Source organism: Haliotis rufescens, unplaced genomic scaffold, assembly GCF_023055435.1.
Source record: "Haliotis rufescens isolate VD_foot unplaced genomic scaffold, xgHalRufe1.0.p SCAF_9, whole genome shotgun sequence".
In the NCBI taxonomy this organism is placed as follows: domain Eukaryota; kingdom Metazoa; phylum Mollusca; class Gastropoda; order Lepetellida; family Haliotidae; genus Haliotis; species Haliotis rufescens.
Window position 1 is genome coordinate 36,790,705 of NW_025964383.1, and position 231,006 is coordinate 37,021,710.

At 42.8% G+C, this 231,006-nt stretch overlaps 3 protein-coding genes across 5 annotated transcripts in view; all 3 read left to right on the forward strand.

Moving 5' to 3' along the window:
* The window catches only part of LOC124139529 (patatin-like phospholipase domain-containing protein 4), a 19,543-nt gene extending 4,609 nt beyond the window's left edge, over positions 1 to 14,934 (forward strand). For 2 of the 3 annotated variants that reach the window (XM_046506654.2, XM_048391326.1), the window contains exons 2-5: positions 5,514 to 5,756; positions 9,745 to 9,975; positions 11,747 to 11,812; positions 12,863 to 14,934. In XM_046506654.2, the coding sequence (XP_046362610.2) occupies positions 5,514 to 5,756; positions 9,745 to 9,975; positions 11,747 to 11,812; positions 12,863 to 13,204 (882 nt within the window). In that variant the 3' untranslated portion in view covers positions 13,205 to 14,934. Of the gene's footprint in view, positions 1 to 2,465; positions 2,530 to 5,513; positions 5,757 to 9,744; positions 9,976 to 11,746; positions 11,813 to 12,862 lie in introns of those variants that run through there. The other variant, XM_046506655.2, reaches the window with a different exon arrangement.
* Positions 14,935 to 25,462: 10,528 nt separating this feature from the next.
* On the forward strand, positions 25,463 to 93,296 carry LOC124139580. The gene is made up of 27 exons (XM_048390409.1): positions 25,463 to 25,529; positions 30,977 to 31,621; positions 31,922 to 32,158; positions 52,854 to 52,970; positions 55,290 to 55,459; positions 57,232 to 57,376; positions 60,333 to 60,434; positions 66,143 to 66,556; positions 67,383 to 67,559; positions 68,945 to 69,214; positions 71,561 to 71,668; positions 72,785 to 73,402; positions 74,026 to 74,127; positions 74,965 to 75,606; positions 76,866 to 76,883; positions 77,771 to 77,893; positions 78,871 to 79,569; positions 81,118 to 81,225; positions 81,742 to 82,235; positions 83,383 to 83,539; positions 84,547 to 84,573; positions 85,556 to 85,664; positions 86,889 to 87,049; positions 89,241 to 89,258; positions 89,736 to 89,826; positions 91,081 to 91,302; positions 93,020 to 93,296. Exons 1-27 carry the CDS (start codon positions 25,463 to 25,465, stop codon positions 93,294 to 93,296), a joined length of 6,318 nt encoding a protein of 2,105 aa, XP_048246366.1.
* Positions 93,297 to 95,313: 2,017 nt separating this feature from the next.
* Positions 95,314 to 209,050, forward strand: LOC124139581. Its single transcript, XM_046506757.2, has 67 exons — positions 95,314 to 95,418; positions 97,820 to 97,928; positions 98,892 to 99,098; positions 100,564 to 100,907; positions 103,221 to 103,326; positions 105,194 to 105,427; positions 106,463 to 106,690; positions 107,447 to 107,677; positions 109,905 to 111,040; positions 113,108 to 113,202; positions 114,572 to 114,734; positions 115,775 to 115,856; positions 117,204 to 117,422; positions 118,596 to 118,856; positions 120,011 to 120,262; positions 120,762 to 120,930; positions 122,024 to 122,270; positions 123,950 to 124,064; positions 124,889 to 125,119; positions 126,159 to 126,422; positions 127,689 to 127,943; positions 128,978 to 129,342; positions 130,803 to 130,835; positions 131,163 to 131,265; positions 132,843 to 133,070; positions 133,812 to 133,968; positions 136,387 to 136,502; positions 137,342 to 137,590; positions 138,852 to 139,897; positions 143,044 to 143,129; positions 143,857 to 144,028; positions 145,421 to 145,508; positions 145,932 to 146,153; positions 147,169 to 147,447; positions 150,093 to 150,513; positions 150,829 to 151,024; positions 152,337 to 152,472; positions 153,394 to 153,618; positions 154,736 to 154,984; positions 156,040 to 156,285; positions 156,918 to 157,089; positions 157,461 to 157,641; positions 160,080 to 160,193; positions 163,422 to 163,539; positions 164,841 to 165,074; positions 166,634 to 166,918; positions 167,983 to 168,216; positions 169,267 to 169,628; positions 171,352 to 171,454; positions 186,248 to 186,442; positions 187,439 to 187,574; positions 188,322 to 188,479; positions 189,075 to 189,288; positions 190,324 to 190,403; positions 191,140 to 191,206; positions 193,038 to 193,238; positions 194,930 to 195,029; positions 196,864 to 196,993; positions 198,204 to 198,349; positions 199,521 to 199,639; positions 200,426 to 200,596; positions 201,252 to 201,432; positions 202,775 to 202,974; positions 204,427 to 204,660; positions 206,099 to 206,213; positions 207,513 to 207,654; positions 208,767 to 209,050. Exons 1-67 carry the CDS (start codon positions 95,322 to 95,324, stop codon positions 208,969 to 208,971), a joined length of 14,259 nt encoding a protein of 4,752 aa, XP_046362713.2. The 5' UTR covers positions 95,314 to 95,321; the 3' UTR covers positions 208,972 to 209,050.
* The last annotated feature ends 21,956 nt before the right edge of the window (positions 209,051 to 231,006 follow it).

The window sequence follows — 231,006 nt, forward strand, 5'->3', positions numbered from 1 at the left end:
CAGCTGTATGACGGGAGTTATAGTGAGTGAGTGAGTTTGGTGCCGGTGTGTCGGTGTGTCGGCGTGTTGGTGTGTCGCGTGTCGGTGTGTCGGCGTGTCGGTGTGTCGCGCAAAGTCACCAAAATAGGTCAAAAGCTTCACGGATTTATGCATATGGGTATTATCTGGTATTCGACGCTGTTGAACTTTTAGCGCCCTTGGGGACGCGGGTTAGATTTGAACCTTGACTAAAACAGCCAATCAATGGATCGAGTGGTCATGCGGGCTCGGTGACATGGTTGACTGCGGGTCGTCGTTACCGACGGCGTGGGATGTTGCTCATAATATCAATCAGTGGATTGTCTGGTCCAAACTCGATATTTACAGTCCGTCGTCACACCGCAAGGATACACTCGCCTTTTCACGAACACTTGGTGTCATCACTATCCGACAGTAATTCATAAACACATGCTCATGATACAGGCAGAATCGTACAATGGACTCTGCCATTATAACATACAGTTATTAATGATTATGGAACGGTTTTGTCGTTTTTTAATTATTTTTCATATAAACTAACGGACAAAAGAAACTATACAACCAGTTTTTATGGTGGCTAAAAATGAAACAAACAAGAGATGTAACAAATTCAAATCAAAACTTAAGTTCAAGGTTAATACGTTTGTAGTTTCTACATCAGAATATGTAGCACTCAAACCAATGATAAGCGAACTATTCTGGTCACCTTGACCCTTCTAGCTTCGCTGTCAGATGAAGGAAATTACGATTTGGAAATTAATTAAATGTCAGTTCAAACTGTGCCTTTCATGGAACAACAATGTCAGGAATTTTTATGTTTCGACCATATGTTCATATGAAGCTTATTAATAAGTAACAGCCGTTGGGGCATTATGAATATGGGTCGTGCTGTACAGTACAGCATTGGACAGAGGGGGACGTTTTAAACCAAACCAATAACTAACACTTGTCTCGATTTTTACTAACACAGTTAAAAACAAGGTTTTTTGTTTCATGTTCAACTTCGCACTCAGGAATAATCACTTAATAATCAAGTTTGGACAAGACAATTTTGTAATTACCCTCATGAGCATCGTTCCTAGCAATTGAGATACGATGACATGCATCAACCAAGTCAGCGAGCCTGACCACCCAATTCGGTTAGTCGCACCTAACGACAAGCTTAGTCGCCTCTTACGACAAGCATAGTTGCCTCTTACGACAAGCTTAGTCGCCTCTTACGACAAGCATGGGTTACTGGTGATTAATTCTAACCGGATCTTCACGGGGTATAAAACCCATATACACATGTCTAGTATCGTATCAGTAATAAAACGTAACAACTTGGTCATAGATATCAGATACAACTGTAACACCTGCAAAGTTACAACGAAATGACAGGACCTGTATGTTTATCGCCAGGCAGACGGGGTAATTCAATATTTACAATAATATGAGTTAAAACAATTACGGTTACTCGTGTATATGAAAAAGAAGAAGATATAATTAGGTATGGCTCGTCGTTTTAGAAAGACCATCTGTGGTTAGCATTTGCGTAGTAACTTTACAGACCCGTGAAGATCCGGGGTAGAATAGGTCTTCAGCAACCCATGCTTGCCGTATAAGGCGACTATGCTTGTCGTAAGAGGCGACTAACGGGATCGGGTGGTCAGGCTCGCTGACTGGGTAGAAGCATGTCATTGATCCCAATTGCGTGGATCGATGCTCATAATATCAATCACCGTATTGTCTGGACCAGACACGAAATTTTAGTATTATTTACAGACCGCCGTCATATAGCTGGAATAATGCTGAGCGCGGCGTTAAACAACAAACAAACAAACAAAGGTGACTTTACAATCATAATTATATTGGTATACAAAACAATTTGGTTATCAGTTAGAATAACATTATTGTTCCTAACAGTTTTGAATACCCGTTTTACCAATATCTATTACAATCATGTTTACATTAGAGAACATACAAATACATGTAGCTATGAATTGTTCTCTGTGGTTGTTATAGATCGACAATAATCAAATTACATCTACTTAACCCGAACACGAAATTGGTCAAATTCACCTGATAATACCACTTGATTTAATATTTCTTTGATATCCAAAACGGAGGTATATACATCTCCACTGACGTGTTTCACTTGAACTGAAATATATATCTTATTTCTTGATCTTAGTTCCGATCTCGAGTCATACTTCCTGAGAATGTATCTGATATTGTTTCCTGTTGGCGATCCTTAGATTCCTTAGAAACACTCCGTTTTAAAACATATATCATAGAAACTTTATATTATTCAAATAGATGAAATTTTCTATACGAAAACCCCAAAAGTCTTTGTCGTCGTATGGCTATTATAAAATATAGCCATCACAATGCAGTTTTCATGGGACGTCATATACGCGCTATATCGAGGGGATTGCTGACGTAATAAAGAGAACATAACTCTGTCCGGCTAATCTAAAACATGGCGGACTCTGTGAGCTGACGATAAATGCACAAATCTCGAATTTTAAGGTAAATGATGTGAAATTTATGAAACAACGCTCATTTGACGTATTCTGTGGGTGATCCCAGTGATGTTGTTGTGGTGTTTATTTTTATAGTCTTATCTGTCAATAATGTTGAGTGTTCAAAACGCCTAATCGCCCGGAATGTCACCATGGTCACGGGAGGAGACTCGTCAATATAATACTTTGGTGGCATCGTCAGAATTTATTAGTGAAACGAGTTGATTGGAACTGAATTCTTTTGAAAGCGATCACGGGATTGCTGCTGTGTGGGTTATATTTATATTTGAGAGATACTGTATCATCCATGTAGATCAAAGTTGAAACTGAGCATCTGAGGTGTTGCATTGTGATATGATATCGATTGGCCTAGATTGATTTCGAAATAATGAATTTCACAATGACACTATGGTTTGATCTGAGACTGGTCGTCTCAACACCATCAACATGAATTAACAAGTGAACTTTACCCCATCCCTAATGTTGTTTAACAAAGGGGCCAAGTACTTAGACCGTAAGGACGGAATGTTTGAAAAGTCTAAATAGGTCTAAACCTAAACATTTAAAGGTTAACCAAGAGCTGAAAGTTTGAAAAATTGAGATCAGATAAAGGTGAGTCAATTAGTAGTGTAAGGGTGTCTCCCTGAAGCCTGCCATCTTGCCAAAATATTTATTTCGCAATGAATATGTTTCTTGTTCCATGTGAGCAGTCTGAAATCCGAGTCCAGTCTGTGCCAAAGCTTTGAGGGGTGCAGGCTAAAACCGCACCGATTTCTCTATTTTTGATAACCATAAGAACGATTTATGTAGAAGAAGATATGCTTTATTTACATGCTTTATTATGTTATGTTTTACTATGTATTAGGGATGCAACGATACAGGAATGTCACGATACGATACGCATCTCGACATTCTGGTCACGATACGATACGTATCTCGATGCGCAGTGCGAAAAAAACGAGACTTAAAGCATGTCAAGATTGAACCTTTCATGATTTTGGAACAGTCAAAATTATTTTATAATAACAAGACTACTGAAGTTGTTCAACTTTCCTTCAAAACAATTCAAAGTTCAAACACCAGAAAATAATTAATGTACTCCACCAGTGATACAACTTCAAAGAATTTTGATGCAATGGTTGAAGATATTGTATCTGAAATTATTGTTTTATCAGGAATAATTTATTCCAATATCGTGTTACCTTAGTTGCAGCTTTTACTATATATATATTTATAATTATAAGAACCACAAGTGTAGCATTTTGGTAATGGTTATTGCTGTTGCAGGATATTTTTATGTATGGAACAATTTGACCAGTCACCCTAGGGACTTCCCGTGCTACATGTATTTCGATTGCGGTAACGTTATGTTGACATATATTAGCCAAATTGCTACAAATATGACTTTTAACGAGTCAAAGTATGACATTTTTAATATACCGGTATGTATCCATTTTCTAGCAACTAAAGTTCGTTTCAATGCGTCAAAAGCGGTAATCTGACCGTGGTTGCTGTATCTCTTCACACACGATTTCACATAACTTAATGAAAACAATATTAAATGAAATTTTGAATAAAATTAATAAAATATATTACAAACACAAGTCCAGATATACAATGAACACGTTTTAATAACAAGATAGTATAATAATGGTATTGAATTGCGTACTTCAGTTCGCATTTGCTGACTGGTGTATTTTCGGTGTTATGTGCTTGCAGTGATCAGCTGATAATGTTTTATGAGATGGGGAAAAACATCTGTCGGTGTAAAACCTGAGATTTTTAAAAATGTAAGTATGTTTTTGGGAGCCATGCGTTAGCGCGCGCTATAACCAAGTTAGCGGTTTATTGAAAGGCACAATAGCGAGGAAACGTTGTACTTGAGATTTGCGTTACGTATCGTGGCGTACCGATAAATGGGCCCACGTTTATCGTATATCGTATCGTGGGTCAAGTATCGCGATGCATCGGAATATCAGTGTATCGTTTCACCCTTACTATGTATGTTTTCCGTGGGCAGGGACACGATCTGTTATGGATCCACAGAAACATTCTTGTGGTGTTGGCTGCCAGCAGAAAGGGGAGATATACATGAAATATCTATAAAATTACTATCTATTTCCTACTTACCATGCTCACTGAAATAAATATTAAATATATAGTATGCCTGTAGTCCAATTTCTTGACATTTCCGCCAGATTCAGTTTCAGCTTGACATCAAGTTTGTTTGAGTAGTAGTGATGTTTTCACAATAACTATAGTTGCGCCTCCCAATCAATTGGAACAGAGGCTAATTTGTGATGGAAACTTGTTTCAAGGGGATTAACATTTCACAATTATTTGTGTTTGTAAGTGACCATATGAGTTTAATTTCATTTATTTTACTTGAAAGCATGTAATGTTTTCACAATAAGTTTAGTTGCGCCACCCAATCAGAGTCGGCAAGTAAATTGGAGTAGAGGCTAGTTTCTAATGTAAACTTGTTTTAACATTTCACAATTGTCTGTGTGTGCATGTGACCATGTGAGTTTTATTTCATGTATTTCAGTACCAAGGTAAATAAAATAAGGTGCCATATTCTCATGGCAGTAGTAGCCTTTTTCCCTTTAGGCGAGGTGACTTTTTCGCCAATCAGTACTGTTTTCGGTCGGTGACGTTTTCCTGAGGTGCCATTTCAGTTATAACCCTTTTTGAGTGTACCAGCCTGATCTTGGCTATCAGCATCAATATATATTAATTTTGTTGTTAATATTAGACAAGTAGTATAGTATTACTAGCTGAGCTTTCTGGACCAAAAAGAATTTTTATTGACTCAGGCTTCAGACTAGCAGCTAAAGTCGCAGAACTCTGAGTCTATTCCAAATATGATGACTAAAATATTTTTAAAAAACTGGCAGACATTGATTAAATAACATGAAGAAGCAGACTCCCGATTCCTGCGGTCAGAATTGTCTTAGTGTCCCAGTACACAATGTGTTGTTTTCTCCACAGACACTCCCTCCACACAAGCCATCAGGATCAGCTATGAAGGAATCGCGATCAGATGTTGACGCGGACATGAAGTACAATCTCTCTCTGTGTGGCAGTGGTTTCCTGGGGATATACCACCTGGGCGTGGCCTCATGTTTAGTCAACCATGGGCAGACACTTCTCTCGAAAGTGGACACCATTGCAGGGGCATCAGCAGGGTCACTGACGGCCGCCATTCTGGTTATTGCTCAAGATAAAGTGCCAGTAAGTACCCTCTGTAGATTCTGATTGTACTGGAGTGAGTGAGTATGGTTTTACGCCGCTTTTAGCAATATTCTAGCAATATCACTGCGGGGGGACACCAGAAATGGGCTTCACACATTGTATCCAGTCGGGAATCGAACCCGGGTCTTTTGGCGTGACGAGTGAACGCTATAATCACTCGGCTACCCGACCGCCCGATTGTACTGGAAATCATTGTTGTTATTTTTAATGCTAAGAATGTGATGGCGCATCTGTTTGAGTCCACATCAGTGTTAGAAATTGGCACTAGTCATATAGTCCTTGCCAAACTGGCCAACAGTTAAGGTATCATAAGGACTAGTAGAAATTTGCCCTTTTTAAGGTTTTGCTATATGTTATCATTATAGTTTCTACCGCTGCACATAGGGATATCATGCTGATTTAGCTTACCTTACGTTATCATACTGGCTTCTGATTGGTTAAGATGCCTTTCTCACATCAGAGTTTATCCATATGTATTGGGTAAAGGGAAGTAACTCAGTTCGATTGCGTCATCTGCAACACGTTTTTGCTAACTCAGTGAAACTGCTGTAGTTATATTCCAGACCTGTATGAATGACTTTTGGTAAGAGTGAGTGAGTGAGTGAGTTGGGTTTAACGCCGCTTTTAACAGTATTCCAGTTACATCACGGCGTGTCAGCTTAATGTGGGAGGAAAGCCCGAAGTGATGCAGGTCTCTGACGTTTATCATTTCGGCAAAACCCACGAGCACGGGTATGGTGCTGACAAACCTAGAAAAATAATCGGGGTGAACCGGGATTCGAACCCACAATCATAGGTTTCTGGCGTGCCCAAGGGACGCAACTCTGCACGGCGAATCGCGGCGCCTTAGACGACTGGGCCACCCGTGCCCCCCTTTTGGTAAGAAATATTTGTTGTAAACCGGACCCTTGGGGCATATAGTCAGAGCTCCAGATAACATTTTCAGCAATTGAGTTTTTACTAGAAGGTTTCTATTTTAATTGGGTTATTACATCTTTCATTGGGTAACCAATATTTTTTCACTCACCTGTTCATCACTCTATTGGTTGTTCCCAAAATGAGTTAGCATTTTGAGATTTAAAAAAAAATGAAATAATGTTTTAGGTGTATATAACGGTTCTAAATATAGGCTTGACTCGGAAAGTAAATGAGCTCGTAATTTTGTTTTGGAAATTAGCTCTGTTGTACGCGTGCTGGAAAAGCTTCATTGGGTATTTACACATGCTGTTTTCAAACAATTGAGTTTCATTTAATGTATGTGTTTCTGTACGCAATTTAATTGAAAGTAATTGGGTTTTGAATAGTTTTGGGGGGTATTTTACTCATAAACGTAACTTATCTGTAGCTCTGTTTGAGTATTGAGTTTCATTTAATGTATGCGTTTCTGTACGCGAGTTAATTGAAAGTAATTGGGTTTTGAATAGTTTTGGGGGGTATTTTACGCAAAATCGCAGCTTATCTGTAGCTCTGTATGGTGTGATGTTTCTGTGTGTGAGCCTATGTACCCTAAGCCATCTCTACCGAGGCTCACACATATACGGTTAAAGCGTTTACTCGTCACACCGAAGACCCAGGTTCGATTTCCTGACATGGGTACAATGTGTGGGGCCCATTTCTGGTGTCCCCCGCCGTGATATTGTTGGAATATTGCTAAAAGCAGCATAAAACCACACACACACACACACACACACACACACACACACACACACACACACACACACACACACACACACACACACACACACACACACACTCACTCACTCACTCACTCACTCACTCACTCACTCACTCACTCACTCACTCACTCACTCACTCACTCACTCACTCACTCACTCACTCACTCACTCACTCACTCACTCACTCACTCACTCACTCACTCACTCACTCACTCACTCACTCACTCACTCACTCACTCACTCACTCACTCACTCACTCACTCACTCACTCACTCACTCACTCACTCACTCACTCACTCACTCACTCACTCACTCACTCACTCACTCACTCACTCACTCACTCACTCACTCACTCACTCACTCACTCACTCACTCTGAGTGAGTGAGTAACTCACCCACCCACCCACCCACCCACCCACCCACCCCTAAAGATCAGTTGACAACTTCCAATGTTGGAGCATATACAGGAAAAGTAGCTTGTTTACACCAGTGTTCCAAATTAGGCATGAAATTTCGTGTTTGTGACATAGCCCTAATAATTTAGGTCATATCGTGACGCTTAGATTCAGATTCTATGCAAGATCCCCAGAAACACTCTTAATTCGTAATGTTAAATGTTTTAGTGCCGTGTGATTTACAAGTAAGGTGTCATAATTCTAACAGGGACCAATTCAACTGCTGGCCTGTGGCCAGTTTTACAAAGGGCTTGCTGAAATGTAAAGTAGGTGGCTAGTCCAAATTTCACCCCTTCTCCCTGGATGTTTAATTTTTTTTATCTTGATCATCTTGGTAGAATGACAACTGGCCGCCATTTTGTAATGTTGTGTAGAACAACGTCTTTATTTGCTCATAAATAGCCATGAAATGAGTCAGATGGAAGCCAAAATTTAATCTCAGGGTGCAGGAAAAATGTTTTAGGGGTGAGGAGTTCTAAAATTTCAGAGCCCTGCAAGGTGGCCTCGCGACCTCAGGTTCGGCCACTTCCCAGCCTCCCCTATTTAGTTGTAGACCAGTTTGGAGAAGGCCGGCCAGTAACTTTTAAAAGGAGCAAGCCCTGCTGGCTACATCCAAATTTGTTGTTAAATCTACCCCTTCTAAGATGCCTAATGTAAAAAAATCTAAGATCAGAGAACCTGAGGTAGAACATATAGTGAAATACATTTAGAACAAATCTTTATTTCTGCCACTGTGCATGCTGAATGATAATGGCGGCATATATTCATGATGTGTCAGTTACTGTTCCTTACAGGGATTTTTCTAAGATTAACTCTGTAAAAGGGAATGGAAAAAAATATGTTGTGAAAGAAAGTTCTTATTTTCCTACTTTTAGAGGTATTGTAAAAAAATAAAATTGTTTCATTCAATGCAGTAATGTAAACTAAGCAATAAGCCTCTTCCTCTTTGTTGGTCCAGTTCTCACTCCGTGAAACCCACTGCTACAAGGCTGTAGTGTTAGTTAATAACATGTTAACATGGTTCAATGAAAAAGTTATAACTCAGAGTATCATAGAAATGAGAAAGTTTTACATGTTTAAGTGCAATTTTGGATTATCTACTTACATGTTGATGAGTGATTATTGTTTAAGGCCAATCTTGCAGCTATTCATGGCAATTTCATCCTCCCAAGGCAGGACATTGATTGAGTATAAAAGTCCATTCTCCAACCATGCAGAACCAGGCTGGAATTTCTTGGCTCGATCGTAGCACTAGCAGTGGCTATAATGAGTTATGTCCCTTCGATGCCCCCACTATTGACCAATCAGATACGATCTCGCATATCACATGCATTTACTTCAAACAACATGGCGGCGCCCATTCAAGACGATTCAAGATCTAAATTGTGATAAAACGGGTCTTACTTAGCGCATTGCATCAAATTACGTGAGCACCTTGATTAAAAACATGAAAAGATTCGGAAAATATCTGTTGAAGCCGAGTTTGCAGTACACATGCTTTGCAAATCCTGAAATCAATTGGAATCTGCACGGCAATTTTGTTTCACGATTTTGATTGTACTATGCATAGACTTGATAGTCCAGCCAAAATATCACTCCATAATACCAGTCTAGTTGAGGAAGGATGGGAACTGGACTTTCATAGTCAGCTAACTCCCTTCCCTCGAGAAGATGTGGCGATATATGTCTATGAGCAGGTGATGACAAATCACCAACATATTTGCAGTTTTAATTGTTAACCCTTTTCATTCCGTGATTACCGGCTGCTCATGATGATGTACAGAATATTAAGCTCTTCATGTACATCCTCATCAATATCATCACTTCCTTCTCCAGGAATCTGTGGACTTCACCAAGAACCTTGCGAAGGAGATCCGGTCGAAGCCTCTGGGGGTGATGACGCCGCGCTACAGCCTCCTGAAGACTGTGGAGAAGTTCCTGGAGGGGATGCTGCCTCAGAACGCCCACAAGACGGCATCAGGGAAACTGTTCATCTCACTCACCAACGTGGACACGAAAAAGAACGAGATCATGTCCCAGTTTGACAGCAGAGATGAACTCATCAAGGTATGGGTTTTTGTCTGAGTCAGTTTGGTTCAACGCCATTTTGAACAGTAAAACAGTTATGTTATGAAGGGTCAATGGGGACCCAGGGGTTTAAGCTACAGAGTTGTCCCCCCTTTGCTGTACCAGGGTCTGCTGGTTTTGAGCATAAATCCAGGATTAAGTGGGATTTTTATCCTTGGTCAGTGAGTACCTTGCCCTTGCGAACTGTGAAGATCCGGGTTAGAATTGGTCCTCAGCAACCCATGCTTGTCGAGGAGGCGACTGCCGGGATCGGGTGGTCAGCCTCGCTGACTTGGTTGATGCATGGTATCATATCCCAATTATGTGGATCAATGCTCATGATGTAAATCACTGGATTGTCTGGTCCAGACTCGATTATTTACAGACTACCGTCATATAGCTGGAATATTGCTGAGTGCGGCGCTACACCAAAAACCAACCAACCAATATAATGACATGACATGGCGTCCATAGGGGTCATTGACAGGACAGCATAATAGCAACGTCAAATGTGCTAGTTCTATTATATCCAGATCATATTACCGCCTCGTTGTGGATTCAAGGGCGTGGTGCATAGGAATATTCCTGAGTGCGGCGTAAAACAACAAACAAACAAACAAAACCATTGCCTTTGTTCGTTGAATTCCCTGAAGTGTTAAGCACCTACAACCTCCAACACATTAGGGTTTCTTCCATATTAGTTTTTTTTTTTTTTTTGTTCAAATTGTTGTTTAACGTCACAGTATGCAATATTCCAACTATATGACAGCAGCATGTACATAATCAAGTCTGGGCCACCAAACAATGCAGAGACTAATATTGTGAGCAACGATCCACCTCATCAGGGAATGATGACACACAAAGAACCAAGTCAATGTGTCTGACCAAACGATCCATTAGGTCACCGTTTACGACCTACAAAGGTTGCTGGGGACCTGTTCTAACCCAAAAGCTCCACTGGGTTCGTCCCACAGTTATGTTGATAATGTATACTGAAATATTGTTCATAGTCACTAAGCATTGGTTGAGTCCGGCTAACTGAACAATGCTGAGTTGTGCCCCTTGTTGAGAAAGTTGTTGGTTCACGTTCAGCATCGTGTAAATTACCATGACCCTCTGTGTGTCAGCAGCCAATCCATGCTTAGTCACCAGCATCTTTCCAGGGCAAGAGCGTTAACCGACTGTAAAAATCCAGTTTCCACCCTTGCTGAACTAGGCCGGAATTTCCAGTTGCTATTACGAGTTATGTCCCTTATGTGTCGCTCCTATTGACCAATCAGATTCCACCTTTCATATCACTTGCATTTGCTTCAAACAAAATGGCGGCCCCTAGTCAAGACAATCTGATCAATAATCAAATCTATATTGTGATAAAATGGGTCTTACTTCACGAAGTGCATCAAACCATATAAACATCTTGATTAAAAACATGAACAGATTTGGAATACATCTGTTGACCAAAATCTGCACGGCAGTTTACGGACCAGATGTCGATTTCGGTACATGATTTTGATTGGACTATGCATAGACTCGTTAGTCCAGCCAATATAACTTCATAATTCCAGCCTAGTTCAACTGTAATGTTGTTTCCAAATTTGCATAAACATGATTTAGCCTCCTATCTCTTGCAGCTGAAATATTTTCCAGTTCCTTTCTGTGGGGAATATACTGCTGCTTGTATGTTTAAATTGGAGCTGCATCCACTTTTGATATACATTTGCAAATACAGTAGTTTGTAACCATGGCAACATGTGTGTATTTGTATCTCCAGGCCCTGATTGCCAGTAGCTATATCCCCGGTTATGCAGGACTTAAACCCCCCAAGATCAAGGGACATGTGAGTAGCATCTCCTGTTAAATGTGTATTGTCATGTGTTGAATGTGTAAAATCTTATGTTGAATGTTTGGCATCTCGTGTTGAATGTGTGGCACCTCATGTTGAATGTGTAGCATCTTGTGTTGAATGTGTGGCACCTCATGTTGAATGTGTGGCATCTCATGTTGAATGTATGGCATCTCATGTTGAATGTGTGACATCTCATGTTGAATGTGTGGTATCTTTTGTTGAATGTGTGGTATTTTTTGTTGAATGTGTAGAATCTTATGTTGAATATGTGGCATCTCATGTTGAAGGTGTTGCATCTCATGTTGAATGTGTAGAATCTCATGTTGAATGTGGGGCATCTCATGTTGAATGTGGGGCATCTCATGTTGAATGTAGCTTCTCGTGTTGAATGTGTGGCATCTTGTGTTGAATGTGTGGCATCTCATGTTGAATGTGTTGCATCTCATGTTGAATGTGTGACATCTCATGTTGAATGTGTGGCATCTCGTGTTGAATGTGTAAAAACTTATGTTGAATGTGTGGCATCTCATGTTGAATGTGTGGCATCTAATGTTGAATGTGTAGCATCTCGTGTTGAATGTGTGGCATCTCATGTTGAATGTGTGGCATCTCATGTTGAATGTGTGGCATCTCATGTATATATGTTATCATTATAAGGACTAGTTGTCTAAAACTGTTAGTTTCTAACGCTGAATAAGTGCTGTTCCGGTGGTCTAGTGTTATTTTCGAGACAAACAAAGTAATGTAAATTTGTTTGACTTTTTAAGTCAGCAATAGCTAACTCTAGACTCTAAGCAAAACCAGCAACCTAAACAACCCTACGTAGTACAGTGGTTACCTTCTTGGTTTCTCTTTCTAATCGCACAAAGAAATAATGAACCGTTTTGGGTCAGCACTATTGTGTCTTGTCAAGATCCTACACGACCTGTAGATGCTTCTATATGCTGGTCCTTTGGACCACTGAGATATTTTGGTCAGTGTCAAACACTGATATCCCCATCTGTTACCATGGTAACGCAAGAGCAATGTTCTTCCTTGCAGCGATACATCGATGGTGGTGTCACCAACAACCTCCCATCTCTCCGCGGCACTGGGAGGAACATCACTGTGTCCCCATTTTCTGGTCGCCAAGACATCTGTCCCCGCGACAAGGCAGGGAAGGGAATGTTCTTCCGACACAGTAAACAAGACTTCCAGGTGAACTTCAACAACCTGGTTCGTGTCACACATGCTCTGTTTCCCCCAAAACAGAAGACTCTGGCCCAGTATTTTGAAATGGGAGAGAGAGATGCCAGTCGGTTTCTCAGAAGGGAGGGCTTGTACGACACACCAAAACCTCGACCTGTCTACAAGAAGGTTACCCAGTATGAGTCAACTGTATAACTGCAGAGTTACTTACTCTTCGTATGCCTGGATCTGCTCGTTGTGGGTTCGAATCACAAATTAGCTTCGATTATGATATTAAGATCCTTCCTGTCTTCATCAGACTTATGTATCGCTTTGGGCATTTCTCCCATTTTGAGCTGACAATTACAAACAATTTCACTCAGCATCACTTATTTATTAAGTGCCCATTTTCTGCAGTTACTTATATCCTCAGTGTTCATCTATACAATGTCCAGATAGGCATGGTAAGGATACCTTCCGGCTCTGTTACCATGGTTACACAGATCCTCATTTACTTTCAAATTTGGTCTCGTAGGTATTCATAGTATCTGGATATTGTGGGATATTGTCTTGAGAACAGTCTATTTTGTTTAGGAAGGACAATAGTTATCAAGCAATGTTATGTTTGTGAAACAAGACCCTGGAACCTTCCTCTTCAGCAACCCATGTTTGCCGTAAAAGGCGACTATGCTTGTCATAAGAGGCGACTAATGGGATCAGGTGGTCAGGCTCGCTGACTTGGTTGATGCATGTCATTGCTCCCAATTGCGTGGATCGATGCGCATGATATCAATCACTGGATTGTCTGGTCCAAACTCGATTATTTACAGACCGCCGTCATATAGCTTGAATATTGCTGAGTGCGGCGTTATACAACAAACAAACCAAATCCTCTAAAGCATGAAATCAAACCAGCCATTGTCACGAACAATTTATTCAACAGCTGCTCATCTCATTGCTGTATGTATGAAGGGAGCTAACCTTGTAAATATGTCTTCTCGTCCTTACAGTAGGTGATATGTACTGTGTTTTGTAAATATGTAAATAGGCCATGAATAACAAGTCACAGTGGTGTTTTGTGTTTAATCTGCGTCCAGATGTCTGTTGTCAGTGTGGCTGGAGAGCGAGACCATATAGTGTCTTGTACTAGTTGTAGTCAGTCACCTGGACGTGATATTTATACAATGATCATTCATTGAATCATTCTGTTTTCCTATGGAAACGGTGGACGATGCGGGTAAATGAGCGTGGAACAATGACATCAGAAAGATTTTGAACAATATGAATGTTTAATGTTGAAAGTGATGTTTAGTCAGTTTTGTGGAAATATTTCATGGATGGTATGAACAATCATATGAATAATGTAAAGCATACGGTTGTTCCTTGAATATATACTCACCACCAAATGAAACGCGAACTATAGAAACATATAGAGAAGTATGTTAGTTAAGATTAGATGTTTCCAAAGTGTACCATTTCATGACAAAACTAACAATCAGTTAAGTGTTACCACAGAGTGTCTTTATTCTTATCACAATATGCTGCACATGATTTCAAAACTTTATACGCTAATCTTGCACGAGACAAATGGTGCATCTGGAGTCATGGATCTATGACGTCACATGTGATGCGTTCATGAGCGTTGGTTCACACAAAAATAACACTATGTTCGTTTGTGCATCGGACCAATATAACATCGCTTGACTATAAGTAATGCTTCATGTATTAACTATCATGTATGGTCCTCACGTTTCTTTTGTCGGTGAGTATATTACACAAATGATACAAAGTTTGAAATTTATTTTATTTTGTGACTTTTTATTTAGTTGAGCTTTGTCATGATTGAAATTTGGGACATTTTCCAGGGTACATTGTGTTACAGATATCTAAACATGATCAGTCATTGTTCTGATATTAATCAGTGATTTTTTTCTGTTGTAATTTTTTTTTTTGTGGGGTGGGTGGGGTGGGGGGGTGTGTGGTTGGTAGGGGAGGGTGGTATTTGATTAGAAAATGCAAATCTTAAGCTTCATGGAAAACACCTATTAAGCATGTTAAAAATAGATTATGCTCGTGTGTTTCTCATTGTTGGGGGATGGGCACTGTTCATCTTCTGTAGATTGTGTTCACAGTTGGATACTGGCACTTACAGATGTGTTCATCATTGGAGAACCTGATGTTTGGTATCTGGTATGAAGGGATGTTCATCAGTGCGTTCAGCTTGTTGTAGGAATCATGCTAGTTTATTTCCAGGGTATTATTTTGTAATTGTTCTCCCGGTTTTACATTTTCACATACGGTATTCATGTTTAAGATTTTTGGGGTTTTTTTTATATATATAACAAACAGTTAAAATCTGTATTTTTGTAAAAATGACTGTTTTATATTCTATCAGTAATAATTATTGAACAAACAACTAACATGAATATGGTATTAGTTTACTGTTATACTTGTGGTATTTTAAGCTTCATCGGTTTATGTAGTTTGTTTATCTGTGCATGGGCCAGGTATCCATAAATGCATTGTCAGCAGTTATACCTCAGGGATAGACACAAGAAATTGGTTTTATGTATTCATCTTGGTAACTATGACAACACCAAAGATATTTATTCATCAATAAGGGCTTGACTTTTATAGAAGAATACTATTTTTCAATGATATTTGAATGTATATATTCTTAGGTTACTTTTCAACATGGATTTCTGACATGGCACCTGGCTTTTGTCTTATGGCAATGACAGCTTTGAGAGTAGTCTCCCTTAATGACCTTCATATTGAAGAGCATTTAAAAGGGGAGCTCTTGCTAGTGTGGTTTGATCTTTAGTGCTGGCCAAAGAAGATATTAAAGGAACTTTGAAGATTGTATCAACAATGTTTCTTTTGGCAATAACAGCTATGAGAGAAATCTCTCTTGATGATCTTCATATTGAAGAGCATTTAAGAGGGGAGTTCTTGCTGATCTGGTTTCATCTTCGTTGCTGGGCCAAGGAGGAGATTAAGGGATCTTTTATTAAGATTATTTCAACAATGTTTCGCAACCATTAATAACAAAGTCCCTTGTCTTGAATCATGCAGGAATTCTGTTGCCAGATTGTAGTGACGTCAAAATCAAACTGTTAGTCATATTTGTAGCAGTGTATTGGTTTTAGAGCCGAAGAATATTCAAGTATTGTTACTTCAGATATTTTCGACAATTTTCCTTAGTTTATTTTTCATATGTGTACATTTACTGTGGCTACATCTTTTTGCAAGAATCCAGGGATTTATCAACGATTGTAAACTAAGTGCTTGTGGCAGGATACTTTGGGGTAAGTCTTGTATGTTCTCACATTTAAGTCTGTTTTAAAGTTTAAGTTAAACTGAGTACTTAAATCTCTCATTTTAACATCATGTAAACAGTTAGTTGTATCTGTTCAGTATCTATATCACTCACTGTAGGTAAAGACATTGCCATCTCAGATTAACCATAGTTATATGAAACAATTGAGTGTTCTTTAACTTCTTTTGAGGTATTATGGAATGGCTCCAAATATGCTTTTTTTATTTTGTTCAGATTTGTTTTTCAAGCAAAAAATCAACCTCGTGCTAACTGTGTATTATGAACTCATATCATTTTATATTGTGTGATTGTGTTCACTTGTAGTCTGTACAGAGATGTTATCAATGTTAGATATGTTATTGGGTGCAAGTACCGACATGGCTTTGACAGTCCTCCATTGGACCAAGTCGTAAGATGGGAATGAATGGAAGTTATTGTGGTAGCCCTGTAGGGATTCCGGGTTAGAATAGGCCCATGTGCTTGCACAAGGCCACTTGGTGGAATGTGCTTGTTGTACAAGGCCACTCAATGGAACATGTGCTTGTTGTACCAGGCCACTCAGTGGAACATGTGCTTGTTGTACAAGGCTACTCTGTGGAACATGTGCTTGAACAAGGCCACTCGGTGGAACATGTGCTTGTTGTACAAGGCCACTCGATGGAACATGTGTTTGAACAAGGCCACTGTGTGAAATGTGCTTGTTGTACAAGGCCACTCAATGGAACATGTGCTTGTTGTACAAGGCCACTCAGAGGAACATGTGCTTGAACAGAGCCACCTGGTGGAATGTGCTTTTTGTACAAGGCCCCTTGGTGGAACATGTGCTTGTTGTACAAGGCCACTCAGAGGAACATGTGCTTGAACAGAGCCACCTGGTGGAATGTGCTTTTTGTACAAGGCCACTTGGTGGAACATGTGCTTGTTGTACAAGCCCATTTGATGGAATGTGCTTGTTGTACAAGGCCACCCGGTGGAACATGTGCTTGTTGTACAAGGCCACTCTGTTGAACAAGTGCTTGAACAAGGCCACTGTGTGAAATGTGCTTGTTGTACAAGGCCACTCGATGGAACATGTGCTTGTTGTACAAGGCCATTAGGTAGAACATGTGTTCTGACTTTGTGATTATGTGTCATTTTGCCCAACGTTGTGGGACATTGCTCATAATATCAATCACTGGTTTGTCTGGTTGAATATATAGAGTCCATGGTCATACAGCCAGTGTGGCATTAAGCAACAAACATGCACAGCGCCAAGATCTCTCTTAACCTGTGGTTTTGATTGTATGTTGCACTCAGCAATATTCCAGCTATATGACAGTTGCCTGCACAGAATCAAATTTTCGCCAGACAATCCAGTGATTGAAATCATGCATCAACCAAGTCAGAGAGCCTGACCACCTGAACCCACATCTGGTCACATCTAACAACAAGCACGAGTTGCTGAAGACGAATTCTAACCCGGATCTTCATGGGGGTTAACCTGTGGTACTCAGTGAGGTGGTAGCCTTGAGGTTACAGCATTGTTCCCCTAAACGGTGCCTTTGATTGAAGACTCCATCTAGGAATGGTCTATTAATCCTGGTGTGATATAACTGTAATAAGACTTAATCCCTGTATGTTCACTCCCTCGTGAATATAACATGTGTTCCCTTGTCCAGTATTTACTCCTATGAAGAACACACAGATAGTGCTTGTTTTCTTCACTGTTCTTTGTATGCCTTTGCTCAATCCAATCAGTCTGATCTTCCAGTGTGTTCATCATCTGCCTTAAGGGACCCATCATGTATGGTAACATTCTGTGGGGGTGGGGGGGGGGAGGCGGGGGAGCAGCGATTTTGTTTCCAGACATGACATTTTGGACACCATTTCAAAACATGGAGATTATTCTATTGAAGGAGGGGCCAATTTCTTTTAAATCAAAACATTTTGAAGGGGCATCAGAGAACAATTTTTAACTTTTTATCGAGAAACATTTGGTGATTTGGTGCCTGCTTTTCTGTTATTATCAGGAACAAATTGTCTTTTTCAACCTCTCTCTCCCCCCCCCCCCAGAATGTCAATGTTCGGTCCCTGAAATGTTGTTCTATTTGTGTCCACTTAAAACTGTTACAACCTTAAATCAATGCTCAGAATTTATATAAAATGTTGATTGTTTCAGCCCTTATACAGCCCATGCACTTTGAAAGAACCTTTTCTTATCATGGACCTTATTGTTGATGGATAACTGTCCAAGATGTGTTGCAAGGCTTTATGTGATAGAGGAGAAAGAAATGATTTTTTTGTGTGCTTTTCAATTGCTCATGTACAAGATTCAGTGTATTTTGTGAAGCATTGTGTAGTATTTTATGTGCATGGAAGTAACAATCATCAGTTGAGGTGATATACGAGCTGATTTTACACAGTGACAGCAGGAAAGATTATATATGTAAAAGCAGTTGTTTTCTTCCTGCCAAAAGCTTTTGTACCAAAACTCATAATGTTATAAAGAATAATTTTGCAAGGGAGGGTTGGACTGTTTGTCCTTATCTTTATCCAAGTTATCCTAGATTTCAGTGCCATCCAGTTGGAAACTGGTTTTGGTTTATTTTTTATCCCCTCTGGAGATTCCGGGTTAGAATTGGTCCCAAGCAACCTATGGTGGTTGTAAGAGGTGATTGATCTGGTGGTCCGACTCCGTGACTTCGTTGATGGAGTGTCAGCGCACCCTGTTGGATCGTTGCTCGCAGTGGAAATCACTGGATTGTCTGATTCTGACTCGATTATTTGCAGACAACTGTTACGTAGCTGAAATATTGCTGAGAGCGGTGTTTACAACTCACACACACAAACACACACACACACACACACACATTTATATAACCATTTTTAAGCTTTGTAAAATGTTCCGTCACAAGTTTCACATATCATTTTTATGGAACTGGGGAAGGTCTCACAGATCAGTTTTTGATGAAGTTGTGATATACTTTCTTTATGGACAAAACATCATCAAAATTCATGCATCATGTAAAAAAACACAAACACCACCCCTTATGCTTTTGCAGCTGCTACCATGATGAGTAATGTATTTATATTTTTATGTTCAGTGTAATGGTAGTAAGGATTTGGTTTTTAAGAATGTTGATCAATGTACATATCAGTACCAACTGTACTGTGGGTAATTATATAGTTTTTGACATTTATTCATGTGTTCAAAATAAAAAAAAGGAAATCTTTCAAAATGTATGTTTTTTGTTATCAGTGACTAAGATTACTATCCCAAGGCTTGAATTGACAGCTGCGCTGGTATCTGTGAATGTAAGAGACTTCCCACAGAAGGCCCAAGGCCCACTTGCACAAAGCGATCTTAGAGCCACAACTTTTGTAAGCCTATGTTAAAGTATGTGAGATATGATCATCCTAGCACTAAGATCGATTTGTGCAAGTGGGCACTGGAGTTTTGGGACATGAAAGAAATCTTCTGGACTGACAGTTAGATTGTGTTGGGACATGTTAACAGCAACACACGCATGTTCCACGCTTTCGTAGCTAATCGGATACAAAGGATCAGAGGTCACACTGACAAGTCACAGTGGAGATATGTCAGAACTGAAGAAAATCCTGCGGATGAAAGATCTCGGGGAGGATATCTGTACAAGCATTTGTGGACAAGTCCAATGGGATACCCTGACCGGCCTTCCCTTGGAAAATCAACTAGGGGAAAGACAGTGACATGAAACTATCAGCTGATGATCCGGAACTGAAGTGTTGAGAAGCATCCGGTACATCTACAGTAAACCCCAAAACCTTCAAACTGTCTAATTTGGACCACTTCTCAGATTGGTATAGCATGACGAGAGCCGTGGCAAGTGTTGAAAGCAAATTTTTTATATTCTGTCAGAGCTTCTGAATATTCAGACAAGGCACAAAAACCTCAATGGAGAAATTGAGGTGGTGAAATCAGAATATTAAAATTAACTCAGAGAGGAAAGCAATTTCATTAAAATCAGATCTTAGTTTTTGCTACCGCTAAACATAGATCTGAGGACTTCCCATTAAGAGTTATGTCAGAACGACCTTTCATCAGACCAATCAGAGAATCGCTTACCAGATCATGAAAGTGAAAGTCGGAATGTGATTTCCAATCATGCAACCTTGAAAACTTTAACTTCGCGTTTTCTGAATGATAGTTACAGGCTTAACGACTGAATGAATCCACTCAATCTAGACCATATATTAGCCATTACAGAATGTTCTTTGTTCAGATTTCAAATTTTTCATCGCAAATTTGTCAAAATATGTTTCGAAGCATTGTCACCAATTTGAAATTAGTGCCGTAAAGCACGAGAAAGCTGCCTTCTGATTGGCTACTGTTGACTTCTTGTTAGTTATTCCATTGGTCGGTTTGCACAAGGTCGGTCTGACGTGACTCGTAATGGGGTGTCCTCAGATCTTAGCTTCGAGGTAACGAGAACCAAGATTTGATTTTAACAAGTTTGACAGGACAGTAGCTGCTAACTGCAACAAAACAATGAAGAAGACTAGCTGTCTGTACAAACTGGACTCCTTTCTGAATGGCAAGGGTGTTCTACATGGTGGACGTGGACAACAAGCTGGGTTGTGTGGCATATGGCACCCTGTGAATCTACCAAGGAGTCTTCTTAACACAGAAGTTGTGATTCGACATTTCCATAAGGGAGTACAACACCAGGGTCTTGGTATGACTGGAGCAGAAATTCAAGCCAATGGATTCTGGATAACTGGTGTCCATCTGCTGTGTTTTATCACATTGCTAAAATTAAGAAGCAATATTCATGAGCAGAAAATGGCTGATCTTGCTCAGGGCAAACTTAATCTACTGAGCCAACATTGACACAATATGCAGTGGATTATTTTAGTCACTGCTACGTAAACAGTTAAAACAAAACACAAACAGTTGAATAGACATGATGGTGCGCCATTCACATTAAAGTAGCCAACTGGCTCAGTGCTGAAGAGACCGTGAAGATCGTGGTAGAATAGGTCTTCAGCAACCCATGCTTGTCGTAAAAGGCGACTCTGCATGTCCTAAGAGGCGACTAACGGCATCGGGTGGTCAGGCTCGCTGACTTGGTTGATGCATGTCATCGATCCCAGTTGCGTGGATCGAAGCTCATGATGTCAATCACTTGATTGTCTGGCCCAGACTCGATTATTTACAGACCGTCGTATTACAGCTGGAATATGCAGCGTTAAACAACAAACCAAACCAAACAGTGTACTATAGGCCAGGGACTCGGGTTAGAATAGGTCCGAGGTCCGGGACTGTTGCAAATTTCACTTGTGATGCGTCTGTAAAATATCAAAATATCTTCAGTTTAATTTCAATGTTTGTCTTTGCAATATGATCATTTCAGTTCATTTACGGCTTTAGAGTAAAATGGAACGAATTCATTTGAAAACAATATAATTAATACCACTCAGATTAAAGTTTGGCTGAGTCACATCAGATATGTATTGTATATACACCTGGAAAAAAGCTAAGCACCAGTCCTATACTTGATAGTTTTGTTTGTTTTTTCCTTTAAAGCCGCATATTACAGCTGTGTGACAGCGGTTTTAATAGCCGTGTCTGGACCAGACAATCTAGGGATCTATATAATGAGCTTTACGTAGATGGGGTACGATGTCATGCATCAACCAAGTCGACCGTGAAGATCCGGGTCAGAATTGGTCTTCAACACCCCAGGCTTGTATGAGGCGACTGACGGGATCGGGTGGTCAGACGCGGGGACTTGGTTTGTTTGTTTTCTTTGTTTGTTTGTTGTTTAACGCCGCACTCATCAATATTCCAGCTATATGACGGAGGTCTGTAAATAATCGAGTCTGGACCAGACAATCCAGTCATTGACATCATGAGCATCGATCCACGCAATTGGGATACGATGACATGCATCAGCCAAGTCAGCGAGCCTGACCACCCGATCCCGTTAGTCGCTTCTTACGACAAGTATAGTCGCCTTTTACGGGTGACTTTGTTGATGCATGGCATCGTATCCCAATTGCGCGGATTGTGGATTGTCTGGCCCAGACTTGATTATTTACAGACCGCTGTCATATATCTTGGAATATTGCTGACAACAAACAAACATCAATCAAGTCAGCGAGCCAGACCACTCGATCCCGTTAGTCGCCTCGTGTGACAAGCATTGGTTGCTGAAGACCAATTTTAAGCATACTAACTCGGACCTTGACAGGGTTCGTGCTTTGTACATGTAATTGGCAGTGTATAAGAAATCAGAGCACTTCAACAACGGACAACACTGATCCTTTGAGTGATCGATGGGGATTCAGCGGGACATCATATGGATGAATCTAGAAACACCAAGCATCGATCTTGTTTTGTTTTCATAACTCATATTAAAATGCATAAACTGAAATTGATTACCATTTCTCTGGCTTTGATGTTTTATATTACACCATACGACCGGGTTCGTGTGCCTATCTAGAATGGTATACAGTGTCCCATAACCATAGTTTCATCAGGTGCCGTGATAGCCTAGACATGTATTATACGGAAGCCTACTGGAGTCACTAATGGTAGCATTATTTTTCGTTATTTCAATTATTTTCTCAAAATAACGAGTTCTTTTTCGTTACTTCGAATATTTTTTCCTTTTTTTACAAGTTTATCTCAAAAACTCGGAATTTCGATTATTTTCTCGTTGTTTCGATTTTTTTCTTGTTACTGCGATTATTTTCTCGTAAATTCGATTATTTTCTTTTTATTTCAAGTTTATTAAAAAACTCAAAATTTGGATTATAGTACTCGTTAGTCCAATTATTTTCGAAGTAACGAGAAAAAAAATCGAAATTTCGAGTTTTCGTAATCAACTTGATACAGCGAGAAAATCGAAATGTACGAGAAAATAATCCCGTAAAGAGAAAATAACTCGAAGCAACGTGAAACTAATTGAAATAACGAGTAAATAATTAAAGTAACGAGAGAAAAAATCGAAGTAACGAGAAAATAGTTTTGAAATAACGAGAAAATAATCGAATTTACGAGAGAAAACTCGAAGTAACGAGAACATAATTGAAATTACGTAAATATAATCGAAATGACGAGAAAAAACTCGAAATTTCGAAAAAATAATGAAAATAACGAGAAATTTCGATCTGAAAATAAATATCTATGCTTCCAAAGTGGCACCATTAAGCTTTTGTAGAATTAATAGGACTTCGATGTCGTATGAAAATGTCTCCTTAGTTCCATGATAGTTCGAGATATCTTAAAACAGCGTAAAATTATTCCCTATGAACGGTGTTGTCAAGTTAATGCAACCTTGACTAAATATTATTCTATGGACAAGCAGTGTGCTTGACAAAAACGATCACTTTGACCCACAGAGAAACGCATGCTTTCCCTAAAAGGAATTCAGTATTTGAAGGCAACGCAAGCATTACTTATAATTAGAGTCACAGCGGCCTTGGCCCTCTTATTCGTTAAAGACAGAATGCAGTGTGTATTGTGTACGTCACGTTCCATTAGTCCCAAAGCCATGGCCAGATATAAGAGGGCAAGGCTCATCAACATCGTATAGAAATGGGCGCGACACACAAATACTGCTATAGGTATATGTCAACCCACGCGCCGGAGTTGTACAAACAAATTTATGAATTGTAAGGTTAACGGGTTGTGTGTACTCTTTATGCCAAGACATGGTAGCTGTGTACGGTCACGGTACTGAATACCTTTAAGGGTTACTAGAGCCTAGAGACCTACATGTGTATTAGGAAAACACTACTGAACGGGACAAAGCTCTGTGTAGCAAACCACAAAAGTAATTTGTTTAGGAGCAGCGCGGAGAGGCGGTTACCGCAGATAATTTAACCCAGTAAGTGTTACGGAGGTCATTAAAACAACACTTTTTCTGTCTGCTTTCTTAAATCTTATAATACAGATCAATCTAACAGTTAAAGGTTGCCCAAATACGCCAAAAATGTCTCAATGTCCCAAGCTGAACGACTTAAGCTGTGTTCACACTATGGCCGTTAATTCCGATGCGTAAGTAACGGCGATTTCTAAATAAAAGCGACAAAATCCTTTCCATATTCATAAGAAATATCTGCCTAAAACAGAGCCGATTATATCGAGAGCATGTGTTTACGAATCACTATCAAAAAGGGGGCGGTCGGGTAGCCTAGCGGTTAAAGCGTTCGCTCGTCACGCCGAAGACCCGGGTTCGATTCCCGACATGGGTACAATGTGTGACGCCCATTTCTGGTATCCCCCGCCGTGATGTTGCTGGAATATTGCTAAAAGCGGCGTAAAACCATACTCACTCACTCACTCACTATCAAAAAGTGATAATATCAGGTGTTGTAAAGGGGACTAACTGGATCGGGTGGTCAGGTTCGCTGACTTGGTTGATCCATGCCATCGTATCCCTATTGCGTGGATCGATGCTCATGATGTCAATCACTGGATTGTCTGGTCCAGACTCGACTATTTGCATAGAGCCCTGTCAACTAGCTGAAAAAATGCTGAGTGTGGCGTTAAACAACAAACATGCATGCGTTCTGATATCTATACTCAGTCTGACGCTGTGGCCATGTCTGTTGTTATTGTTCTCCCTATTTTGACTTGTGTTTTTATATTTGAACAATTGACTTCCCTTTGCATGTGTTTGTGACGGGTGCCGACAGGATACGCTGACCTTTTCGCGAACTCCTGGTATCCGAACAATGACAGGAAGGCGAATTTCAACATCAACCGTTAAAACCGGCTCCATGCAGCCCGCGTGAAAACCAGGCGTCCTGTGAAGGACGTGACCCTAACAGCTCACCATAGAAACAAGACTGGGGGGCTTGGCAACACAAGGGACGGGTTGTGCGACAACTGCGTTGCACCGTGGCTACAGACGAATCAAAGTTTTGCGTCCGATTCACAGATGGCAGAAAACTTTGTTGGCGACGTAGCGGCGAGCAGTATGCAAGGGCAGCAATTCTTGACCATGATCGGTATGGGGGCGGTGGTGTCACGGTGTAGGGAGGTATCAAACATGACAGGCGAATTGATCTGGTTATTGTGAGTGGACAGTTCACTGGCCAGCGATGTCGACGTAATTTTGCTCCCTGTTGTTTCATTCTTCAAAATTATCGGCAGAAAGTTTGAACTGCAAAATGACAATATCGCAATGCTGTCTACAACAGCCATCACAGCCCAGCTTGAGGTAGCTCGGGCTATCGGGCAAAGGGGCAAATGTAATAGGACAAGGACTGTAACATAATTCATTAATGTATTTGGAAACACAGCTCCTAGTCTACACATAATGCGGTGACAAACACGTTTCAAAAGGAACCTCCATGTGGTTGGCTGACTATTCATCCCATTTAGCATGGCGGACCCCGCACGGTTAAATACACCACAGTGAAGTAAATTCTAATCCACATTCAGTTACAGGAGGGAATTCAGATATATAATATTCTAAAGGTTTTTGAATTGGATTGACTGCATGAAATTCTAACGACATTTTAAACACCCGCCACAGTGTGATTTGCAATACTGCTAACCCACAAGATAGGAATTATTGCACTTTAAAGACGCATAACTGATGGTGGGGCTACGCGTATGTTATGCGTGTGCTTCACTTAATCCTCTGGCTAAATAAACATGTTTGAAGTTAATGTGTATCATAAATGATCTACCGTCCGATACAGTAGGGTTATATATTTTTTTATTTTCTATCCATATAGATTTAACTAATGAACCATTTGATCAAGAAAACAACTTAAATTTGCGAATTCTACCTCAACGTCTCACGAGATTATTCAGCTTTCTCAATGTACATGTTTTTACTTACTTGTGCATATATTGTCAGAGATATCTGAATTTGTCACAGACTTGGCAGATTTCCAGAAAGTCGGCTTTGTTACATCGCAGAGCAGTACGTTCCAGCTACACTTTTCACATCACCTCTACATTAAGAGTGAGTGAGTATGGTTTTACGCCGCTTTTATCAATATTCCAGCAATATCACGGCGGGGGACACCAGGAATGGGCTTCACACATTGTACCCATGTCGGGAATCGAACCCGGGTCTTCGGCGTGACGAGCCACTACGCAACCCGACCACCCCTCACAGTAAGAACAAGATTGGGTGATTCTACCAAAAGTTTTAATATTAACACGTGCCTCCATCACAAATCGAGTTAATACATCAATCACCTCTCATTAGACCAAGGGCACGGGTGGCGCAGTGGTTTAAGGCATTGCAGAATTACGCCCCTTATCTGTGTCATGACCCGCTAGTCATTGGTTCAGTTCCCATACAGTCTGATCATTGGCCTGCCAGCTTCACTACCTAACCGTGATTGTCAGTTTTCCAAAATGATAAACGTCTTCGACCTGTTCCACTGTGGCTGACATACCATGGCATAACTGAGATATTGTTAAACGGGTGTTTAACACAACTCACTCACTCATTCTTCTAAGCTGTGCACCCCCACTGTTTCTGCCTCGGGCAATCATCTCAGGAGACCTGGTCAGTGTAACCACTTATACATTGCGTTGTTTCGTACGCTGGTTAGGCAAGTATGTGTTACCTACATATTGTTTTACCTCAGAGAAATATGCAATCGTCGAGTCCGTTCTTTTTATCTTTTAACAGGCATCCCAAACCATTTGTTGATATCCTGGTTTGGCAACACATTATTATCTATGTTATGTAGAACACTTATTAGAACAAGAAATACAAAATTTGTCATGTTCTCATCAGGCATCAAGCATTGCAAAGTGGATCCGTGAAGATGCTCATGATGTCAATCACTGGATTGTCTGGTCCAGACTCGATTATTTACAGACCGCCGTCATATAGCGGGAATATTGCTGAGTGCGGCGTTAACCAACAAATAAACCAAACCAAACCGTGAAGATCCGAGGTAGAATAGCCTTCAACAACACATGCTTGCTGCAAAAGGCGAATATGATTGTCGTAAAAGGCGACTAACGGGATCGGGTGGTCAGGCTTGCTGACTTGGTTGATGCTTGTCATCCTGCCCCAATTGCGTGTGTCGATGCTCACGATGTCAATCACTGGATTTTTTTGTCAAGACTCGATTATTTACAGAGCGCCGTCATATAGTTGTAATATTGCTGAGTACGGTGTTAAACAACAAACATTGCACAGTGGGCCAAACTATCCGTTAAATAAGGCCTCGGTGAGTACATTCAAGACCCAAGTGAGTACATTCAAGGCCTCGGTGAGTACATTCAAGGCCTCGGTGAGTACATCCAAAGTCTCGGTGAGTACATTCAAGGCCCCAGTGAGTACATTCAAGACCTTGGTGAGTACATTCAAGGCCTCGGTGAGTACATTCAAGGCCTCGGTGAGTACATTCAAGACCTCGGTGAGTACATTCAAGGCCTCAGTGAGTACATTCAAGGCCTCGGTGAGTACATTTAAGACCTCGGTGAGTACATTTATAGCCTCAGTGAGTACATTCAAGGCCTCGGTGAGTACATCCAAGGCCTCAGTGAGTACATTCAAGGTCTCGGTGAGTACATCCAAGGCCTCAGTGAGTACATTCAAGGCCCAAGTGAGTACATTCAAGGCCTCGGTGAGTACATTCAAGGCCTCGGTGAGTACATTCAAGACCTCGGTGAGTACATTCAAGACCTCGGTGAGTACATTCAAGGCCTCGGTGAGTACATTCAAGGCCTCGGTGAGTACATTCAAGGCCTCGGTGAGTACATTCAAGACCTCGGTGAGTACATTCAAGACCTCGGTGAGTACATTCAAGGCCTCGGTGAGTACTTATAAGACCTCGGTGAGTACATTCAAGGCCTCAGTGAGTACATTCAAGGCCTCAGTGAGTACATTCAAGACCTCGGTGAGTACATTCAAGGCCTCAGTGAGTACATTCATAGCCTCAGTGAGTACATTCAAGGCCTCGGTGAGTACATTCAAGACCCCGGTGAGTACATTCAAGGCCTCGGTGAGTACATTCAAGACCTCGGTGAGTACATTCAAGGCCTCGGTGAGTACATTCAAGGCCTCGGTGAGTACATTCAAGACCTCAGTGAGTACATTCAAGGCCTCGGGGAATACATTCAAGGCCTCGGTGAGTACATTCAAGGCCTCGGTGAGTACATTCAAGACCTCAATGAGTACATTCAAGGCCTCAGTGAGTACATTCAAGGCCTCAGTAAAGCTTTCAAAACGTTTTACGATAGACAGGTGGAGGGCAATTATAAATTTGACGCATGAGTACTGTCCGATGCAATTTCTTATTTTGACATGGACCACGTGTTCCCGTGGGCTTTTTTATCACTTGAACAACTGAGTTGCCTTTGCATGTGTTTGTCACTATTTGATAGTGATTTATAAACACATGCTCATGACAAAGTCGGAATCGTTCAGTGGCCTCTGCTTTAAGAAGAGATTTCGTATGATTGTGAAAAGGGTTTGTTTCTTTTATTCCCATCAAAGCTCGGCCCATATTATGATGAACATCTCGAACAGCGATTGAAAATGAGCAAATATTAAAGAAGAACACACATACAAAATAAAGTAAGCTTAAGTCAATATAGACAGAGCGTCAAGGGAGAGAACCGAGGTAATGGCTCTCACAGATGTCAATCTAACACAATACAAGTGTAAAAGTCTTCAGTAATAACGCATACTAGTGCTACGACGTAATGTCAATATATAGAGGAAGGGAGTCGTATGTTAAACCAGTCTTTTTATATTATTATTTGTGTTAGGGTAGGGTAAATATGTATCTAATACTCAATTGTTGACGCGCGATGACAAGTACCATCAACTGTGTGTAGGGGGAACCCCGGCATTTATCAGTCATTGAGGAACATAATGTTTGATAAACACACACCATTCATTTATTTTTTTGTAAATCGGGGACAATCAAAAAGATTTTTATCATTTTTTATGAATGACCCGGTTTTAGTAAGTGGATATGTGAAAGTAGGCGTGTTTTAACCCAACCCAACCCAAGAACATGAATAGATCATTATATTGGTCTATACTGTATTAAGAGGGAGGATCTGCAAATAAACTCGGTGTTCGAAGGTTATCTAATGCGGATATGTCGACTTCCGAGCAACAGGTTGGTTGGTTTGTTTGTTGTTTAACGCCGCACTCAGCAATATTCCAGCGGTCTGTAAATAATCGAGTCTGGACCAGACAATCCAGTGATTAATATCATGAGCATCGATCCACGCAATTGGGATCGATGATATGCATCAACCAAGTCAGCGAGCCTGACCACCCGATCCCGTTAGTCTCCTTTTACGACAAGCATGGGTTGCTGAAGACCTATTCTACACCGGAATCTTCACGGGTCCCGAGCAACAGAGCCATCGTCGCTGCCCAAAGTGTATGACGTGATTTATTATGAAATTTTGCTTTATTAAAACAAAATGTTAATGTAAAGCTTTAGGTGTGTCAACACAACAATATCACTTAAATAAATTGGTTCTGACACGACCATAAATGAACACTTCTTCGCGAGTGAGTAGATATGAATTTTACGCCGCTTTTAGCAATATTCCACCACTATCACAGCGGGGAACACCGGGAAATAGGTTTCACACATTGTACCCATGTGGGGAATCGAACCCGGGTCTACGGCGTGACGAGCCAACGCTTTAACCACAGGGCTACCTCACTTCCCGAACACTTCTTAGTGTTGCAGTACTTCCTGTGAACCGCCATTTCATGGAGTGAGTGAGTGGGGTTTAACGCCGCTTTTAACAGTATTCCAGTTATATCACGACGTGTCAGCTTAATGTGGGAGGAAAGCCCGAAGTGATGCAGGCATCAGACGTTTACCACTTCGTTGAAACCCACGAGCACGGGTATGGTGCTGACAAACCTAGAAACATAATCGGGGCGAACAGGGATTCGAACCCACAATCATAGGTTTCTGGCGTGCCTAAGGGACGCAACTCTGCACAGCGAATAACGCCTTAGACGACTTGGACACCCGTGCCCCCTCATTTCATGGAAGTAATAGCCACTGACTGATACTGATAATGATACTTGCAATGTCATTTAATCTCATATAACTTTTATATTGGACAGAAATACCCACCCCTTTATTGAACGCAACGAAGTACAGGTAGCACCACGATGACTCACAGTTGTATAGACTGAGATATGTATGTACTACTCCAGTATTCCAATATAATGAAACCTGTGAAGATCCCGGGTAGAATAGGTCTTCAGCAACCCATGCTTGCCGTAAAAGGCGACTATGCTTGTCGTAAGAGGCGACCAACGGGATCGGGTGGTCAGGCTCGCTGACTTGGTTCATGCATGTCATCGATCCCAATTGCGTTGATCGATGCTCATGTTGTCAGTCACTGAATTGTCTGGTCCAGACTCGATTATTTACTGACCGCCGTCATACAGCTGGAATATTGCTGAGTACGGCGTTAAACAACAAACCAACCAACCAATCTTATCCTGCTGTTTATCCTGCTGTTATCCCCCGTTTATAACCCTTGGTGTGCTAGCGCTCGTATGTTTCACTAAAGTCACGTCTAGCATCAACATCTGCCCCAATGGACGTGGCACGCCGCGATGTCACTGAAATACTGTTCAACCTCTTTAACCTATAGTCCCAGGGATCGTCGAATACCTGTCTGTAGTCAACACGGAGTGCCGATACACATGTCGACCTATCTGCAGTTCGAGAGAAGCAGAGTGCCGATGCATCTGTCGAGTTATCTGTTGTTCCAGACAAGCAGAAAGCCGATGCACATACCGAGTTATCTGAGGTTCCAGACAAGCAGAGGGCCGATATACCTTTCGACCTATCTTCAGTTCGAGGGAAGCAGAGTGCTGATACATCTGTCGACCTATCTTCAGTTCGAGGGAAGCAGAGTGCTGATACATCTGTCGTCCTATCTTCAGTTCGAGGGAAGCAGAGTGCTGATACTTCTGTCGACATATCTTCAGTTCGAGGGAAGCAGAGTGCTGATACATCTGTCGACCTATCTTCAGTTCGAGGGAAGCAGAGTGCTGATACATCTGTCGTCCTATCTTCAGTTCGAGGGAAGCAGAGTCCTGATACTTCTGTCGACATATCTTCAGTTCGAGGGAAGCAGAGTGCTGATACATCTGTCGACCTATCTTCAGTTCGAGGGAAGCAGAGTGCTGATACTTCTGTCGACCTATCTTCAGTTCGAGGGAAGCAGAGTGCTGATACATCTGTCGACCTATCTTCAGTTCGAGGGAAGCAGAGTGCTGATACATCTATCGACCTATCTTCAGTTCGAGGGAAGCAGAGTGCTGATACATCTGTCGACCTATCTTCAGTTCGAGGGAAGCAGAGTGCTGCTACATCTATCGACCCATCTTCAGTTCGAGGGAAGCAGACTGCTGATACATCTGTCGACCTATCTTCAGTTCGAGGGAAGTAGAGTGCTGATACATCTGTCGACCTATCTTCAGTTCGAGGGAAGCAGAGTGCTGATACATCTGTCGACCTATCTTCAGTTCGAGGGAAGCAGAGTGCTGCTACATCTGTCGACCTATCTTCAGTTCGAGGGAAGCAGAGTGCTGATACATCTGTCGACCTATCTTCAGTTCGAGGGAAGTAGAGTGCTGATACATCTGTCGATCTATCTTCAGTTCGAGGGAAGCAGAGTGCTAATACATCTGTCGACCTATCTTCAGTTCGAGGGAAGCAGAGTGCTGATACATCTGTCGACCTATCTTCAGTTCGAGGGAAGCAGAGTGCTGATATATCTGTCGACCTATCTTTTGTTCCAGGGAAGCAGAGTGCTGATACATCTGTCGACCTATTTGCAGTTCGAGGAAAGCAGAGTGCTGATACACCTGTCGACCTGTCTGCAGTTCGAGGGAAGCGTGGGTGCCGATACACCTATCGAGTTATCTCTAGTTACCGACGTGCGGAGTGTCGATACACCTATCGAGCTATCTCTAGTTCGAGACGTGCGGTGTGCCGATGCACCTAACGGTGTTATCTCAAGTTCGAGTTATCTGTAGTTACAGACAAACGGAGTGTCGATACACATGTCGAGTTATCTGTAGTTACAGACAAACGGAGTGTCGATACACATGTCGAGTTATCTGTAGTTACAGACAAACGGAGTGTCGATACACATGTCGAGTTATCTGTAGTTACAGACAAACGGAGTGTCGATACACATGTCGAGTTATCTGTAGTTACAGACAAACGGAGTGTCGATACACATGTCGAGTTATCTGTAGTTACAGACAAGCGGGGGTGCCGATACACCTATCGAGTTATCTGTAGTTACAGACAAGTTACTGGTATTAATACAACTTGTATTTCAAGTTCAAATTCCGAGGCAGTCATCCTCAAATAGCCAGTGAATCTAAAAGTGCACTTTTACGACTGATAATCGAGGTTGAGCCAAGGTATGCCCTCTGCTTACAGTGTGTATATTCAAAATGCATTTGTTCATTAAACACACAGATGCAATTTGGAAAAGAATTTTCATCACCAACTTTTCAAACGAAAACGGTTTCGAAATTCTATTCTTCTTTATGTATGCAAAACCATGCTGAATTAGTGAGCGGATATGATTTTACGCCGCTTTTAATAATGTAACGGCAGGAGATAATAGTCTCCATACATTGTACCCATGACGAAACGAACCAGGACATTCGGCCTGATGAGCGAACACTTACACCACTAGGCTACCCAACCGCCCCTTATGGTTTATTTGACCAAATGTGTCTAATGTATTGATGTTGAGAAATAAATGTTTTCATTAATATCAGCTTGTGTTTCAGCTGGAGGATCCAGGAAACTATTAGCGTAAGAGCCACTACCAAGATCGGATGGTCAGGTTCGCTGACTTGGTTGATGCATGTTATCGTATCCATATTGCGTGGATCGATGCTCATGATGTCAACCACTGGATTGTCTGCTCCAGATTCGATTACGTACAGGCCGTCGTCATATAGCTGTAATATTGCTGAGTGCGGCGCTAAACAACAAACAAACAAACAAACAAAAACCCGACACCAGCAGAAACGAGCCAAACATGTCATTCACATTTATCATGCCCTGCAGTGGTGAGTGAAAAGTAACCAGGTGCGAGGACATGACTTTCAAATATCAATTCATAAACACCCCGCCCTAGTGTACCCTAGACTATCACAACAACACACGGTTGCGAAATATCTCTAACCCTGTATTCTCAAATGTATTATTTGCGAAAGCGTAGAAGGACCACGGTTTTTGTCTTATTATCTCCTACGTAGGACTAAGTATCTCCTACGTAGGACTTTGTATCTCCTACGTAGGACTTAGTATCTCCTGCGTAGGACTTACTATCTTCTACGTAGGACTTAGTATCTCCTACGTAGGAATTAGTATCTCCTGCGTAGGACTTACTATCTTCTACGGAGGACTTAGTATCTCCTAATAAGGAATTAGTATCTCCTACGTAGGACTTAGTATCTCCTACGTAGGACATAGTATCTCTTACGTAGGACTTAGTATCTCCTAGGTAGGAGATACTAAGTCCTACGTAGGAGATAGTGATTCTAGGCCATACTAAGGAGATAGTAAGTCCTACGTAGGATATAGTTATTCTAGTCCATACTAAGACCTACGTAGGAGATAAGTCCTACGTATAAGATACTTAGACAAATATAATTTTCACCGTGGCCGTACTACGTTCCCTTAATTATCGGACAGAAGACATTATAGCAATATCTCTAATAATGTGCGGTCGGGGGTACGTTTTATGTAAAAATACTTGTAATGCGACTGTGCGGTCCGGTCCACAGACCCGCACGCAGCAATACACATCTCCGGGCAAAAGAGAGTATACAATCATGGTTGATGATGACTACAGATGAAACAAACAAGGCCTGGTTATTCAGTGGCCATGTATATGATACGGGTATCATAACTGTTGTGTGTAGGACCTTCAGTTTGCAGTGTTTCGGCGACTGTTTTCAGTCTTGTAACGTTTTGATAACGCTTGTATCTGTTTGGTCAAATCCAATTTTCAAGTATACTTACTTAGCCTGGCAGTCCAGTTGCACAACTCGTTCACGGTGGCTGACAGTAAATAGTAACTAGGAAATTAATGTTAATGCAAATAAACGTTGACATGAATTAGCCGCTATGTCAGCTGAGTTGCCCGGATGACAGGAAGGGTGCACAGCAATCTCCTCGTACCCCAAGTAGCTTCTACCTGACCGAAACAAATCAACTAAATATACACATAAAACCATATTTTTACTGAAACGCATATTCTATGGTGGCCGAGAGGGAACATTGCTTTCTCGCTTATATTTACCACCACGAGAAAGCGATAAAGTGATAACACGAGATGGGAAAGCATAGCACGAGACAGTGTCGGCACGAGACGATGGCAATAAAGCGAGAAAGCGATAGAACGAGGGGACACACGGAGAAAGCGATAGAACGAGGTGATACATGGAGAAAGAGATAGAACGAGGTGATACATGGAGAAAGAGATAGAACGACATGATACATGGAGAAAGAATTAGAACGAGGTGATACATGGAGAAAGAGGTGATACATGGAGAAAGAGATAGAACGAGGTGATACATGGAGAAAGAGATAGAACGAGGTGATACATGGAGAAAGAGATAGAACGAGGTGATACATGGAGAAAGAGATAGAACGAGGTGATACATGGAGAAAGAGATAGAACGAGGTGATACATGGAGAAAGTGATAGAACGAGGTGATACATGGAGAAAGTGATAGAACGAGGTGATACATGGAGAAAGAGATAGAACGAGGTGATACATGGAGAAAGAGATAGAACGATGTGATACATGGAGAAAGACATAGAACCATACGAGAAACCCCTGAAGCGAGAAAGCGATAGAACCATACGAGAAAGGGAGAAAGCGATATTTCCCATAATGCCGTATATTGAAAATGTTCTTGCTGATATTCAGTGATCCATTCCTATAATTTTCATCGCTATTTTGCCTTTTATACCTCTAATCTTTCACCATTACCTGCAGAAAGCGATATCCCCTCTCGGCCACCATAATATTCAACATTATTTAAATTTGGCAAAATGGGCACAAAAATCAAATTAAGTTGTTCTGGTTATTTAGGCGTGAGATAATCAAACACAACAATGTCTTCGAGCCAATTTGATGAGTTTGGAGATGGACTTGAGCACAATAACATCTTTCCTGATCTCCAAATTAAAGATGATTATGTGTTTTCATTGAGTCAGTATACATGTCTGACGTGGATTGCGATAGCGCACGTACGCCATTTTATTTTACATTTTACCTTCTCAAACGAGTTCAAATAAAAGTCAGTTTGAAAAGACATAAATTTAACTAGCGACATGCAGCTAAGAAGCATTATAAGTTATTGGTCGGACCTGTTATGAGAGTTTAGGCGTGTGAGAGTCACTGCTTTTGTGGCCAGCTGAATGGGTTGTTGAAAGGATCTCTGTTGGGCAGATCCTACTTACAACATGTATTATCCGCGCCGGGCGTGTCTGTTTATCCTTGTCATTTGAACCTTTCAGGATATTTATTTTCTATGAAATGACGAATATATTTACTGTCTAAAGATATTCTCCGACTGCCTGTGGAGAAAAGTGTCTTTGTGCCATTAACTTACACATATACCTTTCAATTTTACCCTTTTAAAGAAACACATTCGGTGGACGTGAAACTAGCGTCCTTTGAATCTTAACAAGCTGTCTAACACTGCCTGCTTTCTATAACCTATAGTCCGGGGAATGCGCAACCTTGAGATATACATCTTGTTATTAATCATATATATCTGAGCAGCTTCATGAGTGAGTGAGTTAATATTTAACGTCACACCGGCAGTATTTCAGCCATATCGTGACGAGAAGTAATACATTAATAATACATATGTTTTGACTGAATAAAAAGCTGTCAACGATGGACAGAGCAATAACTCGAACATCACAGATTCGATTTAAAACTAGTTGAGAATATTTAAAAGCAGAATGTATGAGTTTACAACACAATATAAAAATGGGCTGGAGATCGTCAGTAACTAAAGGGATGAACAGCTTCATGAATCTGCCGTATGGTTTATGGTTTAAACATATTTTTATTCATTGAAATGAGTTGGGATTGGTGAACAAGCTTTACAGCTTATGTTAACACCGCTCACATACAACATATATTACATGTTGAAATGAAGGATGTGACGTCATCGATATAGACATTATTTAAATAATATGTTTGTACACATTACATCAAATACAAATACAAAGTGAACATAAATAGAAAGTTACAGCTTGTGTGTGTCTAACAAGTCGTTTGTAACAAAAGTAATAGTCAATCATGAGGTTATTGTACTGACAGAAAGCCGTATGGTACTGACAGAAATCTCATTCGCACCATTGACCATTATATACACCTTAAAATAAGTTAAGCATCGTCTCTTCGATCTTCTTTGGATAGATCTACAGACGACACTGATTCATATGGAATATAAAGGGACATTCTTTCCTCGTTATCGAGATAACTCAAACTTTGGCAACAAGTAAAACATCCAAAAATGTGTGAACATTTACCCTTCTGATGATCACGCATTATCGCACTTTTCTATACTGTCCCTTTCTATATTCCATGGATCCATATATATGTCTGCGCCTGTGTGCGTGTGTGACATTGCTCGTGAGTCGGGTTGGGAACCAAGACAAGGATGGTTCAGCTTGAACAGCCGTTGTTCGTGAGTTCAAACAAAGATGGTTCAGCTTGAACAGCCGTTGTTCCTGAATCCACACAAAGATGGTTCAGCTTGAACAGCCGTTGTTCGTGAGTCCACACAAAGATGGTTCAGCTTGATCAGTCGTTGTTCCTGAGACCACACAAAGATGGTTCAGCTTGATCAGCCGTTGTTCGTGAGTCCACACAAAGATGGTTCAGCTTGAACAGCCGTTGTTCCTGAATCCACACAAAGATGGTTCAGCTTGAACAGCCGTTGTTCGTGAGTCCACACAAAGATGGTTCAGCTTGAACAGCCGTTGTTCGTGAGTCCACACAAAGATGGTTCAGCTTGAACAGCCGTTGTTCGTGAGCCCACACAAAGATGGTTCAGCTTGATCAGTCGTTGTTCCTGAGACCACACAAAGATGGTTCAGCTTGATCAGCCGTTGTTCGTGAGTCCACACAAAGATGGTTCAGCTTGAACAGCCGTTGTTCGTGAGTCCACACAAAGATGGTTCAGCTTGAACAGCCGTTGTTCGTGAGCCCACACAAAGATGGTTCAGCTTGATCAGTCGTTGTTCCTGAGACCACACAAAGATGGTTCAGCTTGATCAGCCGTTGTTCGTGAGTCCACACAAAGATGGTTCAGCTTGAACAGCCGTTGTTCGTGAGTCCACACAAAGATGGTTCAGCTTGAAGAGCCGTTTTTCGTGAGTCCACGCAAAGATGGTTCAGCTTGAACAGCCGTTGTTCGTGAGTCCACACAAAGATGGTTCAGCTTGAACAGCCGTTGTTCGTGAGTCCACGCAAGAGATGGTTCAGCTTGAACAGCCGTTGTTCCTGAATCCACACAAAGATGGTTCAGCTTGAACAGCCGTTGTTTGTGAGCCCACACAAAGATGGTTCAGCTTGATCAGTCGTTGTTCCTGAGCCCACACAAAGATGGTTCAGCTTGATCAGCCGTTGTTCCTGAGCCCACATAAAGATTGTTCAGCTTGCTCAGCCGTTGCTCGTGAACTCACACAAAGATGGTTCAGCTTGCTCAGCCGTTGTTCCTGAGCCAACACAAAGATGGTTCAGCTTGAACAGCTGTTGTTCCTGGGCCCACACAAAGATGGTTCAACTTGCTCAGCCGTTGTTCCTGAACCAACACAAAGATGGTTCAGCTTGAACAGACGTTGTTCCTGAGTCCACACAAAGATGGTTCAGCTTGAACAGCCGTTGTTCCTGAGTCCACACAAAGATGGTTCAGCTTGAACAGCTGTTGTTCCTGAGCCCACACAAAGATGGTTCAGCTTGAACAGCCGTTGTTCCTGAGCCCACACAAAGATGGTTCAGCTTGAACAGCTGTTGTTCCTGAGCCAACACAAAGATGGTTCAGCTTGAACAGCTGTTGTTCCTGGGCCCACACAAAGATGGTTCAACTTGCTCAGTCGTTGTTCCTGAGCCAACACAAAGATGGTTCAGCTTGAACAGCTGTTGTTCGTGAGCCCACACAAAGATGGTTCAGCTTGAACAGCCGTTGTTCCTGAGCCCACACAAAGATGGTTCAGCTTGAACAGCTGTTGTTCCTGAGCCCACACAAAGATGGTTCAGCTTGAACAGCCGTTGTTCCTGGGCCCACACAAAGATGGTTCAACTTGCTCAGTCGTTGTTCCTGAGCCCACACAAAGATGGTTCAGCTTGAACAGCCGTTGTTCCTGAGTCCACACAAAGATGGTTCAGCTTGAACAGCTGTTGTTCCTGAATCCGCACAAAGATGGTTCAGCTTGAACAGCTGTTGTTCCTGAGCCCACACAAAGATGGTTCAGCTTGAACAGCCGTTGTTCCTGAGTCCACACAAAGATGGTTCAGCTTGAACAGTCGTTGTTCCTGAGTCCACACAAAGATGGTTCAGCTTGATCAGCCGTTGTTCCTGAGCCCACTCAAAGATGGCTCAGCTTGAACAGACGTTGTTAACAACCAACAAAAGATGGTTTGGTTTGATCAGCCGTTGTTCGTGAACCAACACAGTCACTTTAAATAATTGTGTTCAAAATGTAAAGCATAAAAGACTAGTATAGGAATATGTTTTAACCCAAAACGGAATACACATTTGATATGTTCTATCAAGGGTCAAAACACATGAAATTAGCTATAGCCTAAACATCACCTAAACACGGCATCTCTACAATCTAAACATGCTAAGACTTGAAACAAGTAGCCTAACAAAATACAAGGACTTACAAGAAACTTGGTACAATATTAACGTAAAGATGCTCAAATAAACCAAGCTAGAAGGACTAAATGTCAAGAGGTTACAGGTTGGTATCCCCCGTGGTTTAAAAAATGTTCATAAATTCGTTATTGCTGTTTGTTTGTTTGTTTGTTTATTGTTTAAAGCCGCACTTAGCAATATTCCAGCTATATGACGGCGGTCTGTAAATAATCGAGACTGGACCAGACAAAACAGTGATTGATATCATGAGCATCAATTCACATAATAGGATAACAATTATGGGACAAGGAACGTGTTCAGGTTTGTGCAAGATCTAAACACATTTTCCAGTGTTGTTCTTGAGTGACGGGTTGGGTACCCGCACAAAAGTAGTTCAGTCTGAACAAACATTGTTCGTGAGTCGGGTGGGATACCCGCAAAATGAAAGTTTAAGTTTGAGCAGACATTGCAAGGGGGTGACGTGAGAGGCACCCACACAAAAATGCAGCATGTTGATTAGACGTGTGTTTACTCTACCAACCGAACCTTAAACCGTCTGCACCCGGTACAAGACCAGCGTCATGCGTAGACGGCACTACATCGACGGGGAGGCATGTGCAGCACAATGGAGGATCGCGTCCACGTCATTATCATATGCTGTGATATAGTTAAAAGCAACATAAGACTCGTGACGATCCCGGTTTAGAATTGGTCTTCCGCAACCCATGCTTGTCGTAAGAGGCGACTAACGGGATCGGGTTGTCAGGTGTAGAATAGGTCTTCAGCAACCCATGCTTGCCGTAAAAGGTAACCATGCTTGTCGTAAAAGGAGACTAACGGGATCGGGTGGTCAGGCTCGCTGACTTGGTAGATGCATGTCATCGTATCCCAATTGGGTGGATCGATGCTCATGATGTCAATCACTGGATTGTCATGTCCAGACTCGATTATTTACAGACCGCCGTCATATAGCTGGAATATTGCTGAGTGCGGCGTTAAGCAACAGATAAACAAATGCAACATAATAAAAACTGTCTCATAGTATTTATTCAAATCACTGTCACAGGCTAGGAAATGTCCCTACGTCAAACGGGTGGATATGTCTTTACGCATGCTACAAAAACGGGTGGATATTTCTATGTTCGTGTAATATAAACGGGTGGTGCATGTATTGACGGCAGCGGACACAATACATATAACCCATGCCCTTTTTTAAATTCCTAGAAATGGGTAGGTGTGTTAGCAATAACATTTACACTGAATAGAGTCATGCATAGCTAACGTTTTCACCTGCGCTCTTCGTTGCGAACGGAGCTTGAAGTACAATCTGGGTTTGCTCATGCTCTGGACTGTACTATTAGCTTTCCAGTTTATGTGAGGTCAGGTGACACTGGGTTTAACGTCGCGTCCAAGATTATTGTACTTATATGACGACGTGCTTGCATGTGCGTACTAGTGCTTGTACTAGTTTGGACTGATGCCGAGTTATAGTGCTAGCTCACTGAGATACCATGCCGCAGTTTAACATGAATACCCCACTCAGACACAGTATACTGACTCCGAGCCGACCAGTCCTTGCTTTAGCCCCTTTATTCCGAGCGCCAGACAGGGTAACAACAAGTACCATCTTTTAACGTCTTTGGTATGACGCGGCAGGGGATCGAGCCCCGGGCCTCCCACTAGACCACGGAGGCGGTCTTCCAGTTTATATAATACTAAGCCAGGACAGTTGTTTCACTGAACTGGTATTCACAATAAGTGTACATATTTGAAAAAGAAAACTTTAGCTATGGATTATGTTGGACGCCTGGGACACTTGAGGAAGGGTGGGATTGAAACTTTTAGCGCCTGGTTGGCAGCTATGGTTGTATACTTCCCAGGGAGTTGAGAATGGAAACTGAATGCACACTGATCCGTTCACCGGGAAAATGATATTAATATCATCATCGTTGGTGTTATTAGATTTATCACACTTCAAGCGCCTAATACGCAGTTTTAATTATATACTCCCCATGGAGTTGAGAATGCAACTTGACTGCACGGTCTGGTGTGTGTTGCCATCGTATTTGTTTCAGTTCGCGTTTTGGTCCACCACAGTGAATGAACATGTCTTTCTAACCAGTGTATGCTTGTACATTGTGACAATGTGTTATATTTATTGCACATATTTTAACATAAGAATTTGAAATATTGAATGAATAATGATTAATAGAACATTATATCCATACCTATGTGCATAGTTTCTTGCACGTGTATTGTTCTGAGGATCACGTGTAGCTGTTAAACTCCAGTTAGTCATTCCTCATTACTGGAAAAAACAAAAACACCTTTTTCTTTTCTAATGTGACGTGTCGATTCCCAAATTGAAACAATATGTTGACCCGGAATTCTGTACGAAAAGAACAAAGTGTGAAACCAACAAACAAACAACAAATGGTACACAATCATCAAATGTATTACCAACTTTCACTAGGTTTACAAATCAATGCAAATTACTGCACATCAATTACAATGGCAGTACACAAACCCAAATACAATGCAATGAGCTTCTACGGAATCTTAACAGAAACAATGCACTAAAGTTACAATCATTGTTCAACAATAAAATACACTGCCATATAGCACTGAGCAGCGGTGGCACCGATGGCCAAGTGGTTAGGTGCCGCACGTTGCTATATAGTAGCGTCCCTTATGTGTGCGAGCAACTTGGGCTCGAACCCGGAATTCCCCCGATTAGGTTTTGTACCCAGACAAAAGTGGTAAACGTCTAAGACCTGGGCTTGCCTCACACATGCTGGCACTCCATGACACAACTGAACACTGTTCAAATCGGCGACAACACTCACCACTCCACTCTTACCTGGGCTTGCCTCGCACAAGCTGGAACTCCATGACATAACTGAACACTGTTCAAATCGGCGACAACACTCTCCACTCGTATGCTCACATTCGCTCTCTCTAACCTACAATGTATACAAATACTGATTTCACTGCTTTCAGTCAATAACTAATATGAGGTTCCTTTGATAAATATATCTATAGACCGAATTTAATGTGAATTCAATTAATTAAGAATTAACTTCAAACTTAAGTAAAACTTAAAGATGACTTGAAGGAATCGCTCCAGGAAAGGTCAAAGATGTGCATCTTGTTGAACACTGTTGAACACTCATTTGGCACATGTGGTATGGTCAGGTTGATGTGAAGTGTGGGACGTTGTGAATCTGTTAATGTGTAAAGGTGTTCTTGTTGTGGTGGGGGCGGTCGGGTAGCCTAGTAGTTAAAGCGTTAGCTCGTCACGCCGAAGACCCGGGTTCGATTCCCGACATGGGTACAGTGTGTGAAGCCCATTTCTGGTGTCCCCCGCGTGATATAGCTGGAATATTGCTAAAAGCGGCGTAAAACCATACTCACTCACTCACTCTTGTTGTGGTGGACGTGAAAAAAGGGAATGACAAATAGCGGGGATGGTTTCAGATCCTGATCAAGAATAAGTGATTAAGTTATCGCCCAGTGATTGACATCATGATGACTGCAAATAAAAAAAATTGGAAATGGAGTGGGAACGGCGTGTTTAGCGTCTGATAGTGGCATCGTTTGCGCCATACTGGTACAATGATGAATCGTTTTCTCGTTTTTACGGAAGACTGTCGTGTTTGGTGACAATTATGCCCTACAGCTGTATGATAGGCCTCATCCGTGTTGATGGTCGACTCACAATACTTTATGAGGTTTTGAGGCCAATCGTGGTACCCTTTCCGCGTACGATTGGTCCAACAGGATAACGCCCGCCCAAACAGCTCATGTGTCTAGGGCTTGACTGTAAGAATGGAAACAGCCGAGTACTTCCTTTGGGAGCTGGAAGTCCTCATCTCACATCCAAAGACATCTGTGGAATGAGCTTGTATGTCGTGTGCGCAAGCGCTCTGATTCGTGTCACTATCTGGACCAACTCTTTGCACCTTTACAGCTCCACAAAAGGAGTGGGGGCGGTCGGGTAGCCTAGTGGTTAAAGCGTTCGCTCGTCACGTTGAAGACCCGGGTTCGATTCCCCACATGGGTACAATGTGTGAAGCCCATTTCTGGTGTCCCCCGCCGTGATATTGTTGGAATATTGCTAAAAGCGGCGTAAAACCATACTCACTCACTCACAAAAGGAGTCATTCCGGATCCAAGAACTAGCACCAATGTCGTCATTTAGAGCATGCGCAGACGATGGTCATTCAGCACACGCGTACCCGATATTTCTTCTATAAGTATGTCTATGCAGAATATGTTAATTATAACAACCTATGTCGCTATATGGCTGAAATAATGCCGATGCGACGCTACGTTGTAACTCACTCACCCTTAACAACCTACACCCACACAACACTCCAACACTACACACACCACGCCCTTCACAAACATCCAGCAGCCACCCAAAATCGTCACGCCCAACCATAGTAGCTGCACTTGATAACTCTCAACTTTCCTACCCAAATAAACCTCCATACTTGTGGTTAACCTCATTATGTTTTGTGTCATGCTGCTTTCTTGCATGGCAACCAGTCAGGTGACGATGCTGCACGTTTCTCTATCATGTGATTTGCAATCGTTATTTGTGTGTCAGCACATTCTATTATAGTTCAATGGCAACAAGAAGAACCGCTATTGAAACAACCTAGTCTGTGCCAACAGTACACAAACAAATCCAACGTCATGACATTTCGGAGAACTGTTTACGTCAATACAGTCAAAGTAAAATTGAAAGCAGTCATGAAGATGCTACGTCATTGATCAAAGCGTTGTGTTAACGTGCATGTGTACCCCCCCCCCCCCCCCCCCCCAATGTTTTTTCAACGGCTGTAAGGTGGGTCAAAATCTCCCCTCAACCATACACTCGTACCCACCATGAGGACAAAGATGGTTAAGTATTCTATTTGAACACGGGGCATGATAAGACGTGACAGGTGAATACCTATAAGAAGAACCTATGGTTAAGGATGGTGTATAGTCAAGTGTGTTTGATTTAATATGATTTGGAGAGGTTCTCGTTTGGGACCTTGTGGGTTGGTTGAGCTGTAGACTCTATCAAAGGAGTTCTTTCTTGTTTAGACAGTGTTTGGTTGATGCGGTGTCCCCCAAAGACATATTCTTCATACTGTTTGGGGTCGTGAGTAAAGTTGTGTCTGGCCTGGTATAGTCGCTGTTAGACAGCTGGAGTCTTCAGTTGAGGGTGGACGTCTGACCATGCCTCACGCTCGATCAATGCTTGGGTCTGTGTACCTGACGGCATTACTTCTGGTGTGTTTTCTACATGGAGATGCGGCGCAGGGTAAATAGTATTTTATATATTTGAACATTTTCGTATTTGTTAGTAATATCAATTTAATTTTTCATTTTAATTATATTTAATTTAATGATATGAACATTTGTATATGGCAGACATCTTTAATAAAGTAATAACAATTTACGGGATTTTTAGAGATTCAGGTTTCATATTTAAATTGTCTGAAAAATTTAAATGAAGTTTTAATTAATTACGTCAAAAAGAACTCATTGCAATAACATAGTATAGATGGGTATGTCTGTTTCATCAAAGGGGCGGTCGGGTAGCCTAGTTGTTAAAGCGTTCGCTCATCACGCCGAAGACCCGAGTTCGATTCCCGACATGGGTACAATGTGTGAAGCCAATTTCTGGTGTCCCCCGCCGTGATATTGCTGAAATATTGTTAAAAGCGGCGTAAAATCAAACTCACTCACTCACTCACTGTTTCATCAAAGCTGCAACGTGTTCAAGACAGATGTCTTTTCTTTCTTACTATATTTCTAACTCTTTCTGTTTGTGGTACAACTTGTTTATTCATTCACTGCATTGTTAGATATGCCATGTCGTCATAAATGTGTTTCATGACTAGCTGGTAAATAGGCTCGTGCAAACATGTTCTTTGCCAGTGCGAACAAGCCTACACCTTTCATGTTTTAATCGCGTTCCCATTTCCACAATCGTTTGACCCTACCCTCTTCTCTTGTTTGTAGTCCTGCACTGTATAAATATCTGAATGTTTCCATTTCAAATAGGTCCTTGTTGTATTTTATGCACTGGGTGCGTTACAGCCTAGTGTTTAAACAGATGGTTACTTTAGGATCGCAAGGAAAGTAGATTATTTTCAGACCGCAGTCATAAAGCTGGAATAATACTGAGTGCGGCGTAAAACAACAAACAATAATACATCTCTTTTCATGAGTTGGTTTACAGATTATTTTCTTAAAATCTTTGTTGGGTGGTCAAAAATAATAAAATAAGATAAAATAATACGAAAATATGGTCCATGTATTAGGCGAAATAAAAGTTAAAAATCTCTTTTCTCCATTTAGCGTTTTTAGCTAAATGTGACAGAAATATGAACATATTTGGAGCGTCCACACAGTTAGAAGCCACACACAATATATAGTGTCGGGGAGGGATGTACATGTATACTATTTTAGCAATCGAATGCGGGTCATTGACCAAGTACCACTGATCTCAGGCAAGGAAACAGTTTGTGATGTTTAATATTCACAAGTGTAATCTGAATAGACGTTTATAAAACTGTGCTGAAAACTGGATATTTCTTCCACATTCTTGATTTATTTTGGAATATGATTTTCGGCGTGATGGTTGATCGTTAACCACCATGTTATAGGCCATCCGCATTACAATTGGTACATATGCACTATAGCGATCTTAGAGAGCTCGGTATTAAACAAACACCCCACCCCACATGCCATTTTGACCTACTTTAGGACATCTTGCCTTATTAAGAAATAACGCAGAATTGAAATTGAACTAAACTGGACTGAACTGAATTGAAATCCGGGCTGACCATGAAAGCATACACTGCACAAAAAACACTACGTATGATTTAACCTCGCGTTTACAATTCTTTGTACAACAATCTCGTTTTTGTCTAACACATCTAAAACGCCTAACCAGTCCTCGTTTTATTCCCTTAATGCCGAGCGACAGACAGGGTAACAAGTAGTATTATATTTTAACGTCGTTTGACGAAATTTCAGCCGACTTCGGCAAGGGTGGAAACTGGGCTTTAATAGTCAGTTAACACCCTTGCCTCGGGAAGATACATTTGTCAGACAGGTCAACAAGGAAGGGCTTAGTGATAGTGCGGTCTGCCTATTGTTAATGAATCAGACCAATTGTGTTTATTATCTAAAGATGAGCACGTTTGTCAAATATTTTAAACAAATTACACCATGATCAGCATGAAATTAGACTCATTAAAATTAACTATTGCGCGCAACGCATCCTCAACCTGCAACTTATCCCCGCATGGCTTCTATTTGTACCCAGCATAATGCATCCTGGGTGCTTCTTCCACTTTACGCAGTCTTTTCGACGGAAATCGCAAATACTTAGGCTTGTTGCGGCCTTCAACAGTCGTCTTAATGTTTCACTTTCCCATCGCCATCCGAATGGCTTCAGATTCGTTGAGGGGCGGTCGGGTAGCCTAGTGGTTAAAGCGTTCGCTCATCACGCCGAAGACCCGGGTTCGATTCCCGACATGGGTACAATTTGTGAAGCCCATTTCTGGTGTCCCCCGTCGTGATATTGCTGGAATATTGTTAAAAGCGGCGTAAAACCGTACTCACTCACTCACTCACTCAGATTCGTTGAAATCGTAAAGACGATTCAGAAGGCGGAGAATACCATGATCTCCCCCATCAACTTGCGCTTCCTCCTCCGTATACAGAACATCTTCCCGAGGCAAGGGCGTTAACTGATTATAAAAGTCCAGTTTCAACCCTTGCCGAACTAGGCTGGAATGCCAGAGTTACAGTCCAATCTAAATCGCCTGAAGAATTAGACATCTGGTTCGTAAACAACATGGATTTCAACGTGCAGATTTCGGTCGACTGCAGGATTTGGAAAGCATGTGTACTGCCAACTGGACGTCGCCATATATCGCCATATATCTTGCAAATCTTTTCATGCTAATCTAATCAAGGTGCTCAAGTGATCTGATGAACTGAGCGAGAAAATACCCGTTTTATTACAATATACATCTTGATTATCGATCAGATCGTTTTGACTGGGCGCCGCCATTTTGTTTGAAGCAAATGCAAGTGATATGAGAGATGGAATCTGATTGGTCAATAGGAGGGACATCGAAGGGACATAACTCGTAATAACAACTGCTGGCGCTACGATCGAGCCTAGTTCGGCAAGAGTGGAAACTGGACTTTTATAGTCAGTTACAGTCTTGCCCCGGGAAGATTATCTAGAAATGAACAATCATCTGGGTAGACTGAAGGATCAGCTCGCCAGACCCCTTTACTCAATTCGGGTACTGTTGGAAAACTGGTTTAAAATGGTCAGATAAATGGAAAACTATAAACGTGCCATGTGCAGTAACCTTTTAAACGTTATTAGACTCGTTATTAAACGATTCTTCCTGAAGTGTTCTATTGTACGATAAACAACGACCACGAGTCTCTTTAAGGAGAATCATAAAGTGTACACTTGAAGAATATTAACCCCTATTTAAATAATGACTCCCTCAATACAATACGACGTCGGGAACGTCAGACAATTCCATTTTATGCACAGGTGGTTATTTGCCACATATTTACACAATCCTCACGTCGATTACCCGGACCTTTTCTCCCAATAGCGATTGACATACCCCTCCCGGTTTGGGATGCGATCGTTCGGCCATCGCGTTTATCTGCGTCCCCCTGCTACATCTATGGGTAACAACTCACTAGACACTCCCCTCTCAAAGAAAACGTCGTCAAACAAACCACGTCATCAAGTTGCGAGCGCATGTTCGAATCTCTTGAAAGGACGTCTTGATAAAACAATGCTTTATAGCGAAATAAACCATACCTCGTTCTACGAATATGCAATCCATTTTGAAAGCGTATACTTTCTTTTGCCAGACAGTTCATAAAACACTTCTCGATACAATATCTGACTAAGTTGTTTTAGCAAATATTAAACATCTGACATTATTACTATTGTTTTTTATTGTTTTATAATCATCATGATTGTTATTATTATTGATGCTATAATCGTTAACTCACATTTTAACATAATCAGCCTTCAGTGTACCCTTTAATCTGTAATTCATTCCTATTGCTACATAAACATTATCTAAAATGCGATGTGGTTTGAACGTAACAAAAATCTTGCCTAAGATACATTTAAATCAACTTTGCATCCATAGAACGCTTGTATATATGATCATTCAAACAGGGTAAGAATACAAACAATACATTATACCGCTTTGTCGTTTATATATAATCCCTGTTTTCTCCGTGCTATGCACGTATATCCCGTTCTGGTTTGGTTTTGTGTTGTGACGAGAAAAGAGGGCGTCGGCTCGCCTTCGTGATGTGACATGTTTTGAAAAGAGACCCCAATCTAGAATATTCCCATTGAATGCCTTGGAGTCTTTGTGTTAGGAGCACCACGTAACCCAGATAGAACGTATATACAGTTATATATCTAAAGGAACATGATCGCGAACTTCTGACCGTTGGATTGCAATGGCGTGACTTTGTCATTGTGGTTAGCGATCCATACAGTGAAAGAACGTTTCAATTATTAACTGTATAACCTGTCACTGAGGCCTTGGCCCATTTCATCGTGTTCCATCTATGAGTATCATTTATTGCTGTATAGTGTAAATAGACGTGTAACTGCCAATAAATATTGAGTATTCAGTAACGTTGTTTGTTGTTTAACGCCTAACTCGTGGCCTCAATCATGGCAATCAAGCGGGCTTCATTAAGAGCATGCAACAATTTCAGCAGAAAAGAAAGACACATTTTATGTAGGATGTCTCTAATAAATACACCGTTTTGATTTTATGTAACAAATGTTATATTTGGGATAACACTTTCTAATCGTCATCACATAAAGTCAGCGATCTAACCCACTCAGCCACCAAGGCTTCCACAAAAATGAAAGTCCGACAACTGGTAGTCTAGATCACGTACTTTGTGTACCCCTCTGACGAGTGTAAATTGGCACTGCTCTCATGACTGTATTCATAACGTTTTGTTTTGTTTGTTGTCTAATCCCACACTCAGCAGTAGTCCAGCTTTATGACGGAGCTCTGTAAATAATCGAGATTGGGCCACACAATCCAGTGGTTGACATAATGAACATCGATCCTCGCCATTGGGATACGATGACATGCATCAACCAAGCCAGCGAGTCTGACAATCCGATCCCGTTAGTCGCCTCTTACGACGAGCATAGTCGCCTTTTAAGATAAGCATGGGTTGCTGAAGACCTAATTCTAACCCGGATCTTCACGTTGTTTCATTACAGGAAGTCATGCTTAGCCACAACTTACTATCCACGACTGTCTAGGCCACCTGTCAGCTCCATACTTAAGCCACATACCAGTGTGACCAATGATTCACTCAATGAAATGTCCATCAATATTATAAACACCACTTTGTAAATGCTATGATTGTTGTCCTTATTTATCGAAATTGTTTGATCAATGTTACAACCATCTTCCCGTTGCAAGAGAGTTAACTGACTATAAAAGTCCAGTTTCCACCCTTGCCGAACTAGGCTGGAATTTTCCTAGCTATCAGTTAACTCCTTTACCTCGGGAAGATGACTCTCCTCTGAATCAAAACCATCTTCCCGAGGCAAGGGAGTTAACTGACTTTTAAAGTCTAGTTTCCACCGTTGCCGAACTAGGCTGGTATATGGAGTTACATTTTGGCTGGACCAACGAGTCTATGCATAGTTCAAACAAAATCGCGTAATGAAATCGAAACCCGTTTCGTAAAACTGTCATGCAGATTTCGGTCGGTTGCAGGATTTGCAAAGCATGTGCACCGCCAACTCGTTGTCAGCAGATATTTTCCAAATCTTTTCATGTCTTTTATCAAGGTGCTCGCGTGATTTCATGCACTTCGCGATGTATCACCGCCATTTTGTTTAAATCAAGTGCAAGTGATACGAGAGGTGGAACCTGATTGGTCTATAGGAGAGGCATAGAAGGGACATAACTCGTAATAGTCACTAGAGGCGCTACGATAGAGCCCAGGAATTTGGCAAGGGTCGAAACTGGACTTCTAAAGTCAGTTAACTCTTTTGCCTCGGGAAGATGGGTTACAACATTCAAGGCCTCAGTAAAGCTGGGTAGACATGTGGAAAACATTTCCAAATTTGGCGCATCAGTGACAAAAATGATGTCCGATGCAATTCCCTATATTGATTTGTACCATATGTTCCCGTGTTTTTTCAGGTGAAAAATTCACTTGCCTTTGCGTGTGTTTGTGATGTGTGCCACCAGTGGGACAGAATACGCTCACCTTTTCGCAAACACCTGGTATCATCACTATTTGGTAGTGATTTATAAACACGTGCTCATGATATAGTCGGAATCGTACAGTCGACTCTGCTTTATGCAGAGATTTCTATTGGATATGGAAAGGCGTGTCATTTATGAAGGATTAAATATATTTCTCCATTCAAATGAACATTTATATATATTCATCAATATACCGCGACCCCAGTCATAATATTTAATAAATGGTTCCCGTACACAATTCCAGATCTATGGGCCTGGGACACGTCATGCCCCACCGAGCTTGACCTTTCCAGACATACACCGTGTGACCGTGTGGTGCATTCTTAGAACTTGCCAAATGAAATTGAATCATCAAATACTGCCTTCCTTAGTTAACGAAGATAGCTGAATATATTCTAATATTTATAACGTGAAAACAAGGCATTCCGACGATAAGGAATATAACTTAAAGTAATGACAAAAATGTAAAGTGTGCTTTTCAACAACTATCCATTTTGCTAGCGATATTGTCATTCAGTTCTATCACGTGGTTGAGGACGTGAGGACCGGCAGTCAGGTGACTGTGAGAGGTTATTGACAGCAGTGGGTGCTTCTCGAACTAAAGTAGGTCAATAAAGACTTGCTGGATACGAACCTGCAACCTCTTGATTTGTAGTACTTCATACTAAAACCTGCGCTGCGAAAATTGTTGACGTCACAATATTGTATGTCAATTTGTGTAGTCACCATTATCTGAGCTTGAGTTTGTTTGTATAATTAATGTTAATATTGCATCCACTTTGTCGCACGTCCTGTGGTAACGCAAGTTCCTGTGAATCTGATTGCACATCTAATTTCAATATTTATGGTGAGGTGAGGTGAAATTGGGTTTAACGTCGCGTCCAAGATTATTGCACTTATATAGCGACGTGCATGTACGTGTGTGTGTTTGTGTTGGTGCTTGTACTAGTCCGGACTGATGCCGAGTTATAGTGCTTGCTCACTGAGATACCATGCCGCAGTTTAACATGAATACCCCACTCAGACAGAGTATACTGACTCCGAGCCGACCAGTCCTTGTTTTAGCCCCTTAATGCCGAGCGACAGACAGGGTAACAACAAGTACCATCTTTTAACGTCTTTTGGTATGACGCGGCCGGGGATCGAACCCCGGACCTTCCGCTCTCCGGGCGGACGCTCTACCACTAGACCGCGGAGGCGGTCTTTAATATTTATAATACATCTTAATTTATATTTGACTTATGCCCAATGATATGCATTTTTATTTAAACTGCATGCACACGATTTCTAATCGCCTTGTCAGTAACTTGAGCAAGTGATCAGCGATTTGATTGGCTTTTTGGGCTTGATTTCGTAAAGCCTTGTTTCTGATTAATCGATCCTTGACTTTTGTTGCTGACCCTGTGTGTACTGTGCGGGGCCAATCATTTAACATTTTGTCTGCAGAAACCGGTTCGAAAGTCTGCAAGTCACAGACTCAGGCACATTTAACATTTTGTCTGCAGAAACCGGTTCTGAAAGTCTGCAAGTCACAGACTCAGGCACATTGAACATTGTGGCCAACTCTCGCGGAGTTCTACCGGTATGCAGCTTGTCGTGAGCCTCAGACGTTCATCACATTGGACACAACGCTTTTCTATCTGATCACAAATACTGTATTAAAGCAAGTGTAAAGAGCTAACGAGTTACTGTAGATAATGGAATCAACAATACTAATAGCTCAGAGCGATTTGACGACATTTCACTGATGTGTCAAAATCAAGAATGGCCTGTGCACGGAGGGATTGCATTATACGAGTATTGGGGCGTTAGGTTTTGGTCCGAAACCGTCAGATCATTGTTTTCATTTTTGAAAGGTGAGATATCTTCTGATGACCGTTCATAAGATTTAGATTTTCCTGATCCTTTTCTTTTCTTTGAGAGAATATTTAGTCTCACCTGACAGCCAGCATGGGTGGTTGGAGACCAGTTCTAACCCGGAATCTCAAGTTATGACACAACGCTTCACTGTCAATGATACAATTGTATAATTGAATGATTATGCATGAGGCTTCCATAAAATAATCTAAAAAGAATCACGTTTTCTTCACCCAAATATGTACATTATTCGTGAAAGTAGATTAAAAGATTAAACACACAAACCACGGTGCTGCTAGACAAAGGTACACAAGTGGGAAGAACCCAGGATCAGCGGGTCCTTGCACGGCAAAGGCACGCAACTCAACTTGTGTCCATCCCTCAATCAGTTTTTGTTCATTTTGTAACTCAGGTTGTGTTCGTCCCATTTTGTTTTTAAATATCCTGAATTTTAAATAATATTTCATGTAATTATACTTATTCCGCAGATATAGTATGTGACACGGAACTGGGTATCGCCACTGGGAGCCTACCAGACGCCAACATCAACGCCACGTCATCAGCACCAGGAACCACTCCCTCTGATGTCAGATATGGATCGACTGGTGAGTAAAGTGATATAGAGCTACCGTTCTAAATGGTCTCTTGAAAGGTTTGTGTGTCTCTCTTCGAACGGGCTATCGCCGTCATTGTTTACATGGGTATAGAGCACACACACACACACACACACACTAACACACACACACACACACACACAAATCCACACACACAAACATTCACCCTCTCACACACTCTCACACACACAAACATTCACTCACACATTCACACACACTCTCTCTCTCTCTCTCTCACACACACACACACACACACACACACTCACAAACACACACACACATTCACACACACACACACACACACACACACACACACAAATTCATATTAACACAATTATATATATTTCGTCAGATGCAGACGGCATTTGGTTTTTTTAATCGTTTTTACACATCAACAAAGTGCACGCATAGTTAACCAGCTTTGGAACCAACACAGTTGAGGGACAGCGTGTTGAAATAGGACAACAGTTGACATGAGGACATAACAAGGAAACGGTCAAGGTTATAAAAATATCGTGTGCCCAGCATAAGCGCAGCATGAACCAGGACGAAATGAGAGCACGAATCACAAATTCGGAATGTCAGTCCAAAGGCATGAAGTCCATGGCCAAGCTGTTGCAGTGGCTGAGGTTCGTGATGACTCTACCGTACGCGGCAATCACACTCGTTCGAAAGTTGGTGTATTGGGTTCAAACCTGGTGATTTAGAGGGATGACCTGTCATGGTTCCATTGCCAACACCTCCTGTGTGATGACGGTACACCCTGGTTCTCCCTGCAGCTCGATGTAGCGTAAATGTTGACTCAGCGCTTTGTGTGACTGGCATCAGTGAAGCCGCAGTAGACGATGTTGTAACAGGCCGCCCGGCGCGGAGACCTTCTTCACCCATCTTCCCGAGGCAAGAGAGTTAACTGACTATAAAAGTCCAGTTTCAACCCTTGCCGAACTATGCTGGTATTGTGGAGTTAATTTTGGCTTGACTAACGAGTCTATGCATAGTCCAATCAAAATCGCGCACCAAAATTGAAATCCGGTTCATAAACTGTCGTGCAGATTTCGGTCGATTGCAGGATTTGCAAAGCATGTGCACCATCAACTCGTTGTCAGCAGATATTTTCTTCTCATGTTTTTAATCAAGGTGCTCACGTGATTTGATGGATTTCGCGATGTAAGACCCGTTTTATCACAATTTTGATATTGATTATCGATCAGATCGTCCCGACCGGGCGCAACCATTTTGTGTGAAGCAAACGCAAGTGATACGAGAGGTGGAATCTGATTGGTCCTTAGGAGAGGCTTAGAAGGGACATAACTGGTCATAGCCACTGGTGACGCTACGATCGAGCCCAGAAATTCCAGCCTAGTTCGGCAAGGGTGGAAAATGGACTTTTAAAGTCAGTTAACGCTCTTGCCTCGGGAAGATGGGTAGTTATGCACGTGTGGACAGGTATCCTTTGCAATCGTTGAATTGCTGCTGTTGTTGTTGTTTGTTTCTTTGTTGTTTAACGCCAAATTCAGCAATATTCCAGCTATATGACGGCGGTTGAATTGCTGCTGTAGTAGACGAGGTAATTGTACACCTTTACCGCGAATGACGTAGCCGTATTTTAAGCGGTTCTGGGCAGCCGTTGTTACATGCGGTCGGTCACGTGACGTACCATGCTGTTGGTACCGATACCAAAGTCTAGAGATTTTGCTCTGGGGCACTCTGGCAGTAGCCGGTTCCCTCCGATTCTCCTGCTTCCAATTATCTGACGACGTTGTTTCGGTGTGCTTCAGGAGACATGCATGACGACACAGTTTTAACAGACAACCGAGAAGCATGTGCATTGATGCTGTGGTTTTACGGTGGTGTTACCGACCCGTAAATACCAGGGTTAGAATAGGTCTTCAGTAACCCATGCTTCTCGTAAAAGGCGACTATACTTGTCGTAAGAGGCGACCAACAGGATCGGGTGGTCAGGCTCGCTGACTTGGTTGATGCATGTCATCGATCCCAATTGCGTGCACGTGGACCGATGATTATATCAATCGCTGGCTTGTCTGGTCCAGACTCTATTGTTTCCACATCTGGACTGTCGCCTTAGAGCTGGAATATTGCTGAGTGCGGCTTTAAATAACAAACAAAAGGTTGCGGTTCTTTTCTGAAGTGTTACGTAAGTGTTATCGTTAATGTCTTAATGTCTGTCATGTATGCGTATCCTTTTTTGAGGAGTTCATCTGAACTTAATGGTCTGGTACATATCTGTCTTAAGTCTGATTATGAACTGTTCAACTGAACTGTTCAATATCGTGCATGTCTGTTACCCAGGTTGGTGCCCGGATGCCGCTGACAGTGACCCGTGCATCGAGTTTCGGTTCGACAGCCTCAAGGCCCTGAAGACCTTCACATTCGGCCGTAAAGATGGCGGAGAGTACATGAAGACCTGGGACCTCCAGACACGCGGCCCGGGAGAAGAAGAATTCGAGACCAGATTCACCGTGAGACAACCCCATCAATCTCTCTTTCCATCAGAACTGCTCTCTCTCTTCATCAGAACTGCTCTCTCTCTTCATCAGAAGTACTCTCTCTCTCTCCACCAGAACTGCTCTCTCTCTTCATCAGAAGTACTCCCTCTCTCTCTCCACCAGAACTGCTCTCTCTCTTCATCAGAAGTACTCTCTCTCTCTCCACCAGAACTGCTCTCTCTCTTCATCAGAAGTACTCTCTCTCTCTCCACCAGAACTGCTCTCTCTCTTCATCAGAAGTACTCTCTCTCTCTCCACCAGAACTGCTCTCTTTCTCTTCATCAGAAGTACTCTCTCTCTCTCCACCAGAACTGCTCTCTCTCTTCATCAGAAGTACTCTCTCTCTCTCCACCAGAACTGCTCTCTCTCTTCATCAGAAGTACTCTCTCTCTCTCCACCAGAACTGCTCTCTCTCCATCAGAAGTACTCTCTCTCCACCAGAACTGCTCTCTTTCCATCAGAAGTACTCTCTCTCTCCACCAGAACTGCTCTCTTTCCATCAGAAGTACTCTCTCTCTCCACCAGAACTGCTCTCTCTCTCTCTCTCCATCAGAAGTACTCTCTCTCCACCAGAACTGCTCTCTCTCTCCATCAGACGTACTCTCTCTCCACCAGAACTGCTCTCTCTCTCCATCAGAAGTACTCTCTCTCCACCAGAACTGCTCTCTCTCTCCATCAGTACTCTCTCTCTCTCCACCAGAACTGCTCTCTCTCTCCATCAGAAGTACTCTCTCTCTCCACCAGAACTGCTCTTTCTCCACCAGAACTGCTCTCTCTCTCCATCAGAAGTACTCTCTCTCTCCACCAGAACTGTTCTCGCTCTCTCCACCAGAACTGCTCTCTCTCTCCACCAGAACTGCTCTCTCTCCATCAGAAGTACTCTCTCTCCACCAGAACTGCTCTCTCTCCATCAGAAGTACTCTCTCTCTCCACCAGAACTGCTCTCTCTCTCTCTCCATCAGAAGTACTCTCTCTCTCCACCAGAACTGCTCACTTTCTCTCTCCACCAGAACTGTTCTCGCTCTCTCCACCAGAACTGCTCTCTCTCTCTCTCTCCACCAGAACTGCTCTCTCTCCATCATAAGTACTCTCTCTCCACCAGAACTGCTCTCTATCCATCAGAAGTACTCTCTCTCCACCAGAACTGTTCTCTCTCTCCATCAGAAGTACTCTCTCTCTCCACCAGAACTGCTCTCTCTCCACCAGAACTGCTCTATCTCTCTCTCTCTCCATCAGGAGTACTCTCTCTCCACCAGAACTGCTCTCTCTCTCCATCAGAAGTACTCTCTCTCCACCAGAACTGCTCTCGCTCTACCAGAACCCCTCTCTCTCTCTCCACCAGAACTGCTCTCTCTCTCCATCAGAAGTACTCTCTCTCCACCAGAACTGCTCTCTCTCTCTCCATCAGAAGTAATCTCTCTCTCCACCAGAACAGCTCTCTCTCTCCGTCAAAACTGTCATATCTCCATCAGAACTCCTCTCTCTCTCCCCCCCCCCCCCCCCCCCCCCCCCATCAGAACTGCCGGACCTATCACTGTCCATTTTCACAATGTAAAGCTCCCTTATATCAAATATTCGCATCTACATCCGTCGCAGTATACGAATGGCAGTTGTCCCTCCAAGTCCAAATACTGAGTCGCCATGATAACTAAACAAAGGATAATATATATATTATTGTATTGAAATATGCCAAACGCTTACCGGGAATCTTAAATCAACAGCAATAATATTTTTATTTTTTTAAGAACATCAAATCTCTGACAGACACAGCATTCTACAATGTGATCATCAAACCACCGATAGTAGTACAGGCGTTCAGGATCTGCCCCAATCAGGTGGTCGGAAACGCCTGCTTCCGGTTCAACTTGAGAGGATGCGCGGACAACAATGGTGAGATTATCTCCCCTTACGATTTCAAGATATTCGTCCCAAAATGGAGACAATGGATATATAGACTTTCATATCGGAGTGTTTTTCGCATTGTCATATAAAGACAATGTTGAAATATTCCCCAGACAATATTGCAGAACCAAATTTGTTAGTAAGAATCTTGACAGAATCTGTGAACACATAATATCAATTAATTTCACAAATCTATATATGTCTAATTATTATGTCTCTGGAGGTCGCTTTGAAGATCGAATATGTTTTGTACATGTGTACAAATTACACTTGTCGTTGTAGATAAATGTTTAAATGATTAAGATGGAAGTATGAAGTTAATTTACCATTACATGCAATTATGTTTACAGCTGATGGTATTGTCATTTTGGCAGAATGACAAACCTACCATATTTATTATCTCACAGTAATACACATTTCGCCGCGAATAGCTGCAAGACTGCTAACAATCACTCACAATCCAAAACACTTTCATGGTGCAGAAAAGGCATTCGTGACCAACTCGTGTTTTTCCGGACAAGCCGAATAGCGACTCGTGCCCATCTCATGGCCATTTTTGCGACCGGAAAGGGTCGAGTGGTGACGAATGGCAGAAATAGCCATTTTTAAAGAATGATTTCTACAGGGGAACTAACTCTAATCGATGCTATACCAAAGTTGCTGCTTGGAATATGGGATAAATGTCTTTCCAAATTTCGACAGCTAGGTTCCTGGCTGTAGGTGTAAGGTACTTTTCTCTTTTCCATTCTTCCTATACTATGAGATATGTCCCGTGAGATGCCTTGTTTTGCGCAGTAGAGCGAAACTTTGCGCTGTACAGGTGTACAGACGGCGTTTCGTACGACCCGAGCCGTGAGACAGTACGAGTAGGTCGCTGAAGGTTTTAAGTTATCTCCCTTTGTATTGTACGCTGGTCCGGAATCCGAATTGTGTGTGAGTGAGTTGGGTTTAACGCCGCTTTTAACAGTATTCCAGTTATATCGCGCGCGGCGTGTCAGCTTAATGTGGGAGGAAAGCCCGAAGTGATGCAGGTCGCAGACGTTTACCACTTCGGTGAAACCCACGAGCACGGGTATGGTGCTGACAAACCTAGAAACATAATTGGGGCGAACCGGGATTTGAACCCACAATCATAGGTTTCTGGCGTGCCCAAGGGAGGCAACTCTGCACAGCGATCCGCGGCGCCTTAGACGACTGGGCCACCCGTGCCCCCTCCGAATTGTGACATAAGCGTGAGAGAATATATTACATTAGACGCACCAGGGGCGCATTGCAAGCCCCGAATCACTCAGAGTAAGCAAATTTATCCCTCACCCCGGGCCTGGGTATGATGGTGTGTTAGCTACCTTTGCTCATGTCCCAGTTGATCCAGTCAAGAATTTCTTGTTCCGCTGTTCAACTCAGCCGCAATAATTTGTTTTGAGAACGAAGCGACTGGTCTGATTGCAAGCGGCTGAATCGCAGTACATCGTTTGCAAGGGATTGGCGCTTTGCAATTCACCCCAGGTTTTTGTAGATTCTTCAGTAAAAAAGACTGTCACCGTTGACGAGCCAACATTATCAAGTGGACGATGTTAATACGTTTAGACATCCAATCTCATTCAAATCAGATCTAAGTTCTCGCCGCTGCTGAACAAAGGTCTGAGGACATCCCATTACGGGTCACGTCAGAACGACCTTTCGCCAACTTTGACCGACCACTAATGACTAACAAGAAGTCGACAGCCAATTAGAAAGACGCTTTCTCGAGCTTTACGGCACTCGTTTCAACCTGGGGATTTCCATTTCAGACATCGCTTGTAAAATATGTTGACACAGTTTGCGATCAAAATTTTGAAAACTGAACAAACGAACATTCCGGAATGACTAATATATGGTTGAGTTTGTATAGCAGTGCTTCCCACATACTGTGCAGCGCCTCCACCGTTCAAATGTTTATCCCACGGAAGCAAGAGACAGACGATCATTTTGACGGAATCAGTCGTACGGGTCGTAACTGTCGTTCGGAATACCCCGTGTCAACGTTTTCGAGGTATCATGATTAGAAAACACATTCCGGCTGTCACTTTCATTATCTGGTAAGCGACGCTTTGATGAAAGGTCGTTCTAACGTGACCAGTAATGAGATGTCATCAGATCATTGTTTATCTATAGCGAGAACTAAGATCTGATTTTAATTAGATTGTTTAGACATTTTAATTTAATTTTGACTTTGACTCAACCGACTTCACGCTCGAGTTCGAATCACTGAGATTTTATGGTCGCTTCTTTTGAAGAACAAGCGCGTCGAAGCAGCTGCATGTAGACTACTTTGATTAAAAAATTCCAACATTATACCAAAAATAATAATAAATGTAATTGTCTTAGCATTTCAATGATTAACGTTAAGTTGTGCTTTAATTTCACTGATTAACTTTGACATGTTTTAATTTTTTTAAGTATCATATTTTTAGTTTTACTTATAACATTTGCCTTTCTCCAATATTCACATGTAGACCAATGCTCTTTATATCAATCACTGGATTGTCTGGTCCATATTATTTACAGGCTGCCATCATATAGCTTGAATATTGCTGAGTGCAGTGTTAAACAACAAACAAAACAACAACAAAAACATATGCCTCATATATAATAAAGTATATATATATCCCAGAATTGTCATTGATCATGCTGGTGAAGGTAGTTGACATGCAGACATAAGAAAATAACGTAACTCTAAAAGAGATTGTAGGTTTAGTGGTATCACTAGTGGTATTTTTATGGGCCTACTTTCTGTATTGAATATTACAAAGCTCTTTCTGAAAAGTATCAACAATATTTATTTATTTTCATACATCTTTTTCTTGAAATCAATTTTGAAAACAAGATATATTGAACTTAAGTTAACAGCATTGTAGCAGAGGACTGACTGTAGGCATATGTAATGTCCTGTTGTGTGTTTCAGAGCTGTGCCCCAATGTCACGTGCCCAACAGGAGGCAATTGTATGGGCCCCAACTACTGCACGTGCCCTGATGCACAGTATGGGTCAGACTGCAGTTATGATGGTAAGTACAGGGGTTCTTTGTGAAGTTTTCACCTGAGGAATGAACAGATCCCCAGTGGCGCTTGCAGCCTTACCATGAGGACCCCGGGATCAGAACTGATCTAAATACCACCTGCTTGTTCTCCCATAGGTATTCCTAAACAGACTAGACCCAAAGTACCCAATGCTTGTTTCCCTGTGAGGATATCAGAACAGAATACAGATCCCATTTACCCCTTTTGCTTGTTTCCCTGTGGCCATTCCATAACAGAATGCATCCCAAGTAGCCCATGCTTGTTTCCCTGTGGGGATTCCGTAACAGAATGCATCCCAAGTAGCCCATGCTTGTTTCCCTATGGCCATTCCGTAACAGAATGCATCCCAAGTAGCCCATGCTTGTTTCCATATGGCCATTCCGTAACAGAATGCATCCCAAGTAGCCCGTGCTTGTTTCCCTATGGCCATTCCGTAACAGAATGCATCCCAAGTAGCCCATGCTTGTTTCCCTGTGGGGATTCCGTAACAGAATGCATCCCAAGTAGCCCATGCTTGTTTCCCTATGGCCATTCCGTAACAGAATGCATCCCAAGTAGCCCATGCTTGTTTCCATATGGCCATTCCGTAACAGAATGCATCCCAAGTAGCCCGTGCTTGTTTCCCTATGGCCATTCCGTAACAGAATGCATCCCAAGTAGCCCATGCTTGTTTCCATATGGCCATTCCGTAACAGAATGCATCCCAAGTAGCCCGTGCTTGTTTCCATATGGCCATTCCGTAACAGAATGCATCCCAAGTAGCCCATGCTTGTTTCCCTATGGCCATTCCGTAACAGAATGCATCCCAAGTAGCCCTTGCTTGTTTCCCTGTGGGGATTCCGTAACAGAATGCATCCCAAGTACCCCATGCTTGTTTCACTGTGGGGATTCCATAACAGAATGCATCCCAAGTAGCCCATGCTTTTTTCCCTATGGCCATTCAGTAACAGAATGCATCCCAAGTAGCCCGTGCTTGTTTCCCTATGGCCATTCCGTAACAGAATGCATCCCAAGTAGCCCATGCTTGTTTCCCTGTGGGGATTCCGTAACAGAATGCATCCCAAGTAGCCCATGCTTGTTTCCCTATGGCCATTCCATAACAGAATGCATCCCAAGTAGCCCATGCTTGTTTCCCTATGGCCATTCCGTAACAGAATGCATCCCAAGTAGCCCATGCTTGTTTCCCTGTGGCCATTCCGTAACAGAATGCATCCCAAGTAGCCCATGCTTGTTTCCCTATGGCCATTCCATAACAGAATGCATCCCAAGTAGCCCATGCTTGTTTCACAATGGGGATTCCGTAACAGAATGCATCCCAAGTAGCCCATGCTTGTTTCCCTGTGGGGATTCCGTAACAGAATGCATCCCAAGTAGCCCATGCTTGTTTCCCTATGGCCATTCCGTAACAGAATGCATCCCAAGTAGCCCGTGCTTGTTTCCCTGTGGCCATTCCATAACAGAATGCATCCCAAGTAGCCCATGCTTGTTTCCCTATGGCCATTCCGTAACAGAATGCATCCCAAGTAGCCCATGCTTGTTTCCCTATGGCCATTCCGTAACAGAATGCATCCCAAGTAGCCCATGCTTTTTTGCACTGTGGGGATTCTGTAACAGAATGCATCCCAAGTAGCCCATGCTTGTTTCCCTATGACCATTCCGTAACAGAATGCATCCCAAGTAGCCCATGCTTGTTTCCCTATGGCCATTCGGTAACAGAATGCATCCCAAGTAGCCCATGCTTGTTTCACAATGGGGATTCCGTAACAGAATGCATCCCAAGTAGCCCATGCTTGTTTCACTGTGGGGATTCCGTAACAGAATGCATCCCAAGTAGCCCATGCTTGTTTCCCTATGGCCATTCCGTAACAGAATGCATCCCAAGTAGCCCGTGCTTGTTTCCCTGTGGCCATTCCGTAACAGAATGCATCCCAAATAGCCCATGCTTGTTTCCCTATGGCCATTCCGTAACAGAATGCATCCCAAGTAACCCATTCTTGTTTCACTGTGGGGATTCCGTAACAGAATGCATCCCAAGTAGCCCATGCTTGTTTCCCTATGGCCATTCAGTAACAGAATGCATCCCAAGTAACCCATTCTTGTTTCCCTGTGGGGATTCCGTAACAGAATGCATCCCAAGTAGCCCATGCTTGTTTCCCTATGGCCATTCCATAACAGAATGCATCCCAAGTAGCCCATGCTTGTTTCCCTGTGGGGATTCCATAACAGAATGCATCCCAAGTAGCCCATGCTTGTTTCCCTATGGCCATTCAGTAACAGAATGCATCCCAAGTAGCCCATGCTTGTTTCCCTATGGCCATTCCGTAACAGAATGCATCCCAAGTAACCCATTCTTGTTTCACTGTGGGGATTCCGTAACAAAATGCATCCCAAGTAGCCCATGCTTGTTTCCCTATGGCCATTCCGTAACAGAATGCACCCCAAGTAGCCCATGCTTGTTTCCCTATGGCCATTCCGTAACAGAATGCATCCCAAGTAGCCCATGCTTGTTTCCCTAAGGCCATTCCGTAACAGAATGCACCCAAGTAGCCCATGCTTGTTTCCCTAAGGCCATTCAGTAACAGAATGCATCCCAAGTAGCCCATGCTTGTTTCCCTATGGCCATTCGGTAACAGAATGCATCCCAAGTAGCCCATGCTTGTTTCCCTGTGGGGATTCCGTAACAGAATGCATCCCAAGTAGCCCATGCTTGTTTCCCTGTGGCCATTCAGTAACAGAATGCATCCCAAGTAGCCCATGCTTGTTTCACTGTTGGGATTCCGTAACAGAATGCATCCCAAGTAGCCCATGCTTGTTTCCCTGTGGAGATTCCGTAACAGAATGCATCCCAAGTAGCCCATGCTTGTTTCCCTGTGGGGATTCCGTAAAAGAATGCATCCCAAGTAGCCCATGCTTGTTTCCCTGTGGGGATTCCGTAACAGAATGCATCCCAAGTAGCCCATGCCTGTTTCACTGTGGCCATTCCGTAACAGAATGCATCCTAAGTAGCCCATGCTTGTTTCCCTGTGGGGATTCCGTAACAGAATGCATCCCAAGTAGCCCATGCTTGTTTCCCTGTGGGGATTCCGTAACAGAATGCATCCCAAGTAGCCCATGCTTGTTTCACTGTGGCCATTCCGTAACAGAATGCATCCCAAGTAGCCCATGCTTGTTTCCCTATGGCCATTCCATAACAGAATGCATCCCAAGTAGCCCATGCTTGTTTCCCTGTGGAGATTCCGTAACAGAATGCATCCCAAGTAGCCCATGCTTGTTTCCCTGTGGGGATTCCGTAACAGAATGCATCCCAAGTAGCCCATGCTTGTTTCCCTGTGGGGATTCCGTAACAGAATGCATCCCAAGTAGCCCATGCTTGTTTCCCTGTGGGGATTCCGTAACAGAATGCATCCCAAGTAGCCCATGCTTGTTTCCCTGTGGAGATTCCGTAACAGAATGCATCCCAAGTAGCCCATGCTTGTTTCCCTGTGGGGATTCCGTAACAGAATGCATCCCAAGTAGCCCATGCTTGTTTCCCTGTGGGGATTCCGTAACAGAATGCATCCCAAGTAGCCCATGCTTGTTTCCCTGTGGGGATTCCGTAACAGAATGCATCCCAAGTAGCCCATGCTTGTTTCACTGTTGGGATTCCGTAACAGAATGCATCCCAAGTAGCCCATGCTTGTTTCCCTATGGCCATTCCGTAACAGAATGCATGCCAAGTAGCCCATGCTTGTTTCCCTATGGCCATTCAGTAACAGAATGCATCCCAAGTAGCCCATGCTTGTTTCACTGTGGCCATTCCGTAACAGAATGCATCCCAAGTAGCCCATGCTTGTTTCCCTATGGCCATTCCATAACAGAATGCATCCCAAGTAGCCCATGCTTGTTTCCCTGTGGAGATTCCGTAACAGAATGCATCCCAAGTAGCCCATGCTTGTTTCCCTGTGGGGATTCCGTAAAAGAATGCATCCCAAGTAGCCCATGCTTGTTTCCCTGTGGGGATTCCGTAACAGAATGCATCCCAAGTAGCCCATGCCTGTTTCACTGTGGCCATTCCGTAACAGAATGCATCCTAAGTAGCCCATGCTTGTTTCCCTGTGGGGATTCCGTAACAGAATGCATCCCAAGTAGCCCATGCTTGTTTCCCTGTGGGGATTCCGTAACAGAATGCATCCCAAGTAGCCCATGCTTGTTTCACTGTGGCCATTCCGTAACAGAATGCATCCCAAGTAGCCCATGCTTGTTTCCCTATGGCCATTCCATAACAGAATGCATCCCAAGTAGCCCATGCTTGTTTCCCTGTGGAGATTCCGTAACAGAATGCATCCCAAGTAGCCCATGCTTGTTTCCCTGTGGGGATTCCGTAACAGAATGCATCCCAAGTAGCCCATGCTTGTTTCCCTGTGGGGATTCCGTAACAGAATGCATCCCAAGTAGCCCATGCTTGTTTCCCTGTGGGGATTCCGTAACAGAATGCATCCCAAGTAGCCCATGCTTGTTTCCCTGTGGAGATTCCGTAACAGAATGCATCCCAAGTAGCCCATGCTTGTTTCCCTGTGGGGATTCCGTAACAGAATGCATCCCAAGTAGCCCATGCTTGTTTCCCTGTGGGGATTCCGTAACAGAATGCATCCCAAGTAGCCCATGCTTGTTTCCCTGTGGGGATTCCGTAACAGAATGCATCCCAAGTAGCCCATGCTTGTTTCACTGTTGGGATTCCGTAACAGAATGCATCCCAAGTAGCCCATGCTTGTTTCCCTATGGCCATTCCGTAACAGAATGCATGCCAAGTAGCCCATGCTTGTTTCCCTATGGCCATTCAGTAACAGAATGCATCCCAAGTAGCCCATGCTTGTTTCACTGTGGCCATTCCGTAACAGAATGCATCCCAAGTAGCCCATGCTTGTTTCCCTATGGCCATTCCATAACAGAATGCATCCCAAGTAGCCCATGCTTGTTTCCCTGTGGAGATTCCGTAACAGAATGCATCCCAAGTAGCCCATGCTTGTTTCCCTGTGGGGATTCCGTAACAGAATGCATCCCAAGTAGCCCATGCTTGTTTCCCTGTGGGGATTCCGTAACAGAATGCATCCCAAGTAGCCCATGCTTGTTTCCCTGTGGGGATTCCGTAACAGAATGCATCCCAAGTAGCCCATGCTTGTTTCCCTGTGGAGATTCCGTAACAGAATGCATCCCAAGTAGCCCATGCTTGTTTCCCTGTGGGGATTCCGTAACAGAATGCATCCCAAGTAGCCCATGCTTGTTTCCCTGTGGGGATTCCATAACAGAATGCATCCCAAGTAGCCCATGCTTGTTTCCCTGTGGGGATTCCGTAACAGAATGCATCCAAAGTAGCCCATGCTTGTTTCACTGTTGGGATTCCGTAACAGAATGCATCCCAAGTAGCCCATGCTTGTTTCCCTGTGGAGATTCCATAACAGAATGTATCCCAAATAGCCCATGCTTGTTACCCTGTGGGGATTCCGTAACAGAATGCATCCCAAGTAGCCCATGCTTGTTTCCCTGTTGGGATATCCGAGCAGAATATCGACCTCAAGTACCCCATTCTTGATAGTCACCTGCCTTATACAATACAATATCACGATACAACAATCAAATGTAGCAGAAACTATTCTAATTAACAGAAACAAAGAATTGTTAAAGCCCCACTGACATGGACACTGTTTATTTTTTCCAGGAACCAGTGACGTTCGAACCTATGTGAGCTTTGCTTCTTCGGAAATTCTTGCCAACAATACCGTGATCTCTGCCCGTCTGCCCACACTTACCCTGTCCGGTGTAGATGGCGTTAACGCTTCTGCGTCTATTATGGAGGGCTACCGTGCTATGGCTGTCTACTTGAAAGGGGAAAATGTCTCTGCCAGTCTTCCTGACCTATCCTGTTTCGATGATCTGCAAGTGTGCACGTCCTTCACCTTGGCGATGGTAGCAGCTGTACAGTTCGAGGAATCCAGCTCCACGTTTTCCCTCCTGTCATCGATCAACCTGGCCAGACAACAGGGTGTTGCTGTGTCCGTGCGCGAAGGACATCTGAACGCTCTCGTCCTCGCTGGGCAATACATGTGGAATCTCACTATAGAGAATGTGCTGGGTAAGTCAGCAATAAAGTCTACCTTATGTCCTTGAATGTACCTAGGCATAATGAACAGCATCTTCCCTAGGCAAGGGAGTTAACTGACTATAAAAGTAGAGTTTCCTCCCTTTCTGAACAAGGCTGGAATTTTGTGAATTATAGCGCCACCAGTGGGTATTACGAGTTATGGACCCCGCTATTTTGTGTGAAGCAAACGTAAGTGATATGAGAGGTGGAATCTGATTGGTCAATAGGATGAATATACCGTGAAGGGAAGTGTGTGTGTGTGTGTGTGTGTGTGTGTGTGTGTGTGTGTGTGTGTGTGTGTGTGTGTGTGTGTGTGTCTATGTCAGTGTCTGTCTCTGTTTTTGTCTCCGTGTGTGTCTGTCTGTCAGTGTGTGTGTCTATGTCAGTGCGTGTGCATGTGTCTCTGACAGTGTGTGTGTCTGTCAGTGTGTGTGTGTGTGTGTGTGTGTGTGTGTGTGTGTGTGTGTGTGTGTGTGTGTGTGTGTGTGTGTGTGTGTGTGTGTGTGTGTGTCTATGTCAGTGTCTGTCTGTGTTTATGTCTCCGTGTGTGTCTGTCTGTCAGTGTGTGTGTCTATGTCAGTGCGTGTGCATGTGTCTCTGACAGTGTGTGTGTCTGTCAGTGTGTGTGTTGTTATGTGTTTGTATGTCTGTCAGTGTCAGTGTGTGTTCGCACTTCATGAAAACAGGTCATGGCTTGAAATCCTATTGCAGTGAATGATGTAATTATTTGTGAAATTATTTACTTGTTTCTTCTGACTGAAAAAAATGTTTTCAAGTTAAAGGAAATAGTGGTGTTATCTCTGTGAGTCTTCTGCAGGGGATGTCTGCGTGATGGAGAGGGATCCCGGTCTGTGCAAGGCGCTGAAGCCCCGCTGGTACTACTCCCCTCGGTCACGGCAGTGTCTGCAGTTCAACTACGGGGGATGTGGGGGAAACGGAAACAGGTTCGCCACTGAAGCTGAATGCGAACAAGCCTGCAAGGAGACTAAAAAATGTGAGCATTTGACTAAAAATAAGTAATTCCTTTGGTTCAATTCATGTCACTGTGTGTTCTGTGGTTTTACTTCCCCATAGTGCTGAGATGACCGTCACTCTGATATTCAGCTCCAAGTCTACATCAGATGTCATTAAAAATTACCAAAATGGAATTAATACTTTCTCAATTTATGATAATATATGTAAAATATAGCTAATTTTATGGCTTTGTAGAAATACCCTGTATTACAATGATAACAGGATGAATAAATAGGAACAGGTTGTAATTCTCAGTTACTAGTAAAAAGAGAAAATATTTATGGATGTCAGCTTCTTTATTATGAGGAAAAACGGCAGTCGGGTAGCCTTGTGGTTAAAGCGTTCGCCTGTCATGCCGAAGACCTGGGTTCGATTCCTGACATGGGTACAATGTGTGAAGCCCATTTCTGGTGTCCCCCGCCGTGATATTGCTGGAATATTGCTAAAAGCGGCATAAAACCACACTCACTTACACACTATTATGAGGAACACAACTATTCGGAATCCTGGATAAATCCCTGGGTAGTTGTAGCACTCAGATTGCTTTGGGGACTATCCCTGGGGCAGAACGTCCGACATATGTTTGTATCTATACGGGAACCCTGAGTTTTTGATCTGCCAATTTCAACATAGGTTGTCGATTTATTCTTTTTTTTAATTTCAACTACGAGATTGGTACTGCTGCTAATGTAATTACATTAAAACAAGTTTTCATTTGGCAAGATACCAAAGGGTAATTGATTAGTTTTTTTGTTAGAAAAAAGTTTTATACATATTACTGGTATTCTTACGGGACAGTGGTGATAAAATATATGCGGGTTTTTTTTTATTTCACCTGATTGTAAAATATTTTTCTCAATGGTTGTTTCTTATTTCAGGTTTTTTTGGAAAGTAGGTCTTGTAAGCCAACGGAAAAATATAAAGCCTAATTAGTGTTGTTGATGACTTTCTGTTGACAATCGATTTAATTTGAAACTGTCGTTCTGACTTGCCTTAATTTGGTTTAGGAAAACTGATTCACTTATGAGTGAATGAGTGAGTGAGTGAGTTGGGTTTAACGCCACTTTTAACAGTATTCCAGTTATATCGTGGCGTGTCAGCTTAATGTGGGAGGAGAGCTCGAAGTAATGCAGGTCTCAGACGTTTACCACTTCGGTGAAACCCACGAGCATGGGTATGGTGCTGACAAACCTAGAAACATAATCAGGGCGAACCAGGATTCGCTACCACAATCATAGGTTTCTGGCATGCCCAAGGGACGCAACTCTGCACAGCGAATCGCGGCACCTTAGACGACTGGGCCACCCGGGCCCCGATTCACTTATGAGACACAAAGTAACCATCAATGACCTGGTTGTGTTTCAGTCACTCTCATCAGCGGACTGTGGTATCGCTTTGTTCTGTCCTGGAACTCAAGAGGAGGTCTGGAGCTGTACGCCAATGGTCGACGCATTGGAAGAGTACCCAGTGCAGACGTCATTGGCAACGTTGGCTCTGATGTAGCAGCAGCTGCAACGTCTGAGTTGTATATTGGCTACACCATCAGGGATACTGTCTCCACGGATCTCAAGTTTGAGAGTATTGAGTTCTGGCCTCTGGCATACAGTGAAGTTCTTGTTATTGGAAATTTCAACGGTGAGTGGACATTGTTTGTTTCTTATTGATTAATGCACGTTTTGTATACTTATTATATTCATCATATAAATTTTTGTGTTTTCCATGCAGTAAACTAGGTGTAATGATCGAACATGATATGCAAATGAGGTCATCCAACAGGAACTACTTTTAGTAAGCTCTATGAATAGATTTGGGCTTTACAGAACGTTCCCTAAATGACCAGATAGTAACTTCCCGATGTGTAAGTGCTGATGTAAACAGCCATGGCTGCAAGTCATTTAGCACTGTATCATAATGGGGCAGTTTACTCAGACTTTATATTCCTGCGCTGGTCTCAGACTTTATATTCCTACGCTGTTCTCAGACTTTATATTCCTGCGCTGTTCTCCGACTTTATATTCCTGTGCTGTTCTCAGACTTTATATTCCTACGCTGGTCTCAGACTTTATATTCCTACGCTGTCCTCAGACTTTATATTCCTACGCTGTCCTCAGACTTTATATTCCTACGCTGTCCTCAGACTTTATATTCCTATGCTGTTCTCAGACTTTATATTCCTACGCTGTCCTCAGACTTTATATTCCTACGCTGTTCTCACACTTTATATTCCTGCAATGTTCTCACGCTTTATATTCCTACGCTGTTCTCAGACTTTATATTCCTGCACTGGTCTCAGACTTTATATTCCTGCGCTGTTCTCAGACTTTATATTCCTGCGCTGTTCTCAGACTTTATATTCCTGCGCTGTTCTCCGACTTTATATTCCTGTGCTGTTCTCACACTTTATATTCCTGCGCTGTTCTCAGACTTTATATTCCTACGCTGTTCTCACACTTTATATTCCTACGCTGTTCTCAGACTTTATATTCCTGCGCTGTTCTCACACTTTATATTCCTGCGCTGTTCTCAGACTTTATATTCCTGCGCTGTTCTCACACTTTATATTCCTGGGCTGGTCTCAGACTTTATATTCCTGTGCTGTTCTCAGACTTTATATTCCTGCGCTGTTCTCAGACTTTATATTCCTGCGCTGTTCTCACACTTTATATTCCTGCGCTGTTCTCAGACTTTATATTCCTGCGCTGTTCTCCGACTTTATATTCCTGTGCTGTTCTTAGACTTTATATTCCTACGCTGTTCTCACACTTTATATTCCTGTGCTGTTTCTAATGTTACTCAAGTGAATAGCAATATGTCATAAACTTTAATTGTTTTAATAATGACATTATGTGATAAAGAGATTCTTTCCCTTGTGTGCTGTTTGATTGGCATTCTAGACATTGGTGAGTGAATTAGAAAACATACAACTTTATGGATAACATCTTCTGGTGTATTAATTGCATATAGCAGGGCAAGGCTTGGATAATGCAATTTATTTCCTAGTATTTGATATGAAAACACAAAGCTAAGAATCTCTGTGTCTTCAATGGGGTAATAACTGATAGCTACATGTCTGCAATCGTAGTTTGTTTTTTTGTTGAATATTGCACTGTATGTATACTCGATTAATGTCTTCAATTAGATAAGAGACCTGTGCAGATCCGGGGTAGAATAGGTCTTTGGCAACCCATGCTTGCCGTAAGAGGCGACTATGCTTGTTGTAAGAGGCTACTAACGAGATCGGGTGGTCAAGCTCGCTGTCTTGGTTGATGCATGTCATCGAATCCAAGTTGTGTTGATCGATTCTCCAAAGGATTGTCTGGTCCAGACTCAAGTATTTACAGACCACCGTCATAAAGCTGGAATATTGTTGAGTGCAGCGTTAAACAACAAACAAACAAACAAATTAGATAAGAGGAGTTGAAAGAAAGCTCTCTGGCCATGTGGCAGAAAACATGAGGAGAGTTACTTCCCTTAGTTTGTTTGTTGTTTAACGCGCCACTCACCAATATTCCTGCTAAATGGCGATAGCCGAACCTGGACCAGACAATCAAGTTATTGACATCACAAGCATTGATCTACGCAATTGGAATACGACATGCATCATCCAAATCAGCAAGCCAATCTTGTTTGTCGCCTCTTACAACAAGCATGGGTTGCTGAAGACCAAATCTAGCCCGGTTCTTCACAGGGCACTTCCCTTATTGAAACTAAACAAATGGAAGAGTAAAGCTATCCTTTTTGGTCATTGTGGAGTGTATATTTTTAGTATTCCCAATTTCCCACAAACAAGTCTGTTATTTAGTAATATTTACACTGATCCATAATTCCCACTGACCACCTCTTAGCAGAGTTGAGAGTTATCTCCCTTAATGCATCCTACCAGTAGAGGTCAGTGCAAGAGGAGTTACCTCCCCTTTCTGCTTGACACTGATAAGTATTTTCCCATAATTCACCTGTGGAACTGTTATATTCTTGTTTCAGGGAAGTGCGATGTATCTGACTGTGATGGTATGGGCAGCATTGGTTGCTATGACAACACCACATGCAGTTGTCGTAAAGGTTTCCTTGGAAGACGTTGTGATCAGACAGGTATGAGGCGTCTCCCTGGTTTTTAATCAATACCACATATGTTGTCTAGTCAAGAATACTGCAGGCATTTGCAACCTGCACAGCAACGTGTTAATTTTTTCTAGCCTGCTATAAACATGATATTATGTTAACTGATAAATAGGAATATAAAAATAAATAAATATAATTATCTCACCTCCATGAGATGTTGAGATCTGATTGGTTCACGTGATCTTGATAAAATACTATGTATCTGACCTGGCAGGGAAATAAATTTCTGAGCAGGGGAATAAATCCCTTATACCTCGTCACAAACAGGCTGCACATTGATTTCTGAGCTTGAGAATAAATCTCTTGCACCCATCTATGAAGCAAAATGTTGCACTTTTTTTATGAATCAATGAAAGTCAAGTGACAGAACACAGTTTAACCTCAGCTGAATCGAACAGCTGTTTTTTTGTCAATTTTTAATTGTTATAATTCTTTTACAATGACAGATTGAAACATGTCAGCAAGATGAATTCATTGTAGCACTATCATTAGGGGTATCAAACCTAACAGGACACATAAAACCACGTATACCCCTTGTGATACTGCAACAACGAATTCATCTTGCCGACATGTTTCAATCTGTCATTGTAAAAGAATTACCGTATTTGACGTAATAAGCGCCCACGGCGATATTTGCTAATATATTGGCTAGTGAACAATCCCAATAAGCACCCCCTTCCGATTGATCAATGTACACAAGACTTATTTATTTGCGTATAATACGCACTAGTGTCTTATATGCATTCTTAATTATGGGCAATTAAATTCTGGAAAAATATATTTGTCGCATATAAACATTTCAGTCTGTCACCACAACAGCAAAATTTATCTCTCAACTCTGTTTTTTCCACCAAAATAATGTTCTGATAAGAGCCCCCTATTTCTTATTTTGAGAGCGCCCTGGGCACTTATTACGTCGAATATGGTAAATCGAACTTATAATGTACCAACTATTTTGAGATACAGGAATTTGGATGTCATGAAAATCAATCAATTCCCAACCACTCTGACATGCCATGGTGTAACTGAAATTCTATTCAAAACTTGAATGTCTTTTACTAATCTTTTATTTTATTCCCCTTGCAGTGGACAGTGCTAACATCAACATCTTCACCTTCGACAGAATCGAGTCCAGCACTCTGTACTCCTCACTCAGCGAGCTCTCTGTGTCGGGTACTGTCTCCGTCACCACTCAGAACATGAGTCTGTCCATTCTGGAACTGGCAGCTGGCGTATCCTATGTGACCTTGACCTCTGACACAGCCTGCCTTGGTGACCTTAGCTGTGATGATGGCTACACCTTCAGCGTTCAGGCGCAGCTGATGTCTGGATCCGCAACACTCTTCTCAGTATCGTCAGCTGTAACTAATTCCAGTTGTTCCCTCGCCTACGACGGCACGTCTCTGGTCGCCGTCACAGTCATCGGCAACAATGAGTACAGCTTGTCGTATCCCTACACAGTCGTCAGTGACAGCTGGGTTAGCCTTGAAGTCAGCTTCTCAAAGGAGTTCGGCTTCAGTCTTGCCATCGATGAAGTCGTCATGGCATCTACCACCATGTTCGTCGAGGTTTCCCAAACATTTGAAACATACAATTTGACAGTGGGATCTCGGACTGGATCCTCGGTCCTTCTTCAAGTGACAAGTTTCAGCTATGCAGCCTACTATCGCTCACAGCTCCAGTTCTCTGGCATCAGCATTGCAAGTAAGTCAGCTAATATATAACGTATCTGACGTAATAAGCGCCAAGGCGCTGTCAAAATTAGAAATAGGGGGCTCTTATTAGAATATAATTTTGGTGAAAAAAAAACAGAGTTGAAAGATCGTAAATTTTGTGGTAAATGCTGACAGCCTAAAATGATACAAAGAAAACTCTGTGCATATTATACACGACAGATATATTTTTCCAAAATTTAATTGCCCATAATTAAGGGTGCATATAACACACGAGTGCATATTATACATGAATAAATAAGTCTTGTGTACATTTATTGATCGGAAGGGGTGCTAATTGGGATTGTTCACCAGCCGATATATATTAGCAAATATCGCAGTGGGCACTTATTAGAGCGGGGCGCTTATTACATCAAATACGGTAAGTTGATATTTCCAGTATTCTGCTCAACCTTTAATAGGAATATTCTTCTTGTCCTTGAGTTCGAACCCACAATCATAGGTTTCTGGCGTGCCCAAGGGACACATCTCTGCATAGCAAATCCTGGCGCCTAAGATGACTTGGCCACCCGTGCCCCCCTCAAACTAGTGAATGATCCTTGTAAGTTGAGTGATGTTTGTTGGCCACGTGACATGACTGACATCTCCTTGCAGATCCCTGTCCACCCAACTACTGCAGGAACGGCGGGGTCTGCACCGACGTGGCTATGTGCGCTTGCACCGATGGGTTTTTCGGAGCAGCTTGTGACCTTGAAAGTGAGTTGTCTATCACAGCAGAAGTCTGATATTAATTTTTGAAAGCATGGAGTCGAATGTTTCTCCTTTTTGTGGCGATCTGTAGGATGGGTAATATCTTAAACCATAGATGGAGATGTTGTTCAGGAGAACTAGTGATGTACAAGTTCATTTCAACACTTTTTTATTTTATTATAATTTTATTCTCAATATCATTCTGCAAACCTGTTTTCCATTGCTACAATGTGAGTACAATTGAGTGGCCATATTGAGACAATGGGTATTTGAACAGATACTGTTTGTCCGGCATACGTAGCGTTTCATTGTGATTGGCCACAGAACTGGACATTCACAGAGATTCGGTAATAAATATATTGTATTGACTTCACTGTCTTCACCTGTGTTGCAATGTTGGCACAGATTTATCTGCAATATCAAACTAAGTGCTCCTGGCAAGCAAATTGAGAAAAAAATGTGATATTGTTTAAAAATTAGATTTTTTAATTGGAATTTTTTTACTGTTATTTACTGCAGATATGAAGCCAAATTTCAGCCTCTGAGCAGATAACTCCCTGTTTGGGCATACACAAGTTACATTTTATCCACAGATCTTGATATCTTAGTTTAGAATATATCTGAAGTCAATAACAAACAAATCTATAGCTGTTTGACTGGGGCATTTTACTGATTAATGTACCGTGAAGATCTGGGTTAAAATTTATCTTCAGCATCCCATGCTTGTCATAAGAAGCGAGTAAGGGGATCAGAAAAGTCACGATATGACTGATATAAGTTGTTAATCTTTGTTGTTGCTACTTAAATAAGACCATATTCATGATCAGTGAACATGTTTTACAGAGAAGGATGACGTCATTGTCCGAGACATTACAGTAGCAACAATAATGAAATCTGGACTATCGGCGACGATTGAAGGAAAGTATATCATACAAAACGGCAATGCCCTTGAACTTGACTCGACCTCTGAGAGGTCATACGTTGAAGTGGACTTTCCCAGCAGCGCTTCCTGTCTGACGCGGCCCCAGCACTGCAGGAACGGCTACACCATGTCCGTCAGCTTCTCCATCACCAAGATGTCGGCCAACAGCATCGTTGTCCTCCTCTCCACCGGCGGCGATGGTGGCGCCAGTGGCTTCTACCTTGCATATAACCTTCTCCTTAAACGATACGAAATCGTCATGCAGACATTCCGTCAGCGTTGGACTCTGAAGGTTCCCTATGAGCTGTCGACTAATAAGGAGTACAACATCGGGTTCTCGTGGAGTTTCCAGGAACTTTCTCTGTTTGTGGATGACGTCGTCATCGGTAGTACCACAACGTTTGAAAAGTTGGACAGGGGGGTTGTTACCATGGGTGCCGGCAACCTGCGAATGGGGTCATGCTACAGCGGTATTGCGACGACGACGTACGTTCTGCGACTGTTCTCGTACAAGTCCTACTCAGTTTCCAGGAGCCTTCTTTCAACATTCAAAATTATCACAAGTAAGTAGCTGAGCTGGAAACCTGTGTTATGTTGCCAACTTGATTGATATATATATGGACAGCCATTCGGTCATAAAATACTAAGTTGAAATAAAGGCCTAGGACAAAAGTACGCAATAATAGTCAAATGTTACTATTAAAGAATTAAATATTAATAATACAGGTCAAAATACGCCGGTTTAAAGGCACAAAGTTGAAATAAAGGTCAAAATTATGCAATATGATAGTCAAAAGTTACGAAAAGACGTCATATGAAAAGAAAAAACAATGTGTATTGAAGTTCGTCACACTGCCAAAAGATGTTGACAATAAAGAACGCCAGATGGCTGCAATTTGTAAAACATTCCCAGTTTAATCGGCTTGTTCCTCTGTGTTTATGATAACTGCATGCCGAGGTGCACAATGTTTTATGTCATTTTCATTACATCTGAAAAGTGAATGCTGTGCGAGAATTGCGCTCTCGCGGCACTGTGTCAACTTCAGACTATAAAATTACGCAGAGATGTAAAATGTTCACCTTCCTGTCTGGTTGTGTGGTGTAAATGTAACTGCAAATTTTTAACTGATTTAAAAAAGAGACACTGCTAAGTGTTATTTGAGATTTTATTATGCGTAAAAAAAACAGCAAATGGCGCCACTTATTATCATACACTGATAAAAGTACTGTGCGACAATTTGTTTTATTTAACAGCTTGACGAAAATTGAGCGAACAAAATGCTGCCTTAAATCTGAACGACAAAAATATATATCAAATTACCTTAGCCAGTAACACCCTCTACCAACATCACGACTAATGCACTGCCGTGTGAGAGATGTTTACTGCATGTATTCGAAAAAAACAATTGTTGTTATAAACTTGAAAAGAATCTCTTGGAGTACCTCATTTGCAGTATAGATAATTGTAAATCAATATTTGTCATATGGTGTTATTTTGTAAATGAGCACATTGCAAAAATATAATTTTACCCAATAGCTAGGTGTATTGGAATAGTCATCATTTAATTATAACATGTCAATAATGTCAAATAACATCAAAAGGTGGTCAAATTTCAAAATGTTTCCAGAGTAAATGAAAAAAGTGTTGCTCAAAATTGTTGTAACATTTTTCAAAATTCATATTGAAATGTACTGTTTTAGGTCTGAGTAAACAGTTGACAATATTTAATTTTTTATTCTATCTGAATGTTTCTTGTATTAGTGGGCAATGACTATTTATGTACTTGGTTTTGTGACCATTGTTTTGTTTCCTTTATTTCAGTTTTAGGAGCAGCTGAAGGTATGGTTATTAATACACATCACTCACTTGTAGATGTACATGCTTGGTCTTCTCCACCATCAGACCCTGTAGCAATCAAAATATGTACCGTATTTGACGTAATAAGCGCCCCGCTCTAATAAGCGCCCACTGCGATATTTGCTAATATATTGGCTAGTGAACAATCCCAATTAGCACCCTTCGTGTGTTATATGCACCTTAATTTCGGGAAATTAATTCCGGAAAAATATATCTGGCATGTCTAATACGCACAGACTTTTCTTTTGTATCATTTCAGGCTGTCATCCTAAACCACAAATTTACGATCTTTCAACTCTTTCACCAAAATTATATTCTGATAAGAGCCCCCTCTTTCTAATTTTGAGAGCGCCCTGGGCGCTTATTACGTCGAATACGGTAAATAGTATTCAGGGCTTTACCTGGCTTATGTTTAAGGGTCCTTGCAGGCAATATGAGGGTCGTGTAAAGTAATGAAATGGTGCAGTGTACTGTCTGTTTAGATAATTACTTTAGAGCCTGGAATGAATCATGTGGACAGTGGTCATGATTGATGGAGGAAATAACAGACACCATAAATGCTATTAATGCGGTGTAGGTACAATGTATATTATTGTGCATCCCTTGAGACGCAGCATTTTGTTTTTCTGCATCCATTCTCTACATTTGTGCATCGCGTAAAACCCTGGTATTTAAGTGATGATGATGATGATGATGATGATGATAACAATAATGATTAAAAATGTTTTGATGGTAGTGATAAAAATTATGTTTAAGAAATGAAGAAACATTAATATGTAATAGAAATGAAATTGGTGACAAAAAATTGTTTAAAGCAATAGAGAAATATTTACATGGATAAGATGATGGTGTGTTTCTCTCCGTGACAGATGAAACCAAGCCATGTGACAGCGACCCATGTGAGAATGGCCAGTGTGAAAACAAGCCAGGAGACGCATTTGAGTGCAAATGTTACTATGGTTACAGTGGTGACAAATGCCAGACCAAGATGGGTAAACAAAGTTTTACTTAATCATTTACAGTATGACAAATCCTAATAAACTAGAATAATACTTATTCCATGGAGTGAGTGAGTGAGTTTGATTTTAAGCCGCTTTTAGCAATATTTCAGCAATATCACGGCAGGGTACACCAGAAATGGGCTTTACGCATTGTACCCATGTCCTTGGCGTGACGAGCGAACACTTTAACCACTGGGCTACCTGACCGCCCCCTTATTTCATGGAAAGGGTTCGCAAGGCATTCACTGAGCAGAGTCGTGTCCCTTACCCGCACAATGATCTGCTTCACATGGGTTTAGAATCTTCCTGATTATGATCCTTGAGCTGTCTGGTCCGGACTCAATCAAGTATTTACAGACCGCCTTCATACAGCTGGAATATTGACATGAAAAGAAACAAAAAACATTTCAGCTGTACATTATGCTGCTGTTACATTGTTTCTTGGGACTTCTGCACCTTAACTGAGGTCACAGGTTGGGGTTTACTGTGTCAGTGTGATTATGTTTGTTTGTTTGTTTGTTTGTTTGTTTGTGGTTTAATGCTTCACTCAGCATTATTCCAGCTACGTGATGGCGGTCTGTAGATAACAGAGTCCTCGACAGAATGATTGACATCACAAGCATCGATCCATGCGATTAGGACACGATGACTTGCCGATTCCATTAATTACCTTTTATAACAAGCATAATCGCCTCAGACCCAGGATGGACATTTTAATATTATTTAGTTTATCGATTTAGTTAAAGATTTGTCAGTCAGAGGTTTCAAATAACAATAACATGTCTAACACAAGACCCAGGTTGCAAATTTTAATATTATTTTATGTCAATTCCAGGCACGCTGATAAATCGATTTAGTTAAAAGTTAGAACTGATTCCGATTTGTCAGTCAGAGGTTTCAAATGACAATAGCATGTCTAACACAAGACCCAGGTTGCAAATTTTAATATTACTTTATGTCAATTCCAGGCACGCTGATCAGCCGCTTTACCTTTACATCGCTGAAACGTATCAAGGACTACTACTCAATCCTGACCTCCGCCTTCCCGTTGATTGGTCATGGAAACATCGAACTCGTCAAGGAGGGCAACAGAAAGTTTGTTAAGATTGGGGGAAGTAGAAGCAGACTTGAGATCACCTTCAGCCGATATCGAAGCATCAAGTCGATATTTACATCAGAAACTGTGTCCGCCTCATCAGCATTCTCTTTCAGCTTTGAGACGAAGCTTACAACAACCAGAGTTACCACGGCAACCCGAATCATCTTGTTTTCTGTTGGTTCGGTCACCAATGGCGACCTGACCTCTCCCGGGATGCTGGTGTATTATGAGAATGGGATGATGACGTGTTACCTGAGTCTGAGACAGAAGAAATATAAGGTTCAGTTTGCAATTACTTTGCAAGACCTTGCCATACTGAGGACAGTCGACTTCTCATTCAGTCTTGCCACAGGATTTGTCATCCGAACCAAAGAGGCAACAGCATTAAATTACACAGTTCTTGGCACGGCGACCACTTCATCCATCCAATCACTCGAGGCGGTAGAGATTGAGGAGGCCGTGATTGGTTCCCGTGGCGACGTGGATGCTGAGTATGACCTATACGTTGGCACCTGCAGTATTGCCGATGCCACCCCAAGCCAGATTGACACTGAAGGCCTCACCCAGGGTGAGTTGGGTTTCTTTGACTATGTTTAACCCACTTCATTGTTGCAATCTGTCTTATAAACCTACTGCCACTTTTGCCTGTTGTACCTGTCTCATAATTACCTCTTGGGAGGTTTTACTTTATCCTAGGAAAACCTCATCCCTGCTGTGAGGTTTTACTTTTTCATAGTAAGACCTTGTATGAGGTTTTACTTTTGCCTTCTAAGACCTGGTATGAGTTTTACTTTTGCCTAGTAAGACCTATTATGGGGTTTTACTATTGCTTAGTAAGACCTGGTATGCAGTTTTACTTTTGCCTTGTAAGACCTGGTATGAGGTTTTACTTTTGCCTTCTAAGACCTGGTATGAGTTTTACTTTTGCCTAATAAGACCTGGTATGAGGTTTTATTTTTGCCTAGTAAGACCTGGTATGAAGTTTTACTTTTGCCTAGTAAGACCTGGTATGAGGTTTTACTTTTTCCTTGTAAGACCTGATGAGCCAAGGAGTCGATGAAGTTTGTACTTGGTGTTTCAAATGTCCAATGTTCTAAAATCGGGTTTTCAGTATGGATGACGTGCATTGAACCTGCTTTATCATGTTCATTTTTGTAACACACTGTTTTCCCACTGAGCCACTGGGGCAGGTGATGAAAAGTTGTTCAATTTTATATTTCATGAATCCAGTTGGTCCATGCTGCATGCAGTTCTTTTCTCCCACGCTTTGATCACTGTTTCACGATAAGGCATCTCGATGTTTTCTTATTTTGGGGGGGTATTTCATGCATTTAGACAGTTCCTAAGTTGGATAAAACATGACTCCGAGGTTTTAGTTGAAAATTAAAATCTTGAGCTCGCGAAAAGCCCTCTCGGAGTCATGTTTTATCCTATACATCAAAGTGCAAGTGTGTATTAAAATGAAAAACCCTGTTTGTACCCAGTATGTGAGCATGAGATCGGCCAGGCTTCTTGTAATCTTAAAACATTAACTTGGTCAGTGTTAAACAATACATGGAGTCCTTGGATCATCGAGGCTTACTTATATAGTACTTGACAATAGGGACCCCTGATTCTTAAACATTCAACATTAGTTGACTTTAGATGCATAATTTCGAACATTGAGAAGAGTAATCTTTGTGTATTTAATTTTAGTGTTACAAAAGTAGAGCCATGACAATATTTGTTCATGAGACATTATATGTATAATGGTTTTTACATAATATGTCATAAATATCATCATCAAAAGGAATGATAAACAATGAAATCGAAACATATTTTGTCAATTTTAAAAAAATTACAAATTTTGAAAACTCTTTTCCATACAGTCAGAATAAAATAACATTTTATAATTTGTTTCATCCCGTCCTAAGTCACATTATGACACAAAGTATAAGCAGGAACTCTGTAGAGAATCTACAACCCCCTTAAATAAGGAAGAGAACTTTTGCTGTGATACAAGACAACAAGATTGAATCTGATGGCTTGAATTTCCTGTACAGCCAAGCAAATTGTAGAATGGTTGGATGAGCATATATGTTGCCTGTCATCTCTAATGTGATGCTTGTCTTGACAGAGCTGTGTTCCGATGGATTCTGCAAGAACGATGGTGTCTGTGACGGCGTGGACCACTGCATGTGTGACCCAACAAAGGACTTCACAGGACCAGACTGTTCTGTAGCAGGTACACTATGTCCTTGACCTTATCAGTACAACATGTCCTTGAACTTTTGGGTACATGTCCTTGAACTTTTGGGTACAACATGTCCTTGAACTTTTGGGTACATGTCCTTGAACGTTTGGGTACAACATGTCCTTGAACTTTTGGGTACATGTCCTTGAACTTTTGGGTACAACATGTCCTTGACCTTGTGGCATGTGCATGGTGAAAGTCAGTGAAGCTGAGGTTCGTCAGTTTAACCTGGTCTAGACTCAAGTCCTCCAACAATGACTGATAAAAAATTTGAAAGATTTTTTGTTTACTCTAAAACAGGAATTTTAACTTTTTAATTTTTTGACGTGTACACCATATTTGTTGTGGGACAAATACTTAGCATTAATCTGCATGTTCTATGTGATAAATAGATTTATGTGTTATTAATCATGGGGCGAGGGGCTAATGTGGTTGAAAAAGGTGATCAGATCACAGTCATATTGCTCCAAAGATCTGTGTTCAATTGTTTTCTATGTCAACTTTTAGGGAGCAGCCTCGTCCCCGAGACAAACACATTCACCAAAAACAGCGATGGCACTTTCTCCACCTCCAGTGGCAACAACTGCACCATCCGCGGCAGTGTCAGCGTCACAACCACAAGCACCACCATCACCGCCTCCAGTCAGGGCAGCTACATCGAGGTGGACTCTAGCGCCAACACCTGCCTCAACAACCTCGCTTCTTGCACCGCCGGCCTCACCTACTGCATCCAAATGACCTTCACCTCCCTGGTGGAGGACTCCCACATCTGTCTCATGTCAACCGGAGGTGAAGCCATGTATGGCCTGTCCTTGACCTATGACAATCATGACAAGCAGTTCAGCGCCAGCGTCCGTGTGCCTTTCAAGACCTGGGAGCTGGAGGCCGACTTTAAGGCGAAGCTGAATGTTGAATACAATGTCTGTTTATCCTGGAGTATGTTCAGTGGAGTTTCTATCGTTGTCAATGACAACAAAGTCGGTGCCAGTAATGTCTTTGAGGTAAGTGTTTTATAGTCAAAGGATTTCAAGGTAACATGGTGATAAGATTGAAGAAGAGTTGTTAAACTATCAGGGAGAGTTTTTTAATATGTGGCCAGACAAAAAAATATAAATATGGATTTTCTGATCAATATTACAAGAGGGAGGAGGTAACAAAATTGAAAAATGTAGGGTTGATTCCGGCCCTCATGTTTACCTTAAACGTACTTCCACATACCTTACATGTTAGAATAAGGATGTGATAGTGATAGGTGATTCTTCTTTGTGAAGCAAGGGAGTTATCTGACTTAAGAAGTCCAGTTTCCACCCTTGCCAAACTAGGCTGGAATTTCTGGGCTCGGTCGTTGCTAGTTTTGTCCCTTCAAACAGACACACACAGACACTGACACTGACACAGACACAGACACAGACACACAAACACACACAGACACACACACTCACACCTACAAAGACACACACACGAACACACACACAGACACACTGACACAGACACACACTGACACAGACACACAAACACACAGTGACACAAACACACATACACGAACACACACACACACACACACACACACACACACACACACACACACACACACACACACACACACACACATCCCTTTGCTCATATTACTTGCATTTGCTGCTAAGGCACACCCAGTCAAGGCGATCATCGATAATCAAGATGTTTATTGAAATGAAACGGGCTTTACCTCGCAAAGTGCATCAAATCACTTGAGCACCTTGATTAAAAACATGTGGAAACTATGTGTCGGCGCCCAGTTGACGGTACACATGCTCTGCAAGCCCTGCAATGGAACGAACTCGGCAAGGCAGTTACCATGTTGTTTATGAACCAGATGTCGATATCATTGCGAGATTTTGATTGGACTATGTATAGACTCGTTAGTCCAGCCAAAAAATAACTCCATTATTCCAGCCTAGTTCGGCAAGGGTGGAAACTGAACTTTTAAAGTTAGTTAATTCCCTTGTCTCAGGAAGATGAGGTTAAGCAGGACTAGTGAGAAGGGTTCTCAAGGAGTCTTAAATCTAGTCCATTACATATCAATATTATTGATAATATATTGAAAATATTACCCTAAAATACAAAACCAACCCCTTGTTTCACAATGGTGATGCCTACGTGTTGTAGACCTCCTTGACCGTTCTGCCAGGAGCGCTCAGTCAGAAATTGAGATTCGGCAGCTGCTACAGCGTGGTCCACACTGAAGAGTGGAGCTACTCCATCACCAGCTACAACTACTACGCTGCCAGCATACAGGCCCTTGCTGCTGTCAACATCACTCAAGGTGAGTTGGTCGGATCCCCTGGCCAAAAGTACATTGGTCTTACGTTAAGGTTTATCAAATGACCTTGAAAGAAGTAAGGTCTGCCCTTCAGTGTTACCAGTTTGTTACCAGTAAAATTGGACCAGTAATTCATGAGACTGTCAGTCCCTGTGCACCGGTAAATCAAGTACCATTTTAATCTTTGTTGTTGAACAAACGATTGTGAATAGTCAGCTCGTCTGTTACCATCATTGTGTCCTGTTGTCTATTTTTAGTGCAAGGAAATAAGATTTTGCTTTGCTTTGAGGTTAAATATCTATTTTTAAACACTTAGTCTCGAGCCTAAGTGAAATGATGTTGAAAGAAGTAAAACCACGTAATTTTCATACATTTTATTGTTTGTTGAAAGAGAAATTTGGAAAGAACTGATAATTTTTTTAGTTGCCAGCAGTTTCAAACGTCAGCGGGAACCCAGTCACTGTTGTAGCATTCATTCACTCAGTTATTTGTTGATCCTTTCTCATTGTACAGACCCGTGAAGATCCGAGGTAGAATAAATTTTCAGCAACCCATGCTTGCCGTAATGGCAACTATGCTTGTCGTAAGAGGCGACTAATGGGATCGTTGGTCAGGCTCGCTCACTTGGTTGATGCATGTCATCGATCCCAATTGTATGGATTGATGCTCGTGTTGTCAGTCACTGAATTGTTGTGTCCAGACTCGATTATTTACAGACCACCATGATATAGCTGGAATATTGCTGAGTGTGGCGGTAAAAACAAACAAACAAACTCATCAAACATTCAGTTCTGTTTCTTCTGCAATAAAGAGAAGGCAATATTGCTGTTTCATAATTTGTATGTTTTATTTAACAATAACATGTCAATAGGTTGAAGTTGTCCCAAACATTTGTGAAACATAGCTCCAAAAGAATATTTCGATAGATCTGTACACCTTGGTGATGAGGTGATACACTGTGTTGACAATGAAGTAGCTGTTGTGTAATATTATCTCTACAACTGTTTCAGTTATCAACAAAGAGCCAGAACCTGTGGGTGAGTTTTATTTATTCACAATTTGGGTGTGATGATCTACAGATCCCCAGGGTCTTCATCTAGTCCTACTTTTTGCTATAACTGACTTCAAAACAGCCAGTAACTGACTTCGTCATAGCTGATAGGGCTGGGACGAGTCCAAATTTACTACCCGGGTACCCACCCCCCTATTACCTGACCCTACCCGGGTACCCACTGTAGGTCTCAAGAGATAGGTAAAACATGATTGGGAATAGTTTGACCGTACTCCTGTGAAAATAAATTTAGATACACGTATAATCCGATCTGGTCATGCATACACTAACGTTGACTGATGTTTTTTCATTATGCAAACATATAAAGTCAGAAGGAATGTGTGCGAAGTCAGAAGGAAATGAGAACATTTTTCTCTTATAATGTGACCATAGAGTTCTAGATATTTTTTGCCATTAAACAATATAATCACGTGACTAACCACGGGTCCGGGTAGTCCTGTGGGTATACAGGTCCTGCTCAGTACCCACCCGACCCGGGTACCCGAGTTACCCGTCCCAGCCCAAGTAGCTGACTGTTTGTTTTAATCGACTGTTCATTATCATCAACTTTGTTTTAGCTGAGGGTTCATATTAATCAACTTTGTAGAAACTGACTGTTCGTCATAATTGACTTTGTTACAACCCACTTCATTATTATTGACTTTGTTATACTTGACTGGTTGTTATAATTCATCACGTTATAATCAACTGTTCATTATATAATCAACTTTGTCGCAACAAACTGTTCATTGTAAACAACTTGGTTATCACCGACAGTTCATTATGGCCCACTTCATAATAGCCAACATCGATCAGTAATGTCCGACTTTGTGGGCAATTGCTATAGCTGTTCATAGTGGGCAGCTAACTGTATAGCCAAAAGGTTATGCTGACTTTATTACAGCCGACTTCATGATAGCCAAACTTGTGACTTCTTTGTAACATTGTTGTTGATGTCTGTGCTGCAGTGGAGGAAGTCTGTGATGTTGCTGTCTTCAGGACAAGCATGACCTCCATCGTCAAGGTCGGTGTCAGCCTCTTCAGCGTCGCAGCCAACGCAAGAACTACAGCGTGCATGTATGTATACTTACATTGGTATTGGTGCTGCCACTGTTATCTGTGTGTTATTATTGTTACCGACTGACTGGTGGTCTAGTGTATAGTGCCCGGAGAGCTGAGGGTCGGTGGTTCGATCCTTGGTCTCGCTATACCAAGAGATGTTGAAAGGTGGTACTTGTTGTTACCCTGCCTTGCTCTCAGCATAAAGAAATAAAACAAGTACTGGTCGGCTCAGAGTCAGTATACTGTGTCTGAGTTGGGTATCCATGTTAAACTGCGGCATAGTGGCTCACAGTGGGTGAGGTGAGATGAAATGGGGTTTAACCTCGCGTCCAAGATTATTGCACTTACATAGTGACGTGCTTCTACGTGTGTGTGTGTGTGTGTGTGTGGCTGCTTGTTCTAGTCCGGACTGATGTCAATTTATAGTGCTAGCTCACTGAGATACCATGCCACAGTTTAACATGAATACCCCACTCAGACACAGTATACTGACTCTGAGCTGACCGGTCCTTGTTTTAGCCCCTTAATTTCGAACTAGACAGGGTAACAACGAGTCCCATCTTTTAACGTCTTTTGGTATGATGCGGCTGGGGATCGAACCCCGGACCTTCCGCTCTCCGGGGGGACGCTCTACCACTAGACCACAGAAGCGGTCGCTCACAGTGGGCTCGTACTATCAAATCAGCATATGTCCAGTGCAGCCCAAGCACATGCAGGTGCTCTCTCACACACACACACACACACACACACACACACACACACACACACACACACACACACACACACACACACACACACACACACACACACACACACACACACAGTCACACAGTCACATAGGAGCCCTGTGATGGGATTTACTCCACAGACCATCTCATCCAAGGTCAGGTGCCTTGTACACAAGACCAAGTCGTAAGAGGCGACTGATGGAATTGTGTGGTCAGGCTTGCTGACTTGGTTGATGCATGTCATTGTATCCGAAACACGTGGATCAATGCTCACGATATCAATCACTATATTGCTGGTCCAGAATTGATTATTTACAGACCACTATCGTATAGCTGGAATATTGCTGAGTGCAGGGTTAAACAACAAACAAACAAACATGCCCAAAGAGAGCCCCCTTCAGCAAGCTTACAGAGTGAGGATGTCTTCTGTAGCCCGACTCCTGCCCTGCTGCAACAGGCATGGTCATATTCTGCACCACACAGCTCACACTGTCTCATGTATACACCCCAGGGAGTTCACCACGGCCATCGCTACAGCGGAGAGCTCCATCGCTGGATGCTGGAACGAGAAGGATGAGTCTGTGTCGTCCTCATCCCTCCTCTCCTTCGTGAGGTACTCGCTGCGGCCCAATATCCTGGCCTTCAAATCTCTGAAGACCCTCATGTGCGATGGTAAGTACATAAGCCAGCTCTGTGTACTATTTGAATAGGGGTGGTGGGGTAGCCTAGTGGTAAATGTGTTTGCTCATCATGTTGAAAGAGTTTGATTCCCCGCATTGGTAGAATGTGTGAAGCTGATTTCTGGTGTCGTCCACTGTGATATTGCTGAAAAAAATGGCGTTAAGCCCAACTCACTCACTCACTCTATTTGGATATGTAACATTCACATTTGGGACAGTAACCATGGTAACATGCAGGACAAGACAGGATATTAGGGTTTTTTTACTTAGTTTAGGGATCCACCATTTATGTTTCCCCAAATATGCAACAAAATACAATTTTGAAGAACTTTTGAATATTGTATCAAATTTCAGCACAACTAAGCTGGCTGATATTGGAAGGGAAGTAACTCTTTGACTTGTAATTCATATCTTTTTTTCTTTTAAACCATTCTCACCAAAAATTCAGAATTATTTTTAAACCAATTTTAACTTAAAACATCATTTTATTTTGCACAGTGACAGTGGTTTTGAAAATGTACCTATAAACTAATAAGAGACAAAATACCAAAAAGCCCTATTTGGTTAAGAATTGACCTCAATATTTATTTGTGTTTAGAGAAGTTTAAACGTGCAGAACTGTGTGCTGACTGGAAATCAGTGTAGCGTAGTGGATTTACATAGGAGTGGGAACTCTGGCTTCTGTGTTCCTAAACATATTAAAGTCAATCCTTATACATAAATAAGTCAACAATAATAACTTCACAAACTGCTTATTTAATCATTACTACACACAGAAAATGTTTACAACTACCGTATTCACCACAATAAACGCCCAGGGCGCTCTCAAAATTAAAAATTAGGGGCTCTTATTAGAATATTATTTGGGTGAAAAATTAGTTCAAAGATCGTAAATTTCATGATTTATGCTGACAGACTGAAATGTTTATATATGACAGATATATTTTTCCGGAATTTAATTGCCCATGATTAAGGGTGCATATTACACACAAGTGCGTATTATACACGAATAAGTAAGTCATGTGTACATTGATCAATCGGAAGGGGTGCTAATTGGGATTGTTCACTAGCCAATATATTAGCAAATATCGCCGTGGGCACTTATTAGAGCAGGGCGCTTATTACGTGGAATACGGTATATGCAATCAGCGAAATCGTTTAAGCGACATACACCCCCCATTCTGTTGGTGGGCATGACATAATCTTATTTAGGTTTATGTAAATTTTTATGTAATTCCCCTATCAATACCATGTTTGATTTTATTTTTTTGAAAATGTTACTAAACCGAGGAGCAAAAGAAACTATACCTCTCAGTTGGTTTTATATGTTTGATTTTCAATTGAAAATAAGTTAGCGATAGTGTTTCAAAAAAATGAACAGTACTGCGGTTTTGTTAGCACTCAAAGAACACTTCTACATGGTTTTATTTTTTAAAATATAATTTGATTTAAAACTTTTAAAAATTAAAATAAAAAACACATAATGCACAAATGTTAATGGGTATCTTGTACATTTTTTTTTTAAATCAATAAATTTACAACATTTTGAACATGGAATGAGTTCGGTTTTAAGCCGCTTTAAGCAATGTTCCAGCAATATCACGGCGGGGGACACCAGAAATGGGCTTCAAACATTGTACCCATGTCGGGAATCGAACCCGGGTCTTCGGCATGACGAGCGAACGCTTTAACCACTAGGCTACCCGGCCACCCCTCAAACATGGAAGGGGTCATGTGGCTGCAAATTCTCTCCTTACCCTTGTTTTCATTTGAACCAAATTATTGTGACACAAAATTACCCAGCCACAAATTACTTTTTACAAGCTGTTGCAGGAATGAAGGATGGTTAAATAGACAAAATCAAATTTAACAACAGCTCTGTCAATTTTCAATTACATTAAAAACGTAAATGGTTTGGTTTCATCTGCCCCTTGGTTTATGCTACAAAATATTTCTAGGCAACTAACGGGATCAGGTGGTCAGCCTCGCTGACTTGGTCGATGCATGTCATCGATTCCAATTGCGTGGATCGATGTTCATGATATTAATCACTGGATTGTCTGGTCCAGACTTGATTATTTACAGACCGCCGTCATATAGTTGGAATATTGCTGAGTGTGGCGTTAATCAACAAACCAACCAACCAATCTATGTAACTTGAATATTTCTATTCTCTATTTCAGATCTGACCGTTACCACGGGTAAGATTACCGTATGTCATAATGCCAGCCTTCAGGGCAGGACGGAATGTTACAAACCAGGTCAAATACAACACATGTTAATACACAAAAATAATTGCTTCTTGTCAGTTACAGAAACCAAAGAAGTATGTTGCATACTTGAACGTGTTTAAGAAGAAAGACATTGTCAGGATTAATGTTTGGCTAAAGGGACCAGTAATTTTTTAAGAGTCCGATTGGCCGTAGTGGATAATAAAAGATAATGAAAAGACCTGGCGAGGATTGTGTCAAACTGTATATGCAGTTTGTCTTTGATAGAAATGGACGTTTGTTTCCGTAAAATATGACATGTGATTTTCATTATAACAGTACTGATGGAATCAGTTGCAGAAATATATTTGTAGTTTGAGATGATCATCAGATATTGGAGTTGTAGGTGCCACGCACATGAACAGTAATCAGCATCCTTGCTCAGTCCATGTGTCCTTGGTGCTGCAGATGCTACTTGTGACTTCGCCACCATCAGCACGGAGATACAGGCGCTCTTCACCTCGACCTCCAGCAGCCAACTCACCACCATGTCCTGCAGGTAGGTGTCTGTACCATGTCTGTACCATGTCTGTATCTCTGTACCATGTCTGTATATCTCTATCATGTCTGTATCTCTGTACCATGTCCTGCAGTTAGGTGTCTGTACCATGTCTGTATCTCTCTGTACCATGTCTGTATCTCTCTGTACCAGTAGGTATCTGTACCATAGCCTGCTTGTATCCCTTAAAGCCAGATCTTTTATTCTCATACGATACCGTCAGGTCTACTTTCAAATCAGCTAATCATGACAAGGCTTTTAAAATCTGTATGTCAAAATGAATTTATTGGAGAGTTCCTAATGCAAACAAAAATAACTGTACTCACATATTGATGTGGATATTTTATACACATCCTTCCTTTTCTGAGCATATGGGTGTACGTTTGAGGGCATATTTGTGTTGTTTGGGGTCTCTTTTGCTATAAAGATGTCCAAAGGGTTACAGATATGAAGCCAAATCATTTTAGAAAGCTGACATCTGATTGGCTCAAGAACCCATGCATCCTTGCATCCTTCATTCAGCTGTCAAAGTGGTCAAAGTCTGCACAGTGTCATCTTCCCGAGGCAAGCGTGTCCACTAGCCTCTATCAAAGCCTAGTTTATACACTTGCCACTCTAAGGCATCTTCCCGAGGCAAGCGTGTCCACTAGCCTCTATCAAAGCCTAGTTTATACACTTGCAACATCAAAGCCACTTTTCTTGGCTCGACCCTGGCACCTACTCATGTAGATCACGAATTGTGCCCCTTGTAATGAAAACGTGATATCCAATCAGATTGCTGTTCTTATGTAATATAGCTTCACAAAGATGGCGACTATCATAGGCGACAAACAAGTCGATCAGATAACAAAAATATTTGCGATTTCATCCCTGAAACCAAAACATAGGCACCGTTGGGGGGTTCAAAAGATGAAAAGACAAATTTGTATCAACACAGACAGGCAGCAGCAAATCACTTTCATACGAAGATGAACCAGTCGTGTATGTTGATTTTGTGAAACGTTCTCTGATTAGACCATCGATATAGTCCAATCATATTTAGCACAGGAAAGTAGGCTTGATTTTGCAAGACTTTGATAAAAAGCCTAGTGGATGCTCTTCCCTCAGGAAGATGTCACAGTGTTCACCCGAAGCAGCCTCAAGCAGAACCACTGCATCAGAGTAAACCATCAGATTGTAATGAGATTGTATTTGTATCTCTGTGTACCAGGCCCTGTCCACCTCTGTACCATCCGTTTACATTGTCTATTTCAGGTCTGTTACAAACACTTTCATCCACATCAAAGAGAAGCTGCAGACGTGTTCCACTGGAACGAGGGAGTTGATGACATCCCTGATGCTGCAGATGGGGGTGACAGTGAGCTCCGTCTGTGCAAAGGCAACATGCAACATTGAATACTCCAGATCGTGTGTCAGTGACGCCTCCGCAGTCATCACCAACGTTGCAGCGGAGGGATACACCCAAGCTGTCTGCAAGTATGTTCCTGTACAGTTAGACCTTGTCAATCCCGACACCTCTAAACAGTATGCTCCCGAGAAAACATAGAACTTTGTGGATAACAACTTCTGGCTTGTTGCATTTAGCAATGTTTCGATGTAGATTCTTATGCCATTATCAAGGTGTAAGAATCTAATTCGAAATATCACTATATGAAATAAATCAGATGTTATCCATAAAGTTGTACATTTTCTTATTTAGGCACCAACCTCAAGAATGCAGATTAAACAGTTAGCATGTTCCTGTTCTATACAGTTGAACCTTGTCAATCAGAACCCTGACAAAACAGTATGTTCCTGTTCTACAAAGTTAAACCTTGTCAATCAGAACCCAGAAGACAGAAGCGTCTGTCCAAAGTCTGACAATCCTGTCCACAGCCAAACCCAAATTATACATATTAATCCATTGAAACCCTGGCATGAGAACAGCATCAGTGCAGGGTGATATGTATTATAGTTGGAGTGTTGTGAACTGCAACCATGTTTTGCTCTTGAGTGCTGTGGACCCGTGAAGATCCGGGGTAGAATAGGTCTTCAGCAACCCATGCTTGCCGTAAAAAGGCGACTATGCTTGTCGTAAGAGGCGACCAACGGGATCGGTTGATAGGGCTCGCTGACTTGGTTGATGCATGTCATCGTATCCCAATTGCGTGGATCGATACTCATGATGTTAATCACTGGATTGTCTGGTCCAGACCTGATTATTTACGGACCAAACATCGTCATATAGCTGGAATATTGCTGAGTGGGGCGTAGAAATAACAAACAAACAAAACAAACAAATCTTGAGTGCTGTACTTCGTTTGTGAGCAAATGATAGAACATGAAGCTATATCTTGCTTATCCAGGTTATTAAAACAGATGTAAGATTAACCTTCTTAGTGAACAGTCTCAAGAGGACAGCATGGAAGACAGTAGGTTAAATACACTCTGATGAAGGAGTTGATGCAAATTAGGTGCCAGGTTTTTCTATTTAGAGACATTCAACACATTGTTCTAACCTGTGAAGATCCTGGTTAGAATAGGTCTTCAGCAATCCATGCTTGTCATAAAAGGCGACTAACGGGATCGGGTGGTCAGGCTTGCTGACTTGGTTGATGCATGTCATCGTATCCCAATTGCATGGCTGGATGCTCATGACATCAATCACTGGATTGTCTGGTCCAGACTCGATTATTTACAGACAGACATCATATCGCTGGAATATTGCTGAGTGTGGGATCAGACAACAAAGAAACAAAACAAAACGTTATTCCATTTAGAGACATTCTACATGAAAATTGTCTTCCTTTTCTGCTGAAATGGTTGCATGGTCTTGATGAAGCCCACTTGCTTGCCATGAGTGTTGCTCACATGAGTAACCAACTGTTTTCCTTCATTCCCTGTCCACTTGCATACAGCGATCTTAGCGCTACAATTATGGTAAGTCTATGTTAAAGTATGGGAGTTGCGATCATCTTAGCGCTACAATTATGGTAGTCTATGTTAAAGTATGGGAGTTACGATCATCTTAGCGCTACAATTATGGTAAGTCTATGTTAAAGTATGGGAGTTACGATCGTCATAGTGCTAAGGTCGCTGTGTGCAAGTGGACCCTTGTTTCAATAATGAAACAGATTGCAGCCCTTGGATTGACTTCAGGTGTGAAATCTGTCTCGTCTGGAAGCACTCATAAATTCCCCTGATACGTTTGCAGGAAGCTGAAGCAGTCCCTGTCCTGCGTTACCAACCACACCATCGACTGCAGAGGAGACACCTACGGCAAAATCTCCTCCAGTGTGGAGGAAGTGCGTAAGGTTTACTACGAGAAGTGCTTTGGCAAGTCCCCCAAACCATCTGCCCCTGAAGACTGTGAGAGCCTGGCGATGGACGAGGTGGACACCCTGGTCAGCCTCCAGGCCTTCATCGGCAGCAAGCTCCTCACACAGGAGGCACTCTGCAGGCAGGTCTTTCCCTTCATGTTGATTCTGTGATGATCCAGTGTGTATCATGCCAGTCTCTGTCTCAGTGTGTATCATGCCTGTCTCTGTCTCAGTGTGTATCATGCCAGTCTCTGTGATGATCCAGTGTGTATCATCCCTGTCTCTGTCTCAGTGTGTATCATGCCAGTCTCTGTGATGATTCAGTGTGTATCATGCCTGTCTCTGTGATGATTCAGTGTGTATCATGCCAGTCTCTGTCTCAGTGTGTATCATGCCAGTCTCTGTCTCAGTGTGTATCATGTCAGTCTCTGTGATGATTCAGTGTGTATCATGCCAGTCTCTGTGATGATTCAGTGTGTATCATGCCAGTCTCTGTCTCAGTGTGTATCATGCCAGTCTCTGTGATGATTCAGTGTGTATCATGCCAGTCTCTGTCCCAGTGTGTATCATGCCAGTCTCTGTGATGATTCAGTGTGTATCATGCCTGTCTCTGTGATGATTCAGTGTGTATCATGCCAGTCTCTGTCTCAGTGTGTATCATGCCAGTCTCTGTCTCAGTGTGTATCATGCCAGTCTCTGTGATGATTCAGTGTGTATCATGCCTGTCTCTGTGATGATTCAGTGTGTATCATGCCTGTCTCTGTCTCAGTGTGTATCATGCCAGTCTCTGTGATGATTCATTGTGCATCATGCCTGTCTCTGTCTCAGTGTGTATCATGCCAGTCTCTGTGATGATTCAGTGTGTATCATGCCAGTCTCTGTCTCAGTGTGTATCATGCCAGTCTCTGTGATGATTCAGTGTGTATCATGCCAGTCTCTGTCTCAGTGTGTATCATGCCAGTCTCTGTGATGATTCAGTGTGTATCATGCCTGTCTCTGTGATGATTCAGTGTGTATCATGCCAGTCTCTGTCTCAGTGTGTATCATGCCAGTCTCTGTGATGATTCAGTGTGTATCATGCCTGTCTCTGTGATGATTCAGTTTGTATCATGCCAGTCTCTGTGATGATTCAGTGTGTATCATGCCTGTCTCTGTGATGATTCAGTGTGTATCATGCCTGTCTCCGTCTCAGTGTGTATCATGCCAGTCTCTGTAATGATTCAGTGTGTATCATGCCAGTCTCTGTGATGATTCAGTGAGTATCATGCCAGTCTCTGTCTCAGTGTGTATCATGTCAGTCTCTGTAATGATTCAGTGTGTATCATGCCTGTCTCTGTGATGATTCAGTGTGTATCATGCCAGTCTCTGTCTCAGTGTGTATCATGCCAGTCTCTGTGATGATTCAGTGTGTATCATGCCTGTCTCTGTCTCAGTGTGTATCATGCCAGTCTCTGTGATGATTCAGTGTGTATCATGCCAGTCTCTGTCTCAGTGTGTATCATGCCAGTCTCTGTGATGATTCAGTGTGTATCATGCCAGTCTCTGTCTCAGTGTGTATCATGCCAGTCTCTGTGATGATTCAGTGTGTATCATGCCTGTCTCTGTGATGATTCAGTGTGTATCATGCCAGTCTCTGTCTCAGTGTGTATCATGCCAGTCTCTGTCTCAGTGTGTATCATGCCAGTCTCTGTCTCAGTGTGTATCATGCCAGTCTCTGTCTCAGTGTGTGTCATGCCAGTCTCTGTCTCAGTGTGTGTCATGCCAGTCTCTGTCTCAGTGTGTATCATGCCAGTCTCTGTCTCAGTGTGTATCATGCCAGTCTCTGTCTCAGTGTGTATCATGCCAGTCTCTGTGATGATTCAGTGTGTATCATGCCAGTCTCTGTGATCAGTCAGTGTGTATCATGCCAGTCTCTGTCTCAGTGTGTATCATGCCAGTCTCTGTCTCAGTGTGTATCATGCCAGTCTCTGTGATGATTCAGTGTGTATCATGCCAGTCTCTGTGATCATTCAGTGTGTATCATGCCAGTCTCTGTCTCAGTGTGTATCATGCCTGTCTCTGTCTCAGTGTGTATCATGCCAGTCTCAGTCTCAGCATGTATCATGCCAGTCTCTGCCTCAGTGTGTATCATGCCAGTCTCTGTCTCAGTGTGTATCATGCCTGTCTGTTTGATGATTCAGCCTGGTGACAGCCAACATGAAGTTGTTCACAGCCCTACCCACCAGCCTGACTGGGGACAGACTGGAGAAGTTCATCAACGCTCGCGACTTTCTGGCAGCAGTTGCTGCACCATGTACGTAAATCTCAATCAAAACAGCACCACTTACATCAGGTTTTACAGGACTAACACTCCGTCGTCTACCCATTCAAATTATGAATAGACACACGTTATTTTCATTGTGAGTCCTGGGAATACAAAAAAGTATTCTTTCCTGGCAAGAAATACCGCCAAAGTTCACAGTGTCAATGGCTGGTGAGCATTAAACGGTGAACTCACCATCTACACAACTCAACAATTTGTAGGGGTCCAGGAATTATTTATCCTGTTACAAAACAAGTGGACAAAATATTCATGAATCGTTTACAATGAAGTCAGACATGATTCAGTGCCCCTGCAATATGACATACTATTTGTATGATAACACTTCCAAACAATTAGTCTTGTTCAGTCCCAAACAGGGCACTCAGAATATCCTTATAAAAAATTTAGTGGTATATTATAGATTAAAGCCTTTTGAGCATGTGCAGTGATATGACAACAGCAATATCGAGGAAAGTGTGCCTCTTGTCACCAACCTGGGACTTCATGCCTTGATTCTCCTATAACAATAACTGAAGTCTCATAGACTCAACAACAGATAGATCCAGGTACATACATCACTGGGTAGGTCATAGAGGCCATACCATAGGGGAGATAGATCCAGGTATATACATCACTGGGTAGGTCATACAGGCCATACCATAGGGGAGATAGATCCAGGTACATACATCACTGGGTAGGTCATACAGGCCATACCATAGGGGAGATAGATCCAGGTACATACATCACTGGGTAGGTCATACAGGCCATACCATAGGGGAGATAGATCCAGGTACATACATCACTGGGTAGGTCATACAGGCCATACCATAGGGGAGATAGATCCAGGTACATACATCACTGGGTAGGTCATACAGGCCATACCATAGGGGAGATAGATCCAGGTACATACATCACTGGGTAGGTCATACAGGCCATACCATGGGGGAGATAGATCCAGGTACATACATCACTGGGTAGGTCATACAGGCCATACCATAGGGGAGATAGATCCAGGTACATACATCACTGGGTAGGTCATAGATGCCATACCATAGGGGAGATAGATCCAGGTACATACATCACTGTGTAGGTCATAGAGGCCATACCATTGGGGAGATAGATCCAGGTACATACATCACTGGGTAAGTCATACAGGCCATACCATAGGGGAGATAGATCCAGGTACATACATCACTGGGTAGGTCATACAGGCCATACCATAGGGGAGATAGATCCAGGTACATCCATCACTGGGTAGGTCATACAGGCCATACCATAGGGGAGATAGATCCAGGTACATACATCACTGGGTAGGTCATACAGGCCATACCATAGGGGAGATAGATCCAGGTACATACATCACTGGGTAGGTCATACAGGCCATACCATAGGGGAGATAGATCCAGGTACATACATCACTGGGTAGGTCATACAGGCCATACCATTGGGGAGATAGATCCAGGGACATACATCACTGGGTAGGTCATACAGGCCATACCACTGGGGAGATAGATCCAGGTACATACATCACTGGGTAGGTCATAGAGGCCATACCATTGGGGAGGAGTTTATGAGGAATACTCCCAGGAAAGCCTTGAGTTCCTTCTTTGGGTCAAAAGTTGATGTTGTGTGGAGTGTTTAATAATAATTTGTCTAGTGTAAACATGATGAACTTCGATGAATTTAAAAATGATTTTCAATGTGATCAGTTTATGATCATTATTTAATATGCATTAATATTATATTTATTTCTAATACGGGTATATGATATTTGTGATATTTGGTAAACACATAGCTAACCAAGGGTGTATTGAGACCTGCTAAGAGTCCGATATTTGGCACCAAGTCTGCAGCAAGTGACGGTAAATATTCCAGACTTTTCCCAAGTAATGCTGTTATAGTTATAACTAATGGCATGTCTTTGTAGAGGTGACTGCCTCCGTGGTCTAGTGGTAGAGCATCCGTTCAATTTCCGGTAGTGTCATACCAAAAGACGTTAAAAGATGGTACTTGTTGTTTCCCTGTCTAGCCCTGGTCATTAAGGGACGAAGACAAAACCGGTAGGCTTGGAGTCAGTACAGTGTCTGTATGGGGTGTTAATGATGCACTATAGCACTATAAAGTTACCATTAATCCAGAATAGTACAAGCACACACGAAAATATGAACTTTTAAAAAAATCCTAATTTTGAACAAATGAATGATTTTACACAATTGCCCTACAAAGGGTAGTTAGGAATCCTATATACATCCCTGCTAATAACCTCTATTGTTTAGCAACTTGAAACTTATCATGTGTGACAGGCATTTCAAAACCCCAAGTATCACGGCCAAAGTAATTTAGTTGGAGGTACGGTTATTGTGTATGTCGATGCTTTACTTTAATTTTCCAGGTTTGTCAGCTGCAGCAGCAACAACTACATGCACCTGCAACTTCACAATTGCACAGGCATGTGCAGAGGATGCACTGCAGCTCCTGGATAACAGCACGTCACCATGCAGGTTTGTCATCCCCTCCGTACACAGGTGCTCCTAACCCATAGACAGTCCAGGGTGTCACCCCCTACACCTCCGTACACAGGTGCTCCTAACCCATAGACAGTCCAGGGTGTCACCCCCTTACACCTCCGTACACAGGTGCTCCTAACCCATAGACAGTCCAGGGTGTCACCCCTTACACCTCTGTACACAGGTGCTCCTAACCCATAGACAGTCCAGGGTGTCACCCCCTTACACCTCCGTACACAGGTGCTCCTAACCCATAGACAGTCCAGGGTGTCAACCCTTACACCTCCGTACACAGGTGCTCCTAACCCATAGACAGTCCAGGGTGTCACCCCCTACACCTCTGTACACAGGTGCTCCTAACCCATAGACAGTCCAGGGTAAACACAGATTCTCATCCTTGTGTTTTTATTTCAATACTTCGGTACAATGTGTGAAGCCCATTTATGGTGTCCCCCGTTGGATATTGATGGAATATTGCTAAAAGTGGCGTAAAACAATACTCACTCACTTAATCATGTATTGCTGACTTGTGTTGATGAGTGTTGATATATTTCGTACATGACATGAGATGAGATTCTATATGTCATCCAAAATAATTCTTCCAACTTTCTCAGTTCATAAACGGTAATAAATAGTGTCTCGAGTGTAAAAAGCACAGCCAACCTTTAGTCTTTAGTGGCTGAGTACTTTCAACAGTATTCCTGTGATATCACGGCGTGTCAGCTTGACGTGGGAGGAAAGGCTGAAGTGATGCAGGTCTTAGACATTTACCACAATCACAGGTTTCTGGTGTGCCCAAGGGATGCCACTCTGCACAGCGATTGCGTCACCTTAGATGACTGGGCCACCCGTGCTTCCCCCCCCCACCATGTGATATAAAATTTACGGACTATTGGATCAGATTTAAAGAATAAGATGGATAATTAAGGAGATGTATTTGGCTGGTATATGTTTCAGTGAAATTCAAGCCGCTGTTACCTGTCTGCGCACAAACTCAAACTGTACTGGAACCGAACAAGTTTTTGTTGACGCAGCACTCACAAAAGTGACAGACAAGTTGAACATCAGCAGATGCTACAACCTGGACCCTGGCAGTGACATCTGCCTGGGTTCTGCATCGTGTGCTACCGACATCAGAGACGTGTGCACAGATCCAATTTGCTCGTAAGTCATTGTTTAATACAAACACAGAGTGATTTCTTATCCCCCTATGATAGTCTCAATTTGTAGTCCAAGATCAGAATAGACCCCAATACACCTTGTCTCCCGGGATGTTTGGTCAGAATAGACCCCAATAGACCTTGTCTCCCAGGGATGTTTGGTCAGAATAGACCCCAATAGACCTTGTCTCCCAGGGATGTTTGGTCAGAATAGACCCCAATAGACCTTGTCTCCCAGGGATGTTTGGTCAGAATAGACCCCAATACACCTTGTCTCCCAGGGATGTTTGGTCAGAATAGACCCCAATACACCATGTTTCCCAGGATGTTTGGTCAGAATAGACCCCAACACACCTTGTCTCCCGGGATGTTTGGTCAGAATAGACCCCAATACACCATGTTTCCCGGGATGTTTGGTCAGAATAGACCCCAATACACCTTGTCTCCCGGGATGTTTGGTCAGAATAGACCCCAATACACCATGTTTCCCCAGGGTTGTTTGGTCAGAATAGACCCCAATACACCTTGTCTCCCGGGATGTTTGGTCAGAATAGACCCCAATACACCTTGTTTCCCCAGGGTTGTTTGGTCAGAATAGACCCCAATACACCTTGTCTCCCGGGATGTTTGGTCAGAATAGACCCCAATACACCTTGTCTCCCGGGATGTTTGGTCAGAATAGACCCCAATACACCTTGTCTCCCGGGATGTTTGGTCAGAATAGACCATATAGCTGGAATATTGCTGAGTGCGGCGTTAAACAACAAACAAGCAAGCACTTCTAAATGCCATTCAAAGACTCTATATTCATGATGCTGCATGATGAGAATGCTTGGGTAAGAAAGATGCCATGATGAGAATGCTTGGAGTAAGAAGGATGCCATGATGAGAATGCATGGGGTAAGAAGGATGCCATGATGAGAATGCTTGGGGTAAGAAGGATGCCATGATAAGAATGCTTGTAGTAAGAAGGATGCCATGATGAGAATGCTTGTAGTAAGAAGGATGCCATGATGAGAATGCTTGGGGTAAGAAGGATGCCATGATGAGAATGCCTGTAGTAAGAAGGATGCCATGATGAGAATGCTTGTAGTAAGAAGGATGCCATGATGAGAATGCTTGGGGTAAGAAGGATGCCATGATAAGAATGCTTGTAGTAAGAAGGATGCCATGATGAGAATGCTTGGGGTAAGAAGGATGCCATGATGAGAATGCCTGTAGTAAGAAGGATGCCTTGATAAGAATTGTTGGGGTAAGAAGGATGCCATGATGAGAATTGTTGGAGTAAGAAGGATGCCATGATGAGAATGCTTGGGGTAAGAAGGATGCCATGATGAGAATGCATGGGGTAAGAAGGATGCCATGATGAGAATGCTTGGGGTGAGAAGGATGCCATGATGAGAATGCTTGGAGTAAAAAGGATGCCATGATGACATTTATCGCCTGGTGAATTTGGTTTGTCATTTCAGGGATTCTTTCTTGAGATGTGTGGAATCTCAAACTGGTTGTGGATCGTACCAAAGGCTGTTCAACGCCTTACAGCTCCGGTCCCTGAGGTGTTCCACTAACCTGACCGACACTCTAGCCATCTACAGAGGAAGCAGCTACCAACACACTGACCTCGAGACTTGTCTCTCCGCCGTCGAAAAGTCAAGGAGAACAAACATGGATGACTTGTGCAATGACATCACTGACCTCAAGGCATGTCTTGATGGCAGTGACCTTGACCCTGCATCCCATTTCCTTGTGGAGGCCATGAAGGCGACAAGTCAGTCATTCATCGATAGCGTGTGCTCGGCAGATAATAGACCAAGTAAGTTGGAGGCTGGACCCCATGGGGCTTTCATTGTGCGTCATCCCGAGGCAAGAGAGATAACTGACTATAAAAATCCAGTTTCCATCCTTGCCAAACTAAGCTGGTATTATTCAGTTACATTTTGGCTGGACTAACGAGTCTATGCATAGTCCAATCAAAACCGTGCACCGAAATCGAAATCCGGTTCGTAAACTGTCGTACAGATTTCAGTCGATTGCAGGATTTGCAAAGCATGTGCACCACCAACTCGTTTTCAGCAGATATTTTCCAAATCTTTTCATGTTTTTAATCAATGTGCTCACGTGATTTTATGCATTTCGCGATGTAAGAGCCGTTTTATCACAATATAGACCTTGATTACCGATCACATTGTCCTGACTGGGCGCCACCATTTTGTGTGAAGCAAACACAAGTAAAACGAGTGGTGGAATCTGATTGGTCCTTAGGAGAGGCTTAGAAGGGACATAGCTGGTAATAGCCACTGGTGGCGCTACTATCGAGCCCAGTAATCCCAGCCTAGTTCAGCAAGGGAGGAAACTGGACTTTTAAAGTCAGTTAACTCTCTTGTCTCGGGAAGATGACATTGTGTAACAACATGGCAACGACTATGATATTGATATCTCGTAGGTGAACTATGCCTAGTGTTCCTTTAACATGAAAGCTGTCGACCACAACATGTCACTACAATCAGATGTTAGTGCTTACCATGGCTACACATAGATCTGTCGACCACAACATGTCACTACAATCAGATGTTAGTGCTTACCATTGCTACACATAGATCTGAGGACATCCCATTGTAGGTCTTGCCAGAACAACCTTTCTTCCGGCTAGTCAGAGCATTTCTTATGAATTTGTGAAAGTCTAAATATGTTTTCTTATCATGCAACTTTGAAAAGGCTATCACAAGGTATGTCGAACGACAGTGACATGCTGTATAACTGATTCCGTCAAAATCATTGTCAATCTCCCACCCTGACTTCAGTGGGATAAACATTTGAAACATAAATACTTTCCATTGCCCGGAGGGTTGTCATATAATCGCGGCCATCTATTGGACATTACAGAATGTCTTTGTTCAGTTTTAAAATTTTGAGTGAAAAATCTTTGTCAAAATATTTTTCAGAGCATAGTCTTGAATGGAAGTCACCATTTTCAAACTAGTGCAAAAAAGCTGAGGAAACCTGCTTTCTGATTGACTAATGTTGACTCCCTGCTAGTCATTTGTTGGTCAGTCAAAGTTCGCCCCTCACTAACTCGAACAATCAATCACCAATTCAGACGTCCACTCACTTATCCACCCACACACCCACTCATCTACCACTCACACACCAAATCACACACCAAATCACCCACTCACTCACTCATCCACCCACTCATCACCCACTCACCACCCACTCTCCACCCACTCACCACTCACACACCCAATCACCCACTCACACACCAAAGTCACCCACCCACTCACTCATCCACCCACTCACCACCTACTCATCCACCAACACCACCACTTATCCACCCTCACTCACTCATCCAAACACACACCCAATCACCCACTCATCCACTCACATACCCAATCATCCTACACACCCACACCCACACCTATCCGCCCTCAATCACTCACTCATCCACCCATACACACACTCATCCACCCACTCACCTATACGCACACGCACGCACGCACACACACACACACACACACACACACACACCCAATCACCCACTCACTCACTCATCCACCCACTCATCCACCCACTCATCCACCCACTCACCACTCACACATCCAATCACCCACTCACTCACTCATCCACCCACTCACCACCCACTCATCCACCCACACCACCACTTATCCACCCTCACTCACTCATCCAAACACACACCCAATCACCCACTCATCCACTCACATACCCAATCATCCTACACACCCACACCCACACCTATCCGCCCTCAATCACTCACTCATCCACCCATACACACACTCATCCACCCACTCACCTATACGCACACACACACACACTCTCTCTCACACACACACACACACACACACACACACACACACACACACACACACACACACACACACACACACACACACACACACACACACACACACACACACACACGCAATCACAATCACACACACACACACACACGCAATCTCACACACACACACACACACACGCAATCACAATCACACACGCAATCACAATCACACACACACACACACACGCAATCACAATCACACACACAAGCACCTGCTCACCGACTTCTGTTTCTTCTTGCTGATGTCATGGAATACATGCCTTGTTTCAGATGTCAGTGACTGTTCTCCCAGTGATAATCATGCTGGCTGCATCCAGGATATTTTAACCAGAATGCTTGTGGTAGACTGGCCAGGTACTGGGAACACCATATGTTCGTAAGTATTGTTTTCCTAAACTCAAGCCCATTGATGACCTGGGGTCCTCCCACACCCCACTGCTAATCATAAGAGGAGACTAAATGGTGTTATTCCAGAATAGAACTGTTCCATAGCAACCCTATATCATTGCAGCCTGTAAATAATTGAGTGTGGACCAGAAAATCCAGTGATTGATAGTATGAGTAACAATCCACTCTGTAGGGGTACATTGCCAGGCCATGAACCAAGTCACCGAGCCTGACCACCCACTTCATTTCGTCGCCTCTCACTAAACAAGCTCAGATTGATTCATGACATATATATGTACGTATTGTCTGAACACATTTATTGAAACACATCAGGCACTGTCGGACACTGAAGGACACCATAGACGCCTGCCATGATGCAAGGATAATAATTAAGAAGTGTGTTGGGTTCAAGGTTATAGGTGTGGCAGTACATGAGGGCTCCACATTTCTATTGTACCTTGTATAAAAAGATCAGAAGTTAGATTGGGAAACTTGTGTTAACTGGAGTAGAGCAGCAGCTGCAATGGGCAAATATGTTACCAGCAGAGAAATATAAAGTTTTTGAAAAGCAGGCATTAATTAAGTTACGCCAAAAGGTTCTCTCCACCCACTCATCCACCCACACACCCATACACCCATACACCCACTCACTCACTCACTCATCTACCAACACACCCAATCAAGATTTGGGGTAGAATAGGTCTTCAGCACCCCATGCTTGCCGCAAAAGGCAATCGGGTGGTCAGGCTCGCTGACTTGGTTGATGCATATCATCGATCCCAATTGCGTGGATCGATGCTCATGATATCAATCACTGGACTGTCTGACCGCCGTCATATAGCATGAATATTGCTGGGTGCGGCGTTAAACAACCAACCAACCAACCAACCAACCCACTCATCCACCCACTCACTCATCCACCCACACACCCAATCTCCTACTCAGCCAAAAGGTCCGCTCCTTCTGAGAATCAGGAAGATTGACCAGTCCTTCTGATGGTCAGTGACCTGATAATGTTGGATGTCTGGTTGGTGATTTAAGTGAGTTTTACATTTGCAGCCCACAAGAACCACGGCCACCTAGAACAAATGTTTTGAATAATGGGGTTTTTGTACACAGCATTTTCACACAGATGTACAAAGCATTTGAGGGGGTTGGGCTGCCCAGTCGTCTAAGGCTCTGCAATGTGCTGTGTAGAGTTGCCTCCCTTCGGCACGCCAGTAAGCTATGATCATGGGTTTGAATCCCGGGTTCATCTTGATTATGTTTCTAGGTTTGTCAGCACTTTATCAGTCTTTCCTCACACATGGAGCTGACACGCCGTGATATAACTGGAATACTGTTCAAAGCGGTGTTAAACCCAACTCACTCACTCACTCACTCACTCACTCACTCACTCACTCACTCACTCACTCACTCACACACAAAGCATTTGAAGAAGAGAGGAAGAATGTGCAAGGTGAGGGGAGAAACTGAAATGTAGAACAATATACAATGAAGATCCGGTGCCGTTGAACAAAACAACCTCAGCGCTAAGACTGTCGTAAGTCTATGGTAAGGTATGGGAGTTACGATCACCTTAGCGCTAAGATCGCTTTGTACAACGGCACCCAGGAAATTATGATGGTGATGAGGAGAGGGACCGAATGTACACAATAGTATAAGTCTCGTTATTTCCCAGTGATTGAAGGAGAGAGTGAGGTAAGGTAAGTAAACAACAAATTACCTCAGGTTAAAAAACACATTTAGTGTGAAGCACTCAATGAAATTACAGTGGCAGAGGATACCGATGACTTTCCCGTCTTGTTTGTTTTTTATAACCTAGTAAATCCTGTTTGTTGCCTGTGTTGATCCAGGGAGAAGAGAGGGTTTGACGATGCTTCTATCTGTCTTGCTGGCGTCTCCTGTGGCGATGAAGACAACAACCGGAGACTTGCCTCAGTTCGATCATCGTTGCATCAGACTTACCGGAATGTATGTAGCATAGCCACAACCGAGCAAGTCAACAAGGGCTGCAATGTCGCCAGGGCAACAGAGTGCATCAGCACACTGGCCACCAGAATTTATGGAGGAGATGATCATGTTTGTGGGTACGTAGAAACATGAATGTGATTCAGTCAACTTCAGGACAGATGGGGCACGTTGTCAAATTTACTACCCGGGTACGCGACCCCACATTACCCGACCCTACCCGGGTACCCGACCCCATATTACCCGTCCCTACCCAGGTACCCGACCCCATATTACCCGTCCCTACCCAGGTACCCGACCCCATATTACCCAACCCTACCCAGGTACCCGACCCCATATTACCCGACCCTACCCAGGTACCCGACCCCATATTACCCAACCCTACCCAGGTACCCGACCCCATATTACCGACCCCATATTACCCATCTCTCAGATAACTTTACTGCCGACAACATGCTACTTTTGGTTTTCAAAAGGATATGTGTGTGTGTGGACCCCTAGGACCCCCCTCTGGATCCGACGGGAAACAGATGGAATTTTTCTGGTCGCAGCATTAACAACAAATTTCGTTATACATTTACACAATGCACTTATCCAGACATCTCTGTTCAAATGTGGTTCACATTTATCCACTGATCAGTGGATCCGAATCCATGCCAGTTACAATTCTCAACTCCCTGGGGAGTATTCAGCCCAAGCTAAGGACAGTAGAGGGTTTTTACCATTTTCACATATCTAAGACCCATTCCATGCTAGGTGAACAGAGGCACATATGAGCTCAGTCACATGCTCAGGGTGACAATCATACGCTTTGACACTTGTGTTTTGGGTGTTTTAACGTATTTGTGTTTCCACCATCTGGTCATCTACCAACAAATGAGTGGGTTCTTTGAGTGCACAGGGTGAATGCACAGTACACTAGGGGTAGTGACAACACTGTGAAAGAGCTGTTAACATTGCTGGTCCATAAGCTGAATAGCCATTGGTCACTTGCAGGATATGATCTCAGCATCTGACTCCAGGTGCTTCAGACTGCCCGGCCAAAGTGAACTTTAGCATGTGGTTTGTCTTATTAAGACATGCATCTTCAGAAACACTTCTTTTATATGAGTTGAATGAGCAAGTGTTGTGACGTAACCTTTCTGTCCATGCAGTGCGGTGAGTTCAGCGAGGGACTGCGTCAGGACCCAAGCATCGCAGTGTCCAGAAGCCATCAAGATGAAGCTCCACACAGTGTTGATGAAGTTGACCAAGTTGACTGCTAAGGACTGTTGTTTGAAGGGTCAGTCGAAGACCTGTGACCCTGCCGGCGCTGTCACATGCATCATGGACATTCATCACTGGGCCAAGATGCCGGCGCCAGACTGGGAGGGAATCTGCGAGTGAGTAACTCTAAAACTCAACTTACAGTAGGTATTTGAACAAACATGGATATATGGCTTTCCTGAAAAGAGAATTGAGGGAGCATAGACGTTTTAAGAAGGTGGGATGCAATGCTAGATAAATGCAAATAATTAATTTGGGAAACAGTTTGAATGTGTGTGCAAAAATTAGTCAAATAATGTTTTTTTGTTGAAACATGTCACCATATGATACAGTTACATGTGTTATTAGACCCGTGAAGATCTGGGTTAGAATAGGTCTTCCGCAACCCATTCTTGCCGTAAAAGGTGACTATGTTTGTCGTAAGAGGTGAATAACAGGATCGGGTGGTCAGGCTCGCTGACTTGATTTGATGCATGTAATCGTATCCAAAATGCGTGGATTGATGCTCACGATGTCAATCACTGTATTGTCTGGTCCAGACTCGATAATTTAGAGACCGTCATATAGCTGGAATATTGCTGAGTGCGGCATTAAACAACAAACAAACACACATGTAATATTATACGATGGCATGAAAGACTTGGGGTGACGCACCATTGTGATGTAATATGTTCATGCTCATGTTCCAGGATAACTTGCAATGTTTAGGTACCGTTTGTGAGCGAGGAGTACATTTTTTTCAATGACAGAACTTTAAAAAATGACATGATATTTTTGGATTGTAAATATCCTATATTATGTATTCAGCATGCCTGGGTTCAATTTACTTCATGTCAAATATGGCATGCCTCACACACCGTTGTGTTTGTCAGGAAAGTGGACTCGTCCCTGGAGTGTATGAGGGGCTTCACGGACACATGTGAGCAGTGTGAGAAGGACACGGTCCATTACATCGTGGAGCGACTGAACCGGGACATCGTGGACACCTGCAGGCGGCCTCCAGAGGGCAAGTGTAAGGTGACCAAGGCCCTCACCTGTGTCGAGACTCTCAAGACCTTCGCCGCACTCCAAGACTCTTCTGAAAACTGGGACTTCACCTGTCTGTGAGTAGATTATAGGACTTCACCTGTCTGTGAGTAGATTATAGGGCTTCACCTGTCTGTGAGTAGATCATGGGAAGACTTCACCTATCTGTGAGTAGGTTATAGGAGGACTTCACCTGTCTGTGAGTAGATTATAGGACTTCACCTGTCTGTGAGTAGATTATAGGGCTTCACCTGTCTGTGAGTAGATTATAGGACTTCACCTGTCTGTGAGTAGATTATAGGGCTTCACCTGTCTGTGAGTAGATTATAGGACTTCACCTGTCTGTGAGTAGATTATAGGACTTCACCTGTCTGTGAGTAGATCATGGGAAGACTTCACCTATCTGTAAGTAGATTATAGGACTTCACCTGTCTGTGAGTAGATCATGGGAAGACTTCACCTATCTGTGAGTAGGTTATAGGAGGACTTCACCTGTCTGTGAGTAGATTATAGGACTTCACCTGTCTGTGAGTAGATTATAGGACTTCACCTGTCTGTGAGTAGATTATAGGGCTTCACCTGTCTGTGAGTAGATTATAGGGCTTCACCTGTCTGTGAGTAGATTATAGGGCTTCACCTGTCTGTGAGTAGATTATAGGGCTTCACCTGTCTGTGAGTAGATTATGGGAGGACTTCACCTGTCTGTGAGTAGATTATAGGACTTCACCTGTCTGTGAGTAGATCATGGGAAGACTTCACCTATCTGTGAGTAGATCATGGGAAGACTTCACCTATCTGTGAGTAGGTTATAGGAGGACTTCACCTGTCTGTGAGTAGATTATAGGGCTTCACCTGTCTGTGAGTAGATTATAGGACTTCACCTGTCTGTGAGTAGATTATAGGGCTTCACCTGTCTGTGAGTAGGTTATAGGAGGACTTCACCTGTCTGTGAGTAGATTATAGGACTTCACCTGTCTGTGAGTAGGTTATAGGAGGACTTCACCTGTCTGTGAGTAGGTTATAGGAGGACTTCACCTGTCTGTGAGTAGATTATGGGAGGACTTCACCTGTCTGTGAGTAGAGTAAGGGAGGACTTCACCTGTCTGTGAGTAGATTATGGGAGCAGTTCACCTGTCTGTGAGTAGATTATGGGAGGACTTCACCTGTCTGTGAGTAGATTATGGGAGGACTTCACCTGTCTGTGAGTAGATTAAAGGAGGACTTCACCTGTCTGTGAGTAGAGTAAGGGAGGACTTCACCTGTCCGTGAGTAGATTATGGGAGAAGTTCACCTGTCTGTGAGTAGATCATGGGAAGATTTCACCTGTCTGTGAGTAGAGTAAGGGAGCAGTTCACCTGTCTGTGAGTAGATTATGGGAGGACTTCACCTGTCTGTGAGTAGAGTAAGGGAGGACTTCACCTGTCCGTGAGTAGATTATGGGAGAAGTTCACCTGTCTGTGAGTAGATCATGGGAAGATTTCACCTGTCTGTGAGTAGAGTAAGGGAAGACTTCACCTGTCTGTGAGTTGCTAGATTAATGGAGCTGTTCACCTGTCTGTGAGTAGATTATAGGAGAAGTTCACCTGTCTGTTAGTAGGTTACTTGCCTTTTGATAGTTTGGCATTTTTTTAAACAATATTTTTCCATGACAACGACTTTGATTTAGACTGAAAATGGCAGTAGTCCTCGATTCCCGAGCAGATCTTGAAAACCAAACCATTTTTCTTCACCTTATTTTGCACATTGATAGGTCTAGTGGCGAACTGGTGCCTTTGGATAGTTTGGGATTTTTTTTTAAAGTTATTTTTCGAGTTTCCAGACTGAAAACGGAGGTAGTCCTCGTTTCCAGAGCAGATTTTGAAAAACGTACTATATTTCTTTACAAAAAGGCCCAGTGAACATAGTTCACAGGAGCTAATGCATTGCACACACCCAACATGTCATATTGGCGGGGGATGTGAGTATTTCATGCTTGTTTTAGGATATATTGAGATAGTGATGATAGTTGCATTGTCCCCCATTCTCTCACCTCCCCCATGAAGATCCAGGTTAGATTTGATCTATCTTAGGTGACAATTGGGATCGGGTAGTCCATCACGCTGACTTGTTTGATGAATTGCATCCCAAATGCGTAGATTGATGCTCATGATGTCAATCTCTGGATTGTCGGGGATGCAGACTTTATTATTTAAGGACCGCACTCATATGCACATTCCCTCACTCACTCGTTTATTCACTTGTTCACTCTCTCGTTCTCTCACTCACTCACTCACTCACTCACTCACTCACTTACTCATGCTCCAGGAAGGTTCAACAGGCTGAGACCTGCATCTCGGAATATATGGAGGAGTGTGTGAGCGATGTCAAGTTCACCGTGGACTACGAGCTGAGCAAGGTGGTGCGACTCATGGAGGCCGAGAGTTGTAGGAAGGTGGACACCACTCAGAACTGTGTCGACATCTTCCGCCAACGCATCCAGGATATCATCAACTACGACCCCAGGAATGCCAGCAACACCAGATGTCTCATCCCCGGCATGAAGGCTCATGGCGACATGGAGCTGGAAGAGTGCCGACCCAGCATCATGTGTGCCAGCGGGTCTGTAGCCCGACCCCAAGCAGCTCTTGTGGAGGAGGACACGGTCTTCGGCTTCACCAACTGGACCTGTGTCCCCAAGTGCAGTGATGGCGCCACGCTCAAGCTGGTGGGAGGAAAGAAGGGATCTAGCGGATCAAGCCAGAAAGACAGCAAGAAGTCTTGGCAGTGTGTTGATGACAAGGACAGCAAGGAAAGCGGAAAGAATAGCAAGGAAAGTGGAAAGAATAGCAAGGAAAGCGGAAAGAATAGCAAGGAAAGTGGGAAGAATAGCAAGGAAAGCGGAAAGAATAGCAAGGAAAGCGGAAAGAATAGCAAGGAAAGTGGACAGAATAGCAAGGAAAGCGGAAAGAATAGCAAGGAAAGTGGACAGAATAGCAAGGAAAGCGGAAAGAATAGCAAGGAAAGCGGAAAGAACAGCAAGGAAAGTGGAAATAATAGCAAGGAAAGCGGAAAGAATAGCAAGGAAAGTGGGAAGAATAGCAAGGAAAGCGGAAAGAATAGCAAGGAAAGCGGAAAGAATAGCAAGGAAAGTGGGAAGAATAGCAAGGAAAGCGGAAAGAACAGCAAGGAAAGTGGAAAGAATAGCAAGGAAAGCGGAAAGAATAGCAAGGAAACCGGAAAGAATAGCAAGGAAAGTGGGAAGAATAGCAAGGAAAGTGGGAAGAAGAGCCAGAGTATGAAGAAGGTACTCTACAAGACCCGCCTGGAGAAGCTCTGTGCAGAGGCGCGTGTGGCCTGGAGCTGTGTGGAGCATGAGCTGAAGGACAAGGCAGACAGCAGGTCCACCATCTTGTTCCAGACAGTGTCAGGGTTATGGGAGATTGCTCTGAAGATGTGTGATGGTGAGTACTTTATAAACCTAGTCATTGGAATCGCTATTAAGTAAGAGACTTCTTTCTATAGGCATTAAAACCTATTGTGAGGTTTTACTTTCCAGTCGGGTTAAATCTCATAAACAGGGACGTTGTAATGTCCCTGGGATTTTATAGGATATTCAAGTCATATTTGCTATAATATCCCAGGGATTTTATATAATGTCCTGGGTATTTTATTAATGTAACTTCCGTTCAGATTGTAACATGTTATGAAATGTAAAATCAAATGACAAAAGTTTTCTTTATATTCCCGAGGAACGAACTCGCAACCTTCATATCTGTAGCCCAGTGAGGCTACAGAGGTGTTGATAAGCCACAGTGGTTTTTAGAATGTCCTTTTCAAGATCTGTACGCCAGCAACAGATATTTTACACGCGTTTCCTAAGGCTCATGGAAAGTATGTTCGAAACATAAAAATGTTGATAAATGTTGTTTTAAGTTTCTTTTTTCGGTTTATAAGTTTGGAAAAACACTTTCCATCAGTTTTACCCCCTCGGTTTTTCCCTCTCCCCAGCACATGCTCCGTCTACCAAAACCTCGTAAGCGTGTTTTCTCCAATACGCAATGCATCTTCCGTAGATCGCATTGTTTTCACTTTTAGAGCAGTGAGTGGGGTTGGTGGAAATCAGAGTGAGTGAGTGAGTATGGTTTTACGCCGCTATTAGCAATATTCCAGCAATATCATGGCGGGGGACACCAGAAATGGGCTTCACACATTGTACCCATGTCGGGAATCGAACCCGGGTCTTCGGCGTGACGAGCTAACGCTTTAACCACTAGGCTACCCGACCGCCCCGGTGGAAATCAGAGGGTGGGATACCTGGGTGTGTTTGGTTTGCCAGAGAACTGCATAAGTGAGTGAATACTACTCACTGCCTCGTCCATCATACCACAGCTGTTCAGAGTAGGGATGTATTGATAAAGTATATCATGATCATTGCAATACTGTATTTGACGTAATAAGCGCTCAGGGCGCTCTCAAAATTAGAAATCGGGGGCTCTTATTGGATTATTATTTTCTGGTGAAAAAAACTGAGTTGAAAGATAAATTTTGTGGTTGATGCTGACAGCCTAAAATATTTATGTACAACAGATATATTTTTCCAGAATTTAATTGCCCATAATTAATTTGCATATAACACATGAGTGCGTATTATACGCGAATAAATAAGTCTTGTGTACATTGATCAATTGGAAGGCGTGCTAATTGGGATTGTTCAACGGCCAATATATCAGCAAATATCGCCGTGGGCACTTATTAGAGCGGGGCGCTTATTACATCAAGTATGGTAGTTGATATCAAGATTGCGAAGAGGAGGACGTGTTATCTAAAGATATGCTGGGAAATTATGGCACTTGCCGATGGCAACCAAATACTATGTTAGGTTTATTATAAAACTTGTTGGCAAAGGCAAAACCAATATACGTTGCTACATGACATCGTAATATGGTTGTTTCCCTTATAAACTGAACTTAACGCCTTAAGCACAAATATAAACATTGCAGAAAAGGAGAATATTTGTATTTTCTTGTCAAATAACATGTTTGCCTCACCTGACCAGGTAGATACTGAGAGGGGCATCTATCTGTCTGTTTCATGATTATCATTCATTTATGCAAGATCAAATCAGTCCCACACATTTCATTGTTTTGATAAGTACCGTATTTGACATAATAAGCGCCCAGGGCACTCTCAAAATTAGAAATAGGGGCTCTTATTAGAATATTATTTTGGTGAAAAATAACAGAGTTGAAAGATCATAAATTTCGTGGTTTATGCTGACAGCCTGAAATGTTTATATACAACAGATCGATATATTTTTCCAGTATTTAATTTCCCATAATTACGGATGCATATAACACAAGTATTATACACGAATAAATAAGTCTTGTGTACATTCATCAAATCAGAAGGTGTGCTAATTGGGATTGTTCACAAGCCAATATATTAGCAAATATCGCCGTGGGCGCTTATTACGTGAAATACAGTAATCAAAATGGAGCTATTGCCAATGTGGAAGGTGTTCATTTCAGAGCCAAAGGCCGCTGCCCGGTGCTACACTTGTGACAACGCTCTCACCAACGATGCATGTAACCTGAACATGGAAGAGTGTAACTCCACACAGTCTGTAAGTATACAAAAAACATGTGCAACCCAAATGCATATTTACAATATGTTTTACGGGGTATATCAGAGCTCCAGATAAGCTTTTGGTGTTGTGGGTATTTTACCCATGCATTTTAAAATCATTGGGTATCAGTAATTCTATTTGGGTATTCAAATTTCTGTTACCCACTAGTTTTTACACATGTGGGTATTTAAGTTAAATATTTAAAGACACTATTCATCTAGACGCAGCAAACTGGTGTGGTGTGGGTTCGAGAGCCTATAGGACTAAAAAATACCACGATACTTCCACAAGAAAGTGTGATGGCAAATGATCATGATGTGACTGTCATCGTGGAGTTTGGCAAGGTTGACGGAATGCCCGTTTATAATTTCAAAAGAAGTTGCTGATTTGCTAATCGAATACGCAGGGCTACTTCACAATATATTGATAATACGCACAAGTTTTTTTTTGTAGCATATCTGTAATGATCGTTGTGTATTTGATGCGCTTGGATTATATTTTACTGCATATTTCTGCATTTCTGATGCGTATTTCACGTAAATATCTGGAGCTCTGGTATATTCTACATTTTATTACTCCACAAAGAGGTCAACATTAAGGGATGTCCCCCAGTCCTCGAGGTTTGCACATATGCTATGTATGGGATAAAACACGCCTCTGAGGTTTTGGTTGAAAATGTAAAACCCCGAGCAGGAAAAGCCCGAGGGCTTTTCGCGAGGTCAAGGTTTTATGTTTTCAACCAAAACCGAGGAGGTGGGTATCCAATATATGACCTGACTAAATGCAAGAAAAAAACAGAAAAATAAGAAAACACTGACCTACCTTATAGTGAAAAAATACAGTGTATCGCGGTATAAAGGGAATGTCCCCCCAGTCCCAACTTTCAACACATTAAAAAACGTAAGAACATGGTTTTAATTCTTTCAACGTCATGTTCGATTGAAATGACATCATCTTTGAATTAACTTCTTTGATCTACACATCATTCACAAAAGGATCATTCACAATTTTCTCTCTTTTTTGTGTGAATATTTCAAGACTAAATTGCATATATGTTTAACCTCAAAGCAAAGCAAAATGTTATTTCCCTGCACTGCAAAATAGACAACGGGGAAACCCTGATGGTAACAGACGAGCTGACTTACAACTCTAACAATATACTTATTTGAATATTGCCAAAGTTTTGTTCAACAACAAGAAAATACTTTAATTAATTTAGTCACATAAATTACCGGTCCAAGCCTAATTTTAGCGGTAAAAAACATGTAATTCCCGGTAATTGGGAACACTGGGTCGGCCTGTCTGGACACACCTACTCCAGACTAAGTCAGTGCAGCCATCTTGAACAAAGTGTTGTCTTATTCAGGTGTGCATGACACGAGTTAAACACGACGAGTCTAGAACAATCACATCCTTGTCCAAGGGGTGCATGGCGGAAGACAGATGCAAGCCTGGTTGCGTTGATGGCATCTGCACCTACTGCTGCAGCGGGCAGCTGTGCAACGCCCGGGCCGAGGGGCCCATCAGTCGTAAGTTGGGGGATTCATCATGTTCATGGGTAAAAAAATTCTCGATACTCCCTGATTCTTGGGAGCCAAATCAGTCGTAAGTTGGGGGATTCATGGGTAAAAAAATTCTCGATACTCCCTGATTCTTGGGAGCCAAATCAGTCGTAAGTTGGGGGATTCATGGGTGAAAAAATTCTCGGTACTCCCTGATTCTTGGGAGCCAAATCAGTCGTAAGTTGGGGGATTCATGGGTGAAAAAATTTGCGATACTCCCTGATTCTTGGGAGCCAAATCAGTCGTAAGTTGGGGGATTCATGGGTGAAAAAATTCTCGATACTCCCTGATTCTTGGGAGCCAAATCAGTCGTAAGTTGGGGGATCCATGGGTAAAAAAATTCTCGATACTCCCTGATTCTTGGGAGCCAAATCAGTCATAAGTTGGGGGATCCATGGGTAAAAAAATTATCAATGCTCCCTGATTCTTGGGAGCCAAATCAGTCGTAAGTTGGGGGATTCATGGGTGAAAAAATTCTCGATACTCCCTGATTCTTGGGAGCCAAATCAGTCGTAAGTTGGGGGATTCATGGGTAAAAAAATTCTCGATACTCCCTGTGATTTGGAGCCAAATCAGTCGTAAGTTGGGGGATCCATGGGTAAAAAAATTATCAATGCTCCCTGATTCTTTGGAGCCAACTTTCATGGGAATTGGTGCCCCATGTCTTGAAATCTTGTTTGAAGAAAATTTTATGAAAATGATGAGGTGGGCATGAAATTGAATAATTACTTCATTGCAGCATTTTTGTCCAAAATTATTTCACAGTATGGATATACATGCTGATGTATATCACTGCTTCTTAACAAGCAACTGGACATGTCACCATGATAACTGGAAGGCAGAGAATGTTTTGACCACCCAATGTATGATATATTTTCAGCATGTCAATACTCTATTAAACACCAGCTATGATGGCTGGAACATGCGGACTGTCCAAGAATTGTTCTACATTCCAAATGTATTTCAGTGAAATTCATGTTGTAATTCCTGTAATGGTTATTCTCCAGCCGTCTGTTCCGTGAGCTATGCCGCCAAGTGCGCCTTCAGACTCGCCACCAGCCTCTCCGCCAACAAGGAGATTCAGTGCAGGTTTGTCTTCATGCTTGCCTGAAATGTGCCATTGGTGCCATACATGTCCCATGTGTGGACTCTAGTTGTTCTCAGATGTATCCATGTTTGGGTGTGTTTCTCATCTCCAGTCTTGGTGTATGTATACCGTATTCCACGTAATAAGCGCCCCACTCTAATAAGCGCCGACGGCAATATTTGCTAATATATTGACTAGTGAACAATCCCAATTAGCACCCCTTCTGATTGATCAATGTACACAAGACTCATTTATTCATGTATAATACAAACTCGTGTGTTATATGCACCCTTAATTGTGGGAAATTAAATTCTGGAAAAATATATCTTTCGTATATACACATTTCAGGCTGTCAGCATAAACCACGAAATCTTTCAACTCTGGGGGTTTTTTTCACCAAAATAATATTCTGATAAGAGCCACCTATTTCTAATTTTGAGAGCTACCTGGGTGCTTATTACGTTGAATATGGTATATCAGGGGAGTGGAAGATGAAAGTTTTAAAAAATGAAAATATAGAATACCTGTTTTGTTGGGAATACAATTGATAAGATACTGTAGGGGTAGGGGGGTACTAAAATTAATCTTTGGACTGTATCACTACCACCACCCCCATATTCTACATCCAATATTTGCTTTAGCGCTTTAAAGACAGAAAAAGTGGAGGGCTAAAATAAGACAAAAACAGTTCCCTTCTTTGCATATCCCTACTTTAAACAGTGCAGATATGTGCTTATGTGTTTGAAAAGGGGATTTCTGTTTTCCTCCCTTGATTTCACAGAATTGCATTGATGTCATAAAATTGTGCATGTTCAAAAGCATTATATACAAGACAATTATAAAGGTAGAATTCAATGTTAGTTCCAAGAAAATCGACCATTGACATGCTGAACTTTGAATGTATTTCTTACCAGAATAAAAATGGCTGTTGTATATGACATAATTACAATTTTCAAACTGCCATTTGTTTTGCATCCTGCAGGACTGTCAACGTAAATTAATTTTCTACCCGTGGTAGAATAGGTCTTAGCAGTCCATTGCTTGCCATAAAAGGCAACTGTGCTTGTCGAAAGAGGTATCGGGTCGTCAGGCTTGCTGACTTGGTTTATGCATGTCATTGTATCCCAATTGCGTGGATCGATGCTCATGATCACTGGATTGTCTGGTCCAGACTTGATTATTTACAGACCCCCATCATATAGCTGGAATATTGCTGAGTGCGGCGATAAAAAATAATCAATTTCATCCATTTAAAATTGGTGTATGTATGGACACATTTAGTGGCCAGTAAGACCCTGATGATTGTCGTGGTCCGAGTCTTACACTGACTTGTGTCTCCCATGTTGCAGTGTGTTTGAGGCTGAGCTAAAATGCATGAAGGAAGTCCGGCAGCAGTGTGTCTCGGACACCCAGAGCAAACTGTTCCAGCTGACTGAGGTTCTGTACCAGTCTGTCTCCTTCAAGAAGTGCCAGGTGCTACTAGCGCCACCTACCTGCAGCATACACAGTGTTGTCTCCCTTGGGCTGCTACTCTCAGCCCCAGAGGCGAGGAAGGAGGATGTTTGCAGGTGAGTGATCTTCCATGTGCATTTGGACCGCCTCTGTAGTCTCGTGGTAGAGCGTCCGCCCGGAGAGCAGAAGGTCCGGGGTTCGATCCCCGGCCGCATCATACTAAAAGACGTTTAAAGCTGGTACTTGTTGTTACCTATAACCTATATAGTCTGAGTGGGGTATTCATGTTAAACTGCGGCATGGTATCTCAGTGGGCTAGCTCTATAAATCGGCATCAGTCCAGACAAGTACAAGCAGCCACACACACACATGTACATGCACGTCGCTATATAAGTGCAATAATCTTGGACGCGACATTGAACCCCATTTTACTTCACCTCCAAATGCATTAGAGTTTTGATTTGGTTCTTTATATTTTTTTATTTACCAGTTTTTGTATCTATGGATTTCTTTTATTTCACTTAAACTGACAATGCTTAAAAATATGTTTCTGATATTTTAGTTAAATTCACCTCTATTTTTAAAAATAGAAACCGTAAACTAAGTGATGACAATAGTCGGCCTAGTCAACTGCATGCAAACAAAAAGACAATTAACCAAATTTTTCATTTCTTGTCTGTCCAACTCTATGCTCTAGTGGATAGAGCATATAACCGGAGAATGGACGGTTGTTGGTTCATTCATTCCATGGCCATGTCATGCCAAAGATGGTACTTGTCGTTACCCTGTCTGGCGCTCGGCATTAAGGTGCTAAAACAAGGACTGGTCGGCTCTGAGTCTGTATACTGTGTCTGAGTGGGGTATTCATGTTAAACTGCGGCATGGTATCTCAGTGGGTTAGCACTATTAAACATGCATAAGTAGGGACTAGTGCAAGCAGACACACACACACACACATACACACACACGTGCATGCATATCACTATGTAAGTGCAATAATCTTTGACATGAACTTAAACCCATCCCCCCGCCGTGATATTGCTGGAATATTACTAAAAGCGGCGTAAAACCATACTCACTCACTCACTCACTTAAACCCATCACCTCACCTCACCTCACCTCACCTCACCTCACCTCACCTCACCTCATCTCACCTCATCTCACCTCACCTCACCCCTCCCCACCTCATCTCACCTCGTCTTGTCTCACCCCACCTCATCTCACCTCGTCTTGTCTCACCTCACCTCACCTCACCATGTACTGACACTGATGACAAATTGTGATTGCAGAAACTTTGATGCAACCATGTTGGCTGTGACACATGCTAAGAAAACCTCGGGATGCTCCGCAGACGCCATTGAGCGAGTCGATGGATCCATGACCTTGATCCGGACACAGCTCCGTGGTTACGGTTGTCAAGGAGTTGATGGATACCATCTCAACTGTGACAAAGAGAAAGAGTGCAGTATTAAGAAGGCCACTGAGTGCTTCAAGGGCGTTGGCCCTCTAGTGGCCACACAGAAATGGACCGATAAGAAGGAGGTCTGCAGGTACGATTTCTATTACTTTGTCGACCCTATTGGGATTCTGAGTAAGGGTTGGTCTTCGTTAATAGTGTGTCACTATACCCTGAGGTTGTGGGCCATTGCTCATAATATCGATCACTAGTGTGTCCTCCCATACATGATTATTTTCAGCCCGTCGTCATATGGCTGGAATATTTCTCAGTTCAAACAAAACTCTGTTGTTGTCAGTTGATGCAGTAGCTTTGAAGTGGGACCTTGCTCTTAGATCAGTTTCACATCTTTAGCAGTTGTCAGGGCCCTGTCCACACAGTGATTTTAGCACTAAGATGATCTTAAGTCCAATACCTGAACATAGACTTACAATAGTTGTAGCGCTAAGATGATCGTACCTCTTATACCTTAACATAGACTTACAACAGTTATAACCTTGGATGATCGTAACTCCATACTTTAACATAGACTTATGATAGTTGTAGCACTAAGATGATCGTAGCTCCAAACCTTAACATAGACTTATGACAGTTGTTGTGCTAAGATGATCGTAACTCCATACTTTAACATAGACTTATGACAGTTGTAGCACTAAGATGATCGTAGCTCCAAACCTTAACATAGACTTATGACAGTTGTAGGGCTAAGATGATCGTAACTCCAAACCTTAAGATAGACTTATGACAGTTGTAGCGCTAAGATGATCGTAACTCCATACTTTAACATAGACTTATGACAGTTGTAGCACTAAGATGATCGTAGCTCCAAACCTTAACATAGACTTATGACAGTTGTAGGGCTAAGATGATCGTAACTCCAAACCTTAACATAGACTTATGTCAGTTGTAGCGCTAAGATGATCGTAACTCCAAACCTTAACATAGACTTATGACAGTTGTAGCACTAAGATGATCGTAACTCCAAACCTTAACATAGACTTATGACAGTTGTAGCGCTAAGATGATCGTAACTCCAAACTTTAACATAGACTTATGACAGTTGTAGCACTAAGATCACTTCGTGAACACAACCCTGGATGTTGCCCTGCCCCGTGTGAAACTGAGACGTTTGTGATGATATTACCCATAATACTAGAACGATCCAGTGTGATAAATTACTGTTATTCACACATCGGTGTTACGTTACAAAAGTTACGTTAAATCACAATTCACTCTTTCCCTTTGCAGGAAGTATCTGGAGATCCGGTCATGTCTGGAGAACAGTCGTGATGGATGCACAGAGAGGGTGCCGATGACCCTCGCCAACAATCTTTGGAAACAGTTTGAGTCCGCTACTGAGATTGTTGCTGACCGATGTGAAGCAGAGGTCAAGGCTGCATCGTGTGACCCTGACGATCACGAGGTCAAGTGCAGACCAATGGCTGCTCTCACCAAGTGCTTCAATAACTTCCGTATACGCAGTGTGTTCTCAGAATGCCAGTAAGTTTCAACTGTCACATTGCTAATGTTAGGATTGAAATTAATCTGTGAATAATTCAATGGTGGAAAAAATAATGTGTTTGTGTAAACTTTGGTTTTCTTTCCCTTTAGTTGTCAAAATTAAGAGGTGGTGGAAGTAGGCCAGTGGTTAAAGTGCTTATCACAAATAAATTCTGGTTCGATTCCCGACTTGGGTGCAATGTGTGAAGGATATTGGTGATGTGTCTGCATGATGATATTGCTTGATTATTGCAAAACATTGTGCAAAACCATACACACTCCGCTAGATGTGGTGCCTACAGTTGAAATGGTTCAGGAAAACTGAGAGCAATGGGGTAGCCTAGTGATTAAAGACCCTAGTTCGATACCTCACATGGATACAATATGTGAAGCCCTTTTCTGGTGTCCACTGAGGTGATATTGCATGAATATTTCCAAAAGTGGCGTAAAACCATACTCACTCACTCTGGTAAACTAAATGGATGTGAATGTCCAACAGGAACCTGAAGCTGGCCCACACCTGTATCATGAGGGAGACTGCCAACTGTCTGCCCATCCAGAGGAAGCTGGCCATGACGCTGCTGTATCTCCAACCCGACATGCCTGCTGTCATGGCGCGCTGCGGCAAAATGCCTGACACTGACGACAAGATCACTCCCTACACACAGGTACATACAAGCTTATAGTGTTTATAATTACGGCCCCTAGGCATCAGATACTTAATTACACCATCAAATATTTAATAACACCATCAAATATTCAATAACACCTTCCAATATTTAATAACACCATCAATTATTTAATAACACCTTCAAATACTTAATAACACCATCCAATATTTAATAACACCTTCAAATACTTAATTACACCATCAAATATTCAATAACACCATCCATTATTTAATAACACTTTCCAATATTTAATAACACTTTCCAATATTTAATAACACCATCAGATACTTAATAACACCATCAGATGCTTAATAACACCATCAGATACTTAATAATACCAGCAGATACTTAATAACACCCTCAGATACTTAATAACACCATCAGATACTTAATAACACCATCAGATACTTAATAACACCATCAGATACTTAATAACACCATCAGATACTTAATAACACCATCAAATGCTTAATAACACCATCAAATGCTTAATAACACCATCAGATACTTAATAACACCATCAGATACTTAATAACACCATCAGATGCTCAATTACACCATCAGATGCTTAATAACACCATCAGATGCTTAATAACACCATCAGATACTTAATAACACCATCAGATACTTAATAACACCATCAGATACTTAATAACACCATCAGATACTTAATAACACCATCAGATACTTAATAACACCATCAAATGCTTAATAACACCATCAAATGCTTAATAACACCATCAGATACTTAATAACACCATCAGATACTTAATAACACCATCAGATGCTCAATTACACCATCAGATGCTTAATAACACCATCAGATGCTTAATAACACCATCAGATACTTAATAACACCATCAGATGCTTAATAACACCATCAGATACTTAATAACACCATCAGATGCTTAATAACACCATCAGATGCTTAATAACACCATCAGATACTTAATAACACCATCAGATACTTAATAACACCATCAGATGCTTAATAACACCATCAGATACTTAATAACACCCTCAAACCTGAAAACATGTAAAGATGCTCTCCTGGACATGCCGTATTTAATGTGACTTTGATTTGTTACAGGTTATGTCCTGTATGGGCGAGTTTGCCATGAGTCTGAAGACAGTGCTGATGTCTCCGAGTGAATCTCTGTCCGCTGTGTGCACCAAGACTATCGATGTGGTCCAGAGATGTGTGTCTCGCCTGAACCTGGACAGGCAGGCCAGGTTGTCTCCCCTTGAGAAACTCTACCTCAGGAATACACTCATGACCTTGCAATATTTCGAGGACGCGGTTTGTGAGGATGTGGAACCCAAGTCAGCCCTGAATGGTGGGTAACAACTATTGTGTTTTTGGATTAGCTGCCCATGGTCTTTATTTCAAATGCAAGGTACTCCCCGTTAAGATCCAGGTTAGAATTGGTCTTCTGCAACCCATGCTTGTCAGAAAAGTCAAGTAACGGGATCGGGTGGTCAGGCTCGCTGACTTGGTTGATGCATGTCATCGTATTGTATTGAGCAGATCAAAGCTTATGATGTCAATCACATGATTGTCTGGTCCAGATGTGATTATTATCAGAATACTGTCATACAGCTGGAATATTTTTTAGTGCTGTGTTAAACAACAAAAAGCAAATACAAATAGTGAAACAATCTTTATACACCCAAACTTTTTTATCATTATTTGATTCTTCATCACATAACTCAGGTAGCCCAAATGGTCTTATTATTTTACTTACAACCCTAATGTTCATATCACAGCCATAAGGAACCCTTATTTTAAATTTGGAAAGAATCAGTTGTTTCCACTTATTATCATTATTAGGTTTTGCCCTGATGCAGCCAACCTGTGTATTGACGCAATCTAAGTAGAAACTATGCAGCATTATTTCCCCATTGCATCAGCCGTGATGCAGATCATTCAGTCTGTCGAAATCCATAAGTCAATTGCACTATTCTGTCGGAATATTAAAATCTGAACAGACATATCCGTTGACAACAAAATAGGACCGATATCAGCTTTGTTTAATGCTGGAAAACCAGATGTCTATAAACAGGACAGCCTGTGTGGCAGGCTATCCACGCCAACCAATCAGAATTAAGTTCAATACTTGCCAACTGGGTGCTTGTATTTGTTACATCACATGGAACTCCCACATCAAGCCAATCAAGAAAATATACCTCAGAAAATCCAAATATATGCAGCATAATGCTTACATAAAAATGCAGGTATCTCTTCCTGTTTTATGTCAATTAATTTCAGAAGTTTTCCATCACACAATGCTATTACATTGAGAAAATCTGGTTCTGATTTTAAACCGAAAAAACATCAAGGATTCCATTTAACAACAAATAATAACACCTCAAAGTGCGAGACAACAGGCTGACCACTTGAACGTTGATGTTTGAGAGTCGGTTGAGTTTGTTATTGTTCTAGATTATGCTTTGTGGTTAAAAAAACAACAGGTAATATATCGTCACAAAGCATGAATCATGACATTGTTATTGATAGAATATTGAGGTTTTTCCAAGCTGTTTGGAATTTGTTTTAATACAAGCTCCTTGAATAAAAGATTAAAAATATTTTTAATAACTGTTGCTGTGTTCATTTACCTATCTAAATAACATTTTAAAACTCATGTTCTTTAATTTTGCTAAATAAAATTACAACTGTCAACTGACCACCCTCATCAGGACCCTCCGAAATGCTCCGACTCCCATACAGACCACCCCATCAGGACCCTCAAAATGCTCTGTTCCCCATACAGCAGACCACCCCATCAGGACCCTCCAAAATGCTCTGTTCCCTGTCCAGCAGACCACCCCATCAGGACCCTCCAAAATGCTCTGTTCCCTGTCCAGCAGACCACCCCATCAGGACCCTCCAAAATGCTCTGTTGCCTGTCCAGTAGACCACCCAATCAGGACTCTCCAAAATGCTACATTCCCCATACAGCAGACCACCCCATCAGGACCCTCCAAAATGCTCACATTTCTTGTTATTTTTCAGTTTCTGACATATGTCTAAGTGGTTATGAGAGAGCCTCCACATGTCTGTCAGTTCAGACCATCGGCCTGATGACCCGTCCATTCCTGCCGGCTACTGATGTTGCCTCCTTCTGTGGGTGAGTAGAGTGCGGGATGAGTTGAGTAGTTTTCCTCTGCAGTAAGATGAGATTTGAGGAGCATTGTGCACACTAAGAAACAAAAGGCAGCCAGCCTTACGAATGTCTCAAGTCAATTGCATGGATCGAAGCTCATGATGACCCATGAAGATCCGGGGTAGAAAAGGTCTTCAGCAACCCATGCTTGTTGTAAAAGGCGACTAACGGGATCGGGTGGTCAGGCTCGCTGACTTGGTTGATACATGTCATCGATCCCAATTGCGTTGATTGATGCTCATGGTATCAATCACTGGATTGTCTGGTCCAGACTCGATTATTTACAGACCGCCACCATATAGCTAGAATATTGCTGAGTGCTGCGTTAAACAACAAACAAACAAACAAACAAACATTTTCTAAGAACCAACTTAACAAATGGCATCATCAACTGTGTGTAAGTATTTCTACTTTATGAAAAAGGGGGCACGGGTGGCCCAGTCGTCTAAAGCACGCCAGAAACCTATGATTGTGGGTTCGAATCCCGGTTTGCCCCGATTATGTTTCTAGGTTTGTTAGCACCATACCTGTGCTCATGGGTTTCACCGAAGTGGTACACTCTGAGACCTGCATCACTTCGAGCTTTCCTCCCACATTAAGCTGACACGCAGCGATATAACTGGAATACTGTTAAAAGCGGCGTTAAACCCAACTCACTCACTCACTCACTTTATGAAAAGTTCAGACACCCACCACCCCAGTTCTTCATTCGCCAATGCTTATTGTCCCTGAATAGCACCAGCTGCTTCTAGATCCAGGGTGTGATGCTACCACCTGCTTGGTTTCAGCCACTTCTATGAGATCGAGACGTGCGTGGAGACGAGCCTGGAGTCGTGTGCAACAGAGGAGAGAGGGGCTGTCGGACAGTACCTTGAGGTCGTACGCGAGAAGTCTATCAGCGTTTGCATGTCTCAGATCCGAACTCGACCAAAGTGTTCCCTGCGGGTAGCTGGTGCTTGTCTGTCGAGTCTGTCGGCCTACATGGAGAGTGGGAACATCACGCTGTCCGATCAGTGCATGTAAGCTTGCGACATTGTTATGTCTCCATGGATTCATCTAGACCTGCTCATAGTCTGTTATTCGGCCTCAAGTCTTACAGCATATGCCACTGAAAGTTCCCAAACTAGAAGGAAATATTTCCCAATTCATGTTGTTAGTCTTTTAATAAAATAAAAGAATTGGTTCTCAAGCAATGTTTTTTTTTAAATTTAGTGCAGGCGGGCGGTGTCTTTTTTTTTTTGAGGGGGGTGGGGTGTGTGTGTGTGTGTTCAAACTAGTATGTAACCAAATAAACAGTTGGGTACCCAAATAAAAGGTTGTGTACAACCAACCTGGGAAAGGGCCTCCCTACATAGTTGTATTCCTTGATGAGTAAAATAGTGGAATACAGTATTTGACCACTGTTGGATTTGGAATATTAAGGATTTTTTTTTTTTAAATTGAAATAAAAACGAAACATGCAGCGGACTTTGTGATGAAGCGGGCGGTGCCTGAGAACCAACATTTGTTTAATTTCTTTTAGCCTTATAGTTAAAATTAATGTTATGCCTTTGTAGAGGTGACTTGTATATCACAGATAACAGGACCATTAAGGAGGAAGAGGCTTTAATGTTCTGTTTAATATCAGCTACGCAATTTTATACAATTTGTGACTGTTATACTTCCATGCATGCACAAAAAAATGTTTATTGTTTTTACGGAAGCGCTTAATAAGCGGGGCTATTTTCTGTTTAAAATTGGATTAAGGTAAGGTTAAATTAAGGTATAAAGATATGTATCATTCCACTGGGGCCGGGGGGGGGCATTGTGGGGAGGGGGGGGGGAGTGCAGTCGCATGAATATGGAGTTACATTTTTGGCTAGGGATCAGCAGTTGTAAAAATTTGGAGAGGCATTAATTTCAAGATTTACAGTATTGCTAGATCACTGCAGAATTTCAAAGTCATCACACTGTCTATATATGGTATCCATGTTACACTGGGGCATGGAAACTTGGGCGAACATTAAATACTGGACTAGTATATGCAGTTTTATCTTGAATTACTTTTCTGTTTTGCAGGATGGTTGAGACTGTCCTTGCTTGTGTGAAGAGCCACATGTTCGGATGTGAGGAAAACACGACACAACACATTAAACATTCACTGAAAATTGTCATTGCCAAATATGGAAGCGCATGCCCTGCCCAAGTGAGACCACTGATCTGCCACGATGCCGAAAACTCCACCTGTGGGCTGACGGATGCAGCTGCCATGGCAACCTGTATTGCCCCCTTGGCCTCCCTAGCAGTACAGTCCAACCAGTACTATGAGATACAGTCGTGTTGGTGAGTACACTCCAACCAGTACTATGAGATACAGTTGTGTTGGTGACTGGACCAGGTCTACAGAATGTTACTTGTATATTACCCAGGGCACTGGACCAGGTCTACAGAATGTTACTTGTATATTACCCAGGGCGCTGGACCAGGTCTACAGAATGTTACTTGTATATTACCCAGGGCACTGGACCAGGTCTACAGAATGTTACTTGTATATTACCCAGGGCACTGGACCAGGTCTACAGAATGTTACTTGTATATTACCCAGGGCGCTGGACCAGGTCTACAGAATGTTACTTGTATATTACCCAGGGCACTGGACCAGGTCTACAGAATGTTACTTGTATATTACCCAGGGCACTGGACCAGGTCTACAGAATGTTACTTGTATATTACCCAGGGCGCTGGACCAGGTCTACAGAATGTTACTTGTATATTACCCAGGGCACTGGACCAGGTCTACAGAATGTTACTTGTATATTACCCAGGGCACTGGACCAGGTCTACAGAATGTTACTTGTATATTACCCAGGGCGCTGGACCAGGTCTACAGAATGTTACTTGTATATTACCCAGGGCACTGGACCGAGTCTACAGAATGTTACTTGTAAAATACCCAGGGCACTGGACCAGGTCTACAGAATGTTACTTGTATATTACCCAGGGCGCTGGACCAGGTCTACAGAATGTTACTTGTATATTACCCAGGTCTACAGAATGTTCCTTGTATATGACCCAGGGCACTGGACCAGGTCTACAGAATGTTACTTGTATATTACCCAGGGCACTGGACCAGGCCTACAGAATGTTACTTGTATATTACCCAAGGCACTGGACCAGGTCAACAGAATGTTACTTGTATATTACCCAGGGCACTGGATCAGGTCTACAGAATGTTACTTGTATATTACCCAGGGCGCTGGACCAGGTCTACAGAATGTTACTTGTATATTACCCAGGCCTACAGAATGTTACTTGTATATTACCCAGGGCACTGGATCAGGTCTACAGAATGTTACTTGTATATTACCCAGGCTACTGGACCAGGCCTACAGAATGTTACTTGTATATTACCCAGGCCTACAGAATGTTACTTGTATATTACCCAGGGCACTGGATCAGGTCTACAGAATGTTACTTGTATATTACCCAGGGCACTGGACCAGGTCTACAGAATGTTACTTGTATATTACCCAGGCCTACAGAATGTTACTTGTATATTACCCAGGGCACTGGATCAGGTCTACAGAATGTTACTTGTATATTACCCAGGGCACTGGACCAGGTCTACAGATGTGTGAGGAAGCTGTCAGGGGACTGCTCGGACACAGAGTTGACCACAGCATGGTCTACCATCCAGAGTTCAGTGGCTGCCCTCAGTAGCATCAATCTACCATGTGCAGCTGACCGAACAGTGGACAGCATCAGGTCAACCTGTCCGATACGGGCACCCACGTGCTCCATCATGGCTGCCATGTCTTGTCTCCGGGATGCCAGGGAGAAGTACACAGGTTCTGATATCACAAGGTGTGTGGTCATTGGATCTTCTGAAGTGTATATAATATTGTATTACTTTATTTACGTAATGCCATACACCGTATAATACATACATTATATCATTACATCATACCCGGTTACCATCAGTCCCCAGCAACCTATGCTGGTCATAAGAAGTGGCTAGTAGGGCTGGGACGAGTCCAGATTTACTACCCAGCTACCCTACCCCGCAATTACCGACCCTACCCGGGTACCCGCTGTAGGTCTCAAGAGTTAGGTACAAAATGTCTGAATAGTTTCATCAGAGCCCTGGCAAAATGTATTCAGATACAGTACACGCATTAAACAATCTGGTCCTGCATACACTGAAGGTGACTGAAGTTTTATCTTTCTTCAAATCTTCAAGGTCAGAATGAATGGGTGCATAAGTGGCTTGTAGAGTTTTAGATAATGTTTGTCATTAAACAATATATCACGTGACCAACCACGGGTCCGGGTAGTCCTGTGGGTACCCAACTCAGTACCCCCTGGACCCGATTACCCGATTTACCCATCCAAGCCCTAGTGGCTGAATGTATCAGTGGCAAGGTTTGGTGTCTTGCTTGATAGCATGTCATCTTTCCTCCATTTGGATCGATGCCCACACTATCAATCACTGGATACCAGGGTAGCTTAGTTGTTAAAACCATAAATATAACCATTCTTGCTCTTTCAGTCATTCTACATTGGATACCCATGAAGATCTGGGGTAGAATAGGTCTTCAGCAACCCATGCTTGCTGTAAAAGGCCACTATGCTTGTCGTTAGAGGCGACTAACGGGATCGGGTGGTCAGGCAAGTCATCGTATCCCAATTGCGTGGATCGATGCTCATGATATTAATCACTGGATTGTCTGGTCCAGACTCGATTATTTACAGACCGCTGTCATATAGCTGGAATATTGCTGAGTGCGGCGCTAAACAACAAACAAACAAACAAACATTCTGCATGGTCCACACTATTTACAGCTAGACTATTGCACTCCAGATATTGTTTTCAACCACTGTGACCAATCTGTTGCCAGCATCGCCCGGGACAGCTCTTCCTGCGTGTGGGGCAACGTCACCGGCTGCAACACTCTCCAGCGAACTATCTTCAGCCTCTCCATCACAAACATCTTCCAGACAAGTCTGTCGCTCACCCTCCAAGACACCACAAGGATGCCCTTCTATGACCTCATCATCAACTTTAACTCCAAGGTCACTCTGGCCCTCACCAATCCCACCTACAATCATCTGGATCTGTGTTTCGCTGCCAAGGCAACGGCGTCCGAGTTCGAGCGGGTGTTTGTGACGGCTGGAGTTGATGGTCTCGGGTTTGAGAAAGTGCTGGTTCAGCGAGGAAGGAATATGTTGAAAAAGTTCACGAGCCTTGCTTGTAATGACTTTGGTGAGTTATCGTGTTGGGTGAGAGTGGCATTGAGAAATTGTAATACTCATATCCAGAGGAGTACAGCTGGCACCACCGTTAGCTATGCAGAATTGCATCCTGTATGATTGTGGTTGGAATACCAGTTGTCCTAAACATCCAAGACCTGCATCAGGTCAGGTTTACCTCCTACATCAAACTGGTGTTACTACTAGAGGGTGGGTCAAAGGGTAAATTGGAGCCTGTCAAGGGTAAATGGGTGCCTGTCAAGGGTAAATGGGTACCTGTCCAGGGTAAATGGGTACCTGTCCAGGGTAAAAGGGTACCTGTCCAGGGTAAAAGGGTACCTGTCTAGCGTAAATGGGTATCTGTTGAGGATAAATGGGTACTGTTGAGGTTAAATAGGTGCCTGTCCAGGGTATATGGGTACCTGTCTAAGGTAAATAGGTGCTTGTTGAGGGTACCTGATACGTGTCGAGGGTAAACTGGTACCTGTCGAGGATAAATGGAAACCTGTTGAGGGTAACATGGTGCCTGTCATGGGTAAACTGGTACCTGTCATGGGTAAATGTCTTCCTGTCTAGGGTACACAGGCTCCTGTAGAGGGTAAATGGGTGTCTGTCAAGGGTAAATGGGTGTCTGTCAAGGGTAAATGGGTGTCTGTCAAGGGTAAATGGGTGTCTGTCAAAAGGGTAAATGGGTGTCTGTCAAGGGTAAATGGGTGTCTGTCAAGGGTAAATGGGTATCTGTCAAGGGTAAATGGGTATCTGTCAAGGGTAAATGGGTGTCTGTCAAGGGTAAATGGGTGACTATCAAGGGTAAATGGGTGTCTGTCAAGGGTAAATGGGTATCTGTCAAGGGTAAATGGGTATCTGTCAAGGGTAAATGGGTGTCTGTCAAGGGTAAATGGGTGTCTGTCAAGGGTAAATGGGTGACTATCAAGGGTAAATGGGTGTCTGTCAAGGGTAAATGGGTGTCTATCAAGGGTAAATGGGTGTCTGTCAAGGGTAAATGGGTATCTGTCAAGGGTAAATGGGTGTCTGTCAAGGGTAAATGGGTGTCTGTCAAGGGTAAATGGGTGACTATCAAGGGTAAATGGGTGTCTGTCAAGGGTAAATGGGTATCTGTCAAGGGTAAATGGGTGTCTGTCAAGGGTAAATGGGTGTCTGTCAAGGGTAAATGGGTGTCTGTCAAGGGTAAATGGGTGACTATCAAGGGTAAATGGGTGTCTGTCAAGGGTAAATGGGTATCTGTCAAGGGTAAATGGGTGACTGTCAAGGGTAAATGGGTGTCTGTCAAGGGTAAATGGGTGACTATCAAGGGTAACAGGTACCTGTTTGTGTCTGCAACCTTGATCTTATTGGTATCATTCAATCTCAGTCTGGGTTAGAAAGTTTGTTGACAGTGGACAGTGTCTCGTGGTTTATTTCCACAGTAGCACAAATTTGAAGCAGAATAACATTCTCTTTCTTTCTTTCCAGACATCATTGATAAGGTCCTGACATACGAGGAAAGTGAGTAAACGTTTTGTACATGTAAAGTTCAAAACACCTTCCCAATATTCTTGATAAAGTGTGGGACTAAACTGATATTTGGTCATGAGATATTTATTATTGTTTAAACAATCTAATTATGTCAATAAGTATATCAAATATATATATGAAACAAATATATTGGTAACTTTTTTTTTCTAAGTTTTGACTTATTTTGAAAAAGGGAATAAGATATCTTCCTCAAGAAAGCAGTAACCTGCTGCCCTAGAATGGATGTTAAATAACACCCTGATTATAAGACATCGTCAGATATATATATATGGCCTGTCATGGATGTTTCTCCTGCAGCATCCTATGAGTGCAAGAAGTACATCTACCACTACAGCTCCATCCTGGTACAGAGCATCTTCAGTGGATTCCTGTCCATGGACGATACGACTGCCCTCTGCAGGTACAAACTTACATGACGAGTGTAAAGCCTTTGTTTGTTCAACGATGCTTTATTTCGGTATGTTGCCATATACGTACATAGTAAGAAGGTGAAATAAACAAAAGCATACTCAGCATACATGTACTGATAGTGATACATTATTGCTTCATAAAATATTTGTGCAAAGTTACGTTTACACTGAAATCTGAGAGACTGAGAATTTACCAAGTTTGATTACCAATCCATTTAATTTATAAAATAAACAATTCTACGTCACGTCATTTGCTTTGTGCACACAACCCAATTTCTAAAAATACAGGTAACTCCATGGCCTATGTGACTCTATATATGACCTTGACATTGTTTCAATAAACAACATATAATTGTGCATAAAAGTACATTAAACAAACAAATCATACTTTCACACATGCGATGTGTTAGAAAATCAATCTTTCTTTATGATATTAAACGCAAACATTTATGACACTTACTCTATGGGGCGTCAAAGGGACGCACAGTGAAAAACATGTGGGCTGCCTTGCAGCGCGAACTAAACGGGAAATGAGCTCAGTCTAAAAATATGGCTGATCAATTCACAATGCAAGAGAGATTACTCTAACGTAAATTATGCACCACTACAACGAGGGGAGATGACTCTCTTTGTGTATGAAGCTGCAAGCTCTTTCCCAGCGTGTGACACCCTCTCTGCGTACATCGCTGCCACCAGTGTGCATGGTTCCATTACAAGAATCTTGAAATTTCCCCCTCTTGCCCAAAAAAGAACGACAATATATTTTTGAATGGAATTATTGTGAATTGAGGACCAATCAAAACAATTTATCTAGGGAAAGAGACAGTCAACATTTGTTTGTAAATGTTTAAGTTTAAGTCAATGAATGGATGTGGCCACTTAACACTGTAGGGAGCTGTGGCTGGTGGCAGTGATAGTATAGAGAGCTCTGTGAACTGGCAAACACTGTGGGGAGCTGTGGCTGGTGGCAGTGATAGTATAGAGAGCTCTGTGAACTGGCAAACACTGTGGGGAGCTGTGACTGGTGGCAGTGATAGTATAGAGAGCTCTGTGAACTGGCAAACACTGTGGGGAGCTGTGACTGGTGGCAGTGATAGTATAGAGAGCTCTGTGAACTGGCACACACTGTGGGGAGCTGTGGCTGGTGGCAGTGATAGTATTGAGAGCTCTGTCAACTCCTCCATTGACCCCTGAAGATCCGGGGTAGAACCCATGCTTGCCGTAAAAGACGACAAAGCTTGTCGTAAGAGTCAACTAACGGGATCGGGTGGCGACAAAGCTTGTCGTAAGAGTCACCTAACGGGATCGGGTGGTCAGGCTCACTGACTTGGTTGATGCATGTCATCGATCCCAATTGTTTGGATTGATGCTCATGATATCAATCACTGGATTGTCTGATCCAGACTTAAATTTTTACACACTGCCATCATATAGCTGGAATATTGCTGAGTGCGGCGTTAAACAACAAACAAACAAACAAAAAAACAAACTCCTCCATCCTCAGCAGGATGTAACTGAAAACTAGCATGAAACCAAACTCACTATCTGGTTTTTCCAACTGTTTCAGAGCTGCCTCCATGATGGAAAGGGCCAACCACACCTTGGTGATGGCGTCCTGCTCAGCAGGTTTCCGACAACAGATGCAGTTTGCCAGCCGCCTCCTCACATCCACCGTCTCGGGGGTGTGCAAGAAGCCCAGGGTCTGCAACCTCATGCGTGCTCGTCACTGCGTCTCAAAGCTCAGCATCACTGTGTCCCACTATGGCCTCAACACCACCCAGGAAGATGTCTGCATGTACGTGAGGCCTGTGTGTCTGTCTTATAACACAACACCCCCTGAAGATCTGTGTCTATCTTATAACACAACACCCCCTGAAGATCTGTGTCTATCTTATAACACAACACCCCCTGGGAAGATCTGTGTCTATCTTATAACACAACACCCCCTGGGAAGATCTGTTTCTATCTTATAACACAACACCCCCTGAGAAGATCTGTGTCTATCTTATAACACAAAAACCCCTATAACACAACACCCATCGAAGATCTGTGTCTATCTTATAACACAAAACCCCTTGAAGATCTGTGTCTATCTTATAATTTAAATGGAGGCATGGGGGTTGCCCAGCCATCTAAGGACTTCTCTCTGGGTGACAGGCATACCAGAAACAGATCATATGATTGTGGGTTCAAATCCCGGTTCGACACAATTATGTTTCTAGGTTTGTCAGCACCATACCCATTCTCGTGGGTTTCACGGAGGTGGTAAACATCTAAGTTATACATCACTTCGGGCTTTCCTCCAACATTAAACTGACACACCATGAAATAACTGGAATACTGTTGAAGGCGGTATTAAACCCAACACACTCACTCACTACAAGAGAACAAATGTCTCTTTGAACAGAAACAATCTTCTTCAGCTTCTTGTATTATTAAGTAGTTGATTGATTAATAAAATTATTAAATAAAAAAATAATGGCATAAGAAAATTGAATAAGTGAAAGACTGAATTGTTTCCACTCAATGTGAACAGCGCCCTGCGTTCCACGGACAAGTGCATCGAGTACAACACCTTCCGCTGCATGGACGTCATGGAGGACTCCTTCAAGGCACGCTACACTCTGGAGCGGAGTGTCGCTCTGGACATCTGTGGGGGAGTGGACGAGAGTGCATTCATACCTCGATGCAAGGTGGGTTCCTTTGCTAAATTATACAGTTCATTATTTCTAGATTCAAGGCAGGTTGGTTTGTCTAATTAAGTAGTGTATGATTTCTGGATTCATAGATGGTTTATCTGAATAAGTAGTGTATGATTTCTGGATTCATAGATGGTTTATCTGAATAAGTAGTGTACGATTTCTGGATTCAAGGTGGTTTTATCTGAATAAGTAGTGTACGATTTCTGGATTCAAGGTGGTTTTATCTGAATAAGTAGTGTATAATTTCTGGATTCAAGGTGGGTTTATCTGAATAAGTAGTGTACGATTTCTGGATTCAAGGTGGGTTTATCTGAATAAGTAGTGTACGATTTCTGGATTCAAGGTGGATTTATCTGAATAAGTAGTGTATGATTTCTGGATTCAAGGTGGGTTTATCTGAATAAGTAGTGTATGATTTCTGGATTCAAGGTGGTTTTATCTGAATAAGTAGTGTATGATTTCTGGATTCATAGATGGTTTATCTGAATAAGTAGGGTATGATTTCTGGATTCAAGGTGGGTTTATCAAAATATGCAGTGTATAATTTCTGGATTCATGGTGGGTTTATCTAAATAAGTAGTGTACGATTTCTGGATTCATAGATGGTTTATCTGAATAAGTAGTGTATGATTTCTGGATTCATGGTGGGTTTATCTGAATAAGTAGTGTACGATTTCTGGATTCATGGATGGTTCCTATGTACAGATCTTCAGATTTGGAAAAATTACCCATGTGAAACACATAAAGAAGTACTTGAACTGTTTATGAAAATTTCTTAAAATATTTCAATATCTCTGTTACTGTAAAATTATTTTACGAGAGGTGTAGAGACATATAACTACAAGTTATTGCAGGATATTACAGCGATGGCCCACCTCCCTGAGGAAGGTGGGCTATGTTGAAAGAATGACAAAGACGCAACAGTGGATTTAATGGCCGAGGGTGTGGAGGTTCTAAAGGGCTACCCCAATTTAGAAATGGAATAAATAGTATTTATGTGGCGACTTGAGTCGCCAAACATATTTGTTAATATATAATTAATGGTAAGGCCCAAATGGCGGAAACGTCACAACCCGACCACAGCTGCGGGTCTAAATGGGAGCGAACGCCGCCAGGCCAAATTTAATTGTTAATATATACTTAATGCTACGGCCCAAATGACGGAAACGACGCAACCCGACCACAGCTGCGGGTCTAAATGGGAGCGAACGCCGCCAGGCCAAATTTAATTGTTAATATATACTTAATGCTACGGCCCAAATGACGGAAACGACGCAACCCGACCAACGCTGCGGGTCTAAATGGGAGCGAACGCCGCCAGGCCCAGCTATGTGGCAACTTGCGTTGCCAAATATAATTGTTACTAGATTCCCGAGTGAAAACCCGGGAAAGACTGGGTTCCAACTGGTAAGAAGGTAACCCAGTCTGGGTTCCCGCTGGAAAGCAGGTAACCGGAAACCCTAATTAGTATATATATCAATATAAATTATGATGATATAGGAGGTAGCCCAGAAGAACCACGCCACTCCACGACTTGTTTTATTCACATTGTCAAGATATGTACAATCTTAGAGAGATATATAATTAGATATGTACAATTTGTTGTGCCTGGTACCTGTCATAGACAATAAAATTGATGTACAATGGAAATGAGATAGATGGAGGCAAACAGGGCGGGCGGGTGGGAAAGCGGAGAGTGACAATGTGATGTACCACGGATTGACAGCTGAGTGAAAGTGAAGAGTAGAGACGGTTACGTAATGAAAAACCCAGTGATTACGTCACCACGAGATGGTTACGTAACTTCCGAGGACACGCGCGTGCGATGACGTAGCAGGAAGTAAGTAAAATTGTAAACATAAGATGATATACCTGCAATAAAAACATTTAGTCGCTAGTACTAAATGTAAATATATTTGGATGGCTAATTCTCCTCTCACCGCCATAAAGCTAACCAACGCTCTTGTAATATTGTTGGTTTGTTTGCCACCGCACTCAGCAATATTCCAGCTATATGATGGCGGTCTGTAAATAATCGAGTCTGGGACAGACAATTCAGTGATTGACATCATGAGCATCGATCCACGCAATTGGGATACGATGACATGCATCAATCGAGTCAGCGAGCCTGACCACCCGATCCTGTTAGTCGCCTCTTACAACAAGCATGGACACCTTTTACGGCAAGCATGGGTTCTGAAGACCTATTCTACCCCTGATCTTCATGGGTCTCTTGTAATATTGCCTGGAGGGAATGGCCTGATTAACTCTGCTGGTGAACTCTCCTGGTGATTAGTTAATTGTTACAAATCAGTTGTCATGTGTTTGAGGTGGCATGCGTTCCTGAGTTATCTACACAACCGTTAGGATATTGCGACTGTAAGGTCAACTATGTCAATCTACTGACAGGTGAAGAGCATGGAGTACGCTGATAAATGTTCCCCGAGAAAAGCGGAGAGATGTCTCAGGAAGTTTGTACGAAACGTTGTCACCTGGCCAATACTGAGACGAGGAAGACAATGCTCGTAAGTGTACCTACCCACTAAATGGTGTGACCCTGTTTCTGTATGTCCACACTATTGAGTGTTTTTAAGTGGTCACATAGGGACCGACCATTTGATAAAAGTTACTTCGTTGCAAGGTGTGTTTCTTAAAAAAATATTCAGGCTCATCCTATCAAAATTTTTGGCTTCAAAGATGGGCCTATGACCCCAGTTTTATGAGTTATGAATTTGCCATAATAACCACCCTGGTACTTGGAAAGTTGACAAAGGGCTGTGCTTATCAAAACCATAAATGACGAGTTTATTTTTTTAGATTGAGCGGTAGTGATCACTCAAAAGTCAATGAAATCTCTTTGATAATAGTTACTAGGCAACTATTAATAATGTAAAAAATGTGTGATATGCACAAAAATATATGGACTGTCATGTATTTTTTTCAGTTGAATATGGGGGCACTTATAAACATTGCTCATAAATTGGTGTAGAAGTTGTTCAGGGGTGCTTATTGGAGATAGAGCTTAAAAAGGCCTCTCAGGAGGTAACTCTAATTAGGTACTATTCCTTGTCAGATACCAAGTACGTGTTTGTAGGGAGTTCAACTGGGCCCAACACTGCCTCTAGAAGGGAGGTTACTCTAATTAAATATAATACCTTGTCTGATACAAAGTTTGTGTTTGTAGGGAGTTCACCCAAGCCCGACACTGCCTCTAGAAGGGAGGTTACTCTAATTAAATATAATACCTTGTCAGATACCAAGTACGTGTTTGTAGGGAGTTCAACTGGGCCCAACACTGCCTCTAGAAGGGAGGTTACTCTAATTAAATATAATACCTTGTCTGATACAAAGTTTGTGTTTGTAGGGAGTTCACCCAAGCCCGACACTGCCTCCTGAAAACTGCCCAGAGCTGTGTGGAGCGAGGAGACCAACTCTCCTTCAACGGCTACCTCAACAAGATGACAGCATTCTTTGGTGAACGTACCTGCAATGTTGCTGAGTACGAACAAGAGTGTTTTGAAGGTTGTGAGGTACAGGAGGCAGAGGAGTGCATCTCAAACCTGCACGTGCAGTTGAAGTCTGCGAACATGCTCGATGGATCTGCAGCTTGTGTGTAAGTAAACTGGTTCAAGGCCTTCATGGTTTGCGCAGTGAACTTAGCACTTGCAGCCAACAGACGGTGGCCAAAATTTATGGTACAGTTTCAGATGTGTTCATTACGAATGTAAATTTTTCAGTGCTACAACTCATAACAACAGCTCAGCTGACTCAATTTTTATGGTGTCTATCAAGGGTTCAGTGGATTGACTTGGGACTTTGGGTAGCCAATGTTAAGTGTTTGCTCTTTGCTCTGAATGCCAGGGGTATTTATGGCCATTCTCAGTCATTTTCTCCTCCCATACTAAGCTGACACACCGTGATATAATGGGAATACTACTCAAAATGGCGCTAAACCCCACCCACTCACTCAAGTGATGCAGGTCTCATATGCTTACCACTTTGGTGAAACCCACAAGCAAGGGTATGGTGCTGACAAACTTAGAAACATAATCGGGGCGAACCAGGAATCAAACCCATGATTATAGGTTTCTGACATGCCCAAGGGATGCAATCTGCATGGCAAATCACATCTTCCCGAGGCAAGTGAGTTAAATGACTATAAAAGTCCAGTTTCCACCCATGCCGAACTAGGCTGGTATTATGGAGTTACATTTTGGCTGGGCTAACGAGTCTATGCATAGTCCAATCAAAATCGTGCACCGAAATCGAAATCCGGTTTGTAAAATGTCGTGCAGATTCCTGTCGATTGCAGGACTTGCAAAGCATGTGCACCGCCTACTCGTTGTCAACAGATATTTTCTGAATCTTTTCATGTGATTTGATGCACTTCGATATGTAAGACCCGTTTTATCACAATATAGATCTTGATTATCAATTAGATCGTTTTGACTGGGCGCCACCATTTTGTTTGAAACAAATGCAAGTGATATGAGAGGTGGAATCTGATTGGTCCATAGGATAGGCTTAGAAGGAACATAACTCGTAATAACCACTGGTGGCGCTACGGTCGAGCCCAGGAATTCCACCCTAGTTCGGCAAGGGTGGAAACTGGACTTTTAAAGTCAGTTAACTCCCTTGCCTCGGGAAGATGGGCAAATCACAACACATTAGACAATAATTCCACCCGTTCCACCAATGTAGAATGAAATTTGGTACATGTGAAGCTAGTAGTAGGACTCCTTTTTAGCAATATTTAATTTATTTTCTTCGATTTGGATCCACCTGACACAAACCTTCTACTCTTTGTCCTATGTTGAATATGTTATTGCTCAGCTTTGCTTACAGTGTCATTACTCTGTGTTCCATGGTACCAGGGCCATCTCTGATGCCAGGATGTGCCTAACATCCAAGATGTCGCGGTGCCCAAAGTCACTGCAACTCCGTCTGCAAGGGAAACTGGACACCGTCCTTCGTGTCGCCAACCTCCACAATGTGGACTGCATCAACGTGTATAGATGTATATCTGACTTTGAGGGCTTGGCAGCAAAGATTTTTGGATTTTCCAAAAATGAACCAGAACATGACAGCAAAGAAGGTGGAAAATCAAGTAAAGAATCTGGACCATCTAGCAAGGAAAGCGGAAAGAACAGCAAGGAAAGCGGGAAAAATAGCAAGGAAAGCGGAAAAAATAGCAAGGAAAGTGGGAAAAATAGCAAGGAAAGCGGGAAAAATAGCAAGGAAAGCGGAAAGAATAGCAAGGAAAGCGGGAAGAATAGCAAGGAAAGTGGAAAGGAAAGTGGAAAGAATAGCAAGGAAAGCGGAAAGAATAGCAAGGAAAGTGGAAAGGAAAGTGGAAAGAATAGCAAGGAAAGCGGACAGAATAGCAAGGAAAGCGGAAAGAATAGCAAGGAAAGTGGAAAGAATAGCAAGGAAAGCGGAAAGAATAGCAAGGAAAGTGGAAATAATAGCAAGGAAAGCGGAAAGAATAGCAAGGAAAGTGGAAAGAATAGCAAGGAAAGTGGACAGAATAGCAAGGAAAGCGGAAAGAATAGCAAGGAAAGCGGAAAGAATAGCAAGGAAAGTGGAAAGAATAGCAAGGAAAGTGGACAGAATAGCAAGGAAAGCGGAAAGAATAGCAAGGAAAGCGGAAAGAATAGCAAGGAAAGTGGAAAGAATAGCAAGGAAAGCGGAAAGAATAGCAAGGAAACCGGAAAGTCAAGCAAAGAAGCTGGAAAAGGCAGTCATGAACATAGCAAACCGGACATTGACCTTGACCTTTCATCTTTGTGCCTGAAAGCTCGTGAAGCATGGGAATGTGTGAAGACAGGCCTACATCTGGTACCCAGCAAACACCGCCATCTTTTCAAGACCACACTGCAGGGGATATGGAACATTGTTGAACACCGCTGTGCCAATACAGGTAGGTAGAGAAATATATACCCTGTGATGTCAGTAGGAAGAGAAATATATACACTGTCATGCCAGTAGGTAGAGAAATATATACCCTGTGATGTCAGTAGGAAGAGAAATATATACACTGTCATGCCAGTAGGTAGAGAAATATATACCCTGTGATGTCAGTAGGAAGAGAAATATATACACTGTCATGCCAGTAGGTAGAGAAATATATACCCTGTGATGTCAGTAGGTAGAGAAATATACACACTGTAAAGCAGTAGGTGGAGAAATATACTCACACGCAAAAGAAGTCGGGTATGCAGTATACATGTTATTTATTTTCAACAGTAAAGACAAGAAATACTAATAGGGCAAGATTGAAAAATATTTGACTGAAGACAGTTTAATGGATTAAATGGAAGATGACATAATTGTTTTTTTCAAATGTTAAGGGCTTAAAGAGTTTCGGGTCAATACCCAAAATGTCAGTCAGTACCTTGTGTTACCACCATTAGCATTGATCACTGCCACGCATCTCCTGTACATTGAGTGGATTAGACGATTTGTGAAGGTCCTAGGGATCCTCCTGCACACATCCAGAGCAGCTGTGCGTAGTTCATCGGCAGTTGTAGGGACTGGGCGCACATTGTGCAGACGCCTTTGAACCTCATCCCACAAGTGTTCGATGGGGTTCAGATCAGGGCTGAGGGCTGGCTACGGTAGAACAAGGATGTTGTGTTGTTGCAAAAAGGCCATGGTAGCTCTGGCAACATGGGGACAAGCGTTGTCCTGCTGGAAAATGTGTTGTTGATGTGCAAAAAATGGAACAACGTGGGGTCTGATCACTTGGTCGATATACCGGTGAGCAGTGACGCTGTGTCCCCGGCCTTGACCAACATTCAGAAAGCACATGGGTCCAAGTCTTGCATTCTGTCCAATCCCTGCCCATATCATGATGCTAGGTCCACCCCATGGATCCCTTTCCAAAACATTTCTGTTAGCGAAACGAACACCTCGACGCCACCAAATTCTGACTCTTCCGTCTGCATGGGAGACACAAAAGCGACTTTCATCAGAGAAGATGATACGCCTCCACGCCTGATGACGCCATTTGCAATGACCCTATGCCCACTGAAGTCGTGCTTGTCGGTGCCGTGGTTGGAGAACAGGACAACGTGCTGGTTGGCGACATCTGAGGTTGTTGGAACGGAGATGTCGGATCACAGTGTCCCGGCTAATGAGTCGATTATGTGTTCCTATGGTCTGTCGAGCAATTTCACTTGCAGTTAGGAATGGATGTCGCTGGTGTTGACGGGTTATCTGCCAATCTTGTCGAGGTGTGGTGGCCCTAGGACGACCGCTCCAAGAAAGGTCCTCGGTGGTCTGGGTAGCATTGTATCGATGCAGGTGACGGTAAATTGTGGTTATGTTAACGTTGAAATGACGGCAACATCTTGGACAGACTCTCCAGCTTCCAAACGTTCAATAACCTAGTTTCTCTGAATTTGAGTTAGGCGTGGCATTGTCGACCAAGGAGTGGTAGGTCCAAGAATCGGCCACAGTGTTATACCCACAACAGTTCGTGACAGTTTGTGCATTTTCGATTTCGCAAGAAATAGCTGCATGATACCCACATATTCATTGAAATGGTGTGTTTTGGTGATTCATTTTTTATGTTGCGTTTTTACTCGGGGCTTCCAAAATGCAACCAAAAATATTCATAACACCATCAGGCTTCACTACATGCTAAAACTCTTATCAATTTATGGTTCCGTGTTTGTTACCTATTTGCTTAAAACCACTTGCGTTTCTTTTGCGTGTGAGTATATAAACCCTGTAATGTCAGTTGAAAGATAAATATATACACTGTCATGCCAGTAGGTAGAGAAATATATACACCGTCATGCCAGGAGGTAAGGAAATATATACACTGTCATATACGTAGGTAGAGAAATATATAATCTGTGATGTCAGTAGATAGAGAAATATACACACCTTCAAGCAGTAGGTATGGAAATATATACCCTGTGATGTCAGTAGTAAGAGAAATTTATACACCGTCATGCCAGTGAAATGTATACACCGTCATGCCAGTAGGTAAAGAAATATATGAATCTTATTTGATAGAAAAAATGGGCCAGCCATAAGGAAAGCGGCAGTCACCCTCTTTTGTGGATATGTACAGTGGTCCCTCACTACAACGCTACCAATGGGGTCCAAATAATTGTAATTGTAATATTGTTGAGGATCTAAAAAAGTCAGTTGAAGGACAATACAGGCATACCAAATAGAAATATGATATCGTCAGGTGTCTATTTTTGCACTCTAATTTGATATAAATTTGGGACCCTCCCTTCATCTCATGGACCACAGATGATGCCTTGTTTATTGAATTCTGTATTCATTCTGTTTGTAGAGATCCTGATCCCGCATCTCACCCCGCGTTATTAGTGTACTTCTGTGGTTACTTTGCCACTACGCATACTACCAATGGGGGATGGTTCACGCGACAATACATCACCATCTGACCCTGCGTAACCGCGCACACAGTTATCAGTGTACTGTTGAGGTTACTTTGCCACTACGCATACTACCAATGGGGGATGGTTCACGCGACAAAACATCACCATCTGACCCTGCGTAACCGCGCACACAGTTATCAGTGAAATGCTGTGGTTACTTTGCCACTACGCATACTACCAATGGGGGATGGTTCACGCGACAATACATCACCATCTGACCCTAGAACCGCGGACACAGTTATCAGCGCACTGCTGTGGTTACTTTGCCACTACGCATACTACCAATGGGGGATGGTTCACGCGACAATACATCACCATCTGACCCTGCGTAACCGCGGACACAGTTATCAGTGTACTTCTGTGGTTACTTTGCCACTACGCATACTACCAATGGGGGATGGTTCACGCGACAATACATCACCATCTGACCCTGCGTAACCGCGGACACAGTTATCAGTGTACTACTGTGGTTACTTTGCCACTACGCATACTACCAATGGGGGATGGTTCACGTGACAATACATCACCATCTGTTGGCTGTGAGCTGAAGGGCATCGTCTTTGATCATGGGTCAAACAATGATAGAATTGTGCATAGAAATATTCTGACTAAATGTTTATCAATGTCAACTTGTTTTTGCCACCAGTCCGACAGAGTTGCTACAGCTGCGATGGAGCACTGACTGATGAGGAATGTAACACCAAAACCATGCGATGTGGCCACCAGGAACAGGTAGGAACTTGCACAGGAGTGGCTGGTCTGGATGTAAACTCATTCCTGATTGGCTGGTCTGGATGTAAACTAATTCCTGATTGGCTGGTCTGGATGTTAACTAAGTCCGGATTGGCTGTTCTGGATGTTAAATAATTCCTGATTGACTGGTCTTGATGTAAGCTACTGGTAATTCTTGATTGGCTGATCTAGATGGACACAAATTCGTGATTAGCTGGTCTGGATGTAAACTCATTCCTGATTGGCTGGTCTGGATGTAAACTAATATATGTGATATCGATTGACTGGTCTGGATGTAAGCAAATTCCTGATTGGCTGGTGTGGATGTAAACTAATTCCTGATTGGCTGGTGTGGATGTAAACAATTTCTTAACAGCAGGTTTGGATGTAAACTAGTTCTTCATTGGCTGGTCTGAATGTACCCGGTAAACTAATCTGTGATAGGATGTTCTTATTGACTGGTCTGGATGTAAGCTACCGAAAATTCTTGATTGGCTGTTATGGATGTAAACTTATCTGTGATTTGCTGGTCTGGATGTAAACTATTTCCGGATTGGCGGTTCTGGATGTAAGCTAATCTGTGATTGGCTGGACTTGATGTAAATAATTCTTGATTGGCTAGTCTGAATTATGTTGCCCAGTGATGGTAATTCGTTTTTGTGACCAATGAAACCATGGAAGGAGAAGAAATCGTGGCTTTGTGTAATATGTGTGATCTGTTGCACAGATGTGTGAGAGTATCTTGAAGCGGGATTCTGACAACAAACTCCGCTTCTACAAGTCCTGTGTGCGGCCATCTTTCTGTACAATGACGTGTAAAGGCAAGGGAGACGACTGTCGCAGCTTCTGCTGTGTCGGGGACCTCTGCAACAAAAAGTACAACGTTGAGAGTCCCGTCGGTTTGTACTTTCAAATGTTCCAAATTACCAACACACAACTTAATAAATTTATTATAGAAGGAATGGATCAAGGAAACTATCTGAATATTTTGTTTCATATTTTGTATGACATGGTTAAATGGAAAATATCTGGGTATTTTTTTGTTTTTTGGTTGTGACATTATGGGCTGAAAGGAAACTTACTGAATATTTTGTTTCATATTTTGTATGACAAGGGTTAAAAGGAAAATATCTTGATATTTTGTTTCATATTTTGTATGACATGGTTAAATGGAAAATATCTGGATATTCTTTTGTTTTTAGGTTGTGACATTATGGGCTGAAAGGAAACTATCTGAATATTTTGTTTCATATTTTGTTTCATATTTTGTATGACATGGTTAAATGGAAAATATCTGGATATTCTTTTGTTTTTTTGTTGTTGTGACATTATGGGCTGAAAGGAAAATATCTGAATATTTTGTTTCATATTTTGTATGACAAAGGATACACATTGTCATTGAAATGTTTAACTTGTTTTACAATTGCAAGTGATTATTCTATGCGTTTTTTCGGTTGTATGTTTTGTTGCACATTACTGAAAACAATCCCCATGCTTAGCAGACAGGACAATAAGTAAATCTAATTCACCCCCATGTTTAGCTCACCTGACTGAAAGGGAAGTACTGTTCCTGTTTGCGATATATTTAGGTTTTGACAATGCTCTTTCAATTCTCTCAAAATGCTCTGAGAGAGCTCAACTTCACCATCACTGTTTCTCCTTATGCCAACATCATATTTTGTACAAATTATTGGAGTTTTGTATGTATGCAGAAAATATTTTCGAGTATCAGTGCTGACAGCTACTTTTGTTCAGTGGCTGTCATTGTTGACATTCTAGACTGTTGTCTACATATCCAGGTGAGCTACAGTGCTGGGACACTAGTTTTAATGATTGGAGGTTTTTGCTGTCGTCTGCAGATCAGTCAATAAAATTGAAAGTGTGGCCCTAGACCTGATAGAATCAGAAACTTATTGGTGCAAGTAAAATGTACAATATCATTTTCCAAAATGCATTTTGTGAAATTATGATATCAAATCCATACTTACGAGTAGTTACATGTAGCCTTTACAAAATTGACCTCTTACTTTTTATCATGCTCAGTGAAGCTGGTAACAAGGAGGCTTGACATGAAGAACATGGTTGGCTTTGATGATAAAATATGCTACAGTCAAACACCTCTGTGTCAAACTTTGATATGTCAAACTTACGAAATCTCATCTCGAAGTAAAAGCTTGGACCCAATTTATTCATCATTTTCGGTTGTGTCAAAGTATTTAAGCAGTTCCCTTCGACACAACACTGTTCGACACAACACTGTTTGACTGTATCTTCTTGTTAAATGCTTACAGAGCCACTGACGTGCCGTGTCGATAGATCTGTGTCATGTGCCCTCAGCCTCGTCAGGAACATCGTCAACTATGGGGAAGTCAAGTGCAGGTACATAGTTTAAACAAAATGATCTGTAATTTGTTTGTTTATTTTCATGCTTGAATCTTCTGTAGATAACTTAGATTTGTTGGCAGAAAATAGTTTTTATTTACATGTGCCTGCTGTATGCAATGAAGAATAAGACTTTCGAAAAAATATTACATTTGTCTGTATTTTGTTTCTTGTTTTAATTTATTATGTTTATTCATTGAATCTGATACGTAAAATAGGGGTGGCCAGGTAGCCTAGTGGTTAAAGCGTTCGCTCGTCACGCTGAAGACCCGGGTTCGATTCCCGACATGTCTACATTGTGTGAAGCCCATTTCTGGTGTCCCTGGCCTTGATTTTGCTGAAATATTGCTAAAAGCGGCGTAAAACCATACTCACTCACTCACTCACTCACTCACTCACTCACATAAATATATTTTTTAGTTCAAGTCGACGTGACCTTGAGTGTATGGGGAAGAACACCCGCGAGTGTCGCACACCAACGTTCGTGAGCCTCAGTACAACGGCGTTCTCTGTCTTGTCCTCGATCGCCGAGTCGACCTGCCTGGTCGAGGTCACATCCTCGTCATGTGGCTCAAAGGCCATTCTGTCCACATACGCCATCTTGAAGTCTGGGTTTGCAACGCTCGATAATAAGATCTGCAGGTAAGTGAAGGTTAAGCTTACTCTGAAACTTTATTTTTAATAATTAACCTAAGATTATAAAAATTTCCTGTGATCTTTATAAATTTAGACTTCATTTTTGCCCCAAAAAATCAGATTAAATTCAGATTAAATTAAAGACACGGTTTTTCATTCACAAGACAATTTTTCTGTTATTTGATTGTTGGAAAGAAGAAGCCTCTAAACCACCCCTGCGACTGGCACTTGGCCCAAGCGTTAAGAAAGTTATCAATGGGGGGACACTTAATAAAACAATGCACAATGAGTTAAATTTCATTCAGAGATTGAGCAGTTCTGAAATTTTTTAATTCAAACATCGATGAACATTGTTTTCTGATAATAATTATAAGGCAATTGTAAAACCCTGCTACTATGTTCAACACTGTATTCTCCCATGGTGTGTTCACCTGTCCAACACTCTATTCTCCCATGGTGTGTTCACCTGTCCAACACCCAATCTCCCATGGTGTGTTCACCTGTCCAACACTCTATTCTCCCATGGTGTGTTCACCTGTCCAACACTGTATTCTCCCATGGTGTGTTCACCTGTCCAATGCTCTATTCTCCAATGGTGTGTTCACCTGTCCAACACTCTATTCTCCAATGGGGTGTTCTCCTGTCTAACACTCTATTCTCCCATGGGGTGTTCTCCTGTCTAACACTCTATTCTCCCATGGGGTGTTCTCCTGTCTAACACTCTATTCTCCCATGGGGTGTTCTCCTGTCTAACACTCTATTCTCCCATGGGGTGTTCTCCTGTCTAACACTGTATTCTCCCATGGGGTGTTCTCCTGTCTAACACTCTATTCTCCCATGGGGTGTTCTCCTGTCTAACACTGTATTCTCCCATGGTGTGTTCACCTGTCCAACACTGTATTCTCCCATGGGGTGTTCTCTTGTCTAACACTGTATTCTCCCATGGTGTGTTCACCTGTCCAACACTGTATTCTCCCATGGGGTGTTCTCCTGTCTAACACTCGATATTCTCTTTTCCCAGGGGTGTGAATGAAACAATCCAGAGTCTTCAAAGAATTGAGGACAAGGGAGTGTGCACTTTGTCCGAGCTAATCCCAGTACGACAGTCGCTCAACCTCATCAAACACCAGACTGCTGGATTCTGTGGAAGGGCACCCACATCTGTCACATCGTGTCAGCGAACCTCGAGGGAAGTCTCCGGATCAAGAACCGGGAAATGTGGTGGCCAGTTTTTGAGCACTGCCTATTGTGTTGCCCAGGCCATCAGGAAGTTCAACAGTGATGGGGCCACATTCTGTAGGTAGGTTTAGCCTTTGTCAATGCGTCATGGACTGTGGGGTAGGCTGGTAGTTAAAGTATATGCTTTGCACACAAGATAGGTAGGTTTTAGCCTTTGTCAATGTGTCATGGACTGTGGGATAGGCTGGTAGTTAAAGTATATGCTTGGCACACGAGATAGGAAGGTTTTAGCCATTGTCAATGTGTCATGGACTGGGGGGTAGGCTGGTAGTTAAAGTATATGCTTGGCACACGAGATAGGTAGGTTTTAGCCTTTGTCAATGTGTCATGGACTGTGGGATAGGCTGGTAGTTAAAGTATATGCTTGGCACACAAGATGGGTAGGTTTTAGCCTTTGTCAATGTGTCATGGACTGTGGGGTAGGCTGGTAGTTAAAGTATATGCTTGGCACAGGAGATAGGTAGGTTTTAGCCTTTGTCAATGTGTCATGGACTGTGGGGTAGGCTGGTAGTTAAAGTATATGCTTGGCACAGGAGATAGGTAGGTTTTAGCCTTTGTCAATGTGTCATGGACTGTGGGATAGGCTGGTAGTTAAAGTATATGCTTGGCACACGAGATAGGAAGGTTTTAGCCTTTGTCAATGTGTCATGGACTGTGGGGTAGGCTGTAGTTAAAGTATATGCTTGGCACACGAGATAGGTAGGTTTTAGCCATTGTCAATGTGTCATGGACTGTGGGGTAGGCTGGTAGTTAAAGTATATGCTTGGCACAGGAGATAGGTAGGTTTTAGCCTTTGTCAATGTGTCATGGACTGTGGGGTAGGCTGTAGTTAAAGTATATGCTTGGCACACGAGATAGGTAGGTTTTAGCCTTTGTCAATGTGTCATGGACTGTGGGGTAGGCTGCTAGTTAAAGTATATTGCTTGGCACACAAGATGGGAAGGTTTTAGCCTTTGTCAATGCGTAATGGACTGTTGGGTAGGCTGCTAGTTAAAGTATATTGCTTGGCACACAAGATGGGAAGGTTTTAGCCTTTGTCAATGTGTCATGGACTGTGGGGTAGGCTGTAGTTAAAGTATATGCTTGGCACACGAGATAGGTAGGTTTTAGCCTTTGTCAATGTGTCATGGACTGTGGGGTAGGCTGCTAGTTAAAGTATATTGCTTGGCACACAAGATGGGAAGGTTTTAGCCTTTGTCAATGCGTAATGGACTGTTGGGTAGGCTGCTAGTTAAAGTATATTGCTTGGCACACAAGATGGGAAGGTTTTAGCCTTTGTCAATGTGTCATGGACTGTGGGGTAGGCTGTAGTTAAAGTATATGCTTGGCACACAAGATGGGAAGGTTTTAGCCTTTGTCAATGTGTCATGGACTGTGGGGTAGGCTGTAGTTAAAGTATATGCTTGGCACACGAGATAGGTAGGTTTTAGCCTTTGTCAATGTGTCATGGACTGTGGGGTAGGCTGTAGTTAAAGTATATGCTTGGCACACAAGATGGGAAGGTTTTAGCCTTTGTCAGTGTGTCATGGACTGTTGGGTAAGCTGGTAGTTAAAGATTTTGTTTGGCACACGGGAATGACTGAGAGATATGAGGAGACCGGGATTGCCATCACCTGGCTCAGTGGAAGAAATTGTGAGCACATTGCTGGTGTCCCCTGTCATGATATTGCCAGAATATTGATGAAAGCAGCCTAAAACCAAGCTCACTGTCTGTGAGAGGTCCTCGGTGAGATACCAGAGCAGAACACATCGTCCCAGCACCCCATGGTGTGGAATTGTTACAATGTGTGATCTGTTTTGTGTTGTTTTGGGGCTTTTGGGTAGCCTTGTGGTTAAAGTGTTCGATCATCACACCGGAGATCTTGGTTCAATGTGTGAAGCCCATTTCTGGTGTCTCTTGCCGTGATATTGCTGGAATATGGCTAAAAGCGGCTTAAAGCAATACTCAACAATATTTGGGTTGATTTCATAACAGACTTTTTGATCATTGAAAACATAGAGAAAGCAAAGTCTGAAATGTCTAATATTGGTTCCTGTTTCTGTGAAGAGATACTATTTTCATGACAACAGTAAATTATTGCTTATTTATTCTGTGTCATCAAAGGTTAGTCGTACCTTCAGTAAAATCCACAGCATTTCATGACTTCTCATGCTTATGGCTAATGTGGAGAATCATCAGAGGGGGAAGACACTGACATACCCTTAAAAGACACACCAACATTATTCCATTAACTATTACCACAGTGTATATACACTTGTAATTTATCACCATTGTCGTGACATTACGTACTTTAAGGTGGAATCAAAATGTTTAAAAATGATTTATTTCTTCCTTTCTGAATTATAAACTTCTGTGATCAAATTCTAAAAATCTCATTTTTATTTCCGTAATTATTTAGCAGACTTATTTCTGTGCTATATTTGTGAAATTTGGGGTCAGGAATATGCTGGTGTCCTGTAACTTATCCAGTGTGGATCAGACAATCCAGTGATTGATATCATCCATCCGTCGCTACGGACACGCTATGAACCAAGTCACCAAACCTTTCTACCTGATCCATTAAATCACATTTTACGACAAGCAAAGATTGCTGTGGACCTATAATAAACTAGAATCCCCACAGGGTTTCATGGGGTCAGTGGATCCACGTAATAAAAAAATGTCTTTATGCCAATATTTGACCCATTCCTGTCTCTTCCTGTCAGCGCCTTCCGGTCAACAGCCTCGTGTCTGGACCCGCTGAAGCACTGTGCTGTCCCAGCCAGCCTCCGCACCATGAACAACACCCTCTCCAGCCTTGTGAAGGCCATCTGTACATCTCCCGCTGGGACCTCGGACACCGCCTGCCCAGCGGAAGTGTGTCACCTGGCAGCTGCCCGTGCCTGCTATGCAACGACCGTTGTGACTAATGTCACGTCTGGTGGATCTATCTGCGAGAACCTCCGAGTCAGCCGTGGATGTGTCTCGTCCCAAACCTCTGGCTGCTTCTCCATCCAGGAGGTGACTGTTGTTCAGGATTACAAGGCCACGGTGACTCGACTTGGGGCAGGATGCCAGCTGGAGGAGCTGACCGTGAAGCAGGATATCTTCACTGACCTCTCCACCTGCCTTGTGACATACTCTAACGTGAGCACAGTTTCTGTATCTTGTTTCTATGCTGTTGTTAGTGAGTGTTGTGTGTTTGTGCGTACTGACTTTGTCTGTTGTAGAGTTGTAGAGACTGACTTCAGCTGTTGTAGAGACTGACTTCAGCTGTTGTAGAGACTGAAATTGTTGTAGAGTTGTAGAGATTGACTTCAGCTGTTGTAGAGACTGACTTTAGCTGTTGTAGAGACTGACTTCAGCTGTTGTAGAGACTGACTTCAGCTGTTGTAGAGACTGACTTCAGCTGTTGTAGAGACTGACTTCAGCTGTTATTCTGATCCTCTTGTGTGGTTGTAGGATCTGACGGCAGCGTTCACGAGCTCGGACATGTTAGGGGAGATGTGTGCTGCCCATGCCGCCTCCAAGACATGCACCAACAGCACCTCCCTGCCTCTCCTCTCCTCCAACTTCACCAAGTCCGCTGTGAAGACATTCAACATGGGATTCGGGGCGTACCTGGAAGACAAGTGCCGTTCTGATAGCAGTCAACCAGGTATTGACCCTGTCTGTATTCTGGGGAAGATTCAAGCCCACTAACCAATGCTTGTCTCAGGAATGGTTTGTTTTTTGGTTCAGCGCCGCACTCAGGAATATGCTGGTGTCCTGTAACTTATCCAGTGTGGATCAGACAATCCAGTGATTGATATCATCCATCCGTCGCTACGGACACGCTATGAACCAAGTCACCAAACCTTTCTACCTGATCCATTAAATCACATTTTACGACAAGCAAAGATTGCTGTGGACCTATAATAAACTAGAATCCCCACAGGGTTTCATGACAATCAGGTGGTTACTGTTGGTGGCCTGGTTGATTGTGTGTCCAGCCCTGTGGATCATGTCTCGTGCTGTCATCCTTTTATTTGCCAGCCCCAGGTTAGAAGACAAACTAGTCCTTGAAACTCTCTGAAATGAAGCCCTTTTAAATTTTTGAAAATCTTTGAAGAGTTTATGAACTTGCTCTGTACTCATATTTCCATACAGTGTATGTTTGCACCAAACTACCTGAATCAAGATTAAATAGAGGATATTATATTCGTATTCATGTCATACTACATTTACGACACGAGTGCTTAAATACTGCAATTTAAGCACAATTATCGTAAACATAGTATGACATGAACACCAATATCATGTTCTATTTAATACCGAGGAAGATGTACAGAGACACATTTTAGTGTTTACCTTTAAGGACAGCAAGTTGCAACAGCTACGGAACCACAGTTTGTTGAGCGACGTCAACAATCTTCAGCTATGACGTTGTTTCTAGTGTGATGTCATCCCGACCACTCATCACAATACGATTCGTATGACGTCAACAATGTCCGGATTACGGAAATAATACACTGTTGTCTCGCAACGTGATATGACCGCAGGACACATTTGATTTTTATGAACCCTGATGTGTTTGCCTTCCTGGGTAATGCATACAGTTCAGCAGAATGGCAAGCTGTTACCAAAGGACGTTCTTAACATTTAGTTACCTGTATGTCCTCTTTATCTGCAGCGTCATACCAAGAGACGTTAAAAGATGGTACATGTTGTTACCCTGTCTGGCGCTCAGCATTAAGGGGCTAAAACAAGGACTGGTCGGCTCGGAGTCAGTATACTGTGTCTGAGTGGGGTATTCATGTTAAACTGGGCATGGTATCTCAGTGAGCTAGCACTATAAATCGGCATCAGTCCTGACTAGTACAAGCAGCCACACACACACACATACACGTGCATGCACATCGCTATATAAGTGCAATAATCTTGGACGCGACATTAAACCCCATTTCACCTCACCTCACCTTTATCTGCAGCTGCCCGAAGACGGCGACAAACTAATCCCCCTAATGCCTGCAACCTGCAACTCGCACAAGAGTGTGCAAATTCTTATCTCCTGGCGTCCTGGACTCTCCCGACCACCGAACTGTCTGACAGATCAGGAACTTGTAGGTGAGTTCAGAACTCAGATCACATAGGTAGTTAGATGGTAATATGCTTGAAAAGTAGGCCATATTTCCATTTTAAAAAATAAACCTAACGGTTGAAACAAAAACTGTATTTTTTTGTCAGTAAGATCTATGCAATGGACTACTATCTAGTATATTTTGAGGACCAAACCCTGTATAATTTGAGTGCTGTATTCTGTGCTGAGGCCCATACCCTGCATACTGTAAATTTTGAAATTAACATGAGCCTGAATTAAATGCGAAAAATGTGAGTGGTCTTTGTTTGCATTAATGAAACTTCGCATTTATGTCTCCGAAATGACTGTCAACAATACAATGGCCTCACTGCACACTTTGGATAGCAGAAATACCAATTTGAATATCAACACAAACATGGTTTATTGAGCAGTAGTTGTTACAAGTATATAACAATGTCATTCAAAGAATAGGAATGACACAATAGGCATCCGGTGAGTTATTTATATATCTAGAGGCCCATGCCCTGTATATATCTTGAGGCCACTACCATGTATATCTTAGGCCCATACCCTGTATATCTTGAGGCCCATACCCTGAATATCTTAGGCCCATGCCCTGTTTATATCTTGAGGCCCATGCCCTGTATATATCTTGAGGCCACTACCATGTATATCTTGAGGCCACAACCATGTATATCTTGAGGCCACTACCCTGAATATATCTTTAGGCCCATACCCTGTATATATCTTGAGGCCCATACCCTGTATATATCATGAGGCCTATGCCTTGTATATATCTTGAGGCCCATACCCTGTATATATCTTGAGGCCTATGCCTTGTATATATCTTGAGGCCCATACCCTGTATAACTTGAGGCCTATATCCTGTATATCTTGAGGCTGATGCATTCTCAAACATTAACCTGCATATTTCTTGTTCAATCCAGGGAATTGGAGGCCAAGTATCAATGTGTGACCGAAAATGTAGACAACTGTGCGTCTAAGGCCATAATCCTGAGCATGATGTCCAGCGCCAAATCCACATTTGACGAGTTCTGTTACTCCCGCCAATACAAGGAGGATGGCTGTGACAATGAAATGGTGACCATGTCCCTGGAGGGAATGAATCAACTGACCACTTCCGCCCTCGTTTCCACGGAAGACGTGTGCAGGTAGGCGTTTGTTTGTTTTGTACAAGCATGTAATACAAAGTGTGGTCAGATATGAAATAGCTTCCTGCTTCACAAACACACTTACTTATTACATCAGGCCAAAATAATTGTACTTCGTGAGTAAATCAATGAAAACGACTTTACAGTAAACTATGGTTATAACGAACACGCTTATAACGAACTGACTGATAAAACAAACTTACTTTTTTGGTCCCAACTATTTGCTGTAGTTAAGCTGTATATATATGCTTATAACGATCTATGGTTATAACGAACTAAAATTAGTAGTCCCTTTGGGTTCGTTATAACCGTAGTTTACTGTATTTTGATATAAAGTTTACAAATGTTCTCTTCACAATATGGCTACAAAAATGCCAATATGGCCAATTTTAAATCGCCTGTACAAAGCCAAAACATTAGTGTGAGTGAGTGAGTGAGTGAGTGAGTGAGTGAGTGAGTTGGGTTTAACGCCTCACGTCAGCTTAATGTGGGAGGAAAGCCCGAATTGATGCAGGTCTCAGACCTTTGCCACTTCGGTGAAACCCATGAGCACGGGTATGATGCTGACAAACCTAGAAACATAATTGGGGCGAACCATGATTCGAACCCATAACCATTGGTTTCTGGTGTACCCTAGGGACACAACTCTGCATAGCTAATCACGGAGCCTTAGATGACTGCGAATATGTACAGAATATCGGCCTCTGAGCAGGCCAACATGAATTTCTGTATTCAGTCCAAGAACAGGTCTATTTCTGGGGTCACTTTTTGTCGTCCTTTAATCGGAGCATTAAAGTTTTGTTTTAAGCAAAGCTGTATTTCATAGTCTATTTACGTTAAACGTTTGCAATACAAGTTTGACAAATTTTACACTTTCAATAATGTTTTGTAGTCGTTTAGTCAGTAAACCCATCACGACCCTCCTGTCTCTACAAGCTGCCCTCACATTGTAATAACTGATGGGTAGGCTAGCGGCAAGATTGTTTTCTTCTCATGTCAAAGCCCTGGATTTGATTCCGCACTTGGGAAACCCATCACTGGTCGGCCCTGCTATGATATTGCTAGAATAATGCTAAGAGCTGCGTAAAACAATATTCGCGCACCATTACTTTTTCAGTAATACCAAGAATGCTCTAGGCTGGCTGAAGAAGTTCTCTAGCGGATGCCCAGATGCCACCATTCTTCCCAGCTACACAGCCTACTTCGGGGGTATTGTCGGCAACAGCTGCCCCCGCCTCACCGTGGAGCTCTTCTGTGGTGACTCCGCGCCCATAAACAGGTCATGTGACTTCAAGCGGGCAGAGACCTGTGTCAGCAACATTGACTTGTCCATAGATGCTGAAGCTGATACCGAAAATTTCTGCAGGTATGAATTGGATCTCTGCTGGTCTTAAATTACCCACTTGAGAAAAGGGTTTCATATAAAATATATATCTGGCCACTCGGGATAAAAATGAACAAATTTCTCATTTTATAAAGAAGCAATACAAGTAATCACCTTCGACCTTGACAATTGTTTTGTGGTAGTTCAATCAGGTGAGCTTACCTTGATCATCTTTATCATCTTTGCAACCTCGTCCCTGAAGAGAATTCTGAAACAAACGTCAAGTCCCGTTAATCCGACGTGATTGGTTGCAGATGATTATGTCAGATTAACAAGTGTATCAGATAAACGAAATTAATTAGTATCAACGTTCGTGATCTAAATCGGACAACTACGCGATAGATAACTATACAAACACGTAATAAAAAAATAAAAATATTCTTATTGTCTATGTTACATTGTTAGCGGAATATGTTTCTTAATCATGCAACCTCAACGCAAAACAACTGTTATGGACTGTATGACTTATTCAAAATACTTTAAAAAGCATAGTCTGGAATGGAAGTCGCAAGTTTGAAACTGGTGCCGCAAAGCTTAAGAAAGCTGCTTTCTAAGGGGCTAACATTGACTTCCTGTTAGTCATTTCATGTCGGATTAACGGTGAGGTGATGTGAAATGGGGTTTAACGTCGCTTCCAAGATTGTTGCACTTATGTAGCAACATGCATGCATGTGTGTGTGTGTGTGTAGCTGCTTGTATTAGTCCGGACTGATGCCGATTTATAGTGCTAGCTCACTGAGATACCATGCCGCAGTTTAACATGAATACCCCACTCAGACACAGTATACTGACTCCGAGCCAACCAGTCCTTGATTTTAGCCCCTTAATGCCGAGCGCCAGACAGGGTAACAACAAGTACAATCTTTTAACATCTTTTGTTATGACGCGGCCAAGGATCATACCCTGGACCTTCCGCTCTCCGGGCGGACGCTCTACCACAAGACTACAGAGGCGGTTGTCGGATTAACAAGACTTGACTATATCCAAATTCATACAGTTTCCCTGCAAACTGATATCAAGATTGTTTTTTTCTCCAGTGGCCTGCTGCAAAACGTGACCTGCACACGGAACAATCTGGATGGATGCTTGTCGTCACAGATTGCTAAGGTTTCTGTTGAAGCTGCAGTTAATCGTGACACCATTTTAGCCAAGTCATGTAACATCGATGCGGACTTGCTAGAATTTGGTGACGTGTGTACTGCTCGACCTGTGTGTTCCCTCTCCGGCGCCTACCGATGTCTGGAAGATCTTCTCATACAGAACTATGACTCCAACGATTGCACGTAAGTGGTAGTAGTGGGACAATCAACCGATGTATCGGTGGATCACGATTTTTATTTTACTTCTCGATACAAGTATCGATCACAACCGCACACAAAGTAAAAAGTATCGATTCTTACCTTAAATGTATTCTTCAATAAATGTTACACTAAACACTAATTACTAGTGAAAATGAGTAGAGAAAACGTAAATATTTTCATCCATTACACTATACTTGACACTGCCAACTGTAAATCGTTAGTGTGCCAGGTATTTGGCCATCCTGTCAAAGAAAAACATGGCTCACTCACCACAGAAAAGAGCTCATGGAAGTGTCATGATACGTATCGGATTGTGAGCAAGGTATCGCGATACGTATCGGATTGTGAGCAAGGTATCGTGATACGTATCAGATTGTGAGCAAGGTATCGTGATACGTATCGTATCGCACAGTTGGTGTATTGTCCTAGCCCTAGTAAGTGGATGAAGTGTTTTTTAAGCAATCTGAGGCCACATCTGGGATGGGTCCCAATGAGTTAGACTGACACAGATAGGAATTTAAACAAGTTTGTTTATATTTTTTTCGTGACTTTTGGCTTCGGTCAGTTAAATCTCAAATCAGAAAAATAAAAGGTTTTACCACACCTGTTCATAGCATCCGGACAGCAAAGAAGAACTGCATGGCAACACACCTCCAGGGATGCAACCACATCCAGATTTCCCTGGCAACGGCTCTGTATGAGGTCCTGCTGCCAACCACATCCACCTGCACTGCTGTCGTCCTGGCAACCAGCCCCTTCAGCACCTCCCTCAGCACATCTCAGCAGGTGAGCAGACAAGGTGGACATCAGATCCCTGTAATGTAGTCTATGTGCAGTGGTCCGTTGTGTCGTTCAAGCGATGTAATCAGGAGATACATATTTCGTTGTGTAAGATTTGCATGATGTTATGCTGAATGGATGTACGGAAATTTCATTTGAACACAACGTCGTAAGGTTCTGACGTGACCGATAATGGAATGTCCTCAGATTTTTGTTTAGCGGCAGTGAGAAATTAGGTCTGATTTTAATGAGATTGCAGCTCTAACTCCTGTGTACATGTCCCAGCAATCAGTGCCATACAGTGCCCACCCTACACTCAGAATGTTCCTCTGAGTCCAGTTGTATGGTGACACATGTACTTTCCATTTTGACTTCAGCAAGAGGTTACATGTATGACAGACATGCTGACCTCCCTCGACAAGTTCACCAGTGCGTCGACACTAGCACCGCGGCACCACCTATGCCAAATCTTCAGGACATATTCTCTTTGTCGTGTTGGAGGAAAAGATCTTACAATTGATGTTGTGGAGGAGTTTATTTCAGCCAACTGTTCTGATGGTAAGCTGCCTTATTTTGTGCCATCTCCTTGTATAATGTATCTCCTCGTGTAATGTATCTCCTCGTGTAATGTATCTCCTCGTATAATGTATCTCCTCGTATAATGTATCTCCTCGCATAATGTATCTCCTTGTGTAATGTATCTCCTCGTGTAATGTATCTTCTCGTGTAATGTATCTCCTCGTGTAATGTATCTCCTCATCTAATGTATCTCCTTGTGTAATGTATCTTCTTGTGTTATGTATCTCTTGGTATAATGTATCTCCTTGTGTAATGTATCTCCTCGTGTAATGTATCTTCTTGTGTAATGTATCTCCTCCTGTAATGTATCTCCTTGTGTAATGTATCTCCTTGTGTAATGTATCTCCTCGTATAATGTATCTCCATGTGTAATGTATCTCCTCGTGTAATGTATCTTCTTGTGTAATGTATCTCTTCATATAATGTATCTCCTTGTGTAATGTATCTCCTCGTGTAATGTATCTCCAAGTGTAATGTATCTCCTCGTCTAATGTATCTCCTCATATAATGTATCTCCTTGTGTAGTGTATCTCCTCGTGTAATGTATCTCCTCATGTAATGTATCTCTTCGTATAATGTATCTCCTCGTGTAATGTATCTCCTCATGTAATGTATCTCCACGTATAATGTATCTTCCTCGTGTAATGTATCTCTTCGTATAATGTATCTCCTCATGTAATGTATCTCCTCATGTAATGTATCTCCTCGTGTAATGTATCTCCTTGTGTAATGTATCTCCTCATGTAATGTATCTCCTCGTGTAATGTATCTCCACGTATAATGTATCTCCTCGTATAATGTATCTCCATGTGTAATGTATCTCCTTGTGTAATGTATCTCATCATATAATTTATCTCCTCGTATAATGTATCTCCTCGTATAATGTATCTCCTCGTGTAATGTATCTCCTTGTGTAATGTATCTCATCATATAATGTATCTCCTCGTGTAATGTATCTCCTCGTATAATGTATCTCGTATAATGCATCTCCACGTGTAATGCATCTCCACGTGTAATGTATCTCCTCGTGTAATGTATCTCCACGTATAATGTATCTTCCTCGTATAATGTATCTCCATGTGTAATGTATCTCCTTGTGTAATGTATCTCATCATATAATGTATCTCCTCGTGTAATGTATCTCCTAGTATAATGCATCTCGTATAATGCATCTCCACGTTTAATGCATCTCCACGTGTAATGTATCTCCTCGTGTAATGTATCTCCACGTATAATGTATCTTCCTCGTATAATGTATCTCCATGTGTAATGTATCTCCTTGTGTAATGTATCTCCATGTGTAATGTATCTCCTTGTGTAATGTATCTCATCATATAATGTATCTCCTCGTGAAATGTATCTCCTCGTATAATGTATCTCGTATAATGCATCTCCACGTGTAATGCATCTCCACGTGTAATGTATCTCCTCGTGTAATGTATCTCCACGTATAATGTATCTTCCTCGTATAATGTATCTCCATGTGTAATGTATCTCCTTGTGTAATGTATCTCATCATATAATGTATCTCCTCGTGTAATGTATCTCCTAGTATAATGCATCTCGTATAATGCATCTCCACGTATAATGCATCTCCACGTGTAATGTATCTCCTCGTGTAATGTATCTCCACGTATAATGTATCTTCCTCGTATAATGTATCTCCATGTGTAATGTATCTCCATGTGTAATGTATCTCCATGTGTAATGTATCTCCTTGTGTAATGTATCTCATCATATAATGTATCTCCTCGTGTAATGTATCTCCTAGTATAATGCATCTCCACGTGTAATGTATCTCCTCGTATAATGTATCTCGTATAATGCATCTCCATGTGTAATGTATCTCCTTGAGTAATGTAACTCCTCGTATTATGTATCTCCATGTGTAATGTATCTCCTCGTGTAATGTATCTCTTCATATAATGTATCTCCTCGTGTAATGTATCTCCTCGTATAATGTATCTGGTATAATGCATCTCCACGTGTAATGTATCTCCTCGTGTAATGTATCTCATCATATAATGTATCTCTTCGTGTAATGTATCTCCACATGTAATGTATCTCCTCATGTAATGTATCTCCTTGTATAATGTATCTCCATGTGTAATGTAACTCATCGTATAATGTATCTCCTCGTATAATATATTTCATAAAAATAATTGTTTACGAGGACAGTAATTGTCTCTGGGTTGATAATGTGGATTGGGTGGTTACAGTATGTTACCTGCATGATTGTGTGCCAGGTGATTTATTGTCCACCTCATCCTGGCTACTGATTGGTTGCTGGATTTGTTCATAAACATGGCATATTTTCATGTGTAACCGAAAAACGTACATATTGACTGATAGTGTTGGAGTCTTACAATTTGTTGTTTGTACAGTGTTGCTATGACAACTATCAACTATGATTGCAGTTGTGGCTTGTGCAGCTGCAGAAAGTTACTGCAGCAATGGCAGCTGCTTCTCCACCACCGCCACATGTGACGGCACCTCTGACTGCGCTGACAGGTCGGATGAGGAGGACTGTGGTGAGACTTTCTCCATCCTTGTCTAACAGTGTCTCCGTCTCTAGAGTCTCTGATGCCCCAGCTGTCCTTGTCTGACATTGTCTCCATCGCTAGAGTCTCTGATGCCCCAGCTGTCCTTGTCTTACAGTGTCTCCGTCTCTAGAGTCTCTGATGCCCCAGCTGTTCTTGTCTTACAGTGTCTCCGTCTCTAGAGTCTCTGATGCCCCAGCTGTCCTTGTCTGACATTGTCTCCGTCTCTAGAGTCTCTGATGCCCCAGCTGTCCTTTTCTGACATTGTCTCCGTCTCTAGAGTCTCTGATGCCCCAGCTGTCCTTGTCTGACATTGTCTCCGTCTCTAGAGTCTCTGATGCCCCAGCTGTCCTTGTCTGACATTGTCTCCGTCTCTAGAGTCTCTGATGCCCCAGCTGTCCTTGTCTGACAGTGTCTCCGTCTCTAGAGTCTCTGATGCCCCAGCTGTCCTTGTCTGACAGTGTCTCCGTCTCTAGAGTCTCTGATGCCCCAGCTGTCCTTGTCTGACAGTGTCTCCGTCTCTAGAGTCTCTGATGCCCAAGCTGTCCTTGTCTGACAGTGTCTCTGTCTCTAGAGTCTCTGATGCCCCAGCTGTCCTTGTCTGACAGTGTCTCCGTCTCTAGAGTCTCTGATGCCCCAGCTGTCCTTGTCTGACAGTGTCTCTGTCTCTAGAGTCTCTGATGCCCCAGCTGTCCTTGTCTGACAGTGTCTCCGTCTCTAGAGTCTCTGATACCCCAGCTGTCCTTGTCTGACAGTGTCTCCGTCTCTAGAGTCTCTGATGCCCCAGCTGTCCTTGTCTAACAGTGTCTCCGTCTCTAGAGTCTCTGATGCCCCAGCTGTCCTTGTCTGACAGTGTCTCCGTCTCTAGAGTCTCTGATGCCCCAGCTGTCCTTGTCTGACATTGACTCCGTCTTTAGAGTCTCTGATGCCCCAGCTGTCTTTGTCTGACAGTGTCTCCGTCTCTAGAGTCTCTGATGCCCCAGCTGTCCTTGTCTGACAGTGTCTCCGTCTCTAGAGTCTCTGATACCCAAGCTGCCCTTGTCTTACAGTGTCTCCGTCTCTAGAGTCTCTGATGCCCCAGCTGTCCTTGTCTGACAGTGTCTCCGTCTCTAGAGTCTCTGATGCTCCAGCTGTCCTTGTCTGACAGTGTCTCTGTCTCTAGAGTCTCTGATGCCCCAGCTGTCCTTGTCTGACAGTGTCTCCGTCTCTAGAGTCTCTGATACCCCAGCTGTCCTTGTCTGACAGTGTCTCCGTCTCTAGAGTCTCTGATGCCCCAGCTGTCCTTGTCTGACAGTGTCTCCGTCTCTAGAGTCTCTGATACCCAAGCTGCCCTTGTCTTACAGTGTCTCCGTCACTAGAGTCTCTGATACCCCAGCTGTCCTTGTCTGACAGTGTCTCCGTCTCTAGAGTCTCTGATGCCCAAGCTGTCCTTGTCTGACAGTGTCTCCGTCTCTAGAGTCTCTGATGCCCTGTGAAGATATCCCCAGCTGTCCTTGTCAGAATATGTCCCCAGCTGTCCTTGTCAAAATATGTCCTCAGCTGTCCTTGTCAGAGGATGTCCCCAGCTGTCCTTGTCAGAATATGTCCCCAGCTGTCCTTGTCAAAATATGTCCCTAGCTGTCCTTGTCAGAATATGTCCCCAGCTGTCCTTGTCAGAACTGGCAACACAATATGTCACCTGACTGACATGAGAACACAATATGTGACCTGACTGACATGAGAACTGGGAACACAATGTGTGACCTGACTGACATGAGAACTGGGAACACAATGTGTGACCTGACTGACATGAGAACTGGGAACACAATGTGTGACCTGACTGACATGAGAACAGGGAACACAATGTGTGACCTGACTGACATGAGAACTGGGAACACAATGTGTGACCTGACTGACATGAGAACTGGGAACACAATGTGTGACCTGACTGACATGAGAACTGGGAACACAATGTGTGACCTGACTGACATGAGAACTGGGAACACAATGTGTGACCTGACTGACATGAGAACTGGGAACACAATGTGTGACCTGACTGACATGAGAACTAGGAACACAATGTGTGACCTGACTGACATGAGAACTGGGAACACAATGTGTGACCTGACTGACATGAGAACTGGGAACACAATGTGTGACCTGACTGACATGAGAACTGGGAACACAATGTGTGACCTGACTGACATGAGAACACAATGTGTGACCTGACTGACATGAGAACACAATGTGTGACCTGACTGACATGAGAACTGGGAACACAATGTGTGACCTGACTGACATGAGAACTAGGAACACAATGTGTGACCTGACTGACATGAGAACTGGGAACACAATGTGTGACCTGACTGACATGAGAACTGGGAACACAATGTGTGACCTGACTGACATGAGAACTGGGAACACAATGTGTGACCTGACTGACATGAGAACACAATGTGTGACCTGACTGACATGAGAACACAATGTGTGACCTGACTGACATGAGAACTGGGAACACAATGTGTGACCTGACTGACATGAGAACTGGGAACACAATGTGTGACCTGACTGACATGAGAACTAGGAACACAATGTGTGACCTGACTGACATGAGAACTGGGAACACAATGTGTGACCTGACTGACATGAGAACTGGGAACACAATGTGTGACCTGACTGACATGAGAACACAATGTGTGACCTGACTGACATGAGAACACAATGTGTGACCTGACTGACATGAGAACTGGGAACACAATGTGTGACCTGACTGACATGAGAACTGGGAACACAATGTGTGACCTGACTGACATGAGAACTGGGAACACAATGTGTGACCTGATTGACATGAGAACTGGGAACACAATGTGTCACCAGACTCATTAGACAACATCACACCTCCACTGCGTGAATTGTTCTTACTTACAACCTCTGGTGTGCCTGGCAGACTTGATTATTTACTTTTAGTTGCAGTTCAGCTGTCATATCACTGACTATGTCATAAAACAACATTCATGTACACATGCTTGCATTGACTTTACTGAATATTTCAATGAATTAATTGCTGCTACAATGTTAAATTCACTCACTCTTCTGATGAATCTATATTTAGCAAGTAGCAATGTTGGGATATCCCTTATATTTGCACACGATAGTTAGGATGAATGAAATGCTAATGTCAGGTGTTTGTAGACAAAAGACATCAATAAAAACATAAACATTCTGATTATCTATATCCAGGTGTGGCAATAGATTCAGCCTGTCAGATCCGAGAAGCCTCGTTCTGTGTGATGAAACAACTCAGCTCGGCCATCATGGGCAAATTCCTGCCTGTGGAGGACAAGAAGGACATGTGCGGGTATGTCCATGAATAGACACTGCAATGGACTCGTGAAGATTAGAATAGGGGTAGAATAGGTCTTCAGCAACCCATGCTTGCTGTAAAAGGCGACTATGCTTGTCGTAAAAGGCAACTAACAGGATCGGGTGATCAGGCTCGCTGACTTGGTTGATGCATGTCATCGATTCCGCTTGCGTGGATCGATGCTCATGATATCAATCACTATATTGTCTGTCCCAGACTGGATTATTTACAGTCCGCCGTCATATAGCTAGAAAATTGCTGAGTGCCACGTAAAACAAAAAATCAAAACCAAAAAACAACTTGGCACAGATGACCTCAGCCATAGATTTGTTCACGAAAAATTCATGATGTTTGAACAGTTCTAAACCTGACTAACTTTCAACTATGGACCCTAACAAAGTGAACTAGTCAATGTAGTACATCGTTTGAGTAGTTCATTGTAGTTCAAGTGTAGCTGGTCTGTTGAGGCCATTTGTATATTAGTGACAGCCATTTGAACGTGATAGGGGACCAAATGGACACAGAAATGGAAAAGAACAAGTACTGAGCAGTCATTAAGTTTTGGACTTTAGAGAAGAGTGTACTCCCCAAGAAATTCATGACGACATGTCACAAGTATATGGGATAAGTGCCAATAAGCGTTATCGATATGAGAAGTGTATAGAAAAGCAGGGAGATTTATGTTGGAAAATAAACTTAAAAACATTTTTTCACAATTGTTGGTTTTGTTTGTTAGGCTTAGAACTTTTTGACAAGTCCCTTGTATATAATCAATTCATATGAAAATTATTCAGTGTAATGTTAATGGCACAAGAATTTAGGTTCTCATTTTGTTTTCCTTTTTCGTTGAAAGCCTGCATGTTTTGCTGTTTCCAAGAAGGTCTTCATTTAAAAACAAAACATTTGTCTAGCCATGGTTATAATAATATTTAGAAGAAATATGCCAACACCATGATACTGATGCCACATGAATATCTGGGTTAGAATTGTCTTCAGCATCCTAATCAGGCTCGTTGACTTGGATGATGCATCCCAATTTGCATATTGGATAGATCAAAGCTCATGATGTCAGTCACTGGATTGTCTGGTCCAGGCCTGATTTTTTTATGCCGTCATAAAGCTAGAATATTGCTGAGTGTGGCATTAAACAACAAACAAACAAAGACATATCATTGGCATTTCGGGTACGACTGGCCGTATTTTCAATGGGCAGTCGAAAAACTTTCTTGATGTACGAGGTATGAATAATAATGACTCACAAGCATATATTTGAAATGACTATTATTGTGCTTCAGCCAACGTGTAAAGGCCTCCCAGTGCATTCAGGCAAGGACCAACACGTGCCCCAGCATGGTGAAGGCAGTGTTTGAGCAGACGCTGGCGGTATCGGAAGCCCTGATCGTATCCCAGGGTTCATGTGACAAGCCCAAGATGTGTATTGAAGAGCACACATTCACCTGTATCAACAAGCTGGCCGTGGTTGTAGCTCAGACTGACATCACCACGGGAACAAAGGATATCCTCTGCAAGTAGGTGTCATGGTATTGTGCTTGCTAGAGGTATGCATGTTACTTGATATGTAGAATTATCTCCCTTGATCTCCTGATACCAAGATGGATGGACCTGTTGTAAAAAGACCCATACTTGATGTGTACTTGACTTGAATGCAGATACATACAGAACTGAGCTAAGATTGTTAGCATTCGAAATTAACACTAGTCCGCTAGCCAGAGACTACTAAATGTTGCTGAGGGCAAGTCAAAATTTGATGATGGTAGTAATTGACTATAAGCATTTGAGGGCTGCAATTCTGATCCAGTTCTCAAGGCATAATTTTGAATTGACTGAAACTGAGAGAAAATGTAAACATAGTAAATAAAAAAGACTTGCTTCAAAATCTGAGGACGAGAGGAAGAAAGTTTACACTAAAAAAAACAACTGCAGGTTTTTTTGTAGGTGAGTGAGTTAGTGAATTCCCAGACGTATATATGTGTGTAGTGGGGGTAGCCTAGTGACCTTTAAGACGCAGGTTCAATTTCCATCTTTGGTACGACGTGTATGATGCTTGTGTTCTCTGCAGGATATGACAGGAATAGGGGAGGATCCAGATGGTCACAAGTCCATAGTCAAATCGGAGGCATTTAGTCAGTATTAATATCATGTTCTAGTGAACATTGCAAAACTTGTAACATTCTTTTCATAGGTTGAAATTGAAATGTGCCTTAAATAAAATCTTAGCTGTCTTTTCAGAAGAAAAGAAATTCAGCCCCTAAAAATGAGGGGGAAAACCATGACTCTACCCCCAAACTCCCTTGTCAAAGAAATCATTGTCACATGTGTGCTTCATAATAACTACACAGAGAATCTCACCCGCTTGTTCCTTGATATCAAATATATCAACATGATTCAATAAAAACTCATGTTATTATTTTTCATATCAAATGACAACAGGATGAGATTGTATTTATAATCCGTCATCATTCTTCCGACTTTTAGCTTGTACACAGTATAAGCAGTGTTACCAGTGTAAGATGTACAGCTAACCAGCTTCAGTGACAGAGAGATCAGTGATGTCATTCAATTGTTACATTATGAGTGAGTTGGGTTTAACACCGCTTTTAACAGTATTCCAGTTGTATCACGGCGTGTCAGCTTAATGAGGGAGGAAAGCCCAAAGTGATGCAGGTCTCAGACGTTTACCACTTTGGTGAAACCCACAAGCACGGGTATGGCGCTGACAAACCTAGAAACATAATCGGGAGGAACCGGGATTCGAACCCACAATCATAGGTTTCTGGCATGCCCAAGGGACGCAACTCTGAACAGCGAATCACGGCGCTTTAGACAACTGGGCCACCCGTGCCCCCATTACATTATGAGAATTAATGACATCACAATGGTTTGCAAAGCACTGTGCAATTTCATTAATATGAGAAATCAAAGCACTGTGGTGCAATTTCATTAACATGAGAAATCACTCCTCAGGAAATTTCGGTTAATCTCTCCAAAGCGATATCTCCTGTGGAAGCCAGCTTTGGATTATACATACCTTATGTGGATAATAAAAACTTGTATGCTATTATCCCAGACAATTCCTGGAGACCAAGTCGTGTGTGGAACAGTTCAGCGCCACCTGTACAGGCGGAGCGTTGAGCCGGATCACCAGTCAGTACAACTCGATCCTCGCCCTGGTCGACGGGAAGTGTGATGACTACACAGAGCCCACTGATGAACCAGAGACGCTGTGCCCCGACATCGCCCCAGCAGACAGGAAGTGCGAGGTCTTCACCGCCTTCAACTGCCTCCTCGGGTCCTACACCAACCTCATCAACTACAACCCCCGCAACAACCTTGAGAACAGCAAGTCATGCTTGTAAGACATTTTAGGTTTAGGTTTTCCAGCATTTATATAAAGAATTAAAGCCAAGGAGATTTATCTAGACTGGAAGCAGTTCCTGTTGCCAATAAGGTGAGTGAGTGAGTAAGTGAGTTTAACACCACTTTGAACAGTATTTCAGTTATATCATGGCGTGACAGCTTGATTTGGGAGGATAGCCCCAAGTGATGTAGGTCCCAGACACTTACCACTTGGTGAAAGCCATGATCATGGATAGGGTGCTGAAACATAATCAGGGGGAATCGAGATTTGAACCAACAATCAAAGAATCCTGGCCTGCTCAAGGGATGCAACTCTGCACAGCGAAATGTGCCACATAAGATGACCGGGCCGCCCATGCCCCCTTTTGTCCAATATGAATTTATAACTTAATTTATGATAAAAAAACATTCAAGACATGGCTCTTCCCTAGTGTTTTCCAAATGCATAAAAACTATTGTATAATTTTTTGGGAACAATGTTTCACTGGGTTTTTGGGGGGTTATTATAACACTCTTGCCATGACCCCTAGTGTTGTGTTTATGCGATTCATTCTATATAATTGGCTGGTGGACTGGTGCAGAAAGTGTGCCATGTCCATACACTCTAAGATTTGAAGACACCTCCCCTGTTGGTCATAGATATGCCCTTAATCATACACCCCCATTTGGATCCTTTTGTCAATGTGCGTCTTTGAGTGAGTGAGTTAATATTTAACGTCACATCGGCAATATTTCAGCCATATCGTGACGAGTGTGTCTTTGAAGGTCTTTGTGAGAATTGCTGACCCAAATAGATCCCCAGTACCTTATACTTGTCATTCGAGTCGACCTATAAAGTCAGGGCCCCATTCCATATCACGGTCTTTGTACTACGTCTGTCATAAGCCTATGTTAGAGTATGGGAGTTATGATAATCTTAGAGCTGAGGTTTCATTATATCAATCACTGATGTGTCTGGTTCAGACTGAACTATATATAGACTGTCGTCATTTAGCTGTCTTTGTTAAACATCAAACAAACAAATCGCTCACATTAAAGTGGAATGAATCTCCCTTCCAGTGCTCTGCAGTCCACGATCCGCTGCGTGGCGGCCAACATCTCTGGCTGCAAGGAGGAAGATGCTGCAGAGATCGTCAAAAGTCTCAACAACCTTCGTGACGGCGCCAAGGAGCGCTGTATGCTGTACGACACCAGCCTTTGTGGTAACCCCCAGCCTTGCCCAGTAGGTGGCGCTGGTTGTGTCAAGACATTCAAGCAGGAGTTATCCTCCCACCCAGAGAAGGATGTCTGCGAGTGAGTGCAATGGAATACATTTGAATATTGAACTGAATATTTCATATGGACAAACTGCATGGGTCATTGCAAGGCATTATCAATTATTTCACAGGGATGCAGGTCTAATATTGTAGAATACAGTTTAAGAAAGTAGTCTCTCTGGTATACTGGCCTTTTCATGCAGAATAAGTTATCAAGGGATTACCTGGTACCTCCTGCAGGTGGAGGTCAGTCCTACTTGTATGCATTCTCTGGAATGACTGATACAAGAATGAGGGTTTGGGGCTACCCGCAGGGCATGAATGTCAAGATCTAATCCTGGAATTCCCAACCCTCCTACCTAGAATGACTGATAGTTAAAAGCACCACTGCCATAATGGTGCTGTGAGTTAGTGAGTATGGTTTTACGCTGGCTTTAGCAAAATTCCAGCAATGTCATGGCGGGGGACACAAGAAATGGGCTTCACACATTGTACCCATGTCGGGAATTGAACCCGGGTCTTAGGCGTGATGAGCCAACGCTTTAACCACTAGGCTACCCGGCCACCCCCATAATGGTGTAACATAGGTAACACTCTTGCTATATATAACATAGCCACTCAAAGAACACTGAAGAAAAATGTGCGGTTTATTTCACAATAAAACATTGTTCTATCGTGTCATTTCTGGAGATTTGAATATGCCCTTGCAACTTGATGATGTCATATATTGGACACTGTTATGTTTCAGAGGGAAGTGTCTGGTGAGTTGTTTCCCCTTGATGTAGCAATGACCTCACTCACTCTATGATTTCAGAGACCCATGAAGATCCAGGGTAGAACAGGTCTTCAGCAACCCATACTTGCCGTAAGAGGCGACTAACGGGATCAGGTGGTCAGGCTCACTGTCTTGGTTGATGCATGTCATCATTTCCCATAAGCGTGGATCGATGCTCATGATAAAAATCACTGGATTGTTTGGTCCAGACCCGATTATTTACAGACCACCGTCATTTAGCTGTAATATTACTGAGCGCGGCGTTAAACAAAAAAAAACAACAAACCAACCAACAACCAATTGTGATTTCAGACTTATCACCACTGCACGCACATGCATCTCCGACAACACCGTCGACTGCTCACCACAGTCGTGGGCCATCGCCGACTACAACCTGAAGAACGCCATCAAGGAGATGAAGACCCAGGTCCGCTGTGACAGCAACAGCGCCGACTCCTGCATCCTCACCTTCCAGACGCAGGCGCACAGGATCCTCACCCGCCATGAGACGACGGCTCCGACTATGTCCCTGGCAGACCAGTGCAGTGCAGTGGAGATCACACGGATGTGTATCAATGATAAACTGGTGTCGACACCAATGGGAGGCGGCATGGACGCTATCGTCAACAGGCTGTGGAGACATCTGAATGCCAGTGTTGTAGCAGTGTGTGAAGGTGAGTTCTAGTCACATTTGTCAGAAAACTAGTTGTATGAATACAAACTGTCAGCATGACACATGTCTCTGCAGCTTGTATGTTCGGTAGATAATATTTTAACAAGTACACTGGATTCAAACTTGGATAATGTGTCTTAAAGCCTCACCCTGACTATAAATAGCCCACAAGGTGGCGGTGTTTCAGTTTCGACTGACCTTCTCTGGGTGGCTTCAAAACAAGACCTTGAAATTTACTATGATTTGTCTCTTTTCTTTATACCGTATTCGACGTAATAAGCGCCCACGGCGATATTTGCTTATGTATTGGCTAGTGAACAATCTCAATTAGCACCCCTTCCAATCAATGTACACAAGACTTATTTATTCGTGTATAAAACGCACTCGTGTGTTACATGCACCCTTAATAATGAGCAATTAAATCCTGGAAAAATATATATGTCGTATATAATCATTTCAGGTTGTCAGCATAAACCACGAAATTTACGAACTTTCAACTCTGTTTTTTTCACCAAAATAATATTCCAATAAGAGCAGCCTGTTTCTAATATTGAGAGCGCCCTGGGCGTTTATTACGTCGAATACGGTAACCATATTCACCGTCCATATGAAGCACCCTAGGCACTTCGAACATTGACGGGGGGTCTTGCTTATCAAAATCCTTCACAACAAGTTTTTGTTAGAGAGTTCTAAACAAACTCAGTTCATATTCAATGAAACTAAATATTTTTGATAATAATTATTTGTAGGGTGCAATGTATAGTAGGTAGGGCTGGGATGAGTCCAAATTTACTTCCCGGGTACCCACCATCCTATTACCCGACCCTACCCGGGTACCCACCACCCTATTACCCGACCCTACCCGGGTACCCACCATCCTATTACCCGACCCTACCCGGGTACCCACCACCCTATTACCCGACCCTACCCGGGTACCCACCACCCTATTCCCCGACCCTACCCAGGTACCCGCCACCCTATTACCCGACCCTACCCGGGTACCCACCACCCTATTACCCGACCCTACCCAGGACCTGCTGTAGGTCTCTGGAGGTTGGAAAAGCTTGACTGAACTCCTGTCAAAATACACTTAGATACACTTATAAACCAATCTGGTCATGCATACACTGAAGTTGACTGAAGTTTTATCTAATAGTAGGTGCATTTATCAGTACCCACCTGACCCGAGTACCCGAGTTACCGTCCCAGCCCTAATAGCAGGTGCATTTATCAGTAACCACCTGACCCGAGTACCCGAGTTACCGTCCCAGCCCTAATAGCAGGTGCATTTATCAGTAACCACCTGACCCCAGTTACCGTCCCAGCCCTAATAGCAGGTGCATTTATCAGTAACCACCTGACCCCAGTTACCATCCCAGCCCTAATAGCAGGTGCATTTATCAGTAACCACCTGACCCCAGTTACCGTCCCAGCCCTAATAGCAGGTGCATTTATCGGTAACCACCTGACCCAAGTACCAGAGGTACCGTCCCAGCCCTAATAGCAGATGCATTTATCAGTACCCACCTGACCCGAGTACCCGAGTTACCGTCCCAGCCCTAATAGCAGGTGCATTGATATAGATTACATCCAGATTGGTTTGTCAGAGGTTTGTGCTTAATACGGTATATGTGTTTTGTCAGAAAAAGGATGAATCGAGTAAATAAGGAAGGCCTTGAGAATACAAGTATTTGTTTACTATTGTTGTTTTTGTTTTTCTCCAGGCGCCATCCCCACATGTCCCCTGGGAGATCGGGTGGGCATCCTCCTGAATCTGCTGGTGAAGCTCGTCACAACCCCCGCCTACACACAGCAAGCCTTCTGCAGGTCCGTCAACACCGTAGTCACTAAGTAGTGCCTGTATGATATTGTGCCTTCTGCAGGTCCGTCAACACCGTAGTCACTAAGTAGTGCCTGTATGATATTGTGCCTTCTGCAGGTCCGTCAACACCGTAGTCACTAAGTAGTGCACGTATGATATTGTGCCTTCTGCAGGTCCGTCAACACCGTAGTCACTAAGTAGTGCCTGTATGATATTGTGCCTTCTGCAGGTCCGTCAACACCGTAGTCACTAAGTAGTGCCTGTATGATATTGTGCCTTCTGCAGGTCCGTCAACACCGTAGTCACTAAGTAGTGCCTGTATGATATTGTGCCTTCTGCAGGTCCGTCAACACCGTAGTCACTAAGTAGTGCCTGTATGATATTGTGCCTTCTGCAGGTCCGTCAACACCGTAGTCACTAAGTAGTGCCTGTATGATATTGTGCCTTCTGCAGGTCCGTCAACACCGTAGTCACTAAGTAGTGCACGTATGATATTGTGCCTTCTGCAGGTCCGTCAACACCGTAGTCACTAAGTAGTGCACGTATGATATTGTGCCTTCTGCAGGTCCGTCAACACCGTAGTCACTAAGTAGTGCCCGTATGATATTGTGCCATCTGCAGGTCCGTCAACACCGTAGTCACTAAGTAGTGCCTGTATGATATTGTGCCTTCTGCAGGTCCGTCAACACCGTAGTCACTAAGTAGTGCACGTATGATATTGTGCCTTCTGCAGGTCCGTCCACACCGTAGTCACTAAGTAGTGCCTGTATGATATTGTGCCTTCTGCAGGTCCGTCCACACCGTAGTCACTAAGTAGTGCCTGTATGATATTGTGCCTTCTGCAGGTCCGTCCACACCGTAGTCACTAAGTAGTGCCTGTATGATGTTGTGCCTTCTGCAGGTCCGTCAACACCGTAGTCACTAAGTAGTGCCTGTATGATATTGTGCCTTCTGCAGGTCCGTCAACACCGTAGTCACTAAGTAGTGCACGTATGATATTGTGCCTTCTGCAGGTCCGTCAACACCGTAGTCACTAAGTAGTGCACGTATGATGTTGTGCCTTCTGCAGGTCCGTCCACACCGTAGTCACTAAGTAGTGCCTGTATGATATTGTGCCTTCTGCAGGTCCGTCCACACCGTAGTCACTAAGTAGTGCACGTATGATATTGTGCCTTCTGCAGGTCCGTCAACACCGTAGTCACTAAGTAGTGCACGTATGATATTGTGCCATCTGCAGGTCCGTCAACACCGTAGTCACTAAGTAGTGCCTGTATGATATTGTGCCTTCTGCAGGTCCGTCAACACCGTAGTCACTAAGTAGTGCCTGTATGATATTGTGCCTTCTGCAGGTCCGTCAACACCGTAGTCACTAAGTAGTGCCTGTATGATATTGTGCCTTCTGCAGGTCCGTCCACACCGTAGTCACTAAGTAGTGCCTGTATGATATTGTGCCTTCTGCAGGTCCGTCAACACCGTAGTCACTAAGTAGTGCCTGTATGATATTGTGCCTTCTGCAGGTCCGTCCACACCGTAGTCACTAAGTAGTGCACGTATGATATTGTGCCTTCTGCAGGTCCGTCCACACCGTAGTCACTAAGTAGTGCCTGTATGATATTGTGCCTTCTGCAGGTCCGTCAACACCGTAGTCACTAAGTAGTGCCTGTATGATATTGTGCCTTCTGCAGGTCCGTCAACACCGTAGTCACTAAGTAGTGCACGTATGATATTGTGCCTTCTGCAGGTCCGTCAACACCGTAGTCACTAAGTAGTGCACGTATGATATTGTGCCTTCTGCAGGTCCGTCCACACCGTAGTCACTAAGTAGTGCCCGTATGATATTGTGCCTTCTGCAGGTCCGTCCACACCGTAGTCACTAAGTAGTGCACGTATGATATTGTGCCTTCTGCAGGTCCGTCCACACCGTAGTCACTAAGTAGTGCACGTATGATATTGTGCCTTCTGCAGGTCCGTCCACACCGTAGTCACTAAGTAGTGCACGTATGATATTGTGCCTTCTGCAGGTCCGTCAACACCGTAGTCACTAAGTAGTGCACGTATGATATTGTGCCTTCTGCAGGTCCGTCCACACCGTAGTCACTAAGTAGTGCCTGTATGATATTGTGCCTTCTGCAGGTCCGTCCACACCGTAGTCACTAAGTAGTGCCTGTATGATATTGTGCCTTCTGCAGGTCTGTCCACACCGTAGTCACTAAGTAGTGCCTGTATGATATTGTGCCTTCTGCAGGTCCGTCAACACCGTAGTCACTAAGTAGTGCCTGTATGATATTGTGCCTTCTGCAGGTCCGTCCACACCGTAGTCACTAAGTAGTGCACGTATGATATTGTGCCTTCTGCAGGTCCGTCCACACCGTAGTCACTAAGTAGTGCCTGTATGATATTGTGCCTTCTGCAGGTCCGTCCACACCGTAGTCACTAAGTAGTGCCTGTATGATATTGTGCCATCTGCAGGTCCGTCAACACCGTAGTCACTAAGTAGTGCCTGTATGATATTGTGCCTTCTGCAGGTCCGTCAACACCGTAGTCACTAAGTAGTGCCCGTATGATATTGTGCCATCTGCAGGTCCGTCAACACCATAGTCACTAAGTAGTGCATGTATGATATTGTGCCTTCTGCAGGTCCGTCAACACCGTAGTCACTAAGTAGTGCCTGTATGATATTGTGCCTTCTGCAGGTCCGTCAACACCGTAGTCACTAAGTAGTGCCTGTATGATATTGTGCCTTCTGCAGGTCCGTCAACACCGTAGTCACTAAGTAGTGCCTGTATGATATTGTGCCTTCTGCAGGTCCGTCAACACCGTAGTCATTAAGTAGTGCCTGTATGATATTGTGCCTTCTGCAGGTCCGTCAACACCGTAGTCACTAAGTAGTGCCCGTATGATATTGTGCCATCTGCAGGTCCGTCAACACCATAGTCACTAAGTAGTGCCTGTATGATATTGTGCCTTCTGCAGGTCCGTCAACACCGTAGTCACTAAGTAGTGCCTGTATGATATTGTGCCTTCTGCAGGTCCATCAACACCGTAGTCACTAAGTAGTGCACGTATGATATTGTGCCTTCTGCAGGTCCGTCAACACCGTAGTCACTAAGTAGTGCCCGTATGATATTGTGCCATCTGCAGGTCCGTCAACACCGTAGTCACTAAGTAGTGCCTGTATGATATTGTGCCTTCTGCAGGTCCGTCAACACCGTAGTCACTAAGTAGTGCACGTATGATATTGTGCCTTCTGCAGGTCCGTCAACACCGTAGTCACTAAGTAGTGCCTGTATGATATTGTGCCTTCTGCAGGTCCGTCCACACCGTAGTCACTAAGTAGTGCCTGTATGATATTGTGCCTTCTGCAGGTCCGTCCACACCGTAGTCACTAAGTAGTGCACGTATGATATTGTGCCTTCTGCAGGTCCGTCAACACCGTAGTCACTAAGTAGTGCCTGTATGATATTGTGCCTTCTGCAGGTCTGTCCACACCGTAGTCACTAAGTAGTGCCTGTATGATATTGTGCCTTCTGCAGGTCCGTCAACACCGTAGTCACTAAGTAGTGCCTGTATGATATTGTGCCTTCTGCAGGTCCGTCCACACCGTAGTCACTAAGTAGTGCCTGTATGATATTGTGCCTTCTGCAGGTCCGTCCACACCGTAGTCACTAAGTAGTGCCTGTATGATATTGTGCCTTCTGCAGGTCCGTCCACACCGTAGTCACTAAGTAGTGCCTGTATGATATTGTGCCATCTGCAGGTCCGTCAACACCGTAGTCACTAAGTAGTGCCTGTATGATATTGTGCCTTCTGCAGGTCCGTCAACACCGTAGTCACTAAGTAGTGCCTGTATGATATTGTGCCTTCTGCAGGTCCGTCAACACCGTAGTCACTAAGTAGTGCCTGTATGATATTGTGCCTTCTGCAGGTCCGTCAACACCGTAGTCACTAAGTAGTGCCTGTATGATATTGTGCCTTCTGCAGGTCCGTCAACACCGTAGTCACTAAGTAGTGCCTGTATGATATTGTGCCTTCTGCAGGTCCGTCCACACCGTAGTCACTAAGTAGTGCACGTATGATATTGTGCCTTCTGCAGGTCCGTCCACACCGTAGTCACTAAGTAGTGCCTGTATGATATTGTGCCTTCTGCAGGTCCGTCAACACCGTAGTCACTAAGTAGTGCACGTATGATATTGTGCCTTCTGCAGGTCCGTCAACACCGTAGTCACTAAGTAGTGCCTGTATGATATTGTGCCTTCTGCAGGTCCGTCCACACCGTAGTCACTAAGTAGTGCACGTATGATATTGTGCCATCTGCAGGTCCGTCAACACCGTAGTCACTAAGTAGTGCCTGTATGATATTGTGCCTTCTGCAGGTCCGTCAACACCGTAGTCACTAAGTAGTGCCTGTATGATATTGTGCCTTCTGCAGGTCCGTCAACACCGTAGTCACTAAGTAGTGCCTGTATGATATTGTGCCTTCTGCAGGTCCATCAACACCGTAGTCACTAAGTAGTGCACGTATGATATTGTGCCTTCTGCAGGTCCGTCAACACCGTAGTCACTAAGTAGTGCCCGTATGATATTGTGCCATCTGCAGGTCCGTCAACACCGTAGTCACTAAGTAGTGCCTGTATGATATTGTGCCTTCTGCAGGTCCGTCAACACCGTAGTCACTAAGTAGTGCACGTATGATATTGTGCCTTCTGCAGGTCCGTCAACACCGTAGTCACTAAGTAGTGCCTGTATGATATTGTGCCTTCTGCAGGTCCGTCCACACCGTAGTCACTAAGTAGTGCCTGTATGATATTGTGCCTTCTGCAGGTCCGTCCACACCGTAGTCACTAAGTAGTGCACGTATGATATTGTGCCTTCTGCAGGTCCGTCAACACCGTAGTCACTAAGTAGTGCCTGTATGATATTGTGCCTTCTGCAGGTCTGTCCACACCGTAGTCACTAAGTAGTGCCTGTATGATATTGTGCCTTCTGCAGGTCCGTCAACACCGTAGTCACTAAGTAGTGCCTGTATGATATTGTGCCTTCTGCAGGTCCGTCCACACCGTAGTCACTAAGTAGTGCCTGTATGATATTGTGCCTTCTGCAGGTCCGTCCACACCGTAGTCACTAAGTAGTGCACGTATGATATTGTGCCTTCTGCAGGTCCGTCCACACCGTAGTCACTAAGTAGTGCCTGTATGATATTGTGCCTTCTGCAGGTCCGTCAACACCGTAGTCACTAAGTAGTGCACGTATGATATTGTGCCTTCTGCAGGTCCGTCAACACCGTAGTCACTAAGTAGTGCCTGTATGATATTGTGCCTTCTGCAGGTCCGTCCACACCGTAGTCACTAAGTAGTGCACGTATGATATTGTGCCATCTGCAGGTCCGTCAACACCGTAGTCACTAAGTAGTGCCTGTATGATATTGTGCCTTCTGCAGGTCCGTCAACACCGTAGTCACTAAGTAGTGCCTGTATGATATTGTGCCTTCTGCAGGTCCGTCAACACCGTAGTCACTAAGTAGTGCCTGTATGATATTGTGCCTTCTGCAGGTCCATCAACACCGTAGTCACTAAGTAGTGCACGTATGATATTGTGCCTTCTGCAGGTCCGTCAACACCGTAGTCACTAAGTAGTGCCCGTATGATATTGTGCCATCTGCAGGTCCGTCAACACCGTAGTCACTAAGTAGTGCCTGTATGATATTGTGCCTTCTGCAGGTCCGTCAACACCGTAGTCACTAAGTAGTGCACGTATGATATTGTGCCTTCTGCAGGTCCGTCAACACCGTAGTCACTAAGTAGTGCCTGTATGATATTGTGCCTTCTGCAGGTCCGTCCACACCGTAGTCACTAAGTAGTGCCTGTATGATATTGTGCCTTCTGCAGGTCCGTCCACACCGTAGTCACTAAGTAGTGCACGTATGATATTGTGCCTTCTGCAGGTCCGTCAACACCGTAGTCACTAAGTAGTGCCTGTATGATATTGTGCCTTCTGCAGGTCTGTCCACACCATAGTCACTAAGTAGTGCCTGTATGATATTGTGCCTTCTGCAGGTCCGTCAACACCGTAGTCACTAAGTAGTGCCTGTATGATATTGTGCCTTCTGCAGGTCCGTCCACACCGTAGTCACTAAGTAGTGCCTGTATGATATTGTGCCTTCTGCAGGTCCGTCCACACCGTAGTCACTAAGTAGTGCCTGTATGATATTGTGCCTTCTGCAGGTCCGTCCACACCGTAGTCACTAAGTAGTGCCTGTATGATATTGTGCCATCTGCAGGTCCGTCCACACCGTAGTCACTAAGTAGTGCCTGTATGATATTGTGCCTTCTGCAGGTCCGTCAACACCGTAGTCACTAAGTAGTGCCTGTATGATATTGTGCCTTCTGCAGGTCCGTCAACACCGTAGTCACTAAGTAGTGCCTGTATGATATTGTGCCTTCTGCAGGTCCGTCAACACCGTAGTCACTAAGTAGTGCCTGTATGATATTGTGCCTTCTGCAGGTCCGTCAACACCGTAGTCACTAAGTAGTGCCTGTATGATATTGTGCCTTCTGCAGGTCCGTCCACACCGTAGTCACTAAGTAGTGCCTGTATGATATTGTGCCTTCTGCAGGTCCGTCCACACCGTAGTCACTAAGTAGTGCCTGTATGATATTGTGCCTTCTGCAGGTCCGTCCACACCGTAGTCACTAAGTAGTGCCTGTATGATATTGTGCCTTCTGCAGGTCCGTCCACACCGTAGTCACTAAGTAGTGCCTGTATGATATTGTGCCATCTGCAGGTCCGTCAACACCGTAGTCACTAAGTAGTGCCTGTATGATATTGTGCCTTCTGCAGGTCCGTCAACACCGTAGTCACTAAGTAGTGCCTGTATGATATTGTGCCTTCTGCAGGTCCGTCAACACCGTAGTCACTAAGTAGTGCCTGTATGATATTGTGCCTTCTGCAGGTCCGTCAACACCGTAGTCACTAAGTAGTGCCTGTATGATATTGTGCCTTCTGCAGGTCCGTCCACACCGTAGTCACTAAGTAGTGCCTGTATGATATTGTGCCTTCTGCAGGTCCGTCCACACCGTAGTCACTAAGTAGTGCCTGTATGATATTGTGCCTTCTGCAGGTCCGTCCACACCGTAGTCACTAAGTAGTGCCTGTATGATATTGTGCCATCTGCAGGTCCGTCCACACCGTAGTCACTAAGTAGTGCACGTATGATATTGTGCCTTCTGCAGGTCCGTCAACACCGTAGTCACTAAGTAGTGCCTGTATGATATTGTGCCTTCTGCAGGTCCGTCAACACCGTAGTCACTAAGTAGTGCACGTATGATATTGTGCCTTCTGCAGGTCCGTCAACACCGTAGTCACTAAGTAGTGCCTGTATGATATTGTGCCTTCTGCAGGTCCGTCCACACCGTAGTCACTAAGTAGTGCACGTATGATATTGTGCCATCTGCAGGTCCGTCAACACCGTAGTCACTAAGTAGTGCCTGTATGATATTGTGCCTTCTGCAGGTCCGTCAACACCGTAGTCACTAAGTAGTGCCTGTATGATATTGTGCCTTCTGCAGGTCCGTCAACACCGTAGTCACTAAGTAGTGCATGTATGATATTGTGCCTTCTGCAGGTCCGTCAACACCGTAGTCACTAAGTAGTGCCTGTATGATATTGTGCCTTCTGCAGGTCCGTCAACACCGTAGTCACTAAGTAGTGCCTGTATGATATTGTGCCTTCTGCAGGTCCGTCAACACCGTAGTCACTAAGTAGTGCCTGTATGATATTGTGCCTTCTGCAGGTCCGTCAACACCGTAGTCACTAAGTAGTGCCTGTATGATATTGTGCCTTCTGCAGGTCCGTCAACACCGTAGTCACTAAGTAGTGCCTGTATGATATTGTGCCTTCTGCAGGTCCGTCAACACCGTAGTCACTAAGTAGTGCACGTATGATATTGTGCCTTCTGCAGGTCCGTCAACACCGTAGTCACTAAGTAGTGCACGTATGATATTGTGCCTTCTGCAGGTCCGTCAACACCGTAGTCACTAAGTAGTGCCCGTATGATATTGTGCCATCTGCAGGTCCGTCAACACCGTAGTCACTAAGTAGTGCCTGTATGATATTGTGCCTTCTGCAGGTCCGTCCACACCGTAGTCACTAAGTAGTGCACGTATGATATTGTGCCTTCTGCAGGTCCGTCAACACCGTAGTCACTAAGTAGTGCCTGTATGATATTGTGCCTTCTGCAGGTCCATCCACACCGTAGTCACTAAGTAGTGCCTGTATGATATTGTGCCTTCTGCAGGTCCGTCCACACCGTAGTCACTAAGTAGTGCCTGTATGATATTGTGCCTTCTGCAGGTCCGTCAACACCGTAGTCACTAAGTAGTGCCTGTATGATATTGTGCCTTCTGCAGGTCCGTCAACACCGTAGTCACTAAGTAGTGCACGTATGATATTGTGCCTTCTGCAGGTCCGTCAACACCGTAGTCACTAAGTAGTGCACGTATGATATTGTGCCTTCTGCAGGTCCGTCCACACCGTAGTCACTAAGTAGTGCCTGTATGATATTGTGCCTTCTGCAGGTCCGTCCACACCGTAGTCACTAAGTAGTGCACGTATGATATTGTGCCTTCTGCAGGTCCGTCAACACCGTAGTCACTAAGTAGTGCACGTATGATATTGTGCCTTCTGCAGGTCCGTCAACACCGTAGTCACTAAGTAGTGCCCGTATGATATTGTGCCATCTGCAGGTCCGTCAACACCGTAGTCACTAAGTAGTGCCTGTATGATATTGTGCCTTCTGCAGGTCCGTCAACACCGTAGTCACTAAGTAGTGCACGTATGATATTGTGCCTTCTGCAGGTCCGTCAACACCGTAGTCACTAAGTAGTGCCTGTATGATATTGTGCCTTCTGCAGGTCCGTCCACACCGTAGTCACTAAGTAGTGCCTGTATGATATTGTGCCTTCTGCAGGTCCGTCCACACCGTAGTCACTAAGTAGTGCCTGTATGATATTGTGCCTTCTGCAGGTCCGTCAACACCGTAGTCACTAAGTAGTGCCTGTATGATATTGTGCCTTCTGCAGGTCCGTCAACACCGTAGTCACTAAGTAGTGCACGTATGATATTGTGCCTTCTGCAGGTCCGTCAACACCGTAGTCACTAAGTAGTGCACGTATGATATTGTGCCTTCTGCAGGTCCGTCCACACCGTAGTCACTAAGTAGTGCCTGTATGATATTGTGCCTTCTGCAGGTCCGTCCACACCGTAGTCACTAAGTAGTGCACGTATGATATTGTGCCTTCTGCAGGTCCGTCCACACCGTAGTCACTAAGTAGTGCACGTATGATATTGTGCCTTCTGCAGGTCCGTCCACACCGTAGTCACTAAGTAGTGCACGTATGATATTGTGCCTTCTGCAGGTCCGTCAACACCGTAGTCACTAAGTAGTGCACGTATGATATTGTGCCTTCTGCAGGTCCGTCCACACCGTAGTCACTAAGTAGTGCCTGTATGATATTGTGCCTTCTGCAGGTCCGTCCACACCGTAGTCACTAAGTAGTGCCTGTATGATATTGTGCCTTCTGCAGGTCTGTCCACACCGTAGTCACTAAGTAGTGCCTGTATGATATTGTGCCTTCTGCAGGTCCGTCAACACCGTAGTCACTAAGTAGTGCCTGTATGATATTGTGCCTTCTGCAGGTCCGTCCACACCGTAGTCACTAAGTAGTGCACGTATGATATTGTGCCTTCTGCAGGTCCGTCCACACCGTAGTCACTAAGTAGTGCCTGTATGATATTGTGCCTTCTGCAGGTCCGTCCACACCGTAGTCACTAAGTAGTGCCTGTATGATATTGTGCCATCTGCAGGTCCGTCAACACCGTAGTCACTAAGTAGTGCCTGTATGATATTGTGCCTTCTGCAGGTCCGTCAACACCGTAGTCACTAAGTAGTGCCCGTATGATATTGTGCCATCTGCAGGTCCGTCAACACCATAGTCACTAAGTAGTGCATGTATGATATTGTGCCTTCTGCAGGTCCGTCAACACCGTAGTCACTAAGTAGTGCCTGTATGATATTGTGCCTTCTGCAGGTCCGTCAACACCGTAGTCACTAAGTAGTGCCTGTATGATATTGTGCCTTCTGCAGGTCCGTCAACACCGTAGTCACTAAGTAGTGCCTGTATGATATTGTGCCTTCTGCAGGTCCGTCAACACCGTAGTCATTAAGTAGTGCCTGTATGATATTGTGCCTTCTGCAGGTCCGTCAACACCGTAGTCACTAAGTAGTGCCCGTATGATATTGTGCCATCTGCAGGTCCGTCAACACCATAGTCACTAAGTAGTGCCTGTATGATATTGTGCCTTCTGCAGGTCCGTCAACACCGTAGTCACTAAGTAGTGCCTGTATGATATTGTGCCTTCTGCAGGTCCGTCAACACCGTAGTCACTAAGTAGTGCACGTATGATATTGTGCCTTCTGCAGGTCCGTCAACACCGTAGTCACTAAGTAGTGCCCGTATGATATTGTGCCATCTGCAGGTCCGTCAACACCGTAGTCACTAAGTAGTGCCTGTATGATATTGTGCCTTCTGCAGGTCCGTCCACACCGTAGTCACTAAGTAGTGCACGTATGATATTGTGCCTTCTGCAGGTCCGTCAACACCGTAGTCACTAAGTAGTGCCTGTATGATATTGTGCCTTCTGCAGGTCCGTCCACACCGTAGTCACTAAGTAGTGCCTGTATGATATTGTGCCTTCTGCAGGTCCGTCCACACCGTAGTCACTAAGTAGTGCACGTATGATATTGTGCCTTCTGCAGGTCCGTCAACACCGTAGTCACTAAGTAGTGCCTGTATGATATTGTGCCTTCTGCAGGTCCGTCAACACCGTAGTCACTAAGTAGTGCCTGTATGATATTGTGCCTTCTGCAGGTCCGTCAACACCGTAGTCACTAAGTAGTGCACGTATGATATTGTGCCTTCTGCAGGTCCGTCCACACCGTAGTCACTAAGTAGTGCCTGTATGATATTGTGCCTTCTGCAGGTCCGTCCACACCGTAGTCACTAAGTAGTGCACGTATGATATTGTGCCTTCTGCAGGTCCGTCCACACCGTAGTCACTAAGTAGTGCACGTATGATATTGTGCCTTCTGCAGGTCCGTCCACACCGTAGTCACTAAGTAGTGCCTGTATGATATTGTGCCTTCTGCAGGTCCGTCCACACCGTAGTCACTAAGTAGTGCCTGTATGATATTGTGCCTTCTGCAGGTCCGTCCACACCGTAGTCACTAAGTAGTGCCTGTATGATATTGTGCCTTCTGCAGGTCTGTCCACACCGTAGTCACTAAGTAGTGCCTGTATGATATTGTGCCTTCTGCAGGTCCGTCAACACCGTAGTCACTAAGTAGTGCCTGTATGATATTGTGCCTTCTGCAGGTCCGTCCACACCGTAGTCACTAAGTAGTGCCTGTATGATATTGTGCCTTCTGCAGGTCCGTCCACACCGTAGTCACTAAGTAGTGCCTGTATGATATTGTGCCTTCTGCAGGTCCGTCCACACCGTAGTCACTAAGTAGTGCCTGTATGATATTGTGCCATCTGCAGGTCCGTCAACACCGTAGTCACTAAGTAGTGCCTGTATGATATTGTGCCTTCTGCAGGTCCGTCAACACCGTAGTCACTAAGTAGTGCCTGTATGATATTGTGCCTTCTGCAGGTCCGTCAACACCGTAGTCACTAAGTAGTGCCTGTATGATATTGTGCCTTCTGCAGGTCCGTCAACACCGTAGTCACTAAGTAGTGCCTGTATGATATTGTGCCTTCTGCAGGTCCGTCAACACCGTAGTCACTAAGTAGTGCCTGTATGATATTGTGCCTTCTGCAGGTCCGTCCACACCATAGTCACTAAGTAGTGCACGTATGATATTGTGCCTTCTGCAGGTCCGTCCACACCGTAGTCACTAAGTAGTGCCTGTATGATATTGTGCCTTCTGCAGGTCCGTCAACACCGTAGTCACTAAGTAGTGCACGTATGATATTGTGCCTTCTGCAGGTCCGTCAACACCGTAGTCACTAAGTAGTGCCTGTATGATATTGTGCCTTCTGCAGGTCCGTCCACACCGTAGTCACTAAGTAGTGCACGTATGATATTGTGCCATCTGCAGGTCCGTCAACACCGTAGTCACTAAGTAGTGCCTGTATGATATTGTGCCTTCTGCAGGTCCGTCAACACCGTAGTCACTAAGTAGTGCCTGTATGATATTGTGCCTTCTGCAGGTCCGTCAACACCGTAGTCACTAAGTAGTGCCTGTATGATATTGTGCCTTCTGCAGGTCCGTCCACACCGTAGTCACTAAGTAGTGCCTGTATGATATTGTGCCTTCTGCAGGTCCGTCAACACCGTAGTCACTAAGTAGTGCCTGTATGATATTGTGCCTTCTGCAGGTCCGTCCACACCGTAGTCACTAAGTAGTGCCTGTATGATATTGTGCCATCTGCAGGTCCGTCCACACCGTAGTCACTAAGTAGTGCACGTATGATATTGTGCCTTCTGCAGGTCCGTCCACACCGTAGTCACTAAGTAGTGCCTGTATGATATTGTGCCTTCTGCAGGTCCGTCAACACCGTAGTCACTAAGTAGTGCACGTATGATATTGTGCCTTCTGCAGGTCCGTCAACACCGTAGTCACTAAGTAGTGCCTGTATGATATTGTGCCTTCTGCAGGTCCGTCCACACCGTAGTCACTAAGTAGTGCACGTATGATATTGTGCCATCTGCAGGTCCGTCAACACCGTAGTCACTAAGTAGTGCCTGTATGATATTGTGCCTTCTGCAGGTCCGTCAACACCGTAGTCACTAAGTAGTGCCTGTATGATATTGTGCCTTCTGCAGGTCCGTCAACACCGTAGTCACTAAGTAGTGCCTGTATGATATTGTGCCTTCTGCAGGTCCGTCAACACCGTAGTCACTAAGTAGTGCCCGTATGATATTGTGCCATCTGCAGGTCCGTCAACACCGTAGTCACTAAGTAGTGCCTGTATGATATTGTGCCTTCTGCAGGTCCGTCAACACCGTAGTCACTAAGTAGTGCCTGTATGATATTGTGCCTTCTGCAGGTCCGTCAACACCGTAGTCACTAAGTAGTGCCTGTATGATATTGTGCCTTCTGCAGGTCCGTCAACACCGTAGTCACTAAGTAGTGCCTGTATGATATTGTGCCTTCTGCAGGTCCGTCAACACCGTAGTCACTAAGTAGTGCACGTATGATATTGTGCCTTCTGCAGGTCCGTCAACACCGTAGTCACTAAGTAGTGCCTGTATGATATTGTGCCTTCTGCATGTCCGTCCACACCGTAGTCACTAAGTAGTGCACGTATGATATTGTGCCTTCTGCAGGTCCGTCAACACCGTAGTCACTAAGTAGTGCCTGTATGATATTGTGCCTTCTGCAGGTCCGTCTCCATCGTATAATACGGCAAATATGGTTCTTGAGTGTAAACCGTCCAAAGTAACCGGCACTGTTGGCATTCCAGAACAGCTCCCGCATACCCTGGTGGTGACATTGTGTGACCTGAAGCACATAAGTCATGTCCACTAAACCAAAGCACTCTGATATACGCTCATGAGACTCACCACATGGGGAGCTAGCGAAGCAGTCGGGAAAGCTCTGATTTTATTTGGCGTTCCCCTTCTGGATGTGGCGTCATCACAATAGCGACACTTGCCCATCTTTGTCCCTCGGGGTGCCTCTTATGGTAGGACGTCCGAGCGGAGAGCGGAAGGTCACATCGTACCCTGGCCACATCATACCAAAAGACATTAAGAGATGGTACTTGTTGTTACCCTGCCAGGTGCTCGTCATGAAGGGATGAACAGATTGGTCAGCTCAGAGTCAGTGTCTGAGTGGGGTATTCATGTTAAACTGCTGCATGGCATCTCAGTTGGCTAGCACTATAAATCGGCATCAGTCCGGACTACACACACACACACACACACACACACACACACACACACACACACACATGTGCATGCATGCATGCATCTCTAAATAAGTGCAGTAATTTTGGATGGTGTTAGAACCTTCACCTAAATGTTTTTCTTAACTGTTATAAAGAAGTTGTTCATCCATAAATCTTAGTACTCCAACTTGTGAATGCTTATCAAAGAAATTTTGGACGTGACATAAAACACCATTTCACCTCACCCTCACTCTCTCACTAATCATGTCTGACTTCAGTTAACATTAGAACACAGAGATATTGCTATGACAATGAAGCCATCATTCTTCTGACAGTTCCAGGTTGGAACTGGTCCCCAGTGGGTGTTACGATCATCTTACAACATCCCCAACAACTTATTCTGGGCCCACTTGCTCAAAGCAATCTAAGCGCTAAGACTATCATAAGCCTATGTTGAAGTATGGGAGTTACGATCATCTTAGCGCTAAGATCGCTTTGTGCAAGCGGGCCCTGGTCCCCATTCCTCAAAGCAATCTTAGCGCTAAGGTGATCGTAAGTCGCATACTTTAACATAGGCTTACAATCATCATAGCGCTAAGATCGCTTTGTGGAACGGGGCCCTGGAGGTGATTTAATGGATCAGTCTCGGTGACCTGGCAAAAAGCATATCAATGTACCCCAACAGCATGGATCATTGCTAATCACTGGATTACTTTAACTTGATTTACATACGGGACGCCATCATATATCTGGAACAGTAAACAACAAACAAATAACATGTTGCTATCACTTCACTCAAATCTTGATTGTTCTGCAGATGTGAATGTGAAATGTTTCTGCCTTCAGTGAAGTTGCAGTGATGCTAAGCCGAGTGTCCACTGCTGGCCTGGACAGCTGCGGCGTGAACGACACCCTCTCCTCCCTGGTGCTGTACTTGCAGGAGAGCTACACCGCCAAGTGCCAGACCACCGTCACGTGTCAGCAGGCAACGACTGATGGAAACACCTGCCTCGGCGGACTTACTGCTTCCACAACATGCCCGTGAGTTTACTGTTTATTGTCACCCACAGAGACAGTCTCTGTGGTGTAGTGGATTAAGTGTTAGCAGGACCATCTCTGTGACCTAGTGATAGAGAGCCCTACCTGGAGACCGTCTCTGTGGTGTAGTGGATTAAGTGTTAGCCAGACCACCTATGTGACCTAGTGATAGAGAGCCCTACATGGAGACCGTCTCTGTGGTGTAGTGGATTAAGTGTAAGCCAGACCACTTCTGTGACCTAGTGATAGAGAGCCCTACCTGGAGACTGTCTCTGTAGTGTAGTGGATTAAGTGTTAGCCGGACCACCTCTGTGACCTAGTGAAAGAGAGCCCTACCCGGAGACCGTCTCTGTAGTGTAGTGGATTAAGTGTTAGCCGGACCGACTCTGTGACCTAGTGATAGAAAGTCCTACCCGGAGCCCGCCTCCGTGGTGTAGTGGATTAACTGTTAGCCGGACCATCTCTGTGACCTAGTGATAGAAAGCCCTACCTGGACACCGTCTCTATGGTGTAGTGGATTAACTGTTAGCCGGACCACCTCTGTGACCTAGTGAAAGAGAGCCCTACCCGGAGACCGTCTCTGTAGTGTAGTGGATTAAGTGTTAGCCGGACCGACTCTGTGACCTAGTGATAGAAAGTCCTACCCGGAGCCCGCCTCCGTGGTGTAGTGGATTAATTGTCAGCCAGACAACCAGTAATAGAGTGCCCAACACTGAAGTGTGGGGAGTGGTTCAAGATCAGACGTATCATACAAAAGACATTAAAAGATGGTATTCCTTGTTACCATCACTGGTGGGGTATCCATGTTATTTCTGTGTGGTATCTCAGTGTTGTAGCACTTTCAATATGAATAAGTACACACAGCCACAATGACAGACAGATTGGCTTGACCTCGCACACACACATGCACACATGCACACACACGCACACGCACACACGCACACACACACACCTGCTGAATCATGGACACAAACTGAATCTTTCCTTGTGTGTTTCCAGTGAACTCCAGCAAGTGCAGGCGTGCCTAGGCAAGGCTATAGGACAATGCCCCACTTCCTCTACTGCATTGATGGCCACATTTACAACCAACCTGGCCAAAATGACAACTGCGTGTGAACGCTTTCCGGTCATCACAGTAAGTATTTTTTCAAACCACTGTCTCGTGTATGGCTTAACCTACAAGAGGACGAGTGATGTTATCTGTATTACTACTGCAAAAAATGATGTATTCTTCTTTAGGCTGCATTACCATCATTTACCGATACGGTAATCAGAATAATGTATTGTCGCAAGTCTAACTTCAACCTCTGTTAAATACAAATGCAAGCAGAGGTCCATCTAGACCGGCTGAGAGGCCAATGGCGCAGTCGGGTAGCCTGGTGGTTAAAGCGCTCGCTGATCATGCCGAAGACCCGGGTTCGATTCCCGACATTGGTACAATGTGTGAAGCTCATTTCTGGTGTCCCCCGCCGTGATATTGCTGGAATATTGCTAAAAGCGGCGTAAAACCATCCTCGCTCACTCAAGTGGAATTGAAACATATTGGATGTTCATATAGTTATATCTAATGTTATGGCTTTGTTGAGGTATCTTGTATATCACTTATAACAGGACCTATAAAGACGAAGAACCTTTAAGCTTAGTTTAACATTATTGCCCTGAATGTTACAATACCTCAAAATATTGGAAAATAACAAAATAATGATGTCTTTTTCCCAATTTGCCTGCCAAGGGCACTTGGTGTAGCATCCTAGTTAAATCCCTGCCAGGACTGTCTTTGAAATAAAACTTGCTTGCAAATCACAAAATTGGTAAGTAGTAAGTTGAAGTTGTGTGTGAATGTCACTATGGAGACTGGTGTTGATGTTGACTTGTGTCCCAGCATTCCTTGAGCCCCGACAACACCATCTACCTGGCAGAAGGCGGACCCTCGGTCAAGTTGACTCTGCAGGACCTTGACTTTACAGCAGCCTTCGGGGCAAGTGGGGGTGAAATCAGACTCAAGATCCAATTTGACATTGACGCCAGCACTGTTCCAAGGTGAGAATGTGGCACATGAGATAAATTTAGGAAACGGCTTGAACACACGTTGTGGGAAGAATTCAAGTCCTACGGTGGAGGACACGGTGCACATGGACCTCAAGCTCTATGTATTTCATATGTGTGCCACATCGATACATGGACCGTCACTTCAACCTCAACTCTGATGTTATCGGCTGTATGGATAGTTCAGGCTCATGGGTTCAGTTGTCTGATGAAGATGTTTCTAGTGTTCAGCAGTATATTGCAAGTCATTCAAACAACTGATTTGAGTTGTTTTTTTAATATTTGTGTTACATTTGCCGAAATAAGCTCCTTAATAAGAAGTCTGACTTCTGCGTAACACAGCATACAAATTACAATAATTAATAAACTTAATTTAGCATTCACTGAAAAACTTAGTTAAATATAAATTTTGGGATAGAAATCATTTTACGATATTTGAAGCTGTATGAGCTGTTATTTTTGTTATGATCCTTTGAACGTTCATCTTGAGTGCCATACAGTCTCTACTGAGATACTACTTTCCTAATAAAAACTTATTGTTATGTAACTTTTACACAACTAATTTGTTGCCATGGCTACTGCATTTCAGGTGCCCAGATGATGTTGAAATCCAACAAGTTGTGTCTGATAAATGTCAGATTGTCATCGATGACTCCAACAATGATGAGAAGAGCTTTGAGATATCGCCAGTGCTTGACAACCGCATTGATGGCTACCGGCAGCTCACTGCAACCGTTACCATGGAGAAATGGGCTGGAGCGACACCATCTCTCACAGCAACTCAGACGCTGGCTACGTTCAATGTAAGCAACACTATAGACCCCCTTCAATAACAATCAGGAAAAGAGGTAGTAGCTTTGTGGTTAAGGTTCTTGCTCATCACACCAAAGACCAGGTTTTATTCCAATATGGTTATTATGGTGATCATGTTTTTTATCAAACCAACTCTGTATTCACGAAAGTGAAACCCATTCTTACAAACCGCCACCGTGGTAGAATGTCTGCCTTGAGAGTGGAAGGTCCGGGGTTCGATTACTGGCCAAGACATACAAAAAGATGTGAAAAGATGGTACTTGTTGTTACCCAGTCTGGCACTCGTCTTTAAGGGGCTAAAACAAGCACTGGTCGGCTTGGGGTATACTGTGTCTGAGTGGGTTTTTTGTGTTAAACTGCATCGTACACACACACACACAAAACACACACACACACACACACACACACACACACACACACACACACACACACACACACACACACACACACACACACACACAAAACACACACACACACAAAACACACACACAAAACACACACACACACACACACACAAAACACACACACACACACAACACACACACACACACACACACACACACAAAACACACACACACACACAAAAAAAACACACACATAAAAAAACACACACAGAGACACAAACACACACACACAAATATACACACAAACACACACACTCACTCAAACACACACACACGCACACACACATATCTATATAAGTGCATTAATCTTGGATGTGACTTTAAAGCCTATTTCACCCCACCACACCTCACCAGTCTTACAGTAGAGATGTGCATGGGTGTTCAAACAGATGAAACATTGAAAGTAAATTCTTCTCTACCTGCCTGTGCGTAAAATAGTTGCTAACCTTGACCTTGATGTTTCATCTTACTTGAACCTCAAGGTCAAGGTTGTTGACTTTTTTCTGTGCCCTCCAAATGTCAAAATGACAGTACAGGTTGCCAATGCAGATCTATCATGATGTCATCATGTTGAGCGTCTGATGATGGACTTAAAGCTGAGGTTGACGTGTATTGTTGTAGATCATGGTGCAGGACCGTGATGTGAAGTCGGCCATCTGCTCCTCCATCAATGATCCCCACTTCAACACCTTTGACGGCAGGTCAGTATGGGATGCTTTACTTATTTCATTGACTGCCCCGTAATCTGCGGACCTGGGTCAGACAAGGTCCTTGGTACTCTGACTCCAAAAATATAAATGCAAAAATTACAGCAGGGCTGTTTTATTCCAGAAACCAGACATAAACATGTTAAAACATCGTATCCTAATGGCATGGTCTGTTGCTCATAATCTCAACCACTGGTTTGTCCAAGGCATGGTTATTTACAGGTCACCACGACATAGCATGAATATTGTTGACTGCAGCATAAAACAAACGAACAGCAACTGCCATGTTAACTGACTCCTTACTTCACATGGTTGCTTGTTGAGACGGCAAACATGTTATCTGAAGTGCCGGGTCATGCTCAGCAAAGTTGTCTACCTTTGCCATGCAAGAATCTGCCGGTTATGATCACACGCGCTGACTTGGTTGATGCATGTCATCGACCCCAATTGTCATGATATTAATCACTGGATTGTCTGGTCCAGACTTGATTATTTACAGACCGCCGTCATATAGCTGGAATATTGCAGAGTGCGGCGAAACAAATAAACAAATTCTATATTTTAATACTAATCAACTGTGCAATATGAATTTCCCTTGGGATCATAAAATTCTTATTTTCCTTTATCTTATGTTATCCTGTATATATCTAGGGTATAACTGCCATATCACACCTAAACTACATAAGGAAACATGTTACAAGTATGTTTCACAAACAATGTTGTTTTTCAGGATGTTTAACTACATGGGCCTTGGGACCTTCCTCATGTACGAAACCAGCAGCCCCATTAAACTACAGGTAGGCCATGACTGAGCAGGTCTGTGCTGTAAGGATTGACTCTACATGAGACCTAATTTGGATTTGGGGTTAGAACCCGTCCCCAGCAGCCTATGCTGTTGTACAAGGCGGCTATGGACTATGTCGGGAGACTCGGAGACTCGGTTCATATAAACCCATGTGGATTCCGGGTTAGAACCCGTCCCCTGCTGTCTATGCTGTTGTACGAGGTGACTTATGGACCATGTCGGGAGACTCGGTTCATATAAACCCATGTGGATTCCGGGTTAGAACCCGTCCCCTGCTGTCTATGCTGTTGTACGAGGTGACTTATGGACCATGTCGGGAGACTCGGTTCATATAAACCCATGTGGATTCCGGGTTAGAACCCGTCCCCTGCTGTCTATGCTGTTGTACGAGGTGACTTATGGACCATGTCGGGAGACTCGGTTCATATAAACCCATGTGGATTCCGGGTTAGAACCCGTCCCCTGCTGTCTATGCTGTTGTACGAGGTGACTTATGGACCATGTCGGGAGACTCGGTTCATATAAACCCATGTGGATTCCGGGTTAGAACCCGTCCCCTGCTGTCTATGCTGTTGTACGAGGTGACTTATGGACCATGTCGGGAGACTCGGTTCATATAAACCCATGTGGATTCCGGGTTAGAACCCGTCCCCAGTAGCCTATGTTGTTTGTACAAGGTGACTTATGGACTATGTCGGGAAACTCGGTCCATATAAACCCATGTGGATTCGGGGTTAGAACCCGTCCCCAGTAGCCTATGCTGTTGTACGAGGTGACTAATGGACTATGTCGGGAGACTCGGTTCATATAAACCCATGTGGATTCTGGGTTAGAACCCGTCCCCAGTAGCCTATGCTGTTGTACAAGGTGACTTATGGACTATGTCGGGAGACTCGGTTCATATAAACCCATGTGGATTCGGGTTAGAACCCGTCCCCAGTAGCCTATGCTGTTGTACAAGGTGACTTATGGACTATGTCGGGAGACTCGGTTCATATAAACCCATGTGGATTTGGGGTTAGAACCCGTCCCCAGCAGCCTATGCTGTTGTACAAGGTTACTTATGGACTATGTCGGGAGACTCGGTTCATATAAACCCATGTGGATTCGGGGTTAGAACCCGTCCCCAGCAGCCTATGCTGTTGTACAAGGTGACTTATGGATTATGTCGGGAGACTCGGTTCATATAAACCAATGTGGATTCGGGGTTAGAACCCGTCCCCAGCAGCCTATGCTGTTGTACGAGGTGACTTATGGACTATGTCGGGAGACTCGGTTCATATAAACCCATGTGGATTCGGGGTTAGAACCTGTCCCCTGCTGTCTATGCTGCTGTACAAGGTGACTTATGGACTATGCACTCAGACTCGGAGACTGAGTATATATAAACTATATATATAAACTAGCTGCAGTAACCATATCCCTTAAAGTGAATCTGATATTGACTTGTCAGTACACAGAGCTGAGGACTGTCCCATCGTGTTGCCTGATAGATTCCTGATTCAGAGCATACCGCAGCCAGTTGATAACACGTTGCAGCATAAAACAAACAAACAAAAAGATGATAGATAATTTTGTCAAGCAAAGATTATATATACAGTAGACTATGGTTATAACGAACTCAAATCGACCACTAATTGTAGTTCATTATAACCATAGTTCGTTATAAGCATATATACAGCATATTTACAGTAAATGGACAGGACAAAAAAAACAGTTCGTTATATCCATCAGTTCCTTACAAGTGTGTTCGTTATAAACGTAGTTTTCTGTATCATGTTGTAACATGTCTAATGTTACTCTGTGTCATCCGGCGCCGTCAGGTTCAGACCAAGTTCCAGATCTGCGGCAATGGTGGTAGTTGCAACTGTGCCGTTCGCATCCGCGTCGACAACGATGTCATCGAGTTTGACAGCTGCAGTACCTCCAGCGGCTTCACCCCACTCAACGTCAACATCAAGAAGAGTGGGGATTTCACCAAGGCTGTGAAGATCCTGAAGTCTGCGGACTCCAAGACCTACCAGGTGAGTGGGCTTTAACTCCGCTGAACAGAAAGTCAGTTATGTCAGAATTTCAGCATGTTGGTTTAGTGTGGGAGAAGGTCTGAAGGGATGCAGGTCTTGGATGTTTACCACTTTGGGTGAGTGAGTGAGTGAGTTTGGTTTTACGCCGCTTTTAGCAATATTCCAGCAATATCACGGCGGGGGACACCAGAAATGGGCTTCACACATTGTACCCATGTCAGGAATCGAACCCGGGTCTTCGGCATGACGAGTGAACGCTTTAACCACTAGGCTACCCGACCGCCCCTTTACCACTTTGAGGAAACCCTTTGACACGAGTATGGTGCTAACACACCATGGATCATGGTCAGGGCAGAACTGGTTTTTGAACCCATATCCTGGTCCAGTTGAGGGATGTGATCCAAGTAGCTATTTATTGTCCATCGGAAATTGTCGTTTATTAGCCAAATATTAGTCAATTTATATTAATATTGTTGAAAACATGTTACCTATTGATTTTGAGTTAAGTGTTTGGTGATAAATCAACCTAATTATATGTTGTAATGGAGGGGGGCCCGTGAAGATCCGGGCTGGAATTGGTCTTCAGCAACCCATGCTTGCCCTAAAGGTGACTATGCTTGTCATAAGAGGCGACTAACGGGATCGGGTAGTTAGACTCGCTGACTTGGTTGATGCATGTCATCATATCCCAATTGCGTGGATCGATGCTCATGATGTCAATGACTGGATTGTCTGGTCCAGACTCGATTATTTACAGACTGCCGGCATACAGCTGGAATATTGCTGAGTGTGGCATTAAACAACAAACAAACAAAATTAAGCGTATGCACTCGTTCAGCCTACTTGGATCCATGGATGCCCTCAAATGTTTAGGTACGTCAGTGTGTTGTGGGTGCGAATGTGAATCACCTGGACAATATAATACCCATAGGCTCATTCACGATCCCCTTTCCCTCATGGGGTTTATCAGCCTACGAGGCCATGCTGCATGTGTTTGGTCAGACAGTTATATTGAAGTACCGTTTTCGACGTAATAAGCGCCCAGGGCGCTCTCAAAATTAGAAATAGGGGGCTCTTATTAGAATATTATTTTGGTGGAAAAAAACAGAGTTGAAAGATACATTTTGTGGTTTATGCTGACAGCCTGAAATGTTTATATAAGAGAGATAGATTTGCCCATAATTAAGGGTGCATATAACACACAAGTGCGTATTATACACAAATAAATAAGTCTTGTGTACATTGATCAATCGGAAGGGGTGCTAATTGGTATTGTTCAATAGCCAATATTTTAGCAAATATCGCCGTGGGCGCTTATAAGAGCGGGGCGCTTATTACGTCGAATACAGTATATGTATACTCCTGCTGATGAAGTACAGGATTACATCATCCTCAAGGACGATACCATGTCACCCACAGAGTGGGGTTGCTAGCCAACGTTTACCATGTGGGTCACAAACGTGATGTGCTTTATGTCACAATGCAAACATGGGCACCAAGGCTTGCTCCATTGTCAGAATCAAATTGTTCCAGCCTCGGCACGGTGGATGTGTTTGGTTGATACAAAGAATAACCACCCATGGAAACAATGTACATTACGCACCTAAGTCGTATATTTTTACCTGTGTCGTCATAGTTATTTCCATATCTTTCCATTACTAGTTTACTTGACTCTTTGATGTTTATTTCAGGTTGTCATAGCAACTGGCCAGATCGTGAAAGTGCGGTCAAGCGATGGTCTCCTGAACACGTGGATCTTGGCCTCAGCCAATGATAGGGGCAACACTCGAGGTGGGTGGAGGTCTGAGGAGTTATAACCCTAAAAACACGTTTCCAGGAAGCCAGCTGATGCTGAATTCTTTGTCACTGCATGAAAATATTGAGTAATATTGTATTTTTTAAACCACCTACTGTATATGTTAGGGGCATGTTACAAAAAATGAGTGTCTTTTGATATCAAATATTTCAATATCAGTGATAAAATTTTAAAACTGTGAGGTTCGACTACTGTTGATATATTTGATATCAAAAGATACTCATGTGGGATTTTACAGCAAACCAGCTTCAGTCTCAGAGAGATTAGGTATGTCATTTGACATCACAGGGGTCTGCAAAGTATTGTGTTACAAATTCCTGTAATGCTAGATGCATGATATATGGGTGAATCCTGCAATGCTAGACATACTGGTAAATCCTGTGATGCTAGACATACTGGTGAATCCTGTGATGCTAGACATACTTGTGAATCCTGTGATGCTAGACATACTGGTGAATCCTGTGATGCTAGACATACTGGTGAATCCTGCAATGCTAGACATACTTGTGAATCCTGCAATGCTAGACATACTGGTGAATCCTGCAATGCTAGACATACTGGTGAATCCTGTGATGCTAGACATACTGGTAAATCCTGTGATGCTAGACATACTGGTGAATCCTGCAATGCTAGACATACTTGTGAATCCTGCAATGCTAGACATACTGGTAAATCCTGCAATGCTAGACATACTGGTGAATCCTGCAATGCTAGACATACTGGTGAATCCTGCAATGCTAGACATACTGGTGAATCCTGTGATGCTAGACATACTGGTGAATCCTGTGATGCTAGACATACTGGTGAATCCTGCAATGCTAGACATACTTGTGAATCCTGCAATGCTAGACATACTGGTGAATCCTGCAATGCTAGACATACTGGTGAATCCTGTGATGCTAGACATACTGGTGAATCCTGTGATGCTAGACATACTGGTAAATCCTGTGATGCTAGACATACTGGTGAATCCTGTGATGCTAGACATACTGGTGAATCCTGTGATGCTAGACATACTGGTGAATCCTGCAATGCTAGACATACTGGTGAATCCTGTGATGCTGGACATACTGGTGAATCCTGTGATGCTAGACATACTGGTAAATCCTGTGATGCTAGACATACTGGTGAATCCTGTGATGCTAGACATACTTGTGAATCCTGCAATGCTAGACATGCTGGTGAATCCTGTGATGCTAGACTTACTGGTGAATCCTGTGATGCTAGACTTACTGGTGAATCCTGCAATGCAAGACATACTGGTAAATCCTGTGATGCTAGACATACTTGTGAATCCTGTGATGTTAGACATACTGGTAAATCCTGTGATGCTAGACATACTGGTGAATCCTGCAATGCTAGACATACTGGTGAATCCTGTGATGCTAGACATACTGGTGAATCCTGTGATGCTAGACATACTGGTGAATCCTGCAATGCTAGACATACTGGTGAATCCTGCAATGCTAGACATACTGGTGAATCCTGTGATGCTAGACATACTGGTGAATCCTGTGATGCTAGACTTACTGGTGAATCCTGTGATGCTAGACATACTGGTGAATCCTGCAATGCTAGACATACTGGTGAATCCTGTGATGCTAGACAAACTGGTGGATCCTGCAATGCTAGACATACTGGTGAATCCTGCAATGCTAGACATACTGGTAAATCCTGTGATGCTAGACATACTGGTAAATCCTGTGATGCTAGACATACTGGTAAATCCTGTGATGCTAGACTTACATGTGAATTCTGTGATGCTAGACAGTTCCACACTTGACATTGCTTGATGTACATCTACTGTAGGTCTGTGTGGATCGTTCGACGGTGACCGGTACAATGACCTGACCCTGCCCGATGGCTCCCTGTACGAGGTGGCGGAGGGAGACATGACATACGGCACTCTCACACCCAACAACTACACCTGGCAGTGGAGGTGAGTCGCTCAGCTGAGTTTACTGCTGAACAACTTAACAAACATCATGACGATTTAACCAGCGAGTCTGCATAGTCCATGCCGCGAGTGAGGTGGAATGTATTCTTGTCGGCCATTTGATTGTGTTACCGGCAATGCATGTGTCGAGTTGATGTGCCATGAACTCCACAACAGCTCTGTTCAATTGAAATGCATTCTTCCGTTGCACATGGAATTCCTGAATTCCAAAAGGTAATATTCACACAGAAAAGGTAAACATGAGAATAGTACTGTGTGGTGTTATTTCTCAGAAAATAACAATAAACTTGTTTATTGTCGAGTAAGTAACTTTAACTCCTGACCATCTGACATGCATATTTTCAAAACTGTCCGTACATCAGCAAAATAGGTAGTCTCAGACTGGTTATTTTCAATAATTCTGGTTCTACCCAGAAGTAATTTGACATGAATGTGTAAAAGAAGTAATCTAATCTATGTCCAAAAGATTCTGGCATCTCTGGGACACATGAATGTAGAATGCTCAGGCCCCAGGATACAACACGCCTATATACTAGGTGATATGGCTAGATCCGGGAAGATCCGGGGTAGAATAGGTCTTCAGCAACCCATGCTTGCCGTAAAAGGCGACTATGCTTGTCGTAAGAGGCGACTAACGGGATCGGGTGGTCAGGCTCGCTGACTTGGTTGATGCATGTCATCGTATCCCAATTGCATAGATGTTATTGTTTAACGCCGCACTCAGCAATATTCCAGCTATATGACAGTGGTCTGTAAATAATCGAGTCTGGACCAGACAATCCAGTGATTGATATTATGAGCATTGATCCACGCAATTGAGATCGATGACAAGTCAGCGAGCCTGACCACCCGATCCCGTTAGTCGCCACTTTTACGACAAGCATGGGTTGCTGAAGACCTATTCTACCCCGGGTCTTCACGGGTCCAAGACTGCTGTTTTAAGTGAACATGCAGCTTCAGTTACCTTCAGTGTAAGCATGACCAGATCGTTTTATAGATGTACCTAATTACTCTTTGCCAGGAGTCCGGTAAAACAACTAAAAATTGGACAATTTGTACCTAACTCTTGACACTACAATGGGTACCCGAGGAGGGTCAGGTAATATGGCATCGTGTACCCAGGTTGTAAATTGCTACTCCTCCAGCCCTAACCTCTACTCACATGACTGAACTAACTGTTTCCTCCTCACAGAGTTGTTGCTGGTTCAGAGGACGACATCAGCAGCGGCGTCCAGGGAAATGTGTCCGACACCATTTTGCCCACCACCTGCAGCTCATGCGGCGCTACTGCAGCCTGCGACATGTTCGCACGCTCCCAGACCTGCGGCCTCATCAGAAGTGAGTATGTGTGCAGCGTGGTATCCTGTGGGAATAAAGTGAGTCGGTTGAATGATATCGGCAGTTACCGGCATGTCAGAGTCAGATTGGAGGAAACCCACGTGCAGGTCTTCGATGTTTACTAGTTCGGTGCCATACACTAGCAGTGGTCATTTGTCATCACTTGCCCCTTTCCGTAACCTGCAAGAACATTCGTCCCCTCTATCGTTGAATGTTATGTGTGAAAATATGACCAATCAGAATGCATGTATGACTTTAAGTACTTCGGTCAAAGAATCCCTCAGGAATAATTTTTTATTTTACATGTCTTGCATTTAAAATTATACCCAACATACAGTTAAATGTGATTTAATCTAGGAACTGACAAGATATTTAACTATGCCCATTAGCGCTTAGAAGGAACCCAGTTTCAAAAATGGCCTCGAGAAGGGCACAAGTTGGAATAACACAAGTTGGTCACTTTTGCAGCAATGGTATGGTGCTGAAGGAAAAATCAGTATAAATAGGAGAACTCTAGTGCCCTAAACTCTGCATAGCAATTTTTTTAGTTTGAGCGAGTTTTATTTTTTATAGTAGTGTATGAAACCAGTTGTGAGCAATTTGCAGAAACATAGCCTGATGAGCAGTGTAATATGCTGGTGGCATCTTCCCGAGGCAAGCGTGTCCACTAGCCTATATCAAAGCGTGGAAGCTAGACTATGATGGAAAGGCAAGTGGATGCTCTTGCCTTGGGAAGATGTACTGGTACCGTATTCGACGTAATAAGCGCCCAGGGCGCTCTTAAAATTAGCAATAGGGGGCTCTTATTAGAATATTATTTTTAGTTGAAAGATCGTAAATTTCAGCCTGAAATGTTTATGTATGACAGATATATTTTTCCAGGATTTAATTGCCCATAATTAAGGGTGCATATAACATATGAGTGCGTATTATACACGAATAAATAAGTCTTGTGTACAATTATCAATTGGAAGAGGTGCTTATTGAGATTATTCATGAGCCAATATATTAGCAAATATCGCCGAGGGCTCTTATTAGAACAGGGCGCTTATTACGACGAATACGGTATAGACTTATGGAATCATACCCTGGCTGTGAGAGTTTGTTTAGAGGTTGGTAACCTGTCTGTTGTCGTGGTCGGTGTAGTTACGTATGTTGTGTGTACCTGCAGCGGGTGCGGTGGACATCACCAGTCAGGTGGTGGCCATGAACCTCCAGGCCGAGCCAATCAACAGCAAGCGGAGGAAGAGGCAGGCGACGACAGAGCCGGAGACCCTCGTTGATACCCCTGTAAGTTCAACTGGTGTCCTTTGTCACCTGTACATCAATGAATCGACAATATTCTCATACGATAAGATAAGCAATAAACACTTACCTGTATCGATTCATATTTTAATCCTGTATAGTTTCACACTTATTTAATCCCTGTATTTAGTTTGTTCATTTTGGGTATTTGTGAGGTATTTCGCTAACAAGGTTTTTTTTATTGTATTTTTAAAAAAAATTTCTTTTGTTGCCACTCTAGTTCTGTCTGAAATAAATAAACTATTTTTATTTCAAATATGAGACCAGATATTCGGGAAGTTTCAAGCCTGATGGTATAAAAAATTACGCAAGTTTGCCACTGTATCATATCATGAACAAAGTATTGCAAAACGTATGATGTCCGGAGAAAGTCGTATCATGACATCCCTTGACCTTTGCTTTATGTAGGATCATGATGATATATCGCAATAATTAATTTATGATAACAAAAAATGAAATTGTGCTCTTCAAGAAATATTCATCTAGCAGTAAACATCACTGAGTATTGATCACATGGGTAAGATCCAGGTAAGGATCGATAGTCCGGTGACTGCGAGTGGTTATATGTTGCAGTGACTGCTTCTAGAACTATGTCAATAGCGCTGTGTTGATACTCTGAAGGTATCTGCCATGATGGTTTATCTACTCTCCAAGTTTCTTTTTGCGATGTTTCATACTATAATTTAATTAATCTATTTTTAGCCAATAACTATACTGGGAGTGCCTTTGTTTAATACCCGGTATCAGTTCCAGTATATTTGTGTGTTACAGCAACCGGGTTGGCCAACATCCACTGGATGGACGGAGCAAAACGCGACAGAGTTCTGCGAGCAGAAGATCCGTGATGCTCAACTGAACCAGAAATGTAGTCAAGCTGCCGAGGTGACGAACAACACCGCCGACATTGACCAGAACATCAAGAACTGTGTAGACGATATCAGGGTGAGGACAGCAGAAATAGTCGGAATACACAGACAAGAGCCAAGCACGACTCTTATTTTTTACTTTGCTAGCAATTCCAGCTCCTGACAGTGAAATGGTGTCACATAATGCATATTAACATGGTGAAGTGGGGTTTAACGTCGTGTCCAAGATTATTACGCTTATATAGCGACGTGCATGTACGTGTGTGTGTATGTGTGGCTGCTTGTACTAGTCTAGACTGATGCCGATTTATAGTGCTAGCTCACTGAGATACCATGCCGCAGTTTAACATGAATATCCCACTCAGACACAGTGTACTGACCTCGAGCGGACCAGTCCTTGTTTTAGCCCCTTGATGCTGAGTGCCAGACAGGGTAACAACAAGTACCATCTTTTAACGTCTTTTGGTATGACGCGGTCGGGGATCGAACTCCGGACCTTCAGCTCTACCACTAGACCACGGAGGCGGTCCATATTAACGTGGACTTAGATGACACGTGTGATGTGGTGCTCATATTGCATGGTGACAAACTCTCAATATCCGTTTGTATTTAATTGTGGTAAATGATAAGCATGGCGGTAAGATATCGGCTCAGGTACATGGCGCCACAGAGGGTTCATCCAACCGTCATGTCCCTTACCATATATAGTTACCACCTGTGGTGTGTTTCAGATGACCGGGACGACAGCCTTCGCGGAGGAGACCAACGAGGACCTGAAGGAGACTTGCATCAGTGGCATCGAGAAGGACCCCATCTTCCAGACCGACACCCGGGCCAAGGAGATCGCCGCTGAGATCATGAACCTCGCCTGTACCCCCATCGACTGTAACGGCAACGGCAGATGTGATGGAGGTAATTCCACTGTTGCTACTTGTTGCGAGGTTGTGGTTGTGGTAGTGGTGGTGGTAGTATTTAAGCTTTATCAGTGTGACTTAAATTTTTACTTACTTCATCAGCAGTGCCTACCATGTGGGAATTTGATCAAGATGGCTGCCAAGAGTCCATCTTAAATTTTAAGGCCTGATTTTGCTGAATCTCTGTGAAAAGATGTACAACATACCGTTCTTATCTGTTCAAGGCATCTTTCTTTGGAAACAAATGTTTGCGCCGCTTGACCACTGAGTCAAAAATCAGAAAATTACTTTGTTACTATGTATGTATTTGATTATTTGGCACTGGTTTGTATAGTGTTTCAAGACTGTAGGACCCTACGATTTGTATGCTTAACGCTACCGTCAGCAATGTTGGATCTTACGACATCAAAACACAATTCCGTAAATCTGATAGATCTTAGTTATGTTTTTCGGATGAAGATACTGCTAAGGGCTGTGAGGGGACCAAGGTTAAGTCAGTTCGTCTGAGATGATCAAAAATCTATCAGGACTGGTTGTGTATACCACTAGCCAGTAACGAGCTGCATATACAGTGATCCCTCGCTACAACGCTACAAATATGACTTTTAACGAGTCAAAGTATGGCATTTGCGATATATGTATGCATTCTTTGGCAACTAAAGTTTGTTTCAATGCATCAATAGCACTTATCTGACTGTGGTTGTGGGTAATAACGGTGAGTTGTGCAATCTAGGCTAGCGATCACTTCACACACCATAGATAAACAATGAACCCGTTTTTATAGCGAGATATCATACTGGTAATAATGGAATTATACCCTTTAGTTCAGATTTGTTGGTATTTCCGGTGTTACATGCTCTTGCTGAGCAGCTGATAATGTTTTTTGTGATGGGGAAAAACATTGTGTGCGTGTAAATTTTGAGTTAATTTAAACATAAGTAAATTTTGGGAGCCATGCATTACCGCACGCTGTAACCGAGTTAGTGTTATATTGAAGGGCGCAATAGCGAAGGAACACTGTAGTTGAATTTACATCATGGTGTCGCCACTAGGCAACAAATTTGGACTTCATCAGTGATGCCTTTGTGGGAATCAAACCCAGGTCTTGACAAGACGAGAGACCATTTCAACCACTGGCCTACCTCACTGCCCTTACATGACTGTAATTGTAACGACCCTTCGATTGTTTGTTGTTTAATGTCACCCTCGGCAATATGTAAATAGTTGAGTTGACCAGACAATCAAGAGATTTTAATCATGAGCATCAAGACCTTGCAGTTGGAAACAACAGATGAAGCCTGTCCGTTATATGTGACTATTCCTGTCTCCCTGTCTGCCAGGAATCTGCCTCTGCAACTCTGGCTACCTCGGCGCCGACTGCTCCGTCAACAAGCTCCACCTGCAACCTCCCATCCTCCACGGTCTCGAGCACTTCGGACTCTGTCAGTTCTCCGACACCCAGGCCTGCAATGACATCTTCGTCTCTGGACGCAACTTCGTGGAGTCTGAGCTTCTCAGATGTCACATTGAGATAGTGGAGGTAAGACACCGGGGATCAAACCCGGGAATCTGTTGTGTGTGTTGGTGTTGTGAGTATTTTACCCATGCATTTTAAAATCATTGGGTATCAGTAATTCTATCTGGGTATTCAAATTTCTGTTACCTACTTGTTTTTACTATGTGGGTATTTAAGTTAAATATTTAAAAACACTATTCATCTAGTCCCTGCAAACTGGTGTCGAGAGCTTTATAGGACTCAAACATACGATACTTCCACAAGAAAGTGTGATGGCAAATGATCATGATGTAACTGTCATCGTGGAGTTTAGCAAGGTTGACGGAATGCCCATTCATAATTTCAAAATAAGTTGCTGATTCGTTAATCGAATACGGAGGGTTAATTCACAATATTTTGAAGCACAAGTTTTATTTTTGTAGCGTCTCTGTAATGTTTGTTGTGTATTTGATATGCTTGGAATTTATTTTACTGCGTATTTCTGCATTTCTGATGCGTATTTTACGCATATACGCAGCTTATCTGGAGCACTGGATAACATTGAAATCCTGAGATAACAACAGAAACATCTGTAACGTCTAATAGATGGCCAATATTGTATGGCAGTACTTCCCACAGGCAATGGAAAGTCTCTTCCATTTTGATGATTTTGACAGAATCAGTTTACAGCCCTTGTTCCTTGTGTTCACCCTTTCAAGTTTACATGATCAGAAACACATTCCAACTGTCACTTTCCGAGCTGGTAAGCGATGCTCTGATTGGTCAATAGAAAGGTCTTACTAGTAGCAAGCACTAGGTCTGATTTTTATTAAAATGGCAACCTGTAAATAATCCAGTCTGGATCGAGTGATTGATATTGTGAGAATCAATCCACGTCATGGGGAAAAGATGACACGCAATCGACCACATCCCCTCATCATCTGATTCTCTTGCGACCAGCATATATTGCTTGGAACCTATTCTAACCCAGACACCCCACAAGGTTAATCCATATGAGTAAGTAGGTTAAAATTTAAAGTCGTATCAGCTGTATTTCATCCTTATAGTGAATACATACAAAATACATAATCCAGTATCAGTGGAGTGGATGTACAAAAAAAACAAAAAAAACACCACATGAGACTGGGCTTGGGGTATCATGATCAAGAAATATTCAATGCAATTAGATCTCTGACTGAAGATCCAGGTTAGAATAGGTCTTCAGCAACCCATACTTGCCAAAGAAGGCGACTATTCATGTCGTACGAGGCGACTAGCAGGGTTGGGTTGTCAGGCTCGCTCACTTGGTTGATGCATGTCATCATATTCCAATTACATGGATCAATGCTCATGATGTCAATCACTGTATTGTCTGGTCCAGACTCGATTATTTGTAGACCGCCATCATATCGCTGGAATATTGCTGAGTGCGGCGTTAAACAAGAAAGAAACTGGGACACTTTTTAAATGGTTCACTTCCTCCATTTGTCGCTTCAGATTAACGAGAACGGATTCACGAGAGTGCCAGGAAACATGGCCGTCATGACGTCTGCAGTGCTGGTTACTGAGACAACAGTACGCTGCTCCGTCTCAACCATCAAGGGCAGTAACTATGCAGCTCTAGTTGCAATTAGCAACGATGGTGTGACTTCGAGTCAGAAGGAGGTGTTCATTGCCTACGACCCCACATGTCAGGAGTGTGATCACGTTGCCAGGAAATGTTACCATCAGGTGAGGTCACGTTGCCAGGGAGTGTTACCATTACGTGAGGTCACTTTGCCAGGGAGTGTTACCATCAGGTGAGGGAACATTACCTTCAGGTGAGGGAACATTACCATCAGGTGAGGTCAGGTTGCCAGGGAGTGTTACCATCAGGTGAGGTCATGTTGCCAGGGTGTGTTTCCATCAGGTGAGGTCATGTTGCCAGGGAGTGTTTCCATCAGGTGAGGTCATGTTGCCAGGGAGTGTTACCATCAGGTGAGGTTATGTTGCCAGAGGGTGTTTCTATCAGGTGAGGTCATGTTGCCAGGGAGTGTTACCATCAGGTGAGGTCATGTTGCCAGGGTGTGTTTCCATCAGGTGAGGTCATGTTGCCAGGGAGTGTTACCATCAGGTGAGGTCATGTTGCCAGGGAGTGTTACCACTAGGTGATGCCATGTTGCCAGGGAGTGTTTCCATCAGGTGAGGTCATGTTGCCAGGGAGTGTTTCCATCAGGTGAGGTCATATTGCCAGGGAGAGTTACCATCAGGTGAGGTCAGGTTGCCAGGGTGTGTTTCCATCAGGTGAGGTCATGTTGCCTGGAAGTGTTTCCATCAGGTAAGGTCAGGTTGCCAGGGAGTGTTACCATCAGGTGAGGGCATGTTGCCAGGGAGTGTTACACTTCTAGGTGATGCCATGTTGCCAGGGAGTGTTTCCATCAGGTGAGGTCATGTTGCCAGGGAGTGTTTCCATCAGGTGATGCCATGTTGCCAGGGAGTGTTTCCATCAGGTGATGCCATGTTGCCAGGGTGTGTTTCCATCAGGTGAGGTCATGTTGCCAGGGAGTGTTTCCATCAGGTGATGCCATGTTGCCAGGGTGTGTTTCCATCAGGTGAGGTCATGTTGCCTGGAAGTGTTTCCATCAGGTGATGCCATGTTGCCAGGGAGTGTTTCCATCAGGTGAGGTCATGTTGCCAGGGAGTGTTTCCATCAGGTGAGGTCATGTTGCCAGGGAGTGTTTCCATCAGGTGAGGTCATGTTGCCAGGGAGTGTTACCATCAGGTGATGCCATGTTGCCAGGGAGTGTTTCCATCAGGTGAGGTCATGTTGCCAGGGAGTGTTTCCATCAGGTGAGGTCATGTTGTTAGGGAGTGTTTCCATCAGGTGAGGACACGTTGCAAGGAAGTGTTACATTAAAATTAGGCCATGTCCTAGGAAACTTACAGTGTGTGCTCATTGTGACGAATCAGTTGGTTACTGGTGGACAATATGGCAAGTTTATCCTCAGTCATTGCCTGGTGCATCCAGCTACACTCCCTGGACCAGACAAGGAGCCTTGGGATTGGCAAGGGAGGTAACCAAACACATGAAATAACATGATTCATGAGACAATAGGGACTGATTGATCTCATATTTTGTGCACCTTCTGCCATGATTAGTTATAACATATATCTATTTCAACCCATTTAGGACAACACCTGTAACATCGGCAGGCAGTGCTACACCGCGGACACCATCGCCAACAACAACACCTGTGTCTCCTGTCAGCCTGCGGTCAGCAAAACTGAGTGGACCACAGTTGATGGTGAGTTAAGATCACACTGTGCATTCCTTGTGTATCTAGTACACAAACATCCTAGCTCCAGACAGCTACGATAGTCCGTAGTGATACACGACACCCTTTGTAAATGATGTGGCCTTTTATAAAAAAAGGCGACCACGCTTGTCGTAAGAGGCTGACTTGGTTGATGCATGTCATCGTATCCCAATTGCGTGGATAGATGCTCATATCAATCACTTGATTGTCTGGTTCAGACTTGATTATTTACAGACTGCCTTCATATAGCAGGAATACTGCTGAGTGCGGCTTTAAACAACAACAAACAAAACTTTTGTCATCAGTGAGACTGCAATGGGTATTCATTGGCCACAATGGATTGTGAGTATGGACACAGTATGACCTGACTTTCAGTGTGGACTTATGATCACAATATGCCAGTCCTCTCCAGATTACACTGCCTCCATGTGTTACAGAAGCAAGCTCAGAATTCTCTGCCTTCCTTCCAGTGCTTGTTAGGTGATACTCCAGTACTCTCCAGATTACACTGCCTCCATGTGTTACAGAAGCACGCTCAGAATTCTCTGCCTCCCTTCCAGTGCTTGTTAGGTGATACTCCAGTACTCTCCAGATTACACTGCCTCCATGTGTTACAGAAGCACGCTCAGAATTCTCTGCCTTCCTTCCAGTGCTTGTTAGGTGATACTCCAGTACTCTCCAGATTACACTGCCTCCATGTGTTACAGAAGCACGCTCAGAATTCTCTGCCTTCCTTCCAGCGCTTGTTAGGTGATACTCCAGTACTCTCCAGATTACACTGTGTTACAGAAGCACGTTCAGAATTCTCTGCCTTCCTTCCAGAGCTTGTTTGGAGATGTTCCTGTAATTACCCAAACTTCCTCATATCTACACACCAGCATGCACCCTCAGGTCTGAATCTCACTTCCCTCTGAGCACCAGAAGAAAAGACTGTCAGCTATGGCTATCACTACTTTTCCTATGCTGCTACAGGGTGGTGGGGTAGCCTGGTGCTAAAAGCGTTCGCTCGTCATGCTGAAGACCCAGGTTCGATTCCCCACATGGGTACAATGTGTGCAGCCCATTTCTGGTGTCCCCTGCCGTGATATTGCTGGAATATTGCTAAAAGTGGCGTAAAACCATACTCACTCACTCACTCACATTGACTGAACTGCAACCTTTCTTGTACGCTTTGAGCATACATTGTGTGTGGCGTTATGTGCTTTATGAGTGTGGCGTAGTGTGGATGTTTCAGGTCTAGCCTTCCATGTTTCTGTCCTGTTTCAAGGTCTATGTTCCACATTTCAGGTCTAGTGTGCAAGGTGAAAGAATCCATCAAGAGCAGATCATCCACCCTTGGTCTCAGTGCCACCATCGGCATCGGCGTGGCCTGCGCTGTCATCCTCTTCATCGTACTTGCTGTCATTGTGAGACTGGTCTGCATGAGACGGTAAGATTTGTATGATATTTCACTTCTACTCTCTGTCCATTGTTACATGCGGTTTGGATAATTACTCCACTTTGAAAAGTATTCAAGTTCTATCAGGGTGTGTCAGCTTGATCTGGGAGGAAAGCCTGAAGTGATGCAGGTCTTAGACATTTACGACTTTGTGAAACCATCAAGCATGGGTATGGTGCTGATAAACCTAGAAATATAATTGGAGCGAACCAGGATTTGAACCCACAATCATATGATTGGTTTCTGGTATGCCTGTCACACATAGTGACAATGCCCCCCCCTTTGCCTCCAATTTAGATTATAAGATAGACATAGATGTTCACTGGAGTTTTGTGTGATAAGACAGACACAGATCATGATTCGAACCCACGGTGCTTTAGACAATTGGATTCTTCTTCAATGAACTTCTTCCAAATGGGGAATTCTCTTCGTGCATCATCAAAAGTTCAGAAAATGGTTTGCGGTATCCGCTTTCTTTGGCTCTCCTAGCAAGTTTGATTCAAATCTGTAAGGAACTCTGTCTACCCTGACAACTCATAGTTTAGGATGTAGGTCAATTTAACAGTTTACATTTACCAAGCAGTCTAAGTTTGGAACATGGCACAAATTACAACATACCTGCCCAGACTCGAGATGGGCACCAGTTCAAGGAGCATAGTCTCCTTTAAACTTGGTATGTAGTTCCCTGGGATGGGGCCCTGCTTTGAAAAGGTTCTTGCCAAGGTCAAGGTCAGCATTTAGGTTTTTGTAAAACAGTTAATATCATTGTAAGTTTCTGAGGCGTTGTTACCTCTACAAATCCTGATATGTTGGCACTCAGTCCATCAAAGATCAAGGTCCTCCTTGAGGTTATTGTGAACACAGTTGCATCTCTCATAGACGGTAACAGTGACTGTTTGCACGTTTACTTGGACAGTATACCGAGACTTGGTAGTAATTTTGTTAAATCTGAAGTTGTTTGGATGAAGGTCAAGGTCTGAAAGTAATTCTTTTGGATATTTCAAGCCTTTAGAAGCTTGGAGGAAACAGCTAAGCGAAGAAAGGGCTGATTCTGTTTTTGCATCTGCAAACACTTCTAGTTATATTCCACTTCATGTTTCCAGATCCCGCATGGAGCAGAAGCGTCTGGACCGTGAGAGCTACCCACAGCGTCCAGAGATGTACATGAACCCCGCCTATCAGGGCAGCGAGGACAGGCTGGTTCATCTGTCTTCCTTCGAAGGGGAACCCCAGGACAGCTTCCGCGGGCGCAACGTCCACCCCCGCGTCAACACCACAGGGCACGACAGCTTCCCTGACATGCATTAATGGTGCCTCGTCCTGATGAATGTTACGAAACATTCACAATTTATAGTTATGTATTATCTGTAGGATTGCAAGCTTTTCTCAAAAATAGTTGCGAAATTGATCAGTGACATGCTATTTTTGTATATTCATGTTAAGTGAATATATGTTCTATAACTTTAAGGTTGCTTGAAGTAGAACACAATCAGAAATTGGAAATAATGTTATTTAGGTGTTTCCAGTTTAACTGTACAATGTTAATGTCCCCCATGCTCAAATTACTTGTAAATATTTACTTGTGATAAAATTGATGCATAATCATTACAAAGTATTGTTATTTGCTTTGCTGTTTAGAAATTAAGAACAAAATTAAAACAAAAGACTCTCAAGAATTTTCAGTTTTTTAAGTTTTACAATTTTATGCAATAATTTGTGCCTGTTTTACAATTATATTTCTCGGCATAGTATTACTATTTTTGATACACTTTACAAACTGTTAATAAATAGTACATTGTTAACTCAGTTATAATAAAGCATTCAAACATTATATATTTGTGTGTTACTTATAGAAGCAGAGTGCACCAGAATCACTCGAGTGAGTGAGTGAGTTGGGTTTAATGCCGCTTTTAACAGTATTCCAGTTATAGAATCACTGGAAGGGACAACAGTTCTATTCTAAATAAACAGCCTGTGGGAATTCTGGGACAGAACCGGTTCCCGACACGTCTTGCTTGTTTTAAGAGCCGACTCAAAGCTCTTGTTGCTTGTTGGTTCTACTGAGTGTTGTGACCTTTTGCACGACTTTGACCAGATTTCTCTCCTATCCCAGTGTGTCAGCCTAATGTGGGAATAACCCAAAGTGTTGCAGGTCCTAGGGGTTCCCCACTTTGCTGTGTTTACCACAAGCATGGGTATGGTGATTACAAACCTAGAAACATTATCAGCAAGCATTAGACTGGAACCCACGATCCTTGCATGGCTAAGGGAAGCAACTCTGCCGAGTAAATTGTGGCACTTTTGAGAACTTGGCATTTGTGGGATTTAGCTTTATGGTCCTTGACACAAATGAGCTGTGTGATTGACCGGACTGAGAACAAATACTGTGAACAAACAGTTCTATTTTTTTTTATTAAAGTTTTCAGACAAAAGTGACACTCGACATTTCCTCGTATTACAATGTGGTTAAGTGTCAGACTCAGATTTACCATGCACATAATATGACTTTTAGCAAATCGAAATACACTTGTCCAATGTTTGGTCACTAGTTTGGTCAGGTGGAGTACACTCTTTAAAAAAAGAAACGCACAGGTAGATCTTTAGTAAGTTTATTGAACCAAATGAACTCAATACTTTTAATCTAATATCATATATACAAATATGAAATTTTGGAGCTCGATTGTCACATGTTGTACAAAGGCATTGAAAACTGTTCATTGTCATGTCACATAAGGCCAGACGGTGGCGATGAAAATATCTCTTGTGACCGCCCTGGGCAGCATTCACGGCTCTGCAGCTCCTCGGCACTGACTGGATAAGTGTATGAATTCTGTCCTACGTTGACGTACACGTCGATTAAGTTCATCCCAAAGATGTTTGATTGGGTTGAGATCTGGAGATCTCCACAGCCAGGGCAAGTCGTTGATGTTGGCATTATGAAGGTAGTCTACCGTGACACTTCAAGGTGAGGTTGAAGAATTTGATTCGTGTAGCGATTTTCTGTCAAATTTCCCTGAACCACAACCAAGTCCAATCTAATTGAAATCAGATCTTAGTTCTCGCTATCGCCAAACAAAGATCTGAGGACATCCCATTATGGGTCACGTCAGGACGACCTTTCACACGACCAATCCAAGCGTCGCTTACCAGATCAGGAAAGTGACAGTCGGAATGTGTTTTCTGATAAATGCAACCTCAAAAACGTTAACACGGAGTATTCCGAAAGACAGTTACGACCCGTAAGACACGTAAGGCCCGTCTATCTCTGGGATAAACATTTGAAAGGACGAGGCGTTGCACAGTACGTGGGAAGTACTACCATACAGTCTCAACCAAATATTAGACGTTCCGGAATGTTCGTTTGTTCAGTTTCAGAATTTTAGTCGAGAACTGTGTCAACATATTTGTCAAGCGTAGTCTGAAATGAAAGTAGCCAGGTTGAAACGAGTGCCGTAAAGCTCGAGGAAGCTGCTTTCTTATTGGCTGATATCGACTTCTTGTCAGTCATTTCAGTGGTCGGTCAAAGTTCGCGAGAGGTCGTTCTGACATGACCCGTAATGGGATGTCCTCAGATCTTTGTTTAGCGGCAGCGAGTACTTAGATCTGATTTTAATGAGATTGAACCAAGTCAGATCTCGTGGTGTAGGATATGGCGCACACACACACACACCATGACACTACCGCCACCGAAATTAAAATATTGTTGAATTCACGTACACAATGTGGGGTCTTCCATCTCGCTGGTGAAGAAGAAATCGTGATTCATCGCTAAAACACATTGGTCTCCAGTTTATCAATTTTTCAAGGCTGCAAGGTATGGCACCAACACAAGCGTCGATGTCGATAGATCTGTTGCAAAACAGGGACGATAACTGGTCTTCTGGGTCGAATTCCAGCCTCGCGAAGATGGTTCCTGACAGTCTGGTCCGATATCCTCCTCAAACCAGGAATGCGTCCTGCAGTCTCCGTAGGTGGAATTGTCGAATGAAGCGATTCTGTGCAGGGGTGTTAACTCTTGATCGGCCGGTTCTCGGACAGTCTGCAGTGGAATTGAACTGTGTGTATCAGTCACAAAGGCGGCAAATGGTGCTGTGGTTGACATTGAACTGGCGTGCCACAGAAGACTGCGATTCCCCTCTTTGGATACGTCCTATGGCGATGTTCCGATCGGCAGCGCTGAGTCTGGGTATTTTCGAACTTGAAAAATGTTGACAAATGAATGACAACATTTTCCAATAACATATATCCAATTTATATACCGGATTTTTGGGGAAGTTAGGTTCAATGAACGACATACTACCTGTGTATTTCTTTTTTTTTAAGCGTGTATTGTATATCATTCACATCAAATATATTTTCTTCTTCTATTTCACGAGAGGGCACAGGTAGCCCAGTCGTCTAAGACGCCGCAATTCGCTGAGCAAGGTAGCGTCCCTTTGTCACGCCAGCGTTGCAGGACTCAGACGTTTACCACTTTGGTGAAGCCCACGAGTATGGAGCTGACAAACCAAGAAACATAATCGGAGCAAACCGAGATTTGAACCCACGATCATACGTTTCTGGCGTGCCCAAGGGACGCAACTCTGCACAGCGAATTGCGGCGCCTAAGATTTGTTTGTTTGATTGTTGTTTTACCCCGCACTCAGCAATATTCCAGCTATATGACCGCAGTCTGTAAATAATCGAGTCTGGACCAGACAATCCAGTGATTGACATCATGAGCATCGATCCACGAAATTGGGATCGATGACATGCGTCAACCAGGTCAGCGAGCCTGACCGCCCTATCCCGTTAGTCGCCTCTTACGACAAGCATAATCGTCTTTTACGGCAAGCATGGGTTGCTGAAGACCTATTCTATAACCGGATTTTCACGGGTCGCGGCACCTACGACGCCTTGGTCACCCGTGACCCCCGTCATTGTCGGATCTTGTAGAAGACCAATATTAGGCTTTTGTCGACCTGCCTTCCTTGGTTTACTGATGAATCCGAGGACCTTAAAATATTCTAATATTTTCCACCCGAAAACCTGAGAAAAGGATTTTCCAAAAGTATTAACTCCATCAGTAAATATTTCAGGGGATGTCCTATATAAACTTTGTCGTGTATAGTGTTTAGTTATCCTTTCCGAAGAAGGACATGTTATGTTTTGAAGCATTCTGAGAAAAATATCCCGTCTCTAACAAACCCAAAGAGAATTCCAATCTGATTTAAACATGGTCGTAATGACAGCCATGTTGAATTTGTGATCTGCATCAACAGTCAGTCACCAAACATACATATGACGTCAACAGTATTCATACATATACATATCTATACACCAAAACACCCAATCATTTTTGCATGTGGCATTGTACCCCATAACCGTCATACACCTGAAGCTGTTTCGCCACCTTTCACCCACCTTACCACTCTCAACGCCCCGTTGGTTTCCGGGTTAGTGAGTGAGTGAGATTTTACGCCGCTTTTAGCAATATTCCAGCAATATCACGGCGGGGGATACCACACATGGGCTTCACACATTGTACTCATGTCGGGAATCGAACCCGGGTCTTCGGCGTGACGAGCGAACGCTTTTACCACTAGGCTACCCTATCGCCCCTTTCCGGGTTAGTATAGGTCCCCAGTTACCTATGGAGGTCGTACAGTCAACTTAGTGTATCGGGTGGTCAGATTCGAATACTTTGTTCATTGCGTGTCATGGTGTTCCGACGGCGTGATCACAACATCGATCACTGGATTGTCTGGTCCAGGCCTCCGTCACACAGCTTGAATATTGCTGAGTGTGGCGTTAAACGACAAACAATCAGTCAGCATTCAATAAAGTCTCAACGGAAGGCCAACATCACCTAACAATCTATCTGTAAACGTCTTTTTATCCTTTACGTATCTATAATAGATAAAAGCGACAAAACCCTTTCCATATTCATGAGAATTCTCTGCAAATATCAGATGTACGATTTCGACTGTATCATGATCATGTGTTCATGAATCACTATCAAATAGTAATGACACCAGGTGTTCGAGCAAAGGTAATAGAATCCTGCCCTACTGGTAGCACCCGTAACAAACACACGCAAAGGCAAGTTAATTGTTCACCTAGAAAAACACTGGAACAGGCATCCACATGAAGCAATACTCTTACGTGATGAACGTTTCCTGCATCACTTTGATCGATCATCCCAGGAATGGGGTCGCAGGGATTTACCAAAGCTTGTGTAATTGTCCTGGGGACATGGCAATGAATGTTGGGGGTCCCGGGAATATATTCGGGTACCAGCTTAGTGACCACTGTACCAACAGCAAAAAAATATACAAATTATGTGTGAGGCCTTTTGCCACTTTAGGAAAGGGATTTTGTTGTTTGAAACGGAATTTAATGACTGGGTAAAGAAATCTGACATGGAATGTCCGAACATTGATACACAAATATCATACATATCAAACTTATATTTTCAATTTAATCATCCCAGCATCCATATCCCTGTGTGTCCAGTTGATATTATTTGCGCCCATTCATAATTGTTATGCGTACAGGGCGCAATATTTTGCCCTCGGTAAAACCCTGGTGTCTCTACAAATTTGGATTCCAGAATTCTGATCCGATTCTAAACATCGTTGCTACGTAAACCAAACAGAACATGACATTATTTACTATTACTGGATTAAGATTTTTTATTACTTATTTTTAATGCATCATCATGACCTCAGAGTTTTTTCTTATAATGTTGTATTGAAACTTCTGTTGATATTGGTAACAGATTCGTGGTAATATTGTTTATAAATAATTTTATTATTTTGAAGTACCGCCTCCGTGGTCTTGTGGTAGAGCGTCCGCCCGGAGAGGGGAAGATCCAGGGTTCGATCCCGGGCCGCGTCATACCAAAAGACGTTAAAAGATTGTACTTGTTGTTACCCTGTCTGGCGCTCGGCATTAAGGGGCTAAAACAAGGACTGGTCGGCTCGGAGTCAGTATACTGTGTCTGAGTTGGGTATTCATGTTAAACTGCGGCATGGTATCTCAGTGAGCTAGCACTATAAATCGGCATCAGTCCGGACTAGTACAAGCAGCCACACACACACATACACGTGCATGCACGTCGCTATATAAGTGCAATAATCTTGGACGCGACGTTAAACCCAATTTCACCTCACCCCATGCAGTGTGGGTAAGTTCCGACAGTTATACAAAGTATTAAAAATATTCCAGAAAAATACAGGTGAGCTACAGAACTTTGTGCATGTCGCAGTATATTTGCATGTATCATTATAAAACTGATTATTAATCCTAGCTCCTTTCCGTAACTCCAGCTTGTTTCCCCTTTTCGCCATATCTTCTGAGTGAGTTCGGTTTTACGCCGCTTTTAGCAATATTCCAGCAATATCACGACGCCCGACAGCAGAAATTGGCTTCACACATTGGACCCATGTGGGTTTGTTTGTTTGTTTGTTGTTTAACGCTGTACTCAGCAATATTCAGGTCGAGTAACTGACAACATTGTGTATGTCAGTTAAGTGAGGGAGTTGGTTTGAACGCCGCTTGAACAGTATTAGGGTTATGTCACGGCGTGTCACCTTAGTGGGGAGTGAAACCCAAAGTGATGCAGGTCTCATACATTTACCACATTGGTAAAACCCACGAGCAGGGCACTGAGAAACATCGAAACATAATCGGTGCGAACAGGGATTCGAACCAACGATCATAGGTTTCTGGTATGCCTAAGGAACTCTGTACAGCTAATTGCGGCGCCTTAGATGAATGGGCCATCCATGCCCCTGTATGTGATAAAAATTGTTTGTTGTTTAAGGCCGCACTCAGCAATATTCCAGCTATATGACGGCGATCTGTAAATTATCGAGTCTGGACCAGACAATCCAGTGATTGACATCATGAACATCGATCTACACAATTGGGATACGATGACATGCATCAGCCAAATCAGCGAGCCTGACCACCCTATCCCGTAAGTCATCTCTCACGACAAGCACGGGTTGCTGAGACCTATTCTAACTCGTTTCCAGCTATATAACGGCGGTCTGTAAATAATCGAGTCTTGACCAGACAATCCAGTGATTGACATCATGAGCACCGATCCACCCATGAGGGGAATCGAACCCGGGCATTCGGCGTGACGACCAAACGCTTCAACCAACACAAGACTCGGCATACTCCCCTTTGACCCTCAGTTAATACGTTTTTGCTCGTGTGTTTTTTTATACATATTGTTCATAATTCTTGATCATTATATTTTTCATAATCATCATTATGATTAAAATACATAAATGTTAAGGCGCTTGGCAACTCATGGTCGACCATCCTCTGTATTACATCTCCACTCTGTTATGATGAATACCGCTAAAAATTACCATTTATTATTTCAAAATCATTTGCAAAAATGGGGCGGTCGGGCAGCCTAGTGGTTAAAGCGTTCGCTCGTCACGCCGAAGACCGGTTTCGATTCCCGACATGGGTACAATGTGTAAAGCCCATTTTTGGTGTCCCCCCACCGTGATATTGCTGGAAGCTTGCTCAAAATGGCGTAAAACCATACTCACTCACTCATTTGCGAAATTTGGAACAAAATCTCAGCCATATTACGGGGAGGGGCGTCAAAATCGGCTCTTCGTGGTGTATGCATGTGGTGAATTGGTGTGACGAGTCAACGCTTTAACCTCGCTAGACAAACCCCACCGCCAATGGCTTTGTCGGTTAAGATTATTTATATAAACAAATGTCAAATCAGGTTAGAAGTGTTGTATATTTCATGCAGGTGTTCACCAGAATAGTCACGAGGTGTCATGGTTACGCGTTTAGCCAATCGGGAAACACTTCCGGTGCACGAGATTTTCCTGCGCGTAATCCAGACGCTATGGATCGAAGCAGACGACGCATACTTTATCAAATGCACCGGTGCATGTTAAATTAATTTCAACAAGCTGTTTAGAATTCATTTTAAATCGAGATTACAATGGACTTAGACCCCCATTTCTCATGTTTATATTATTCACTCGCTACTTTGAACGCTGCGTTTAAAGCCTTTCGCGAAGTTACATTTTTCAGCTTGATTTCCTGCCCTGCCGTGTGTTTTCACTCTGGAGAGGACGTTGAACAAAACGACATGGTAAGTGCAGCAATATGTAATTAAACAATCTGTTGGTGAACATATAATTATGTAAACGAATAATCGCTGTGGTTGTAACGATTCGCAGATCATGTGATGTTATATTCGATATAAAACAGCACCAGGCCGGTAAGGGAGTTTCTCTGTCACTCTGTGTGTGTGTGTGTGTGTGTGTGTGTGTGGAGGGGGGTGGGGGAGATTGTCTCATATCGTCAATGAATGAAGCATATTATTTAATTTAAGAATACAGCATGTATTGATATTGATTCTAAATTCTGTTTATGTTCTTACACCTATGTTGGTGTTTTCAACTTAACCAATTACACAATTATTATATTTCAACCGCATATATTTCCAATAGGTTTGGCTAGTGGTTTTCTGAGCACTTTTTTGATTTGGCTATTTGAGTTTTGATATTGATTATGCCATTTTTTGGTTATTTTTTGTTTGTTTACACTTTTAATTTCTGATTTTGAGATGGGTAGGTTTAGGCTTATTTCTGGTATTTTGAGAGATAATTTAGCTGCTTTATCGGCGCTTTCGTTGCCGTAAATTCCTACATGGGCGGGGATCCACAAGAAGGTTATTTGTTTGCCTGCTTTTGTTAGGTCGTTGGAGCTTTTAAGTATTTGGTTTATTAATTTAGGTCGTTTTTTGGTATTTTTGTTTTGGAGGGCTTGTAGTCCACTAAGGGAGTCGGTGAGAATTAGGATTTTATTGTTGTTTTACGACGGGAAGACCAAGGATGGGTTTCACACATTTTATCCAATTTGGGTATATAAATTTACCCGGATTTTCGTCACAGGAGCGAACGTTTTAACATGGTTTCTCCATACAACACCAGTGATGTAAACAAGAGAAAACAGTTTCGTTGCCGTCATAACGGCTTCCTCAACACAATTATGCAGTGTTAACATGCCATTTCTAAACTCCACCCGTACGAACAAGTGGTATATCATTTATCAGTATTTTTTAGATAATGAATAAATGAGTGGATGAATGAATGAATGAATGAATGAGTATTATGTTTTTACGCCGCTTTTTCCAGTAATATTCCAGCAATATATATCATACACTCTTTCCTAACAGACAGAAAAATCACAGTTAAATCCCATGAAACAATATCAGATACCCACCCGTAAGAAAATAGCACCCCACAAGGTAGCATATTGTTGCCGACATTATTTAATTTCATGATTGATGACATTTTCCAAAAACAATTAAAAACAATAATATATCAACAGCGAAATGTGCGTACGACATTTCCTTCTGGACATCCTCATCTTCATTAAACCTAATTAAAACCAAAATACAGTCTGCACTTAACAGTATTCAAAAATGGTCTACTAAGTGGGGATTTCAAATAAACAATGAAGAAATCACATTTCAAAAATACCTTACTCACCTATTCAAACTATTGCATACCCAAAATCTCACCAACATTAAACACACTCCCCCACCCCAACGTTATATACTTGATCAACCAGCACCAGAAACAGACACCTCACTACACAGTGTACTACATACACAACCCAACATCTCCCCTACAGAAAAAAATGGTACGTCATTAATACTTAACCACATACACACCAACTGGCCATCCCCCACACACATATACTCTGACACCTCACAAGATAAGAACAATAATACAGGACTAGGTATCCCCGTGTGCGAAATACGCATCAGTCGGAAAGCGCACGTAAAATCTCCAACTTAAGTAAGTAAGTACTAGGTATCCATGCAAACCAGGCCAAACCAATAGCCCCTAATTATCATTATAAAAATTATATTAATACTAATACTGCTGAACTATTAGCCATACATACAGCCCTCCGTCTAGTAAAAACCCTCAAACTAAAAACTTTCTAATTATTTCAGACTCTCTTGGCTCATTATATCAAATTCAAAACAAATATTCCAAAACCCGACCCGACTTAATAAACAACATCATCCATTTCATTTCAGAATTAAAATCAGAAAATAAATCTATAAGTCTACTATGGGTACCTGGCCAATCCCAAACACCTGTAACATTGCAGACATAGCAGCTAATGACTGACTGATATAGAAGATTTAACGTGCGCTTTCCGACTGTAGCGTATTTCGCACACGGGCCTGGCCAATAAATGCCGAGGTGGGTGGAGGAGGGAACTAAGGGAGCCGGGTGAGGTGGGTGTTTGTATGTTTATTGGATTTTGGATTGGTAGATTAATTAGTTTTTAGATGCGCGTTTTTTAGGTCTGTTTTGATTAGGAATACGCCTAGGGCCTTGAAGTTTTCTAGTTTATTTGGAGGGTTTAGTATTTCATCTAGAGTAGGAACCTTTTTTAGATTGAGGGTGGTTTGTAGTGTGGTTCTGTGTGTTTGGTAGTGGGTGCAGTGGATGAGTGCGTGTTCTGTGGTTTCGGGTTGTTTGCAGTGGGGGCAGTTGCCTGTGGTGTGTCTTTTAAGTTTTTTTAGGTGGTTATTTAGGTTATAATTAGTGTGTCCTGTTTGGAGTTTTGTAATTAATCTGTCAAATTTTTTTGAGGGATGTAGGATTTTAGGTTTGGCTAGTGGTTTTCTGAGCACTTTTTTGATTTGGCTATTTGAGTTTTGATATTGATTATGCCGTTTTTGGTTATTTTTTGTTTGTTTACACTTTTAATTTCTGATTTTGAGATGGGTAGGTTTAGGCTTATTTCTGGTATTTTGAGGGATAGTTTAGCTGCTTTATCGGCGCTTTCGTTGCCGTAAATTCGTACATGGGCGGGGGATCCACAAGAAGGTTATTTGTTTGCCTGCTTATGTTAGGTCGTTGGAGCTTTTAAGTATTTGGTTTATTAATTTAGGTCGTTTTTTGGTATTTTTGTTTTGGAGGGCTTGTAGTCCACTTAGGGAGTCGGTGAGAAGTAGGATTTTATTGTTGTTTTTAGATTGTTGGTTATGCAGGGCTGAGGCCATGCCCATAATTTCGGCAGCAGCTAATACAGTCGTGCCTCGTTTATACGGACTTCAGATATCCGGAAACCTCAGTTCCCGAACGATTTTCATTCAAAACGAAATAATTACTATATAAATTTACCCGTATATCCGGAAATTCAGTTTCCGGAACCGGACGGTCATTTTCATACACAAAACACTGAAATGCACACAAAATTGTCTCACTTATCCGGACAATACACTTCCGCTGGTGGTAATCCTTTGATTCGTGAGAAGTCAATTAACCAAGTGACACTGAGTTACGCCATAACTCGTCCATCCCCATCCATTAATCTCACACTTCCAAAGCCAAGCTGAAATCTAAAATAAAACAATCCATCTAAATTCAAAATTTCTACGGGATTGACCTGTATTAAGACTATATTTCATAAACCTTTCTTTTAATGCCACAATTGTTACAATTCGACCTTTTTTGATAAAATAATATCCCGTATTATCAGTGGCAATACAAATCTTAACTATAAATTATTTAAGCAAAAAAGGACATCTAAATGGTAACTGTACAAACTGCCTCATTCCCGAAGATCTAGATCACATTTTTAACCACTGTCCACTTTATAGCACTTTCCATTCTCAACTATATCACTCTATCTCATCTCACTATCAGCACAATATTTCCTTACTATTCAGTCCATTCAACCCTCCGGCAATATACAACTCCATTATCAATTTCATTTTAATGCTAAACTCACGGACAAATTTTAGAACGTCCCAAACAAACTCTTCTTCTACTACTACCACTACCACAGTTGGAGATTTAACGTGCGCTTTCCGCATGTGGAAATGTAAAACGATACATTCCGCGTATTTCGCAAACGGGGTTGAACTCATACTATTGGGGGGAAAAGCGTAAGGAATAAATGAAGATGTCATTCCACTTATCCATAACACCAACGTAGAACATCCATTACCCTGCCAACTGTCAATGTCAAGGACACAATAACACCGCCACTTCCATCATCAATCGCCTCCCTACCTCGCCACGTCACCGCGGCTCCCAACCCCAGCGATTATAGAAGAAGAGAAGAAAATTATTTTATTTTCGTGTCACACACTGTACAGCAGTGACAATAAAAATACACAAATAGTGTGTACAGTGTCCGGCCGTTACGGCCTACGAGACACGCAGGACGTCACATACATGTGAGTAAAAGTGAGAAATATCACAGTACATACATATACATAAAAATAAGTTGTCACCAGTTATCAGAACATTCAGATACTAAGATACATGGAACTAGGTTGGTAGAGACGATAGACACAGTTGTCTTCGCTCATACATGTGGCGAAGAAGCGCGGCTAGGGGTCTGACCACCTTATTGTTCCACATAAAGAACACGGTCTCATCGGCAGCGGACATCTGTATAAAGTTTGGATTTGATTGAGAAGCTAAGTTCCATAAATCATAGCGTAAATCTGTATAGAGAGAACATTCAGCAAAAAAGTGTATTTCATCCTCAACGGCATTGCAATTACAGAATTTACACATACGTTCAAGACATATAGACATAGGCTGGGCTTTTATTCCGTTTTTCTTTTTGAAGTTGGCCACATATCGAATTACAGCTTATCTGTAATACATTTATAACCCATTATGCTATACTTTATATATATAAACATCGTCAATACTATATAAGGGTAGTAGGAGCTGTTTTAGTTGTCATATTATAATTTCGCGTTTTAAATTATGAACAGCTCTTCCAAATTCATTAAACCATCTATACCCTCTCTTGTAATAACAACTTAAGATATAATACATAATTATAAATACATTATATGAAAACAATATAGACGTAGGTGTTACTCAAGTACTCACGGAAATGAAAAAAACCTGTTTTTTTCAACCTCAGATCTTAAATAAATGCAGTTAATATACAAAATATGAAAATATTCAAACAACTAAACTAGTACTAATTGGGCCGTGGCACAAATACAGCGTATCAAATGTTTTTATGCCTTTTAACACGGTAAAGTGTGTAAAAATGTGAATAAAACAGACTATTGTGAAACCGGGCATAACCAGGGGTAAGTAGATCAAGGTGACCTATGACACCTTGACAGGTGAGAACAGGTGCATAATGCCTATAGTCTGTTTCTGCTATGTCAATTTGGACTTGGTTTTATTTTTGAATGTTGAAAGTGCCGACAAATTACCTCCTGTAAAGTACATTTTGTATTGTTCACTGAGATCAAACTAGCACATCCAGACTACTACTTTTCGAGTTGTTTTGTTATTTCGTATTTACAGCTACTTTGTGTCGATTTTTAAATTGAGAAAAACAGTGTGTTTTTTTCATTTCCGTGAGTACTTTAGGTTTTTCTCCTTCGGTAATAGTTTTTTTTGGTATAGTGATTTATCTATATTTATAATATAATTAATTGATTTATTATTTATCATTCCCCACCTACCACGTCTACGAAATACATTAACCGTGAAGTAGACGTTAAACCCCCAAAACTCAGCCAAGTCCAGGTTCAGCTCCAGTTGTGACGCACCACTTCATATAATGACTTGGTCTCAAATGTTTCAGCTGCAGTTTTGACGCGCCACTTCCTACTAGAATGAGATATATAATAATTATATAATTAGTTGGTCTCTAGTGATGTAGCGCCAGTTGTGACGCACCGCTTCATATAATGAGTTGTTCTCATGTTTTAGATCCAGTTGTGACGCGCATCTTCCTACTAGAATGAGCTAGGTTTTAATGATTTTTATCCAGTTGAGACGCAACACTTAGACGAATCAGATTATTTTCCAGACAGAATATTTTTTTTTCAATATTATGGTGTAAACTCGGTGCTACTATAACTCCATATAGCTTCTATAGTCACGGTGACTTTGACTGAATGTAAGCATGTCATTCTATAATTGTACGTTATACCTAGACGACCAAGGTGCCTGGACATGGGTTACACACTGCAACTGTCCGTGGTCATGTGGGCTCCATTCTGAGAAAGCCATGCTATGCTGGACTTTCTCTGTGAAGAATGTGGTCAGTAGATATAGGGGTGTATTTTGCTGGTCAGAATGTTCCGAGTAGTGGGGAAAGTATAACCTTCCGCATTCATGGTGAAGTGTAAGAATGAGTTGCGGGTGCTGTCCACACCCAATGATACCCCAGTTACCGTAGAAAGGCAGTTGTAGTGTCAGCTGAGGTCGTCTGGAAGTCTGATCTCTAGAGCTCATGTACTGATAGATATTGAAATCTCTCAGCTTCAGGTTCAAATGAACAGATACATTGACTCCATTTGGCCATTATTTAGCACAATAGTCAATGCAAAGACTTCGCTTTATGGACATCTGTTGTGCATACCCGTTCCGGCAAGTACCTTTTGTAGAGTTTTAAAACGATTTGCGTATCACAATCAAAGGATCATTTTGAAAACAAAATCAAGACTTAGTCTATACTGAAACGTACCACCTCTAGTAATGATTATTTAGTCTTTTAATGTTTTAGATTCAGTTCAGACGTGCAAAATCCTATTTTAATGAGTCGGTCTTTCAATGTTTCAGAATCATTTGAGAAGCGCCACTTCCCGGTATAATGAGATGGTCTCTAGTGTTTTAGCTCCAGTTGTGATGCGCCTCTTCATAAGAGTTGGTCTCTAATCTTTCAGCTCCAGTTGTGATGCGCCTCTTCCAACAATGACTTGTTCTCATATGTTTCAGCTCCAGTTGTGACGCGCCACTTCATATGATAAGTCGGTCCCCAGTGTCGTAGCTCCAACCGTGATGCGCCACTTCATGTATTGAGTTGTTCTCATATGTTTCATCTCCAGTTGCGATGCACCACTTCATATAATGAGTTGGTGTCCAGTGTGTGGGCTTCGTTTGTGGCGCGCCACTTCATATGATGTGTCGGTCTATTGTGCTGTAGCTCCAACTGTGACGTGCCACTTCATAAGAGTTGGTCTCTAATCTTTCAGCTCCAGTTGTGACGCGCCACTTCATATAATGAGTTGTTCTCATATGTTTGATATTCAGTTGCGATGCACCACTTCATTTAATTAGTTGGTCTCTAATGTTTCAGCTCCATTTGTGACGCACCACGTCATAACACCCGTGAAGATCCGGGGTAGAATTGGTCTTCAGCAACCCATGCTTGCCGTAAAAGGTGACTAGTATGCTTGTCGTAAGAGGCGACTAACGGGATCGGGTGGTCAGGCTTGCTGACTTGGTTGTTGCATGTCATCGATTCCAATTGCGTCCATCGATGCTCATGATGTCAGTCACTGGATTGTCTGGTCCAGACTCGATTTTTTACAGACCGCCATCATTTAGCGCGAATATTGCTGAGTGCGGCGTTAAACAACAAACAAACAAATAAACACTTCATATATTAAAAGTGTTGGTCTCTAATGCTTCAGCTACAGTTGTGATGTGCCACTTCACATAATGATTTGGTATCTTATGTTTCAGCTCCGGTTGTGACGCGCTACTTCATGTAATGAGTTGTTCTCATATGTTTCAGCTTTGGTTGTGACACGCCACTTCATTTTATAATGAGTTCATCTCTATGTTTCATATCCAATTGCGATGCACCAGCAAATATTAAAACTCTCGGGGTACTGCGACACGCAATCAACCAAGCCACCGAGTCCGACCACCCAATCCAAGTAAGTCGCCTCTTACAAAAAGCACGGGTTACTTGAGGCAACGCCTATTTCGGACTCACCATAGGGTGGCATCAATATTTAAGGTCATTGAAACATTTTTGTTTGTTTTTCAACGCCGCACTCAGCAATATTCCAGCTGAATGACCACGGGTCTGTAAATAATCGAGCCTGCACCAGACAATTCTGTGATTGACATCGTGTGCATCGATTACGCAAATAGGATACGATGACATGCATCCCGTTAGTCGCCTGACTACAAGCATGGGTTGCTGAAGACCTGTACTAAAATCATATGAATGGATCACTGGAAAACAACAGAGATAAACATACCGTTGTGAAAGTTAAATATACTTAAGTCTACTACTCTGTTGTCGATGCCAAACAAGACCTTTAGTATTTCCTGTCATCTAACTTAGACATGGCACGGAATGTATGCTAAATCCCGCTGCATGCATATGTGTTAGGTACATGTATATCAACATGTTAGAAATGAATTGAACCTATGTACCTTCATTTTCCACTGCATTGTCCAACTCTGGAAAGTAAAATGTCACCTTGGAAATGAAATAGGACGCTTGTGCGTACTAACTGGCGTAAATGGTCAAAATAACATAAACCTATTATATTTTATTACCCACATGGGCAGGCTCGCTGACCTGGTTGATGCATGTCATCGTATCCCAATTGCGATGACCGAAAGACAATATAAAGATCTATTATTTCGTAGAATTTTGTAACGTTGTGTGAAGAAATAAGAACGTTGTGACATGGTTTGTTATACGTTTTTGTTACCGCGACGTCAGCACAGTGTGGTACTGAGCGGTTTGCAGGCTGACTGACGTCCAGGCACCATGAGGGTAAATGACACAGACGGTTCAGAATTCGAACTGTCCACTATGAAGGCGATCAAAGATAGCATTGGGCGTTTGTTACCTAAGCGACATGATAACCAACATATGCTCGCGAAATCGATGCACTTTGCTTAACTCGGAGAGGTTTTGAAATGAAAGCAAAAATAATTAAATTCAGCTATCTGGCGGCTGTCCGTAAAAATCGAGTAAGGACCAGACAATCAAATGATTGACGTCATGAGCATGGATCCACGCAATTGGGGTCGATGACATGCAACAACCAAGTCAGCACAGCCTGACCACCCGATCCCGTTAGTCGCCTCATACGACAATCATAGTCGCCTTTTACGACAAGCATGGGTTGCTGAAGACCTATTCTACCCCGAATCTTCACGGGTCCTCAGAATACTTTTGAATGCATACACTATTCTGTGGGGGTAGGACGCTGATACCCATCCACCTGCAGAGCTCCAGATAAGCTTTTGGTGTTGTGGGTATTTTACCCATGCATTTTAAAATCACTGGGTATCAGTTATTCTATCTGGGTATTCAAATTTCTGTCACTCACTAGTTTTTACACATGTGGGTATTTAAGTTAAATATTTAAAAACGCTATTCATCCAGTCCCTGCAAATTGGTGTTGTGTGGGTTCGAGAGCTTTATAGGACTCAAAAATACCACGATACTTCCACAAGAAAGTGTGATGGCAAATGATCATGATGTAACTGTCATCGTGGAGTTTGGCAAGGTTGACGGAATGCCCGTTTATAATTTCAAAATAAGTTGCTGATTTGCCAATCGAATACGCAGGGTTACTTCACAATATTTTTAATAAACGCACAAGTTTTATTTTTGTAGCGTATCTGTAATGTTCGTTGCGTATTTGATACGCTTGGATATTATTTTACTGCGTATTTCTGCTTTTCTGATGCGTATTTTACGCAGATACGCAGCTTATCTGGAGCTCTGCACCTGAACGAACATAAAGGAAAATGGAGTGATGGAACATATTTGGTTTAACCTTGCTTTAAACAGTAGTTATTTTGCATCACATGGCGTGGCGCGTGAATGTGGGAACACACACAGAGCGCACACTTACATTCAACAATACTCTAAATTGCATGTTTCTATTGATAGTAAGTCAAATTCATCATTGTAAATGCCATAGTATGGCGTAATTACCAGAATGGCCCCATATGCTTGAAAATGACTTGTTAAAGGTTGATTTGCTTTTCATCTTTTCCTTCAAGCTGTTGACCATCTCCAATTTGGTCCCTTTGGCGTCTACTTCCATCTTTGTGCACCAGTATCGTACACCCAGAACCTACATGATATGATATAGAATATGTTGAAACCATGAGTGAGTATGCTTTTCATTTCTATCGTGCCGTGTCACCTCAATATGTGACATCTCAAAGAAACACCAATCCATGTTTAACATTTTGCTACCAAGAATATGTGTCGAGTTTCGTTGGTTATCTGCTTCGTGAACATAAGGTGAACTAAACATATTTCATTTACGTTATCATACAATTTACAAACAAATGAGACATGGATTTCAACTTCAATATCCACATTATTTGGGCTTTAAAATTTTAGTCAGATATGGTATGCGTATATCTAGGACTTACAGGCTATGTGTAAGCCCAAATTACTGCATCTGAATCCAGCTATCAATGTCGAAAAAGTAATGAGCTAGGCGTGCCTCTCAAAGACATATTTGCATAAAATTTTAAAAGCGGTAGAAGTCAGACAAATTGCTGATCTCTTGAAGATTCCTCGATCTACAGTTAGATATATTATTCATAAATATTGCCGTACTGGATCCGTCGAAAATCTACCTCGGAGAGCTCGAAGAAAATCCATTGATGGACGTGATCGCACCTCGTCAATTAGACTCGCGAAAAATAATCGACGAATGGCTTTGAAGGAAACTACCAGTGAATTTAATTCAAATAAGGATATATTTTTTTTCGAAACGAAGTGTCCAGCATGCATTGCACTCTGAAGGATATTTTAGAAGAATTGCTAAGAAAAATATGGTTGTGCGCCAGGTGAATAGAATTAAACGTGTTTTATGGTGTAAAGAGTGAGTGAGTGAGTATGGGTTTTACGCCGCTTTATTCAATATTCCAGCAATATCACGGCGGGGGACACCAGAAATGGGCTTCACACATTGTACCCATATGGTGTAAAGAGCGGAGAAAAGAAAGTGTAGATAATTTCTGGAAAAAGGTTATAATTTCCAACGAAAGTAAAATTGTTATAGGTACTGACAACCGTGTGTATGTATGGAGGAAGGCCGATGAAGCATACAGGCCAGAGTGTGTGCCCACCCCAGGGACATAAGGTGTCTTTGATGATATGGGGTTGCATCCCTTTTAAGGGTGTCGGAACTTTAGTTCCCGTAGAAGGAAATATAAATATAAATGCTGACAAATATATGGATGTAATTGACACCAATTTGTGGCCAGTTATTGCCCGTCATTTTCCCGACGGAGATTAGGTCTCATGGGCGGATACAGCTTTTTTTAAAAAAAGGGGGGGGGTGCACAATTAAGATCTATCTATTGTCTTTGGTGGTAATTTATACAGAAATAAAGATTTCTTTCGAATTTGTTTCCGCATCCTCCCCCCTAAAAAAAGTATATGGAAGACAACCAAGTAAACACGCTTTATGGCCAGCTCAGTCACCTGATTTAAACATTATAGAAAATATTTGGCTAAAAATTAAAAGACATTTAAAATCCCCTGTCAATGACGTCACTACACTTGATGAACTTTTCAACGAGATCCATGCATATTGGCAAAATATACCGCTTGAGTATGTTCAAGGATTATATTCGACGATTCCGATGCGGATTTTGCATGTCATAAAGATAAAAGGTCATCTCACAAAATATTAAAGGCATGTGACAAATAGATTTTAAGTTTTTGACTTTGAAAGACGAGGTTGCTACAGTAAACAATGCGCCGCCATTTTGAAGGTGGGCCAATATAAGTTGCACATGACTGTACCTTTTAACAGGAAATACTTCTTAAATTGAAAACCAAGAGCAGGAACCATGAAGTCACAGGGATTGCTAATGACTGTGTGGAATATGTCACGTGTGACTGGTCTCACCCCAAAATTCCGTTTGGGTTGAACATCGGAGATTAGCTGCTCAGCATGGTGTTCACAGATGTAAACCTGCTCCGCCTGTCACGCCGCCGTGGCTCCCGCTAAAGCCTGGATTGAGTTCTCAACTCAGTTTATTTCTTAATAGGAAAATGGACCAAAACACAATACAAATAACTCCAGACTGTCTATGTGAACGTTATTCTAATGTCACACACATATACACTGATACATCAAAGAGTCCTCCAACGATCGTACTGCTGGGGCTTTGGGATACCCGGTTTCTCCATCTCTGAGGTGTTCACATTCCCTGATTATCTTATCTATCTGAAGGACATGGCAACATTTGTGGGATGCTGGTTACTTCTGGCCGACATGTGTACCATCTTTAAAGTCTGGTTAAAAAAATCTCCGTCGTAAAAGGCGTGATGAGGTCGTTATCACACAACGGCTTGAACAGATTTAATTCTATGATTTAAATCATTTTTACATTCTATCAAGTTCGTGCAGGTTAAAACAAGTCATGCAGAGGGCTTTTATGGGATTTAAAACCCGATTCCAGGGAACACAAACGAGGGGCGTTAGGCCCGAAGATGGGGGTTTTAAATCTCATAAAACCCCGACATTTTAATGTTTCGAACATACTTTCCATGAACCTTAGATAACGGGCGTAAAATATCTGTTGATGGCGTAAGAGTACTTGAAAAAGATATTCTTAAAAGTATTATGCTTAATCAACGCGTCTGTAGCCCAGAGGTATACTCAGTGGGCTACAGAGACGAAGGTTGCATGTTCGACCCGCAGGAATACAAAGAACACATTAGTCATTTGATTTCACATTTTATTACATTGTGTTCAAATGCAAAATAATTTTCAAAGGAGAAACATTCATACATAACCATATATACGGATGTTGTGTTGATAAAATCCCTGTTTATGCAATTTAACCTGACTAGAGAACAATAAGATGATGTCACTGGAGGTATAAAGTCAGTTAACACCCTGGCCTCGGGAAGATAAAGAAAACACCGTTTCAGTACTCAATGGTACAAAACATTATCTGGAGCCCTGAATAAAAATGGTTAATATTTGTAGAAGAATTTGATTGTATTCTAGATATGAGAACGGTTTGATAATAGTTTGTGGAATCCAACTAGATATTATGTAGTTGATCCTGGTATCGAAAAAACAAATTATCCTGAACAAGAAGTTGTATTTTTCTTGTTGAAACACGGCATATTTCACACGTCTAATACAGGCCGTGGCACTGGAAAGGACAACTATCAGTTAAAGCGTTTGTCTTGACAAGCTACATTGTTAAATTGTGTCAAACGTTCTAAGTACTCCTGGAAGATTTTGTGTTTAGTTATGGACCATGATTATAAAACGGTCATTTGTACAAGGCGCCACAACCGAATTATATATACAAGATTACGGTAGATTACTGTTACATCACAAATTAGCAGTGCGAGCTGGAGAAGCATTCACGTGTCAGCTTCTATTACCGGGTGGTGTGTCGCACAGATTATATTAATTGGCGCCGTCGCCATCTTCAAACACAACCTATCGATCGATTCAAAGGTAATCAACCACAACCCCAGGATCAGTAGTCAGGCACTCTAACCATTAGACCAAACGGTTTGAAAACAGGTGGTTCATTAGAAGGGCCAAGTTTAGCGTATATTTCCTGGCCAGATATATTTTACGGGCGTTTCTTCAAACTGTCGTAACGCACTTTTATATACATTGGTGAGGTGAGTATCCCGCTCTGACACAGTGTACTGACTCTGAGTCGACCAGTCCTTGTTTTAGCCCCTTAATGCCGTGCGCCTGACAGGGTAACAGCAAGTACCATCTTTTAACGTATATTGGTATGACGCGGCCGGGGATCAAACCCCGGACCGTCCGGTCTCTTCCACTAGACCACGGAGATGGTCCTTTTATACATAAAACAAAACAAATATTAAATATTGTTTCGACAGTCTTGTGAGAGAAGACACTTATGCTCAGTTTGGGTTGGAAATGTACACCCTCGGTGTTTGGCGCGCGTGCTATTCTCTCCCTTCATGTTTTACATGTTCAACTCGAACACCGGAGGCGGGTTTCCTTCTCTACATATATACCAATGTGGCGAACTGATCACACAGCTGGGCTATCCCTGTGTGGTCAAGTACGTAAAATGTTTAGTGGTGTAACATGCCGCCAGCAGTATTCCAGCCATACGGCGGCATCCTATAGAAATAATTCAGTATTCGAGTGGCATCCCATAGAAATAATCCGGTATTCGAGTCTGGACCAGAAATACTAGTGGCTGAAATAATGAGCAGCGTCCCGCCGTCGGGGTACGATGCCACGCTATCATCCAAGTCACCGAGTCTGACCACCCGATCTTACGGTACGCAAAGGTTCCTATGGGCCAATTAAAACCCGGAGTCCTCACGCGCTACTTGTGTCTTCAATACATATGCTTCAATCAAACTGTTGGTACATATACTCGGAGATTAATTAGCGTGTGATGTATGCAAGACCCGCCCACACAACCATTTATCCTCTCAGGCCTTTGTTCTCCCTGATTCTCGTAAAATCTCGCCGACTCTCTGGGGTGGTATTAACAATGTGTCACGACCACCTAGCACTAACAACTGAATATGACT

Coding starts and splice junctions, on each gene's coding strand:
- LOC124139580 (XM_048390409.1), top strand. CDS start 25,463: ATGCTGTCTACAACAGCCATCACAGCCCAGCTTGAGGTAGCTCGGGCT. Junction 60,435..66,142: donor GTCAGACTGCAGTTATGATG/GTAAGTACAGGG, acceptor TATTTTTTCCAG/GAACCAGTGACGTTCGAACC. Junction 69,215..71,560: donor TGTTATTGGAAATTTCAACG/GTGAGTGGACAT, acceptor TTCTTGTTTCAG/GGAAGTGCGATGTATCTGAC.
- LOC124139581 (XM_046506757.2), top strand. CDS start 95,322: ATGAAGTTGTTCACAGCCCTACCCACCAGCCTGACTGGGGACAGACTG. Junction 100,908..103,220: donor CTCGGCAGATAATAGACCAA/GTAAGTTGGAGG, acceptor GCCTTGTTTCAG/ATGTCAGTGACTGTTCTCCC. Junction 147,448..150,092: donor GATGGGGCCACATTCTGTAG/GTAGGTTTAGCC, acceptor TCTTCCTGTCAG/CGCCTTCCGGTCAACAGCCT.